General features: G+C 42.1%; 8 protein-coding genes and 1 long non-coding RNA gene across 18 annotated transcripts; 3 read left to right on the top strand and 6 right to left on the bottom strand.

The window, feature by feature from the left end:
- Nucleotides 1-202: 202 nt before the first annotated feature.
- On the bottom strand, nt 203-44565 carry LOC143512535 (cyclin-dependent kinase 16). 5 transcript variants are annotated; one of them, XM_077002986.1, is made up of 18 exons: nt 44309-44564; nt 28684-28836; nt 22759-22905; nt 21598-21731; nt 19162-19287; nt 16795-16851; nt 16027-16141; nt 15815-15909; nt 15660-15722; nt 14773-14896; nt 14427-14547; nt 9204-9301; nt 8967-9072; nt 8797-8839; nt 8274-8364; nt 7271-7348; nt 6560-6658; nt 203-3535 (listed from the first exon to the last, which is right to left on the bottom strand). In XM_077002986.1, the coding sequence occupies exons 2-17, from the start codon at nt 28811-28813 to the stop codon at nt 6573-6575; spliced, it is 1614 nt and encodes a 537-aa protein (XP_076859101.1). In that variant the 5' UTR covers nt 28814-28836; nt 44309-44564; the 3' UTR covers nt 203-3535; nt 6560-6572. The 5 variants fall into 5 exon arrangements, with proteins under 5 accessions (XP_076859101.1, XP_076859103.1, XP_076859104.1 ...); XM_077002985.1 differs by lacking the exon at nt 203-3535 and adding an exon at nt 3557-6378; XM_077002987.1 differs by lacking the exon at nt 203-3535 and adding an exon at nt 3557-6378 and having other exon boundaries at nt 44402-44563.
- Nucleotides 44566-57986: 13421 nt separating this feature from the next.
- aaas (achalasia, adrenocortical insufficiency, alacrimia) lies at nt 57987-80314 on the bottom strand. Of its 3 annotated transcripts, none has more exons than XM_077002993.1 (17): nt 79922-80314; nt 79184-79315; nt 78620-78747; nt 78360-78415; nt 78172-78263; nt 77639-77685; nt 74840-74938; nt 63756-63899; nt 63368-63488; nt 61970-62094; nt 61634-61694; nt 61178-61283; nt 60557-60629; nt 60408-60475; nt 59459-59540; nt 58924-59008; nt 57987-58240 (listed from the first exon to the last, which is right to left on the bottom strand). In XM_077002993.1, exons 2-17 carry the CDS (start codon nt 79301-79303, stop codon nt 58091-58093), a joined length of 1557 nt encoding a protein of 518 aa, XP_076859108.1. In that variant the 5' UTR covers nt 79304-79315; nt 79922-80314; the 3' UTR covers nt 57987-58090. The 3 variants fall into 3 exon arrangements, with proteins under 3 accessions (XP_076859108.1, XP_076859110.1, XP_076859109.1); XM_077002995.1 differs by having other exon boundaries at nt 61193-61283; nt 79922-80312; XM_077002994.1 differs by lacking the exon at nt 79922-80314 and adding an exon at nt 79732-79858.
- On the bottom strand, nt 62173-63105 carry LOC143511637 (uncharacterized). The gene is made up of 3 exons (XR_013130206.1): nt 63068-63105; nt 62970-63002; nt 62173-62873 (listed from the first exon to the last, which is right to left on the bottom strand). It is a non-coding gene; the product is annotated as an uncharacterized LOC143511637 (long non-coding RNA).
- Nucleotides 80315-80439: 125 nt separating the features above from the next.
- Nucleotides 80440-99129, top strand: map3k12 (mitogen-activated protein kinase kinase kinase 12). 2 transcript variants are annotated; one of them, XM_077002991.1, is made up of 14 exons: nt 80440-81340; nt 82224-82733; nt 82969-83152; nt 84625-84816; nt 86170-86328; nt 86487-86645; nt 87181-87289; nt 87515-87624; nt 88439-88555; nt 88847-88966; nt 89146-89821; nt 89937-90004; nt 97608-97893; nt 98885-99129. In XM_077002991.1, exons 2-14 carry the CDS (start codon nt 82310-82312, stop codon nt 98999-99001), a joined length of 2721 nt encoding a protein of 906 aa, XP_076859106.1. In that variant the 5' UTR covers nt 80440-81340; nt 82224-82309; the 3' UTR covers nt 99002-99129. The 2 variants fall into 2 exon arrangements, with proteins under 2 accessions (XP_076859106.1, XP_076859105.1); XM_077002990.1 differs by having other exon boundaries at nt 80440-80702.
- Nucleotides 99130-106679: 7550 nt separating this feature from the next.
- pcbp2 (poly(rC) binding protein 2) lies at nt 106680-116984 on the bottom strand. Its single transcript, XM_077002996.1, has 12 exons — nt 116828-116984; nt 112259-112409; nt 111908-111940; nt 111591-111707; nt 110096-110227; nt 109884-110012; nt 109648-109722; nt 109387-109428; nt 109171-109243; nt 109031-109086; nt 108359-108528; nt 106680-107738 (listed from the first exon to the last, which is right to left on the bottom strand). Exons 2-12 carry the CDS (start codon nt 112349-112351, stop codon nt 107702-107704), a joined length of 957 nt encoding a protein of 318 aa, XP_076859111.1. The 5' UTR covers nt 112352-112409; nt 116828-116984; the 3' UTR covers nt 106680-107701.
- Nucleotides 116985-121009: 4025 nt separating this feature from the next.
- Nucleotides 121010-126915, top strand: LOC143511638 (uncharacterized). The gene is made up of 9 exons (XM_077001221.1): nt 121010-121263; nt 121389-121617; nt 121827-122015; nt 122134-123571; nt 124104-124295; nt 124400-124592; nt 125280-125473; nt 126328-126489; nt 126820-126915. The coding sequence occupies exons 1-9, from the start codon at nt 121168-121170 to the stop codon at nt 126854-126856; spliced, it is 2730 nt and encodes a 909-aa protein (XP_076857336.1). The 5' UTR covers nt 121010-121167; the 3' UTR covers nt 126857-126915.
- Nucleotides 126916-130278: 3363 nt separating this feature from the next.
- kif5aa (kinesin family member 5A, a) lies at nt 130279-199700 on the bottom strand. 2 transcript variants are annotated; one of them, XM_077002998.1, is made up of 29 exons: nt 199231-199700; nt 188630-188717; nt 188232-188305; nt 187890-187994; nt 187622-187670; nt 187462-187517; nt 187289-187376; nt 186218-186342; nt 184173-184277; nt 183866-184014; nt 180794-180942; nt 178538-178764; nt 178233-178301; nt 141867-142073; nt 141112-141258; nt 140532-140720; nt 140131-140248; nt 138897-138958; nt 137376-137479; nt 137104-137205; nt 136658-136718; nt 136305-136376; nt 136080-136184; nt 135580-135796; nt 133359-133503; nt 133126-133190; nt 132994-133021; nt 132753-132844; nt 130279-131857 (listed from the first exon to the last, which is right to left on the bottom strand). In XM_077002998.1, the coding sequence occupies exons 1-28, from the start codon at nt 199357-199359 to the stop codon at nt 132766-132768; spliced, it is 3114 nt and encodes a 1037-aa protein (XP_076859113.1). In that variant the 5' UTR covers nt 199360-199700; the 3' UTR covers nt 130279-131857; nt 132753-132765. The 2 variants fall into 2 exon arrangements, with proteins under 2 accessions (XP_076859113.1, XP_076859112.1); XM_077002997.1 differs by having other exon boundaries at nt 137376-137482.
- A 934-nt stretch (nt 199701-200634) lies between these two features.
- On the top strand, nt 200635-211211 carry stac3 (SH3 and cysteine rich domain 3). Of its 2 annotated transcripts, none has more exons than XM_077002999.1 (13): nt 200635-200785; nt 201160-201270; nt 201454-201532; nt 204034-204190; nt 204737-204834; nt 204985-205045; nt 205234-205331; nt 206079-206145; nt 207512-207558; nt 207756-207847; nt 208032-208083; nt 208246-208383; nt 210382-211211. In XM_077002999.1, exons 2-13 carry the CDS (start codon nt 201254-201256, stop codon nt 210478-210480), a joined length of 1005 nt encoding a protein of 334 aa, XP_076859114.1. In that variant the 5' UTR covers nt 200635-200785; nt 201160-201253; the 3' UTR covers nt 210481-211211. The 2 variants fall into 2 exon arrangements, with proteins under 2 accessions (XP_076859114.1, XP_076859115.1); XM_077003000.1 differs by having other exon boundaries at nt 200643-200785; nt 201213-201270.
- An 11446-nt stretch (nt 211212-222657) lies between these two features.
- Nucleotides 222658-237184, bottom strand: actr5 (actin related protein 5). The gene is made up of 9 exons (XM_077003002.1): nt 236770-237184; nt 236455-236693; nt 235697-235866; nt 233755-233963; nt 231100-231237; nt 230677-230772; nt 230364-230503; nt 229651-229783; nt 222658-224275 (listed from the first exon to the last, which is right to left on the bottom strand). Exons 1-9 carry the CDS (start codon nt 237151-237153, stop codon nt 223988-223990), a joined length of 1797 nt encoding a protein of 598 aa, XP_076859117.1. The 5' UTR covers nt 237154-237184; the 3' UTR covers nt 222658-223987.
- Between the last annotated feature and the right edge of the window lie 19200 nt (nt 237185-256384).

The raw sequence follows: 256384 nt of genomic DNA on the forward strand, positions 1-256384 counted from the left end.
GTGTTCATTTAATGTGAAAGAACACTACCATTTTCAATATTAGTGCAGGTAATATCTCTGCACTAATATTGTTTCTGGACTACAAATTCATCAGACAGGAATGTTTAGAGTACCGTTAATCAAACAATTATTGTGGTTAAAGGAAGACGTGATAATCAAACAGTCAAACCAACCAACCAAACAAGAAATACTTAAGACTTAATTTAAATGTTCAGCATTAAAATGTTATTTCAATGTGCATGACACCCATGCTGACACTGTTGCTAGTTACCCCATTATATAAAACAAAAAAAAAAGAGTCACACACATTTAAACCCACAATCAGGAAAGTGTACAGACCGTTATCTAAGCTATGGTCACTCAATGAAGTCAGCTACATATTTTTAAAGAATAAATATTGTAAACGTTATACTTGTTTCTGTACCAGGGGAGTCCTAAGTACCTTATTTTTGTTTGGCTAAAATAACAATAAGACCATAATAAATGTCTAACCAGCTGCACATCATTTGCCACTACAGTTGTTATTGTTGTATCTCAGTTTTTCAAGTGCAGCCTCCTTTGGTGTCTCATCACATTGGTAAAAGTTCTACAATAATAAAATACAAAAACAGGTAACCAGCTTGTGGCTTTTAGCTAGTTTTTATAATATTAACGCTAAAACATGTAACAACAAATTACAGTAACTCTTGAAGGGTATCTACACAACACATTCGTAATATCTTACCTAATTAATACATGTTCACATCACTCATTATTCATGTGTAATATGAAAATAACACAGCTATTTCACTGATTAACTGCCCTGAATTTGGGCACATGGTTTTTTAAATGTCATTCCTATTCCTATCATATAAAACAAATAATTATATATAGTGTGCAAGTATAGTATCTTTTTTTATATATATAAAAAAGATGTTACGAATGTGTATTGCATACTCCCTTCATGTAAAGTGTTCCCCAAATGTCTGATTTCTGTAATTGCTGTAGCCACTAATGCAAAGAAACGGAAGATAAGAAGGTAGGGTGCCATTAAATGAAGTGGGAAACATAAAACCTCCTGAAATTAAAGTAAAAGGTAAACTGAACAATTCACTTTAACCTTCATAACCTTTTGTTCATGTGGTGGTCATACAACGTCCACCTTAACCATTACAATAATGGCTGCTCAAAATCCAATTCATGAAAAGCAATAAAAGCCTTAGAATTCGAGGGACCGGGTGTAAGTGATTTTGTCTCAAACATGCTGAAAACACACACTGGTGTCATTCACCACTCTTCCTCACACTGGTGTCATTCACCATTCTCTTCCTCACACTGACTGAGGTGTTTTACCTCAGCTTACAGGTTTTGTAAACATTAATGTAAATAAATAAACCTTCAATGATACTTCCATCATGGATTTGAACATGGGCATAATTCATGGGTTAAGAACTGCATAGTCACCATGCAAATACAGTGATGTACAGAATATGTTCAATCTTGCAGTACTAACGATTCATGAGACTTTGAAACTGAAAGTATGTGTGCACAGTGCACGTTTTCATGTGTACGTATTAGTATATAGACATATTAGGTATCAGGTAGTGACTCAAGTCTTATTTACTTATTTACTAATGTAGCTGATGCAAGATATTCTATTGCAAAAGAAGTAAACAATAACACTTTACATTAAGTGTTGACTAACTAACATGAAGTAATGCATTAGTTAACATGAACAACACATGAAGTAACACATTAACAATAATTAACGTTGTAATAATTAACGTTAAGTAAACATGTAACAGTTGCGGTTCCTGTTTTGGCTCTTTGTTGCTCGCACCTTTTTAGAGCTTTAGTGTTTTAGTTTGGAACAAAAGGGACTAAAGAGCTAAAAACAGTATGAACACACTTCAGTTCCTATGCTGATAGATTCTGGATATTTCCAGGTTACCCATTACTTACGTAGGTAAATCAGTACAATGTTATATATTCCTTTAAGGTCGAAAAAAAGGTGCGAGCAACAAAGATCCACAACAGTTACATGTTTACTTAACGTTAGTTAATTATTGTTAATGTGTTACTTCATGTGTTGTTCATGTTAACTAATGCATTACTTAACGTTAGTTAATTATTGTTAATGTGTTACTTCATGTGTTATCTAATGCATTACTTCAAGTTAATTAGTAACGTAAAGTGTTACCAAGTAAACTAAAGGCTTTGTGAGATGTTATGCTTGTGTGTGTGTGTAGCGTGTGTGCCAGCTGTATGGCTTTCAGCCTGGACTACAACGAGTCAATTTCCTGATTTTTAGTTCATCATCTGACTACAGTATCCAGAATCCTTGGCTGTGCTGACCCGTCGAGCAGAGCGGTGTCAGTGCACAAGCTCACAGCAGGGTTATTTTAGGAAGCATTACACCAACAAGCCTGGGCTGTTTCTCCCAAAACACTGTGGTTGTCAACTGATGCTTTTGTGTTATAGAAGGGCTGAAACATCACTCAAACAGAACAGGTGAGGTGATAGTGGACTTCTACAATCTGACCACGTACCACAGTCATCACTCTTCATCCAGTAAGCACATTAGAGTAACATAATACTATCCTGTCTGGTAATACCCATAACTATTCCGCCTCAGTAGTGCAGTCCCGTTGGTCCCGCAGAGGTGCATGCTCTAGTCCTAGTGTCCACGCTGTCCTCGTCCTGCACACGCTCAACTGGAAGGCGTTATTAGTTTGACAAGTGTGTGCTATAAACACATGCAGTGTCACCGAGGACTTCAGTGTCATGTCAGTTACTTTGAATCGGTTCCAGTCCTCCAAGGTCAGTGGATTTATTTACAGAAGCCTGAGCTTAACTACTATAAGGTGCCAAAGTTTCATCGCAACCGCAGTTCATCCAAACACAGCTGTGTGTGGTGCAAGTTCGGGAATCTTAGAGGGTTATTGGAAATATCAAAAGGCAACATTTAAACATTATGCACTCACAACAAACTCCCAATCCATCTCTCTCTCCAGGATAATGCTACACACAGACAAGGACAACGTTGTGGAGATGATGAGGTATGTTGTTCTTATGAAGTGAAGGGGCTGGCCCAGTGTGAGAGGTGTGCGTGTGAAGGGAGGGGCGCGATCTGAGATACGATTTGGAGTATGATGGAGCAGCTTAGACTTTTGTCTAAAAATCTGAGGGGAAAAAAAAGATGCTCTTCATGTAAAAATCAGCTTTTCACCTGCAAACATCATCTAGTTGGTCCAACTGAGGTCTTCATGATTAATGTCGTATTCCTGTGCAAACGCACTGCATTGAGAGGCTGTGAAGACAGGTCTGTGAAGACAGGTCTGTGAAGACAGGTCTGTGTGCGGAGAAGCAGCGGGACGTGTCTCTCACCTTCCTTCATCAGCTGTGTTTGCATTCTGATTTCTCTTGTACGTTTCCTTCCATGGCTGTACTACTAGGGTCATTTGCTGTTCTTGGGGTGAAGTTTCTTGTTAATGTCTTAGGTGTGCTGATCCCCCAGCTCAGAACAGTACACTCTGTCGACGCGACTTCCCCTGGGCTGAGAGACAGAGGAGGAATGAAAATCAAAATAAATTCTAATGATAATTCTTTTTCCCCCCTTTTTTTAATTCTTTTTTTTTTCAACTTGTTGAAGGAAATTCATTTTACTTTAAAACAAACACCACAGATGAGTTATTTCTAGCTTTTTAAAACACCTCACCCCTGCTACCCACATCAACACGGTGACAAGATCACGTCTTCAACACAGCAAGTCACACAACTGCAGAGAACTGGAGATGTTCGTCCTCTTTTGGAAGGACTGTACTGGTTTTCTTACGTTTTGTACATCTGTACTTAACTGCCAATGTTCACAGGAAACAAGTTACTCTCTCAGTACTAAGTGAAGATGAAACTTTGCAGCCTCAATCAAGGTAAAACAAACAAATAAAAAATAAAAAAAACCATGAAAATTACTTCATAAAATAATTGTGAATGTTCACACTACTTTTGAATAAAACCATACAAACAGATGTGTACCTCTTCAGTACACAATACTAGTATACTACAAATACAGTTGTAATAACACCACCTGGACACCAGCATAATCAGGCTGCATCCATGGCAACACTGACATGGCCCGTCACTGACGTCATTATCCCAGCATGTAACACACTGATGTCATGTTGAAATGTGACATAAGGGATGTGTTATTATTTATAAGTTAAAACTGCCACACTGCATGGGACAAACAGTTGTTAAAAATAGTTTATCGCTATAAAACTTTAAAGCGTCATGTTTGGTGCAGAATATCGGTGGACCTCGGCTTGTTCATTAACATTTATAACCTTTCTACGTACTTTCATTTTGATGCTAGTCTCTCTTACTGCACAGCACGTTCAGCACACGGAGGCTTCAAGTTCTTCAGACTGCAAGTCCGAGCTATTATTTGGAATCCGTATATACCAGAGCTTGGGCGCAGGTGTGGGGATTGGTGATGTGGATAGATTGGTGATTTAGATTCACTGAGAAATCACTGTAAATGTGAAAGGAGAATCTTTATCTTTATAGAAAGTTAAATCCAGTCAGCCGGCGAATCCAGCCAGTGTGTTCCTAAACGCATCTTAGACAAAACAAGCAGGAGATAACAAGGTCACCAGAGACTCTAAAGGAAGGACTTTAGAGGAAAAGCTTTGCTCTAAATATTATAGTAACATTAATGTCTGTGTTCTAGGGAGTCTGCTGCATGGACTCGTTCAATCATGATGTTCCTCAAATGTTCCTGATGTGTGTGACCATACATTTAGCTCAAGTAATACACTCAAGTCAATTTACCAGATGACATCATGGGTTGACCAATATGTTTTAATATACTGCAATTGCAATATGTAGCAATATAATTGCAATAATTGTTGTCAATATCGTGCAGGCTTAGCTGGCTGTTTATGTGGCCATTTACAAATTATAAAACATGACTAGATGCTTTCATGAATGAAAAATGTACCATGAAGTAAGAGAAATAGATAACAAAGGAATCTGATGCCACCTTGTGGTTTGTCTTAGCTCAGGCTAATACAATACATATGGTGCGTTTTCAGACCCTTTGACGTTTTCCACATTTTGTATGTTTCGGACATTTTAAAATGTATGTATATAATTGTTCTCCTCATTAATCTACACACAGTTGATAAATCCTATTAATGGGCGTTGGCATGCATCTATATTGTGATTGGTCCATCAGCGCCGAGCTGAACTGACTGGACTGTTTATACAAGGCCTCATGGCTGCTGGTGTATGTCAGAGCAAAAACCGCAAAGTCTTGAGGTTGAGAGAACTGTCCTTGGGCCTGTGTGACAAGACTGTGTCAAGACCCAGATCTGGTGGAGGATACAAGAATGAGGAGCCCAAGAACACCAGAACCTTCATCACTCTCAAATAAAAGAGATTTGGAGTCCTTCAGCCTAACTATTCATCCATCCTGGGTGAGAACGTTTAACTCATGTCCATCAGGCTGGTGCGAAGGGTTCTACTCCAACAAGACAACTACCCAAATCATAGAGACAAGAGACAAAAAACTGTGAAGTCCAGGCCATCACACAACATGGAATGACCTGAAAATGTCTGTGCACCAGTACCCCAGGCTGAGCTTGAATCTGCTAAACGAAGATGAGAACCTCCAGCAGAAAGGCTTGTTCTGATTGGAGGATCATATCCACGATAGCTTGAGGTTATCGTGGCTGCCAACGTTACTTTAACCAAGTACTAAGTGAGAGGTCAGAATACACATGGAAATGGCTGCTTTAAATAAATTAAACAACATTTTAAAGCTGGTTTTGTTTTTTCATTGTGGAGTATTGTGTGTGTAGATTAGGGGGAATAATGAACCCAAAATCAAACAAACAAACAAAAAAATTTTGGTCTGAAACTATAATGTTGAAAACTTCAAAGGTCTGAAACGTATCCATAAGCAGTGTAATCCGAACAATGGTATGCATGTATCACAATGAATTATCCTAAATAATGACAAATACAAACGGAAGCTTTATGGTATGTTACCTTCACAAGTTTGCTCACATCACTTAGGACCAAGATCCTCAGAAAAAATAAATAACGTTCATAACGTAGCCAGAATTTTAAAAGAATCCAGAAAATGAAATGATTAGTGCCTACATTCACTCTCTTACAAACAACATGCACACTAACACTCACCATACCGAAGTGCGCTATGTAGGTAACAAAAGCTACACACAGGATTAGAAACATACATGATCACAAACACTACTGAAAAATAAACGCTCCACTGACGCCATGCCAACGACCTCACTCTCCCCCGATCTGTGAAACACCTGAACGAGTACATTTACTGAGCACACACAGTCTTTAGATGTGCAAGAGGAGCGGAGACTGAAGAGAACGTCCAGAAGAAAGAGTGCAGGCAAGAGGAGAGAAAACAGGAGGCACAGTTAGGGGCACAAAACTGGACACAACATCAAACAAGTGTTAACGCTGAACAAAGAGGATGAGGATCAATAAAACAGAGGCCAGGAGGAGGAAGATGGGGCGGAAGAAGGGAGTCTTTATTTACCAGAGTGGTAGAGTCAGCTGGTAGAGGGAGTGGGCGGGGCTTTAGCTCCTTCTCTCTGGAAATATTCCAAACGGGTGGGACCCATCTTATGGGGCATTGCTTTAAAAGGGCATGTTGGGTGGGGTTTTAGGAAAGGGCGTGGAAAGTGGGTGGGGCAACGCAGGAAAGCATAGGAGATATATATTTTTTGAGAAGGAGAGGGAGAGTAAAAAACAGAGAGACAGGAAAACATTGAGATAGAGCATTTTAACAGAGGACGGGAATGTTAAAGAGGCAGATGCAAAGGCAGCGTGTGCATGCACGCCTCACGAAAGCACGGCATTCTAGTGCCAGTCTAGACTCGGCCATTTCTGAGGCTTCAAAGAGAAGTTCGTTGCTATTACAGCCATGATGAAGCATGAAGAGGAATGAGCATGACTAGCTAAACGTATAGCACGTAACAGCATTATGGGTGACACACAGCAGAGAGAGAATGTGGGGGGTGTGTGTGTTTTTCCCTCCAATCCCTTTCCCCATTTTCCCTCCCAGGTCAATCTTATCCACTTTCTCCACTGCACTCTCTTCCCTGTTGCATGTTTGCGCCATCAGTCCGGATCGGCAGAGACTGCGTGTTCGTCCCGATGCACGGACGTCACCACATAGTTCCTCCCTGCCAGCCAAGCAGCATGTCAAGAGTATGAACACAGTGGGAGAAGAAGCTTCACCACTTGCCTGTCTCAGAGTACGCTGTGGAGCGTTTCCCTGGGTCCTTCTGAAGTTGGATGTCCTTCACAGAGAAGATGGAGGCAGCTGTGGAGAACATGTGTTGTCAGGACACGCCAGTGGATCTCAAAATGTTTACATCAGACTTTTCAGATGTAAATCTTCAATTACAGGACTAGAATACAATTTAGCATATAGTGTAATGGTGTGAATTTTAAATATTAAAATATTAGTATATCAGCATATTGTAAATATTCTGTAATCATTTGTTTTAAGGCTTCTATCATTATAATCATCTTGTACAGTATCACAATAGCCTTACACTTTGTATAATGCGCTAAAAGAATCTTCGGTTTCTCTTCAGATAATTATTCTTAACATCAAATGCATAAGTCATGCCACACATGAAAACCCCTGTGGTAAAGATGGCATAGTTTGGCAATCCCTTCGGTATCAACATTTATAATAGAGTAATGTTGAAAAAGGGATGAACCTGACCACGAGAACTTTAGGCAGAAGCACTTCCTGTACCTCCTGTAGCAAAACACCTCTTTTATTTTTATATTTTATAAATGATCAATTATTAACCAGCAAAATCATTTTTACTTATGTATTTATTGTATTACCTTTACATATATTACGTAAATTAACCACAGCTAAATTTATACATGTTCTATTGCTCTAGAGTTATACTCAAATACTCCATCTTACAATTGAGCGCTAATCTGTGTAAAAAACAAAGCGCTATTTACAGCCACTTACAGATTTATAATGTTTAAAAGATAATCGTGATCATGGATGCACAATGAGCTTTATTACAACTTTTAAAAATGTCATGAATTTGGTGACACCAAAATCTGAAAATGAAAAATAAATAATGTTTATAACGTATTGTTTCACTTAATACCTTTGGAAAGGCTCTCTGAGCTGCACTAAACTGTGTGGATGTGTCTTTATTCCTTGTCTTTATTCTTTATAGTGTGAAGTGGAGTATTGAGATGCTAGTGCTCACTGTCAGGCAGGCGGTGCACCTGTTCCCCCAGACACCTGAAGTACGGCTGCACGAGAGACTCTTCGGCTGTGATACGCTGCTTCGCTTCAAACTATGGACACACACACACACATGTGGACACGGACACACACACGCACGCGCACACACATACATACAAACACACACATACACACACACACACACACATACACACGCACACATACACACACACATACATACAAACACACACACACACGCATGTGGACACGGCCACACACACGCACACACATACATACACACACACACACGCACACACACACACACACACACACACACACACACACACACACACACACACACACACACACACACACACAGAGTTTATGGTCAAAACCTTAGTATACTGCCTTGCTGCTCCATTACATATAATAACACACACACACACATACATACAAACGCACACATACACATGCACACATACACATACACACACACACAAGCATACATTTTCTGAGTAATACTACAAAGGTTTTAATGTACTTACCTGTAATAATTTAGCAATTAAGTCATGCCCATCATTGTCTATCCTGTAATCAAAGAGAGAGGTGCAAATCTATAAGATACTTGATATTGCACAAGGATTTGTGCATCGCATGCATGCACGCACAATCACGCTTCCAAAACACATCCATGTACATGCACGTATGCACACACCTGGGCGCGTGGTTGATGAGAGGTTCAGCGTGGTAGCGAGGGAAGTTATAGGTCCTGAACTCTTCACTAGTACTGATCCCAGGCCAGGACTCCTCAGTGGGAGTGCCTGCAGACACACAGGGAGGAATAAAGACACACAGCCTGATGCGGGGGGGGGGGGGGGGGGGGGGGGGGGGGGGTGGGCAGCGGGCCGTAATAAACAGAACCAGGCGGGATGCTCAGTGCCACAGGCCTCACCCAGGATACGAAATATGAGATGAAGTTGATCGTCCACAGTAGATCCAGGGAACAGAGGGCGTCCTGTGATCATCTCGTAGAAGATACAGCCCACCCCCCTGCACACAGACACTGAGTGAGCGAACGTCTGACAGAAGGAAGCAGTGCTGTGGCCTTCTGGGTCTTACTCAAAAAAGTACATGGTCCTGCTGACAGATTGATCTCCAAAGTATCTCCCAAGGGAGGATGAAACACCCAATACTTCAGAAGTAGATACACACAGTCAGACCCTTCATTCCCCACAGGTCCTAAGCCCCTAAACACAGTTATCTAGATTAGTATGATTGGAAACCACACCTTGTGGCTGTAATTCTGGCCCTCAGAGAGGATGTTATATGAACCCTCTTCTACAGGTTTTCCTTTGCTGAGAAGGTGCAATAGAATGGGAAATGACAGCAGTTTTTCTTGAAGAAAAACCTTCTTGCAATGTTATTAAATAAAAATAGGATTTATAACAAGCAGAAAAAAAATTATGAACAGAACTGTACAAAATCTTAGGCCACCATTACATTTGTTATTTTAGCAATAATATAATTACAAAAAATAAAGGACTTAAGGACACAATGACTTCTTCAGGTAAAAGAAGAAGCATCACCTAACTAAGCTCTAAAGGCATCTTGAACTCTGTGGAAGAGACTTTACTGTCCGGAGGTTTTCTGAACTAATCTTCCCTTCAGCTTCCTTTCTATTTAGGTTTAAGGGAGCCAGGTTGATGATACTGCTGCAGTGTTGAGGGTGGTCACACCAAATGTGTGCCACTGTAGCCTCAAGAAACTGTTTTTTTCTTCAGGTTTTTGTTTTTAAATACTATATCCAAAATTAGGGGTGTCCCGATCTAGCTTTTTGAACTTCCGATCCGATACCGATATTTATTTGCACTTCCGATCCGATACCGACCGATACCGATACCGGCCTATCCAAGCTAGTCCTGCACCGGGTCGGGTACCCGCGGGTACCCACAGGTACGGGCAAATAGATGCTGAAACGGGTGGGTTTTACACATAACGAAATTTTACGGGTGGGTATGCGGGCGGGTAAGTTAAAATACGGGTAGGTATGCGGGCGGGTAAGTTAAATAAGTGGTCATTTTTAGTAGGCTTTTATTTGCTACGTAATGAACATAGTGTTACATTTTGCCTGATTAGTGCATCCCGATGGTGGTGGCGAAGCTCAGGGGAGCTTACTTATACCGTAGCTCCGTTGGCCAGAGCGGGCTGAACTTTACTCTTCACCTGTTCTGGGGTAATACCCAAACTTCGGTTCTTTTCCAGCGGAAACATGAGCAGAGGCTGGTTATAACACAGTACCGGGCATTTATTGTAGCTCGCTAGGTGGTTACAAAGCAAATGGGTGGCCGTGCTAGAACAAGGAAAAATGACGAGAGAACTTGGCGTTTAGGATTTGTGATCCAAGAGCGCAGAACGCAGCTCAAACCTGGGACTGTGGACGATATACTGTTCCTGCACAGTAACCTAGGATAAATTTGTGAACCTATGCGATTTTATTTAGTTGTTATACCAGCATTTGTTCCCTCTTGTTTTGCAGCTGCTAATTTTAGATAGGAATAGCCATACTGTTCCTGCACAGCAACCTTATATTTTATTTTGTGTTGTACTGACGTTTTTTCAGAGGCGCATTGAAAAATAAAGTGCTCTATAGGAATACTTTCGATTTGTGTGATTTTTCACGGGCACGGGTGGGTAACGGGTAGAATATTAACGGGTCCGGGCGGGTACGGATTTAACTTTGAAATAGCCACGGGTTCGCGGGCGGGTGGGTGCTGTACTCTGCGGATATGGGTGGGTACGGGTCTCAAAAATCGGACCCGTGCAGGACTCTAATCCAAGCATGTATTAAAGTTTAAAGTTATTTAGCCAACTTACTTTGTTGTCAAACTCATGTTGAAAAGCGTTTTACTCTTGATAACAAGTAGCCAGCTGAATTAGGTGTGTTTGAATAATACACAATGGTTGGTAAGGAGAAACTGACCTGTTTATTTAGCAATTAATAAACTCAAAATAGACAAAATATTAAATAACAAACAGAAATAGCATAATTAAACAAAGGATTAAAAAGCCACAATTGCAAATAATATTGTAATTTATATTAAAAAAGCAAAACTAGGGCTCACGTAGGGCTACGCCCCCTCTCCTAGCTGTCACTCTGGGTTCCCTCATGTCTGTGTTTCTTGCCTGTTCATCCCGCCCTGCTCGTTTGTCTCTATGATTTCCTATTGTCTGCCACGCCTGTCGTCACTGTTATCACCTGGTCCTTGTCTAGTTCCGTGTATATTAGTCCCTGTATCTGCCAGGTCTAGTCATCGGTTGTTTTGTGCTTCATGTATTCTCTGTTCACGTTCGCTGGCTCTTGTGTGTGTATTCGCGTTTCCCCGTTTGTTTCAGCCTGTTCCATTTTCCCTCCCTGGTTTCTGTGAGTACTCCTTGTGTTACAATGTCGTTGCTTGTTCAATGTTCCTTCAATGATTTGACCCGTGCTATCCTCTTCGACCCTGATTTTGGAATTTCCCTTAATAAATCTCGCTCTCCTCAGCGTTTGTGTCCGCCTCCTTGTTCTGCCTTGCGCAGAACGTTACAAAAACACACAACCTGAGTGGAAAATAGTCTATTAACATTAACATCCATCAGTGCTCTTGAACAAGTGTAAACCAAAGCTTTAAAAAATCCGTGCACATATCGTAAACTAATTAAAAGCAAAATGCCTTCTACTCCACACTTTGCTGCTCCATGCCCATCTATACACTCCCTTCAATTCAAACGTTTCTGCCAGTGTTAGTTGTGTAGGACCTTTCTTTTTGTCTTCGGTTTTCTTTAGAAACTCGTCATGTTGTTTATGGTGGTATTTCGCTAAATGCTTGATTGGTTGTATTAAAAGTTTTACCACCACGCTTGACCTTACTGTGGCATATGTTGCACTCTACCTCTTCATCTTTGTCATCCTTTAAGGTAAAATAATCCCATACAACTGAAATTTTTATCGATAACTTCAAATTTACACGGCGGTCCTAATGGTTATGAGATGCCGCGGAGCTAAATTGGGGAGACATTATGCTCGTGTGCTGAAGGTGTGCTGGAAAATGCGGACCGGATTTTACTCTCACTGGCAAAACCAAGTATGTCTCGCTGCAGCCTGCAGGAAGGCGGAGTTGGACATCCAACCCCGCCCACATCCAACTCCACCCTCTAATGCGCTCTCGTGCGCCAACCCACTACTTCTTCGTTCGAGAATAATTGTGTGGCACTTGAAAATATGCATAATAACTCACAAGTGTTCAAGAGGCACGTCGTTGCGCTTAATTTACACACACCTCGTTTACTTTGTGTATCGTTCCACATATGTTATTCATTATTTTTATTTATTGGGTGGCGAATGTAAAATGTTGACAGGGGGATGTAAAATGGACACAAATTAAGTATTATATCGCGATCGATCGATCGCCGGTGGCGCCAGAGCGAACTAGTAACTCATTGAATCTATGTGGATCAGAGGTAAATAAACTAGATTGTTTTCGGCGTGAGATATCGGAAGTGTGGCGTGAGAGCGTGTGAAAACGGTCAAATGCGTGTCTCACGCTCAATGCGTGAGAGTTGGCAACTCTGCTACTATAAGTACACAATTAAAATGGAAATGTTTACTGTTTACTGATATGTTGGTGATGGAGAAGGGGTATGTTGGTAATGTTGGTAATGGAGAAGGGGTGTAATAGTAATGTTGGTGTTTAGTGTACTCAAGCAGCCCAGCCCACTTTCGCAAATGGCGACACACCTGAGCAACTCTAGTGATGTGGCAGTGTTGTAGAGACCAAGAGTGGCACGATGAACACTATTCTGGTTAATGGCTAAGCACATTATGATGTTGCCACCACGCACCCCAGGGACACTGACGACGGCTCAGTGTCTTATCATGTGCCTTTCCCTGTGCCTTGTTTTAGTAAAGTTGTAAAGGAACTTTACAACCACTGCTGCTACATTAATATTTATTTTATTGTTGTACCTTTGGGTAAGAGAGTAATGTAATTTCAATCATTTGTATGTCCTGTACATATTCAGAACTGACAATTAAACTATTCAAGGAAAATCTAAAAAGATTGTACTAAGACTTAAATTATTCATGTGGGATAATAAAGAAAAACATACATTTTGGTCAATAACGTGAGTGTTTTTCTTGGCATCTGTTAAACTAATTAAAATCTGGAAGTTCTGGAAGTTCTGTTTACTGGGAGCAAAAACAGTCCGAGTTTCGAACGTAACATGGGTGTGGCTTCAGACTTAAGAAGAGGGTGGAGTTGGATGTGGGCGAGGTTGGATGTCCAACTCCGCCTTCCTGCAGGCTGCACCGAGAGGCTTCTCGGCAAAACCACAGCAAAAACTAGAATGGATTAACTAAATGGGTCGGACTTTAAAAAATCGGGATCGGGAGTCTGGATCGGCATTTTCTCGTGCCTGCCGATCCGATACCGATACGCATTTTTTGCTAATATCGGCGGCCGATCCGATCCAAATATCGGATCGGGACAACCCTAATCCAAATATCCTGTATTTTTTGCTTGCATTCTAATAAGAGACTGAGAAACAATAATATATGGTTATTGTACCATTGCTTAAACAACAAATGTAATGGTGGCCAAGACTCTAGAGCAGGGGTGCCCACAAGCTACTCTTAAGATGACCAAGTCTGAAAGATCTACCTATTTATTTTTTAGTGCCGTGTGTCGATCGTTGAGGGGGGGGTGGTGGCGATGTGTGTCAATAATACAACCAATCAAAATACAACCGTCAGTGCAGATGGATGATAGCCTGTCATTCATCCACTATTTTTTAATGTCATGCGATCTACCCGCACTTCCTTCGCGATCGACCCGCACTTCGACGTAACGGGCACCCCTGCTCTAGAGCCATGACAGAAATAAAGCCCAGAAAGACTAAACCACACACAAGAACTGCACATTTCCTTCATAAAAGTGCAGAAAGGTAAAAAAAAAAAAAACTTAAAAAGGTGAAACTTAACAAGTTTGGATGTATTGAAAGTGTATACAGACATCTGTTAATGTCCCATCTCAGCCAGGGGGGTGTACTCAGTCCATTTATTGTAAAGAGCTCCTAACTGAATGTAAATAAAACAGAGGGATGGTTTTACATTTTCTGTGAGTGTGGGTGGGTGTCTCACCACATGTCTATAGGAGTGGAGTATTCTGTTGACCCCAACAGCACGTCAGGAGGTCTGTACCAGAGTGTTACCACCTCATTAGAGTAAGTCTTGGTTGGCACAGACTTTGCTCGAGCCAGACCTGCAACAACAAACCCTGTGACATATCTACAATGGGTTCCAGGATGTAAGATTTACGCAGATGAAAGCAACACCTGCCAGAGAAATGTGAACAGTCTCTCAAGAGTCAGAAATGTGAGATGTTTAGTACCTTAATCCCAATGACATAAAATAGAACTGCATTACACGTCATATTTATCCACTCTTTTCATGGTGTGTGTGTTCATCTATTGTGGGGTTTACTCACCAAAGTCTGCCAGCTTCAGCTCTCCTCGGTCATTAATAAGAAGATTCTGGGGTTTCAAGTCTCTGTGTAGAACTTTCCTTCGATGACAATACGCTAGTCCTCGCAAAAGCTGAAACAGAAAAATCTGCAGAGCAGATGACCGTAAATGACTCAATCTCAATGATATACAGTATATAGGAACTCTTGTGGCCATTTTCATATACACTAAATGACGTGGGACTCAATTTCAATGATATACAGTATATAGGAACCCTTGTGGCCATTTTCATATACACTAAATGACGTGGGCTCCAGCTCTACGTGATGTGAACACATTTTAATTAGACTAATAATGAAGTGCAGGGTTGTGTGAGAAACACATGTCCTGATCTGGAGTTCTATGTCCTATTGCAGGGCTATTCAACTACGGGCCAGAACCGGCCCTTTAATTAATTTGTACCGGCCCGCGGCCCATCTCCCCACAAATAATAATAAATATGTGATAAACTGCCGTAAAAATAAATAACATTTTATTTGCAACATTTTACGACACTGTGTGGCGCTTTATGGCACGTTTCTCTGTCACTAGTTTGTGTTCAATGTACATTCTCCTATGACAGTATTGATATAGGTCTGAAAATTGTCTGGCCCACAGGTCAGAGCTCTCTGCCAAATCTGGCCCGCAGAAAAAGTTGAATAGCCCTGCCCTATTGTTTAAGGAAACAGTGACCAAATTGGCTTGGTGGAAACACATATCAATGTACAACCTACAGCCAAATGTAATCTTTCAGTGAAGATAAATAAATCATCACTTCTAAGAGACAAACTGACTCTGATCTGTAATCTTCTATTATTGGTGATTTCAACAGCCAATCAGATACAGAGTAGAAGATGATGCGCGTACTCACTTTGACGTTGTGAACACACATGATGCTGCCACAATCATCCATGTACTGCTTTAGATCCCGTTCCTGAATATTCACCAGAAAGACGAGTGTTGGAACGTTGGATCACACCAACCAGAACATGCAGGAGACCCACACGCAACAGCTCATATACCAACCAAGTACTCGAAGACCAGCGTGAGACACTTGTCTGTGTGGATGATGTCGTGAAGGGTGACGATGTTGGCGTGTTTTAAATCCTTCAGCAGCGACACTATTTTACACAGAAGAAGGAAGACAAAGCGGGGGAGAGTGAGGTTGGTCAAATGCTGATCTGAGATCAGGTTCTTGGATGTTTGCGGGTGCGTGCGTGCAGCAGGTGGTGCGGTACCTTCACGTATAGCGGTGCACGGCGCTCCCTCCTCGTGCTCCAGTCTGATCTCCTTCAGCGCCACCAGATTATCGGTCAGTTTACTGCGTCCCTTGAAGACCGTGGCGTAAGTGCCCTGTGCACATTACGGGGAGATGTCAGGACACGCCTCCTCATTCTACTGCACTTCTGACAGAACCTTTTATAAATATTTACTTTGTGGGTTAACTGTTCTGGTGATTTTTTTTATTTTTTAGATTTCACAGATGTTTGCTAATAATCAGCTACTCAGCTACTGGTTTACAAAATCATCTGAACCTATTTAGGGACTACATAAAATATGGATTTCACAAACAGACTGAATCATACTTTAATGTGTGGGCATGTGGTTGTTAATTTCACTGCAGTCTGGATGTGTGACCTGCCTATGGAAATGTTTATCTAACTCATTCTGTCTTGGACCTTGTAAGGCTGTTGTTGGCTGGTGCCAGCTGGCCTTATTCATCGGCATGGATCAGATTACGAGTTATGTTAGGTTACATCAGTGAGATAGCAGGTGAAGCTGCAAACCCCAGTGATCCACTAGTCCACTGTGAATAAACCCAAACTGATAGGCGTTTGGCTAAACAAGCACATGTGACACTTCTTAGATGTTCTTCACTGCTGCACACACGGAGGCTGGTGAAGAGGTTCACAATTTTGATATGGTACACAGACAAATATCATACACTTCAAAAAGGTTATCTAATTCAGTTCCTGTTTTTATTATTATTTTGTTGTTTGTTTTACCTCTCCTAGTTTGTCCAGTTTTATGTATGTTTCCAGTTTCCCAAAGCCAATTTCAGACTGTGTGACAGATAAAGAGCAAAAGGTCAGAGGTCATTGTTCATCACAGGTGTATTTGAGTACTACATATACAGAACCTGAGGAAGCAGTTCAGAACAAAAGCACGAGACATGCCAAAATACGAGAGCTGGAACAAGACACAGCCAAGACGCAAAGTTTCATATGAGGAACACATTTACAAGAAACCAATCAACAAAACATCATATCAAAATGTGTGTTTATGGGCCAAATGACCCCCAAACAACCCTTTTAGGATTCCACATTCAAGGAACAATTAAACAAGAGATTAGAATGTAAAATAAGCGCCTTGGGTATTCTGAAAGGCGCTATATAAATCGAACATTCATTCATTCATTCATTCATTCATTCATTCAAATAAAATGCCACCTGACTTTCTCTGATACCTGCAGGGTACAGAACGGCTTTGGTCACTGTAGACTAAGAAGTAGACTAATACAACGCTAGGAGCAGTGTGTGTGTTCTGGACCAGCGCTGATACTGAAGTGGTAGAAGAAGTAGACTAATACAACGCTAGGAGCACAGTGTGTGTTCTGGACCAGCGCTGATCTGTTTACATTTGATTTTCACTCCAGGGTAAATGCAATAACCGTGTTTCTGTCTTACATCATCTGCGTCTACGCTAACCAACTTAACAAATGATGCATGCTAATTATTTCACTCTCTCGCTCCGCCTCTCATCTAAAACACACGCAGAATTAACACAAATAAACATGCAAACAAAAGAATGCCCTGGGCCTTACGCCAATGCCAACAGACTCACATCTATCCTTCAGCTATGCCCTTTGTCATTTCAGAAATAATCTTCCAACAAACTTAAATACACCTAATTGAGGATTCCAGTAGAAGAAGCTCAATGTTGCATCTTATATATCACCAGTTACGAGTTTTGATTATGGAAGTGTGGTGACTACATGAAGCGTAGTTAACCACACAGGATCTGCTAGAAGGGCTGTGAAGGAGACCCTACATCTGTTGCTGAGTAATGTAGCGTAGTTAACCACACAGGACCTGCTAGAAGGGCTGTGAAGGAGACCCTACATCTGCTGCTGAGTAATGTAGCGTAGTTAACCACACAGGACCTGTTAGAAGGGCTGTGAAGGAGACCCTACATCTGTTGCTGAGTAATGTAGCGTAGTTAACCACACAGGACCTGCTAGAAGGGCTGTGAAGGAGACCCTACATCTGTTGCTGAGTAATGTAGCGTAGTTAACCACACAGGACCTGCTAGAAGGGCTGTGAAGGAGACCCTTCATCTGCTCTGCTGCTGAGTAATGTAGCGTAGTTAACCACACAGGACCTGCTAGAAGGGCTGTGAAGGAGACCCTACATCTGTTGCTGAGTAATGTTAACGACTCCAACATCAAGACTCACCTAATGTGAATGTGTTTGTGGGAGTTCATGCATGGTTTAAGGTTTATTTTCCATTTGGAGGTTCTATCTTCCTCAAAAATGAAAACAAGCCCAAGCTTCCTGTTTGGATTAATGAGGAGGCCTGGGCTGGTATCAACACCAGGCAGTGGTAAAAGTTTAACTAATTAGTTTTTGCAAAGACAAAGCAAAACAGAAGAATGAAGCTCAAAATTAACTGCCAATATTATTCATTCAATCCACAACACTACTGTCCATAAACACTGCTGTCCATAAACACTGACTTCTAACCTTTATGTAGAAATAAGAACAAGATCTGTTGAGTAGCAACAGCTCTTTTGGAGTTTGACATTAAGCCAAGAAAGTCAAATGGAAAGGTTAACGTTTTTGTCCCTGATGCCATGTAACTAGTAACACAGAGTGCATAAATAATGACAACAGTAGATCATTCTGCAAATAACTGCTAATGACAGTTATGATACTGAGGACATATGTCATAACAATGATTGTCTAAATCATAACAATAAGAGATCACGGAGCTATAGCCAGGACTTCCGAGCTCTACATATTAATATCAACCTATGTACCAATACAATACATAATATATTTTTATTCATAAAACATTACGTACAAATGTGCATAATCTAAGTACCCTACAGACATCTTAATTCCAGCCAACACATTGGATGCAGGCAGGCACAAATTACTTTTCTCTGTTTTGTCCAATCAAATTCATGCATTCTGTAATGTTAAGTACTGTCAATTTAGCTACTTAACGGCATGTAGCTTAGAGTTGGCAAGCTAGCTAGCTAGCTAGCTGTTTTCTCTGCTCTGGCTAAAGCTAAGTATGAGAAAAACATGACACTACAGTAATGAGAGAGAGAGAGAGAGAGAGAGAGAGAGGAGGGAAGAATGGGTTACCAGAGAAGCACGCCGTAGCCTCCGACTCAGGGGTTTGTCAAAAGGAGGACTGTTCATAGCAAACCTTTCCAAGTAGCCCTCCGGCAAACGAATATCAACTGGCAGTGACAGACGCTTATTAATATCCTGCAGAGGAAGAAAAAACATGGGAGTGAATAAGAAAGAGGAAATGATACTGCCAGCAGTGTGCAATAGCACATTCATTCAGACTAAAAGAGCCTGTCATTAAACTTCACAAATCAAAAGCACTGCTTGTAGACAAAGGCTTGGCTATACTTCAGGAATTGTAACAGAAGACTGTAGGGCTCCTTAATATGGACATTATGTGTCAAAAATATGCTGTTATCATCATCATCATCATTTAAGCTTGAGTTTACATTGAGATGCTGCTCTCTTCATCAGTGTAGTCAAGTGCCATAGGGAAAAAACGAATTTGAAAGACTAATAATACAATAATGTGACAATAATGTTGTGCTACGTCACCATATGTACATGCAACAACCTGTTATCTGTTTAAAATGTAAAACATGTTTAGATATACACTTGCACTTTCACTGCTTTATTGCATGTTACTCATATTCAGAAGTATGTCAAGTCTATTAGATAACTATTATATGTTATAATAAATATAATAAAAGCTATTTATATTTTATATTGTATATATATTTTTCTTCTGCCTAATGGATGTTAACGGTTTGTTGTGCCTAATGTTAGTACATCTATGTGCAGTCTCATATCCTGCTACTGTAACACTGCTATTTCCTTCGGGATCAGTAGTTTCTTTCTTTCTTTCTCTATCCATGTAAAAGACAGTAAAACAGTAAAGCAGTAATCCAGTAATTGTACAGTAATCCAGTAATTGTACAGTAATCCAGTAATTGTACAGTAATCCAGTTCACTGAGGCTGAATAATTAACAGCAGATATACCAGGTCAGTAAAATTCAAGGCACCTGGAGTATAATAAATACATTTGTGGTGAACTGGTAGATTCCATTTCTCACAGTAAGCTGGGATGGTATATACGCCGTCATCTAGATTAGAGCCTCAAACAGTGGATAAAAAGTAGCAGGTGTGTTTCATGCTACAGTTGGAGACAGCCATCCAGCTTTGGTTAGCTTGTCTTCAGCCAGATGCCAAGGTACTTATTCTTTGAGACTTCATTACTGAATATATCTTGAAGAAAAACCATTCAACATAATATAGTCAATGTGAGTAACTCTGAAATATATGATCTTGTTCTGTCTGTGTTTCGAACAGATGTGTGGTTCTGAAGAGTGAATGGAACTCCAATATTTTAATGGCTGCCTGAGCACAGCATGAAACATCATCATCAACAGATATACAATCTGTTACAGTGGAAACAATATGATAAATAAAACATGTGGTACCCCTTTGCTTATTGAAAGAAATTTAGATTTACGTCTCTCAAAGGTCCACACACCATCATCTATCAGAAGCTCTGTTCTTTGAACTATTTAGCTATGTAATTTTTTTTAGCAAGAGTGAGTGATCTTCTGTATCAAAAGTATCACTATTGATCATTGTAGTATAGGTCACAAGTTTGACGTAGGCCAGTAACTGTCAGATGTCCGTCTTCCTTTATGCAATTTCAGCCCAATATGCTGTATACTGCAGCAGATTCACACTGGTAAACCTGCACAATAAAAGTGACATACATTCTTTAGCTTAAAAAGAAAAAGTAGTATTGGGTTCCATTCTTAATCCTAAAACTAGAAAAACTGCACCTTCATTCTTTTTTTTTTTTTTTTTTTTTTTGCCTTTTTAAACCTTTTATATCACTTATCCTTATCAGATTTTAAAGTGCACCTGAAAATCACCAGAAGCAATAACATTTTCATTGTTAAAGTACTGTGATGAGTATGGGTTTGCATAATTAACCGTATATTTGACTTCAGATTAGTAATAGCTATGCAGTTACAGTGGGGAAAATAAGTATTTAGTCAGTCAACAATTGTGCAAGTTCTCCCACTTAAAAAGATGAGAGAGGCCTGTAATTGACATCATAGGTAGACCTCAACTATGAGAGACAAAATGTGGAAAAAAAAATTGAGAAAATCATTTTGTCTGAATTTATTTGCAAATAATGGTGGAAAATAAGTATTTGGTCACCTACAAACAAGCAAGATTTCTGGCTGTCACAGACCTGTAACTTCTTTTTTAAGAGGCTCCTCTTTCCCCCACTCATTACCTGTATTAATGGCACCTATTTGAAGTCATATTTTCACTGTATTGCTGCTTTAGGGATGGTTATAAACGTGGTGCTTTAGGGATGGTTATAAACGTGGTGCTTTAGGGATGGTTATAAACGTGGTGCTTTAGGGATGGTTATAAACGTGGTGCTTTAGGGATGGTTATAAACATGGTCTTTTAGGGATGGTTATAAACGTGGTGCTTTAGGGATGGTTGTACGTTACCTCATTGGAGATACGTCGTGAATGGTTGTTCCGCATCCGGACCCTGACAGGACTCTGTACTTCATCAGACGACGTGCCCGATGCCTGATCACTCTCTCCATCTGAGCCCATCTTTACGTTCTCATGCACTATGCCTGCCCACAAAACATACGTATACATATACACAAAAATGAATGAAAACACACAAACACGCACACCCACAAACACACATACATACACTCACAGAGTCTATCAGCAACTTCTATACTCACTGCTTAGGTACTGACACCATGCAGTGAAGATGATGTATAACATTTCTTTCAGTGGTTTTAGGAGAATTTTGAAAAATATAAATGTTTTTAAAAACCATGTGGCTATAAAATGATTTGCCTTAATACAAGATTAAAACACAATAACATCCTTAATCCAGTCTAATGAGGTTTGGTATTAAACTGAAACTGAAGTGTATTTGATCATCATACAGATTCAGTATTGTTTACATTAGCTGCAGGTGTTAAGCCAAACGCAACCACACAGTGAAACTGAAAAAATGAAGTCACACAAAACCCTGTGACCAACGCTGCTTACAAGGTGACATTACTGATACTGTTTCTGTATTCATTTCAGCTTGTACCAAAGGAATGAAGAGCCCTCAGCACACAGGTAACCCTAATAGGTCTCCGTCATCCATAAGTAATTCTTACTCAAGCTGCTAACGTTACAGACATCTGTTACCAGCAAACATTCACTGCTTACTTCAGCCAGACTGCCTTTGTCCCCAACAAACAGCAAATTCAGTGCAAACAAAAGTATCTTAACAGACCACTTTAAAGTTGAAATGATCTTAAAATAAGATGAAAACATCTTTTTCTGCTAAGCTGAAAGCATTTTGTCTCTATTATGACTGCACAGACTGTTCAGAATATAACTGTTTAAAAAATACATTATTTACATGAAAAGCTTGTTTTCAAGTGGCCCATGATATTAGTTTCCTTGTTTAGACAATCACTGACAGAAATCAAATAAATAAATCTTCGACAAGACCTTTCCATGATTTTGTCCATTCCTCAAAGACATTTTCAAGGGGAACTTTTCAAGGGTACAACAAAACAAAACAGAAAGAAAGAGAAACAGAGAAAGTCAGAGAGACATGCAAACGAGAAAATAAAGAGAGAGAGTCACCAAGAGAGCCAGTCCGGTGTAGGGAGAGGTAGGGGCGGTCCAGACAATCTCTACGGCTCGCTCCGCGCCCCAAACCCCCTGCATACTGTCGCAAGAAAGACGGGGCACTGTGGGATGCAGGAGGGGGCACGGGACAAACCATGGGCTCTGGGAGAGAGAGAGAGAGAGAGAGAGAGAGAGAGAGAGAGAGAGAGAGAGAGAGAGAGAGGAAGAGCAAGAGGGGGAGAGGGATAGAGAGAGAGAGAGAGAGAGAGAGAGAGAGAGAGAGAGAGAGAGAGGAAGAGCAAGAGGGGGAGGGGGATAGAGAAAAGAGAGGAAGAGAGAGAGAGAGAGAGAGAGAGAGAGAGAGAGAGAGAGAGAGAGAGGAAGAGCAAGAGGGGGAGAGGGATAGAGAAGAGAGAGAGAGAGAGAGAGATGAAAAATATAAAAACAAATAGCTATAGGAGACCTGGGTACAAAATTACTTACAGGACAAAGCAAGAATCATGCCAGGGAAAGTGTGAAAGACAGATCATACAGTGAGAATAATAGTATTTGAACATCCTGCCACTTTGCAAGTTCTCCCACTTAGAAATCACGGAGGGCTACGAAATTTTCATCTTAGGTGCATGTCCACTGTGAGAGACATAATAAAAAAATTGTCTGGAAATCACATGATTTTTTTATCAAATAAGTATTTTAATTCAGGCCCTCCACCTCTACTCCACTTATTATTCAAAATTACAAGCACCTGTTTGAGGTCGTTAGCTGCATAAAGAATCAAATCAAATCAAATATATTTGTATAGCGCTTTTCACAACATATGTTGTTACAAAGCGCTTTACAGGATTTACAAAGTTAACAATACTATGGGTCCAAATCCCTAATGAGCAAGCCAAAGGCGACAGTGGCAAGGAAAAACTCCCTAGATGGTGGGGAATAGGAAGAAACCTTGGGAGGACCAAGACTCAAAAGGGAACCCATCCTCCATTGGGCGGCCTGACACCTGTCCACCCCACACAATCGGTAAGACTCCAACTACTAACATGGCTAAGACCAAAGAGCTGTCCAAAGACACCAGAGACAAAGTTCTAGACCTCCACAAGGCTGGAAAGAGCTTCGGGGTAATTACCAAACAGCTTGGTGAAAAAAGAGAAAATGGAAAATTATTAGAAAATGGAAGAAGCTAAACATGACCGTCAGTCTCCCTCAGACTGGAGCTCCATGTAAGATCTCACCTCGTGGTGTAGCAATGATCCTAAGAAAGGTGAGGAACCAGCCCAGAACTACACGGGAGGAGCTGGTCAATGACCTGAAGAGAGCTGGCACCACTGTTTCCAGGGTTACTGTGGGTAATACACTAAGACGTCATAGTTTAAAGTTATGTATGGTACAGGAGGTTCCCCTGCTTACATTTTTTGCCCATGACAATTTGGATGATCAAGAGGAGTCATGGGAGAAAGTTCTGTGGTCAGATGAGACCAACAGATGTTTTGGAGGAAAAAGAATGATAGTACAATCCCAAAAACACCATCACTACTGTGAATCATGGGGTGGAATCATCATCTGCACATGGGACAGGATGAGTGCACAGTCAGGATAACCAAGGAGTGGCTACGTGAGAATCATATCAAGGTTCTGGAGTGGCCTAGCCAGTCTCCAGACCTAAACCCTACCGAAAATATTTGGAGGGAGCTCAAATTCCATGTTTCTCAGTGATAGCCCAGAAACCTGGCTGATCTGGAGAAGATCTGTGTGGAGGAATGGGCCAAAATCCCTGGTGCAGTGTGTGCACACCTGGTGAAAAACTACAGGAAACATTTGACCTCTATAATTGCAACCAAACACTACTGTACCAAATATTAACATTGATTTTTACTGGTGTTCAAATACTTATTTGCAGCAGTAATAGACAAATTATTAAAAAAAATCATACACTGTCATACATATAATCTAAAAAATGTATGTATGATTGTATCTTTCACAGTGGACATGCACTGTGCAAAATAAAAATTTTAAACCCCTGCATGATTTCTAAGTGAGAGAAATTGCAAAGTCGCAGGTTGTTCAAATACTTATTTTCCTCACTGTATATAAAAAATATAAAAAGAACACACAGAAAGCTTCTTTCATGTAATTCTTACGAACAAATGTTTGACATAAGTGTGTGCAATTACACGTTGAATGTGGTTATATCGGATGTAATTTAGTATTTAATATTGCACAATGCCTGTTGACACAGTCTGAGTACAGTCCATATACTGTACATTCCACCACATATACTAGCATGCACACTAATATTCTAACAGGAGCTTGAGATATTATTTTGTTGATTTGCTTGACATGATTGCATCACATAATTTCTGCAGTTTTGTCAGTTGTCATTTCACTACATCTCAAAAAGGTGGCATAAGATTACACTGGAGAGGCCACTAGATTCACTGTTGTTTTACATGGCATATTATCATGTTGTAGTTGTACAGACTAGTTATTTAAGATACTGCTGCCTTCCTGTCAGGGACAAGTTGTGCGGTTCCTGTCTGACCTCCGTGAGGTGTTTCCACCTGGAGAACTGGTGCTCACCGCCAGTATTTATCTCACTAAATATTACTCATCACATATTCCCAATTTATGAGATTTGGTGTGAACATCAACCAACATTATGCACTGCAATTTTGCCACATATTTGTGAGTGTGTTGGTGTGGAAATACATATACACACACACATACATATATATATATATATATATATATATATATATATATACAGTGGAGGAAATAAGTATTTGATCCCCCACTGACTAAGTTTTAATACAAAAAAAAAAATGAAACGTTTCATAATTTTATGCAGCTTTATTTGAACAGTGCCACATAGAATATCAAAAGAAAAATGGAGAAAATTACATGAAATGAGAAATAAAAAATAATTTGCATTTCATTGAGGGAAATAAGTATTTGATCCCCTAGTAAAACCATGACTAATGTTTGCTCCCACAGACCACTGACACACCCTAATCACAGTGAAGTCATTACCTGGGTGAGAGACACCTGTCCAAAATTTTCACCTGTATAAAACCTGCCAACAGTCTCAGTGACACTCCCAACATCTCCACCATGGGCAAGACTAAAGAGTTGTCTAAAGATGTCAGGGACAAAATTGTTGACCTACACAAGGCTGGAATGGGCTACAAAGCCATAAGTAAGAAGCTGGATGAGAAGGTGACAACTGTTGGTGCAGTTATTTGGAAGTGGATGAAGTACATTATTGTCAATGGACCCAGGCCTGGAGCTCCATGTAAGATCTCACCTCGTGGAGTCTCCTTGATCATGAGAAAGGCTAAAAATCAGCCAAGAACTACACGGGAGGAGCTGAGTAATGATCTCAAGGCAGCTGGGACCACAGTCTCCAAAAAAACCATTGGTAATACACTGAGACGTAATGGTTTAAAATCCGGCAGTGCACGCAAGGTTCCTCTGCTCAAGAAGGCTCACGTCCAGGCCCGCCTCAAGTTTGCCAATGAACATATTAATGACTCCGAGAGAAACTGGGAGAAGGTGCTGTGGTCAGATGAGACCAAAATTGAGCTCTTTGGCTTCAACTCAACTCGACGTGTTTGGAGGAAGAAAAATACAGACTATGACCCTAAGAATACCATCCCCACCATCAAGCATGGTGGTGGAAGTATTATGTTTTGGGGGTGTTTTTCTTCTAAGGGCACAGGTCAACTTCACTGCATTGACGGGAAGATGAACGGGGCCATGTATCGCAAAATCCTGGGTGACAACCTCCTTGCCTCTGCCAGGGCACTGAAAATGGGTCGTGGATGGGTCTTTCAGCACGACAACGACCCAAAACATACAGCCAAGGAAACAAAGGAGTGGCTCCATAAGAACCATATCAAGGTCATGGAATGGCCTAGCCAGTCTCCTGACCTCAATCCCATAGAAAATCTATGGAGAGAGCTGAAGCTTCGCGTTTCCAAATGCATGCCTAAAAACCTTAAAGATTTGGAGATGATTTGCATAGAGGAGTGGGCCAAAATTACTCCTGAAGTGTGTGCAAACCTTATAAAAAACTATAAGTAACGTCTGACTGCTCTGCTTGCCAACAAGGGTTTTGCCACCAAGTATTAAATGATGTTTTACTAGGGGTTTAAATACTTATTTCCCTCAATGAAATGCAAATTATTTTTTATTTCTCGTTTCATGTAATTTTCTCAGTTTTTCTTTTGATATTCTATGTGGCACTGTTAAAATAAAGCTGGCATAAAATTATGAGACGTTTCATTTATTGTTTTATATTAAAACTTTTAAAATCAGTGGGGGATCAAATACTTATTTCCTCCACTGTATGTGTGTGTGTGTGTGTGTGTGTGTGTGTGTGTGTGTGTGTGTGTGTGTGTGTGTGTGTAGGTATGGCCATGATCAGCAACAATAATCAGGTAGGATGTGGTATTTGAACAGTATTAAGGGGCCCAAACCATTACACCACCACCAGCCACTTGATCCGCTGATACAAGTCGGGATGGATCCATGCTTTAACGCCAAATTCTGACCATACTATCTGAATCATGCAGCAGAAATCAAAATTCATGAGACCAGGCAATGTTTGTTCTTCTGCTGGCTAATTTTGGTGAGTCTGTGCCAATTGTAGTCTTGGCCTTAGTTCTCAGTTGAGAAGTAGCACCCAGTTCTGCTTCAAGGTTCAATGAGTTCTGTTTTTTGTTTTTAGAGATGTTCTTCTGCAGAACTGTTGTAAAGTGGTTAATTGGGGTCTTTTCATCAACTCAAATGAGTCTGGCCTTTCTCTGACCTCTGGCATCAACAGGGTATTTAAGCCCAGAACCATTCCACGTTCAAAGTCCCTCAAATCACCTTTCTTCCCCAATCTGATTCACATCAGTCTGGTTTACATTTGAACTTCAGTAGGCCGTCTTGGCCATGTCTACATGGCTCAGTTTTGCTTAGCACTTACAGCATAAAATGACCCTGATTGCAGGGGCCCAGGTTGCTGCCATGATGGGCACGGATTTCCTTTTTCCTCTCATGTACATGTCCTGAAAACATTGCTTCAGCCATTTGCCCATAACACGGAGTAATAGACAGTCTGAAATCCCGCAGTGGACTATTTTATGGGCAAATAAATGCCCAGCCTGCATGTTTTGCTGACATCTTGCTGGGTACAGCCTTAATCAATAGGGAGGCCTGTTTGTAGAGTTGTATCCAAACATTTCTTTGGCTTTGAGTGGTAAATGTTATTATCCATGATGTCTAATTGTTTAAAAAGGTGGCGTCATGGCCTACTGGCAGTTACAATCAAAGGTTCAGGTAATCATCTACCCAGCCTTGATCTGTGACGTTTCCTCTTGTAATCATGAAGTGAGCAGAAATTTTAGAAGCGAGCAAAAAACTGAAAAGCTGAAAACAGTGAAGCGCCTGCGGGGCTGCGAGACACGAGCGCAGTTAACCGAACAATTATTGTTCCTCTGCTCTCAATCTCACGGTTTTCGCTCAGTTTTCTTGATTTTGGTCAGTGTGTCTGACTTGCTCGATTTAACCTTATCTTTGCGCTCTCATAATCAGGTCACTGTATGTTTATATTGTTGTTTTGACATTTCCAGACTTTTCCTTACCCACTAGAGGTAAGTTAGCCCCAACCATGAAGCCTTATGGTTATGATTAGATGTTTGTACATGTGCTGTGTGTAGCATCAGTACATAGTTTTCAAATGCTGAATTCAGTACCTATAATATCTGAGGAATGGACACTGATGCCTTGCTGAGTATTGTCAAAAAAGGAAAAAGAAAACACTTAATAATTATGTCTGAAAAACTGAGAATTTGTATTGCTTTGTATAACTGTAAACGAGTACTTCATTTCAGCAATAGATCGTTTACCCACAATGCAACAATGAGGCATTTGCTAGAAATGTGTGCGTCTTCTCACCATTTTCTTGTGAGGTTGGTGGATCATCGCCTGCTGTGTGTTCTGTGAGCTCGGACAAGTTCTCATCCACGGGGCGGGCACTGCGTAGAGTCATAGACAACCGTCTCTTGATAATCTTCATTCGGTCCATCAGACCTCACTTCATTCAGGGGCCTGCAAAGACAGAACTGAACAATTACCATCTACATACACCCTTAACTCTCCTACTACTGTAATAACCATCTACATACACCCTTAACTCTCCTTCTACTGTAATAACCGTCTACATACACCCTTAACTCTCCTACTACTGTAATAACCATCTACATAAACCCTTAGCTCTCCTACTACTGTAATTACCGTCTACATACACCCTTAACTCTCCTACTACTGTAATAACCATCTACATAAACCCTTAGCTCTCCTACTACTGTAATAACCATCTACATAAACCCTTAGCTCTCCTACTACTGTAATAACCGTCTACATACACCCTTAACTCTCCTACTACTGTAATAACCGTCTACATTCACCCTTAACTCTCCTACTACTGCAATAACCGTCTACATACACCTTAACTCTCCTACTACTGTAATAACCGTCTACATACACCCTTAACTCTCCTACTACTGTAATAACCGTCTACATACACCCTTAACTCTCCTACTACTGTAATAACCGTCTACATACACCCTGAACTCTCCTACTACTGTAATAACCGTCTACATACACCCTTAACTCTCCTACTACTGTAATAACCGTCTACATACACCCTTAACTCTCCTACTACTGTAATAACCGTCTACATACACCCTTAGCTCTCCTACTACTGTTATAACCGTCTACATACACCCTTAGCTCTCCTACTACTGTTATAACCGTCTACATACACCCTTAGCTCTCCTACTACTGCAATAACCGTCTACATACACCCTTAGCTCTCCTACTACTGCAATAACCGTCTACATACACCCTTAACTCTCCTACTACTGTAATAACCGTCTACATACAACCTTAACTCTCCTACTACTGTAATAACCATCTACATACACCCTTAACTCTCCTACTACTGCAATAACCATCTACATACACCCTTAACTCTCCTACTACTGTAATAACCGTCTACATACACCCTTAACTCTCCTACTACTGTAATAACCGTCTACATACACCCTTAACTCTCCTACTACTGTAATAACCGTCTACATACACCCTTAACTCTCCTACTACTGTAATAACCGTCTACATACACCCTTACTATATACTCTATATAATACTCGTTTGACCCACCCAAGCTGCCGTAATGCACAGGACAGTTTGTAATGTTAATATGGCAGCTAAAGCAAACACAGTGCTGTTGGATTCGAAGCAGATACAGATGGAAAACCGAAGGATATGAACAAGCCCATTTGCAAGCGGTGCTTTTGGAACATTTCAACGAAGGGCGCTAAAGCCTGGTTGAGTGACCATAGCGCTCGACTCCGCGCGCACCTCGCGCGAACCTCCGCGAGCGGTGGAGGCTTTATACTTTCCGCTTTGCAGTGTTGTCCGAAACTATATGTGGTAGTATAAAAGAAACACCCCTCAAAACAGGGGAATGAACACTTACCTGACGAATTTTAATGCTGCTTTGTGTTTCAGGTTTGAAAAGTGCTGCAATTTAGGCTAAAGTACTTGAAAATGTTGAAATTGTAACTACTTCGTTTCACAACAAATATCTGTCTGACTGGACATTTTTCTTGTATTACATTAACAAATACGAGCCTCTTATAATTCCAGGATGAAACATGAGAGAACGTGAAGACGTTAAGAAAAATGCACGTTACGTTATTACGTTAACTCTTGTAATTCCAGGACGAAACACGAGAGAACGTGAAGACGTTAAGATTGGGCGTTTTGAAAATAAACAACCATTAAATAATGTGATTAAAAGCGCAATATTTCTAATCATTTCGAGTATATGTATAAATATTTAACTTAATTAAGTTTAACGTGCTGGGAAATATTGGTACAAGCGCTTGAATTGAACCCTGCAAACATGACTTTGTTCATTGCGCTGAGGCGCGGCGCGCGCGAAGTTACAAAATTCGAGAGGTGCACGACCTCGCGTGCGCCGCGCTTCAGCGCGATGAACAAAGTCATGTTTGCAGGGTTCATACACCTTGTGGAATTCAAACACTTGTATGTCACTTTCAAGGTCCATTTCAATATTTCCCAGCACGAGCAAAGACACTTTGTCAGACGTTCAAAAGACGTCCACTGAAAAGCCAGAATGAAAGTTTTAGCGACGTCTTTTTTAAACGTCTATTATTGCCGTTCAGTTGCAGTTTTTGCACGTCCTGACATCCAATAAAGGTCCTAGTCAGACGCTCAGATAGAAAACTCGTCATAGACGTTCATGTTAAGTTAAAAGGTTAAGGTCCTAGTCACACTGTCAGATTTTGAACCAGTTTTGAACGTCCACCAGACATGCAAAAATGGGTCTGGACTGACCGACGTGATACAGACTTGATTTTAACGTCTTTCTGACATCGCATGTTTGTTGGGATAAGTTAAATATTTATACATATACTCGAAACTCGCTTTTTTATCACATTATTTAATGGTTGTTTATTTTCAAAACGCCCACGTTCATGTTTCATCCTGGAATTACAAGATGCTCGTATTTGTTAACGTAATACAAAAGAACTGTTCAGTCAGACAGATATTTGTTGTGAAATGAAGTTACAATTTCAAGCATTTTCAAACACAAAGCAACATTCATTTGTTTGTTTATAAAAAAAAATTAAAAGGCTTTAAAACGGAAATTAGCACCGTATCTGACTTTGGTATCGAAAATGGTCTTGAATTTCAATATTTTTTTAAGTATCGTATCGAAGTTGTAATTCTTAGTATCGTGACAAGCCTACCTACTACTGTAATAACCATCTACATACACCCTTAACTCTCCTACTACTGTAATAACCATCTACATACACCCTTAACTCTCCTACTACTGTAATAACCATCTACATACACCCTTAGCTCACCTACTACTGTAATAACCACGACGTCTTTTACTATTTATTTTCATCTCAAACTTTTAATTAAATAAAATTGGAATAGATGGTGTTAAAGTTTCTGATTGTCTCAACTGCACCTTGTTAAATAATTTTTATGCTATGTCATTAGGTTATACTTTGTTCCAAAATTTTATTTACTTTTTCTTCCCGTGTTTCTTGTTTTACCTGTCTGTGCTTCAGCAGAACGGGGTTTGAAGTAATGCACAACCTTTGTTTAAGTTTGTATGGTGAAGCTGCAAAGTCTTTAAATATTTGCAGTAAGGTTTTAGGTTATAGGTCCTGCTTTTCGCCCCAGGAGTCGTGGGCTGTCTTCTAGCTGCCTTACCACAACTTTGTTGTTGTATTCTTTTCAGCTGGGCACCTTTACAGAGGTGTGGAGAGTCCTGACGTTAGCATTACGCCTCTGTCTCATTTTGTCTACCCAAATTGACACTGTTGTCAGAGGTGAAGTAGAAGACCTCTGTCCAGTAGACTAAAAAATCTGCAATAAACTCAAGTTAGTGGAAACTGCATCTCGTACCTTGAATGGTACCAAGTTTAAAATGATATACACAAGAGAGTGATGCTATGGCACTGGTAGAGGTCCAAAGTTGAGCCTTGGTGTTCGTCATGAGCGAGTTAAAGTGTATCACTGGTCAGACAGAGATGACTGTGGTAATCTACAATGGTAGTGAGATGCTCCATACAATTGTGAAGAGAGCAAGATTCTCTGGTTCTCTGATGCATTCGTACATCTTTAGCGCCTCAAAATTCTTGTTAACCAATACAGACTCCACCTCTAATGGTGCACTAGAAAAAGGCCATTCCAATTTTTCTACCATATAATCAGCACATATCAAAGTATATAAAAGAACAAAAAAATTGAAAAAATAAATATAGGTATTTTGGAAATCTGTCCAAACAAGGGTATGTGTGAAATCGGATATTTGACAGCAAATTGTGCAAAAACTGGACCACAAACAGGTAACTTAATTATTACTTCAACATTGCCACTGGAAGTACTTTGAAACATAAAACATAGATCAGCCTTCTTCTACTCCATCCATGAGATAATGACAGGTGAAAATGACTCTTAGTTGATTTTTTTTCCAACTTTGGGAATTCTTTCTATTGACACAACACAACTTACAGCACCAGAAAGCACATAAATTAGAAGTATACAAGTTTCTAAACATACAAAAAAATGTCAGCCTTCTAGCTGTAATAGTTTTAGAGATATTCACATTCAAATATTGCTATTTAGCCACTTTCGCAAAAGATGCGTCTGAGGGTGGGGTTACAAAAACGGCTGTAACTCTTGAAATATTGAACATGGAACAGAAATACTTTGTATTTTTGGATACAAATGGGGAAAGTTTGAAGGGATTCTGAGGTGGTCAAGCAGGGACCAATCCAAATTTTGGTTGATTTGACATGGAATGACCCTGATGTGAATCTCCCATTCCACCACATCCCAAAGGTGCTCTATTGGATAGAGATCTGGTCACTCTGGAGGCCATTCGAGCACTGTGGCCTCCACAGTCACCAGATCTCAATTGTAGTGTTCAAGAAACCAGTACGAGATGATTTGCACTTTATGACATGGTGCGTTATCCTGATGGAAGTAGCCATCAGAAAATGGGTACACTGTCAGGGATGGACATCGTCAGCAACAATACTCAGGTAGGCTGTGGCGTTGACACGATGCTTAATCGGTACTAATGGGCCCAAAGAGTGCCAGGATAATATCCCCACACCATTGCACCACCACCACCAGCCTGAATTGTTGATTCAAGGCAGAATGGATCCATGCCTTCATGTTGTTGAGGTCAAATTCTGACCCTACCATCTGAATGTCGCAGCAGAAATCAAGACTCATCTGACCAGGCAATATTTTTCCAATATTCTATTGTACAATTTTGGTGAGTCTGTGTGAATTGTAGCCTCAGTTTCCTGTTCTTAGCTGACAGGAGTGTCACCCAGTGTGGTCTGTTGCTGCTGTAGCCCATCCGCCTCAAGGTTTGACGTGTTGTGTGTTCTGAGATGCTCTTCTGCATACTTTGGTTGTACTGACTGGTTATTTGAGTTACTGTTGCCGTTCTATCAGCTAGAACCAGTCTGGCCACTCTCCTCTGACCTCTGGCATCAACAAGGCATTTGCACCCACAAAACTGCTGTTCACTGGATATTTTCTCTTTTTCAGACCATTCTCTGTAAACCCTATAGATGAAAATCCCAGTAGATCAGCAGTTTCAGAAATACTCAGACCAGCCCATCTGGCACCAACATCCATGCCACGTTCAAAGACTTAAATCTCTGATGCTCGGTTTGAACTGCAGCAGATTGTCTTGGTCATGTCTACATGCCTAAATTCATTGAGTTGCTGCCATGTCATTGGCTGGACTGACATTTGTGTTAACGAGCATTTGGACAGGTGTACCTAATAAAGTGGCCGGTGAAATTTAAATATTTCTCAATTTTTCAAGATTTTATGTCATGTTGAAACAGCAGATGATTGGTCATTCTGTGCGTCAGTCAGATTTTTGTCCTGCAGTAGTAGGCGGTTCTTGGCCACACTAAGTGGGCAAAACCACTAGACTCCCCACAGAGAATCTGGCAACACAAGAGCAGAGGAGAGCATTAAAAGTCAGAATAAAGCTCAGCAGATGGTGACGTTGGAGACTGGAGATAAGGCAGCTGCTCTGATGATGTGTGCACTTCCACTGCAGCTCCTCCACATGCCCAGTCTGCCCCAGTCTGGCCCAGTCTGGCCCAGTTCGATCACATACTAGACCATCTGTGTGAGTGCTTGGGATGCCTGTAGCACCAGAGGCTGAAGTCAAACCTGCACCACCAGATCATGAAGATGAAGAAGCTGAACCCCCAGATGTCAACATGAACCAAACGGGCAATCCCGCAAATCAAGAAGAGTTTAATTCGCTGCTAACTGTGGATTAATCAGAGCTCAAAGAACAGCTGTGTGACCTGTGTGATAGGTTGGATGACCTTATGAGTCATTGGAGATCAGCTTCCCTGGTCACTACAGGCTGGTCACTACATATACTTCCATACTCAGTTTGTTTTCTTATTTGATTTTTGCCTTGTCCGAGTTCCTTGTTCAGGTTCATTATGCCTCATTGTTCATGTAAATCCAGCCCGATCTGCAGAATGAATCTCTGATAATGCCACTACTAAATCTCACCTCTCTACGCACTTGTGTCTGCCTTTATGCCCCCAAATCCCCAACATTACACAGACAAACATTTTTGAGCATTCTAAATGCTACGTCTGATAAGGATCTGAAATGGAGACTATTTAAATACCAACATGTCAGCACCATGGATTTGTGGAATAATGACTGACAGCATGTCCTCGAGAAACTTTGGTCATGCTCGTGTTAAAAGAGAAACACTGAATGAAAATGAATTATAAATGCAAGCTAGTGTGCTAGTTAGCTAGCATTTACAGTCTACTTACATTCATTAACGTTTGAAAGTTTCATTAACATGAAACTACATAAAAGGCCTACTGGTAAAAGGCCACCATAGTTAATATACCAACAACATTTTACAATACTGTCATCATATTTAAATACTTTTTTTAAATTTACATTTTTAAATACATACTTAAATATTTTATACCGAAATACCGTCAAACCACCCAACCCTAGTCCAAAGCTCACAATGAGCAACTATAAATCCTATCTGCAACATTCATTAATCGATAGTAAGTAAGGAAATTATACACACCTGCTACCAAATAGTAACAGAACTGTAAAAAGCAGATTTCTAAAATATTTATAACTAATTTGATAGATCATTATATTTATCTTACCATGTCTGAGTCTGTATTGAGTGCACTGTGATTATTTATACTCACCCTGGGAACACCATGAGATTGTGCACTGTGCTGTTCTCATCATCAACCAGATGTTCGGTTTGAATCAAAATGGTTTCCTGGATCTACACATCTACTGTTCTTCCCAACATGCACTGGGGTTCTTCTCACTATGCTGACAAGGCTTCACTTTGCACAGAGAAGCTGTTTTTGTTTTGTGGGGTTGCAGGTGCTTCTCCACATATTCCAGATGAGGAAACAGGAGGCTCCAGCGGGCGCTTTAGGGTGTCTAGTGGGTGCAGTATAAAGGCAAATATTTTAATGCCACTAAAGGGAGGTGGCAGATTACATTGTTTAGAGAAGCCAATGTGTGCTGTGATCAAGATCCTGTAAATGAACCTGCATCACTTCAATCTAGTTTGACCTATTTGACCAACACGTTTGGTAACATACCAGTCCATCCCAATTTACAATACTGTTTTGCATTTACCTTTAGAGGTTAGTCACATACATGGCACTCGGCATTCATGCCACAGGGGTTTACTGCTCTCACTGGTTGCTGTCCATCATAACTAATTATTTAAATTACAGTGAAGCCTGACAACTTTTGCTCCGCCTCTCATTCACGTCTATGGAGAAATATGTGTGCTGAGAAATATGGGAGTGAGCACGTTGCAAACCAATAAAACAGTGTTGGAAAGACAATGTTTTCAAACCTATATGAGTTTTGCTGGATAGCAGTGATGTGTTTCATTATGCCACTTCAAGCCATAAGATGACATCAGTGTTGTCACTACACGGAGGTGAACATAATCATTTTTGTGTTAGGTTTTCCTGCACTTTTTCGACATGACTCTATTAATTAATACAGTGATGTAATTAAATAAATAAAGCATGGAAGAAGTGCATGTCTGAAGTAGTTGGTGCACCTGGTGGGTTTCAACATATATTTTATATTTTTCTAATTAAGCTATGTTCTCATCGGCAAATAACAAGCTAAATAAACATTTCACTTTGTTGCAGTTTAAATACACTTAGAGTCCTTTGTATGTCCGTGAGGTAGCACCATAATTCTTTAAGTGCATGACTAATTGATTCTCCTAATTCTGGGAGGTATGTGATACAAACACATTAGCGCTGCTCTGTGTCCTTGGTGAAAATGGCCATAATTCACCTTAAAAGTGCTAAAGACCAGTTCAATATTTAGGTCACAATATTTCAGAACAAGGTCACGTTTTTGAGAAGGTATGCCTTTCCTCTTCTCTAAGCAATCAAAAAAGAACATCGGGAGAATCTCCGTGAACATCTGGAGACTCTCCGTGAACATCTGGACAATCTCAGTGAATCACAACATTCTCTCTCCATGCTTAAACTCTTCAGCCACTGTGAAACCCTTTTCATGACCCTAATAGGTTAAAACTAAAAACAGCCATGTCACCAACCCTGTGCTCAGGTAATCCTGGTTACGTATAGCCATTTTGTGTATTTTGTAATGAATCCACTACCTACATGTCTGCATTTTTGAGTTTGTATTCTAAATTGTACAATAGTATTGTACATACTATTCTAAATTGTTAGACCCAATCATAAGAGGCCATCTTGCTTTCGAGACACAGCCGCAGAAGCTGTTGTGGCCTGTTCGTATTAGATGTCTATGTACTGCGTGACAGGTACTCTAGACTGACCTCCAAATTAACCACCCATTTGACCAACACTAGATAGCTGACACTACAAATATAATCTCACCTGCACTTTATTAGGTATATCTGTTAAACTGTTTGTTAACACCAATCGGTCATTCAGCCAAATACATGGAAGCAACTCTTGTAAACATGATAAAAACAAACTAGTGAAATTCAAACTGCAGATCAGAATGGGGAGGAAAGGTGATTTGAGTGACTGTCAATGGTTCAGGCAGTTGGTGGTAATGGTGTGGGTTTCTGATCATACTTTGTACACATTAATACCAACGGAGCGTTTAAACACCACAGTCTAGATGACTAGTGTTGCTAACTATGTCCTTCTCTTTGTGAATATAGAATTGCTCAATTTCACTGTATTGTTCTAGTATTGTTCAGATTCTTTGATCTTACGACCCATCTTTTGGTAGCTACTTCCAGTAAAGATAATGCACAATGTCAAAGCTCGGATCATCTCAAACTGCACTGTACTCAAATGGTCTCCACAGTCACTATATATCCAATAGAGCCCATTTAGTGATGTGCAGGTGACATAGCACCATGCAGGGACTGCAGATATCGTGTCAATATGGACGAAATCTGAGGCGTGTTTCCAGCACCTTAATCTATGACACAATGAACCGACAGTTCTGAAGGTCTTGGGAGAACAAACACTCAATATTAAACAGGCCATGCTTTACTACATTATGGTTAGTTTAAGTCGTTTCAGTCTACATGTAGGCATCTTGGCTACTTTAGGTGAACTGTTTCTGCATCCACTGGAGTTACTCCAATTACATAACAGAAACCTAAACTGGCACACATGACCCAAACTCTTACTGCACTTTTTGTTGATGGCTAATCTGAGCCGTGCAGATCACTCCTACGCTGTACGTGATCGTTTCTACTAACGATCTGGTGGAATTCTTCTTGTTATTTGCAGCTGAGCATTTTGCTTAGATCAGAACCTGCAAGACCAATCAATGTATTGAGAAAGCAATTATGCTTTTTCAATACATATTACTGGTACTTTTTGGTAGGTACATACTACCTGGTGTAGATTGTCTATCACATATGCTCACCTATTATCTGGTCTCTTTTCTGCAGTCCTGTCACAGCCACTCTTCAACCACAGACTCTGTCTCTGAAGGCAGTTTCACAGCTGATCACTTTGCCAAGCATTTATTCTGCACAATCTCTAACTGTCCCCATTGTTTAAATGTTGACCACTGAGATGTTCACTTCTCTTTCCTCTTTAACTGATGTGTTCAACTCACGATGTTCCAGTTTCAGAACTACATCAGTGCAAATGGACTCGTTCCAAAGATCTGACGACTTGTGCATCACTAAAATTGGGAGTCCAGCCCTACCAAAAAGTGCTTCCTTATCTGGCTCGGACACAGAGTGTAGACTTCGTTTCAAAGGAGGGGTATGTTAAGCATTTTGGTATGCACCAGGATTTTATACAGTCATTGACCGATTTTGTAAAAAGTGCACAATCTGCACGACAACGAAAATAGAAAAACCTTAAATGTCTTCCTTGGAGGAAATGATGTAATGTCAGTGTGAAAGTGCTGCGTTTAAGGGGCTATTCCTAGGCGGGGAGTGCGTAGAAAGCTAGTGACAATGGCATTATGTAAATCCACAGCCTTAAAGCTGGGTTGAAACACTCATGGTTCTTAGCACTTAAGAGTGGAGAAGCAGTGGAGAGACTGAATCAGACAATTAAGCAGAAATTGCTCAAAGTGATGGCAGAGACAGGAATGATGTAGCTACATGCTCTGCCAACTGCATTAATGTATGTACGTTAAGCAGGTCCGAGTCCTCATGAACTGCTGACTGGAATGGCGATAAAAATACCTGAGCTGTTTTCCTTGCAAGGCTTCTGATGATGGATCCTTGCAGACTGTAGGAGGCAAAATGAGTTGTATGTGTTTAAATTGTAAAAAACTCTGAATTTATAGATAGAGCAGAAATGCATAGAGTGGTTGTGGGAGCTGTAGGTGAGAGACCGATTAAGACCTACAAGCAAAAGGCCAAGAAAGTTCTAATGTGGCTGAGTCCATGGGCCGTTCTTCTGACCAAATAGAGTAGCACAGGGGGACATATGGTTAAACTGCTCACACTGCATTAAGGCCACTGCATTCAACTTTCCACAATGACAGGGGACCCTGCTGTCCTGTCCTCTCCTGCATCCACCACCTCCAACGCTGCTCCATCAACTCATCTTCAGCACCACCCTAAACATCTATTTGGCATACCAAGAACTGTAATTGCTGTAGGTGCATACTAGTGGTAAATGGTAAAGAAAACCAATTAATCTGTAATAAGAGTATTACTGAGTATTACTGAAGTATACATTTCAACTACTGAGTCTTCATGTATGTCATTTATGATGACATTCTGGTATTTATAAATTCTGGTGTTCTTGTTAGTATGTTGAATCCATTATTAAGTACAAAGCCCTCTGCTGACTGTGGTTTCCAGGGATTTTATCTTGTGGTGTTTTACCTATTGAGTGAGGTAAATTTATTTTGTCTGTGATCTATACCAGGGTGTGGAACAGTGCTATGTGCTACTTATGGCAGTTATATCCTTGAGGGTGTGATTAATATGTTACATGAGCAATGTGTAAGATTTAGGAGTGCTCTATTAGCGGAAATGGAACATAATATGAAAAAACCGTGTTTTAATTTTAATTAGTGTATAAATCATCTGTAAGTACAAGCTGTTGTGTTTTTGTTCGTTTAGAACGAGCCCTTCATATCCACGTAGGACACACATCCTCTTCCAACACTGTTGTGCAGTAGCCCAAGAAGCTAAATCCTGTCTGTAGATAAAAGTCCTCTGCTATTGTCAGAGACTCAGTTGTGTTGGAGCAGTAGGGGCACTATGCTATGCTGCGTTGCGGGTTTTGAGGTGTGTTGGGGGGGGTATTGTTACTGTATATTTTATGTTTATATTTTTTCTTTAGGATGACCCATCAGTTAACCAGTGTTTTGTAGTAAGAGACACACAGTTTTTGTAAGACTTTGTTTTGGTTTTTATTTTAATTAGTTTTACTTAATGTCCAAGTGATTGTGATCAGAGGAAATAATATTGATCTTTTTACATTATCATTCATAATCTATTTTACTTATTTATAACACTTTGTATTCATTATTAATCTGCATTCACTAAAAATGGGTATAGCAGGGCCTCTGTTCAAGCCTCATTCATGCTAATACAACAGTCTGCCTGACCTTCAGTGCGCCAGAGACAACACAAGAACTAACACCTCCTGAAGGCAGAGGAACCACCTGCTTTTAACGCAAGTGAAGCATCATGTTTCTGTACATTTAGCAGACACTTTTATCCAGATATGTGGACTCGAGTCACATGACTTGGACTCGAGGCCGACTCGAGTCACTAAACTGATGACTTGTGACTTGACTCGGGGGGGGGGGGGGGGGGGGTTTAGGTGACGACGACAATTGCGACGACATCTCACTCAAGCAAACGGAAACACTCAAATGCCTAACGTTAGTCTGACTAACTTTATATACTGTTAATCAACTGCATCAATTGTGTTAAATATTGAAATACATCTGGTGACATGACTAGGACTTGAAGTTTAAGACTTGGGACTTGACTCGAGACTCGCTTGTATTGACTTGGGACTTGACTCGAGACTTGATTGCGAAGACTTGAGACTTACTCGTTACTTGCAACTTAGTGACTTGTTCACATGTCTGCTTTTATCTAAAGCAACTTAGTTGTGACTCACATTTACATTTATGGCATTTAGCAGATGTTCTGATCCAAAATGACTTACAAAGTGCTTTGCACCTGTTCACAGAACTCATCCTACATAGTAGCATAAATGGGTCAGAATTCATGTTACCCCTGAGCCAGATTACTACTAAACTACAGGAATCAATGCCATTACTAGTATTCCAAATAATCATAGACTCAAACAACAGGAATAAAAACTGATACCTAGAAGCGCAAATGACCACAGACAGATAAACATACAATTTAAAGAACAAGGACAAGTGCTATCTGCAGTGTTGGTGCTCTTTTAAGTACTCAACAAACAGGTGAGTCTACGCTCCCTGGCCATGAGTGCTTAAACTTCAACCAAGGCTTTATGTGTTATGTGTTTATGTGGAGGGACACACAGCCCCTCCAATATTGATTCAAAGGAATGGTGGAGTACAAATGAGACTGATCCAGAAATGGCAGATCTCGGATGCTGGCTTCAGGGTGGCAGCCTGTGGAGACGGCAGCCATTTTGGAGTGGCAAAGAAAGAGTACTGCTACCAGTTGAACAGCCTGATGGTGCACAACAAAATCCTGTGGTTGGAGGGTGTAGTGCCATGGTTGGTCTCATCAAAAGGAACAACAAGAAAACCTACAGAGACAAGGTGCAGCAACTAGCAATGTCAATAACCCGTCTGTGAATGTGGACAAAATTAAATATATGATATGTCAGTGCAGAACCATATTGTGTGATACTTTCTTCTTAACATTAATGTTCAGATGTCTGTGGAAATGATTATAAACAACAGGTTCCTTGTTGATCATCTAGCAGAGACCCTCACTTGGGCCCCAAACATCAACTCCATAGCCAATAAAGTCCAACGGTGATTTTTCCTGAAGAAGTTGAGGACGTCCCACCTCCTCCACCACCACCACACCATGTTCTTTAACGGGAGAAGAAGGGCAGCGTCCTGACTGTACATCACTGACTGAGCTGCTGCTTCACTGGGAAAAGGTAGCAAAGCACTCGGGCCCTTAGCCATCAGACTGCTCAACTCCCAGACACTGACCTAACACACACCCACTCTTACACACTCTCTCTGAGACACACACACACACAATCACTTTTTAGGCACATATCCTAAGTTAATTCTTCAGAATACTATATTTAATATAATCTCACAATGTTCTTAATAACATCTGCAATTTAACAAATGCCATATTCAATTTAACAAATGTCGTATTCTCGTATTGTTGCAGTGACTGCTGCCTCAGTAACAGCTGTGTTCATATATGCTATAAGTGCCTTTTAACTTAAATACACCACTCACACATCCACTCACTTAACGCAGCGCTAGGTACTGGTCAGTGTTGCCCTAAATGTTATTAATGTCTTGACTGTTCTTTTGTGTCCTGTAAGAGCAATATTCTGTTGGCCTGAGTATTGGACTGACAGTTAAATAGTTCTACCTTGACTTGCTCTACAGACTTACAGGGGATTCATGGCATGGTTTAATGTCAGATTAATGACCCAGCTGTCAATCCACATCACTTAACATGAGGACACCTGGCACTGCGGCCTAACTCTGCTGCTGTGGGACTTCAAGAGCTCTGCACCCCACCAGGCTGAAACTCAGAACCAGGTACTGGTCAAAAACTGGAGTGCCTGTACCTGGAAGACGTGCATTAATGCTTAGAGTCAGTTCACCGACACACAAGGAGAAGCCGTTTGTAGATCAGGCCCTGCAGAGTGGTGTGAGGGGGTTGCCAAGCCTAGACTGTGATAGGACAACATTATAATACACCAGGAAAGATAATGTTCTAACTGCGGACTCTCTACTCCTGTCTCACCAACACAATCTGCCACTACCCCACCAGGCAAGCAAGCTTGACACCACCAATAACACCAATGTGGTTATATGGGTGTCACCTACAATGCTCAGTCAGGGCAGAATACCCCACCTTTGGGGATATTGTTACCACGTTTTGTTAATGTTGTTCAACGTGGGTTGCCTGGACAGCTGACCTTTAAAAAGATTGTATAGTCTCAAAAGGGGCTAGAATTGTTTGAGATGCCTCCTTCATGTTAGGAATTAGAATCAAGCCACTCGATACAGCTCGGGCATAAGATACTTATATACTTACATATGTTTCCTATGTTAAAGGTAATTTAAATTGGCAATGAGTCAGCACCTTTTACTTTGTCTGTGCAGAGCAGCATTTAGGTGCAATGAAACAGGGACAGATTTTATGTAATATTTACTATGGCTTGCATTCATAAATAACACTAAGTTGCTTTGCCACACTAAGAGCAGAAAGGAGAGTGAGTAATGGAGTGAGTGAGCTAATGCTGCTGGTGGTCAGGCAGGTTCAACACACACGAGCTGCCCACACGACTCTAACACTTTATCCCGCTCGCTAACTCACTACTAACGGTTCCAATGTGCAGCACAGCTGGACCGACGGTGTTCGGGTGTTGCTGGACAGACTGGACCGACGGTGTTCGGGTGTTGCCGGACAGACTGGACCGACGGTGTTCGGGTCCCACCTGGTCTCACTCCGCTGGTGGGTTGATGACTAAAGTTAGCGTAGCAGCAGAACCGCTTACAAGCCCAATGTAGCACAAGCAGGGCCAGCGGAGCACTGGGAGTACTGGAGCACTGGGAGTACTGGGAGTACTGGAGCACTGGGAGTACTGGAGCACTGGGAGTACTGGAGCACTGGGAGTACTGGAGTACTGGGAGTACTGGAGTACTGGGAGTACTGGAGCACTGGGAGTACTGGAGCACTGGGAATATTGGTGTACTGGGAGTACTGGTGTACACGAGTACTGGGAGTACTGGAGCACTGGGAGTACTGGAGCACTGGGAATATTGGTGTACTGGGAGTACTGGTGTACACGGGGCTAACGAGGTCTGTCATATAAGCAGCAACACACCATCACGCTGTTCAACATTTGACTGACTTTAAACTACGATATAAACTATGAGCTCCGATAACTGATATAACGTGAACTACAGCTGCACAAACAGACCGGTCTAAAGTATCATAAACTCAAATAAAGTCCAACACGAGAACCAGAAACAAGTAAATAATCTAACAGTAGCACGGTTAGCGTGTAGCCGCTAGCCCGTAGCCGTTAGCCCGCTAGCCCGTAGCCGTTAGCCCGCTAGCCCGTAGCCGTTAGCTCGCTAGCCCGTAGCCGTTAGCCCGCTAGCCCGTAGCCGTTAGCTCGCTAGCCCGTAGCCGTTAGCCCGCTAGCCCGTTAGCCCGCTAGCCCGTATCCGTTAGCCCGCTAGCCCGTAGCCGTTAGCCCGTTGGCACGCTAGCCCGTAGCCGCAGTCGTACCTGAGATCCGGATGCGGGCCCAGACCACAGCGTCCCAACGTCCCGACACGACCCGACTCACTGCGGCAACGTCTTCAAAAACCAGGAACTTACCACTAAACGGACGTGTGTGACACCGATAACACAACCACCCCGCAGGGCCGAGCGGGTACGAGTCTCCGCCGCTGCGCTCGCTCCTATTACTGCCTGTGTTCACGTCCCCGTCCTGGACCAAACGAGCTGTGAGCGGAACCGACCCGGAACACACCGCAGGGGGGCGAGTTGCGCGTAGAGGGGGGGGGGGGTACACTTTATTTCTTTATTTACTCATCTGCCTCATGAAATAAATGGTCTTTGGTTACACACCTCCTGCCAAACAATATCTCGAATGAATCTATGAACCACAGTCACAGTTTTCCCCGTATCAGCCATTTCCAGTTAATTGTTGAAGAATGCATGAGCTTAGTAATGAACTGCACTATAATAATAGTAATACTACTGGACCGAACAAGGATCTGAAATGTAAAATGTAGGCCTACTAGTGCACTAGTTTTCCCAGCTTCCACTTTTCATTTTCTTGAATGTGTTTTCAGACATGGGTTTTGGCTTCAATTCTACTTCAGTCATGTCATGTTTTGAAGATGAGAATAGAGGTTTCTTTGTATTGTTGTCCTCCTCCCATATATATTATATATTAGTGTGCAAGTCTCTCTAAATTAAATGTCTTTAATAAATGTCTTTATATAGAAAATGGGTTATACCACAGACTTTGGTACAGGAGGTCAGGGATTGAATACCAACCACGGTCATCTCCAGTGTGGTCCCTTAGGTAAGGTCCTTTACGCTACACGCTACCTCACTTACAATGAGTTAGAAACGAGAGTCACATGGCTCGGATGTCTCCTGGATCAGGTCTGTGTCAGACGCTGGGAGAGCAGGGATGAAAAGTGGGACAAGTACAGCAGATAGTGGAGAACACAGGAATCCTACCAAAGGCAACCCGGTGTGACAGCATATACAGAAGATGTAGGGAAATATGGCTACTTTGATACCCAACATCTAGACTGAAACAGTAAGGTTTCAACATCTACAAGTGGCATCTGCTGTTATAACCTGTGATTGTGAAGTACCTGAAATACTGAAGATGTCATCGCATCACTACAGATTATCACTACAGTGACCATCACTTAAACCGTCGCGAATTGAACCGTACCGCGCCAAGCAGGCCCTAGTGGAAATGTGCCATTAGACTAACCAGTGATACTCACTAAGATATTTGAGATGCCTGGCTACAATATGAACAACATAGGGCAGTCGTGGCCTGGCGGTTAAGGAACTGGTCTTGTGACCGGAGGATCGTGGGTTCAATTCCCAGACCTGAGGCCATGACTGAGGTGCCCCTGAGCAAGGCCCTTAACCCTCAATTGCTCACTTGTGTAAAAAATGAGATAAAAATGTAAGTTGCACACTAGGCCAAGTTTTTAACACCCCTCTGCCCCAGAACCCATTGACAGCTGTATTTGGAATTCCGCAAACCTCTAATATGCTCGCCTCTGAAAGACGCGTCCTGGCTTTTACCACACTGCTTGCCAGACGTACTATTCTCTTCAAATGGAAGCAATCTTCTCCACCTACTCACAACCAGTGGCTCCATGAGGTGATTCGATACATTTACCTTGAGAAAATGCGCTCTTTTAAATCTGGGGTTCTTCAATCTTTTCAGGAGACATGGGGACCCTTTTTTATCGGTTCTTTATGACCAGAACTTCCTCCCGGTATGACGTTCCAGATATTCTTAGCTATTCTCCCCATGGAGGGGAATATAAAATTTGTGTTGTATCTGTTTGTCCAATGACCTGCAGTATAGACATGTAACTGGAATTCTACCTTTTGTATTTTTATTTTTTTATTTTAATTTTAATTATTATTATTTTTTGCTTATTCATTTATTTATTTTATTGTATTACTTTTCTGTTGCTGTTGTCTTTTTTGCTTGGAGGGGACGGGAGGGGGGTTGTTTGATTCTGGGGTAGGTTCTCTTAAGGGTTAAACAGTTTTTGTCATTTATCTTCTGTAAATACCAATCTTTATTTTTTCCCAGGTGTTCTGCGGTTTTGTATATCTGTGTTGTGTTATAACCCTGAAAACTAATAAACATATGGGTACAAAAAAAAAAAAAAGTAAGTTGCTCTGGATAAGGGCGTCTACCAAATGCCATAAATGTAAATGTAACAACATCAAGGAGCTTGGTCTTCTGTGGAGAAGGAGGTTGGGGGCCAAGGTGAGGACAACACGGAGAGAAGTTAGCCAGCTATCAGACATACAGAAAGGTGTGATGATGGCACCTGAGAAGTTCAACACTCGGTACTCTTGGTGACAGGATAACAGTGTAAGAATAGACCTGAGCAATACTGGAGAAGTATATGGGAGGAGACATCACACAACGACAGCGTGGTTGTTGAACCTGTGAACAGACCTCACCTCCTTGACCAGGATCAAATAACCATTTATGCTAACATTTGCCCAAGAAAAGGGCCTCAAGTATGGGAATCATGAAGAGGCCACATGGAAAGCAGATGTGTGAATGAGAAGAACAAGATGAACACCTGCACTCCACCAGTCATCAGATACCCTGCTGGCATTCCAGGCTGGCCATAGGAGACACGGGCCACTGCCATCAAAACAAGGAAACTACCCACATTGGGTTTCGTCCCAAATCCAGCACTCTGAGTGTACACAAAGTAGAAGGAGGGGGGGGGGGGCAATAATTAGTGAGCACCAGAGCTACAATCCAGGATGAAACATCAAAGATCCAGGAGTATGTTCCAACTGATGAAGTGTTTACTCAGACAGCATAGTAGCACTATGGCCATAGTTATAGTCCTGAGAACAGCTAAGATACTATGATACTATGCAGGACCATCACGTTTCAAGGACTCAAGCTTGAAGGAAAACAAACGGTCTGGAGGGGCAAGTGGGGGAATTTATATAAAGCTATTCACTTTTTTTAAGTCCATTTTTACGTGTCATACAAAAATCAATGCTTCGCACATAAAATGCCTTGAGTAAGTCACAGTGAGTTAAATGTTTAATGGTCTGCTGAGACCACGACATACATTACAGATAAGAAAATGACAGAAAGGAAAAATACCATGAGCTGACTTTTTATTAATGACAGCCTTCATCATACTTAATATTATTACACTTAATATTAGCTTCCAAACACATATTCTCCACACATTCCTCGATAAACAAAGGAAAAATTTGATAGGAAACATGTAGGCTGCTGAATTATTAATCTGAACTGGAATTCTATTAGCATTAAATATATTGATCTTTTATTAATACTTAAGAAGTGATTTCGATGAAGTGCCTTAAATTGCTTCCTCAAATGAACAAGTTTATGCTTCACAGAACAGGTCCACTACATGGAAGTGACCATGTTTATAACAGAATATCCGAGACCTCCAGGCCACTGGGTGTCAGTGTAATTCATAACATGAAAAACCATTAGAAGTGCATTTTGTCCGAGTAATCTGAGGAATTAACAATAACAAATAACTGTATTGTCACTGTGCAGGTTGTTAACCGATATGTTGCTACAGAATGCATCCCTGCATTAAATCTCAATGAGTTTGATAAGTTAGCTGAGCGTATACATTGCCTGAATGCCATCAGGGATGAATGGCATGTGTAACCCACTCAAATTTTCCGGTTAACCACAGTTGACAGTTTCCACTATATTTCCTATGTGTAGTTATTTATGTACTTTAAATTCAGTTCCCATCCACTAGGGGCAGTAAGTACACTGTTAGGAAGGGAGATTCATAGATGAAGAGCGTATAGCGTATAGGTTGCTATAGGAACGGAGCGAGGTGCAAAACCTGAAAGGAACATTTACATTGAAGAAGTGTTGAAAGTTGCTTTAATGTGTTAATTTAATGTTTTAATTTCATGAGTCAGAAGAAAAAATAAAATAAAGACCCGGACAGCATTATTACTGTGTTTTTACTTCTCCTTTACTCCGGTTGGTTTTTTTTTAGAGATCGATTTTCTTTCCGTACGGAACTTCCGAGTGCGCGCACGGACAGTAGAGAGAAGAGGAGCGTCTTGCCACTCACCTACCTGCCCTGTCTGCATCAAAAGGCTCCAGATAAGGAGATTTCCCTGAGCACACCCGCACGTGGGACACATAAAACCAAACTACCCGGGTAGATGAACATTGATGGACTTTATTTATTTCGTTTCATTTTATTCAGAGCTCTGATGTTTTTTTTTTTCCTTTCCTATTGAAATAGACAATCGTTTTCTCACTTGTTCTTATTGAAATAAAAACCGGCAATGTTTTTCCACCTTTACTAACTGGTACATATCCTCCTCCTTGAAAAGAACCATAGATCAAGGGCGCTCAGTCAATATCTCCTGATAACTTCTAAAGAGCCACCCTTACCCTTACATAATTTGGCGAGCCAGCCAAGGAGGTTGGATATATTTATTTATTTTTTTTACTATTTTTATTGCCGGTTGACTGATAAGATACATTGCACTACTTTTTTCCCATTTTCAATATTCTAAAGTCTAACAGTGAATTGAATTTACATTTTCTGGGTAACTATGGATACTGAGAATGCTTATGGTGTTAACTTGAGAAATGCTGTGTATATAACGGGTATTACATTGCATGACACTGACGAACAGATTACAGAATTTTGTTCCGCTTATGGAACGGTGAACAAAGTACTACGTGTCAGAATGACAGGACAAGAGAATGGCGTCAAAGCCCTGGTGGAGTTTCAATCAGAAGATTCAGCTAATCTACTGTCTGAAGCAGTTGAATACTCTTCCAGTCCAAGAAATCCTGAGATACTGTGGCGTGTAGATAAGGCTAATAGAATGACTCCTGCCCCTAAGAAACCCCCCAAGGCCGAACCCCTTCAGTTAGGTAGCGATACCAGCTCTGATAGTGAAGCTGGCTCTGATGACAGTAGCACTCCCCTAGTTCATAGTAAACACATTAGTGCATGTCCACCTCAGCTTTATTCCTTTGAACGCACCCATAAAAGCAATCACACTACAGGACATTCATTCCAAATTCCCCGAAGAGTATTCAGTGAAGACATCGTCAACCCATCAGATGTACAGAAGATAATAGTAGAGCATGTAATTAAAAACAACAATGTTGATGTTTCAAACCAAGGATTCAAGCGCCTTCGTCCCTTCTCAGGCAAACTTCCCAAACCTGCTAACGAAGCAGATTTCCAGACATGGTCTCTCCACGTGGAACTCATGATTCAGGACAAAACCCCCCTTGACATACAACGGCGTCAAATCATAGAAAGCCTCCTCCCCCCAGCTTCCGATCTAGTGAGACAGCTAGGCCCACATTCAGCCCCCTCTAATTATGTGAAGCTTCTTGAGTCGGCTTATGGACTTGTGGAGGACGGGCAAGAGGTTTTTGCAAGATTTCTCAGCACTCATCAGAACGCAGGAGAGAGAGCCTCAGAATACCTGCAGCGGCTGCAGGTGTTGATTACTACAGCCATAAAGAGAGGTGGTATTGCCAAAGCTGACGCCAGCAACCAGGTGCTGCGGCAGTTCCAACGTGGATGCTGGGACCAGTCTCTTATTCTGTCTTTACAGTTAGGTCAGAAAACAAAGATGCCCCCAGATTTTTCCGAATTTCTGCTTGAAGTGAGAATGGAAGAAGACCGTAGAGCAGCCAAGCAAGATCGTATGCACCGCCATCTAGGCAGCACAAAGCCCAGATCCATGAACATGCAGCTTGTGGAAGAAACATGTTTCTCTCATGACCTGAGCCCCAATGTTCTCCAGACATACATTAACGAAACTGAGGTTTTACGCAAGCAGGTTGCTGAACTAAGAATGCAGCTCACAAGCAAACGAGAACGAAGAAAGCAAAAGCATGCTAGGCAAAATCCCCAGGCTACAGTCACTGGGGCCCCTCCAGCTAGTGCCGTAGCTGCAGTTCAATCCCATCAGACACTTCCAAAGCCCATGCCGAAGCCCTGGTTCTGTTTCAAGTGTGGCGGAGATGGTCACTTGGCGAGACAGTGTGAAAATCCCACAAACAAACTATTGGTGGACCAGAAATACAGAGAACTGAAGGCTAAACAAGATCAATGGCAAACTCAGTACGGGCATTTAAACTTGACAGGGCTGCAGTAGAGGGACTCACTGCACCCCCACATGAACCAAAACGTCCCCCAGAACACCAAACAAGAGAGACTGCATTATGTGAAAGCCATTCCCCAAGCCAGCCACTGGGTGGTGCTCTTCCAGTAGGTTTAATAGGGCCAAAGTGTACCTCTGCTGTCATCATCGAGGGTGTTCGGTGCGATAGCCTCCTAGATTCAGGTTCTCAGGTCACCACAGTTTCCAAATCCTTTCACACAGCACACCTCTCACGCCTGCCCATTTACCCCATTCAAGATTTATTAGATATAGAAGGGGCTGGTGGTCAAGAAGTGCCCTACTCTGGTTATATCCAAGTTAGCATTGATTTCCCAGAGAACATCATGGGGAAACCTGTGAAGGTCCACACCCTTGCACTTGTGGTGCCTGATCACAGAAGCAACATGCATGTCCCCTTGCTAATTGGCACAAACACTTTGGACACTCTTTACGAGAACTGTGCACCCACCCAGAATGAGAAACACAGAAGCAATAGAGGCAACTGTTCCCCGCTTATAAAGACTCTGTACAACAGATTCAAGATGAACCAGCAGAATGGACGAGTAGGGACTGTGAAGTTACAGAGCAAAAAGTGTGTCATCATTCCTGCTGGAGAAAGGTTGGCTTTGAATGGATATGCCAGACATGTCCCTGTGTCAACTAACGCGACCCTCTTAGTTGAACCCCCTCAGTCCAGCCTACCTGCCGGCCTCCTGTTCTGTAGCTACGTTATGACAAGTCCCTCAGTCCCCTCTTTTAAGTTGCCAGTCTTAGTTAAGAATGAGACTGCACATGATATCAGACTTCCCCGAGGCCATGGCATAGCAAAACTTTCATTCCCCATGGCTGTGTCATGCTTACCTGCGCAGAGCAAAAAAATCACCCAGAGTGAGCCATCACGTCCCGGCTCATCCTCTGCAACTTGCAACACCATGCATGTGTCTGATGGTGGCAAACTCACCTTTGACTTCGGTGACTCTCCTCTGTCTGCAGAATGGAAGGACAGAATCACAAAGAAACTCAATTCAGTGTCAGATGTCTTTGCACTCAATGATCTCGATTTTGGTCACACAACTGAAATCAAGCACAAGATACGCTTGTCAGATCCAACTCCATTCAAACAGAGACCCAGACCAATCCATCCTTCCGACTATGAGGCTGTTCGGAGACACCTGAAGGAACTTCAAGATGTTGGTGTGATACGAGAGTCCGAGAGCCCTTTCGCCTCTCCAATCGTTGTGGTAAAGAAGAAGAACGGTGACATCAGATTGTGCATAGATTACAGGAAATTAAACAGACAAACCATCAAAGACGCATACGCTTTACCCAACATTGAAGAAGCCTTCTCAGTCCTCACCGGGTCGAAGTGGTTCTCAATCATGGACCTCAAGTCGGGCTACTATCAAGTTGACATGGATGAGGATGACAAGTGTAAGACAGCGTTTGTGACACCAATGGGGTTCTGGGAATTCAATCGCATGCCTCAAGGAGTCACTAATGCCCCCAGTACATTTCAGCGAGTCATGGAGAAATGTATGGGTGGAATGAACCTGAGAGAGGTCTTAGTTTTTCTCGATGATGTCATCGTGTTCTCTAGGACGCTTGAGGAGCATGAAGACCGTCTACTGAGAGCTCTTCAGAGGTTGAGGGAATTTGGCCTAAAACTCTCGCCAGAGAAGTGTAAATTCTTCAGAACATCTGTGAAGTACCTCGGACATGTTGTGTCTGAGAATGGAGTAGAAACTGACCCCCAAAAAATTGCTGCCCTGACCACGTGGCCCCGGCCTAACAATATGAAAGAGCTGAAATCATTCCTTGGATTTGCCGGATATTACCGGAGATTCATAAAAGACTACTCCAAAATCGCAAAGCCTCTGAATGACTTGACCGCTGGATATCTGCCACCAAAGAGGAAGCTTGTCTCCTCACACAGCAGCTCTCATCGCCCCTCGAGTGCTGATTACAAAAAGCCCTTTAATGAGAAATGGACACCTGTCTGTGAAGATGCATTTAAAACTCTCATTCAGAAACTCACCTCAGCTCCAGTTCTTGCATTTGCTGACATGAAAAAACCCTACGTTGTACACACTGATGCAAGCACTCATGGACTTGGTGCTGCATTATACCAAGAGCAAGAAGGCAAATTGAGAGTAATAGCGTATGCGAGCAGAGGGCTGAACCGTTGTGAGCAAAGATACCCTGCACATAAACTTGAATTTCTCTCTTTAAAGTGGGCCGTCACCAAAAAGTTCTTTGACTACCTTTACGGAGCGAAGTTCACTGTTATCACAGACAACAACCCATTGACATACGTTTTGACATCTGCCAAGCTCGACGCTGCAGGCCATCGCTGGTTAGCCGCCCTCTCCAGTTTTGATTTCAACATCCAGTATAGGGCTGGGAAGAGAAACCAAGATGCAGATGGTTTGTCAAGGCGACCCCATCCTCATAACCACTGCCATCTTGACCCCACTCCTGATGATGAGGCAAATCGTATCCAGCGTTTCCTTGCACAGTTCCTCCTTCAAGATAAAGAAAATGATTTCCCATCTGAGGCTGTGAAGGCAGTTTGTCAGAGGCACCAGCACTTTTTAGCACCAGACAATGGGTCAGACCCCATTCATCCACCTGTCCCAATCGAGTGTTTGGCGATGGAGGTTTCTGCTATCCCCGAGGAGTTCTCTCAGACCAATATACCTGGATCCTGTACATTGCCACGGATGTCTCTTGAAGATTGGACCCGTGAGCAAGGACAGGATCCAGCCATCAGTAGAGTCATTGACATCGTGAAGGAAGGGAAGCGGCTCTCCTACAGAGCAAAGTGCCGTGAAGACAGAGAAGTCCAGTTGATGCTGAGGGCAATGGACCAGTTCGTCTTTTCAAGTAATGTCCTGTACAGAAGACGAGTGAGCCAGGGTGAACATTCTCATCAACTTGTCCTTCCAGTGAAGTACAGAAAAGTTGCTCTGGAAAATCTCCATGATGCTGTCGGACATATGGGCATTGAAAGAACACTGGACTTAGTCCGTGCCAGGTTCTATTGGCCACGTATGTCTGTTGATGTGAGCGAGAAGATCCGAACATGTGAGCGATGCATCCGAAGGAAGGCGCAAGCTGAGAGGAGTGCTCCCCTTGTGAACATTAAAACCAGTCGTCCCTTACAGTTGGTCTGCATGGACTATCTGTCATTAGAGCCAGATGGGAGAGGCACTAAGAACATCCTAGTGATAACAGACCATTTCACTAAGTACGCAGTGGCGGTTCCTACAGCTGACCAAAAGGCAAAGACTGTGGCAAAAGCTCTCTGGAACAACTTTTTCATCCACTACGGTTTTCCTGAACGGTTGCATAGCGACCAAGGACGTGACTTTGAATCAGCTTTGATCAAAGACCTCTGTGAATTGCTTGGTATCAAAAAGACGAGGACAACCCCTTACCATCCCCGTGGGAATCCTGTTGAGCGGTTTAACAGGACGCTGTTAGAGATGCTTGGAACGCTGGAAGAAGGGGATAAGGTTAGGTGGAAGGACTTTGTGCAACCCCTTGTACATGCATATAACTGCACAAAAAACGACACCACACGCTACTCTCCTTACCAGTTGATGTTTGGTCGCCAGCCAAGACTTCCACTTGACATTGCATTTGGACTTACCCCAGAAGGTCCCAGTAAGATATCCCACACAGAGTATGTCAAAAATCTGACCGAGAGTTTAACAGAGAGCTATCGACTTGCAACCGAAAATAGTCTGAAACATGCTTTGCAAAACAAACACAGGTTTGACAGCAAGGTGAGAGAGTCCACACTGTTGCCCGGAGACAGAGTCCTTGTGCGCAATGTTGGCATCAAAGGGAAGCACAAAATTGCTGATAGGTGGAGTGAAATCATTTACAAGGTCGTCAAGCAAATTCAAGACTCCCCTGTCTATGTCGTAGTCCCTGAGCACACAAATGGACCTGAAAGAGTTTTACACAGAGATTTACTTTTGCCATGTGGGTTCCTCCCATGTACTGTCAACGACGAACAACCTAAAAAAAATAAGTTCCAACAGAAACATGGAAACTTACCTGACAACTTTCCTGCTCCTGAACCCGATCAACCTGAAGATGAAGAGGAATCTGACGAGGACAAAGAGGTATATTATACCCTCTATGATCAACTGTTGAGGGAGTCAAATGTTCAAGCTGAACAGGAAAGACAGATCCCACAAGTTGAAAGACATGAAACTGACCAATCAGCCAAACGTGACACTCAGCTAAGTGTTGAACCGAGCCCTGAGAAACCAGACATTAGTTTGAGTTCTGAAAAGTCTGTGCTTGATCCTGAAGCTTCAGCATTTGAGCCTGCGAATGATGAAGCAAGTCTGTCTCAGAATCTGTCTGAATCCGAGTCCGTAACAGCTGAAAGTGTTCCAGAAGTTTCTATAATAGATCCCAGTGAGTATCATAGTCCTGGAAGTGGACGAGAAGATGCATCACCACGGAGGACCAGTGGAGATGTGCTGGGACGGACGGAGGTAGAAGACGCAGAAATCGCCCCCGACAGTGAGGTGCCACCGAGAAGATCTGCTCGAGAGCGAGTAGTCCCCCAAAGACTTACGTACCCCACTCTAGGAAACCCCCTACTCACTGTAATGTATTCCATCTTAGCTGGTTTAGACCAAGCTTTCTCCCAGACCCTAGTTGATGCCCCTTACATATGCAACTTGACCCCTCTACCCACTGATATAGTGTAGGGTACACTTTCAGTGTAGTGTAGCGCATGCAAGGATACATGCAGATTAAGGAGGGGAGGATGTAACCCACTCAAATTTTCCGGTTAACCACAGTTGACAGTTTCCACTATATTTCCTATGTGTAGTTATTTATGTACTTTAAATTCAGTTCCCATCCACTAGGGGCAGTAAGTACACTGTTAGGAAGGGAGATTCATAGATGAAGAGCGTATAGCGTATAGGTTGCTATAGGAACGGAGCGAGGTGCAAAACCTGAAAGGAACATTTACATTGAAGAAGTGTTGAAAGTTGCTTTAATGTGTTAATTTAATGTTTTAATTTCATGAGTCAGAAGAAAAAATAAAATAAAGACCCGGACAGCATTATTACTGTGTTTTTACTTCTCCTTTACTCCGGTTGGTTTTTTTTTAGAGATCGATTTTCTTTCCGTACGGAACTTCCGAGTGCGCGCACGGACAGTAGAGAGAAGAGGAGCGTCTTGCCACTCACCTACCTGCCCTGTCTGCATCAAAAGGCTCCAGATAAGGAGATTTCCCTGAGCACACCCGCACGTGGGACACATAAAACCAAACTACCCGGGTAGATGAACATTGATGGACTTTATTTATTTCGTTTCATTTTATTCAGAGCTCTGATGTTTTTTTTTTTCCTTTCCTATTGAAATAGACAATCGTTTTCTCACTTGTTCTTATTGAAATAAAAACCGGCAATGTTTTTCCACCTTTACTAACTGGTACATATCCTCCTCCTTGAAAAGAACCATAGATCAAGGGCGCTCAGTCAATATCTCCTGATAACTTCTAAAGAGCCACCCTTACCCTTACACATGGATGACTTGTTTCAGCTTAATGCTTTTGATTGTTGCTCCAGATATATTTAAACAAAGCCTTGTACACCCCAGCTCCCACCCCAACGTACATAATGCAAGTGTTTTATTTCATCAGTCTCTGACATTCGACACCCACGTTAAGCAAATGATAAAGTCTTGTTTTATCCACTTGTGAATTAACAAATCGAGATCTATAATCTAAAAAAATGGTTTAGACATGCTCATAAATGCTTTCATTTAATCTTGCGTTGACTGGAATGTTTATTTGCTCTAAATCATCTGAAGGTTATCTGAAGATTTAGAGCAGATCTAAGTAGCAGAAGTGAGACTGCTCACTGGCGGCTGCGCGACCAGGCCCTGCTGTGTAGGAGCTTCTCCTCGCTCTCGTTCCGGCTGCTCCTCCTCGCTCTCGTTCCGGCTGCTCCTCCTCCCTCTCGTTCCGGCTGCTCCTCCTCCTCGCTCTCGTTCCGGCTGCTCCTCCTCCCTCTCGTTCCGGCTCCTCCTCGCTCTCGTTCCGGCTGCTCCTCCTCCCTCTCGTTCCGGCTGCTCCTCCTCCCTCTCGTTCCGGCTGCTGCTCCTCGCTCTCGTTCCGGCTCCTCCTCGCTCTCGTTCCGGCTGCTCCTCCTCCCTCTCGTTCCGGCTGCTCCTCCTCGCTCTCGTTCCGGCTCCTCCTCCTCGCTCTCGTTCCGGCTCCTCCTCCCTCTCGTTCCGGCTGCTCCTCGCTCTCGTTCCGGCTCCTCCTCCTCGCTCTCGTTCCGGCTCCTCCTCCTCGCTCTCGTTCCGGCTCCTCCTCCTCGCTCTCGTTCCGGCTCCTCCTCCTCGCTCTCGTTCCGGCTCCTCCTCGCTCTCGTTCCGGCTCCTCCTCCTCGCTCTCGTTCCGGCTCCTCCTCCTCGCTCTCGTTCCAGCTGCTCCTCCCTCTCGTTCCGGCTCCTCCTCCTCGCTCTCGTTCCAGCTGCTCCTCCCTCTCGTTCCGGCTCCTCCTCCTCCCTCTCGTTCCGGCTCCTCCTCCTCCCTCTCGTTCCGGCTCCTCCTCCTCGCTCTCGTTCCAGCTGCTCCTCCCTCTCGTTCCGGCTGCTTCTCCTCGCTCTCGTTCCGGCTCCTCCTCCTCGCTCTCGTTCCGGCTGCTTCTCACTCTCGTTCCGGCTGCTTCTCCTCCCTCTCGTTCCTGCTCCTCCTCATCTTCACTAGACCTTCATGTCCACCATACTCTTCTAAAGACGAGGGCGCTTCTTCCCTTCAGTTGGGCGTGTTTTATGAATGAACTTCATCTGCCTTTCTACTGGCGCAGGCTGAAATTTGGATGCATTTAGCCTAAGAAATATTATTTCATGCACATGCTTTACAAATTGTGTAAAACATCTGTGGTTTTCTCCAACAAGTTATTCCTCCAAATGTTCCTATTCACGAGGGCTTAAGAATGACTAGCAGGAATGAACCCTAAAGACTATCAACGTTCCCAGCTGCCATCTTCAGTACACAGCACCTTTTTCACACAAGAAAAATGACGAGCTGGCGGCAAAAAAATATTGTAAGCATCTGCACTTCGAATCAATAGTCACAATAGACGCGTTCTTTAAGACGTTCTGTGCAGCAAGTTTCTTTTTTTCTGATTAAAAATGCACCAGTAAACACCAACCAAACTGTAAACCTGGTTTTGCCTTTTTGATTTGTCTGTCCTTCTCCACATGGGTTTCACTCTTTTCTTTACATACTAATTATTATTTACAACCATTATTTATTATTATTGATTATTATTCACAACCATTATTTATTTGGCTGTGTAGCCAGACAGACTGTAACTGATTAATTGCACAAAGGTATAATGGAGCTAAAAACATGTACCCATTGAAAAACAGTGAGTGTATAATCGCTTCAAAGAAAAGGAGAACTGAGCAGAGAAAAAGCTTTACACAAAACATTGAAATACTGATGATGGCAAAATGGTACAATTTCATACGACTTATATTTATTAGCATGTGCAAACTGACTTGGAATTACAGGTATATAACTGGGTATAGAATCATGCTCAAATGTATCAAGAAACATGTTTATGAAACTTGTTCTGTGTAGAGTGTGTGTGTGCCATAATCCTCCGTCTTGCTGGCGAGGTGTGGAGACAGAGGGTTGCCACCTGTGTGGGGTCTCCCCATACTAACAAAGTAGAAAGGCACATGAGAGATTCGCCCATTAGACCAGCACTGCAAGAGATCAACAAGCAAGATGTCAACAAATCAGTGTACACGATGCACACCACTGAGCAGATGAATGTTTATTTTCTTCTGAATAAGCTTTTAACCCTTTGGACTCGTGTTTCTACATGAGATATTTCCTGAAGATTGAGATCTAGTCTTTCTGTGCTATGGTGGAATTTCCCCACATGCCTCCTGTGGAGTTAATTGGGCAACACTGTCTGCACAGAGATCAGTTACAGACATGGACGAACGGGTGGCGAACGAAAATTGTTGCGCGCGCGGGGGGGGGTGGGACTTGGGGGTGGCGAACGAAAATTCGAAAAATCGGAGCGGTCGTTTTCTGCATGGTCCTAGTGCTAGATTCGTCGCTATTTAGATATTTGTTTTTTAACCGTTAAAAAGTGGGGGGGACATGACTTCGTCGCTATTTAAATCTTTGGTTTTAACTGTAAAAACTGGGGGGGACCAAAACCGGCTTTTGAACTACGTCCCCCCCCAAACCGTGGGTACAGAGATCATTTGACAATTCCTATACAAATTAATGTAATTTTATGTAATGCATATACATGTACATAATGTACATAAACACAAAGTTAGGCTGGACGTGAGCGCGCACACACACACACACACACACACACACACACACACACACACACACACACACACACACACACACACACAGTACTTACCACTGTGAGCAATGCCCCATGTTGGAAGTGAGGGTGAAACTGGATCAGTCTGGGTTCTGACCCCGCCTCCCCCCTCACAAAACCACTAGAACACAGATCGACAGGCAAGTCAGTCAAATTTATTTATATAGCACTTTCACCAACACATCACAAAGCAGCTTTACAATCGTATGGGTCCATATCCCTAATGAGCAAGCCAAAGGCGACAGTGGTGAGGAAAAACTCCCTATGATGGTGGAGAATAGGAAGAAACCTTGGGAGGACCAAGACTCAAAAGTGAACCCATCCTCCATTGGGCGGCCCGCTAGTGTGGCCAGAGCAACACATTAATAAAGTCAGAGACTGAGTGGGAGTGCTGGCTGACTGGCGCCCTCATCTCCTGCTCTTTACTAGGACTGTGCATATTCTGACATTCTAATGCTTTAAGGTGCTGCTGTTAGTTTGTCTTGGCTCTTTCTGGAGGGCATGAGCGTTAAAACACTTGAACAAGAAAGCACAACAGTGTGGTGAACCTTAAATCTTTCATTATACTCACCAAGGGAGCAACTCAAAGATGGGGCTGGATCTTGTTTTAAACACAGCAATGATAGCAGGATGACTGGGTAATTCTGCATTGCCTATAGATGACCCATGAAAGAAGGATAGAGGTGATACATCAGTGTTTCTGTACACTTAAGATCACTATAGTAAGTGGTATATCGACCAAAAGCAGTGGACACTGGACCATTACACCATGGCTACTGTGGGGAATTCCCCAAATCTGTACCAGTGTCCACTCTAATGGGACAACGTCTCAAAAGACCTTGGAGGGCATTTTTCAGAATTTGTGCCTATTTAGTCAAAAGGGCATTTATGACTTTGTGTAGACACCTAGATGACACCTGGCATCTCAATTCAGCCCAAAGGCGTTAAGGCCTGAGTTCAGAGCTCTCATTACAACATTGGAGGCATATAACTGCCAACAGTAGCTTTGTATGATGTAACATTAACGTTATCCTGTACTGGAACTAAGGGGCTGAGACCAAGCCCTGAACACAGGCCCAAACGCTCCATCCTCCAACAAACTCTGCTTGTAGCTTAATGCATGCTGGTGTGTAGCATGTAGCTGGTATCTGGCATTCACGAAACCCTGATGCTTCCGTCAGACTACCAGACAGTGAAGCGTGATTCATCACTTCAGACGACACGGTTTCACTGCTCCAGAGTCCCGTGGTGACCGGCTTTACACCTCCAGCTGACATTTGGTACTGCAACTGATCTGCAGTTTAGTTAAAAATGCCATATTGTTTATAGATATAGAACTGGAGAGAATAGCAGCAATTCAATTCAATTCCTTTAAAGCTTAAAGTTTTACTATAGGAACATCTGTAGCATCTGTGTAGGGCGTTTCCCATCAGCCTTGGTGAGGGGCAGAAGTGCCACTATTATTGAAGTGATGGTAATGTGAAACCATCACTAAACTGAACGTGAAGAATGTTCTGTACCTTTAAGCAGCACGGCCAGCCTCTCTCCGGTGGGGTCCCAGGCCAAAGACTGAACCTCTCCCCCAACACTACAGCACATGAGGAGAGAGACTGTGAATATTCCACTTTACCTTCTCAAGTACAGCTCTGAATACACAGACGAGGCTTACATGACGTCTCCGTCCGGCCCAGTGAAGGTGGTCTCAGAAAGGTCAGCCACAACGGCAGCAGACGTGGGTCCTCCTGAGGCAGGTGGACACAGACAAGAAGGGTAGCAGAACAAATCTTTACCTCTCATCAAACCAGATCATCATCAAATGAGGAAGCTAACAGGACCTTTTTGCTACAGAGAGTAACTGTGCTGATGACACAGAGGGGGGCGGTGACTACCGTGATGACACAGAGGGGGGGCGGTGACTACCGTGATGACACAGAGGGGGGCGGTGACTACCGTGATGACACAGAGGGGGGGCGGTGACTACCGTGATGACACAGAGGGGGGCGGTGACTACCGTGATGACACAGAGGGGGGCGGTGACTACCGTGATGACACAGAGGGGGGCGGTGGCTACTGTGATGACACAGATGACACAGGTGAATAATTGGGTGTGGATATCCATTTTCCACAAATGCCTGTCCTAAAGGAGTCAGCCAGAATGGGATTTAAATTACCTCTTACAGTGAATGACAATGTTTCAAAACTCTGTGTTTCAAACGATCATCAAACATTGGTTACGGAGTGTAAAGAAGAACAAAGCAGACTAAAACACTTCTAAAAACTCCATCTCAACTTGGTGATCCTGTACCGGTCATGTCTGAGAAGGTCAGCGCGTAGATCACCGTTTCTCCCTGAACACTAAACAGCAGTCGACTTCCATCAGGACTCCAGCATGCAGACTGGAGAAGAAGAGAGAAGACGGAAAACAAGAGAGAGGTAAGAAACACTGGCAAAGCAGCGAGCAACGGCACCGCTGAGGGTCACACCACTGTCATGACTAGCCTTGTAGAACTTTGTAGAAGTTTACAAGGGAAATCGGAAATATATACCAACTTATATTAAAGGGAAAAAAGACAGAAAACTCAAAATAATGTCCATGTCCTTGACCTGTTAACTAGTAATGCTTAGTAAAAATGTCAGAAACTCGCACAATTAAGAGATAACCTTCATATCATAGGTAATAGAGCATGTACAGCGATTGACAACAGAAATAATGATTTATTAGTGTGTGATGCACCGTAATGATCACCTGACAGCGTCCGTTCAGACAAGGCCAGCGCTCACAGGTCCATGTCCTGGTCTCCCAAACCCTGAATGAACCGGACAAGACAGGACAAGACAGGACAGGAAGAAAGACGGAGTACAGCAGAGTGACTCATCAGTTTTGGGTTTTCAACCAACAACTGTAGATATTTATACGCCTCTGCCTACTCCATAGTTGGTTTAGAACCATACTGCAGGCAGACACTGGCGTTTTGAGAAGGTATGAGAACACGTCTGTGTGGTACTGAACACTGCGGGACTGGGTGTGGAGAAAGAAGTGGTCTACCACGGGGTGGTAAGGTTTTATATTTGTGGCATGTACCTGAAGAGAGAAGAGGGAGTGGCAGCCCACAGGCGCCCGCCGTCTGGGGACCAGGACAGATTTGTGACTCCTCCCCCTCCTACACGCTGCAACGCAACACAGCTTTCTGCTGCCACGTCCCACACCTGCATAATACATCACACACCTGCATCACACATCACACACCTGCATCACACATCACACGCCTACATAACACACCTACATCACACACCTGCATCACACATCACACGCCTACATAACACATCACACACCTACATCACACATCACACACCTACATCACACATCACACACCTACATCACACATCACACACCTACATAACACACCTACATCACACACCTGCATCACACATCACACGCCTACATAACACACCTACATCACACACCTGCATAACACATCACACACCTACATCACACACACCTGCATAACACACACACCTGCATCACACATCACACGCCTACATAACACACCTACATCACACACCTGCATAACACATAACACACCTACATCACACACCTGCATAACACACACCTGCATAACACACACACACCTGCATCACACATCACACGCCTACATAACACACCTACATCACACACCTGCATAACACATCACACAACTGCATCACACATCACACACCTACATAACACACCTACATCACACACCTGCATCACACATCACACGCCTACATAACACACCTACATCACACACCTGCATAACACATAACACACCTGCATAACACACACACACCTGCATCACACATCACACGCCTACATAACACACCTACATCACACACCTGCATAACACATCACACACCTGCATCACACATCACACACCTACATCACACACCTGCATAACACATCACACACCTGCATAACACATCACACACCTGCATAACACATCACACACCTGCATCACACACCTACATAACACACCTACATCACACACATCACACGCCTACATAACACACCTACATCACACACATCACACGCCTACATAACACACCTACATCACACACCTGCATAACACATCACACACCTACATCACACACACCTGCATAACACACACACCTGCATCACACATCACACGCCTACATAACACACCTACATCACACACCTGCATAACACATCACACAACTGCATATCACATCACACACCTGCATCACACATCACACACCTACATCACACACCTGCATCACACATCACACACCTGCATAACACACCTACATCACACATCACACACCCACATCAAACATCACACACCTACATAACATATCACACACCATCTTTTCATGGAAGTATACACATCACTTTCCTTACACTGTTACACTAATTACGCTAAATAATTACACACAGACAAAAAAAAAAAAAAACAAAAAAACCCAAATCTGTGCTGAATGGTACCATCATGGCAGTGTCCACTGGAGAGGCAGACACCAGCAAGGATCCGGACGGGGACCAGGCCACAGCAGTGACAGGAGCGTGTCCAGGGTGAGACAACACCTGAGCGCAGCCGGAGGACGGCCTTCCACACGGAGACAGACAGACAGACAGACACAGACGAGGTTCCAGTCTGGCAATATTGTTGTGAAATACCAACTTTTTTATAATTTCACAAAACTACATAACAGGGTCAGAGTTCACATCGTAATAAGCATCACGTTTATTTATTTGAAATAGCTACACAGAAAATATATAATTAAATAACAGGAGTTGTAGTACATAAGCACGTTTGCGTGTGTGTGTGTGGGTAGGGGTGTGTGTGTGTGTGTGTGTGTGTGTGTGGAAGCACCTGGTAGAAAGGGAGTTGGGGTCGACGTGCCACGTGAGCAGGCAGGTGTGGCAGGCCACAGCTAACACAGACGCACACAGGGGCTTCCACTGGAGGGCGCTCACACTCCGCTGCAGCCTGTGTTTCAGAGTCGGAGCTGCAGCACTGAAGGAGAACAGAGACGTTAAAGGCATTAAACATCAGCACAGATACTCAGTTCAGGCATTAAACATCAGCACAGATACTCAGTTCAGGCATTAAACATCAGCACAGATACTCAGTTCAGGCATTAAACATCAGCACAGATATTTGCAGAAGTACTAGCAGTCTATGCATTACATTTTTGATATTATTTATTATTAGGGTTCACACACACATAGTGTGGGAACCCTATTGTAATTGTTAGCGTTTTTCTTATTAGGGTTCACACACACATAGTGTGGGAACCCTATGTAATTGTTAGCGTTTTTCTTATTATTATTATTATTATTATTATTCTTTTTCCCATTTTGCTGTCTATAAATCATTCTGCAGCCTAAACCGTAAGGCCTAGACACACCAAACTTGCCAAACTTGTTCTCTAGGTCAAAAGGACCACACACACTTATAGGGACCCACATCGGCCTGATGGTGGCGCTATAGCACACTATGTGACTTTTTGGCCCATATCTCCCATACCATAAGTCATAGAAACAAAATTCCACTTCCTATGCATTCCTTGGCTCAATTCAATAGGACATTTCATATACAACTATGAAGCTCCGCCTACTTAGATTTTTTGCTAATTTGCATAATATGCAAAACCTACTTTTGCCTACTACTCCTTGGTTTTTCGTCTGATCACCACAGTCTTGGTATCAAACTACTCAGAAGAATCTCATTATCAAAACGCATCGCCAACATTGTGACATTTCCATACAGCCTGGCTGTCACATGTTAATCAATAGCTCTGAGGCGTGGCCAAATTTACTTCAGCAGCTATATCTCAGCAATGCTTTGACCAATCTTCATGAAAATATATCAGTTGTTAGGACACATGACTCAGAGGTCACAGGTCAAAGCTGGCCACGATTGTCCAATAGGGGGCGCTATAACATGGGAAAAACTGTTTCTCAGAAACCATTAGTCACATCAAACCAAAACTTTACAGGCATCATCATGGGGTCAAGTGGTATCAAGACACACAATGATGACCTCATCACTCAAAAAACATGGCCGCCATAAGCCAATTAATTTTAATTTTAATTAATTGGCCATTTGACCTACTTACCATAGGTACATACACATGAAACTGACATGGTATGTTCATGTACACACCCTCTAAGACATACCCATGTTGGAAGGGAATTGCACCACTAGGTGGCGCTATACTAGAAAATCCAGAATTTTTCCTACATATTTTCACTTATCAAGTAATGCTTGCACTCATATGATTGTATGCAGAATTCCTAGCAACTTTGTAATTACATGTGCTTTGCAAAAATGTACCACTTTTTCACTATTATCAAATATATATAACTTGCCATTTTCATACTAGTCCTAGCATTTTAACTCCATCACCTTAAATCACACCTTGTAATACTCAGCAGACTCTGAAATGCTAAGATTAGCGAAAAAATCCTAAGTTTTTGACAAATTAATATTTTTCATATGCATCACAATGCTACCATCATAACACATCAAATTCCCAGTTCAATAACTACGCCATAGTATGTCTGATTGTTATGCAAATTGAAATCCACATTCACATGACCATTGTGGTGCGATGTGCCAATTTTGAGCCAAATCCGTCCACAAACAGCTCTACAGTGAATATTTTCATTTTCCATACAAAGCAGTGGAGGGAGGCATACACAGCTGCTAAGCCACACACGCACGTGCCTTTCTCACACACTCTGCCCCCCCCTCCTCCACTCCCCTCACACTCCCCCTTGCTTCCAACACTTTACAACCCATGGGCTCTACCTCCCCCCCCTCTCTTTCACATGCACTTACAAAAACACAGGCCTCTGTAGCTTTCACACTGCCCTTGCCATACCTACCCATTTCGCTATGAGTAACCCAGATACAAACACACAAACTGACGTTTAGCTTCTGTTTTTGAAAACACACTCTCTCTCTCTCTCTCTCTCTCTCACACACACACACACACACACACACACCTACTTATAGGTTTAACATACACATAACATGCCCTAGCCATGTATACCCATTACTCTTTGACTAAAACACACACACACACACACACACACACACACACACACTTCTACCTAAATGTATGTATAGTTTGTATGCATATTTATAGTATATGTATAGTATATGTCATTCATGCCAGCAATGTCAGTCGTATCAGTCATATCAGGCATGCCATGCCAGTCATTTCAGTCCAGTCATATCAGTCATATCAGTCATGTCAGTCATATAAGTCAAATAATCAAATCATTACAGTCATGCCAGTTATGTCAGTCATATCAGTCATGTTAGTCCACATTCATACTTTGAATACACGGACAGTCATGTTAGGCATGCAAGGTGTGCAAGGAGTCAATTAACAAAGCATAGTCTCTGGCTCCCTCAATCTCTCTCTGTCGGTAATATACAGGCCCAATTATGTATAGACACATGCAGGCCTTCCTATATTGTTCACATAGATGCAGCCCTAGCCAGATGTGCTATTTCTGTGTCTCCTTTTCTGACACAAGCAGATGTCAGTCATGTCAGTCCAGTCATGTCAGACATAAGTCGTGTCAGTCATATCAGTCATGTCATGCCAGTCATGTCACTCATATCAGTCATGTCATTACAGTCATGCTAGTCATGTCACTCATTCCAGTCATGCCAGTTGTCAGTCATATCAGTCATGTTATTTTTGTTTATCATGCCAGTGAAGTCATTCCAGTCATATCAGTTATGTCAGTCATGCCAGTCATGTCAGTCATGTTATGGCAGGCTTTGCAGACTGCGTTCATACTTTGAATACATGGACAGTCATGTTAGGCGTGCAAGGTGTGCAAGGAGTGAATTAACAAAGCATAGTCTCTGGCTCCCTGAATCTCTCTCTGTCGGTAATATACAGGCCCAATCATGTATAGACACATGCAGGCCTTCCTATATTGTTCACATAAATGCAGCCCTAGCCAGATGTGCTATTTCTGTGTCTCCCTTTCTGACACACGCAGATGTCATCACAAACTATCTGTAGAGTACACACTGGCCAAACCCAAACAGCTTCTTTTCACTTTTATTTTCCAATATCTTTCACACTGTAGGGCCTAGAAACAAAATACTACTTCTATTGTATTCCTTGGCTCAAGCCAAGATGTACTGCTTAAATAAAAAAACACACAAACACACATACACACAAAGCTACTCACAGCATGTGATTTACTTCTGATCTGAATCATTTTGCCAATTTTTTGGGCTTTTTTGCCTTTTTCGTGTGTGAACCCGCAATTGCCGCTTGCGGCTATATTTATTATTAGGGTTCACACACATAGTGTGGGAACCCTATTGTAATTGTTAGCGTTTTTCTTATTATTATTCTTCTTCCCATTTTGCTGTCTATAAATGATACTGCAGCCTAAACCGTAAGGCCTAGACACACCAAACTTGCCAAACTTGTTCTCTAGGTCAAAAGGACCACACACACTTATAGGGACCCACATCGGCCTGATGGTGGCGCTATAGCACACTATGTGACTTTTTGGGCCATATCTCCCATACCATAAGTCATAGAAACAAAATTCCACTTCCTATGCATTCCTTGGCTCAATTCAATAGGACATTTCATATACAACTATGAAGCTCCGCCTACTTAGATTTTTTGCTAATTTGCATAATATGCAAAACCTACTTTTGCCTACTACTCCTTGGTTTTTCATCTGATCACCACAATCTTGGTATCAAACTACTCAGAAGAATCTCATTATCAAAACTTATCGCCAACATTGTGACATTTCCATACAGCCTGGCTGTCACATGTCAATCAATAGCTCTGAGGTGTGGCCAAATTTACTTCAGCAGCTATATCTCAACAATGCTTTCACCAATCTTCATGAAAATTTATCAGTTGTTAGGGCACATGACTCGGAGGTCACAGGTCAAAGCTGGCCACGATTGTCCAATAGGGGGCGCTATAACATGGGAAAAACTGTTTCTCAGAAACCATTAGTCACATCAAGCCAAAACTTTACAGGCATCATCATGGGGTCAAGTGGTATCAAGACACACAATGATGACCTCATCACTCAAAAAACATGGCCGCCATAAGCCAATTAATTTTAATTTGAATTAATTGGCCATTTGACAGACTTACCATAGGTACATACACATGAAACTGACATGGTATGTTCATGTACACACCCTCTAAGACATACTCATGTTAGAAGGGAATTGCACTACTAGGTGGCGCTATACTAGAAAATCCAGAATTTCTCCTACATATTTTCACTTATCAAAAAATGCTTGGACTCATATGATTGTATGCAGAATTCCTAGCAACTTTGTAATTACATGTGCTTTGCAAAAATGTACCACTTTTTCACTATTATCTAATATATATAACTAGTCATTTTCATACTAGTCCTAGCATTTTAACTCCATCACCTTAAATCACACCTTGTAATACTCAGCAGACTCTGAAATGCTAAGATTAGCGAGAAAATCCTAAGTTTTTGACAAATTAATATTTTTCATATGCATCACAATGCTACCATCATAACACATCAAATTCCCAGTTCAATAACTACGCCATAGTATGTCTGATTGTTATGGAAATTGAAATCCACATTCACATGACCATTGTGGTGCGATGTGCCAATTTTGAGCCAAATCCGTCCACAAACAGCTCTACAGTGAATATTTTCATTTTCCATACTCAGCAGTGGAGGGAGGATTAGAGACACACGCAGGTGCCTTTCTCACACACTCTGCCCCCCCCTCCTCCACTCCCCTCACACTCCCCCAGGCTTCCAACAGTTTACAACCCATGGGCTCTACCTCCTCCCCCTCTCTTTCACATGCACTTACAAAAACACAGGCCTCTGTAGCTTTCACACTGCCCTTGCCATACCTACCCATTTCTCTATGAGTAACCCAGATACAAACACACAAACTGACGTTTAGCTTCTGTTTTTGAAAACACACACACTCTCTCTCTCTCTCACACACACACACACACACACACCTACTTATAGGTTTAACATACACACTGCCCTAGCCATGTATACCCATTACTCTTTGACTAAAACACACACACACACACACACACACACACACACACACACACACACACACACAGATATTTAACTTTTTTCTCTATACACATTCACACACATGACTACAATTATGCTTCATATGCACAGTTCTCTAGCCATTTCCAACACACTAACTGATGTTTAGCTTATTTTTGCCATCCAAAGACACACTAAGATAATCTCAGCAAGTGATTTAGATCTATTATCTGAATTGTTTTGCCATTACAATGTTTTGTGACCTTTTGGGCCTTGGTGACTCATAAGCCAGTTAAATGGACACTGATACTTCAGAGCATGCTACATGTATTCAAATCCTAGGTTAATTATTTACTCTAAACAATGCTCATATCCTATATGGCCCATGGGCCCCTGCATATCTTCTTGAGATTCAAGACATTTGACATTGGGTAACTTTGTTTGCTTAATCTGATTAATGTCAGAACATACACTACCACAACACACACACACACACACACACACACACACACACACACACACACACACACACACACACACACACACACACACTTCTACCTAAATGTATGTATAGTTTGTATGCATATTTATAATATATGTATAGTATATGTCAGTCATGCCAGCAATGTCAGTCGTATCAGTCATATCAGGCATGCCATGCCAGTCATTTCAGTCCAGTCATATCAGTCATATCAGTCATGTCAGTCATATAAGTCAAATAATCAAATCATTACAGTCATGCCAGTTATGTCAGTCATATCAGTCATGTTAGTCCACATTCATACTTTGAATACATGGACAGTCATGTTAGGCATGCAAGGTGTGCAAGGAGTGAATTAACAAAGCATAGTCTCTGGCTCCCTCAATCTCTCTCTGTCGGTAATATACAGGCCCAATTATGTATAGACACATGCAGGCCTTCCTATACTGTTCACATAGATGCAGCCCTAGCCAGATGTGCTATTTCTGTGTCTCCTTTTCTGACACAAGCAGATGTCAGTCATGTCAGTCCAGTCATGTCAGACATAAGTCGTGTCAGTCATATCAGTCATGTCATGCCAGTCATGTCACTCATATCAGTCATGTCATTACAGTCATGCTAGTCATGTCACTCATTCCAGTCATGCCAGTTGTCAGTCATATCAGTCATGTTATTTTTGTTCGTCATGCCAGTGAAGTCATTCCAGTCATATCAGTTATGTCAGTCATGTCAGTCATGTTATGGCAGGCTTTGCAGACTACGTTCATACTTTGAATACACGGACAGTCATGTTAGGCGTGCAAGGTGTGCAAGGAGAGAATTAACAAAGCAAAGTCTCTGGCTCCCTGAATCTCTCTCTGTCGGTAATATACAGTCCCAATCATGTATAGACACATGCAGGCCTTCCTATATTGTTCACATAGATGCAGCCCTAGCCAGATGTGCTATTTCTGTGTCTCCCTTTCTGACACACGCAGATGTCATCACACACTATCTGTAGAGCACACACTGGCCAAACCCAAACAGCTTCTTTTCACTTTTATTTTCCAATATCTTTCACACTGTAGGGCCTAGAAACAAAATTCTACTTCTGTTGCATTCCTTGGATCAAGCCAAGATGTACTGCTTAAATCAAAAAACACACATACACACAAAGCTAATCACAGCATGTGATTTACTTCTGATCTGAATCATTTTGCCAATTTTTTGGGCTTTTTTGCCTTTTTCGTGTGTGAACCCGCAATTGCCGCTTGCGGCTATATTTATTATTATTCTTTTTCCCATTTTGCTGTCTATAAATCATTCTGCAGCCTAAACCGTAAGGCCTAGACACACCAAACTTGCCAAACTTGTTCTCTAGGTCAAAAGGACCACACACACTTATAGGGACCCACATCGGCCTGATGGTGGCGCTATAGCACACTATGTGACTTTTTGGCCCATATCTCCCATACCATAAGTCATAGAAACAAAATTCCACTTCCTATGCATTCCTTGGCTCAATTCAATAGGACATTTCATATACAACTATGAAGCTCCGCCTACTTAGATTTTTTGCTAATTTGCATAATATGCAAAACCTACTTTTGTCTACTACTCCTTGGTTTTTCGTCTGATCACCACAGTCTTGGTATCAAACTACTCAGAAGAATCTCATTATCAAAACCCATCGCCAACATTGTGACATTTCCATACAGCCTGGCTGTCACATGTTAATCAATAGCTCTGAGGCGTGGCCAAATTTACTTCAGCAGCTATATCTCAGCAATGCTTTGACCAATCTTCATGAAAATATATCAGTTGTTAGGACACATGACTCAGAGGTCACAGGTCAAAGCAGGCCACGATTGTCCAATAGGGGGCGCTATAACATGGGAAAAACTGTTTCTCAGAAACCATTAGTCACATCAAACCAAAACTTTACAGGCATCATCATGGGGTCAAGTGGTATCAAGACACACAATGATGACCTCATCACTCAAAAAACATGGCCGCCATAAGCCAATTAATTTTAATTTTAATTAATTGGCCATTTGACCTACTTACCATAGGTACATACACATGAAACTGACATGGTATGTTCATGTACACACCCTCTAAGACATACCCATGTTGGAAGGGAATTGCACCACTAGGTGGCGCTATACTAGAAAATCCAGAATTTCTCCTACATATTTTCACTTATCAAGTAATGCTTGCACTCATATGATTGTATGCAGAATTCCTAGCAACTTTGTAATTACATGTGCTTTGCAAAAATGTACCACTTTTTCACTATTATCAAATATATATAACTTGCCATTTTCATACTAGTCCTAGCATTTTAACTCCATCACCTTAAATCACACCTTGTAATACTCAGCAGACTCTGAAATGCTAAGATTAGCGAAAAAATCCTAAGTTTTTGACAAATTAATATTTTTCATATGCATCACAATGCTACCATCATAACACATCAAATTCCCAGTTCAATAACTACGCCATAGTATGTCTGATTGTTATGGAAATTGAAATCCACATTCACATGACCATTGTGGTGCGATGTGCCAATTTTGAGCCAAATCCGTCCACAAACAGCTCTACAGTGAATATTTTCATTTTCCATACAAAGCAGTGGAGGGAGGCATAGACAGCTGCTAAGCCACACACGCAGGTGCCTTTCTCACACACTCTGCCCCCCCCTCCTCCACTCCCCTCACACTCCCCCTTGCTTCCAACACTTTACAACCCATGGGCTCTACCTCCCCCCTCCTCTCTCTCTTTCACATGCACTTACAAAAACACAGGCCTCTGTAGCTTTCACACTGCCCTTGCCATACCTACCCATTTCTCTATGAGTAACCCAGATAAAAACACACAAACTGACGTTTAGCTTCTGTTTTTGAAAACACACTCTCACACACACACACACACACACACACACACACACACACACACACACCTACTTATAGGTTTAACATACACACTGCCCTAGCCATGTATAACCATTACTCTTTGACTAAAACACACACACACACACACACACACACACACACACACACACACACACACACACACACACACACACACACAGATATTTAACATTTTTATCCATACACATTCACACACAGGACTACAATTATGCTTTATATACACAGTTCTCTAGCCATTTCCAACACACTAACTGATGTTTAGCTTATTTTTGCCATCCAAACACACACTAAGATAATCTCAGCAAGTGATTTTGATCTATTATCTGAATTGTTTTGCCATTACAATGTTTTGTGACCTTTTGGGCCTTGGTGACTCATAAGCCAGTTAAATGGACACTGATACTTCAGAGCACGCTACATGTATTCAAATCCAAGGTTAATTATTTACTCTAAACAATGCTCATATCCTATATGGCCCATGGGCCCCTGCATATCTTCTTGAGATTCAAGAGATTTGACATTGGGTGACTTTATTTGCTTAATCAGATTAATGTCAGAACATACACTATTACAAACAAACACACATACACACACACACACACTTCTACCTAAATGTATGTATAGTTTGTATGCATATTTATAGTATATGTATAGTATATGTCGGTCATGCCAGCAATGTCAGTCGTATCAGTCATATCAGGCATGCCATGCCAGTCATGTCAGTCCAGTCATGTCAGTTATATCAGTCATGTCAGTTATATCAGTCATGTCAGTCATGCCAGTCATGTCAGTCGTGTTCTGCCAGTCATGTCAGTCGTGTTCTGCCAGTCATGTAAGTCGTGTCATGCCAATCATTTCAGTCCAGTCATATCAGTCATGTCAGTCAAATCATCAAATCATTACAGTCATGCCAGTTATGTCAGTCATATCAGTCCACATTCATACTTTGAATACACAGACAGTCATGTTAGGCGTCCAAGGTGTGCAAGGAGTGAATTAACAAAGCATAGTCTCTTGGCTCCCTCAATCTCTCTCTGTCGGTAATATACAGGCCCAATCATGTATAGACACATGCAGGCCTTCCTATATTGTTCACATAGATGCAGCCCTAGCCAGATGTGCTGTTTCTGTGTCTCCCTTTCTGACACATGCAGATGTCATCACACACTATCTGTAGAGCACACACTGGCCAAACCCAAACAGCTTCTTTTCACTTTTATTTTCCAATATCTTTCACACTGTAGGGCCTAGAAACAAAATTCTACTTCTGTTGCATTCCTTGGATCAAGCCAAGATGTACTGCTTAAATAAAAAAACACACAAACACACATACACACAAAGCTAATCACAGCATGTGATTTACTTCTGATCTGAATCATTTTGCCAATTTTTTGGGATTTTTTGCCTTTTTCGTGTGTGAACCCGCAATTGCCGCTTGCGGCTATATTTATTATTATTATTATTAATTATACTATTTAGAACATTTTCCTCCCTACTGAGGTTGCCTGGATATTGTTTAAAACAATTTGAATGAATTGAATGAAGATGAATAAGAGATTCTCAATGTAAAGTGGGTTAAGCTAATGCCTGGATCACTGTCAGACTTATAGTTCTGTAGTAAAACAAGCGTTGTTGTCTTTTGGTGACATTTTATGTTCATTTTCTTTTTTTTAATAAGGCTGTAAATATTTCAGGCTGCATATGAAACTGACCAAAGGACATGCTTCCTGTATGGATAATCTTTCTCCAGGTTGTCCTTAGCATACTTCAGTCTGGCTTGAAGATGTCTTGGTCTGCAACCTTGCAATTCAGACAACAAAGACTGACTTGGCTAAACTGTTCTCTAGTGTCTTGGTAGGTGTTCTAGGGTCTTTAGACACGTCTCTCACTAGTTTTCAATTTTTAATTTTGTTTTTGCAGTAATACAGAAGCAGTAGAATAGTTGTATGTACATGGAGTGTGGGCAAAGTATTAACATATATTTATATTTTATTAAGTATATATAGTATATGATATAATTAAAAGCTAAAAACCGAAATAACTAACATGGGCAAAAATTGTGGGTTAGAACTTCTGAATGTTGGTTTTGATGTTTTTTTTTTCAGATTCATTGGCCAGCGCTAGTAACTAGTGCAAAATCCAGATTAATGTTGCTGTTGCCAACCCAACACAACCAGAAGACCATAATTCTGATTATTGCTGCCACAACTGAAATTTCATGAAATTAATTAGTCTTGACTAATAAAAAACAAAAAAAAAACTTGAAATGAACAAGATTCTCTATTCTAATAATCATTCAAAACCAGCCCATTCAAAACCATCCAGACATGCACCAAAACTCTCCCTGGCTCTCCTGAAACTCCAAAGCACAACACTCCACCCTGAAGGGGACACGTCCACCCTGGAGGGGACACGTCCACCCTGGAGGGCTCTACATGTGTAGAATGAGGACAGGTCCATTTCTCACATTATTTGACGTACCTGCGAGAGTTGAAGATCTTAATGGAGTCATCCAAAAGGGCAACTGCAAACTTATGTGTGTGTGGGTGCCACGCAAAGCTCCTGACAGCACTCTCGGGCCTACGCGGGGGGGGGGGGGGGGGGGACAGTAACGTAACTGTACAATAACACCCTACAAAAGCATACACTTAACAGCTTAGTAAACACAAATATAACCCTAAAACAGGGGTGCCCACAAGTTTTCAGTGTGCGAGCTACTTATAAAATGACCAAGTCGAAAAGATCGACCTATTTATTTTTTTGCGGCGTGTGTCGATCGTTGACGGGGGGATTGCGTGTGTCAAACCGTAGACGTCTGATTGGCTACCATGTATGTCAATCAAAATACAACCGTCAATGCAGATGGACGATATCCTGTCATTCATCCACTACTTTTTAATGTCATGCGATCTACCCGCACTTCCTTCATGATTAGGGGTGGGTATCACCACTGATTTCCCATTTCGATTCAATTTCGATTCACAAGGTCCCGATTAAATTTGATTTTCGATTCGATTAAATCCGATTCAATGTCGATACTTGTAGGGACATTTCAGTTTCAATAAAAAGTGTAGTTTGAATGTGAAATGTTGTAATGATACGAGGAACACTCAAACTTTATTAAAATGTATTAAGATATTAGTGTTTATACTGTGAACAACAGTTACATTCTTTTTTTAATATCAATTAATGCACACTCTTCCACATAGCTCCTTTAGCAGAAAAGGCATTGAAAGCGGTTTTGAACAGCCTTTTAAAGTGCAAATTAAGTTTTTTTTTTTTTTACATGTAACAAAAACATAGTTCTGAATATTGTAAACATTAAGGTCCAAAAACTAAGATTTATTCATGACTGCTTTCTGACATCTTGGAGATTGTCAAATTTTTCTGCAAGAAAAGGAGCTGATCAACATGTTGAGGAGTGAGACAGCTCCTTTGTGCAGTAACAATATTGCCAGCTGTTGTGAAAATTTCACAGCTTTATACTTGACACGTCGCGACCGGCGTGAGGGTCCGCGCGCCGAAAATGAAGTAATCGCGGTGGCTCCGCTCGTGCACTGTCGCTTCACGAGCTCGTGCACTTCTCAAATTTTGTAACTTTGCGCGCGACGCGCTTCAGCGCAATGAACAAAGTCATGTTTGCAGGGTTCATACACCTTTAAAAGGTGGAATTCAAGCACTTCGGTTATTTTTTTGGCAAGGGGAGAACTTGTAGATAGTTTAATCGCAAATGCCTTCTCTAGTGGAGTTTATTTGGGTTCTGGCGTTTTTTGAATATCAGGATGGTGTCGCGTTAAATGATTTCTCAGATTTGTGGTATTCCCACAATATTTCACCTCCATGTTGCACAGTTTACACACGGCTGTGCTTTTATCCAACTCTTCCCTACCATCATGGTTTCTGAATCCAAAATGTACCCATACATCTGCAGGGTTGCCAACTTTTCAAGATCGCTTGGAGTGAGATTTGAACCTGGAGGGGGTGGCGGTGTAAAATGGACACAAATTAAGTATTATATCACGATTGATCGCTCGCCAGTGGTTGGCGCCAGAGCGAACTAGTAGCTCATTGAATCATAGATGTGGATCAGAGGTACATTTTTTTAAACTCTTGCTGCAGCCATGCTTAACTGATCACCCCAGCCAAGTGGCGGTGCTCGAGAAAAAAAGGATGATCTCGCCAGATAAAACACGAGACGTTAAAACGGTACGCATATGCAGGGAAAATTGGCTAATTCTAAAGATCGATCTCAGGTTTCATAAATCGATATCGAATCATTCAAATGAAGATCGATTTGAATCAAAAGATTGATTTTTTAAACACACCCCTATTCGCGATTGACCCACACTTCCTTCCACACTTCGCGATCGATGTAATGGGCACCCCTGCCCTAAAAGATTCTGCAAAATTCCTAACAAAATCCAATAACCCAAAACATTACTAACACTAAATGAGTCCTAAACGAAAAGTCAGCTTATCTAACATTTTTAGATAAGCACCAGTTGACAGAATGAGCTCAGTGGTGAAATTCAGCCAATCAGAAGCTCAGTGGTGAGGTTCAGCCAATCAGAAGCTCAGTGGTGAGGTTCAGCCAATCAGAAGTTCAGTGGTGAGGTTCAGCCAATCAGAAGCTCAGTGGTGAGGTTCAGCCAATCAGAAGCTCAGTGGTGAGGTTCAGCCAATCAGAAGCTCAGTGGTGAGGTTCAGCCAATCAGAAGCTCAGTGGTGAGGTTCAGCCAATCAGAAGCTCAGTGGTGAGGTTCAGCCAAACAGAAGTAATGCTTGGTCTTGGTCTCACCATTAAGCATCCTAGTTGGGCATCCAGTGGCCCATATTTGGCCCTGAAGCAGCAGTGTTCTTCAGGGTCGAGATGTTAGCTAAGCCCAAAATCACTGCACAAAACCTACTGGTCAGGAGTTGGTAGTGTAAAATTATAACATGCTAATTTAAACCCGAATGGTGCCATTATAAGGGACCAAGACAGGTTTAATTAGTTATTATGGAAACGCAGAACAAACTTGCTTCTGATTAGGTTGGTCTAGCTCTAAAGCGCATTACTGTCTCCAAATTAAAACAAAAACAACAAGAGGAACCTCTACCACCTATACAAAAATGGTTATTACAAAATCCATGTGTCTTTATATCTTTATATTCTTATCATGAATCTAAATCATATATGATTATGTACAAACCTTTTAACTAGAATAGTACTTATCAGTAAACTAAATAACTAAATACTGTATGTTAATGTTCATGGAAATAGAGAAGAAGGCAGCTTACCAATCAAGCACTTGAGAGAATTCGCCAACCATCTCCTCACCGCTTAACTGATGGGGACGACAGAAAACACGTTAGCTTTGTGCGTTTACCACAGACGTCCAGATAGGAGGAACATCAATCACTGTGAACACACTCAAAACCAAGTGATGTTTAGGAGTGGATCAATTTCAGACATTTCAATTATGGCATACAGCTATAGGCTGATAAAATGGTGCCAATCAGGCTGGGTCTCTTGTGTTTCATAAGAAAAATGTGTCAATTGTGATTTTCACCTCAATCGAAATTTGTTCTCCGCATTTACCCATCTGTGCTGTGACACACACACACTAGTGATAACTAGAGGGCTCTGGTACCCAGAGCGGTGGGCAACCCTAGCATGGTGCCCGGGGAGCAGTTGGGGTTAGGTGCCTTGCTCAGGGGCACTTTAGTCATGGCCTAGGAGCTGGGAATCAAACCCTCGACCTTCTAGTCACAAAGCTGGTTCCCTAACCACCAGAAAAAAATTCATTTGGAGATGAAGAGGAGATTCTTACAGTAAGATGGGGGAAGAGAGACCCATGAAATGAAGACATCCATCTCAGCAGAGCCAAGACACATCCAGAACTCACAGTCAGCCACTTGGGCACTGTGTAAAATTATTATGTTTACAATATTAAACACGAACAACAGAATTGCAGTAAAAAAAATGGTTCTGTGGCACACGCACAAATGAATTACACACCTTTACCAGCACTGTTGGTGATTTCGTCTAAAAGGCCAGAAAAACCTGCATCACGCCTACATTGTTGAGAGAGTCACAAAGAGGATTTTAGAATACCTCAAAAATCTTTAGTACTGGTAAATGATATAGCTAGGGCAATCTAATCTGCAACCACTATAACAGGGCAAACCCAACATTTCTATGGCTGTTAAAACTACACAAAATGACACATTTAGCTCTTTCTAATGTCCCTAAAGGGCACTGGAGCGATGTGTGTGTACCAGGCTGCCGCACTCCTCATCCACAGAGTGTCTTTATGATCCAGGAAAGCTGCTTTGCTGCTGCTCTCTGGACGACTATGCGGCTTCAGAGTTTCCCTCAGGAAACACACACTTGGAGGGTCCCAGTGCTAAAATCAGCATAAACAGAGAAGCAAACGATTTTCAGAAGACAAAATACACGTACGCTGTAGCAGAACGAATTAAAACAGGACGTTATAAATGTTATGCAAGATCTTTTAAATGTGATGTTCAAACATTTGGACAGCACCTGTTCATGTATGTAAATTAAGAGTAAAATATTGAGTATTCATAATATTAATGCTAAATTCTTGACTGCCCTGCAGTCGCACATTTCTGTATGTTAGTGTACAGCCCCAACTAAACTAATTTAGTGTCTCTAAACTAAATCTGTGTAGACATGCTTTCCAGACACTAGTTGGTCAGGGTTGGGTCTGGAGTGAAATATTTTCTACCAGTGTATGTTTATTAAGCAGTCTTCGTTTGAGTCTTATATAAACTAGAATTTATGTCCATGTTTGCCCATCAGGAGAGTAGCTGGCCCACCTGTGTTATGTGTTTGTCCTGGTCATGTGTTGAGCTCCCCGACACCAGTTCATTATTCGCCTCATATACAGTAACGTGTCCGCTTGGCGAGGGTGGAGGAAACAGCGCCAGAGAACACATGATTCAACACTCCTGAACACACAAAACCCAGAACACACATGATTCAACACTCCTGAACACACAAAACCCAGAACACACATGATTCAACACTCCTGAACACACAAAACCCAGAACACACATGATTCAACACTCCTGAACACACAAAACCCATAACACACATGATTCAACACTCCTGAACACACAAAACCCAGAACACACATGATTCAACACTCCTGAACACACAAAACCCTCATTAACCACACAAGTCACTTAATAATATTATAATTATATATATATATATATATATATATATATATATATATATATATATATATATATATATATAGTAGTGCATTTGTCCTGGTGTGTCGTACAAAGTAATATTAATAATATATAATAATTATTATTATTATTATAACTATAATAATATATATATTATGTGTACTAACGCGCACTAACGTTACCGAACCGTCGTGTCTAGCTAAATCAGCCCAAGTTTATAAGCTACACAACTAGCTGCTAACTGTGTAGATTTTTTAAAAGCACAATCTGTGATCTCAACACCGCTCCTAGCACACGTGCGTCTACGATCGTCCTCAAAATGAAAATAAACTCAGATGTAAATCAAATCTGACGAACCAAAGTTGCGCTTGTGCTTCACTTTTGCTCCAGGATCCGCGCCATGCTGAAACTACGGCGCTCCAACAGGGACAAACACCCCGCGCGGCGCGTGACGTCAGCGCGTGTCCGGCAGGCCGCTGCTGCCCCCTACAGGACGGACCCATATTACACTCCACCAACATGCAGGCCGCTGCTGCCCCCTACAGGACGGACCCATATTACACTCCACCAAACCTAATTCCTCTGCTCCATCTTCACGCTTTTCTGTCCTTGGTATTTATGTGATTATCGGAGCTTCAGGAACAAACCGCAGCGGCGGTGAAGAACCCTTAACGACCGATAACGTTTGTCGTGAATGACCTCACGACGTTAATCTGAAGGCAGCCGAGCGATGCGCTTGTTTTGCGGTCTATTTATAGCGACGGCCGCTTCGGCGTGCGCGTGCAGCAGGCTCGTGCCGTCCCAACGCTGCTCGGCGTCAGCACCATCTTAGCTGGAGCGCGCGCGCGCGCTCGCTCGCGCCCCCTGGTGGCGGGCAGGCCGCCGCGTGACGTCACTTCAGCACCGGACAGCTCCTCGGCCGCCTCGCGCCGCGCGAACACGCTCGGCGTACCGACACGGCGATTTACCCGATGGGACGCGTTCCGAACCGGGTCACCTCACGCGGACTCCCGAGGGGAAACGGGAAGAGGCGAGCGGAGGGAACATACGGAGAGACGACGCGGCGGAGGAATTAGAGCAACAAATCTGATCCCACCCCTCACTTGACAACGCGACAACACCGAGCCCGTCAGACACGGTACCGTTTTATCGTCCGTGAGCCAAAGTTACGCGCGAGCACCGCGTCCCGTCCGGGTCCAGTCTGCGGATGTAGCGGTACGACACGCGCTACAAACGTCAGCAGAATCAACGTGATTGCTTAAAAATGCGAGAAAATATACGAGGCGAGTGTGTGTGAGTGTGTGTGTGTGTGTGTGTGTGTGTGTGTGTGTGTGTGTGTGTGTGTGTGTGTGTGTGTGTGTGTGTGATAGAGAGAGAGCGCGTGCGTGCGTGTATCCTCTCATATAGACATTGCGGCACTTTGCGTTGGCTCCGGAGTGCATGGCTGAATGATGTGACACTGGGCCATTGATGCTTGTTGGTGATGGTTTTTTCCAGTGTCATCGTCTTCCTGTTTTACGCAGACGCGCACACGCGACGCGCTGCACCGTCTTTCCCCCATTATTTCATTTTTCGCGGGGACACGCGAGTCCAGCGATGGTGCAATATCGTACAACACCGTTGTTACTTCGCTGCGGGGAATATTTCAGCATGAAAATACATACAGCATCATGTGACATGTGCGTGCGTGAACATGCGAGTGTTTCTTCTCATCCACGCACCTTCCCGAGTCCGCGTTTACTGGATAAGAAAGAACCGTACACGAACTGCACTTGGGTTAGTTATGCAATTTAATCGTATTGTGCGGAAACTGAAATGACGTACGCACGACTGATACGTAGGTCCGCTTGTTTGGACCACCTTACGGAAATAGCGTAGTATTGGGAAGACGGAACGATGCGCCGACTATACAGAGCTGTGTACCGCCTGATGGTGTCATCTCCATGTTATAATTGAACCTATATATGGGTTATAACCACAAAGACCGAAATATATACACATATATGATAAAATATATCTATATTTATAACTGTTAGTTTTTTTAATCATAGTATTGCATGCTATCAAATGCATTACTATTGCTCTGAGTTAATATAAATAATAATAAACACTGCCATCTGTCAATTCAGGTTGTTAATTGTAAAATCATTGCTATTACGAGACTAACCCTAACCCTAACTTAACCCTATCTTAACTCTAACCCTAACCCTAACTTAACCCTATCTTAACCCTAACCCTATCCTAACCCTAACCCTAACCTAACACTAACCCTAACCCTACAGCTACAAAATGTTGGTATCTAACTCAGTGTTTCCCAACTGCTTCTGTGTTTGTCAGATTCTCACACACCTGAGTCATACCTCTGGATAATAGTCAACCCTTTGTGAGATAACTCTGGTGTGCTTAAAGCAGGGGAAATATTAAGCTGTGCAATGCAAGGGGTCTCTGTCTGTGAAGTCGGCAAACATAGATCTGTAACAAATGCCACTGCTGCTAAGGTATAAGACATTTTATTTAGGTTTTCATTGCTCCCATTATCTACTGGTCAGCTGTTTAAAGGTTGCTATTTTAGGACACCTTTTCACAGTATTTCCCACAGTTACCTGTAATGTCTTCCTGTTCCTCATCACTCTCTCTGCTGTCTCCTTTCTCTCCTCAGGTGTTTGAAAAGACAGCATTTCAGTCATTTTGTGTCGACGTTGAGGGCCACTGATCTTGGGGGGTTTTCGATGAGTGTGGCCACCCATGGCTTGCGTCCATGAGCAGTGTGCCCCCTCCCCCACCCTTTCAGGATTCAGCACCCCAATATCCGAGACCCCGTACCGCCGACCAGACTCTGATGTACCTGCTTGTACTCCTGAAGCCGAACTCACCCCCACACAATGCGTTCTCCGCAATGTGCTGTCAATCGAACCTGTTGTGGATGTTAGCACCACCCACACACGAGGCAATAGCCCCACCCCTAGTGATGAGCCTGCCCAGTTCTCCAATAGCGTGCTGAAGCTGCAGGAGGGTGGAGCAGAGGGAGGAGCTGTTCGCAGCCAATCGGAAAGCTTCAGACTGCAGGCGGGAGGAGGAGGTTTTCTAGAGGGACTGTTTGGCTGCTTAAAGCCAGTGTGGACCATGATTGGCAAAGCCTATTCTACAGAAAACAAACAGAGTCAGGAGGGTGAGTAGAGGTGAAAAGAACAGACAACAGTCACTTGACCTTCACTTCACCTTCACTTCACCTTTACTTTCACTCATAATTACTGGAACTCTTCCTCTTTTTCCAGACCAGGTTATGAAGATGGCTATTGGACAATTGAAAAAAATCTCTTTAGCATAGATCTACAATCTAAGACGAAAAAACTGGTTGAGTCATTTTGTGAATGTTAAATCAATATCTGAACTGGTTCCCGTAGAGTCCTGGGAAGTCCCGTTTGAGGAGATATCAGAGCTCCAGTGGGTGGGCAGCGGGGCTCAGGGAGCTGTGTTCCTGGGCAGGTTCCACGGTGAAGAGGTGGCCGTGAAGAAAGTGAGAGACATCAAGGAAACAGAGATCAAGCATCTACGCAAGCTCAAACACCCGAACATCATCACCTTCAAGTGAGCAACCACACACCAAACATCTTCACCTTCTAGTGAGGAACCACACACCCAAACATCTTCACCTTCTAGTGAGGAACCACACACCCAAACATCACCACCTTCTAGTGAGGAACCGCACACCCAAACATCTTCACCTTCTAGTGAGGAACAACACACCCAAACATCTTCACCTTCTAGTGAGGAACAACACACCCAAACATCTTCACCTTCTAGTGAGGAACCACACACCCAAACATCTTCACCTTCTAGTGAGCAACCACACACCCAAACATCTTCACCTTCTAGTGAGGAACAACACACCCAAACATCTTCACCTTCTAGTGAGGAACCACACACCCAAACATCACCACCTTCTAGTGAGGAACCGCACACCCAAACATCTTCACCTTCTAGTGAGGAACAACACACCCAAACATCTTCACCTTCTAGTGAGGAACAACACACCCAAACATCTTCACCTTCTAGTGAGGAACCACACACCCAAACATCACCACCTTCTAGTGAGGAACCACATACAGGCCTTGGCTGAACTAAAATACATTGGCGTGTGATTATTAATGAACGACTGAAAATTTCCTTCTTGGGAGAAAATAGCCTCACTATAAACAACATATATAACAAAACATTTTTAAATGTGGCCTAATAAGATTTTTTTGGCACCAATCATATTATACTTACTCCTGTAATATTGAAGCAAGAAGCAATAAAACAATAGTAATTCATACAAAATAAATGAAGTATTATAGGCTATGGTAACCTATAGGATTTAGACTGTGATAATTTACAAAGAAATATTACAAAATTATCATCCATTCACCAGCCAGTCACGCTTAAATGTCTTTTGTGTGTGTGGCAATATTTGTAATCTACATACTACAAATCAAAGTTTCGTTACATGAACATAGAAACATTGAACCAGTTGTGTTTTGTTTAGCTGAAGGGAATTTTTGATTCATAGGAAAATCCACATAATTGTAATTTTTGTTCCGTTAAAGGGAATTTCAGAAATGTTGTGAGTATTGAATCATTTCACACACATATCAGTGCTCTCCTGCTTTAACTAGCCCATTAGGATTCTCAGATTAGGTCAAAGCAGCAGGTGGAATAATTTGCTAACACAGAATCATGGCAGGACTTTGACTTTGCAAGGCTGAATTATTACACTTCATATATGATTAGAATCACACCAAATTATGTTCATGTAATATCACAAGATTATACCCATACATAAACTGTTTCCAGTAGTATTTGGTAATAAATTCAAAATAGGTCAGCTGGTATGTTTTTGCAACATATAATGGGAGCTTTGAGCTTGGAGTAAATCAGTTCATTTGCACTTTTAGATTAATTTGTATTGTGTTTTTTTTTATCTTTATATTTTCTACTGAAAAAATTGCATGTGTGTATGTGTGCGCGTGTTTGTGTTTGTGTGTGTGTGTGTGTGTGTGTGTGTGTGTGTGTGTTTGTAGGGGGGTGTGCACACAGGCTCCATGCTATTGCATTATTATGGAGTACTGTGCACAAGGACAGCTGTATGAAGTTTTGAGGGCGGGCCGTAAGATCACCCCCTCACTGCTGGTGGACTGGGCCATGGGGATCGCAGGTGGCATGAATTACCTTCACCTGCACAAGATCATCCATCGAGACCTCAAATCTCCCAAGTGAGCTCCGCCCACACACACGCATTCTGTTATAGTAGCATGGGAAATTCCACAAGACTTCAATGCAAAGGCATTTCATGCAGATATATTCATACAGATATATTCATGCAGATATATTCATACAGATATATTCATGCAGATATATTCATACAGATATATACATACAGATATATTCATGCAGATATATTCATGCAGATATATTCATACAGATATATTCATGCAGATATATACATACAGATATATTCATGCAGATATATTCATACAGATATATTCATGCAGATATATACATACAGATATATTCATGTAGATATATTCATGCAGATATGTTCATACAGATATATTCATACAGATATATTCATACAGATATATTCATGTAGATATATTCATGCAGATATATTCATACAGATATATTCATACAGATATATTCATGCAGATATATTCATACAGATATATACATGTAGATATATTCATGCAGATATATTCATACAGATATATTCATGCAGATATATTCATGCAGATATATTCATGCAGATATATTCATACAGATATATTCATGCAGATATATACATACAGATATATTCATGCAGATATATTCATACAGATATATTCATGCAGATATATTCATGCAGATATATACATGTAGATATATTCATGCAGATATATTCATACAGATATATTCATGCAGATATATTCATACAGATATATACATGCAGATATATACATACAGATATATACATGCAGATATATACATACAGATATATTCATGCAGATATATTCATACAGATATATTTATGTAGATATAGCCCATGCAGACATATACATACAGATATATACATGCAGATATAGCCCATGCAGATATATTCATGCAGATTGTTTTGTAGCACCACCATTTATCAATGTCCCTTTATCAATGTCCCTTTCTATTCCAAATTCATTTTTATAAATGTCCTTACATTTTTTTCTGCTAATTGAATGTGGTTACAATCCCAATACCAGAAACAGGAATCCACAGTAACATGTTAGTGTTACACGTAACTGTTACAGACACTGTTACAGTAATGTTACAGACAAACTTCACACACACCAATGCACTGTGGCCCTAACCTCAGTTAAGACATGTGCAATTAGTGTATTTAAATCTGGCTCAGTCATTTTTACAAATGACAAATGACAACAGCCATGAAGTGACATAAGAAACGTTGACTAATTAATTCCCGGCTCACTGTGTGCTACTACGCTACCCAGGAAAACAATAACCCCAGATCTTCACACAGATGCTATGCATCAAGCAACATCATCCTGGTCTTTTAAATCACCGTGCTAACCGCTGTTTTACGGTTTCTCTACCACTAGTATGCTGATCACCCATGATGACCTGGTGAAGATCTCAGATTTTGGCACCTCAAAGGAGTTACGGGATAAGAGCACCAAAATGTCCTTTGCTGGCACCGTGGCTTGGATGGCCCCCGAGGTCATACGGAACGAGCCCGTCTCGGAGAAAGTGGACATCTGGTGCGACATTTTGTGAGAATATCAGTGAATGAGTGAGAGTGAAATAATGATGGTGTAAGCGATGGAAATACGTCCACGGCTGTGTGAGTGAATGAGTGAGAGCGGGTTATATCTCCACCCCTCACGTCTCACCGCCCCTGTGCCCGATCTCCTCGCAGGTCCTTCGGGGTGGTCCTCTGGGAGATGCTCACAGGTGAGATCCCATACAAAGACGTGGACTCCTCAGCCATTATCTGGGGAGTGGGTAACAACAGTCTGCAGTTGCCCCTGCCTGAGAGCTGCCCCGATGGCTTCAAGATTCTTCTCAAGCAATGCTGGTGAGCCTGTGCATCCAAATCAAACAGAAAGACCCAGTGATGGAGAGCTGAGGGAGCTCCGGCTTGTAATGTCCACTTGTTCAGTCTGACTCACACACTGTGTGTGTGTGTGTGTGTGTGGTTCTTACAATAAAATGGACTTATAATAAGCAAGGCACTCTGCTCCCGTAGGTGGAGTTGTGTTTAAAAGGCAGCCAGCTCTGGTCAGGTTTGAGGTTATACTCTAACGGCTACATGAATAACTTTGATACTCTTTATCTAATGAAAACAGCCTGAAAATGAAGGATGTTAACAGAGGGAAATTGTTGTCAGAAATAGACAAGATCAGATTTACAGTAATTTCAGGGGTCATTTGAATTAGTTCTGTAGAAGTAAATAAATGATGCCACATTCATTGTCTATTCCATATAAAGGTAGTAAATATGTTAATTTACAAGATGTATGTGTTAAATGCAGTAAATGACTCAAGAATGTCGGTGTAGATCAAATTTTAAAGAACTAAATGAAAGTTGTGATGATGGTGATTTGTGTGTAGGAACTGCAAGCCCAGAAATAGACCGTCATTCAGACAAATCCTGCTACACCTGGACATCGCCTCTGCTGATGTACTATCAACACCACAGGAGACCTACTTCAAATCACAGGTACACACACTCACACATATACATACACACACACACACACACATGGGTCAGACATGTTACGATAGGGCCCACTGAGCTGAATGCAGCATATCTTCTCATATCTTCACTGTGCCTGGTGTGTGTGTGTCTGCTGTGCGTCTGGTGTGTGTGTGTCTGCTGTGCGTCTGGTGTGTGTGTGTCTGCTGTGTGCCTGGCGTGCGTCTGCTGTGTTTCGCATGGCCATAGGCTGAGTGGCGTGAGGAGGTAAAGCAGCACTTTGAGAAGATCAAGTCTGAGGGAACATGTCTGCACCGTCTGGACGAAGAGCTCATTAACCGCCGGCGTGAAGAACTCAGGTCAGCACAACAACATATCTCACTGAACGGCCTCCATTTAAAAAACAATGGCAAAAACAAAATAACTGTTAACTGCTTTATTTCGTAATGGTTTGTTACATTGGCGTGTTACTTTAGCGTGGTTGGTATGTGGAGTCCTACATCTGAAATACGTCAGTACTGCACACTGTGCTTCCTTGCTTTAATGCTGCGTTCCAACATAGCCCACAAGGTGGTTATTTATTTGGCAGATGAGCTAATTCAGGTTCAACACACACACACACACACACACACACACACACATCCAGACACACTGTTGTTTCAGATTCCCAGCACAAAACTTAAAATTCAGTTGAGTTATCATTCTTACTGTTCTTGTCCATATAGCAAAGACAAGTAAGGACACAGAACCGTTCTGGGTTTTGTTTCCTGGCTCTACACCGACCTAGACTGGACCCGCTAGACTGGACCCGCTAGACTGGCCCCACTCTCACACAGATCACCTTATAGTTATAAAGGAGACAAGTTAGAAAATAGATCCCTTAGTGATCAGTCTGTTACTTCACTGACTACCAAAGCATGTTTCAGATTACTCAGTAACTCAGTGTGACAGGAGCATTTTGGAACATCTAAAAAAAAAATCTAACATGGATTGTATAGAGCACACACAAGAAATGAAATATCAGTAGGATGTGTAAGGACACAGGCAGCTTTATGGCCAGGATTTTAATTTGTGCAGAAATGCATGGAAATGTGGGGTGTGAGCAGCTATAGAATTTTGATCCAGTCAAATGTTGTAAGTCTCTGAGAACTGGTGTTGTGGTGAATCACACAGGCACGCTCTGGACATCCGAGAGCATTATGAGAGGAAACTGGAAAGAGCCAACAACCTGTACATGGAACTGAACGCTGTCATGCTACAGTTAGAGCTAAAAGAGAAAGAACTACTCAGGTAAAACACACAAAACATACACAAATAAACCAAAAAACTAAAAAAAAAAAACAACACAATATTTTTTATACAAAAGATGATTTGTATATGAATTCAGGAGTACCATAGATATACGTCAATAAAACAACCTGTGTAGATCCTCTCAGCAGTTCTGTTCATGGTTTGGGCTGCATTAGGGGTTTCAGCTGAAAAAACTCCAGCTGAGAATGTATCATAAATGCCCTGAATAAAACAATAGGAATCGAGTACATTTGGTAAACTGTACATTTGATACCATCTCTGTGTTTGCAGGAGGGAACAGTGCCTGGATAAGAAATATCCTGGCCTGTTCAAACACCATCCCTCAAACACAGTGGACAAACTCATTAAAAAGAGGAACGTACCCCAAAAACTGCCTTCTCATGGCAAGAGGTGAGTGATTTCTGTTTATGGTGCTGCTCATAAAGGGAATATAACACCTACCTTCATTGTTTTAGGTATTTTGATGATTGTTCTTTAGGATTTGGTGTGGTGAGAACTCTTCTGTTTCTTCTGTGACTTCAACCCAACAACTGGCACACAAATGTTCTTTTTTCTCTCTTTATTACTAGACCTGACCTTCTAAGGTCAGAGGTCATTCTCCCTAAAATGGACCCTGGCGTGCTGCAGGTGACCGTCCCTTCTTGTCCTAATCGGAGTTCCACCTCGCCAAGCCGAGCCCGCAGGGTTAAGACTCGCCATCGCAGGGGGGGGCGAGGCAGCAGCGGAGACCTCTCAGGACCCAAACACTCCACCGGCGGCTCCAACCGCGAGAGGGACACGCCCACGTCCGGCTCGGCCGTCCCCAGCGGGACCCCGCCTCCTGACGCAGGGACAGGGGCAGCGGCCCGGGGAGGCCAGCTGGACGCGCCTCCTCTAAAACTCTCCTCCTCCAGTCCAGACCTGCTCTGCTCCACCCACGGTGCTGAGGGCGGAGCCAGTGGGGGCACTGGCAACCTGAGCACGTGCGAGGGCCTCGGGGGCGGAGCCACGGGTACAGAACCTGGAGCAGGAGTGGATGAGACTCCCCCGCGCAGCGATACAGCCAGTGAGGACGCAGCCTCGCTCCCTTTCTCCAGCAGTCCTGATTCGCCCTGCTGTGGGAGGGGCGTGGCAGTGGGGCGGGGCCACACTCTGGGGGAGGAGCGAGAGGAAGGAGGTGGGGCAGTGCGGTTACCAAGGGGAGCCAGTGGCAGTCATCTGACTCCATCAGCTATCTTATACAGAGCAGCTATTACACGCAAACAGGTACTCTCATCCCTTCCCTGGGTCACACATACTGTATATCCATCAATTACTGAGTTAGTGAGTTACTCCTGAAATATAACGCCATGTACATTTGTACGTGTGTTATGTCTCACAGCGTCGTGGTGTGTCTTCAGAGGAAGAGGAGGGAGAGGTAGACAGTGAAGTGGAGTTACCACGGAGACGGTGAGGCTTCGTTTATAGTGATTTTATATAGTCAAAGTAAATCATATAGTGTTGTTTTGTAAATATAAAGGTGCATTAAAAGTGCTCCACCCCTTCCCTTTAATCTAAACCCCCCATCCACCCTGTCTCTAAACCCTCCATCCACCCTGTCTCTAAACCCCCTCCATCCACCCTGTCTCTAAACCCCCCATCCACCCTGTCTCTAAACCCCTCCATCCACCCTGTCTCTAATCCCTCCATCCACCCTGTCTCTAAACCCCTCCATCCACACTGTCTCTAAACCCCTCCATCCACCCTGTCTCTAATCCCTCCATCCACCCTGTCTCTAATCCCTCCATCCACCCTGTCTCTAAACCCCTCCATCCACCCTGTCTCTAAACCCTCCATCCACCCTGTCTCTAAACCCCTCCATCCACCCTGTCTCTAAACCCCCTCCATCCACCCTGTCTCTAAACCCCCCCATCCACACTGTCTCTAATCCCTCCATCCACCCTGTCTCTAATCCCTCCATCCACCCTGTCTCTAAACCCTCCATCCACCCTGTCTCTAATCCCTCCATCCACCCTGTCTCTAAACCCCCTCCATCCACCCTGTCTCTAAACCCTCCATCCACCCTGTCTCTAAACCCCCTCCATCCACCCTGTCTCTAAACCCCCCCATCCACACTGTCTCTAATCCCTCCATCCACCCTGTCTCTAAACCCTCCATCCACCCTGTCTCTAATCCCTCCATCCACCCTGTCTCTAAACCCCCTCCATCCGCCCTGTCTCTAAACCCTCCATCCGCCCTGTCTCTAAACCCTCCATCCACCCTGTCTCTAAACCCCCTCCATCCGCCCTGTCTCTAAACCCTCCATCCACCCTGTCTCTAAACCCTCCATCCACCCTGTCTCTAAACCCCCCCCATCCACCCTGTCTCTAATCCCTCCATCCACCCTGTCTCTAAACACTCCATCCACCCTGTCTCTAAACCCCCTCCATCCACACTGTCTCTAAACCCCTCCATCCACACTGTCTCTAAACCCCTCCATCCACCCTGTCTCTAAACCCCTCCATCCACCCTGTCTCTAATCCCTCCATCCACCCTGTCTCTAATCCTTCCATCCACCCTGTCTCTAAACCCCTCCATCCACCCTGTCTCTAAACCCCTCCATCCACCCTGTCTCTAAACCCCCTCCATCCACCCTGTCTCTAAACCCCTCCATCCACCCTGTCTCTAATCCCTCCATCCACCCTGTCTCTAAACCCCTCCATCCACCCTGTCTCTAATCCCTCCATCCACCCTGTCTCTAAACCCCTCCATCCACCCTGTCTCTAATCCCTCCATCCACCCTGTCTCTAAACCCCTCCATCCACCCTGTCTCTAAACCCCTCCACCCACCCTGTCTCTAAACCCCCTCCATCCACCATGTCTCTAAACCCCTCCATCCACCCTGTCTCTAAACCCTCCATCCACCCTGTCTCTAAACCCCTCCATCCACCCTGTCTCTAATCCCTCCATCCACCCTGTCTCTAAACCCCTCCATCCACCCTGTCTCTAAACCCCTCCACCCACCCTGTCTCTAAACCCCCTCCATCCACCATGTCTCTAAACCCCTCCATCCACCCTGTCTCTAAACCCTCCATCCACCCTGTCTCTAACCCCCCCCATCTACCCTGTCTCTAAACCCCCCCATCCACCCTGTCTCTAATCCCTCCATCCACCCTGTCTCTAAACCCCTCCATCCACCCTGTCTCTAAACCCCTCCATCCACCCTGTCTCTAAACCCCCTCCATCCACCCTGTCTCTAAACCCCTCCATCCACCCTGTCTCTAATCCCTCCATCCACCCTGTCTCTAAACCCCTCCATCCACCCTGTCTCTAAACCCTCCATCCACCCTGGCTCTAAACCCCTCCATCCACCCTGTCTCTAAACCCCCCATCCACCCTGTCTCTAAACCCCCTCCATCCACCCTGTCTCTAAACCCTCCATCCACCCTGTCTCTAAACCCCTCCATCCACCCTGTCTCTAAACCCTCCATCCACCCTGTCTCTAAACCCCTCCATCCACCCTGTCTCTAATCCCTCCATCCACCCTGTCTCTAAACCCTCCATCCACCCTGTCTCTAAACCCCTCCATCCACCCTGTCTCTAAACCCCTCCATCCACCCTGTCTCTAAACCCCCTCCATCCACCCTGTTTCTAAACCCCCTCCATCCACCCTGTCTCTAAACCCCCCCATCCACACTGTCTCTAATCCCTCCATCCACCCTGTCTCTAAACCCCTCCATCCACCCTGTCTCTAATCCCTCCATCCACCCTGTCTCTAAACCCTCCATCTACCCTGTCTCTAAACCCCTCCATCCACCCTGTCTCTAAACCCTCCATCTACCCTGTCTCTAAACCCCTCCATCCACCCTGTCTCTAAACCCCCCCATCCACCCTGTCTCTAAACCCTCCATCCACCCTGTCTCTAAACCCCTCCATCCACCCTGTCTCTAAACCCTCCATCCACCCTGTCTCTAAACCCCTCCATCCACCCTGTCTCTAATCCCTCCATCCACCCTGTCTCTAAACCCCTCCATCCACCCTGTCTCTAAACCCCCTCCATCCACCCTGTCTCTAAACCCCCTCCATCCACCCTGTCTCTAAACCCCCCCATCCACACTGTCTCTAATCCCTCCATCCACCCTGTCTCTAAACCCCTCCATCCACCCTGTCTCTAATCCCTCCATCCACCCTGTCTCTAAACCCTCCATCTACCCTGTCTCTAAACCCCTCCATCCACCCTGTCTCTAAACCCTCCATCTACCCTGTCTCTAAACCCCTCCATCCACCCTGTCTCTAAACCCCCCCATCCACCCTGTCTCTAAACCCCCCCATCCACCCTGTCTCTAAACCCCTCCATCCACCCTGTCTCTAAACCCTCCATCTACCCTGTCTCTAAACCCCTCCATCCACCCTGTCTCTAAACCCCCCCATCCACCCTGTCTCTAATCCCTCCATCCACCCTGTCTCTAAACCCCCCATCCACACTGTCTCTAATCCCTCCATCCACCCTGTCTCTAAACCCCTCCATCCACCCTGTCTCTAATCCCTCCATCCACCCTGTCTCTAAACCCCCCCATCCACCCTGTCTCTAAACACCTCCATCCACCCTGTCTCTAAACCCCCTCCATCCACCCTGTCTCTAAACCCCCTCCATCCACCCTGTCTCTAAACCCCCTCCATCCACACTGTCTCTAATCCCTCCATCCACCCTGTCTCTAAACCCCTCCATCCACCCTGTCTCTAATCCCTCCATCCACCCTGTCTCTAAACCCTCCATCTACCCTGTCTCTAAACCCCTCCATCCACCCTGTCTCTAAACCCTCCATCCACCCTGTCTCTAAACCCTCCATCCACCCTGTCTCTAAACCCTCCATCTACCCTGTCTCTAAACCCCTCCATCCACCCTGTCTCTAAACCCTCCATCTACCCTGTCTCTAAACCCTCCCATCCACCCTGTCTCTAATCCCTCCATCCACCCTGTCTCTAAACCCTCCATCCACCCTGTCTCTAAACCCCCTCCATCCACACTGTCTCTAAACCCCTCCATCCACCCTGTCTCTAAACCCTCCATCCACCCTGTCTCTAAACCCTCCATCCACCCGGTCTCTAAACCCCCCCATCCACCCTGTCTCTAAACCCCCTCCATCCACCCTGTCTCTAAACCCTCCATCCACCCTGTCTCTAAACCCTCCATCTACCCTGTCTCTAAACCCCTCCATCCACCCTGTCTCTAAACCCTCCATCTACCCTGTCTCTAAACCCCTCCATCCACCCTGTCTCTAAACCCCCCCATCCACCCTGTCTCTAATCCCTCCATCCACCCTGTCTCTAAACCCCCCATCCACACTGTCTCTAATCCCTCCATCCACCCTGTCTCTAAACCCCTCCATCCACCCTGTCTCTAATCCCTCCATCCACCCTGTCTCTAAACCCCCCCATCCACCCTGTCTCTAAACACCTCCATCCACCCTGTCTCTAAACCCCCTCCATCCACCCTGTCTCTAAACCCCCTCCATCCACCCTGTCTCTAAACCCCCTCCATCCACACTGTCTCTAATCCCTCCATCCACCCTGTCTCTAAACCCCTCCATCCACCCTGTCTCTAATCCCTCCATCCACCCTGTCTCTAAACCCTCCATCTACCCTGTCTCTAAACCCCTCCATCCACCCTGTCTCTAAACCCTCCATCTACCCTGTCTCTAAACCCCTCCATCCACCCTGTCTCTAAACCCCCCCATCCACCCTGTCTCTAAACCCTCCATCCACCCTGTCTCTAAACCCCCCATCCACACTGTCTCTAATCCCTCCATCCACCCTGTCTCTAAACCCCTCCATCCACCCTGTCTCTAATCCCTCCATCCACCCTGTCTCTAAACCCCCCCATCCACCCTGTCTCTAAACACCTCCATCCACCCTGTCTCTAAACCCTCCATCCACCCTGTCTCTAAACCCCCCCATCCACCCTGTCTCTAAACCCTCCATCCACCCTGTCTCTAAACCCTCCATCCACCCTGTCTCTAAACCCTCCATCCACCCTGTTTCTAAACCCTCCATCCACCCTGTCTCTAAACCCTCCATCCACCCTGTCTCTAAACCCTCCATCCACCCTGTCTCTAAACCCTCCATCTACCCTGTCTCTAAACCCTCCCATCCACCCTGTCTCTAATCCCTCCATCCACCCTGTCTCTAAACCCTCCATCCACCCTGTCTCTAAACCCCCTCCATCCACACTGTCTCTAAACCCCTCCATCCACCCTGTCTCTAAACCCTCCATCCACCCTGTCTCTAAACCCTCCATCCACCCGGTCTCTAAACCCCCCCATCCACCCTGTCTCTAAACCCCCTCCATCCACCCTGTCTCTAAACCCTCCATCCACCCTGTCTCTAAACCCTCCATCCACCCTGTCTCTAAACCCCCCCATCCACCCTGTCTCTAAACCCTCCATCCACCCGGTCTCTAAACCCCCCCATCCACCCTGTCTCTAAACCCCCCCCATCCACCCTGTCTCTAAACCCCCTCCATCCACCCGGTCTCTAAACCCTCCATCCACCCTGTCTCTAAACCCCCTCCATCCACCCTGTCTCTAAACCCTCCATCCACCCTGTCTCTAAACCCTCCATCCACCCTGTCTCTAAACCCTCCATCTACCCTGTCTCTAAACCCCCTCCATCCACCCTGTCTCTAAACCCTCCATCTACCCTGTCTCTAAACCCCCTCCATCCACCCTGTCTCTAAACCCCTCCATCCACCCTGTCTCTAAACCCCTCCATCCACCCTGTCTCTAAACCCCCCCATCCACCCTGTCTCTAATCCCTCCATCCACCCTGTCTCTAAACCCCCCATCCACACTGTCTCTAATCCCTCCATCCACCCTGTCTCTAAACCCCTCCATCCACCCTGTCTCTAATCCCTCCATCCACCCTGTCTCTAAACCCCCCCATCCACCCTGTCTCTAAACACCTCCATCCACCCTGTCTCTAAACCCCCTCCATCCACCCTGTCTCTAAACCCCCTCCATCCACCCTGTCTCTAAACCCCCTCCATCCACACTGTCTCTAATCCCTCCATCCACCCTGTCTCTAAACCCCTCCATCCACCCTGTCTCTAATCCCTCCATCCACCCTGTCTCTAAACCCTCCATCTACCCTGTCTCTAAACCCCTCCATCCACCCTGTCTCTAAACCCTCCATCTACCCTGTCTCTAAACCCCTCCATCCACCCTGTCTCTAAACCCCCCCATCCACCCTGTCTCTAAACCCTCCATCCACCCTGTCTCTAAACCCCCCATCCACACTGTCTCTAATCCCTCCATCCACCCTGTCTCTAAACCCCTCCATCCACCCTGTCTCTAATCCCTCCATCCACCCTGTCTCTAAACCCCCCCATCCACCCTGTCTCTAAACACCTCCATCCACCCTGTCTCTAAACCCTCCATCCACCCTGTCTCTAAACCCCCCCATCCACCCTGTCTCTAAACCCTCCATCCACCCTGTCTCTAAACCCTCCATCCACCCTGTCTCTAAACCCTCCATCCACCCTGTTTCTAAACCCTCCATCCACCCTGTCTCTAAACCCTCCATCCACCCTGTCTCTAAACCCTCCATCCACCCTGTCTCTAAACCCTCCATCTACCCTGTCTCTAAACCCTCCCATCCACCCTGTCTCTAATCCCTCCATCCACCCTGTCTCTAAACCCTCCATCCACCCTGTCTCTAAACCCCCTCCATCCACACTGTCTCTAAACCCCTCCATCCACCCTGTCTCTAAACCCTCCATCCACCCTGTCTCTAAACCCTCCATCCACCCGGTCTCTAAACCCCCCCATCCACCCTGTCTCTAAACCCCCTCCATCCACCCTGTCTCTAAACCCTCCATCCACCCTGTCTCTAAACCCTCCATCCACCCTGTCTCTAAACCCCCCCATCCACCCTGTCTCTAAACCCTCCATCCACCCGGTCTCTAAACCCCCCCATCCACCCTGTCTCTAAACCCCCCCCATCCACCCTGTCTCTAAACCCCCTCCATCCACCCGGTCTCTAAACCCTCCATCCACCCTGTCTCTAAACCCCCTCCATCCACCCTGTCTCTAAACCCTCCATCCACCCTGTCTCTAAACCCTCCATCCACCCTGTCTCTAAACCCTCCATCTACCCTGTCTCTAAACCCCCTCCATCCACCCTGTCTCTAAACCCTCCATCTACCCTGTCTCTAAACCCCCTCCATCCACCCTGTCTCTAAACCCCTCCATCCACCCTGTCTCTAAACCCCTCCATCCACCCTGTCTCTAAACCCCCCCATCCACCCTGTCTCTAAACCCCTCCATCCACCCTGTCTCTAAACCCCCCCATCCACCCTGTCTCTAAACCCCTCCATCCACCCTGTCTCTAAACCCTCTAGACAGGGTGGATGGAGGGGGTTTGGTTAGTCAGACCTTGTGCAAATATTTGTTTGTTTGACAATCACAGTACTAAAAACAAATGTCTAAAATCTAAAGCTGTTTTTCAAATGCAGTGCCTCTGTTTTGAATAGACGAATACTAGTGGTGCAATATGATGGAAAAATGCCAAAGATCAGATAAAAGAATGAAAGATAGGCAGCCTTCATCTGCACTTAACATTACATATTCTCTTTGGTCTGAGTCCAAAGGAGCAAAACAGAGAAATAAGGGAGCTATTTGTGAGAAAGGCCTGTTCTGAGGATGAAGGATTTGGCTTTGCTGATAGCAGTGTTCTTTTTTGTGAGATCAAATGTGACCCGTGTAAGGGTAGTGCAGGTAGTGCCAGGGAAGGGAAAAGATGCTTGTAATGGCTTATCAAAAGAAGATCGAGGACAAAGTTAAGAGCCTTGAGTTTGTCAGAAACAAGTAGGTCATGTGGCTTCTAAGAGTTTCAGTGATGTGTAGAGTCAAAGCTAAAAGGGCTCAAATACATTGTTTTGTGGGCCTACAAGTTTAGAGTGAAAACTAACATTTGCGAGATAATAGGGACAATTGCAAGCATTTTCAGGTAAGTATGCTAATGTCAACACCTATTTTACTACATCACTTACTGACATGACCGCCTTAATCTACAGACGGCCCACCAGTATAACCAAGTGCCAGTCGGTGTCCACCTTCAGCTCAGAGAACCTGTCAGTCTCAGATGGGGAAGAGGGTCACACCACTGACCACTCTCATAGTGGCACGCCTGACGTGGTCAGCACCAACACCGACGAGCGGCTGGATGATCGCAGCGACGACCTCATCTCACAGGGGTCTGAGATCCCTGCTGACATGACGGACCCCGCCATGTCTGAGAAAGAAGCGGCTGCTCTCGAACAGGAAAGAGCGAACTTTGACCTGGAACAAAACATACTGGAGGTACAACACTAGGTGAAGTCACGTACACAGACAGAAAGGTGTGAGCCATGAGCAAGTTCCCTCAGTGTTCAAGCAGAATTCTCATTGTAATTCTAAGCGTTATCCAATTTCTCATAATTTATATTATTTAAGTCCTAGAAAGACCTTTGAGTAATTATCTCATAAGTTCCATTGTACACTTATCAGGTCTACCAAAATATGCTATTTCAGTGTAGGTCAATCCACATACACAGAAGAACTCCTACAAAGATTTCCATAGGTCTACAAAGAATATATAGTTTTAGTTTAGTTCATAACAGGAAACAGTTGTACAGTTAACCTTTGTACAAGGTCAGTACAACTGACTGATCTACTAAAGTGGTACAATGTCATTTAAATGGACCTACATATCCGGGTTCTTGTGGTAGAATATGACTTTACAGAAAAGTCTCATTTTGTTCTAATTCTTGAGTTTAGATTTTATACTGAAATTATTTTACTAATGATTTTTGTTTGTTTGTTTGTTTTGTATTGTACTTTGGTGTGTGTCAACAAATCAGGCAATACTATTAATGACAACAATATGACAGCAAACATGTAAAATAAAAAGAAAATAAAATAGCCAACATTGACACTAAATCATGACTTCCCCCTAAAAATCAAGGTTCAGACTCATTAATGAATCATTAACTTGTATCTATCACCCAGTTCTTATATTCAGAGAATGTTGTAGCAGTTAGTAAGTCAAGCTGAGTGCTTGGTGAAAACATAACCATTGCATCTATAATTAGTTACACCGCTTCTCTCTTTTTCTTCTTAACCTTTACATCATTTGTTGTTGAAAAAATTATTACCATTAATGGTAAATTGTCACTAAACACGGAAAATGAAAAGAATACCCATTTGTGTAAGTGACTGTGATGCAGATTGAAGCCCTGTCTCTCTGTCTCCCTGTCTCTCTGTTTCTCTGTCTCCCTGTCTCTCTGTCTCTTTGTCTCTCTGTCTCTCTCAGACTCGAGCATTGTGTGAGGATTCAGATTGTGACAGCGCTGAGCTCGACCAATCAGGAAGCGGAGAACCAAGTCGTCCCCCGAGTGCAGGAGGCTGGGGTCAGGGTCCTCAGAACTAACAAACACACACACACACACACACACACACACACACACACACACACACACACACACACACACCCACGCACACACACACACACACACACACACACACACACACACACACACACACACACACCACGCACACACACACACACACACACACACACCCACACCCACGCACACACACACACACACACACACACACACACACACACACACACACACACACACACACACACACCCACACCCACGCACACACACACACACACACACACACACGCACACACACACCCACGCACACACACACACACAAACACAAACAACCACACAGCCCTGTGCATTTGTACATATTGTATATACATTCATTCAAACACATGCAGGATGCCAGCACACCTCCTTAATTGTAGTGTCACTGAAACACTTGATACACCATATGCGCGCGCACACACACACACACACACACACACACAGACACACACACACACACACACACACACACATAGACACACACGTAGACACACAAACTACCCATAAAGTACCCTACCTTTGGGCCTGTAACACAAAATGGTGATGTAGTATCAGTGTATCAAAAGCAACTATTAGCCACTTTAAGAACAACACACATTCAGTACTTCAGTACCTAGTTAAGATGTCATTAAGATCCCAAAGACCAGGGCCCCATGCTTTGTACATGGCTCTCATATTAACAAGGCATCAATGGGTTAATTGGTTTCTCCAAGCAAGCTGAAGGTTGCATGTGTTCCAGACCTCCAGCACTGACTAACTCAAAGATTCTCAGGACCTGCATTCATAACGCTCAGAAGAACTGGACTAACAGTAACAGTACACGTCTTTTAACAAAAATGCAACACTTTTTTATGAAAGGTGCTGAACAATCCAATCGTGTGGTGGCTTCACAACAAGTCTCAGTATCAGCTTCCATCCACAGTACCGAGGACGCATACCATAACCGTAACTGTCCCACCTAACCTGAAAGGATAAAATTCAACTTTGGTTTGACCATGAAATTGTAATGGTGGTCTAAACGATATAATTTGTCTCAAAGGCACATGGTAGGAATGAGAGAAATACACTATGAAGAGCAGGACAGTGTAAAACAAGAGAATCATACAGAAATACGAAGTTTAAATTCAGCAAATAGGAATGGCTGAAAGAAATAAATGTTAGTGCAAAATGAAAGCCAGGAGCTCTCTTAGCCGTGGGCGTGATCATGGAGGATCATGGATTAACCAAACACACTTTTGTCCATTGCAATACCCTAACAGATAGCTGCAAATGTTTCATAAATTAATCTTTAGTTTTATTTTGCCGGGATGACACGGTTATTATCATTTGATGTTTTTATACTAATTTACATCGGCTGATGTAGAATCAGAGCTTTCTAATTTCCAGAGCATTAGTTCCAAATACATTTGCAAATTCTCTGTTATAATTTACAGTGTAATATGCTGATTGTGTGTGTCAGCACTAATAATTTCGATTCACATTGGTCTTCTTATGCGTTTTAACTTAAGCAGTGATCATCTGTTTTCCTTTGTGTACGTGCAGAGTAGTAGACCATTATTACATCCTACAACTCAGTGTGTTACTTTGCAATTAGTGATATAATTACACTGCAGCAGTCATGGTTTCGTTCAAAACAAACATTTAATGTTATTGAGAATTTCATGAAAACACATATTACATGTGAGGACAACAGAACATAGAGCAGACCCACGTTGTGCAGCCCAGACAGTGAAGGCCATTGACTGGAAGGCCATGAATCAGCCCCTTTCTTGTTGGACAAACATCTGATTGGTCGCTGGGCACAGACTGCGGTGAATACTAGTTGGCTGTCCAATAATGAGCCTCTAGTTTGTTGGCTATGAAGGCCACAGGCTTGTGATCACCACTAGCTTAGTGATTCAGCTGCCACGAGTTTCACAATGATGCCAGGATCCAGTTCAGTTTAATTTTGAAATGGAAGAGAGTTAATGCACCATGCACCATGCATGAAGACCAAGGCAATCATTCTTGCATTGTCACATCTCTTTGGTTCGATGCATTGTAAAATATGATATAATTACCTGTGATAAATTGCTGCTGAGATGCTTCTTATTGTATGCAGTCAGATGGGGGTGAGGAAGCCCGTAGAAAACCTCGTTCAGATAGTTAATACTGGTACACCCCTCAGAAACAAATAGAAAAAGCACGCTGCAAAAGCACTGATCAGTCAGAGAGACTAACAGCCTCAACCGTAGCTTTTTGCATCATGAGAATAGTAAGAGAATCATGAGAAATTATTGTACTTTAAAGATATCTATTGAGAAAAAACATCCACTGAGAAGAAAATAAGATGTCGTAGGTTCAACCCACTAAATTAAAAAAAATTTCAGATGTCATAAGTATGTCCAGTCACTAAGCACATGAATAACTTACAGAATAGGAAAACTATAAATCAGGCGTTTTTGCTGAAGATCCACTTTATGAAGTGCAAGATGATGTGAAAGCTGCTGAATTTTAGATGTAGCATCATGTTTGTAGGACGAGGAACTAGGAGCCAGTTATAATGCTCAAACCTGAGAATTTCTATATATTCAAAATGATTTCTGAATAAAATAAATATTTCTGATGAAGTTAGCACTTAAAGGTATAGGGGTCAGGATCTTCATGCTGTTAAAAGCATTAAGAGGTCATAGCAGAAAGTTATTTGTAATTATTTCATATTCATGTGTCACCGTGGCTCAAAGCAGTTTTCTACTTTGATCTCATTCGAAATGCTTTCCTGCCTCTGAGGCCTTAAAGACTGTGTGGAACGGAGAATTCTGACTGAGTGAGACAGAATGCTAAAACTGGAGTTTCAAACAATTTCAGCCTTAACTTGCCTTGGTGAAATCAGGCAAACATGATTTAAAACCTCTCGTTATACGGAGGACAACATCGCTTCAAAAGCTTGGCTTATATGAACCGTCTATGAAGAATGGGGCCCAGGGAAATGCCACGGACAAAATCAGACAGATTTAGACTCTTCCACAGAGTATTTTCTTTCATTTATTTTTATTGTCATCTGTAGAACAGAAATTTAAAAAAATTAATGAATTTGGGTTTGATTTATCAATAGATTATTAATACTCTGCCCACCCTTACAAATCCAGAATACTGAAAATTGCAGAATGGAATGCAAGCATGACGAGATCTACGTCTTTCAACAAAATAAACTGACATTTTACCTTGGTCATTTTAGAACTTTAAGGACATAATGTAGAAGCTACAATGAATTACTATTCTAATATTCTTCATCTTCCTCCTGCCTCCTGACTATCTTTAGATTTCTTTGTTTCTTTAATAGGGACATGCAATATGTACATTACAAATATTCTGAAAACAACACTTTTATTTTCTGTACTTTCTGTAAAAAACAGAACAAAACAACAGAACAAAAAACACTAATTTTTTGATGTATGAGAATTTTAACTTGAAACTTTTGAGTTTGAGAGGTGTAAAGAACAAAATGCATGAAGGATGTTTGTATACGTTATCATTTTGGATTCATTGTTTTTATAAATCTAAAAAAGAAAACAAATGTTTGCACTTTTTTTTCACCTTGAACGTGTGTGATATTTTTGTGTTGCTTGTAGGCACTTTATAATAGGATGTTTATGTCCACTAATTTATCACCTTCTCATGACGCTGAGCTTGTGTTCAGTGAAAGACGGCTTGGATCAGGAGTGGGATCTATGTTGGACATCCAGACCCAGACTGAGTTTTTTAGAGTGTCCTTCAACTGTCTGGAATTGAAACAGCATAAGGGGTCTGATGTGGCGTGTGATTTCCTTCCTAAATGAATTGTGTGAATAATATCCACACAGAGAAGTCACTAATCCATCGCTGGGGCCTGCCTTCCTGCAGAGTTCAGTGAGATTAGCAGATTATGACTGGGAATGTTTCGGGATGGGACAGAACTGAATGCAGTGGGAGGGGGTCGATCAGAGCAGCGGTGTCTCCCCTGTCCATAAAAAATATATGGCTGTAACATCTCGATTTGATCATACTTGTTATCCTGAATCAAGTCAAAACATGGCGGGATTGCATTTCTTCCACCTCACAGCAGCTACTGTGAAGCAGTATTTGACCACTTGACCACTTGATTTGGCCCTGGATAACAACTCTGTGTTAGTCTAATAATCAAATTGTCTAGTATAGATAATAACTAGTCACTTGATAGTCTGTTTACTTAAGAGGGTGCAAAACCTCAATATAAAGAGGACAGTCAATCTGTTTGTCATCTCTCACACTTGTCTTCTCACAGTAATTGTGATAAAAAGACACATGTTGACCGATGTATGTGTATAGCAGAGTTATTTAAGTGGCATTATGGATGTAAACACAGATATATTATTAAATCAATATGGTGCAGTTTTCTGGGCACAGGTTATACATAGTCTTAAACTTAATGCTAAAAAGGCTTTCTCTTAGTAATTTATTAAATGACTAGGACTAATCTTTGCCCAGGAAACTAGACTACTGTATGTTGTAGAATTATCAAATAGGTGGCATTATGGGGATTTTCCATTTTCGTAACATTCCAGCATCATCCTGCAGTCTTGTACAACTGAACAATGAACAAGTGGCCGAGGGTGAAAGCTTGTACTGACCACTCATTTCCTGTATGCTAGCTGTACTGAGTACTGAACATTGTTCTGTGGGCATTGTTAGACCTATGGTGCTGGGGGGTGGGGGGGGGGGTCAACATTCTTGCTTTGACTTCTGGGTAACACAAGTATCTAAGGGACTGTTTTTGCAGGTGCTTATTTCTACAGCGTGTACTTGTATTTGCTCCACAACTGCCAGGTTCCTGACCATGGCCATGCTGTGTTTGGGTGGGAGAACTGGTTTCCCTTTACACTTTGATATTTAACCAGTGTCATAGCCAGTCAAGGGCAGCTGGCAGGACTTAGATGATACTTCATCAGCGTCAGTCCAAAGCAACACAGTAGTCAGATTCAGAGGTTTCTAAGGAAGGTGTCGGCAGTAATATTGGAGAGACAGACCCTGACTGATTTGAACCCACTCAGTAATACTGTGAGAAAAAGATTCAAACCAAATCCTAAATTGCCCCTCCTATTGACATGATTGCAGCTTTAAATCAATTATCAAATCTGTGCCAATTACATAAATTGTCATGCTCGATTCACTATTCTAAAACAGCAGACTCCAAAAAGCAACGCTAAATTTGTAAAATTAGTTTTGTATCCTTAACCTATTTTCTGACCCTTTTTTGTTTTCTAAGTATGACAGTACAAGCTTTCAACCCCTGGCCTCCCCTTCTCCAATCTTACAAAAGTCTTTCTGGACTACAGAGGGTTTGTGCATTTATCTAATTGACTCAAAATGCAAAGGTGGCAAAATCTAGAAGAAAAAGAAACCTTGACCAAGGTCTAAAAAAACCAAACAAACTATATATATATAGTTTATATATATATATATATATATATGACTGGACTGAGGCTGTCCCTCTCCTCCAATCAGCTGAGAGTAATGGACTGAGGCTATCCCCCTCCTCCAATCAGCTGAGTGTAATGGACTGAGGCTATCCCTCTCCTCCAATCAGCTGAGAGTAATGGACTGAGGCTATCCCCCTCCTCCAATCAGCTGAGAGTAATGGACTGAGGCTGTCCCTCTCCTTCAATCAGCTGAGAGTAATGGACTGAGGCTGTCCCCCTCCTCCAATCAGCTGAGAGTTGTAAGTGTCATGACTGTCAGCTGATGAAAGCTCAGAATTTAAAACAAATACATTCCATGTGCGTTTCCCCAAATTTCCTAAAAAAAGATTATATAGACATTGGGCATGTCTGTGTAAAGGAAACTAGATTTGCTTACATTCTTTTAGAGCTAGTCCTAAACCAGACGTACACCATCTACTTAGAGACGAAATACAGTTCTCTAGAAAACAGAAACCCCTGACCCTGTCCAAGCTGCCCTTGAGTGGTATGGGAACAGCATGACATCTTTGGAGTCTATAATTTTATGTTGTTAGTGCTGCTTAGCATTAATGTACAGAGTCTAACAGAGGACACAGATTTATTAGGAGAAAGACAATTTCTTTCGTACGCATGAGATTAAATGTGGGGGAAGGGGGAAAAGTGGGAGTCCCTCGTGCTATATTTCACTTCTACCATCATTCAAACGTTATTGTACTCTGTTCCAATATCAGAGTACCATCTTGAGTACATATATTGTATTTATGTGCAAATGGGGATTGTCAAGTTAAGTGTCCTAGGATATTAGCTAAGTCACCCAGAAAAATGTGTTAAAATTGTTACTTCTGAAGTACTCTCAAGATAACATGGGTGTGGTAGGGAAAAATACTTTCTTGTTTTTTTTTTTTTAGATGGGCTTAAACTTGTCCTCTGACAGACTCTGTATAATTGTATCTAATATACAAAATATATTTAAATAAATTATGATGATGAGCAAAAATAAAATCTGTACTAGACCACACTATGTTCTGTTTTCTGCCTATGTTGACAGTATGAGCTTAATACAGATTTGGTACTGACAGAAAGGATTGTGCTGTCTTCCTTGTGTGGTTCGTGTGTTGGTACAAGAACGTATTCATGTCTTCACTGTTCATGTCCACAATAGAGTCGTCGTGTCTCTGCTTTATCACACTATTATGGGCCTTCCAAAACATTACAGTGAAGTCAGAATTGCTGTTGAATTGCTTTACTTAAGCAGATAAGATGAAACGGGAAAAACTTTAGATAAGGCATTAGATTGCTCATGCAATTGTATTATCACAATATTGTCATTGCAAAAGACCAATAAGAACATAATCATATTTCTGTCTTCAGTTATCCTTTCCAGTGTTCACTGGTGTTTCATTGAGCTGAAGGAGTTTATTTATTTTTAACCTTAATTAAACTTTAATCACAGTGGAATAAAGGGTTCACTTATACATCTGGTCATAAGTCAACATTTTACAAATGGTTAAATCCAGCAAAAAATAACTTTAGCCCCATTGAAGTTGCTACTGAGCAAGAAAATTATTTTATAATAATAAACCTCATAAGAAATGGGATTTAAATAACTTATTCTTCCTTGGCATAATAAGGTTTAGGCAACCATGAGAATGAGTAATTAATGTTTTTTAGGTAGTAAGGTCACATCTGAAATCGGTGTGGAACAGATATATTAACATAGCCAGTATGGCTATTATAGAAACAGAGGGTGCATTATAGCTAGCTTCCTAATGCTGGGAGTCATATTATAATTTCAGGACATCAGGTGGACAGGCTAAGTCACTCCAAGACTACCAGGGTATGGCAGGTTGGATTTAGTGAAGCACCCTATAGATGAATCTCTCCAACCAGACAAATCAATGGAAACCCCAACATACTCTCAGTTTATTAAATCCCCAATTTATTTCCAATTAAATATTAGGTGTACTTAAGTGCATTACACTCAAGCCCATCTTTTGGCATGTTTGTGACAATTGCCTACCTTGTTTTATATTAGAGGCAGTCCATTCTGAAGTTGCACTAACAGGTATGTTTGTAGGTACTGATCTGGTATGCTTGATACATGGAGACTACCATGTAGTGGGATACAGACTCCATGTATAGGCCAAGATAGAACCACCATAGGACAAACACTAAAGAAACCACACTAGGCCAAACACAAAAGAAAACACAATTTGAGCATTTCACATCATTTTAATTTGCAATTATAATTCTTCATTCCTGTTGCACTTCAACTCTACAATATTCTGAAAACGTGCACAAAAAAGGTTTAGGTTCTCCTTTACAAAATAAAAACTTTAACCAAGCAAATAGAGAAAAGAGAAAACTAGTGTTACTTCTAGAGTGAGCATCCTAGTTGATTAATCAGTTGCTCCATATAAATGAGTCAGTTGGGATCCTTCGCAGACTCCCCACCCCAATAGGTTAAAAAAAATATTCTCTCTGTTTAAAAGAAATATTTGCAACTTATTCTATCAGGAATATTTATCAATTTATCAGAAACATCTGAGACACTCATGCCCATCCCTCTATCAAAATGGCCTTCAACTTCTGGGGAAAAATAACAATATAAAACATTCAGGAATGACAATATTTGACATTTGACCGACAAAAATCAACAAGACCACTTGCAGTCTTAAACCCACTGAAACACCCACAACCTGTGACAAAACAAAAAACCCCTTAACAAACATCGGGTAACAGGTGACCAAACCCCAAATATTTGCAGTTTTCTAGATATAAATTAAAATAAATAGACAATTTTTATGGTACAGGGAAAAAGCTGTGAATTTATCACTAGTTACCTTTTTATTAGTTTTTTTCTCTACATGTTTTGTAAGAAAAATCTGACAACAAAAACCTCAATATTTGCTTTTCAGATTTTCCCCATTATTTTCAAATGTTAATGTGTACAACAGGATAAACATTGAAAACCAAAATGTTAAAAAACTATACGCAAAGGGATTTTAAAAACATGTTCATGAAATAAATAAATAAAATACCTATGCATATTTACTTCCAGAAAATATATTCATGAAGCGTATATTTATGAAGCACAGCTTGGGTGGGTGGGTGGGGACGAAAGGCTGAGAGTACTTGGTTGCTGTTGTTGTTTATTTCATTTTGAGTGTGCACGTGTGTGTGAAGTTGAGGGGTGGGGGGAGCTGGCTAATGGAGATGCCGCGTGCGGGGAGATCAATTCGCAGCCAGTCCTGTTGCCTCGGACGAGAGTCTGAAAGACAAAGCAATGCTACACTCAGCTGTGGTACGGCAATAAAACACGCTGCACACCTGCACGTGAGAGTGCGTGTGAGGAGCGATGGCGAGGGCGTGGTGAAGTCAGGCGCAACAAAAAAGCCTTCTGCAAATCAGACTGTCTTTTGAATCTGTGGGGTTAATAGGGGTCAACTATGGATTCCGATGCATAATCAGAAAAACTGGGAAACTAGACTTGGACAGAGAAATGTGGAGCCATTGCAATGCAGCTTTAATTATGTAGATCATCTTGAGGAAAAAGAATAAGGGAATGAAGAGTGGAGGTGCCCCTCGCTGAACTGATAAAGATGGACGGACATGCTTATCCCACCTTAAAATGTCATGAGTTCAAAGGTGAGCGTTCCATAGTAATTATCACTGCTATGCAGGATGAATATAATTTATTTACATTTTGTAAAGTTTTGTAATTTTTCTCTCGCATTTTTGAATAACTTACATGTGTGGCATTTTTCCTCTCTAAATTGAACAGCCTATAAATAGGATAACAATAAAAAAAGTACAGGAGGCTTCACAGACATCTATGCTCTTCATATTGAATTCTAGGTGTGTGTACACCTATACACACTTCTACATTACCTAGCATTGATGAGGTATTCGGCCAGGCTAATACTGGCGGGGGAACCGGTGATGGTAACTTGGCGGTCACTGGAGCCCTCAACAGGGTTGGCGATCTTGATTTGTGCGCCAGACATTTGACGAATCTCGTTTATCTTGGCACCTTGGCGGCCAATGATGCAGCCAATCAACTGAGAAAAAAAATGTTGCCCAATACAACAAAGTCCATTAGTATATTCAAATATGCCAGACATCTTTTGTAAGCGAAGTCCCTGCAGAACTCGGCTGACGGGTGAACAGTTACTAAAACACGCCTAAATAATCGTTATGTAAAGTAGGCAGCCTTTCAAATATATTGTAAGGAATAATAACCTCAAGAAAACATCTAAACTGTTCTAAGGGAAAAAAATGTTTACTGTTCTGCATGGACTGCAGTTCTTGAGAAAGTGGGTGGTAAAACATGCTATTTCGGGCCTTGTGGATCTGGATGCCCATTTATTTATTTTTAACACCCCCCCCCCCCCCCCCCCCCCCCCCCCCCCGAAGCTTATGGCTATTTACGAATTGGATCTTGGCCGAACAGGTTTTAACTGACAACCATAAATTCTTCACCTCCAATCTGCAATTATAAAAAGAAACCTCTCCCCAATAATTCCCCGCATTTAAGACAGAATACACCCACATCCAACTTACGTCGTTTGGAATGGTCAGTTCATGAGAGCCAGTCTGTGCAGAAGCATCCATCCCAGCTGTAGAGGAACAGAAGTGTGTATCAACACCCATGATGACCCCCCAGCACAGAGAAAGACCACGATCACATCAGCATGACTCACCAGTGAAGCCTTGGCCACTGGGGGCCAACGGAAATGGACTCTGCTGCATGGCCAACTGGTGAAGTTTAGTAAGCTATGAAGCAAAAACAGTTATTTATCAGAGGACAGACTGAAAACCATTTTTTTAAATTGTCAAATACCAAGAAAAGGAAAGACACAGTTCCCGGGACTGCGGACTGATAGGAGTATTTCAAGTGTGAACAGAACATGTCTTACATCAGGCTGAGGAATGGCATGTTGTCCCTGCACCGCATATGCCTGAAGACCAGCAACACGCCCGGGGGAGAGATGGACCAGCAACACGCCCGGGGGAGAGATGGACCAGCAACACGCCCGGGGGAGAGATGGACCAGCAACACGCCCGGGGGAGAGATGGACCAGAAACACGCCCAGAGTGCAGGAAAACAACCACATCAAAGTCAAAACCTGATATCCTGATCAACAGAAGAGTGGCGTGTGTTGACCTGCCACACAAACCTGTCCTCCAGCGAAGATAACAGGCGATCCTGAGGGTTTGGGTCGATACGGGATGGTGACGCCTTTGGGAGGAGACTAGGAAAAATGGGAGAAAGATGGTCAACGGAGAGGTCCAATGAGCAATGATCCTATTAAAAAAAAAAATACTGATTCATAGTAAACATCAGAGCTGCCCAATATATAAATCACAGGATCAAAGCACATGGCGGTAATAAGAGGCCACATGGCCCGATTACCTCCAGCATCACCACGCAGATCTGTTTGACACACTCAATGATGGACAGTGGTGTCCCAGCGATGGTGATGGCTCGTTCAGTGGAGTTAGGTAGCATGTCCCCAGCCACCTGTACCTGAGCTCCAGTTGACTGGAGTGAACGAAAACCCAAACGTTACGATTTGAAACAATCCAGCCGTCCTATTGATACGGACGCCGACGGCCCACACTCACCTCTCTGATCTCTTTGATCTTGCAGCCACCCTTGCCAATGAGAGAGCCGCACTGACTAGCAGGCACCACGATGCGCAGGGTGACCGGGGGCTTGGACGTGGCCGTACTATTGGACATGGAGCTGCTGATGTCCTAAAAGACACAGCGGGTGGCTGAGGTCAGATGGAGGAAGGTCGGCGGTCCCGAGTGGCCAAACAGGAAAGCATTTACCCCACCATCGGGGCATTTACCCCACTGTTCACATGTGATTTTTTGTATTAGGCACCAATCCCAATGCACTGAGATTTGTATCACAGGTAAATTACATTATATTAATTATTACATTATTGTTGTTGCGGTTGTTGCAGAGTGTTAAAAGTAATTCTGAGCAAAGAATATATTATGAATTCAAAATGGTCATATACCAGAATCCAGCCAAATGTCACGTAATGAACATGTAAAACTGTCGTGACACATGTTCTGGGTGAGCTACTGGACGCAAACCACATGCCACAAATACAAATATAAAGATTTTATACTATAAAGAACATGTTAAAAGGTATTTTGTGAATAAGTACATAAGCAAAGCCTGCGGTTAAAATCCCACTTAAAGCTGCACTCATTTTTGTCATTTTGCTCCATACGTGGGTATCAGAACTCCACCTGCTGCACACCCACATCCTAACATATCCATCCTAACATCTCTAAAGCCCTTCCTTCCAAAAAAACATGCATGCTTAGTAATTAGCCTTTAAAAAAAACAACCATAGTTGCCTTAGCAAAATAACATTCTTTATGAACATGCAAAATAAATGACAGACAGGATGCCTCCCTGAAGGGAACTTCCCTGATTGGTAAATACATACCCTTCTGTAATTTGTAGAAACACAAATGTTTTTCACCTACAGCCATTATTTTAATAATGGTCATTAAAATGTAAAGACAGCTTAGCCAGAGAGTTCTTAAAATAACTCCCAGTAGTTTTAACAATAATGGCACGATGTTTTCACCAGCCCTTTACAGATGAAATAGAAGAGCTGTTCACTCCTCAGTCAGTTCACCATAAAGGGCTGTTAGAAGTGCAGGGGGGGGGGGGGGGGGGGGGTGCTCCCTAATACATTCCTGTAGCTCCAGCTGGATTTACTTCACTCAACTCATTTAAAGTGCAAAATTAGCACAGCAGCACGAGCTTCCGGATGTCACGTACGCAAAGGCATCAAAGACGAGACGGCAAACACGTCCATACATTTAAGACCTCCGGCCCCCTTTGGGAATTCAAGGTTCCAACACATGGAGCTCTGAGACTGGTACCACACAAAGGGCCATCTGTACCGCCACACACCACCAAGGAGAGCCGGGGGAGAGCGAGGGGCTCGCCGACCGCCAGTCCAGTAACGTCACTGGAGGTCTTAAGTTGGTTCCCATTCAGCACTGCTCTCCCCGTGACATGATGGCAAACCCCTCTCAATAACTGTGGAATAAGAACAAAGTAGATGAGTAGGTTGTTGGACAATACCTCTTCCAGTTTGTCGATGATCATGGAGAAGGCTTTAAAGATGGCGGTGGTGGGCCCAGCCAGCGTTATGATCCTCTCGGGGCAGTTCCCTTCAGAGATGTTGATGCGAGCGCCACTCTGCAGGAGGCCAGTCAAACCAGACCAGACGAACAAGGGACAAGAGTGAGTGAGTGAGTAACCTACCCCTACTAAGAGTCTGGGGCAGTAAAGAAACCAAACCAATATAGTTGGACTTATTGGTCTATGAATTTAAAGGGATTCAAAATGTACAGTATATATAAAGAACGTAAAATTATATACTGGGGAAGAACGCTCACCTCTTCTCGCATCTTTTTCACTGATTCACCTTTCTGCAAGGGGAGAAATGTCCTTTATTTAATAAGGGTAATGTCGGCTATACCAACAGAGGCAGAGTACACACAGGGAAGACGCGCTTGAACACAATTACAACAATCATTGATAAAGCCAAAGCTTTACAGGCCAGCTTGAAGCTGTTTTTATTGTGCATAAAATTTCTACATACATATATTCATATACATAAGACAACAAAATGAAAGTTTAAATGAGTAATTTAAATGTTTCAATATTTGAAACTTACTGGTAAAAAACAAGATTAAATCAGTAAATGGGAGGTGTGTGTAAAGACGTGATGGAGGAATCAGACTGACCTTCCCAATGATGCTTCCAACCTCCTTCCCATGCATCAGCAGCCTGATGGTCAGAGTGACGTTGAGGCCACCTTCAATCACACCCGTGTCCATCCCTGTGCTCTGGAGATCTACCTGCTCTCACTATGCTCTTTGGTCACCAATGTAAAACCTGCCACACACACATATCCACCATCAAAATTTAAAATAACTACACGAGCTTACTCATGACAGAAAAGGGAATATAGCCTAGCTTGTGATAATATAGACACGACAGGTGAATGTGAACCTGGGCCAGCATACTTAATTATATATGGAGTGTTTCCTAAAGAATGGAAAGTTTGCATTGCGATATTTCCTTTACTTCACTACACACAAGTCCAACATCATTCCAGCAACTGGTTTGAAATGTTCAGTACAGCTTTGGACAGTGCAACAACCTTTCTGAACTTGTACATTTTTGCATTCTTAATTTATGTGATACAGAAAAGTCTGTGATTAGAGATGACAAATATGTAAAGGATGTAGTTCAGTATCTATTTCAATTCAGATCATAAAGGCAAAATTCTGGGACATGAAGTGAGCATGGATACAATTAGCAATAAGCATTTAGTGATATGGCCAGTTAATAAAATTAGACTGTTAGCCTAATGCACTGACAATTGTTGTGAAGATGAATTTATTAAAAAGGTTGCACACTTATCATACTACGAAAAATTCGCTTGAATTTGGTTCAGAACAGCAGAACTCATTGACATACAGAAGAAAGCACCCACAAACTGATATGAGAACATGCACCAAATTGTAATCCACTCATCTACTTGTTCAATAATACGAGCCTTAGACAGTTTAATTCATTCGCATTTTATTTTATTTGCCCCAATAATTCTGCATACCTCTTCAAGGAATAAAATGCACCATTAATACAAAACAATAAAATAGGTACATGCCCAGAAATATCTCCAAATTCAAAAAAAACTAACAAATACAGGATTATTTATCTTTAATCCCAATTAGTTCATTTATGGAAAAACTCAAGTTCTTACAAGGATCTTGTTTGGCTAGTCTACAAAATCTGAATTAATAAAAACTAAGAATTGCATTAATTTTGACCATCATCCTACAAGTGCTCAGCATACATGAGAACGTCTTCAGGGCATCAGGTAGTTTCCTCATGAAGCTGGTGAAGAGCACCAGGAGCATCCAGAGCTTCATTCTAAACTGTCCAGGAATGGGCGGCTCTGACGAACCTTATAATCCAATCTACAGCCATCTATTATGGTTGACGGTCATGTCATTTCATTGTTTTGATGACACCTTCGCTGTTTTTATAAAATGTAGAAAATATTTAAAAATAAACAAACTAGGTGTATTCTAATGTTTGAGTGGTAGTGTAAATATAAATATGGAATGGAAACCCATTCGAGCTGCCCGAGTCGATACAGCACTGGGGGAAATAGCGTTCGGCTGAGTGGAAAGTTATTATTGGCAATTAAAGACTCCAGAAATAGAAACCCATACAGCTTTCAGTTTGCAACTGTATTCAGTACAAAATCCCTTCCACCTAAGCCAGCACTGAAAATCACTAGACAGGGTGATTCAAAGTTGCCCCTTTAGGGAGCAAACGGTGATAAAATGGCTGGGCGTGGCCAAAACATTAAAATTTTAGCCCAACATCTTGAAAAGGCACATTGGTTTAGCTCCAATGCTGGAGGGAAGATGCAGTCTTAAGAGCAGGCCCAATGAGAAACGAGGGTTATGGAGGGCATGAGATGAACATGCCAAGATCATCACAGAAGCTGGTGGTGTTGATCTATATTGCACTGACTTGAATGGACCAAAGAAGCCATCAAGAACGACTGAAAGGGATCATGGGTAAGACTTTCTGGATGGGGGTAACACTGTTCAATCAAACAGAAAGGCAGCTGTCTTTAATTGAATACAGGAAGCAAATATAGGTACATCGTCAAAGATGCACATAAATGTATGTAGAATTTCTGTCATAAGCAAGAAACAAGGAGAAACACAGTGTAAACCCATGTTAATCACCATGACACCGAGTCAACAGATATGATTCACCATATCCAGGTACAGTTGTTTAGACCGTGCACAACTACTTAGTTAAAATAAGAAATATACAGTCTATGACTTGCTACCCAATAAGCAATAACTTCAGCAAGTTGATCGTTTTCAGTCTTCAAGTTAAGCCATGTTTATTTAGAAGTCATATTCAAACAGCAAAGTAGTAGTGATAATGAAAATACACAGACCAAATGGATGGATAATGTTTCCAAATGGCATCACAGGGATGTGACTTAAGTGCTCGGGGAAGGGGGGGGGGGACACGACGACATCATGGGTATTTGAACCCTTCTGACGGCAACCTATTCAGAAATGTAGTGGATGCGGAAAAAGCATCAAATGTTTTAGGATAAACTAAAAAAAAATTTATATGTGAGAAAACAATCTAAGAAACTGAAGCAACTGAGCCGCTCTGCTAGCAGCTAAAGCCCTGCAGGGCCGCGCGTGCAGCACAGTGGCCATTGTTACGTCATAGGCAACGCTGAAGGCGGTTACACCGACCCAGCTAGCCAACGTCCACCGACCCAGCTAGCCAACGTCCACCGACCCAGCTAGCCAACGTCCACCGACCCAGCTAGCTAACGTCACCGACCCAGCTAGCTAACGTCACCGACCCAGCTAGCTAACGTCACCGACCCAGCTAGCTAACGTCACCGACCCAGCTAGCTAACGTCACCGACCCAGCTAGCTAACGTCACCGACCAGCTAGCTAACGTCACCGACCCAGCTAACTAACGTCACCGACCCAGCTAACTAACGTCACCGACCCAGCTAGCTAACGTCACCGACCCAGCTAGCTAACGTCACCGACCCAGCTAGCTAACGTCACCGACCCAGCTAACTAACGTCACCGACCCAGCTAACTAACGTCACCGACCCAGCTAACTAACGTCACCGACCCAGCTAGCTAACGTCACCGACCCAGCTAGCTAACGTCACCGACCCAGCTAGCTAACGTCACCGACCCAGCTAGCTAACGTCACCGACCCAGCTAGCTAACGTCACCGACCCAGCTAGCTAACGTCACCGACCCAGCTAGCTAACGTCACCGACCCAGCTAGCTAACGTCACCGACCCAGCTAGCTAACGTCACCGACCCAGCTAGCTAACGTCACCGACCCAGCTAGCTAACGTCACCGACCCAGCTAGCTAACGTCACCGACCCAGCTAGCTAACGTCACCGACCCAGCTAGCTAACGTCACCGACCCAGCTAGCTAACGTCACCGACCCAGCTAGCTAACGTCACCGACCCAGCTAACTAACGTCACCGACCCAGCTAGCTAACGTCACCGACCCAGCTAGCTAACGTCACCGACCCAGCTAACTAACGTCACCGACCCAGCTAACTAACGTCACCGACCCAGCTAGCTAACGTCACCGACCCAGCTAGCTAACGTCACCGACCCAGCTAACTAACGTCACCGACCCAGCTAGCTAACGTCACCGACCCAGCTAACTAACGTCACCGACCCAGCTAACTAACGTCACCGACCCAGCTAACTAACGTCACCGACCCAGCTAACTAACGTCACCGACCCAGCTAACTAACGTCACCGACCCAGCTAACTAACGTCACCGACCCAGCTAGCTAACGTCACCGACCCAGCTAGCTAACGTCACCGACCCAGCTAGCTAACGTCACCGACCCAGCTAGCTAACGTCACCGACCCAGCTAACTAACGTCACCGACCCAGCTAGCTAACGTCACCGACCCAGCTAACTAACGTCACCGACCCAGCTAACTAACGTCACCGACCCAGCTAGCTAACGTCACCGACCCAGCTAGCTAACGTCACCGACCCAGCTAGCTAACGTCACCGACCAGCTAGCTAACGTCACCGACCCAGCTAGCTAACGTCACCGACCCAGCTAGCTAACGTCACCGACCCAGCTAACTAACGTCACCGGACCAGCTAGCTAACGTTACGGACCAGCTAGCTAACGTTACGGACCAGCTAGCTAACGTTACGGACCAGCTAGCTAACGTTACGGACCAGCTAGCTAACGTTACGGACCAGCTAGCTCACGTTACGGACCAGCTAGCTCGAGTTTGGTTTCCACACGCAGCTAAGCTAAGCTAACTACGCACCCAAGTCACCTTTCGGTACCTCGACGTCGTGTCGTAGTCTCAGCGGTCACGTGAGCTAGCCGGCTAGCTAACACCAGCTACCCTACGTGTATTGGCTCGTGTTTTAGCTAGGCTAGCTAGTTAGCTCGTTATGCTACACTAGCTACCGTGTCGGCTATCCAACGCTAGCAGGCTTCCAGTTATTTTTCCACACCGAGTTTACAAATAATTCCCACAATTATGAAGGCGTCTAAAACGAACACAAGGCGTCCGAGCCGAATATAAACGGTGATTATGGCGATTAGCGGAGCTAGCATGCTAGCGAGTTAGCGGTGATGCACAGGAGGGCGCAGCGGCCTAGTGGCCGTACGCACCGCCCGACTGACCGTGGTCTCGTAAATAACGCGGATTAAAGGTGGAGACCGAGTCGCGTCCTTACCTGATCCGACCCTGCCGACGCGCCCAGGGGAGGGGTAGGGTTCAGAGGGTGGAAGGGGAAAGGTTCGGGAGGGAATTTTAAGAGGATTCGGGGAAGAGGGAAGACACACAGATGCGTGATCAGACTCCACTCTTCTCTGTACAAAGACAACAACATGCGCGCCAATCACCTTCCACCCGTGACCACGCCTTCCGCCACAGCCCCGCCCCTTCCCCTCTTCCTCGTTGCCTTACGGCGTTGTGCGAATGGTAATATTGCCACCAGCTGGAAGTTAATCAACGTTGAACTACCTTCAGGGATGCAAGTAAAATACATTTGTTTTTAAGGTAACAAATGTATGCAATTTTATATGTTACGTGATTTTAAAGATGTTGATTAAAAATGAATCTACATAATAATTTAAAGAATAATTTTACCCAGAACTGTGAAAAACATGGAATCAGAATTCAAGCATAGGTTAGACTAATTATATATTTGAATTGACAAATACAAATTGTACTCAAAATTGAAGCGAATACAATATGCACAGTTTCCAGAAAAAACTGGACATATTTGACAGATTTATAACATATATACTATATGGACAATAGTATGCTCCATATGGTGTTTGTCTGTCTGTCTATCTATTTATTTATCTCATATCTGACATCTATAGGCACTGACATAGAGTGTCTTACCACTTTGCAACTATAACAGCCACCACTATTCCACTCTGGGAAGGTCTGCTACAAGATTTTGGAGGGTGTCTGTGGGACCATTTGCACATTCATCCAGAAGAGCATTCATGAGGTCATACACTGCTGTTGGAGGAGTGTATGATCACAATGTCCAGGCCAGATTGTCCTGAATGTGTTCATTGGGGTTGAGGTCGGGGCTCTGTGTAGGCCAGCCAAGTCCTTCTCCACCCAACCATGATTAGTGCACTGGGGCCACATTCATGCTGGAACAGGGCTTTCTCCAAATTGTTCCCAAAAAGTTAGGAAGCAAACAACAGTCTAATGTCCTTGTATGCTGATGTATTAAGATTTTCCTTCACTGGAACTAAGGGGCCCTGGCCAAGCCCTGAAAAACAACCTCATAGCAAAATCCTTCCCCCACTAAACATTACAATGTCCACAATGCTGTCAGACAGGTAGCATTCTCATGGCATTCGCCAAGCCCAAACTCATCCATCAGACTGCCAGATAGAGAAGGGTGATTCATAACTCCACAGAACACATTTCCACTGCTCCAGAGTTCTGTGACCGTGGCTGACCCAACTCCATCTGACACCTGGAATTGTGCTGCCACGCATCTGCTCGGCCTTGCAAACCCACGCCACGAAGCTCCCAGTGCACATTCCTCTGGTGATGTTTCTGTGCTGATGTTAATGCCTGAGCAGGTTTGGAACTCTGCAGTCATTGAGTCAGCAGAGTTCCGGGCGACTTTTACACACAGTGTGCTTCAGCATTGGCAGTCGTGCTCTGTAACTTAAACAGTCTGTCACTTTGTGGCTGAGTTACTGAGGTTCCTAAATGCTTCCATTTTTTAATAATACCACTCAGAGTTGATCATGAAATATCTAGGAGGGAAGAAATTTCACAAACTGAGATGTTACAATGGTGGCATCCTATTACAGTAGCACGCTTGAATTCAGTGATTCAGTAAGCTCTTTTGATTGACCCATTTCGATATACACCCATTGCTGCAGGACTGAATAAAACACAATTTAATTCAATAAGAGATGTGTCACAATACTTTAGTCCATATGGTGCATACAGTAGACATGTTCAAAATTGCAATGAAATGTAGACTACAAGATTTTGTGAGCAACATGATGTTTCAAACAGGTCTTTCACAAACTTTCCAAAATAAAATGCAAGGTGAGATGGTGTTTTGTTCTGCTTCTTATGTAATAGGAGGTTGATCCATTTTATATTAGAAAAAGTAGATGTTTAAATAAATAACAATTTTAAGGGTTCACATTTTAAGTTCAAAGAGTGCAAATCAGTGTTGTTGTTTTTTTTTTAGTTTCCTAATTTCATTGCTGGCGATGCAGACAGATAAATAATTTGTGCAATATTCATGAGCATTACAATATCTTTCCACTGCAAATGACAAATCCTTAATTCTGATGGTCTGGAGGTGTTCAGAAGAAAATGCATATATAAAGTTTACTTTAAAAAAATGTAAATGTAAATACTTATTACATGAGGTAACTATCTATGACTCATTATGTATAAGCCATCAATTAAACAAGTTGTAAAGTAATATCTTAAAGCAGTGGTCACCAACCACCGGGCCGCAGACCGGTACCGGTCTGTTGGTCATTTGGTACTGGGCTACAAAGAAATAAAAATAAATTATCGACGATCAGAGTCTGAGCAATGCTTTATTTTGAGAAAAAAAAAATTGGGATGTAATTTGGTGTAAATTGGTACGTATGGTGAGTTTAATTTTTATGCGCTTTATATTTGCCAGTGTTGTAACTATTATTCAGTCATGAAGACACCAATAGCCTGTGTGTTACTTCAGGGATATTGATGAATACTCATTAACTTAAAGTGGGTGGGAGTGCACCAAACAATTTATCATTCTGAGAGCACAGAAAAAAATAGATTTTTTTCAGACTGCTGTCTCTCTAACTCCATATTATAGGTCAGGGGTGGGCAACCCGTCAGAGACTGAGAGCCACTTTTTTACTGTGTTACAGCAAAGAGCCACATCATACACATGGGCACGCTTGAACATCACCCATCCCTTCCTCTCTCTCTCTCTCTCTCTCTTACACTTACACTTACACACACACACACACACATGGGCACGCTTGAACATCACCTATGCCTTCCTCTCTCTCTCTCTCTTACACTTACACACACACACATCATACACACATCATACACATGGGCACGCTTGAACATCACCTATGCCTTCCTCTCTCTCTCTCTCTTACACTTACACACACACACACACACACACATCATACACATGGGCACGCTTGAACATCACCTATGCCTTCCTCTCTCTCTCTCTCTCTCTCTTACACTTACACTTACACACACACACACACACATGGGCACGCTTGAACATCACCTATGCCTTCCTCTCTCTCTCTCTTACACACACACACACACACACACACACACACACACACACACACACACACACACACACACACACACACACATCATACACATGGGCACGCTTGAACATCACCTATGCCTTCCTCTCTCTCTCCTGAGGCCATGAATGAGGTACCCTTGCGCAAGGTACCAAACCCCAACTGCTCCCTGGGCTGCCAACTCCATTAAAAATGTCCTCTGTTCATATTTTTGTTTTGCTGTGTATTTTTCCCCTGCCATTTTGAGAGCAAACATGACACAAATTGTTTATTGAAAGGATCTTGTTCTGACTGGGAAGCGGTGTTTTCATCTCACGCACGTGCGCGTTTGACGAAAGTACCGGGGTGAACTCAAGCTAAGCGAACAGCACGTTAAATACAAACAAACACTTGGATATAAACATAAGTCGTGATATGTTTGTCACGGTTGGAGGAGGTGGGCGCACACTACGAGCTCTGTTATGTACGCAACTGTTGTTTTCTAGGTGAAAAGTGGATAAACTCCGTTATCAACACTCGTTACAACGCCACTGACCTGCGCTCACCTTTAGGAAGAAGAGAACAGACAGTGTCAGTAGTTTTGAAGCTCCCTCAGTCGTGTGCGGTGCCTTTGCTGCACCTCGTACGTGGTTTATTATAAACGTGTGACAGAAGAACCGCGTCTCACCAACGAGACTCAAAGCACAATCACAATATCACAGATACTTCATACCGCTAGTCTCCCGTTTTCCACTACGCCGGTTTTAAAAGTATTAGCGGCTCGCTGGGCTTGTAAACAAACCGCGCAGCACGAAGATGTAGCAGTGTGTCGCCCTCAGAGCTGCTGATGAGGTAACCGGGCCACGACACACCGTTAGTGCAGGTGAGAGTGTGGACCGGCTGGGGAGCCGCAGGTTGGCCACTCCTGTTATAAGATGTACTGTTCTTGAACACCAAATGACATATCTATAATAATCTACTGAAATCTGAAGACGTTCCCATTTTGATCTATAATATTTATTACAGGTATCTGGATCATCTTTATGACATCATATTCTAGAATACAACCAAACATTAGATTATAACTTCTTGATTCATTCATTTCCAGCAGCAAACATAGGTTAGATGAGATGTTGTTTGGTTTTGCCAAAACAATGTACTCACTTAATTTGAGATTAACTTCCCTTAGATTATTTCAATATAAAATATACATTTGATTGTATTCAAACGGTTTTACAACCAAATAAAATTTTAAAAGAACATGGACAACATTAGATGTTCAGAAGAAGAGGTGCCATTCTCCGTTCAGGTTGTGTTGAGTAAAATTGAAAGTGCACAGCTGAATCGAACAAAACAGGTGAGGTCATTACTGTATTTAACCTACTCAGGTAAAAGTTAGCTAAACATCAAAATGATGTATTTAACAATTTTTATTCGTATTATAAAAAAAAAACACTATAATCATTGTTTGTTGTTTTATAGGAGATTGCTGAAAAGCTGCAAGTGATCCTGAACAAGATTAATCGTGTTTTCCTCAGCGCGAGGCTGGGCACAGCTATTGAGCATGAGGAAGAGCTCGATGAAGATGAGGTGAAACCCTCTGACAGACAAAATAGGAAGAAATGTGTTCAAATGCTCAGGACCTTCGTACAGTCAAGAACTGACAATAAAAATAACCTCAGTGTGATTTTGGAGTGCCTCAATGATGTCGGTGAGTAGCACCAACTGGCAAGACGAATACAGCAGAACACAGATAGTGCAATGATCAATTCCGTACAAATGACACAAAATGGGGTTTTTACTGTTTTTTAACACCTCTCCTTATCTCCTTCCTTGCAATATTGTGAAAATCACAACCAGCATTATACATGTGTCACTGTAAACACCTTTGTGCACCTACTAACACCCGTCTTATCTCAGGCCAAGAGCTGCAGAACATACAGGATGATAAAAGATTCCAATTAGCAGAATTAGAGGAATGGGTGGTGGAGATTGAAGATAACATCCAGATGTTCCTCTGTGACATGACGTCATGCCTGGTGCGACTGAAAGAGTTAGGGGCTCTGCTGTTTCAGCTGGACAGTAAGCCAACCAAAAAGAAAAAGGAAGGTACCCGAAGGAACACAAATGTGCCTGTGTAAATATTTGTGCTGTACACGATAGAGACTCTTTTTGTTAATACAATAATAGCAGTTTCAGTTTTATTTATAATGTAATGATTTTCCAGAAATTACTAAGGATGGTGTGTGGCGATGGTGGAGGGAGTCAAAGGTTAATGGAAAGATCCTCTGGAAGCTACAGGCATTTCGACCACCTTCAGCTAAAAACATCTTGTTGGAAATCAGTTTAGGGACCAAAACAGCCACAGAGCTCTCCTTTATGCTGGCGGACATGGCTGAATCACTGTCCTGCAACAGAGCCATGGGAATGGCCTTTACATATGCCCAGTCTGGGTTGCAGAATTTGAACGGTGCATTTCAGGAACAGTCATCCCATGTCCAGCACCTGCAAACACTGCTGGATCAGTTGAAGCTTGACTGGCAAGCAGAAGTGAACCGTACCAAAGCAGAGCTTGAGGACTGCAAGAAGAAGGTTGCTAAACTAGAGGGAGAGAACCGCAGACTGAGAGAGGAAAAGGATACCTGTCAGTTACTCGTCCATCAACTGACGGAGGACAACAGGAGTCTGTCTGAACAGCAAACGGCTCTAAGAGCTCCATCTGGAAAGAGGCCAGTGCTTGCACACTCAGCAATGGTGGAGAGTAAGAGCAATCTTCTTGAGGGCTTCCACTCATATGTGTTGAATATTATAGAAACATATCTTTCAAAAATACCAAGGCATAAGGAGAATGACATACCTGAGGAGCTACAGGACAAAGGGCTCAATGCAGATGTTGCCAGTGAACCAGGCATTCTCTATACCATCCTGCTAAATATCATCAATGATTCTTTCAAGAACCTTGATGTCAGTCTATATAGTCATGACCCTGAAATAATTTTGGAAATGGCTACATCAGACATTGAAGTAGATCAAGGCAAGTTCCCTGAGAACGCCACCAAAACATCTGTGAATATCCCAACAGAGATCAGAAACACATTCCCTACGCATAAACTGGACATCTCAAAAATGGATCTTGATGAACAGATTCCTGTAGATCACAACCTAGCAAGAAACAAGAAGTTCCCCGAGCACAAGTGGGACACTGCAGAAGCTCGTGTAGTTGACAAGGAGGCACACGATGAAGACGAAATTGGAGATTCATTGACTGTCATGGAGCAGCTGAGTGACACAAACAGGAGGAAGCAGGATCCCACAGAGCTGCTGGTCCACCACAATGTCCAGCAAATGTGTAGCCAGACAAAGACTAAGCAAACAGAACTAACTGAGGACCAATCAGGTTATTCATTCCAGGAGAGGCTGAGCTGCACCTCAAGCCCAACATCTGACCGTGTAAACGAGGAGGGACCTGATGAGACATGCCAGAAGTCAACGAAACCCCCCCAAACCAAGAGGAGTGTGACAAGGTGTGTCAAGCTGGACGATTCCACTCAAAAACAGAAGGGAACTCTAAAAACATTGCTTCAGTCAGAAAATGTGAAGCATTTTGAAAATGAAATGGAGAGAGAGGGAGACAATATATCAAGAACCTTGCTGGAAGGAGTCAGGTATTCACACCCTTTTAGTATCACTTTAAAATAGATCATGACTTTGCAACTGTCTTCTATTGTAGATGTAATAGCAGGTAGATAATAATGAGAGTTGAATACATTTTATTTTATTTGGGATCAAAGCACAAGATGTGGTGTCTATTATTGGTGTATTGATACTGCTTATGGCTTACTGTTTTCATGTTTTACTGTATTTCTGTAGTTGTAATTTCTACAGTGACATTAAATCATCATTAAACTATATCTAACTATTGTTCTGTGTACAAAAGTGAACAAAAGTAATGGATGTCTAAATATTTCTCACCCAGGTATTTTGATTTGTGAAATTGTTTTGTTTAATTTGGCATATAATTTTAAGCAAACATAGCATGCATGTTATAGGTTAGCCTGCGTGGACCCTCTATATAGTATTATTTTATCTTACACAATAAACATGATGACCAGTAGAAAAGCAACTAATTTATAAACGTTTTGGTTCTTTTAAAAAGTATTCCATTAAAAATACCCTTAAACAATGATTCCCCTACAGGTATCAAATGGACCACGAGACCAAAAGGACAAATCTACTCTTGCTGCAGAATGCTATGCAGAATGGCAAAATATCTGTACAACTTTACAAATTATGTAAAGAACTCATGGGAAATGCTCATAATGTAAAACTAAAGTGCCTTGTCTTCCTACTGCGGAAATATATGGCATTTAGAGCATTATGGCAAGTCAGGTACATGTAGCAGTTAGCTTATTTTATACATACAAAAGCCTTCACCAAAGATGTTCATAGTCATTGTATCATAGTGAAAATGTCTACCGTTGCTTTTGCTGCAGGCATCAGCTGAACTTGAAGCTTTGTTCTGCTCGTGAGCAGAGGAACGGGCTGGCCGTGAAGGAGTACTACATCATCCTGACTAAGCTGGAGAGATATGAGGGACTAGTTCTGGGGCGGTGGAGGACTAGGCAAACAGAAGAGGAACGACGTTACCGCACCAGCCTCGGCAGAATCATCTACATGTTCAACCGTGTGAGTGTATAGTAGTGTTAATCTTTTTATTATAGTCATTTTTAAATCTTGATTTTATGTTATTTGGGTGCATGGACATGCAATTCAATGCATTTTCTGTATTGGTCAAGATATATAAGATGTTATCTGGGCTTAAACTTGCCAATCATGTCTACAGCCACACACAAAAAAACAGACAATATCTAAAATGTCTGTTAAGGAATGCACAATATTCATAATATTATCTTTTTGTGTTTGTTGCCATATTTCCATATTGTTGTTGCATCCAAGACGGCAGACTGTATCTCCTTTATCATACCTAAGGCCATTTCCATTTAAATGTGCTGGTTTCATGTCAGATGAGGTGAAATACATTTGATCATAAGCCTCCTTTTATTCTCCATACTTTCTTGTTTATGCCACTCTGTTACAAATCATCTCATCTATGCATAAGAATTTTTAAGCAAATTGCCAAATTGCTGAGTAGTCTGCTTCACAGCAAGGCGGTCTGGGTTCGATTCTTGGTCCGGTTCATTCTGTGTGGAGGTGCATGTTCTCCCTGTGTCTGCGTGGGTTTTTTCCGGGTGCTCTGGTTTCCTTCCACAGTCCAAAGACATGCATGAGACATGAAGTGAAAAAAATTCACTCTTCTCTACGGAAATGCATAAAGCTGGTGACTGCCTTGTTGTTGTCTTACTCTTTGAACAGCTGCGGGAGGAGTACTGTCTGGACCTGCTGAATCCATGTCCTTGCAAAAGCTACTTACTAGGGCATCACTTCTTGGCTTTTGAACCAAGAGAAATACAGAGGCCTGTGATTCATCCACGATGGTGCCACTCCATGAAATCACCAAACTATCTGATGAAACCAAAGAAAAATATTTCTCTTCTACCAGGGACCAGGTGAATTGAGGCATCCAAAACATAATAGTAGAATAGTGAAGCCAGAATCATCGCTCTGAACACGGCCACTATAGAGTCAAAATAAAAAGAAACAAATATTCTAGTAAAAGATAAATTTATGCAAGCATGAGCATTTGGGTTTATGAATTTTTTAAGCCCAGTATCTTACTAGGTGTATGCTGCCATCAATCACAGAAGAGCTACTCCCTTAAGTATTTTTAAAAGTTCGTACAGACCGACTTTTCTGGGGTCATTTCTTCTAGCTTTATTTCTTCTAGACAGTTCAATTACCTGGATGATGGATAACCTCACTATCTTTGAAATGTTTCAGGTGAAGTGATGACTGGTAGAAGTTTTAATGTTGAGGCATAGCAGCATTCTCCAAATCTTCACAGTTTCTTCCACAAGTGTCAGCAGGGCTAGGTCTTGCGTTGTCTTAACCAATAGTGGATGTCTATATTTTAAGACCAAATGTTTCCAATGACAACATCTTCCTTGTAGCTGGTACAGTTAGTTTATGGTTAGCTGGACCAGTCTTGGCATTTACATTTAAAGGTATTTTGACTAGAATACCACTGGATCATATGTTTTAAATGTTACCTCAGAATTATTGTTATAGATCTTTGGGCAACAATGACTTGGTAATGCCCCGAGTCACTTCTGAACATCAAGCAACACACTTTACAGACTCTTAAGGTCTTAACTGGGAAGATATTTAATTCTGTGCAGAAAGTAAACTGTGTTTAATTGTCCTGTGCAAAAGAAACTACACTTTAGCCCTTAGCTCTGATTTGCTTATTTGAACAAGCAAGAGAAAGAGCAACTACAGTTTTGTCTTTCTGTCACTCAATTAGGGAGGTGGCAAGAACTGAAAACCCCACTCTGTGGAAATGCCCTGGAAATGGTGTGGAGGTGGCCACAGGGCCATCAAGAACATGTGCTGGACCCACCATACCACACCTCCTGGAGAGGAGCATCCATTACAACAGCAGTGCACTCAAAGCATTGCAGGACAGGTGCCACACACACTTCTTACACATGCTTCACTATTAGCTGCAATGCCAAGAGCATATAGGCTGTTTGCTATGCAGATCTATGGTGATATATTTATTTATTTCTATTCATTGGTTGGCCACAGGGCCGGAGTGAGCCCCTTTTTCACCCCGGGGGGGTTTCATGCCTAAATCCAGCCCAAAATTATTTTTCCCTCCCAATCGGCCCAAACTAGAGATTGACATGCGCCGGCCCATCAGGAATCCTCCCGAATCTCCCGATTAGCCACTCCGGCTCTGGTTGGTCACCACTAACATATGAAATATGTTGTTGTTGTTTGTCTCAAATGTAAGTACTGGTGGAGTCACAGAAGAGAGAAGAGATCCATAGGAAATGATCAAGCATGATGAATTCATCTTAGGCTGTCATTCATAACTAATAAATGACCCAAATGCCATCAGTTTAGTCCATTTAATTCATACCAGTAATTTAAAACAAAATGTCGTAACTGTGTTATCCGGGTCCAGGTCGCGGGGGCAGTAGTCTAATCAAAGAGGCCCAGGTTCCCCTCTCCCCAGCCACCTCTTCTATCTCTTCTGGGGACACCGAGGTGTTCCCAGGACAGCCGAGAGATATAATCTCTCCAGCGTGTCCTGGGTCTTCCCCGGGGCCTCCTCCCAGTTGGACATGCCTGGAGTGTCTCCCTAGGGAGGCACCCAGGTGGCATCCGGACCAGACGCCCGAACCACCTTAACTGGCTCCTCTCTACATGGAGGAGCAGTGACTCTACTCCGAGCCTCTCCCGGATGACCGTGCTCTACACCTTATCTCTAAGGCAGAGCCCGGACACCCTGCGGAGAAAACTCATTTCAGCCACTTGTATTCATGACCTCATTCTTTCAGTCACTACCCAGAGCTTGTGACCATGGGTAAGAGTCAAAACGTAGATTGACCAGTAAATCGTGAGCTTTGCCTTTTGGCTCAGCTCCCTCTTCACCACAACGGTCCGGTACAGCGTCCTGCAGCTGCAGCACCGATCCACCTGTCAATCTCTTGTTCCATTCTTCCCTCACTCATGAACAAGAACTTGAGATACTTAACCTCCTCCACTTGAGGCAAGGACTCACTCTCACCCAGAGAGGGCACTCCACCCATGTCCGACTGAGTACCATGGTCTCAGTTTTAGAGGTGCTGATTCTCATCCCGGCCGTCTCACACTCGGCTGTAAACTGATCTAGTGAGAGCTGTAGGTCGTGGCCCGATGATGTCAACAGGAACACATCATCCGCAAAAAGGTGACGCAGAATCCTGAGGCCACCAAACCGAATCCCCTCCACCACTTGGCTACGCTGAGAAATTCTGTCCATAAAAGTTATGAACAGATTTGGTGACAAAGGGCAGCCCTGGTGGAGTCCAACTCCCACCATGAACCAGTCTGACTTACTGTTGGCCATGCGAACCAAGCTCCTGCTCAGTTTGTACAGGGACCGGCTAACCTGTGGCAGCAGGCCCCATACCCTATACTCCCAGAGCACCCCCCAGAGGAATCCCAGAGAGACACGGTCAAATGCCTTCTCCAAATCCACAAAGCACATGTGGACGGGGGTGTGATCCCCCGATAGTTGGAGCACACCCTCCGGTCCCCTTTCTAAAAAGGGGAATCACCACCCAGGTTTGCCAATCCAGAGGAACTCAGGGTGGATCTCATCCACCCCTGGAGATCCACAACTACCCTGGTCACCTCCGCCCGAGCGTTTTACTCCGTTTACTCAAGTAGCTTTTTGGAAAAAAATTTACTTGTGAGAGTAGTTTTAATATGAAAGACTTCTACTTTTACTTGAGTAAATATGTGGTGAGACAAACGCGACTTTTACTCCATTACAATCGGATTTGCGCCGCGCACTACCGTTACTGTAGTAAAAAAAAATAAAGGGAACACTTAAACAACACAATATAACTCCAAGTCAACCACACTTCTGTGAAACCAACCTGTTCAGTTAGGAAGCAACACTGATTGTGAATCAATTTCACCTGCTATTGTGCAAATGGAATAGACAACAGGTAGAAATGAGAGGAAATTAGCAAGAACCCCCCGATAAAGGAGTGGTTCTGCAGGTGGGGACCACAGACCACTTCTCAGTATCTATGCTTTCTGGCTGATGTTTTGGTCACTTTTGAATGTTGGTGGTCCTTTCACACTCGTGGTAGCATGAGACGGACTCTACAACCCACACAAGTGGCTCAGGTAGTGCAGCTCATCCAGGATGGCACATCAATGCGAGCTGTGGCAAGAAGGTTTGCTGTGTCTGTCAGCGTAGTGTCCAGAGGCTGGAGGCGCTACCAGGAGACAGGCCAGTACACCAGGAGACATGGGGGAGGCCGTAGGAGGGCAACAACCCAGTAGCAGGACCGCTACCTCTGCCTTTGTGCAAGAAGGAACAGGAGGAGCACTGCCAGAGCCCTGCAAAATGACCTCCAGCAGGCCACAAATGTGCATTTGTGTGCACAAACAGTTAGAAACCGACTCCATGAGGATGGTATGAGGGCCCGACGTCCACAGATGGGGTTTGTGCTCACAGCCCAACACCGTGCAGGACGCTTGGCATTTGCCAGAGAACACCAGGATTGGCAAATTCACCACTGGCGCCTTGTGCTTTTCACAGTTGAAAGCAGGTTCACACTGAGCACATGACAGACGTGACAGAGTCTGGAGACGCCGTGGAGAGCTATCTGCTGCCTGCAACATCCTTCAACATGACCGGTTTGGCAGTGGGTCAGTAATGGTGTGGGGTGGCATTTCTTTGGAGGGACGCACAGCCCTCCATGTGCTCACCAGAGGTAGCCTGACTGCCAGTAGGTACCGAGATGAGATCCTCAGACCTCTTGTGAGACCATATGCTGGTGCGGTTGGCCCTGGGTTCCTCCTAATGCAGGACAATGCTAGACCTCATGTGGCTGGAGTGTGTCAGCAGTTCCTGCAAGATGAAGGCATTGAAGCTATGGACTGGCCCGCCCGTTCCCCAGACCTGAATCCGATTGAGCACATCTGGGACACCTCGCTCCATCCACCAACGTCACATTGCACCACAGGAGTTGGCGGATGCTTTAGTCCAGGTCTGGGAGGAGATCCCTCAGGAGACCATCCGCCACCTCATCAGGAGCATGCCCAGGTGTTGTAGGGAGGTCATACAGGCACGTGGAGGCCAGACACAATACTGAGCCTCATTTTGACTTGTTTTAAGAACATTACATCAAAGTTGGATCAGCCTGTAGTGTGTTTTTCCACTTTAATTTTGTGTGTGGCTCCAAATCCAGGCCTCCATTGGTTAATAAATTTGATTTCCATTGATGATTTTTGTGCGATTTTGTTGTCAGCACATTCAACTTTGTACAGAACAAAGTATTCAATGAGAATATTTCATTCATTCAGATCTAGGATGTGTTATTTGAGTGTTCCCTTTATTTTTCTCAAAAAAATAAAGGGAACACTTAAACAACACAATGTAACTCCAGGTCATCCACACTTCGTGTTCAGATAGGAAGCAACACTGATTGTGAATCAATTTCAACTGCTCTTGTGCAAATGGAACAGAACAGGTAGAAATGAGAGATTTTCAACTGATTTCAAAGATTTTTATTAATTGAGATCTAGGATGTGTTATTTTAGTGTTCCCTTTATTTTTATGAGCAGTATATATATATATATATATATATATATATATATATATATATATATATATATATATATATATGTGTGTGTGTGTGTGTGTGTGTGTGTGTGTGCATATAATAGGAGACCCATCCAACCAAAATACTGGTAATATTCTTTAATGAACGTTGATCTCTTGCAGTTGGTAACTGACAAACTACATAAACTACATCAATGTACATACTTGGGCAGAAAATAAAATCTGGGTAATGTATTTTAGCAGTTGTGTAGACACTCTCAAACGCTCAGTCACTCAATGACTCTTAAGATGTTGTGTCGATACAGATGGTTATAGTAGGAGTTGAAGAAGTGTTCCTTGATCAACACGTGGTAGGAGCTTCTACTTGCTAATTATAACATACCCATTCTGAAACACATCATTACTTATATAATAACAGTAATGATATAAGATATAAGACCAGGCAGATTAACACCTCACATTCAGTCATAACTTTCTTCATCAGATTTTTCTGCTAAAATGTGGATACAAGAGGGGAGTTCTGCTTTAGACAAAGATCAAACTGATATTCATGAAGAGAGTTGGTGTACAGGAGACAGAAGAGAGGGAGAGGTAGGGAGGGATCATGATCCGGAAGACAACAGCCATAACAGACGACAAGAATCTTGAGAATCTCCAAGAACCCTTGAGGCAAAATCAACCATCAATGGAGTTCATAGCTGGCATACATTTCACCCCCATTACACATACCTGCAAATGCTTACATACACAGGGTTAGCAGGCCCTGTGGTTTAGAAGTGCCAAACTTACCTTATATGCAGTGGCCAAACACTCTCTAGACACACTTGGGATCTTTCTCTTATCCTGACTGGCTGATCAGGATATCGGTAGAGAAAATGAACCCCTCACTAGTGACTGGCCATGGAAGTGACAACATCTGAAATTACTAGCAACTTCCTACAACATCAGAAGAAGCAACTGTTACTCTGTATTGCAGCCTCTTAACGTCAGGCCATTTACACAAGCTGATCAATCTAGATGCTGATGCCGCTTTGATATAACCATGCAAATATTTTTTTTGTAATCCTCTTGATATGATTTTACTAGATGGCGTTTGTACATTTACAATGATCTTAGAATATCTGGAGGTAGTCAGTACATGGATACAACATCTGTATCAAAATGTACACACCCACATTCACACCTGCAGCTTTATATCAATAATAGAGGGTGCGCTTGAACACACACACTGACTTGCATGATGGTAGTAGGTGTGGACAAGGTGTTTTCTTAAGGCTCAGCAAAAGACTTACAGGGAAAGATTCTAGAAGATTCTCCAGCAGCCGCAGTACATGTTTGTGTTTATGGTCTAGATTTACCCAAGGCTTTAGTACACGTTAAATTATTTGCACATGAAATTTACAACAATTCGGTTTTCTTTGCGTGTACAAATGCTTTAGCAAATCAGGCCACAAAGAGTTTGCATGTAAGTGTTATCTTAATATGTAAATTATATTTTAAACTATACAGGACTAACATGCAGCAGTGTGAAATATACATGACAGGACTAGAAGAGAGAACTCTGGAAACAGTGGGCTGTGATGTGATGAGCAACCACTCAGTAATATAGTGTAAGACAGGATGGCGCAAGGAATTCTGGGAACTGGAGTTCAGCAAGGTTTGAGGAGGCGAAGGGAGCTGACAGCATGCAGAAAATCAAGATCTGGAGTACAAGAAAACACAAGAACATAAGCATTAGTGGAGTACACTTCATTTGATCTAGTTTTTAGTCTAGTTCATTTGCTGTAAGGTTTTCAATGCCTCAAGAGGCGTTGAGTATGCCCTGATATTTACATAATGTAGCCTACACTATCACTAAATATGTTTTTTTCCTAATTGTAGTGCTGGATGCTTGTGCCACATAATAGTTCAACCGGTTTTGGACTCCCCTGACATGCACCCTGTGAACATCTTTAGTAATTATAGCACTGTATACAACCTATTCAGACTGTGCACGTGTTTGGGCATTTTGATTTTGTCACGGTGAGGCGGCCCCCTACCGGTCGCCTCTGTCCACAGTGGCTGTTGTTGTTGTTGTTTTGTGACGTCGTGTGCGTCCCTCAGGTGGGCGGAGCCCGTGATCCATTTCACCTGAGGGTTGTTTGTTTGTCTATATATGTCTTGTCTTTGTACCAGTTGACCGCTGGTTATTATATCCTTAATTCGGATCTACTCACGGGTTTTTGGTTTGCGCACTTTCAATTAAACCATCCTTTTTCCCTGAGACTTGGCGTGATCGCTTCCTTTTTATTTCACACTCCCTGCCCGTCACAGATTTCTTACATATGTAGATACTTACATTGTTTACTGCACGTATTCTGTACTGCATATAAGAATTATGAAAGTAATGATTTTCATGCATAACATTTTTTGGGTGCAGTTTCTTCAGACACATCATAGACATACTCTCACTCACTACTTCAACTGCCTTCCACTGAATATAAATAAAAGTTAATATATTTCAGTACATTTTCACTGAAAAACCGAAGATCATAATAAAAAATGATCAGGTGTGTGTGTGTGTGTGTGTGTGTGTGTGTGTGTGTGTGTGTGTGTACCTTTATAAGGTGATTAGCTGGCTGCAGTCTCTGGCTGCATGATATAGTGTCTGGTTGGTTCCTCCACCACACTGCCACAGTGTACATCAGTCCTTCAATGCAGCATCAAAGTGAAGTTATTTACAAACACCTGTCCTCTACTACGTACAAGTCACATGACCAGTGAGGTTAGGCTGGACACATGGATCATCACTAACAAACCTTAGAGATATATATATATATATTTCATATTAACCAGTACCTGTTGTCATTGACGTCTGTGCTGTTTCCTGTTGGACATAATGAAGACATTTCACACGTAGCAGTTGCAGATGTGTATATAAACAACATATTACAAATTCACAAATTCACACTCTTCACACTTTATACTAACCGTTTTCTACATCAAGTGGGTAGGAGCTCAGTATGTCTATGGATCTCACAGTGCTGTAGCCAACTCTGCAAAACACAACAGCATATATCAGAAGAGAAGAGAGGAGGAGAGAGGAGAAGAGAAGAGAAGAGGAGCGAGGAGAAGAGAGGAGAAGAGGAGAGAGGAGAAGAGAGGAGGAGAGAGGAGAAGAGAAGAGAGGAGAAGAGAGGAGAAGATAAGAGAAGAAGTCTCACGTGTTGGTTTTCTGGGGAACAGGCTTTTTCTCCTCTCGTTGGAAGAGGATATTACTGTAGGACGTCACAGGCTCATTGACCCTCATGGACAGAGAGGAGGTGGGAGAGGTGACAGCCGTGTACTGACCAGGCCTCACAGGCTTAGCTAAAACATAAAGAATCGTCAAATATTATTCAACTTGTCTTGGTCCTCCCGAGGTTTCTTCCTAATCGCCACCCTATAGGGAGTTTTTCCTCGCCACTGTCTCCTCTGGCTCATCAGGGAACTGGACCCATGTGCTTGTAAAGCTGCTAACGTGTTGTAAAAAGCTCTATATAAATAAAACTGACTGACTTTTACAACAGGTTTTACAACCACACTCTTCAGGATCTAATCCACCTCATCACATGTACCCAAATCCATCCTGCTTCACTAATTCAATGTCTGGTATACAAACTCATTCAAGCCACATGGATATTTTTATATATGTGTTTTTATGGTTTATTCCAGGATTTTATATAACAATATGGTATAGCTAATGAATGCAAGGTGTCACGACTAATGATGTCCAGTCACTGTCTTAATTATTGTGAATACGTTCCTCCGAGATTTATTCTTGGGGATTTTGAGCATGTTCAGTATATTAAGCACTGAGAATCTAGCCTATGCATAATGCCGGTGTGGCCACCTAAAAGCTCCTCTATTTCCCTCTACAGACTCATGAACAACTCAAAAGACACATAAAAGTTGTCCATATAAATATATCTCCTGCCCAACAGCCCAGTCTTGCTGTGAAGACCCTGCAGAATGTCCCAACCTACGTACCTGTAAAAGCGGTACACGCCACCACTGTAAACAACCCTGACAGGCACATAACAAAGTGTTTCCACTGTGGTCTGTTTTAGAATTTTGCATAGAGGAGGGGGTGTACCCTGAAAGGTGGACTGTATATCAAGTTCTTCAATCCCACCCTATAATAACTAGAGTGGACATAGGAACTAATCATCTGATAATGACTAAAAGAGAAATTTGAACATGAGAAAAATTTGAGGTTAATGACTAATAATCTAATTATGTGAAACTTGATCGATAATCATTAAATCTACTAAATACAAAAATGATTTAAATACAAAAGTTATTACTAAATTATACAAAATTATTCAATAAATAATTATTAATCAAGGTAATGTTTCCTTAGTACATATACATTCATATGATACTCCATTGATCATGATCAATAAAGCTATTAGCACTCAAATAATATTTTGTGGATTAATAAAAGAATTAAAATCTTACAAACGCCATACTTTGTGTCATGGTGAGCTGGCCCCAGCACTCAGAGGAGATGCCCACACACACATACACACACCCTCAACCACTCACATACCCTCAGACACTAACACACACACACCCTCAACCACTCACACACCCTCAGACACATACACACACCCTCACTCACACACACTCAGACACTCACACACCCACACACACATACACACACCCTCACTCACACACCCTCAGACACTCACACACCCTCAACCACTCACACACCCTCAACCACTCACACACCCTCAGACACATACACACACCCTCACTCACACACCCTCAGACACTCACACACCCACACACACATACACACACCATCAACCACTCACACACCCTCAGACACTCACACACACATACACACACCCTCAGACACTCACACACCCTCAGACACTCACACACCCTCAACCACTCACACACCCACACACCCTCACTCACACACCCTCAGACACTCACACACCCTCAACCACTCACACACCCTCAACCACTCACACACCCACACACCCTCAACCACTCACACACCCACACACCCTCAGACACTCACACACCCTCAACCACTCACACACCCTCACACACTCACACACCCTCACTCACACACCCTCAGACACTCACACAAACTCACACTCACACACCCTCAGACACTTAAACACCCCCAACCACTAACACACCCTTACACACTCACACACCCTCACACCCTGACTGCTGCTTCTGAGATTCTAAGCTGTTTTGTTCATTTCCATTTGCTTGTTAGTCAGTGATTGTCTGGTTGTCTGGTCTCCCTCAAGCTGGATCTGCCTATACCACCCTGTAAGTCCTTCGCTGGTTTGCTCCTCTTCTGGAATGGCCCTCTGGATCTGTTTCCTAACAACCCACTTCCTCTCCCACCCGTGACACGGTAAGACGCTGAGCCTGCAGTACCGATCTGAGCCGCATGGGGGCGCCTCACGGCGTTGCGCACACGCATGGCGTCCCGGATGCGATCCACCTCCTGCTGGTATCGGCGGCGGTCGTTCATGGCGCCCTGCTTGGCGTCCTTCAGTGCCGCCTCCAGTGCCCGAACACGCTCAGCCGTAGAGCGCAGACGTTTCTCCAGCTTCGGAAGCTCACAACGCAAATCTGCATTATCACGTACCAGCTGAAGAGAGAGGGAGGGGAAGAGAGAGGCAAGAGAAGAGAAGAGAAGAGGAGAGGAGAGAGGAGAGAAGAGGAGAGAGAATCAATCAATGTTCAGATTTAGGACCTTTATATACCTCGAGTAAATCACAGATCAAAAGAATTTAGCATAAATTGTTATGATAATGATATACCTACATAATACAATTTTTTAAATACAACCCAAAAGCTTAGAATTCCTTTATGTTTTACATATTTTAGGTAACAAAATCAAAGCATGTGTTAACCTGTTTGTGAACCCTAACCTGTTTGTGAACCTTTGTAAGTTGGTCCAGGTTGTTCTCAAGAAAGGATATCTTCTGCTTCTGGGTGTTAGACCCCCCACTATCATCAGGTCCATTTTCTGAACTCTGGAATGAAAATGCACAACAGAAGGAAAACAGAACGTTGGCTGTATTAGTGCTGGGCCACTGGCGTGTACTGTCTGTAATACTGCCTACACCTGGAGATGGGTCTGGTTGGACACTCACTTTTTTAACTCGAGTCGTGAGGTCTTGAACGAACAGCTTGCGCAGGTTGTGCAGGGTCTGGAGTTCACGGGCCTGTAGGTCATAAACCAGAGAGATGAACGACTCTGAGTGACATCACTACTGTGAAATCCTCGTAGCACTTCCACAAGCAAAACAGCAAAGTCACAGTTTGAATCACTGCTCCTGATTATGTAAATTACCCCAGGGATATGTCAGGTGTCAGATCACAAGGATATGACTATATTTGCTAGGCTACATGAGCATCTACATCAACAAATTGTCAGTGTAAAGAGTTCAAAGACAATGAAAGACGAAGAGAAGGAAGGTGTGTGATGAAGAGTGGAAGCACTCACGACGGTCTCCTCCAGGCCTTTCAGGTCCTGTTTGGACTGCTCATGCTTCTCCTGCTGGAATCTGCAACAACAAAAACACACACATAGATGCAGAAACACACAGGTACACACGCGCTCTGTTTTGGAAGAGCAGCTTTACATGCAAACACTTAAAGAAGCCAAGCCTTGGTGCGACTCGCACGGTTAGCGCAGATTCACCACTCAAATCCTTTGTTGTAAGGGACAATCTGATTGCATTTGAAAGCTGTCTGTAAACTCAAGCATGGCTTAATGAGGAGATACTATCAGTGTAAAAAGCATCATCTTAAAATGTCTCACGGTAAAGCATTAAACTTTAAGATTCGCACAGTGAAGATTAACCTCTGGTTACTTTTCAGTGGACTGATCTAAAAGTTCTAGGTTATAAAGGCTGAAGATTCAGTAGTGAAGCTTCAGCCGAAACGTACGATAGTTGTTCCAGACGAGCACTCTTGGTGTCCTCCTGCATCTTCAGGTTGCTGAAGTCGGACCTGACGTGGGCCAGCTCTAACTCCAGAGCCTGGTTCTTACTGCAAGGAGTTGTACAATTGAACAAACCACAAACACAAACACAAGAAGTCTTTTCATCTTTTACAAAGTGTTACTATAATCTTATGGGCTGAATTCCTGTACTGAATATGCTACTCAAGAAGGTTGGAGGAGTTCACGTGTTTAAAATGAAGGTGATGTGATCACTGACTCAGTGAGCTCATCGATGAGACGCTGTTTCTCGTTGATCTCATCCCGCAAACGGCTGAGCTGAGTCTGGCGAGGCTCCCGGTGAGCCGCAGGACGACGCGTGACCTTCTGAGCAAAGATGGAGAAAGGGTGAAGCAGAAATGGAGAAAGGGTGAGACAGACATGGAGAAAGGGTGAGACAGACATGGAGAAAGGTTGAGACAGACATGGAAAAAGGGTGAGACAGACATGGTGAAAGGGTGAGACAGACATGGAGAAAGGGTGAGACAGACATGGTGAAAGGGTGAGACAGACATGGTGAAAGGGTGAGACAGACATGGAGAAAGGGTGAGACAGACATGGAGAAAGGGTGAGACAGACATGGTGAAAGGGTGAGACAGACATGGTGAAAGGGTGAGACAGACATGGAGAAAGGGTGAGACAGACATGGAGAAAGGGTGAGACAGACATGGAGAAAGGGTGAGACAGACATGGTGAAAGGGTGAGACAGACATGGAGAAAGGGTGAGGCAGAAATGGAGAAAGGGTGAGACAGACATGGAGAAAGGGTGAGACAGACATGGTGAAAGGGTGAGACAGAAATGGAGAAAGGGTGAGACAGACATGGTGAAAGGGTGAGACAGACATGGAGAAAGGGTGAGACAGACATGGAGAAAGGGTGAGACAGACATGGTGAAACGGTGAGACAGACATGGAGAAAGGGTGAGACAGACATGGTGAAAGGGTGAGACAGACATGGAGAAAGGGTGAGACAAAGCCAGTCACATCAGTAAGTGTGTGAGCAGTTAAATGAGAGCACAGCCTTCATTAGAGGCGTTAATATGGCTGCAATGTGTTAGCTTAGAAAAAGACACTGTGCAACAGGTATTACAGCACTCATCAGTACATTATCACAGTTATAATGATAAGTCAGTGGCAGTTCTGTGGGGGTAGGAGGGGGTAGGGGGGGCAGTGCCCCTAACACATTACCACTGGCCCCCCTTGAGGTCCTTGAATGAGGCGGGAGACACATAATTTTTGTGAATGTCGATAAAGCTACAGCAGTTTTGACAACTTAGCGATTTTGTCCCAGTCTACTGGTCCCAGTCTGCGCCCCCCCCCCCCCCCCCCCCCCCCCCCCCAGTTCAGATGGTCTAGAACCCCCCCATACTCAAATAGCGGCTAACTATTTCTGGCCCGCGAACTGTTTTGAAAAGTGTATTTTTTTTAGGAAAAATTAAAAAAAATAAATAAAATGTGGCCTGTCATCATTTCTATTTGAGTACCCCTGGTCTAGAATGTCCACTGCCTTGTTCATCAGCATTGTGATATCAGACTACTGAACTTTTAAAATCTCTATCCTGCAAGTTAATGACATTATGTGAATAGACTCATATATATGGGTTAGATTTGCATCTGACATGATATATATGATTTTTAGGATGTTTTGACATTGATTTCTACATCAGTGTGTTGTTCCAATAACCAGACCAATAAATAACACAACATGTTGACAGTGCCCTACAGACACAGTCAGGTCTTACCTGCCCACTCTGCTCCTGGGCGTCTGGTCTGTCTCCCCCGTCCTGTTGCTCTGCAGCACTGTCTGTTTGACACGCAGATACAGCAAGATCAACACTGCGTGTGTTTCTGTACATACTCATAGAAATCCTCTTCTGGAACGTCATTTTCAAGATTTTTATTGTCCACATAATGGACAATCTTCTGCGATAACAGTGTCCACCTAAGACTGCACAAGGGTTGATATCATCTGAACTCTGCCTTACAGGAATGCCTTCTCAGATTTTTTATTATTCCTGGCCTTCACATTCAGCGTGGAGGTGTTGGGGTGTTTCTGACCTGGGTTCTGTAGGAGGGAGAGCTCCATGGAGGTGTTGGGGTGTTTCTGACCTGGGTTCTGTAGGAGGGAGAGCTCCATGGAGGTGTTGGGGTGTTTCTGACCTGGGTTCTGTAGGAGGGAAAGCTCCATGGAGGTGTTGGGGTGTTTCTGACCTGGGTTCTGTACGAGGGAAAGCTCCATGGAGGTGTTGGGGTGTTTCTGACCTGGGTTCTGTAGGAGGGAGAGCTTCATGGAGGTGTTGGGGTGTTTCTGACCTGGGTTCTGTAGGAGGGAGAGCTCCATGGAGGTGTTGGGGTGTTTCTGACCTGGGTTCTGTAGGAGGGAGAGCTCCATGGAGGTGTTGGGGTGTTTCTGACCTGGGTTCTGTAGGAGGGAGAGCTCCATGTAGGTATTGGGGTGTTTCTGACCTGGGTTCTGTAGGAGGGAGAGCGCCATGGAGGTGTTGGGGTGTTTCTGACCTGGGTTCTGTAGGAGGGAGAGCTCCATGGAGGTATTGGGGTGTTTCTGACCTGGGTTCTGTAGGAGGGAGAGCTCCATGGAGGTGTTGGGGTGTTTCTGACCTGGGTTCTGTAGGAGGGAGAGCTCCATGGAGGTGTTGGGGTGTTTCTGACCTGGGTTCTGTACGAGGGAAAGCTCCATTGAGGTGTTGGGGTGTTTCTGACCTGGGTTCTGTAGGAGGGAGAGCTCCATGGAGGTGTTGGGGTGTTTCTGACCTGGGTTCTGTAGGAGGGAAAGCTCCATGGAGGTGTTGGGGTGTTTCTGACCTGGGTTCTGTAGGAGGGAGAGCTCCATGGAGGTATTGGGGTGTTTCTGACCTGGGTTCTGTAGGAGGGAGAGCTCCATGGAGGTATTGGGGTGTTTCTGACCTGGGTTCTGTAGGAGGGAAAGCTCCATGGAGGTGTTGGGGTGTTTCTGACCTGGGTTCTGTAGGAGGGAGAGCTCTTCACTTAAAGCATCATAGCTATCTTCCAGCTGCCTCTTCTTCTGCTCAACGTTCTGCATGTACTCAGTAAGAGACCGGATCTTTGCCTCATGCTATACACACACACACACACACACACACACACACACACACACACACACACACACACACACACACACACACACACACACACACACACACACACACACATTAACAAGACCAAACAAAGTTTCACTGAACCTTGTAACGGTAAATTACCTTAACAAAAATGATGTAAAATTAAAATAAAAAAACCTAAGCACAAAAACCCCAATATAAAACTAAGCCTAAACATTTATATCATCATATAACACTGACTCACACCCCAGTCACCCACCCCACCCTACCCCACCCCACCTGGGAGATGAGCAGGTGACAGGAGGAGAGCTCTCGTCCGGTCTCCTCCATCTTACGGTGGCACTCCAGCTGCATACACTCCAACTGCCTGCACCGCTTCACCATGGACTTCACCTCCGACTTGATCTTACTGATGTACAGACGGGCCACCGTGAACTCCTCCTCTATGGCCCCGCTGATCTCCACCGGCTACACACACAGCGAGAGAGGTGTATGTGTGTGTGTGTGTGTGAGTGTGGGTGGGAGTGTTAGTGTGTGTGTGTGTGTGTGTGTGTGTGTGTGTGTGTGTGTGTGGGGGAGTGTTGGTGTGTGCGAGTGGGAGTGTTTGTGTGTGTGTGTGGGGGGGGGGGGGGGGGGTGGAGGAGGACAGAGGCTCCGTTCAACATCACGGTACACTGACCATCTGATGGTGCCCTTAACGTGTCAGTATTTGCACTGACTGGTCAATGCACATGTGACTGTGCACATGTAAAGATCTATTCCAACTAAAATACAAACATCATTTGGAGTTATAAAATCGTAAATGAAACATTGCCAATATTAGATTAGTGAAATCTTTCTGTCTGTTGGATCTCCTCACCAGTTTGATTTCTCCATTGCCCACAATGGTGCTGAACTCGCTCAGGTCACGCATCAGGCCATTCAGCACTTCAGCGATGCGCTTCCTTTGCTGTGAGCTCACTTCCTGCATCTGAGCTAGCTCCGCCTCCAGCTCCATGAGACTGGCCTGAGAAGGAGAGAGAAATAAAGAGATCGATATGTAGAGACAGCGAGAGAAAGAGAGAAACAGACAGAGAGAGAGAGATAGACAGAGCAAAAGAGAGAGATAGAGAGAGACAGAGAGATAGAGAGAGAGATAGATAGATAGAGAGAGACAGAGAGATAAATAGTGAGAGACAGAGAGAGATAGGGAGCAAAGCAAAAAAAAATTGCTGAATAAAGATGGAAATGCTGAAGAAATGTAAAGATTTCTTCCTTTAGACGTTGAGTATTTTAGGTCATCATCAGGGAATAAACCTGATAGGTTTAAATCACAAAATAAGTACAGGATTTCCAGCAAATATATTTTTATTTCCAGAACTATTTTATTGAACACATTTCTTCAGTGTGACGTACCACAATACTGCAGTTGGCTGATATCCTTTCAGGTGTGTTTGATTTAAGTGAACATTCAGATGTATCTGTGTGAGTGTACATGTGTATGTGCATGTGTGTGTGTGCGTGCGTGTGTGTGTGTGTGAGTGTGTGTGTGCGCGCGCGCGTGCGTGTGTGTGTGTGTGCGTGTGTGTGTGTGTGCGTGTGTATGTGTGTGTGTGTGTGTGTGTGTGTGTGTACCATTTTGTGGCTGAGCTGCTCAGCGAGCTGTTTGTTGTGCAGGCTCTTCTCCTCCACCTCCTGGCTTTTCTGGTCGTAGTTGACGGCCAACTCCTCCAGGGCCTGCAGCACCTCCCGCACCTCCGCCTTGGCGCTCTCACTCTCGGAGTGGAGGCGGCCCAGCTCCACCTGAACCTTATCACTGTCCCCGCGTGTGGACGCCAGGAGCTACAGCACACAGACATCTGACCTCAGCCAAAGAAACATCACCCTAAGAAAAACTGTGAACTAATGAACTCGTAAAATGACTGTTCTATAGTATTACCTCATCTTCACCCAACATTAGACTGTTCTATAGTATTACCTCATCTTGATCCAACATTAGACTGTTCTATAGTATTACCTCATCTTGATCCAACATTAGACTGTTTGTAAGGAATGCCACCTGATCTTCCCTAACCAGCCTCACCTGCCCCTCATTACCACGCCCCCTTTCAGTCACACTTATACACCTTCCCCAGCACGTCTCAGTCGCGAAGTATTGCTGACTCATGCCGCGTACCAAGCCGTTCTATTACCTGTCTGCTCTCCTGTGTTCTGACCCTCGCTTACATCCCCGACCTTGCCTCCTGCCTAGTCCCTCTGTACCTCCTGACTTCTGCTCCCCCGGTATGACCCTGGACCGTCCTGACCACGCCAAGAAAACGCTGTTACTACTGATCCTAGTACTCGTGATTCACCTGCCTGTGTTTGTACCAGCGTCTCATTTCAATAAAAGCGGTGTTCTTCCGCATTTGGATCCCTCTCTGCCTGGTCAATTCGTAACACTGTTCTATAGTATTACCTCATCTTGGTTCAACATTAGACTGTTCTATAGCATTACCTCATCTTGATCCAGCATTAGACTGTTCTATAGTAATACCTCATCTTGATTCAACATTAGACTGTTCTATAGTATTACCTCATCTTGATCCAACATTAGACTGTTCTATAGTATTACCTCATCTTGATCCAGCATTAGACTGTTCTATAGTATTACCTGATCTTGATCCAACATTAGACTGTTCTATAGTATTACCTGATCTTGATCTAACATTAGACTGTTCTATAGTATTACCTCATCTTGTTCCAACATTAGACTGTTCTATAGTATTACCTCATCTTGTTCCAACATTAGACTATTCTATAGTATTACCTCATCTTGATCCAACATTAGACTGTTCTATAGCATTACCTCATCTTGATCCAACATTAGACTGTTCTATAGTATTACCTCATCTTGATCCAACATTAGACTGTTCTATAGTATTACCTCATCTTGATCCAGCATTACTGTTCTATAGTATTACCTCATCTTGATCCAACATTAGACTGTTCTATAGCATTACCTCATCTTGATTCAACATTAGACTGTTCTATAGCATTACCTCATCTTGTTCCAACATTAGACTGTTCTGTAGTATTACCTCATCTTGATCCAACATTAGACTGTTCTATAGTATTACCTCATCTTGATCCAGCATTAGACTGTTCTATAGTATTACCTGATCTTGATCCAACATTAGACTGTTCTATAGTATTACCTGATCTTGATCCAACATTACTGTTCTATAGTATTACCTCATCTTGATCCAACATTAGACTGTTCTATAGTATTACCTCATCTTGTTCCAACATTAGACTGTTCTATAGTATTACCTCATCTTGATCCAACATTAGACTGTTCTATAGTATTACCTCATCTTGATCCAACATTAGACTGTTCTATAGTATTACCTCATCTTGATTCAACATTAGACTGTTCTATAGTATTACCTCATCTTGATCCAACATTAGACTGTTCTATGGTATTACCTCATCTTGATCCAACATTAGACTGTTCTATGGTATTACCTCATCTTGATCCAACATTAGACTGTTCTATAGTATTACCTCATCTTGATCCAGCATTAGACTGTTCTATAGTATTACCTCACCTTGATCCAACATTAGACTGTTCTATAGTATTACCTCATCTTGATCCAACATTAGACTGTTTGTAAGGAATGCCACCTGATCTTCCCTAACCAGCCTCACCTGCCCCTCATTACCACGCCCCCTTTCAGTCACACTTATACACCTTCACCAGCACGTCTCAGTTGCGAAGTATTGCAGACTCATGCCGCGTACCAAGCCGTTCTATTACCTGTCTGCTCTCCTGTGTTCTGACCCTCGCTTACGTCCCTGACCTTGTCTCCTGCCTAGTCCCTCTGTACCTCCTGACTTCTGCTCCCCCGGTATGACCCTGGACCGTCCTGACCACGCCAAGAAAACGCTGTTACTTATCCTAGTACTCGTGATTCACCTGCCTGTTTCTGTGCCAGCGTCTCATTTCAATAAAAGCGGTGTTCTTCCGCATTTGGATCCCTCTCTGCCTGGTCAATTCGTAACACTGTTCTATAGCATTACCTCATCTTGATTCAACATTAGACTGTTCTATAGCATTACCTCATCTTGATTCAACATTAGACTGTTCTATAGCATTACCTCATCTTGGTTCAACATTAGACTGTTCTATAGTATTACCTCATCTTGATTCAACATTAGACTGTTCTATAGCATTACCTCATCTTGATTCAACATTAGACTGTTCTATAGCATTACCTCATCTTGGTTCAACATTAGACTGTTCTATAGCATTACCTCATCTTGGTTCAACAATAGACTGTTCTATAGTATTACCTCATCTTGATTCAACATTAGACTGTTCTATAGCATTACCTCATCTTGGTTCAACATTAGACTGTTCTATAGCATTACCTCATCTTGGTTCAACATTAGACTGTTCTATAGCATTACCTCATCTTGATTCAACATTAGACTGTTCTATAGCATTACCTCATCTTGGTTCAACGTTAGACTGTTCTATAGTATTACCTCATCTTGATTCAACATTAGACTGTTCTATAGTATTACCTCATCTTGATCCAACATTAGACTGTTCTATGGTATTACCTCATCTTGATCCAACATTAGACTGTTCTATGGTGTTACCAGATCTTGATCCAACATTAGACTGTTCTATAGTATTACCTCATCTTGATCCAACATTAGACTGTTTGTAAGGAATGCCACCTGATCTTCCCTAACCAGCCTCACCTGCCCCTCATTACCACGCCCCCTTTCAGTCACACTTATGCACCTTCCCCAGCACGTCTCAGTCGCGAAGTATTGCTGACTCATGCCGCGTACCAAGCCGTTCTATTACCTGTCTGCTCTCCTGTGTTCTGACCCTCGCTTACGTCCCTGACCTTGTCTCCTGCCTAGTCCCTCTGTACCTCCTGACTTCTGCTCCCCCGGTATGACCCTGGACCGTCCTGACCACGCCAAGAACACGCTGTTGCTACTGATCCTAGTGCTCGTGATTCACCTGCCTGTGTTTGTACCAGCGTCTCATTTCAATAAAAGCGGTGTTCTTCCGCATTTGGATCCCTCTCTGCCTGGTCAATTCGTAACACTGTTCTATAGTATTACCTCATCTTGGTTCAACATTAGACTGTTCTATAGTATTACCTCATCTTGATCCAACATTAGACTGTTCTATAGCATTACCTCATCTTGATCCAACATTAGACTGTTCTATAGTATTACCTCATCTTGATTCAACATTAGACTGTTCTATAGTATTACCTGATCTTGATCCAACATTAGACTGTTCTATAGTATTACCTCATCTTGATCCAACATTAGACTGTTCTATAGTATTACCTCATCTTGACCCAGCATTAGACTGTTCTATAGTATTACCTCATCTTGATCCAACATTAGACTGTTCTATAGCATTACCTCATCTTGATCCAACATTAGACTGTTCTATAGTATTACCTCATCTTGATCCAACATTAGACTGTTCTATAGTATTACCTCATCTTGTTCCAACATTAGACTGTTCTATAGTATTACCTCATCTTGATCCAACATTAGACTGTTCTATAGTATTACCTCATCTTGATCCAGCATTAGACTGTTCTATAGTATTACCTGATCTTGATCCAACATTAGACTGTTCTATAGTAATACCTCATCTTGTTCCAACATTAGACTGTTCTATAGTATTACCTCATCTTGATCCAACATTAGACTGTTCTATAGTATTACCTCATCTTGATCCAACATTAGACTGTTCTATAGTATTACCTCATCTTGATTCAACATTAGACTGTTCTATAGTATTACCTCATCTTGATCCAACATTAGACTGTTCTATAGTATTACCTCATCTTGATCCAACATTAGACTGTTCTATAGTATTACCTCATCTTGATTCAACATTAGACTGTTCTATAGTATTACCTCATCTTGATCCAACATTAGACTGTTCTATGGTATTACCTCATCTTGATCCAACATTAGACTGTTCTATGGTATTACCAGATCTTGATCCAACATTAGACTGTTCTATAGTATTACCTCATCTTGATCCAACATTAGTCTGTTTGTAAGGAATGCCACCTGATCTTCCCTAACCAGCCTCACCTGCCCCTCATTACCACGCCCCCTTTCAGTCACACTTATGCACCTTCCCCAGCACGTCTCAGTCGCGAAGTATTGCTGACTCATGCCGCGTACCAAGCCGTTCTATTACCTGTCTGCTCTCCTGTGTTCTGACCCTCGCTTACGTCCCCGACCTTGTCTCCTGCCTAGTCCCTCTGTACCTCCTGACTTCTGCTCCCCCGGTATGACCCTGGACCGTCCTGACCACGCCAAGAAAACGCTGTTACTACTGATCCTAGTACTCGTGATTCACCTGCCTGTGTTTGTACCAGCGTCTCATTTCAATAAAAGCGGTGTTCTTCCGCATTTGGATCCCTCTCTGCCTGGTCAATTCGTAACACTGTTCTATAGTATTACCTCATCTTGGTTCAACATTAGACTGTTCTATAGCATTACCTCATCTTGATCCAGCATTAGACTGTTCTATAGTATTACCTCATCTTGATTCAACATTAGACTGTTCTATAGTATTACCTCATCTTGATCCAACATTAGACTGTTCTATAGTATTACCTCATCTTGATCCAGCATTAGACTGTTCTATAGTATTACCTGATCTTGATCAACATTAGACTGTTCTATAGTATTACCTGATCTTGATCCAACATTAGACTGTTCTATAGTATTACCTCATCTTGATCCAACATTAGACTGTTCTATAGTATTACCTGATCTTGATCCAACATTAGACTGTTCTATAGTATTACCTGATCTTGATCCAACATTAGACTGTTCTATAGTATTACCTCATCTTGATCCAACATTAGACTGTTCTATAGTATTACCTCATCTTGACCCAGCATTAGACTGTTCTATAGTATTACCTCATCTTGATCCAACATTAGACTGTTCTATAGTATTACCTCATCTTGTTCCAACATTAGACTGTTCTATAGTATTACCTCATCTTGATCCAACATTAGACTGTTCTATAGTATTACCTCATCTTGATCCAGCATTAGACTGTTCTATAGTATTACCTCATCTTGATCCAACATTAGACTGTTCTATAGTATTACCTCATCTTGATCCAACATTAGACTGTTCTATAGTATTACCTCATTTTGATCCAACATTAGACTGTTCTATAGTATTACCTCACCTTGATCCAGCATTAGACTGTTCTATAGTATTACCTCATCTTGATCCAACATTAGACTGTTCTATAGCATTACCTCATCTTGATCCAGCATTAGACTGTTCTACAGTTGTGATCAAATTTATTCAACCCCCACTGAAATAAAGTGTTTTGGCCAGTTTGACATTGATTTTGATCATTTCAGTCATCTTATTTACAATTATATCAAAGAGGCACTTATAAATTAGACAAACATAACATAATATTTATGATGGAATAACCACAAATGTCTTTACTGTGCTCACATCATTATCAGTTTTATTCAACCCCCTAGTGACATTATTTTTTAGTACTTAGTACAACATCCTTTTCCAGTTATGACAGCTTTCAAGCGTGAAGCATAGCTTGACACAAGTGTCTTGCAGCGACCTATGGGTATCTTAGCCCATTCTTCATGGGCAAAAGCCTCCAGTTCAGTCACATTCTTAGGCTTGCGCACTGCAACTGCCTTCTTTAGGTCCCACCAGAGGTTCTCAATTGGATTTAAGTCTGGTGATTGCGATGGCCACTCTAGAATGTTCCAGCCTTTCATGTTCAACCATGCTCTAGTGGACTTGGATGTGTGCTTCGGATCATTGTCCTGTTGGAAGGTCCAACGTCTCCCAAGCCGCAGGTTTGTGACTGACTCCATCACATTTTCCTCCAAGATCTCCTGGTACTGAAGGGAATTCATGGTACCCTGCACACGTTGAAGCTTTCCTGTACCATTAGAAGCAAAACAGCCCCAAAGCATAATTGACCCCCCGCCATGCTTCACAGTAGGCAAGGTGTTCTTTTGTTCATAAGCCTGGTTCTTCCTTCTCCAAACATAGCGCTGGTCCATTGTCCCAAACAGTTCTAATTTAGTTTCATCTGACCACAGTACACTGTTCCAAAACCTTTGTGGCTTGTCCACATGACTTTTGGCATACTGCAGTCGACTTTTCTTGTTCTTTGGAGTCAGCAAGGGGGTGCGTCTGGGTGTTCTGGCATGGAGGTCTTCGTTATGCAGTGCGCGCCTTATTGTCTGAGCTGAAACTTCAGTGCCCACATCTGACAGGTCTTTTTTCAGTTCCTTAGCAGTCACGCGGGGATTTTTCTCCACATTACGCTTCAGGTAGCGCACAGCAGTCGCGGTCAGGATCTTCTTTCTGCCACGACCAGGTAACGTTTCCACTGTGCCCTTTAACTTGAACTTGCGAATGATACTTCCGATAGTGTCTCTTGGAATATTTAACAACTTCGCAATCTTTTTATATCCATTGCCATTCTTGTGAAGAGCAATAACCTCTTCTCTTGTCTTCTGGGACCATTCTCTTGCCTTCACCATGCTTGGAAACACATCAGTAGATGTCTAGAAGGAGCTGAGTATCACAGTCCTTTTAAATTTGCCTAATTGGTGCTTATCATGCTTGATTGCTGCTCGTTGACATCCACAGATGTTTTCAATACCTGATGGAAAACACTGGAATGAACCTCTGTTCTTAGGAGTGGTAGTCGTAAAGGGGTTGAATAATTGTGTCAATGAAGAAATCACAAAAAGGCCATTTAATACTTTATGACAAAAAAAATTGATGCTATCTTAGTTGCATTTAGTTCTTTAACAAGTCCTTGTAAGATTTCATTATGAACACAATTACAAATGTGCACTGAATTCCATAAAACCCTTCGCAGCATTGGGGGTTGAATAAATTTGATCACAACTGTATAGTATTACCTCATCTTGATCCAACATTAGACTGTTCTATGGTATTACCTCATCTTGATCCAACATTAGACTGTTCTATGGTATTACCTCATCTTGATCCAGCATTAGACTGTTCTATAGTATTACCTCACATTGATCCAGCATTAGACTGTTCTATAGTATTACCTGATCTTGTTCCAACATTAGACTGTTCTATTGTATTACCTGATCTTGATCCAACATTAGACTGTTCTATAGTATTACCTCATCTTGTTCCAACATTAGACTGTTCTATAGTATTACCTCATCTTGATCCAACATTAGACTGTTCTATAGCATTACCTCATCTTGATCCAACATTAGACTGTTCTATAGTATTACCTCATCTTGATCCAACATTAGACTGTTCTATAGTATTACCTCATCTTGTTCCAACATTAGACTGTTCTATAGTATTACCTCATCTTGATCCAACATTAGACTGTTCTATAGTATTACCTCATCTTGATCCAGCATTAGACTGTTCTATAGCATTACCTCATCTTGATCCAACATTAGACTGTTCTATAGTATTACCTCATCTTGATCCAACATTAGACTGTTCTATAGTATTACCTCATCTTGTTCCAACATTAGACTGTTCTATAGTATTACCTCATCTTGATCCAACATTAGACTGTTCTATAGTATTACCTCATCTTGATCCAGCATTAGACTGTTCTATAGTATTACCTCATCTTGATCCAACATTAGACTGTTCTATAGTATTACCTCATCTTGATCCAACATTAGACTGTTCTATAGTATTACCTCATTTTGATCCAACATTAGACTGTTCTATAGTATTACCTCACCTTGATCCAGCATTAGACTGTTCTATAGTATTACCTCATCTTGATCCAACATTAGACTGTTCTATAGCATTACCTCATCTTGATCCAGCATTAGACTGTTCTATAGTATTACCTCACCTTGATCCAGCATTAGACTGTTCTATAGTATTACCTCATCTTGTTCCAACATTAGACTGTTCTATAGTATTACCTGATCTTGATCCAACATTAGACTGTTCTATAGTATTACCTCATCTTGATCCAACATTAGACTGTTCTATAGCATTACCTCATCTTGATCCAACATTAGACTGTTCTATAGTATTACCTCATCTTGATTCAACATTAGACTGTTCTATAGTATTACCTCATCTTGATCCAGCATTAGACTGTTCTATAGTATTACCTGATCTTGATCCAACATTAGACTGTTCTATAGTAATACCTCATCTTGTTCCAACATTAGACTGTTCTATAGTATTACCTCATCTTGATCCAACATTAGACTGTTCTATAGTATTACCTCATCTTGATCCAACATTAGACTGTTCTATAGTATTACCTCATCTTGATTCAACATTAGACTGTTCTATAGTATTACCTCATCTTGATCCAACATTAGACTGTTTGTAAGGAATGCCACCTGATCTTCCCTAACCAGCCTCACCTGCCCCTCATTACCACGCCCCCTTTCAGTCACACTTATGCACCTTCCCCAGCACGTCTCAGTCGCGAAGTATTGCAGACTCATGCCGCGTACCAAGCCGTTCTATTACCTGTCTGCTCTCCTGTGTTCTGACCCTCGCTTACATCCCCGACCTTGTCTCCTGCCTAGTCCCTCTGTACCTCCTGACTTCTGCTCCCCCGGTATGACCCTGGACCGTCCTGACCACGCCAAGAAAAAGCTGTTACTACTGATCCTAGTACTCGTGATTCACCTGCCTGTGTTTGTACCAGCGTCTCATTTCAATAAAAGCGGTGTTCTTCCGCATTTGGATCCCTCTCTGCCTGGTCAATTCGTAACACTGTTCTATAGTATTACCTCATCTTGGTTCAACATTAGACTGTTCTATAGCATTACCTCATCTTGATCCAGCATTAGACTGTTCTATAGTATTACCTCATCTCGATTCAACATTAGACTGTTCTATAGTATTACCTCATCTTGATCCAACATTAGACTGTTCTATAGTATTACCTCATCTTGATCCAGCATTAGACTGTTCTATAGTATTACCTGATCTTGATCAACATTAGACTGTTCTATAGTATTACCTCATCTTGATCCAACATTAGACTGTTCTATAGTATTACCTCATCTTGATCCAACATTAGACTGTTCTATAGTATTACCTGATCTTGATCCAACATTAGACTGTTCTATAGTATTACCTCATCTTGATCCAACATTAGACTGTTCTATAGTATTACCTCATCTTGATCCAACATTAGACTGTTCTATAGTATTACCTCATCTTGATCCAACATTAGACTGTTCTATAGTATTACCTCATCTTGATCCAACATTAGACTGTTCTATAGTATTACCTCATCTTGATCCAACATTAGACTGTTCTATAGTATTACCTCATTTTGATCCAACATTAGACTGTTCTATATTATTACCTCACCTTGATCCAGCATTAGACTGTTCTATAGTATTACCTCATCTTGATCCAACATTAGACTGTTCTATAGTATTACCTCATCTTGATCCAGCATTAGACTGTTCTATAGTATTACCTCATCTTGATCCAACATTAGACTGTTCTATGGTATTACCTTCATCTTGATCCAACATTAGACTGTTCTATGGTATTACCTCATCTTGATCCAGCATTAGACTGTTCTATAGTATTACCTCATCTTGATCCAACATTAGACTGTTCTATAGTATTACCTGATCTTGATCCAACATTAGACTGTTCTATAGTATTACCTGATCTTGTTCCAACATTAGACTGTTCTATAGCATTACCTCATCTTGATCCAGCATTAGACTGTTCTATAGTATTACCTCATCTTGATTCAACATTAGACTGTGCTATAGTATTACCTCATCTTGATCCAACATTAGACTGTTCTATAGTATTACCTCATCTTGACCCAGCATTAGACTGTTCTATAGTATTACCTCATCTTGATCCAACATTAGACTGTTCTATAGCATTACCTCATCTTGATCCAACATTAGACTGTTCTATAGTATTACCTCATCTTGATCCAACATTAGACTGTTCTATAGTATTACCTCATCTTGTTCCAACATTAGACTGTTCTATAGTATTACCTCATCTTGATCCAACATTACACTGTTCTATAGTATTACCTCATCTTGATCCAGCATTAGACTGTTCTATAGTATTACCTCATCTTGATCCAACATTAGCCTGTTCTATACTATTACCTCATCTTGATCCAACATTAGACTGTTCTATAGTATTACCTCATTTTGATCCAACATTAGACTGTTCTATAGTATTACCTCACCTTGATCCAGCATTAGACTGTTCTATAGTATTACCTCATCTTGATCCAACATTAGACTGTTCTATAGCATTACCTCATCTTGATCCAGCATTAGACTGTTCTATAGTATTACCTCATCTTGATCCAACATTAGACTGTTCTATGGTATTACCTCATCTTGATCCAACATTAGACTGTTCTATGGTATTACCTCATCTTGATCCAGCATTAGACTGTTCTATAGTATTACCTCATCTTGATCCAACATTAGACTGTTCTATAGCATTACCTCATCTTGATCCAGCATTAGACTGTTCTATAGTATTACCTCATCTTGATCCAACATTAGACTGTTCTATGGTATTACCTCATCTTGATCCAACATTAGACTGTTCTATGGTATTACCTCATCTTGATCCAGCATTAGACTGTTCTATAGTATTACCTCATCTTGATCCAACATTAGACTGTTCTATGGTATTACCTCATCTTGATCCAACATTAGACTGTTCTATGGTATTACCTCATCTTGATCCAGCATTAGACTGTTCTATAGTATTACCTCATCTTGATCCAACATTAGACTGTTCTATAGCATTACCTCATCTTGATCCAACATTAGACTGTTCTATAGTATTACCTCATCTTGATCCAGCATTAGACTGTTCTATGGTATTACCTCATCTTGATCCAACATTAGACTGTTCTATAGTAATACCTCATCTTGTTCCAACATTAGACTGTTCTATAGTATTACCTCATCTTGATCCAACATTAGACTGTTCTATAGTATTACCTCATCTTGATCCAACATTAGACTGTTCTATAGTATTACCTCATCTTGATTCAACATTAGACTGTTCTATAGTATTACCTCATCTTGATCCAACATTAGACTGTTCTATAGTATTACCTCATCTTGATCCAACATTAGACTGTTCTATAGTATTACCTCATCTTGATTCAACATTAGACTGTTCTATAGTATTACCTCATCTTGATCCAACATTAGACTGTTCTATGGTATTACCTCATCTTGAACCAACATTAGACTGTTCTATGGTATTACCAGATCTTGATCCAACATTAGACTGTTCTATAGTATTACCTCATCTTGACCCAACATTAGACTGTTTGTAAGGAATGCCACCTAATCTTCCCTAACCAGCCTCACCTGCCCCTCATTACCACGCCCCCTTTCAGTCACACTTATGCACCTTCCCCAGCACGTCTCAGTCGCGAAGTATTGCTGACTCATGCCGCGTACCAAGCCGTTCTATTACCTGTCTGCTCTCCTGTGTTCTGACCCTCGCTTACGTCCCTGACCTTGTCTCCTGCCTAGTCCCTCTGTACCTCCTGACTTCTGCTCCCCCGGTATGACCCTGGACCGTCCTGACCACGCCAAGAAAACGCTGTTACTACTGATCCTAGTACTCGTGATTCACCTGCCTGTGTTTGTACCAGCGTCTCATTTCAATAAAAGCGGTGTTCTTCCGCATTTGGATCCCTCTCTGCCTGGTCAATTCGTAACACTGTTCTATAGTATTACCTCATCTTGGTTCAACATTAGACTGTTCTATAGCATTACCTCATCTTGATCCAGCATTAGACTGTTCTATAGTATTACCTCATCTTGATTCAACATTAGACTGTTCTATAGTATTACCTCATCTTGATCCAACATTAGACTGTTCTATAGTATTACCTCATCTTGATCCAGCATTAGACTGTTCTATAGTATTACCTGATCTTGATCAACATTAGACTGTTCTATAGTATTACCTGATCTTGATCCAACATTAGACTGTTCTATAGTATTACCTCATCTTGATCCAACATTAGACTGTTCTATAGTATTACCTGATCTTGATCCAACATTAGACTGTTCTATAGTATTACCTGATCTTGATCCAACATTAGATTGTTCTATAGTATTACCTCATCTTGATCCAACATTAGACTGTTCTATAGTATTACCTCATCTTGACCCAGCATTAGACTGTTCTATAGTATTACCTCATCTTGATCCAACATTAGACTGTTCTATAGCATTACCTCATCTTGATCCAACATTAGACTGTTCTATAGTATTACCTCATCTTGATCCAACATTAGACTGTTCTATAGTATTACCTCATCTTGTTCCAACATTAGACTGTTCTATAGTATTACCTCATCTTGATCCAACATTAGACTGTTCTATAGTATTACCTGATCTTGATCCAACATTAGACTGTTCTATAGTATTACCTCATCTTGATCCAACATTAGACTGTTCTATAGTATTACCTCATCTTGATCCAACATTAGACTGTTCTATAGTATTACCTCATCTTGATCCAACATTAGACTGTTCTATAGTATTACCTCATCTTGATCCAACATTAGACTGTTCTATAGTATTACCTCATCTTGATCCAACATTAGACTGTTCTATAGTATTACCTCATTTTGATCCAACATTAGACTGTTCTATATTATTACCTCACCTTGATCCAGCATTAGACTGTTCTATAGTATTACCTCATCTTGATCCAACATTAGACTGTTCTATAGTATTACCTCATCTTGATCCAGCATTAGACTGTTCTATAGTATTACCTCATCTTGATCCAACATTAGACTGTTCTATGGTATTACCTTCATCTTGATCCAACATTAGACTGTTCTATGGTATTACCTCATCTTGATCCAGCATTAGACTGTTCTATAGTATTACCTCATCTTGATCCAACATTAGACTGTTCTATAGTATTACCTGATCTTGATCCAACATTAGACTGTTCTATAGTATTACCTGATCTTGTTCCAACATTAGACTGTTCTATAGCATTACCTCATCTTGATCCAGCATTAGACTGTTCTATAGTATTACCTCATCTTGATTCAACATTAGACTGTGCTATAGTATTACCTCATCTTGATCCAACATTAGACTGTTCTATAGTATTACCTCATCTTGACCCAGCATTAGACTGTTCTATAGTATTACCTCATCTTGATCCAACATTAGACTGTTCTATAGCATTACCTCATCTTGATCCAACATTAGACTGTTCTATAGTATTACCTCATCTTGATCCAACATTAGACTGTTCTATAGTATTACCTCATCTTGTTCCAACATTAGACTGTTCTATAGTATTACCTCATCTTGATCCAACATTACACTGTTCTATAGTATTACCTCATCTTGATCCAGCATTAGACTGTTCTATAGTATTACCTCATCTTGATCCAACATTAGCCTGTTCTATACTATTACCTCATCTTGATCCAACATTAGACTGTTCTATAGTATTACCTCATTTTGATCCAACATTAGACTGTTCTATAGTATTACCTCACCTTGATCCAGCATTAGACTGTTCTATAGTATTACCTCATCTTGATCCAACATTAGACTGTTCTATAGCATTACCTCATCTTGATCCAGCATTAGACTGTTCTATAGTATTACCTCATCTTGATCCAACATTAGACTGTTCTATGGTATTACCTCATCTTGATCCAACATTAGACTGTTCTATGGTATTACCTCATCTTGATCCAGCATTAGACTGTTCTATAGTATTACCTCATCTTGATCCAACATTAGACTGTTCTATAGCATTACCTCATCTTGATCCAGCATTAGACTGTTCTATAGTATTACCTCATCTTGATCCAACATTAGACTGTTCTATGGTATTACCTCATCTTGATCCAACATTAGACTGTTCTATGGTATTACCTCATCTTGATCCAGCATTAGACTGTTCTATAGTATTACCTCATCTTGATCCAACATTAGACTGTTCTATGGTATTACCTCATCTTGATCCAACATTAGACTGTTCTATGGTATTACCTCATCTTGATCCAGCATTAGACTGTTCTATAGTATTACCTCATCTTGATCCAACATTAGACTGTTCTATAGCATTACCTCATCTTGATCCAACATTAGACTGTTCTATAGTATTACCTCATCTTGATCCAGCATTAGACTGTTCTATGGTATTACCTCATCTTGATCCAACATTAGACTGTTCTATAGTAATACCTCATCTTGTTCCAACATTAGACTGTTCTATAGTATTACCTCATCTTGATCCAACATTAGACTGTTCTATAGTATTACCTCATCTTGATCCAACATTAGACTGTTCTATAGTATTACCTCATCTTGATTCAACATTAGACTGTTCTATAGTATTACCTCATCTTGATCCAACATTAGACTGTTCTATAGTATTACCTCATCTTGATCCAACATTAGACTGTTCTATAGTATTACCTCATCTTGATTCAACATTAGACTGTTCTATAGTATTACCTCATCTTGATCCAACATTAGACTGTTCTATGGTATTACCTCATCTTGAACCAACATTAGACTGTTCTATGGTATTACCAGATCTTGATCCAACATTAGACTGTTCTATAGTATTACCTCATCTTGACCCAACATTAGACTGTTTGTAAGGAATGCCACCTAATCTTCCCTAACCAGCCTCACCTGCCCCTCATTACCACGCCCCCTTTCAGTCACACTTATGCACCTTCCCCAGCACGTCTCAGTCGCGAAGTATTGCTGACTCATGCCGCGTACCAAGCCGTTCTATTACCTGTCTGCTCTCCTGTGTTCTGACCCTCGCTTACGTCCCTGACCTTGTCTCCTGCCTAGTCCCTCTGTACCTCCTGACTTCTGCTCCCCCGGTATGACCCTGGACCGTCCTGACCACGCCAAGAAAACGCTGTTACTACTGATCCTAGTACTCGTGATTCACCTGCCTGTGTTTGTACCAGCGTCTCATTTCAATAAAAGCGGTGTTCTTCCGCATTTGGATCCCTCTCTGCCTGGTCAATTCGTAACACTGTTCTATAGTATTACCTCATCTTGGTTCAACATTAGACTGTTCTATAGCATTACCTCATCTTGATCCAGCATTAGACTGTTCTATAGTATTACCTCATCTTGATTCAACATTAGACTGTTCTATAGTATTACCTCATCTTGATCCAACATTAGACTGTTCTATAGTATTACCTCATCTTGATCCAGCATTAGACTGTTCTATAGTATTACCTGATCTTGATCAACATTAGACTGTTCTATAGTATTACCTGATCTTGATCCAACATTAGACTGTTCTATAGTATTACCTCATCTTGATCCAACATTAGACTGTTCTATAGTATTACCTGATCTTGATCCAACATTAGACTGTTCTATAGTATTACCTGATCTTGATCCAACATTAGATTGTTCTATAGTATTACCTCATCTTGATCCAACATTAGACTGTTCTATAGTATTACCTCATCTTGACCCAGCATTAGACTGTTCTATAGTATTACCTCATCTTGATCCAACATTAGACTGTTCTATAGCATTACCTCATCTTGATCCAACATTAGACTGTTCTATAGTATTACCTCATCTTGATCCAACATTAGACTGTTCTATAGTATTACCTCATCTTGTTCCAACATTAGACTGTTCTATAGTATTACCTCATCTTGATCCAACATTAGACTGTTCTATAGTATTACCTCATCTTGATCCAGCATTAGACTGTTCTATAGTATTACCTCATCTTGATCCAACATTAGACTGTTCTATAGTATTACCTCATCTTGATCCAACATTAGACTGTTCTATAGTATTACCTCATTTTGATCCAACATTAGACTGTTCTATAGTATTACCTCACCTTGATCCAGCATTAGACTGTTCTATAGTATTACCTCATCTTGATCCAACATTAGACTGTTCTATAGCATTACCTCATCTTGATCCAGCATTAGACTGTTCTATAGTATTACCTCATCTTGATCCAACATTAGACTGTTCTATGGTATTACCTCATCTTGATCCAACATTAGACTGTTCTATGGTATTACCTCATCTTGATCCAGCATTAGACTGTTCTATAGTATTACCTCACCTTGATCCAGCATTAGACTGTTCTATAGTATTACCTGATCTTGTTCCAACATTAGACTGTTCTATAGTATTACCTGATCTTGATCCAACATTAGACTGTTCTATAGTATTACCTCATCTTGTTCCAACATTAGACTGTTCTATAGTATTACCTCATCTTGATCCAACATTAGACTGTTCTATAGCATTACCTCATCTTGATCCAACATTAGACTGTTCTATAGTATTACCTCATCTTGATCCAACATTAGACTGTTCTATAGTATTACCTCATCTTGTTCCAACATTAGACTGTTCTATAGTATTACCTCATCTTGATCCAACATTAGACTGTTCTATGGTATTACCTCATCTTGATCCAACATTAGACTGTTCTATGGTATTACCTCATCTTGATCCAGCATTAGACTGTTCTATAGTATTACCTCATCTTGATCCAACATTAGACTGTTCTATAGCATTACCTCATCTTGATCCAACATTAGACTGTTCTATAGTATTACCTCATCTTGATCCAGCATTAGACTGTTCTATGGTATTACCTCATCTTGATCCAACATTAGACTGTTCTATAGTAATACCTCATCTTGTTCCAACATTAGACTGTTCTATAGTATTACCTCATCTTGATCCAACATTAGACTGTTCTATAGTATTACCTCATCTTGATCCAACATTAGACTGTTCTATAGTATTACCTCATCTTGATTCAACATTAGACTGTTCTATAGTATTACCTCATCTTGATCCAACATTAGACTGTTCTATAGTATTACCTCATCTTGATCCAACATTAGACTGTTCTATAGTATTACCTCATCTTGATTCAACATTAGACTGTTCTATAGTATTACCTCATCTTGATCCAACATTAGACTGTTCTATGGTATTACCTCATCTTGATCCAACATTAGACTGTTCTATGGTATTACCAGATCTTGATCCAACATTAGACTGTTCTATAGTATTACCTCATCTTGATCCAACATTAGACTGTTTGTAAGGAATGCCACCTGATCTTCCCTAACCAGCCTCACCTGCCCCTCATTACCACGCCCCCTTTCAGTCACACTTATGCACCTTCCCCAGCACGTCTCAGTCGCGAAGTATTGCTGACTCATGCCGCGTACCAAGCCGTTCTATTACCTGTCTGCTCTCCTGTGTTCTGACCCTCGCTTACATCCCCGACCTTGTCTCCTGCCTAGTCCCTCTGTACCTCCTGACTTCTGCTCCCCCGGTATGACCCTGGACCGTCCTGACCACGCCAAGAAAACGCTGTTACTACTGATCCTAGTACTCGTGATTCACCTGCCTGTGTTTGTACCAGCGTCTCATTTCAATAAAAGCGGTGTTCTTCCGCATTTGGATCCCTCTCTGCCTGGTCAATTCGTAACACTGTTCTATAGTATTACCTCATCTTGGTTCAACATTAGACTGTTCTATAGCATTACCTCATCTTGATCCAGCATTAGACTGTTCTATAGTATTACCTCATCTTGATTCAACATTAGACTGTTCTATAGTATTACCTCATCTTGATCCAACATTAGACTGTTCTATAGTATTACCTCATCTTGATCCAGCATTAGACTGTTCTATAGTATTACCTGATCTTGATCAACATTAGACTGTTCTATAGTATTACCTGATCTTGATCCAACATTAGACTGTTCTATAGTATTACCTCATCTTGATCCAACATTAGACTGTTCTATAGTATTACCTGATCTTGATCCAACATTAGACTGTTCTATAGTATTACCTGATCTTGATCCAACATTAGACTGTTCTATAGTATTACCTGATCTTGATCCAACATTAGACTGTTCTATAGTATTACCTCATCTTGACCCAGCATTAGACTGTTCTATAGTATTACCTCATCTTGATCCAACATTAGACTGTTCTATAGCATTACCTCATCTTGATCCAACATTAGACTGTTCTATAGTATTACCTCATCTTGATCCAACATTAGACTGTTCTATAGTATTACCTCATCTTGTTCCAACATTAGACTGTTCTATAGTATTACCTCATCTTGATCCAACATTAGACTGTTCTATAGTATTACCTCATCTTGATCCAGCATTAGACTGTTCTATAGTATTACCTCATCTTGATCCAACATTAGACTGTTCTATAGTATTACCTCATCTTGATCCAACATTAGACTGTTCTATAGTATTACCTCATTTTGATCCAACATTAGACTGTTCTATAGTATTACCTCACCTTGATCCAACATTAGACTGTTCTATAGTATTACCTCATCTTGATCCAACATTAGACTGTTCTATAGCATTACCTCATCTTGATCCAGCATTAGACTGTTCTATAGTATTACCTCATCTTGATCCAACATTAGACTGTTCTATGGTATTACCTCATCTTGATCCAACATTAGACTGTTCTATGGTATTACCTCATCTTGATCCAGCATTAGACTGTTCTATAGTATTACCTCACCTTGATCCAGCATTAGACTGTTCTATAGTATTACCTGATCTTGTTCCAACATTAGACTGTTCTATAGTATTACCTGATCTTGATCCAACATTAGACTGTTCTATAGTATTACCTCATCTTGTTCCAACATTAGACTGTTCTATAGTATTACCTCATCTTGATCCAACATTAGACTGTTCTATAGCATTACCTCATCTTGATCCAACATTAGACTGTTCTATAGTATTACCTCATCTTGATCCAACATTAGACTGTTCTATAGTATTACCTCATCTTGTTCCAACATTAGACTGTTCTATAGTATTACCTCATCTTGATCCAACATTAGACTGTTCTATAGTATTACCTCATCTTGATCCAGCATTAGACTGTTCTATAGTATTACCTGATCTTGATCCAACATTAGACTGTTCTATAGTAATACCTCATCTTGTTCCAACATTAGACTGTTCTATAGTATTACCTCATCTTGATCCAACATTAGACTGTTCTATAGTATTACCTCATCTTGATCCAGCATTAGACTGTTCTATAGTATTACCTGATCTTGATCCAACATTAGACTGTTCTATAGTAATACCTCATCTTGTTCCAACATTAGACTGTTCTATAGTATTACCTCATCTTGATCCAACATTAGACTGTTCTATAGTATTACCTCATCTTGATCCAGCATTAGACTGTTCTATAGTATTACCTCACCTTGATCCAACATTAGACTGTTCTATAGTATTACCTCATCTTGATCCAACATTAGACTGTTTGTAAGGAATGCCACCTGATCTTCCCTAACCAGCCTCACCTGCCCCTCATTACCACGCCCCCTTTCAGTCACACTTATACACCTTCACCAGCACGTCTCAGTTGCGAAGTATTGCAGACTCATGCCGCGTACCAAGCCGTTCTATTACCTGTCTGCTCTCCTGTGTTCTGACCCTCGCTTACGTCCCTGACCTTGTCTCCTGCCTAGTCCCTCTGTACCTCCTGACTTCTGCTCCCCCGGTATGACCCTGGACCGTCCTGACCACGCCAAGAAAACGCTGTTACTTATCCTAGTACTCGTGATTCACCTGCCTGTTTCTGTGCCAGCGTCTCATTTCAATAAAAGCGGTGTTCTTCCGCATTTGGATCCCTCTCTGCCTGGTCAATTCGTAACACTGTTCTATAGCATTACCTCATCTTGATTCAACATTAGACTGTTCTATAGCATTACCTCATCTTGATTCAACATTAGACTGTTCTATAGCATTACCTCATCTTGGTTCAACATTAGACTGTTCTATAGTATTACCTCATCTTGATTCAACATTAGACTGTTCTATAGCATTACCTCATCTTGATTCAACATTAGACTGTTCTATAGCATTACCTCATCTTGGTTCAACATTAGACTGTTCTATAGCATTACCTCATCTTGGTTCAACATTAGACTGTTCTATAGTATTACCTCATCTTGATTCAACATTAGACTGTTCTATAGCATTACCTCATCTTGGTTCAACGTTAGACTGTTCTATAGTATTACCTCATCTTGATTCAACATTAGACTGTTCTATAGTATTACCTCATCTTGATCCAACATTAGACTGTTCTATCGTATTACCTCATCTTGATCCAACATTAGACTGTTCTATGGTGTTACCAGATCTTGATCCAACATTAGACTGTTCTATAGTATTACCTCATCTTGATCCAACATTAGACTGTTTGTAAGGAATGCCACCTGATGTTCCCTAACCAGCCTCACCTGCCCCTCATTACCACGCCCCCTTTCAGTCACACTTATGCACCTTCCCCAGCACGTCTCAGTCGCGAAGTATTGCTGACTCATGCCGCGTACCAAGCCGTTCTATTACCTGTCTGCTCTCCTGTGTTCTGACCCTCGCTTACATCCCCGACCTTGTCTCCTGCCTAGTCCCTCTGTACCTCCTGACTTCTGCTCCCCCGGTATGACCCTGGACCGTCCTGACCACGCCAAGAAAACGCTGTTACTACTGATCCTAGTACTCGTGATTCACCTGCCTGTGTTTGTACCAGCGTCTCATTTCAATAAAAGCGGTGTTCTTCCGCATTTGGATCCCTCTCTGCCTGGTCAATTCGTAACACTGTTCTATAGTATTACCTCATCTTGGTTCAACATTAGACTGTTCTATAGCATTACCTCATCTTGATCCAGCATTAGACTGTTCTATAGTATTATCTCATCTTGATCCAACATTAGACTGTTCTATAGTATTACCTCATCTTGATCCAACATTAGACTGTTCTATAGTATTACCTCATTTTGATCCAACATTAGACTGTTCTATAGTATTACCTCACCTTGATCCAGCATTAGACTGTTCTATAGTATTACCTCATCTTGATCCAACATTAGACTGTTCTATAGCATTACCTCATCTTGATCCAGCATTAGACTGTTCTATAGTATTACCTCACCTTGATCCAGCATTAGACTGTTCTATAGTATTACCTCATCTTGTTCCAACATTAGACTGTTCTATAGTATTACCTGATCTTGATCCAACATTAGACTGTTCTATAGTATTACCTCATCTTGATCCAACATTAGACTGTTCTATAGCATTACCTCATCTTGATCCAACATTAGACTGTTCTATAGTATTACCTCATCTTGATTCAACATTAGACTGTTCTATAGTATTACCTCATCTTGATCCAGCATTAGACTGTTCTATAGTATTACCTGATCTTGATCCAACATTAGACTGTTCTATAGTAATACCTCATCTTGTTCCAACATTAGACTGTTCTATAGTATTACCTCATCTTGATCCAACATTAGACTGTTCTATAGTATTACCTCATCTTGATCCAACATTAGACTGTTCTATAGTATTACCTCATCTTGATTCAACATTAGACTGTTCTATAGTATTACCTCATCTTGATCCAACATTAGACTGTTCTATAGTATTACCTCATCTTGATCCAACATTAGACTGTTCTATAGTATTACCTCATCTTGATTCAACATTAGACTGTTCTATAGTATTACCTCATCTTGATCCAACATTAGACTGTTCTATGGTATTACCTCATCTTGATCCAACATTAGACTGTTCTATGGTATTACCAGATCTTGATCCAACATTAGACTGTTCTATAGTATTACCTCATCTTGATCCAACATTAGACTGTTTGTAAGGAATGCCACCTGATCTTCCCTAACCAGCCTCACCTGCCCCTCATTACCACGCCCCCTTTCAGTCACACTTATGCACCTTCCCCAGCACGTCTGTCGCGAAGTATTGCTGACTCATGCCGCGTACCAAGCCGTTCTATTACCTGTCTGCTCTCCTGTGTTCTGACCCTCGCTTACATCCCCGACCTTGTCTCCTGCCTAGTCCCTCTGTACCTCCTGACTTCTGCTCCCCCGGTATGACCCTGGACCGTCCTGACCACGCCAAGAAAACGCTGTTACTACTGATCCTAGTACTCGTGATTCACCTGCCTGTGTTTGTACCAGCGTCTCATTTCAATAAAAGCGGTGTTCTTCCGCATTTGGATCCCTCTCTGCCTGGTCAATTCGTAACACTGTTCTATAGTATTACCTCATCTTGGTTCAACATTAGACTGTTCTATAGCATTACCTCATCTTGATCCAGCATTAGACTGTTCTATAGTATTACCTCATCTTGATTCAACATTAGACTGTTCTATAGTATTACCTCATCTTGATCCAACATTAGACTGTTCTATAGTATTACCTCATCTTGATCCAGCATTAGACTGTTCTATAGTATTACCTGATCTTGATCAACATTAGACTGTTCTATAGTATTACCTGATCTTGATCCAACATTAGACTGTTCTATAGTATTACCTCATCTTGATCCAACATTAGACTGTTCTATAGTATTACCTGATCTTGATCCAACATTAGACTGTTCTATAGTATTACCTGATCTTGATCCAACATTAGACTGTTCTATAGTATTACCTCATCTTGATCCAACATTAGACTGTTCTATAGTATTACCTCATCTTGACCCAGCATTAGACTGTTCTATAGTATTACCTCATCTTGATCCAACATTAGACTGTTCTATAGCATTACCTCATCTTGATCCAACATTAGACTGTTCTATAGTATTACCTCATCTTGATCCAACATTAGACTGTTCTATAGTATTACCTCATCTTGTTCCAACATTAGACTGTTCTATAGTATTACCTCATCTTGATCCAACATTAGACTGTTCTATAGTATTACCTCATCTTGATCCAGCATTAGACTGTTCTATAGTATTACCTCATCTTGATCCAACATTAGACTGTTCTATAGTATTACCTCATCTTGATCCAACATTAGACTGTTCTATAGTATTACCTCATTTTGATCCAACATTAGACTGTTCTATATTATTACCTCACCTTGATCCAGCATTAGACTGTTCTATAGTATTACCTCATCTTGATCCAACATTAGACTGTTCTATAGTATTACCTCATCTTGATCCAGCATTAGACTGTTCTATAGTATTACCTCATCTTGATCCAACATTAGACTGTTCTATGGTATTACCTTCATCTTGATCCAACATTAGACTGTTCTATGGTATTACCTCATCTTGATCCAGCATTAGACTGTTCTATAGTATTACCTCATCTTGATCCAACATTAGACTGTTCTATAGTATTACCTGATCTTGATCCAACATTAGACTGTTCTATAGTATTACCTGATCTTGTTCCAACATTAGACTGTTCTATAGCATTACCTCATCTTGATCCAGCATTAGACTGTTCTATAGTATTACCTCATCTTGATTCAACATTAGACTGTGCTATAGTATTACCTCATCTTGATCCAACATTAGACTGTTCTATAGTATTACCTCATCTTGACCCAGCATTAGACTGTTCTATAGTATTACCTCATCTTGATCCAACATTAGACTGTTCTATAGCATTACCTCATCTTGATCCAACATTAGACTGTTCTATAGTATTACCTCATCTTGATCCAACATTAGACTGTTCTATAGTATTACCTCATCTTGTTCCAACATTAGACTGTTCTATAGTATTACCTCATCTTGATCCAACATTACACTGTTCTATAGTATTACCTCATCTTGATCCAGCATTAGACTGTTCTATAGTATTACCTCATCTTGATCCAACATTAGACTGTTCTATAGTATTACCTCATCTTGTTCCAACATTAGACTGTTCTATAGTATTACCTCATCTTGATTCAACATTAGACTGTTCTATAGTATTACCTGATCTTGATCCAGCATTAGACTGTTCTATAGTATTACCTCATCTTGATCCAACATTAGACTGTTCTATAGTATTACCTCATCTTGATCCAGCATTAGAATGTTCTATAGTATTACCTCATTTTGATCCAACATTAGACTGTTCTATAGTATTACCTCATCTTGATCCAACATTAGACTGTTCTATGGTATTACCTCATCTTGTTCCAACATTAGACTGTTCTATAGTATTACGTGATCTTGATCCAACATTAGACTGTTCTATAGTAATACCTCATCTTGTTCCAACATTAGACTGTTCTATAGTATTACCTCATCTTGATCCAACATTAGACTGTTCTATAGTATTACCTCATCTTGATTCAACATTAGACTGTTCTATAGTATTACCTCATCTTGATTCAACATTAGACTGTTCTATAGTATTACCTCATCTTGATCCAACATTAGACTGTTCTATAGTATTACCTCATCTTGATCCAACATTAGACTGTTTGTAAGGAATGCCACCTGATCTTCCCTAACCAGCCTCACCTGCCCCTCATTACCACGCCCCCTTTCAGTCACACTTATACACCTTCCCCAGCACGTCTCAGTCGCGAAGTATTGCTGACTCATGCCGCGTACCAAGCCGTTCTATTACCTGTCTGCTCTCCTGTGTTCTGACCCTCGCTTACATCCCCGACCATGTCTCCTGCCTAGTCCCTCTGTACCTCCTGACTTCTGCTCCCCCGGTATGACCCTGGACCGTCCTGACCACGCCAAGAAAACGCTGTTACTTATCCTAGTACTCGTGATTCCCCTGCCTGTTTTTGTACCAGCGTCTCATTTCAATAAAAGCGGTGTTCTTCCGCATTTGGATCCCTCTCTGCCTGGTCAATTCGTAACACTGTTCTATAGTATTACCTCATCTTGGTTCAACATTAGACTGTTCTATAGCATTACCTCATCTTGATCCAGCATTAGACTGTTCTATAGTATTACCTCATCTTGATTCAACATTAGACTGTTCTATAGTATTACCTCATCTTGATCCAACATTAGACTGTTCTATAGTATTACCTGATCTTGATCCAGCATTAGACTGTTCTATAGTATTACCTGATCTTGATCCAACATTAGACTGTTCTATAGTATTACCTGATCTTGATCTAACATTAGACTGTTCTATAGTATTACCTCATCTTGTTCCAACATTAGACTGTTCTATAGTATTACCTCATCTTGTTCCAACATTAGACTATTCTATAGTATTACCTCATCTTGATCCAACATTAGACTGTTCTATAGCATTACCTCATCTTGATCCAACATTAGACTGTTCTATAGTATTACCTCATCTTGATCTAACATTAGACTGTTCTATAGTATTACCTCATCTTGATCCAGCATTACTGTTCTATAGTATTACCTCATCTTGATCCAACATTAGACTGTTCTATAGCATTACCTCATCTTGATTCAACATTAGACTGTTCTATAGCATTACCTCATCTTGTTCCAACATTAGACTGTTCTATAGTATTACCTCATCTTGATCCAACATTAGACTGTTCTATAGTATTACCTCATCTTGATCCAGCATTAGACTGTTCTATAGTATTACCTGATCTTGATCCAACATTAGACTGTTCTATAGTATTACCTGATCTTGATCCAACATTAGACTGTTCTATAGTATTACCTCATCTTGATCCAACATTAGACTGTTCTATAGTATTACCTCATCTTGTTCCAACATTAGACTGTTCTATAGTATTACCTCATCTTGTTCCAACATTAGACTGTTCTATAGTATTACCTCATCTTGATCCAACATTAGACTGTTCTATAGTATTACCTCATCTTGATTCAACATTAGACTGTTCTATAGTATTACCTCATCTTGATCCAACATTAGACTGTTCTATAGTATTACCTCATCTTGATTCAACATTAGACTGTTCTATAGTATTACCTGATCTTGATCCAACATTAGACTGTTCTATAGTATTACCTCATCTTGTTCCAACATTAGACTGTTCTATAGTATTACCTCATCTTGATTCAACATTAGACTGTTCTATAGTATTACCTGATCTTGATCCAGCATTAGACTGTTCTATAGTATTACCTCATCTTGATCCAACATTAGACTGTTCTATAGTATTACCTCATCTTGATCCAGCATTAGAATGTTCTATAGTATTACCTCATTTTGATCCAACATTAGACTGTTCTATAGTATTACCTCATCTTGATCCAACATTAGACTGTTCTATGGTATTACCTCATCTTGTTCCAACATTAGACTGTTCTATAGTATTACGTGATCTTGATCCAACATTAGACTGTTCTATAGTAATACCTCATCTTGTTCCAACATTAGACTGTTCTATAGTATTACCTCATCTTGATCCAACATTAGACTGTTCTATAGTATTACCTCATCTTGATTCAACATTAGACTGTTCTATAGTATTACCTCATCTTGATTCAACATTAGACTGTTCTATAGTATTACCTCATCTTGATCCAACATTAGACTGTTCTATGGTATTACCTCATCTTGATCCAACATTAGACTGTTCTATGGTATTACCTCATCTTGATCCAACATTAGACTGTTCTATAGTATTACCTCATCTTGATCCAACATTAGACTGTTTGTAAGGAATGCCACCTGATCTTCCCTAACCAGCCTCACCTGCCCCTCATTACCACGCCCCCTTTCAGTCACACTTATACACCTTCCCCAGCACGTCTCAGTCGCGAAGTATTGCCGACTCATGCCGCGTACCAAGCCGTTCTATTACCTGTCTGCTCTCCTGTGTTCTGACCCTCGCTTACATCCCTGACCTTGTCTCCTGCCTAGTCCCTCTGTACCTCCTGACTTCTGCTCCCCCGGTATGACCCTGGACCGTCCTGACCACGCCAAGAAAACGCTGTTACTTATCCTAGTACTCGTGATTCCCCTGCCTGTTTTTGTACCAGCGTCTCATTTCAATAAAAGCGGTGTTCTTCCGCATTTGGATCCCTCTCTGCCTGGTCAATTCGTAACACTGTTCTATAGTATTACCTCATCTTGGTTCAACATTAGACTGTTCTATAGCATTACCTCATCTTGATCCAGCATTAGACTGTTCTATAGTATTACCTCATCTTGATTCAACATTAGACTGTTCTATAGTATTACCTTATCTTGATCCAACATTAGACTGTTCTATAGTATTACCTGATCTTGATCCAGCATTAGACTGTTCTATAGTATTACCTGATCTTGATCCAACATTAGACTGTTCTATAGTATTACCTGATCTTGATCTAACATTAGACTGTTCTATAGTATTACCTCATCTTGTTCCAACATTAGACTATTCTATAGTATTACCTCATCTTGATCCAACATTAGACTGTTCTATAGCATTACCTCATCTTGATCCAACATTAGACTGTTCTATAGTATTACCTCATCTTGATCTAACATTAGACTGTTCTATAGTATTACCTCATCTTGATCCAGCATTACTGTTCTATAGTATTACCTCATCTTGATCCAACATTAGACTGTTCTATAGCATTACCTCATCTTGATTCAACATTAGACTGTTCTATAGCATTACCTCATCTTGTTCCAACATTAGACTGTTCTATAGTATTACCTCATCTTGATCCAACATTAGACTGTTCTATAGTATTACCTCATCTTGATCCAGCATTAGACTGTTCTATAGTATTACCTGATCTTGATCCAACATTAGACTGTTCTATAGTATTACCTGATCTTGATCCAACATTAGACTGTTCTATAGTATTACCTCATCTTGATCCAACATTAGATTGTTCTATAGTATTACCTCATCTTGTTCCAACATTAGACTGTTCTATAGTATTACCTCATCTTGTTCCAACATTAGACTGTTCTATAGTATTACCTCATCTTGATCCAACATTAGACTGTTCTATAGTATTACCTCATCTTGATTCAACATTAGACTGTTCTATAGTATTACCTCATCTTGATCCAACATTAGACTGTTCTATGGTATTACCTCATCTTGATCCAACATTAGACTGTTCTATGGTATTACCTCATCTTGATCCAACATTAGACTGTTCTATAGTATTACCTCATCTTGATCCAGCATTAGACTGTTCTATAGTATTACCTCACCTTGATCCAACATTAGACTGTTCTATAGTATTACCTCATCTTGATCCAACATTAGACTGTTTGTAAGGAATGCCACCTGATCTTCCCTAACCAGCCTCACCTGCCCCTCATTACCACGCCCCCTTTCAGTCACACTTATACACCTTCACCAGCACGTCTCAGTTGCGAAGTATTGCAGACTCATGTCGCGTACCAAGCCGTTCTATTACCTGTCTGCTCTCCTGTGTTCTGACCCTCGCTTACGTCCCTGACCTTGTCTCCTGCCTAGTCCCTCTGTACCTCCTGACTTCTGCTCCCCCGGTATGACCCTGGACCGTCCTGACCACGCCAAGAAAACGCTGTTACTTATCCTAGTACTCGTGATTCACCTGCCTGTTTCTGTGCCAGCGTCTCATTTCAATAAAAGCGGTGTTCTTCCGCATTTGGATCCCTCTCTGCCTGGTCAATTCGTAACACTGTTCTATAGCATTACCTCATCTTGATTCAACATTAGACTGTTCTATAGCATTACCTCATCTTGATTCAACATTAGACTGTTCTATAGCATTACCTCATCTTGGTTCAACATTAGACTGTTCTATAGTATTACCTCATCTTGATTCAACATTAGACTGTTCTATAGCATTACCTCATCTTGATTCAACATTAGACTGTTCTATAGCATTACCTCATCTTGGTTCAACATTAGACTGTTCTATAGCATTACCTCATCTTGGTTCAACGTTAGACTGTTCTATAGTATTACCTCATCTTGATTCAACATTAGACTGTTCTATAGTATTACCTCATTTTGATCCAACATTAGACTGTTCTATATTATTACCTCACCTTGATCCAGCATTAGACTGTTCTATAGTATTACCTCATCTTGATCCAACATTAGACTGTTCTATAGTATTACCTCATCTTGATCCAGCATTAGACTGTTCTATAGTATTACCTCATCTTGATCCAACATTAGACTGTTCTATGGTATTACCTTCATCTTGATCCAACATTAGACTGTTCTATGGTATTACCTCATCTTGATCCAGCATTAGACTGTTCTATAGTATTACCTCATCTTGATCCAACATTAGACTGTTCTATAGTATTACCTGATCTTGATCCAACATTAGACTGTTCTATAGTATTACCTGATCTTGTTCCAACATTAGACTGTTCTATAGCATTACCTCATCTTGATCCAGCATTAGACTGTTCTATAGTATTACCTCATCTTGATTCAACATTAGACTGTGCTATAGTATTACCTCATCTTGATCCAACATTAGACTGTTCTATAGTATTACCTCATCTTGACCCAGCATTAGACTGTTCTATAGTATTACCTCATCTTGATCCAACATTAGACTGTTCTATAGCATTACCTCATCTTGATCCAACATTAGACTGTTCTATAGTATTACCTCATCTTGATCCAACATTAGACTGTTCTATAGTATTACCTCATCTTGTTCCAACATTAGACTGTTCTATAGTATTACCTCATCTTGATCCAACATTACACTGTTCTATAGTATTACCTCATCTTGATCCAGCATTAGACTGTTCTATAGTATTACCTCATCTTGATCCAACATTAGACTGTTCTATAGTATTACCTCATCTTGTTCCAACATTAGACTGTTCTATAGTATTACCTCATCTTGATTCAACATTAGACTGTTCTATAGTATTACCTGATCTTGATCCAGCATTAGACTGTTCTATAGTATTACCTCATCTTGATCCAACATTAGACTGTTCTATAGTATTACCTCATCTTGATCCAGCATTAGAATGTTCTATAGTATTACCTCATTTTGATCCAACATTAGACTGTTCTATAGTATTACCTCATCTTGATCCAACATTAGACTGTTCTATGGTATTACCTCATCTTGTTCCAACATTAGACTGTTCTATAGTATTACGTGATCTTGATCCAACATTAGACTGTTCTATAGTAATACCTCATCTTGTTCCAACATTAGACTGTTCTATAGTATTACCTCATCTTGATCCAACATTAGACTGTTCTATAGTATTACCTCATCTTGATTCAACATTAGACTGTTCTATAGTATTACCTCATCTTGATTCAACATTAGACTGTTCTATAGTATTACCTCATCTTGATCCAACATTAGACTGTTCTATAGTATTACCTCATCTTGATCCAACATTAGACTGTTTGTAAGGAATGCCACCTGATCTTCCCTAACCAGCCTCACCTGCCCCTCATTACCACGCCCCCTTTCAGTCACACTTATACACCTTCCCCAGCACGTCTCAGTCGCGAAGTATTGCTGACTCATGCCGCGTACCAAGCCGTTCTATTACCTGTCTGCTCTCCTGTGTTCTGACCCTCGCTTACATCCCCGACCATGTCTCCTGCCTAGTCCCTCTGTACCTCCTGACTTCTGCTCCCCCGGTATGACCCTGGACCGTCCTGACCACGCCAAGAAAACGCTGTTACTTATCCTAGTACTCGTGATTCCCCTGCCTGTTTTTGTACCAGCGTCTCATTTCAATAAAAGCGGTGTTCTTCCGCATTTGGATCCCTCTCTGCCTGGTCAATTCGTAACACTGTTCTATAGTATTACCTCATCTTGGTTCAACATTAGACTGTTCTATAGCATTACCTCATCTTGATCCAGCATTAGACTGTTCTATAGTATTACCTCATCTTGATTCAACATTAGACTGTTCTATAGTATTACCTCATCTTGATCCAACATTAGACTGTTCTATAGTATTACCTGATCTTGATCCAGCATTAGACTGTTCTATAGTATTACCTGATCTTGATCCAACATTAGACTGTTCTATAGTATTACCTGATCTTGATCTAACATTAGACTGTTCTATAGTATTACCTCATCTTGTTCCAACATTAGACTGTTCTATAGTATTACCTCATCTTGTTCCAACATTAGACTATTCTATAGTATTACCTCATCTTGATCCAACATTAGACTGTTCTATAGCATTACCTCATCTTGATCCAACATTAGACTGTTCTATAGTATTACCTCATCTTGATCTAACATTAGACTGTTCTATAGTATTACCTCATCTTGATCCAGCATTACTGTTCTATAGTATTACCTCATCTTGATCCAACATTAGACTGTTCTATAGCATTACCTCATCTTGATTCAACATTAGACTGTTCTATAGCATTACCTCATCTTGTTCCAACATTAGACTGTTCTATAGTATTACCTCATCTTGATCCAACATTAGACTGTTCTATAGTATTACCTCATCTTGATCCAGCATTAGACTGTTCTATAGTATTACCTGATCTTGATCCAACATTAGACTGTTCTATAGTATTACCTGATCTTGATCCAACATTAGACTGTTCTATAGTATTACCTCATCTTGATCCAACATTAGACTGTTCTATAGTATTACCTCATCTTGTTCCAACATTAGACTGTTCTATAGTATTACCTCATCTTGTTCCAACATTAGACTGTTCTATAGTATTACCTCATCTTGATCCAACATTAGACTGTTCTATAGTATTACCTCATCTTGATTCAACATTAGACTGTTCTATAGTATTACCTCATCTTGATCCAACATTAGACTGTTCTATAGTATTACCTCATCTTGATTCAACATTAGACTGTTCTATAGTATTACCTGATCTTGATCCAACATTAGACTGTTCTATAGTATTACCTCATCTTGTTCCAACATTAGACTGTTCTATAGTATTACCTCATCTTGATTCAACATTAGACTGTTCTATAGTATTACCTGATCTTGATCCAGCATTAGACTGTTCTATAGTATTACCTCATCTTGATCCAACATTAGACTGTTCTATAGTATTACCTCATCTTGATCCAGCATTAGAATGTTCTATAGTATTACCTCATTTTGATCCAACATTAGACTGTTCTATAGTATTACCTCATCTTGATCCAACATTAGACTGTTCTATGGTATTACCTCATCTTGTTCCAACATTAGACTGTTCTATAGTATTACGTGATCTTGATCCAACATTAGACTGTTCTATAGTAATACCTCATCTTGTTCCAACATTAGACTGTTCTATAGTATTACCTCATCTTGATCCAACATTAGACTGTTCTATAGTATTACCTCATCTTGATTCAACATTAGACTGTTCTATAGTATTACCTCATCTTGATTCAACATTAGACTGTTCTATAGTATTACCTCATCTTGATCCAACATTAGACTGTTCTATGGTATTACCTCATCTTGATCCAACATTAGACTGTTCTATGGTATTACCTCATCTTGATCCAACATTAGACTGTTCTATAGTATTACCTCATCTTGATCCAACATTAGACTGTTTGTAAGGAATGCCACCTGATCTTCCCTAACCAGCCTCACCTGCCCCTCATTACCACGCCCCCTTTCAGTCACACTTATACACCTTCCCCAGCACGTCTCAGTCGCGAAGTATTGCCGACTCATGCCGCGTACCAAGCCGTTCTATTACCTGTCTGCTCTCCTGTGTTCTGACCCTCGCTTACATCCCTGACCTTGTCTCCTGCCTAGTCCCTCTGTACCTCCTGACTTCTGCTCCCCCGGTATGACCCTGGACCGTCCTGACCACGCCAAGAAAACGCTGTTACTTATCCTAGTACTCGTGATTCCCCTGCCTGTTTTTGTACCAGCGTCTCATTTCAATAAAAGCGGTGTTCTTCCGCATTTGGATCCCTCTCTGCCTGGTCAATTCGTAACACTGTTCTATAGTATTACCTCATCTTGGTTCAACATTAGACTGTTCTATAGCATTACCTCATCTTGATCCAGCATTAGACTGTTCTATAGTATTACCTCATCTTGATTCAACATTAGACTGTTCTATAGTATTACCTTATCTTGATCCAACATTAGACTGTTCTATAGTATTACCTGATCTTGATCCAGCATTAGACTGTTCTATAGTATTACCTGATCTTGATCCAACATTAGACTGTTCTATAGTATTACCTGATCTTGATCTAACATTAGACTGTTCTATAGTATTACCTCATCTTGTTCCAACATTAGACTATTCTATAGTATTACCTCATCTTGATCCAACATTAGACTGTTCTATAGCATTACCTCATCTTGATCCAACATTAGACTGTTCTATAGTATTACCTCATCTTGATCTAACATTAGACTGTTCTATAGTATTACCTCATCTTGATCCAGCATTACTGTTCTATAGTATTACCTCATCTTGATCCAACATTAGACTGTTCTATAGCATTACCTCATCTTGATTCAACATTAGACTGTTCTATAGCATTACCTCATCTTGTTCCAACATTAGACTGTTCTATAGTATTACCTCATCTTGATCCAACATTAGACTGTTCTATAGTATTACCTCATCTTGATCCAGCATTAGACTGTTCTATAGTATTACCTGATCTTGATCCAACATTAGACTGTTCTATAGTATTACCTGATCTTGATCCAACATTAGACTGTTCTATAGTATTACCTCATCTTGATCCAACATTAGATTGTTCTATAGTATTACCTCATCTTGTTCCAACATTAGACTGTTCTATAGTATTACCTCATCTTGTTCCAACATTAGACTGTTCTATAGTATTACCTCATCTTGATCCAACATTAGACTGTTCTATAGTATTACCTCATCTTGATTCAACATTAGACTGTTCTATAGTATTACCTCATCTTGATCCAACATTAGACTGTTCTATGGTATTACCTCATCTTGATCCAACATTAGACTGTTCTATGGTATTACCTCATCTTGATCCAACATTAGACTGTTCTATAGTATTACCTCATCTTGATCCAGCATTAGACTGTTCTATAGTATTACCTCACCTTGATCCAACATTAGACTGTTCTATAGTATTACCTCATCTTGATCCAACATTAGACTGTTTGTAAGGAATGCCACCTGATCTTCCCTAACCAGCCTCACCTGCCCCTCATTACCACGCCCCCTTTCAGTCACACTTATACACCTTCACCAGCACGTCTCAGTTGCGAAGTATTGCAGACTCATGTCGCGTACCAAGCCGTTCTATTACCTGTCTGCTCTCCTGTGTTCTGACCCTCGCTTACGTCCCTGACCTTGTCTCCTGCCTAGTCCCTCTGTACCTCCTGACTTCTGCTCCCCCGGTATGACCCTGGACCGTCCTGACCACGCCAAGAAAACGCTGTTACTTATCCTAGTACTCGTGATTCACCTGCCTGTTTCTGTGCCAGCGTCTCATTTCAATAAAAGCGGTGTTCTTCCGCATTTGGATCCCTCTCTGCCTGGTCAATTCGTAACACTGTTCTATAGCATTACCTCATCTTGATTCAACATTAGACTGTTCTATAGCATTACCTCATCTTGATTCAACATTAGACTGTTCTATAGCATTACCTCATCTTGGTTCAACATTAGACTGTTCTATAGTATTACCTCATCTTGATTCAACATTAGACTGTTCTATAGCATTACCTCATCTTGATTCAACATTAGACTGTTCTATAGCATTACCTCATCTTGGTTCAACATTAGACTGTTCTATAGCATTACCTCATCTTGGTTCAACGTTAGACTGTTCTATAGTATTACCTCATCTTGATTCAACATTAGACTGTTCTATAGTATTACCTCATCTTGATCCAACATTAGACTGTTCTATAGTATTACCTCATCTTGATCCAGCATTACTGTTCTATAGTATTACCTCATCTTGATCCAACATTAGACTGTTCTATAGCATTACCTCATCTTGATTCAACATTAGACTGTTCTATAGCATTACCTCATCTTGTTCCAACATTAGACTGTTCTATAGTATTACCTCATCTTGATCCAACATTAGACTGTTCTATAGTATTACCTCATCTTGATCCAGCATTAGACTGTTCTATAGTATTACCTCATCTTGATCCAACATTAGACTGTTCTATAGTATTACCTGATCTTGATCCAACATTAGACTGTTCTATAGTATTACCTCATCTTGTTCCAGCATTAGACTGTTCTATAGTATTACTTCATCTTGTTCCAACATTAGACTGTTCTATAGTATTACCTCATCTTGATCCAACATTAGACTGTTCTATAGCATTACCTCATCTTGATTCAACATTAGACTGTTCTATAGTATTACCTCATCTTGATCCAGCATTAGACTGTTCTATAGTAGGGATGTATATCGTCACCACTAAGCTAGATTCGATACACATCTCGATACACTGCCAACGATGCGATATAACTGCAATACTCTGAAACCCCTTGTCGATGCGATGCGATGTGATACAAATGCGATGCGATGCGACACACTCACGAACGTAAGTTGTTGAGCGGGGGGGTTACGAGGGGGTAGCAGCCGCAGAGATGTCCACACCGTGCCGTCTTTTCATGCGTGTCGCCAGATTCGTTGTGCTACTAACGTATTTAGCCCCACGGCATTGTTTGCAGATTGCGTGACCGCCTCACTGAAGGCGATGCATCGTGAATTCGCCCGCAAATTAAACTCGATGCACGTTGAATCTACCGATGCAGTCGCATCTCAGACATGTGTACCGATTCACCGATGTGAATCGATGAATCTCCACATCCCTATTCTATAGTATTACCTCATCTTGATCCAACATTAGACTGTTCTATAGTATTACCTCATCTTGATCCAGCATTACTGTTCTATAGTATTACCTCATCTTGATCCAACATTAGACTGTTCTATAGCATTACCTCATCTTGATTCAACATTAGACTGTTCTATAGCATTACCTCATCTTGATCCAACATTAGACTGTTCTATAGCATTACCTCATCTTGGTTCAACATTAGACTGTTCTATAGTATTACCTCATCTTGATCCAACATTAGACTGTTCTATAGTATTACCTCATCTTGACCCAGCATTAGACTGTTCTATAGTATTACCTCATCTTGATCCAACATTAGACTGTTCTATGGTATTACCTCATCTTGATCCAACATTTGTTGCTTGAGCTTCTCAACCAACTGACACTGCAGATTGATCTCATCATCCTACACATGTGCACATACAATAAATGGATATTTCATAAATCAAATAAAACAAATAAAAAACACTTTATCTTTCAACATGTGTGTGCGTTTATGTGTGTGTGTTTGTGTGTGTGTGTGTGTGTGTACGTGTGTGTGTGTGTGTGTGTGTGTGTGTGTGTGTGTGTGTGTATACGTGTGTGTGTACGCGTGTGTGTGTGTGTGTGTGTGTGTGTGTGTGTGTGTGTGTCAGTCATCACCTTATCATCCAGCTGCCGGTACAGTTTGCGGATTTCCTCCTCGTACTTGTGACGCTCCTCCTCGGAGATGCGCACCACGATGGAGGAGGTGTCTGAGTCTCTCTCCCTCTGCCGCTCCACCTCCCGCTGCCGCTCCACCTCTCTCTCGTTATCCAGCGTCTGCTCCTCACTGCTCTCCAGCTTCACCATGTCGGAGGACGTCTGCTCCACCTCTGGCACTTCCTCTCCTGACAGGAAACACAACAACAGTTTGAGCGGCCAGCAAGAGGCTTATTTCAGGCTGCCAACAACCTATTAGACATTTAATTAGCAAATCAATTAGACTAATTAACCACCATTAAACAGCCAGACCCGTGACTGTACCTATACAACCATCTATTTTATGTATGATGGTCGTATTGTTGTATTGAAGCTCCGTAGCTGTATTGTGTGTATTGTGTATCGTGTGTATTGTGCCTCATACAGTGACTCTAATCTTACCACATTTGTTCAGTAACGAGTTACTATTTCCAGTCCAGTAATCAGATTAAAGTTACTTATCCAAGTAACTGTGCGTTACTATTTTTATTTTCCTTAGTAAAATATATATTTTATCTTTCTTCTTGGCTCAGTTCTACTTTTGTGTCTGACCGTAGCGCTCGACTCCGCTCGCTGTGCGTAAACCTGTGATAGCGCGTTCACATCATTTTGTGCAGTGTTGTCCGTAACGATATGTGGTAGTGTAAAGAAATACCCCTCAAAAACAGGGGAAGGAACATTTACCTGACAAATTTTAATGTTGCATTGTGTTCCAAGTTTGAAAAGTGCTGGAATTTTGGCTAAAGCTTGAAATTGTAATTATATTTCGTTTCACAACAAATAGCTGTTTGACTGAATAGTTCGCTTGTATTACATTTACAAATAATACCGCGCAGTGACACAAACGTAATGTCAGGAGATACGTTGTTACTGTTAAAAATGCACTTCCAATAAAGTGAGTATTGGAAAACTAATTTTGTTGCTGAATATAACTACTAAAGTAACTTGTAATCCAACGTAGTTACTTTTAAAATCATGTAATCAGTAACATAATTAAGTTACTTTTTAAAAGAGTAATCAGTAATCAGAAATACTTTTTCAAGGTAACTAAGCCATCACTAGTGTCATGTGTATTGTGTGAATTGTGTGTAGTGTGGGTCATGTGTATTGTGTGTATTATGTGTATGTACATATTGTATGTGAGTGTATTGTGTGTGTAATGTGTGTATTGTGTGTATTATGTGTATTGTGTGTATTGTGTGTAGTGTGTGTGTGTGGCTCACCGTTCCTCCAAGCCTCTGGATGGTATGTATTGTGTATAGCAGGGATGTCAAAGTCAAATGCACCGAGGGCCAAAAAACCAAATTTGCTACAAGCCGAGGGCCGGACTGGTTCAATGTTTATTAAAACATATTGAAATGATTGCACATAGCCTATTGAACCAAGACCTAACACAGTGTATATTATTTAATGCTTAAATGAATAAAGCAATATTTTCTTATGGATCTGTCAGTAATTTCAAGTGAAAACATTTTTCAACAAGCAAACAGATAAAAACAAACTTCCTTCAAAGAAAACATGTTCTGTACGGTACATTAAATGAATAAAGTAATAAAGGTTTGAAAAGTGCTGGAATTTAGGCTAAAGTACTTGAAAATGCTTGAAATTGTAACTACTTCGTTTCACAACAAATATCTGTCTGACTGAACAGTTCTCTTTACGTTAACAAATACGAGCCTCTTGTAATTCCAGGACGAAACATGAGAGAACGTGAAGACGTTAAGATTGGGCGTTTTGAAAATAAACCACCATTAAATAATGTGAATAAAAAGCGAATTATTTCGAATCATTTTGAATAGATGTATAAATATTTAACTTAATTAAGTTTAACGTGCTGGTGCGCGCAAAGTTACAAAATTCGAGAGGTGCACGACCTCGCAAATCGACAGCGCGCAACGCCCTCGCGCACGGGCGGAGCCACTGCGATTACGTCATTTTCGCCGCGCAGACCCTCGCCGCTTGTGTGCGCTGCAGTGACTTCGCGGGCTACCGTTGCATTGTGGGGAATGTAGTGTTTGTGCGTGCAAAACACCAGCGGGCGGCTGTGGCCTGCGGGCCGGTTCTAATAGTAATTAAATATCATCCAGGGGGCCATAGATAATCAATTCCTTGACTTTGACATATGTGGTGTATAGTGTGTATTGTGTGTAGTGTGTGTGTAATGTGTGTGTGACTCACCGTTCCTCCAGCGTTTCAGCTCAGCCTCCAGCCTCTGGATGGTGTCACGGAGTGTTTTGTTTTTCTCTTTCTCCTTCTCGTACTTCCTCTTCCACTGCTCGGCTGTCAGCTCCAGATTTATGGAGGCCGAGTTCTTGATAGTCTTAGCACTGCGGGAGGGAGACAGGCAGATGGACAGACAGAGTCAGAGGCAGAGAGAGAAAAGGAGAAATTGATGGAAAGTGAGAGAGACAAAGGGAATAAGCGATTATGCGGAAGGGAGAGAGACAGAGACCATTTTTCAAAATTTTCACACATGGGAAATGTTACTAATTGCTTCTTCACAGACATAAAGAAAGAATAAAAGACAACAGTGGAAAAACAAACAAAGTCCTTTGTTAAATGTTTTTCTACATCATACATGTATATCAGATCCAGGTGTCTTGTATTCTCACTATTTACTATATGTTCATCACGTACGGCCCATATGGACTTGTCAGTCATGGCTGTTTCTCCCATGTGCTAATGTTTGTGTTCCCATTTGCTTCTTTGGCCACCCCCGTGTCATTTGTAACCCCGCCCCCTGATTATCATTCCCACCTGTTTCTAGTTGTTGTCATAGTTAGTCCAATGTATTTAAACCAGGGGTGGGCAATTAATTCTTACAAGGGGCCACATAAGAAATTGTGTCAGAGGGCCACACAAACGAAAATGACGTCATTACGGTAGCCCCGCCCACCTCGCACGAACTTCCGCAAACGGTAGAGGCGTTTATACTTGCCGCGTCACATTCTGTGTAGTGTTCTCCGAAACGATGTGTGTTAGTATAAAGAAAACACCCCTCAAAAACAATGGAAGGAACATTTACCTGACCAATTTTAATGTTGCTTTTTGTTTCAGATTTGAAAAGTGCTGGAATTTAGGCTAAATACTTGAAAATGTTTGAAATTGTAACTACTTCGTTTCACAACAAATAGCCATCTAAATGAACAGTTTTCTTGTATTACATTAACAAATACGAGCCTCTTGTAATTCCAGGACGAAACATGAGAGAACGTGAAGACTTTAAACAACCATTAAATAATGTGATAAAAAAGCAAATTATTTTGAATCATTTCGAGTATATGTATAAATATTTAACTTAATTAAGTTTAACGTGCTGGGAAATATTGAAATGGACCTTGAAAGTGACGTACAAATGCTTTAATTCCACCTTGTAAAGGTGTATGAACCCTGCAAACATGACTTTGTCCATCGCGCTGAGGCGCGGCGTGCGCGCGAAGTTACAAAATTCGAGAGGTGCACGACCTTGCGAATAAACAGCGCGCGAGGCCCTCACGCACGGGCAGAGCCACCGCGATTACGTCATTTTCGCCGCGCGGACCCCCGCGCTGCTCGCGCCGCATCAAGTATAAACCAGGCTTAAACCTAGCTTTAAAGCACTTCTACGGCACTTCCAAGGTCCATTTCAATATTTCCCAGCTGACTCAGGTTCTCTCTAAGCTCGGTTTCTGGAACGGAAAACCCTGAGTTTTCGTTAACTCTGAGTTTCTTCACTGAATCCGCTTTCTGGAATACCCCCTGTTCAGTCAGCTATTTGTTGTGAATCGAAATACAGTTACAATTTCAAGCATTTTCAAGTACTTTAGCCAACATTCCAGCACTTTTCAAACCTGGAACACAATTCACAATTATAATTTGTCACGTAAATGTTCCGCCGTTCGCGGAGGTTCGTGCGAGGGGTGCGGAGTCGCGCGCTACGTTCACTCGTGAAAGTATAAATTTTGCCTTAACTTGTCGCTGATCACCTACAGTGTTTCTTGCACAGCTCACACACAAGCACGTACATCCACACGGAATTAACACAAACGTAGCGCTTTCAAAATAAAAGCGTCACAGTTGTATTGCACGCACGACATAGATATTTGTTAAATTTATGATTGGCCTCTCGCGGGCCGGACAGGGACGCACAACGGGCCGGATGTGGCCCGCGGGCCGTAGTTTGCCCAGGTCTGATTTTAACCCTGTCCTCTGTCTTGTCTTGTCAGGGCTGGCAGGGATGCAGCTCCTCCGGTCTCCACAGGAGGGAGCTCACGAGTCAGCGCAATCAGCAGTGATCTGTCACACCTGCTCTCCCTCCTACTTAAGGAAGTGAGTTGTGACAGATCACTGCTGAATCGTTTTGGTGTCATGCCGTTGTGTTTTTAGCCCTACTCTCACTCTGTCATTTCGTTGTGTTTTTAGCCCTACTCTCACTCTGTCATTTCGTTGTGTTTTTAGCCCTACTCTCACTCTGTCATTTCGTTGTGTTGTTATGTGTCTCTCCACCTCCCTCTTTCACTCTCTCTCTTCTATCTCTGTCACGTATTCGAGTCACTATCTCCTGCGCCGCTCCCTGGCCCTTCTCAAGTTTTCCTCCCCCTGTTCCTCCTACCCTTCGACCTTTCTTTTGGGAAGGGTTTTTGTTCTTTGTGGCGTTTGCCAGCCAGTTACTTCCCCTGGCGTATTTGGTTTGTTTTACACACATTGAGATTTCCACGACTTTTGAGTTCTCCTTTAATATTATCTCCTGTGTTTTTACGGTTGAGTTAATTTTGTTACGCGTTGAGTTTTCTATGTTTTGTGTTTGCTTCCTTCGTTGTCTCCTGTGCTTTCACGATTGAGTTTATTTTGGTTACGCGTTGATTTTACTCTGTGTCTTGTGTTCGGTGTCTGTACGCTTCAATCTCTCGCTGACTAGTGACTTTAGTTATTAATTTATCAGCTCCGGCACTTGGGTCCACCTCGCACTCTGCGTACAGCTTTATGACCTCTGTCTTTGTGAGAAGCAAGTTTTGGATTTGAATCCTTGTTATCCCTGCTTATTATTTTAAATTTATTTCTATTTTTTTTGCCTGGTTTTTCCGTTTTGTTTGTATGGATAGCCGTGTTGGCTTAATGATCCTGGACGATGACCCAGTCTCTTTTTACGGATTTGCCTTTAAACCTCAGCGCATGTGTCCGCCCATCAACTCCATTGCGTTAAAATGTTACTGACTGCTCCTCTATGAAGTAGACGAGACACAGTGTGTCACACACAGGTTCAGGCGTTACCGTTGTCCAAACATGAGAGTAGATTTAGTCTCTGGTTCATTGAAGCTGGAGGGAGAACAGCAGATGAACATGGTGGTTCTGCAGTTCCCCCCAAGAGAGTCCTGCAGGATCCGGGTCATCTTACTGTCACGGTACGGCACGTGAGTCTTCTGCTCACACACACACACGCACACATACACACACAGATACACACACACAGATACACACACACACACACACACACACACACACACACACAGATACATTTCAGAAACTGACTCCACTAGCATGGATCACCTTGTGCAGGTGTGTGTTTGTGGGAGCTCACCGTTCCCTCGGCCAGAGCGGAGATGACGTTGCCCAGAGCAGACAGGGATTTGTTGATGTTTTTAGCCTCATCCAGGACAGCTCCAGCAGCACCGGTCTTACTCACCTAACGGGGAAATCACAGGTTATGAAATACACTCCACCTCCATTTCAGCTGAAACACACGAATCACATTAACACTCAAACACACCACCAACATTCTGTCTGTGGCAATTTTGCTAAGCACTTTAGTTGGTTTCTCATTCAATCTTTTACAGTGAGTTTTGAGTTTTCATATCTGAGCAGCTGACTCTCCAGATAAGTGCGTCTGCACACTCTACACCACACATTCACATTTAAAACAAGCATAAAAAGGAAACTGTGTGTAACAGGCTGTGAAGAGAAGAACTCTCGTTAAGCGTAGAAGAGGCAGGCAACTATTAGGAGTTGTGTTATTACCATTAGCTGACAATTATTGAAGCTTAATCACAAAATCTCATCCCACCTCTTAATCAGACAAAGACTGAATATGCCTAATGACTAAATAGTTTTCGTGTTCTTTCCTAAAGCATAAACAAAATGTAATTACTTTAAATGAAATTACATCTGGTACGAGATAAATACAATAATTCTCATTGATCATGGCACAGTCCTGGCCCAGCAGATGGTGCTGTAAGAGGACCCATCAGCCTTAAATTCGTTCCAAAATCTTTCACTGAGCCAGGTGAAGGGCCATTTTATATTAAATGAGGTTAGCCAGTTTCTGTGGACCCTAGGGTTCATCTGTTCTATAGAACTTTAAAAAACATGTTCAAATAAGTTCAGTACATATTAATTTCCACTGCTCTATTGTGCTATATGATTCTACCATATGCATACATCAGGGCACAATTTATAATGGTTCATAATGGATAAATGGAACACCAGTTGCTAGCTCCCAGTTCAAGCTAGTGAACAGGCTACATAAGGGTAGTGATCAAGAATTCATTGATAATTTGACTTGCACATGTAATTAAACATGTAGTTAAAATCATCTTTAAACCAAAAGTATTCGCTCACTCATCCAAATGATCAGAATCTGGTGTTCCAATCACTTCCATGGCCACAGGTGTATAAAATTAAGCACCTAGGCATGCAGACTGTTTTTACAAACATTTGTGAAAGAATGCCAATTTTCTGCAGAGTCAATCACTACAGACATCCAAACTTCATGTGGCCTTCAGATTAGCTCAAGAACAGTACGCAGAGATCTTCACAGAACGGGTTTCCATGGTCGAGCAGCTGTATCCAAGCCATACACGGATGCAGTGGTGTAAAACACGCCGCCACTGGACTCTAGAGCAGTGGAGGTGCGTTCTCTGGTGTGACGAATCACGCTTCTCCATATGGCAATATGACGGACGAGTCTGGGTTTGGCGGTTGCCAGGAGAATGGTACTGGTCTGACTGCATTGTGCCAAGTGTAAAGTTTGGTGGATGGGGAAAATTGTTTTGCATTTAGGAGCTGGGCTTGGCCCCATAGTTCCAGTGAAAGGAACTGTGAATGCATCAGCATACTAAGACATGTTGGACAATTCCATGCTCCCAACTTTGTGGGAACAGTTTGGAGCTGGCCCCTTCCTCTTCCAACATGACTGTGCACCAGTGCACAAAACAAGGTCCATAAAGACATGGATGGTAGAGTCTGGTGTGGATGAACTGGACTGGCCTGCACAGAGTCCTGACCTCAACCCGATAGAACACCTTTGGAATGAATTAGAGGGGAGACTGAGAGCCAGACCTTCTCGTCGAACATCAGTATGTGACCTCACAAAAGTGCTTCTAGAAGACTTGAAGCTGCTCTAGCTGTAAAGGGTGGACCAACGTCATATTTAACATTATGGATTAGGAAGGTGATGTCACTTAAACTCATATGTGAGTCAAGGAAGGTGAGCAAATACCTTTGGCAATATAGTGTATGTAAAAGGTATACCTGCATATGGACACACACACACACACACACACACACACACACACACACACACACACACACACACACACACACACACACACACACACACACACACACCTTCTCACTGCCAGCCAGGTCGACCAGGTAGAGCTTCCCACAGAGCTTCTGCTCAGTTTCCACGTGTTCCTGCTTGATGTTGATCAGGAAGATGCTGTGACTACGAGAGCTGTGCTCATTCATGTCTGAGACAGACACAGGACAGAGGACAAGAAGAGAGGGACAGGAAGAGAGGGACAGGAAGAGAGGGACAGGAAATGAGAAAAAAGAAAACGCTTAGTGCTTAGAGGGCACCCTGACTTTTGCCTGAAGAAACCATTCTGTTATGAAAATTGTATTTTGTTTATGTGTGCATGTTTCCTGTATTTTCTGTTTGCATCTTAGTAAAGAGACTGAGAAATAATGATATTTGATTATTATACCATTATTAAAACAACAAATCTAATGGTGACCTTAAGACTCTTTTTGCACATGTATATTTAAGCTTCTATCTACTGCTTTTAGTGGTAGTCTTTACCACCTTTGGTCAAAACACCATCCCAGCCCCTACCACACACTCCAGCCCCCACCACACACCTCAACCCCTACCACACACCCCAGCCCCACCACACACCCCAGCCCCTACCACACACCCCAGCCCCACCACACACCCCAGCCCCCACCACACACCCCACCCCTCCACCACAATGTTTTCATACAAAAGTTATTATTATTATTAGTAACCCACTATTACTTCATCATCTCTTGTGAACTAGCAGCACATGTAAAGCACTTTAAAACTGATGTCACATGTGACAGCTGCAAGTTGCCCTTGAATTCTACTGCAGGCAGTCTTGTGCTGCGCTTGTGTTAGAGGGTCCAAGCAAGCTATTGCCAAATATAATACTTTATTTTTATTTCTCCCAGCCTCTCCTTCAACCATCACTCTCACACACACACACACACACACACACACACACACACACACACACACACACACACACACACACACACACACACACACACACACACACACACACACACACACACAATGGATGAGCAATCTCCTACAGGGATGATTTATTTTAGCCATGCAAACTAAACCTGCATTCTTAAAGACACAGTAGCCAAGTCAGTTTGAAAATGACTCACTGGTTACAGCAACGTGGCGGTTGGACTTCCCTTCATCAATCACGTCCATCACCTCCTCCGGGCTGGAGACGAACCGCTCAGTGCAGCCCTGAAAGAGACGGATGGGGACGCTCAGACTCGCATCTCCACCACAGGTTCTGAGGTGGGACAGTGGAAATCTTGGGAGCACTCACCTTAACGTAGGGGACGCGGTTCTTGTCCTCGTGGACAGACAGGTTGGTCTTGGTGACTGGGCAAAGGCAGAGAACGACCGAGAAAAAGGTCAAAACAGGAAGCTCCGTCAACACTTCAGAAGAATGTGAAACCATTACAGAGGATGAGAAAGAAACAAACCATCCAGAAGATCACGGATCTTCTCCATGTAGATCTCAAAGTAGGACACCTAAAGACATGGAGGTGTGGAAGAATAAGATCAGCCAGTTAGTTTTTTAAAGGTCATTTAAAAATATTTTAATATGGTTATTTAATATGGTAATATGGTTTAATTATGACACACACTACTGGTTAATAATACTCAGTAAGCCATCATATATTGTTCTCAGATGTTCTCATCTACCAGGATATGCCATTGGTTGGCCAAAGTGTGTATGAGTATGTTTACCTTGATGTGAAACTCCAGGTTTTCATCCATGGAGAAGATGTGGTTGAATATGTCCTCAGCAATGCGAGGTATGATTCCCATCTGCTGAGGGTCGTGTAGGCAGCCCTGGAGATGCGCAGTAGAGTGGGTTAACCACAGCCAAGCAGGAAAACCCACCAGCAATGCCATCATGCTGCCTCATTCATTTAGATGCATTTCAGATTGTTACTTGGTTGCATTCACAAAATGCACAGAAAATACATTATAAACCTATAATCACTTCTGCTTTTTGAAGTGCATAATATAACCAGACGTTTCAGACCAAAGACAAACATATAAAGTTACACTAAGATGGCCTCTTACCTCCATGGTGTGAGTCTTTCCAGAAGAGGTCTGTCCATAAGCAAAGATAGTGCCATTGTAGCCACCCAGCACATCTACACACACACACACACACACACACACACACACACACACACACACACACACACACACACACACACAAATGAACTGCATATAGTCAAACTCACTTGATCATTAATTTAGTAATTAATTTAGAAAATAATTAATAAAATCTGAAAAGAAAATGATAGTGAGTATAGCAAAATATCATGAATGCATGTAATGACTCTTGACACAGGCTATTTTTAGACAGTGTGAGATGTCTTCTTTAATTTCACCAGATTAAATTTGCTACAGAAATAACAAATTTGACCCAGCAGTGAGTGAAAAGGCGTGCGATATATAAATGTGTTGCTGACCTTTCACGATCTGCTTGGCACAGGTGTTGTAGACCTGCTCCTGTGTGGTGTTGGTGGGAAACACTCGATCAAACGCATAAGACCGCCCCTAAAGACACAACAGCCAATCAGATTAACTGGGCACATAATGAGGCACTTGAAACTGAAAGTACAATAACCTATAGGCCTACTATCATATTCAGACACTGATAGCATTATGATCATCGTGCAAATGTTTATTTGATTAGGATTTAGTGATTAGATATCACAATGACTATAGTCTACTCCTAGTCCTTCATTTGCATTAACAAATGTTAGTGTTTGTTCTCTCAAATCATCACTGCAAGAATTATTATTATACAATACTGTTGACTCACTCTTCCTAACTAAAAAAGTAGCAGGTGATTTATATATTAAATCTGCAATAAACTTCAATTATATTTGCAAACCTCAATCTATTACATGAGGTGGTGACCTGGCAGTTGGTTTTACATCATTGCAATACCTTCCTCTTAAATTACCTTGTTTTTTAAATTAATTTAATAATTTTTTTCATGAATTATTGCTCTATCAAATTCGCTGCTTCAATTTCCCCCAGCTTGTTGCTAGGTGATGACTATTTTCTTGTACACATCCCAGATCATAAGCTCACTAGAGCCTTTTTTCATTCCTTAATTACATCCATCTCATTTTCACTCTCAGGTCAAAGGTCAGAGCACTCAGCTGTACTCTCAGCAGTTCACCTCCATCAGCCTCCACCCTCGGATCAAACGCTCATTTTGTTCACAGTTCCTCTAGTTGTACTTCACTGCTACAGTAACACACTTTATTTGTTCCACAAGATTCAATTTATTGACCCTCTTCCTCTTCCTCATGCCTGTCTATCTCCATTGCCTTCCAACCCAAGTATTCTTTTCAAGAACATGCCATAGGCTAATGTTCAAGTCTACTCTCTCTTAGAGTTCTTCCATATCTCAATTCTTTCACGTTTTCCGTCCCCTGGTACACTATTGGGTTATGAATTCTGAAGGAGCATATTGTCATTGAATAGTAAAGCCTTGTAAAAAAGATGTTTTAGATATTGCTAAACCAAGCTATTTTTCCAGTTTTATTTTCAGCACTGTAGTGGTAGGCCATACCCCTCATAGTCAGCACACGTTTTACGGCCTGCCACGTGTGTCTGTGGCTATTGCTGCTTCATGTCGGACTCACAGGTTCCCACGTGTTGTTGTGATGTGCTGCCTCACTCCCTGGTTAGCCTGCGCCTGGTTAGCCTGCGCCTGGTTAGCCTGCCCCTGGTTAGCCTGCCCCTGGTTAGCCTGCCCCTGGTTAGCCTGCCCCTGGTTAGCCTGCCCCTGGTTAACCTGCCCCTGGTTAACCTGCCCCTGGTTAGCCTGCGCCTGGTTAGCCTGCCCCTGGTTAACCTGCCCCTGGTTAGCCTGCGCCTGGTTAGCCTGCCCCTGGTTAGCCTGCCCCTGGTTAGCCTGCGCCTGGTTAGCCTGCGCCTGGTTAGCCTGCCCCTGGTTAGCCTGCCCCTGGTTAGCCTGCGCCTGGTTAGCCTGCCCCTGGTTAGCCTGCCCCTGGTTAGCCTGCGCCTGGTTAACCTGCCCCTGGTTAGCCTGCCCCTGGTTAGCCTGCGCCTGGTTAGCCTGCCCCTGGTTAGCCTGTGCCTGGTTAGCCTGCCCCTGGTAAGCCAGCTACACGTGGCTCTTGGTCCCCTTCATTGCTACGTGGATTTAAAGGTTTGAGCCTGTGTTTGTTGGTCCTTGTTTTGTGCTGTCGTTGTTTCTCGCTGCAAGAAGAGTTAACAAATAATTTAAATTCCTGGAATATACTGTATCTGCATCTTCTGAACACTGATTTTATTTCACCCATTTCTTTGAATACAACTTTTCTAATATCAACAATTATCTTTATCTCTTCCATTTCCTTTCTTTGACCTTTCCCCATCAATCTGGTTTTAAGACAGTGGACTCTTATTTTCATTCCAGATATTATTCCTGCAACTAAAACTGCTGGTGCTCTATCCCCCCCCCCCCCCCCCCCCCCCCCCGGCCACCATCTTAGCTGACGTTTGTCTACCTGACCAGCTCATCTCACAACTCCTGTGGTCCAGCCCTCGTTGGCCAGGATCACATTACTGTAATTACCCGTAATAAATAAACCTATAAAGCTCCATGTAATCTTTATAACTACTGCACCATTGCTAATCTTCTGTTCTTGAAACAAACGGTTGTTTACTCATTTCCAAGTTTAATTAGAAACCAATAATCACTTTAAACTATTCCACAGCAGTAAAACTGCCCTGATTAAAGTAAATAATTAGTTTCTAAATTTCTGCAGATGCTGGTGCCTTCAGCATTATCATCATCCTCACTGCACTCATCATCCTCAATGTAATCGCAGCCTTTGACACGATGTCATTCTATCCTCAGTAAGGATCCGTGAGCATCAGAGGTTCCATAATGAACTGGCTCTTATATAACTGATACATAACTGATGTCACTTCAGACCTCCCTCTCAGACTCATATTTTGTTTCAAACTGGAGTTTTATTGTTATGTGGACAACACCCATATTTATTGCAGGATCATACTTAGCCTAATAAAACTCCACTGCATCACCACATTTTCTCTCTGACCCCCCCCCCCCCTCCCCCGAAAGTAGAAATTCTCACAAAACCACATTTTGCTGTTCAAATTTTGCCTGAGTCATATCAAACAGACTGTATCGTGTGGCTAAGCAGAGCAGACAGGCTCTAACTTTCACTGCAAACAGGAGCAGTAGCTATTAGCACAATTTAAACACCTTTATGACTTTAAACTCACATTCACACAGTAATGCTAGCTTGATTTTAGTGATTTATTGCTTGAAATGTCTTTCTCGTTTAACACCTAGATTTAATTTTAATATTTTTGTTACCATAGTTACCAGCCATTAGCTAGTGGCAGCTAATCTCTGTTAGCTCAGCCTATTACTATAATGAATGCATCTTTCTATTGTCATGGTACAGCCGTACAGCCCCTGACTCCACCCCCCGGACTTGTCTTTTTGTGCATTGACTCTGCCCCCTGAGCTTGTCTGTCTGTGCGTTGACTCCACCCCCCGAGCTTGTCTGTGTGTGTGTGTGTTGACTCGCCCCCCCGGGCTGTGTACATTTGTCGATGTATGTTCACTTCCGTGTGCACGTCTTAGTGTGTGTGTCTGTGTTATTGTCAGTGTATTTAGGTGTGCGTGTTGTTAGTCGATGTGGTTGTTTGACTGTGTTCATCTGACCCAGTCTTGGTGTATCACTGTCCTGTAAGTGTCTTCATGTGTTTGTGAAAATAAATAATGCACCACCTCCTCTCACTTCAGTATCCCTCCTCAACCTCACGTTACATTCATTTAATGAGTCTATATCTATAAGAACTTATTGCATAATTTTCTGATTTCAAAACAAAAACTAAACACTTGCTAATATCCTCTGCGCAAATGGAAGCAGCTCACGGCTTGAATGATTCCTCACTGTCTCTGCCAGTTTAGAGAGCATTTCCAAATCACACATTTGGTAAACCGCACATTTAACTCTGTATGCATTCAAAGACACGTGCATTTTCTTTTTATTTCTTTACCTCATGATATAAGCCAGTGTCATTAGCTCTGCTGTCATCATTGCCTAAGCCATTTCATTAATTAAGACAATCCCCAAGATTATAGGAACGGATTTTCAGTTTTATTACCTCCAAATGCCTTTTACTTTTTAATGTTGGTTACTGTTTTCCTTGTTAATGAAGGTCCACAGATCTTGCTGAATTTCCTGTATTATCACAGATGTGCTGCACCAAACCCTCCAGTGAGTTACTGATGACAACAGAACGCCCATGAGTCTGTAGTACCTCCTCAGATCAGTGGGTAAATCACACACATGCTTAGAGCGAGAATATTGATGACGGATATCTTAAATGACATCACATTACAGTTTTTCTCAGTTTTTTACAGTTTTTCTTTAGTCTCAGGCATTCATTTACAGTAAGAAAGGAAATTTGTGAAGGTTTAGGTCAACCACCATAGGTCAGAGGTGCGTCTCATGAACCTTTCCTGTAATGCAAACATTTATAGATGCTAAACACTGCAGTATCACAAAGTCTCATAATGGAAAGACAAGGCCATGTACAGGGTGAACAGCCAATAAGAGGAGTAAGACTGTGTGGTGTAGAGGGGTGAGACTGTGTGGTGTAGAGAGGTAAGACTGTGGTGTAGAGGGGTGAGACTGTGGTGTAGAGAGGTAAGACTGTGTGGTGTAGAGAGGTAAGACTGTGGTGTAGAGGGGTAAGACTGTGTGGTGTAGAGGGGTAAGACTGTGGTGTATAGGGGTGAGACCGTGTGGTGTAGTGGGGTAAGACTGGTGTAGAGGGGTAAGACTGTATGGTGTAGAGAGGTAAGACTGTGGTGTAGAGGGCTAAGACTGTGGTGTAGAAGAGTAAGACTGTGTGGTGTAGAGGGCTAAGACTGTGGTGTAGAGGAGTAAGACTGGTGTATAGGGGTGAGACTGTGTGGTGTAGAGGGGTAAGACTGTGTGGTGTAGAGGGGTAAGACTGTGTGGTGTAGAGGGGTAAGACTGTGGTGTAGAGGGGTGAGACTGTGTGGTGTAGTGGGGTAAGACTGGTGTAGAGGGGTAAGACTGTGGTGTAGAGAGGTAAGACTGTGGTGTAGAGGGGTAAGACTGGTGTAGAGGAGTAAGACTGTGTGGTGTAGAGGGGTAAGACTGTGGTGTAGAGGGGTAAGACTGTGTGGTGTAGAGAGGTAAGACTGTGGTGTAGAGGGGTGAGACTGTGTGGTGTAGAGAGGTAAGACTGTGGTGTAGAGGGGTAAGACTGTGTGGTGTAGAGAGGTAAGACTGTGGTGTAGAGGGGTAAGACTGGTGTAGAGGAGTAAGACTGTGTGGTGTAGAGGGGTAAGACTGTGGTGTAGAGGGTAAGACTGTGTGGTGTAGAGAGGTAAGACTGTGGTGTAGAGGGGTAAGACTGTGTGGTGTAGAGAGGTAAGACTGTGTGGTGTAGAGAGGTAAGACTGTGGTGTATAGGAGTGAGACTGTGTGGTGTACAGGGGTAAGACTGTGTGGTGTAGAGGGGTGAGACTGTATGGTGTAGAGGGGTAAAACTGTGTGGTGTAGAGGAGTAAGACTGTGTGGTGTAGAGGAGTAAGACTGTGTGGTGTAGAGAGGTAAGACTGTGGTGTAGAGGGGTGAGACTGTGTGGTGTAGAGAGGTAAGACTGTGTGGTGTAGAGAGGTAAGACTGTGGTGTAGAGGGGTAAGACTGTGTGGTGTAGAGGGGTAAGACTGTGTGGTGTAGAGGGGTAAGACTGTGTGGTGTAGAGAGGTAAGACTGTGGTGTATAGGGATGAGACCGTGTGGTGTAGTGGGGTAAGACTGGTGTAGAGGGGTAAGACTGTATGGTGTAGAGAGGTAAGACTGTGGTGTAGAGGGCTAACACTGTGGTGTAGAGGAGTAAGACTGTGTGGTGTAGAGGGCTAAGACTGTGGTGTAGAGGGCTAAGACTGTGGTGTAGAGGAGTAAGACTGGTGTAGAGGAGTAAGACTGTGTGGTGTAGAGGGGTAAGACTGTGTGGTGTAGAGGGGTAAGACTGTGTGGTGTAGAGAGGTAAGACTGTGGTGTATAGGGGTGAGACTGTGGTGTATAGGGGTGAGACTGTGTGGTGTAGTGGGGTAAGACTGGTGTAGAGGGGTAAGACTGTGGTGAAGAGAGGTAAGACTGTGGTGTAGAGGGGTAAGACTGGTGTAGAGGAGTAAGACTGTGTGGTGTAGAGGGGTAAGACTGTGGTGTAGAGAGGTAAGACTGTGTGGTGTAGAGAGGTAAGACTGTGGTGTATAGGGGTGAGACTGTGTGGTGTAGTGGGGTAAGACTGGTGTAGAGGGGTAAGACTGTGTGGTGTAGAGAGGTAAGACTGTGTGGTGTAGAGAGGTAAGACTGTGGTGTAGAGGGGTAAGACTGTGGTGTAGAGGGGTAAGACTGTGGTGTAGAGGAGTAAGACTGTGTGGTGTAGAGGAGTAAGACTGTGTGGTGTAGAGGAGTAAGACTGTGTGGTGTAGAGGGGTAAGACTGTGGTGTATAGGAGTGAGACTGTGTGGTGTAGAGGGGTGAGACTGTGTGGTGTAGAGGGGTGAGACTGTATGGTGTAGAGGAGTAAGACTGTGGTGTAGAGGGGTGAGACTGTGTGGTGTAGAGAGGTAAGACTGTGTGGTGTAGAGAGGTAAGACTGTGGTGTAGAGGGGTGAGACTGTGGTGTAGAGGGGTAGGACTGTGGTGTATAGGGGTGAGACTGTGTGGTGTACAGGGGTGAGACTGTGTGGTGTAGAGGGGTGAGACTGTATGGTGTAGAGGGGTGAGACTGTGTGGTGTAGAGGAGTAAGACTGTGGTGTAGAGGGGTGAGACTGTGTGGTGTAGAGAGGTAAGACTGTGGTGTAGAGGGGTGAGACTGTGTGGTGTAGAGAGGTAAGACTGTGGTGTAGAGGGGTAAGACTGTGTGGTGTAGTGGGGTAAGACTGTGGTGTAGAGGGGTAAGACTGTGGTGTAGAGGGGTAAGACTGTGGTGTAGAGGGGTAAGATTGTGGTGTATAGAGGTGAGACTGTGTGGTGTAGAGGGGTAAGACTGTGTGGTGTAGAGGGGTAAGACTGTGATGTAGAGGGGTAAGACTGTGATGTAGAGGGGTAAGACTGTGTGTTGTAGAGGGGTAAGACTGTGTGGTGTAGAGGGGTAAGACTGTGTGGTGTAGAGGGGTAATACTGTGGTGTAGAGAGGTAAGACTGTGTGGTGTAGAGAGGTAAGACTGTGGTGTAGAAAGGTAAGACTGTGGTGTAGAGGAGTAAGACTGGTGTAGTGGGGTAAGACTGTGGTGTAGAGGGGTAAGACTGTGGTGTATAGGAGTGAGACTGTGTGGTGTAGAGGGGTGAGACTGTGGTGTAGAGGGGTGAGACTGTATGGTGTAGAGGAGTAAGACTGTGGTGTAGAGGGGTGAGACTGTGTGGTGTAGAGAGGTAAGACTGTGTGGTGTAGAGAGGTAAGACTGTGGTGTAGAGGGGTGAGACTGTGGTGTAGAGGGGTAGGACTGTGGTGTATAGGGGTGAGACTGTGTGGTGTACAGGGGTGAGACTGTGTGGTGTAGAGGGGTGAGACTGTATGGTGTAGAGGGGTGAGACTGTGTGGTGTAGAGGAGTAAGACTGTGGTGTAGAGGGGTGAGACTGTGTGGTGTAGAGAGGTAAGACTGTGGTGTAGAGGGGTGAGACTGTGTGGTGTAGAGAGGTAAGACTGTGGTGTAGAGGGGTAAGACTGTGTGGTGTAGTGGGGTAAGACTGTGGTGTAGAGGGGTAAGACTGTGGTGTAGAGGGGTAAGACTGTGGTGTAGAGGGGTAAGATTGTGGTGTATAGAGGTGAGACTGTGTGGTGTAGAGGGGTAAGACTGTGTGGTGTAGAGGGGTAAGACTGTGATGTAGAGGGGTAAGACTGTGATGTAGAGGGGTAAGACTGTGTGTTGTAGAGGGGTAAGACTGTGTGGTGTAGAGGGGTAAGACTGTGTGGTGTAGAGGGGTAATACTGTGGTGTAGAGAGGTAAGACTGTGTGGTGTAGAGAGGTAAGACTGTGTGGTGTAGAGAGGTAAGACTGTGGTGTAGAAAGGTAAGACTGTGGTGTAGAGGAGTAAGACTGGTGTAGTGGGGTAAGACTGTGGTGTAGAGGGGTAAGACTGTGGTGTAGAGGGGTAAGACTGTGGTGTAGAGGGGTAAGACTGTGTGGTGTAGAGGAGTAAGACTGTGTGGTGTAGAGGGGTAAGACTGTGGTGTAGAGGGGTAGGACAAAACAGAGGAAGAGGTTTGTCCCAGATGATATAAGGGCAAAGTCAAAGTCAAATTTATTTATATAGCGCTTTTTACAACACATGTTGCCACAAAGCAGCTTTACAATCGTATGGGTCCAGATCCCTAATTAGCAAGCCAGAGGCGACAGTGGCAAAGAAAAACTCCCTATGATGGTGGGATTAGGAAGAAACCTCGGGAGGACCAAGACTCAAAAGGGAACCCATCCCCCATTGGGCGGCCTGTTAGCACAAGTCCGTATTTGCGGAACACAATTGTGGCAAAATGTTTTATATGTAAGTCATGGTCTCACAATGGCTGAAGCTGGTCGCTGGGTGCAGCCGAATATTGGAAGAACAACTGTATCTTCAATCATTCAAACATTTCATAGAGAAAACATGTATGTAATTCAGAAATGTGCTCTCTGCTGTAATGCTGCACATTGACATATATTCTGATGTTATTCAATTTTAATGTTTGGCATTCTTACACCATATATATATCAAGACTAGCTCATAGTGGTAGCAGAGGTTCCATTTTCACACAGCAAGAGGAGGCTGTATGTGCTCAGGTTGTTTTGAATGTGTAGAAGAAGTTTCTAATTTTGCAGTTTTTCCAGTCAGTTGTTTGTCTTTTCTGAATTTCAGTCAGATTTGGTTTTGTCAACAAATTGCAGTGCGAACAATACAGTCAAACAATATTGCTGTACAAATTTGATTCCAGTCCAATTTCTTGCTATCAGTCTCCCACATACAGTCATGTGTAACTTTGTGTTCCATGTAAGTTTGTATGTGTGTAACATGTATTTGATATACCACAGAATGTGCAGCGTTCTTGAAATCAAAAGCGTAGCTAGTTTCCCTCAGAATATACAGTCTGCACTGACTGTGACTTATAGTTGCACTGACAACATGACTAAGTATTTTGACTGCCTTGTTCATAGGCAGTGGCACACAGACTACCGTAGATACTCTGATGGGACTGACAAATTGACCTAAATATTTGCAATCGAGGCACAAACAAAGAATTCTGAGTGAAGTATTTGCTTTTGCAGGTATTTCATTGAGTTTTGCTGTTTGCACTAACTGATGATGTCTTGGTCCTCCCGAGGTTTCTTCCTAATCCCCACCATCATAGGGAGTTTTTCCTCGCCACTGTCACCTTTGGCTTGCTCATTAGGGATTTGGACCCATACGATTGTAAAGCTGCTTTGTGACAACATCTGTTGTGAAAAGCGCTATATAAATAAATTTGACTTTGATTATGTGCTCTAATAAGAACATAACCACAGTGCTTCTGAAGTGATCAGATGCAGCACCTTAATCATTCAAGTCTACGATGCATAACAACACCTGCTGCCTCTGTTAAACCTTCTTCAACTTTATTTCTCCAGGACCACATAATCCTGTCTAATGTTCTACACACTATCCATTTCATTCCTATAGTTTCCTAAGGAATGATAATGCTTTTCCTCCCAATCCTAGCCCTAAATGAGACAAAAACATCAAAGACAAGCTTGTCATGGATTAGATAAATGACTAGTCAAATCATAACTATGGTACTGTAACCTACAACTGCTCAACAATATCAACCATTCCTCCCAGTGCGTTATTGAGGTGTCTCCTGAAACAAAGAGATCAGCAGATCTACACCCTCTAATATAAACTATCTATCTATCTAATATATATATATATATATATATATATATATATATATATATATATATATATATATATATATATATATATATATATATATATATATATATTAGATAGATAGATAGATAGATAGATAGATAGATAGATAGATAGATAGATAGATAGATTGTAAAACATTTTGAATAATGATGAGTTGATGGGTGCATTGGTTGTCTTTAGTTTCCCTTGTCTTTAGCTCCCATGGGTCTGTTCTATGCAGCACACACACACACACACACACACACACACACACACACACACACACACACACACACACACACACACACACACACACACACACACACACAGTAGGCCTGGTTACTGAAGCCCACAGCAGCACTGCCAGACACTGTCAGACCTTTGATCACAGTATCATTCTCACCATCTCGTCCTATGAAGGATGCCCCCACCCTTAAACTCTTCACTACGTCCAACTGTGGATGGACCATCATTCCTTCCTCTTCCTCCTCATTTCCCCAACAATATTTGCAATAATGACACAACATTTCTATAAGTCACATCCCTGCATCTCTAATATACCGGCTGATTTATTCTGTCATCTTCTAACTAGAGGAAATAAATCATGATAATCAGACCTTAGTTTTGCATTTTAAAATAAAGTCTAAACACACAAACAAATATTTACAATTCCATCAGTAACTTAGAAGTACAATTTGGAACAATGAAAACGCAAAATTAAGAAAATGTGAAGCATCATTTAGTGAAGCTCATAGTCCTGGGGTTTTGCGGATGTAGACAGAAATTAACAAACGCAATAGCCATGACTAGTCTACGACAAGGACGAGGCCTAACCTGGTCCTACAGTGAAGCATCGCCCTGGACTGAAAGATATACAGTAATGCCCTGCAGGTAGCGGACATAAACACAGGACTGTGTGCTAGTACACTACTGCACAATTAATAAAAGAACAGAGATTACGCCATGCGGCCCATCACAGGATGACAGAGCCTCGCATCAGCATCTCAATAACCTCATCTATTTGAGTGAAAAACAAAAATAAATTGTATATATATTTTTTATTTTATGATTGTAATTAATGAAGTACACATACCCCGACGAGAACGGTGTCGTCCCCTTGAAATGTAGGGAGAAATTTATCTCCCCGGACAATCTCGGCTTGATTCAAAGGGCGAAAGCGACACAAGACTTTGATATTGCAGTCTGCGGCGGGCTCGGTCATGATGGAAACGGAGCGCCTCGGATTAACAACACTACTGGATTATAAAAACGGAATATTCTCGATCGAGACCGGCCCAGATAACAGAAATACACGAAGCCTACAAATATCCGATTTAACTACAATCTTACGATGTACAATATCTTTGAGCCAATAAATTTGACCGGACAATCCTTTCGTTTAAAGTCGTCCGTGAAAAGCCGTCAAAAAGGCCCGGATTGGTTTGCGGTTTCGTTGCTGAGCGGTTGGTTCCGTTTGGTGGGTCTCGGCGAAGGTGATGCGCCTCTTGTGGGGCGAAGGATGCTGGTCTCTTCAGCTTCAGAGGCAGGGCGTGGTCCAGCCCGCTCCTTAAAGCGGTACTCGCATCCGGCACCACGGCCCAATGATTCTGCAGCTCTACAACAATGACAAAGCAAATAGTTAAACGTTTTAAACGTTTCTTCAAACCTTAGAATGTTTCGTTCATTACATATTAAATGTCGAATATACACAAAGCCCGGTTGTAGGTTTTTGCACTTCAGGGATGACGCATGCGTTGATGCTGTTTTAAAACGGTCTCATTACCATAAGAGAGGTTATTCCCCCCACCTGAATCATCTTTTCTCGGAAATCGAGACTGCTCATAGGAGGACATTTAGGGAAGTATTGATCACAAAGACCAGCATATCAGCAACACACCCCGTTCAAGGAGAGAAAAAAATGCAAGAAAATTCTCCCTTTACACAAGTGTGTCCTTCAACATTTAATTTCACAGAGGATTATTTTTTGTATCTTTAAATTCAAATTAAACTAGACGATGAATCATCAAGTCTGTGATTAAATTTTTTTTGCAGTAGGCATAAACTAATATGTGTCATGACATTTTTTTTGTTACTTTTAAACCTCTCCTTATGAGATTGTAGCTCTTTTGTGTTTGTCAGTTTCAGGCATGACTGAAAGGTGTAGAGAGAGTAACATTGTGTGTGTATGAGAGAGATATACAGTGCAAGAAAGAGAGAGAGGAAGAGACTGAGTGAGAGAGAGGGAGACAGAGAGAGGGGGAGAAACAGAGAGAGAGGGAGAGAGAGAAAGAGAGGGGGAGAGAGAGGGAGAGAGAGAGGGAGAGAAAGCAAGTGTCTTATTACCCTTCGTCATCCACCATGTGAAGCATCCAGCTGTCTCAACTTCTCAATTTGACACGGACACACACACACACACACACACACACACACACACACACACACACACACACACACACACACACACACACACACTATGCCAATTTTAGGGATCAGGTGGACAACTGTGTCTTCCAGTGCCCATATAGCCACTGAGGACATTGACTGTTTCATCTGGAGTTTAAGGACAAACTAAACTTGTTAAATTACCTGTAGGATAAACTTTTAATCACACTTTGCCAACTGGACTTTAGTACCCACACACCCAGCAGGTATGTGTGACCTAGATCACTCCCATGTGTGCATGTGTGTGTATATATGCACATTAATTAGCCACAGTATCATACTTGAACTTTTATATGTTTGACAGTTGATTTTAGATTTTATATGTTTGACAGAATGATTTTTTTTTCTTGTTCTTACTTAGCAAGCATGTAATCTTGATATGTGATTCCTTTTGTGTGTTTCAAGTCTGCCTGGCAAGAAACCCAAATTTAGCTTGTCTGAGGAAGGGTTCTCTGTCCACAAATAGACAGGCCATATGCACATTTGTGTGTCTGAAACACACATTATATAGGAGAAACGGTTCATGATATGACTTGACAAAATAATATTTTTTGTTTTCCTTCATGCTTTATTTGGGAAGAACTGCGCCTGTCAAATATATAATAAAACTACTTTTGATAATTACTACTACAGCCATAGAGAGTGATCACAACAAAAGCACTTAAAACAGTACCATGGCTCAGTATGACCAGTGAGTATTTCTAAGTGGTCTCCCCACATTGACATATCAAAACGTATGTTAAATGCATGTGATGTTTAGGAGATTCATTATGTATTATTTTGCATTTACCTATATGTTTTCATTCTTTTTACTTGTTTTTTAAATCCAAGTGTTTGTATTCATTGAATGGATATCTCTGTGTGCACCTTTCAGACTTGAGGATAAGGACTCGTTGGATATTCATGATAATCCACCAGTACCTGAAAATGTTGTGAAAGAGGATGAAAACACTGTATGTATTGCACAAAAATGCCACCATAATAATAATAATAATAATAATAATATAAAGAATGCCACCAAAGAACGTAACATCTGCTCTCAATCTAACTCCTTAGATTTTTCCATTTTAAAAAATATGAACAAAAGAACTAGAAATTAGGAAACTAATTATAACAAAATGCTGTATCGTCAAATATAACTGCAAAGACATTTCTTGAAATGCAGAATGGAACTGGAACAGCACTAACAAGCATTTCTGAGAAAGTATTTATAGGCCAACTGTGATCAAAATATTGAGTCAGAAAAATTTAGAGAATTTCTGTGACTCCAGTTGAATATGGTAATTACAGATCTGTTTATTACAGGAGATGGGCAGAATAATGTTCTTACCTGCAAAGACTTAGAGGACAGTGCTGTTATGTGACAAGAATAATGTCAAACTTTTCCTAAGTGCCAAGTTTGGCTTAAACTGAGCACCAGTGAGTTTACCCTGTGGTAAATGTGCCCGTGTTTGAGTTATGCTATAGGGATGGTCACCCTGTGGTAAATGTGCCCGTGTTTGAGTTATGCTATAGGGATGGTCACCCTGTGGTAAATGTGCCCGTGTTTGAGTTATGCTATAGGGATGGTCACCCTGTGGTAAATGTGCCCGTGTTTTAGTTATGCTATAGGGATGGTCACCCTGTGGTAAATGTGCCCGTGTTTGAGTTATGCTATAGGGATGGTCACCCTGTGGTAAATGTGCCCGTGTTTGAGTTATGCTATAGGGATGGTCACCCTGTGGTAAATGTGCCCGTGTTTGAGTTATGCTATAGGGATGGTCACCCTGTGGTAAATGTGCCCGTGTTTGAGTTATGCTATAGGGATCGTCACCCTGTGGTAAATGTGCCCGTGTTTGGGTTATGCTATAGGGATGGTCACCCTGTGGTAAATGTGCCCGTGTTGGAGTTATGCTATAGGGATGGTCACCCTGTGGTAAATGTGCCCGTGTTGGAGTTATGCTATAGGGATGGTCACCCTGTGGTAAATGTACCCGTGTTTGAGTTATGCTATAGGGATGGTCACCCTGTGGTAAATGTGCCCGTGTTTGAGTTATGCTATAGGGATGGTCACCCTGTGGTAAATGTGCCCGTGTTTGAGTTATGCTATAGGTCTTCAGAGAATGAATGAGGACTTGAGGGGTGCCCACAAGAAGAAGCTCTTTTACCCTTGGCACAGAAAAGACTTAAAAATCATACATGACCATTGGATGTTATGTATATTTTTCAATGGAATCATAATGTAAAGCATTTGGCCAGAGTGATACTGGAGTGGTTTGAAATGAAAGCACAATCACTTTTATTGACCTGGTTTTAGGGTTTAAATCCTTCAAATAATAAGACCTGCTGACCAAACTGTTCACCAATTACCCTGAAACTGTTGCTTGTTACGGAACAGCTCCGGTCCTTTCCCTGTGGGCGTGTCATAATGTCGTCTGCTTGCGGTTATGTCCATGTGTGTACTTCCGTGGGTGTGGGTTGTTTGTGAGCGTGTTCGTTTGTTACACCTGTGCCTTGTCTCGAGGTCACGTGGGTCTGTGTAACTCACCTATATAATGTGCGTTCGCGCAGTGTCTTGTGCTCGTCTTTGTCGAAAGTTCATTGCTGTGTAAGCCTCCGCCGTTGCGTGCTTGCACCGTTTGTGCTGGGCTTTCCGTGTTCGTGTGATTAAAGTTTATGTTTCACCGTGAACGTCGTTGTGTCTGTCTCCTCCACAACGCGTTACACTACTGATATTTCATAACCAAGTCTAATGTTTCTTATGGTCACCAGTCCTGTTTCATGTAGACACAAGAGAATTTAAAAAGGTGTTTTTACATTTAAAAGGTGTTTAAAAGTATTTTTAACACCCAGAATCGATTGTATGGTAGTAAGCTGTATATAGTACATTACTATTAAATATTCTTCATTATTGTTGTTCGGCGTGGTTTCAGAGTTTCATTAATTCCTTTATTGGTCTTTATAGACAAATGGAGAATAAAGAAGTGAACACAAATGGACATGGAAAGAGAATAATGTAGAGTGGGTGTAGCAGGCCTTGGGTGTAGAAGGCCTTGGGTGTAGCAGGCCTTGGGTGTAGCAGGCCATGGGTGCAGCAGGCCATGGGTGCAGCAGGCCATGGGTGTAGCAGGCCTTGGGTGCAGCAGGCCATGGGTGTAGCAGGCCTTGGGTGTAGCAGGCCATGGGTGCAGCAGGCCATTGGTGCAGCAGGCCATGGGTGTAGCAGGCCTTGGGTGTAGCAGGCCATGGGTGCAGCAGGCCATGGGTGCAGCAGGCCATGGGTGTAGCAGGCCTTGGGTGTAGCAGGCCATGGGTGCAGCAGGCCATGGGTGCAGCAGGCCATGGGTGTAGCAGGCCTTGGGTGTAGCAGGCCAGAAACACTGATCAGATTACAGAGGACGGGAATGAACAACGTGGCAACAACCAGAACTCTGTGTTACATTTCAGGCCGTTTGACTTTCTTTCTCTCTCTCAGGTATATTTTGTATATGATGAAGAGGTTGAGGAAGAGGAGGCCCCCCCTCCCCCCACCCCTGAGCCTGTGGTCATGGTGAATGACAGACCACATAAGTTTAAGGACCACTACTGCAAAAAACCCAAGTTCTGTGACGTCTGTGCTCGAATGATTGTCCGTGAGTCTGACGGAAATTACACATACGCCAGAGCACGGCCAAAAAGCTGCATAAATATAATTCACGGCTCATGTATCCAGTGAAAAAGTGAAATGCTGTGTCATGATGTGGGAAACTCCTAGTCACAAGTCACAAATAGACATATTAGCTTACAACATTTTGTCCTCAGTACAGTCCTCTCAGAATTATTCAATATAGTTCACTTTGTTCCTGAAGTTCTGATGTTTCCTCTGTTGAGTGGACTCATTCGTTCGGAGTTGTTATGCCTGTTCAGGTGTATTGATTTTACCAAATGTGCAAAACCTACCCAAGAAGTTTCAGATTTATGGTCTTAGTTCAATGACCAGAACGTGATTAAGTTATACACTAAGTTATAGTGTAAATCTAAACACCATTTGCAATAAACATCCTTGATATGGCTTATAAGCGCCTGAAAAATGGTACAAGTTATGTCATTTCAACGTTTTGTCATAATATTTTTCATAATTTTATTGGATTTATCCAGCTGTAAATGTTTTCTAACTGCTCTTCCTCTCCTGTTCTCAGTCAATAACAAATTTGCTCTTCGTTGCAAGAACTGCAAGACCAACATCCATCATGCATGCCAGTCATACGTGGAGTTCCAGAGATGCTTCGGCAAAATAGTGAGATGTTTCCCCCCCAGTGCTTCATCAGTCTGTCAAATTTACATCTCTGTGGTTGAAGCCTTAATGTAATGACCATACTCCAGGAGCCCAGGAGCCCAGGAGCCCAGGGTAGAGTGTAAGGAACTGAATCATCTCTTCTTCTCTCAGCCCCCAGGGTTTAGACGAGCGTACAGCTCCCCTCTGTATGACCAGGAGATAAACAATCCTGGTGAGTAGACTACAGAAACATATCATGTGTCATGCATCAGAATCTGAATCGTTTTTGTTTGTGTGTGGTTGTATTCAGGCACTGAATCTGAAAATGCACAAGAAAGATAAATGCTGATATTCTGTCATTAATAATTACCATATTTATGCTTCCAAATGCCTAATGAGAGTCTGTGTGCATCCTTGTAGGCCAGCAGAATCGAAACGACCCTGTGTTCGATACTCTGCGTGTTGGAGTAATCATGGCCAATAAGGAGAGGAAGAAGAGATCAGATGATAAAAAGAATGTATGTTGATTGTAGTTTATTTATATCCCAGGGGTATTTGGAATGTGTGGTTCACATTAGACATCCCTGAATAATGTCATCATTTGGTCATCCTTCTGGTATAACTTTAAAAACATATTAAAGGCCATGTGTCATGCCCAGTTCAAACATTACACCATGCCTATAATCTTTTGAGACATGGCCACGCTTTGATGGAAACCTCAGTTGGATTCTTATCTGCAGGCGTTTTTCTGGTCACCCTCAGAAATGCATTTACCTGCAATGACCTATAATTACGTGTAATTTTTTTTATTAGCCTCTAGAGATTAAATAGTATATAAGTGAAATACTGGTAAACACTGGCTAATGTGATTTATATATAAAACAATCAGCTTAATACGCACCACCTCCTATGATTGCATTACTATTAATAGGTAAATAACTGCATCTGTAAGTATTCCAATCAGTCTGCTTTTTTTTAAATAATGCAGTTTGGTTTGGTACATGTATTTACCACTGCTGGAAAGTAATTTCTTTCTTTTAACTTATGTAAAAACTGATGATGGCAAGATTAGATGTTGGCAGATTTTGTAGTCATGGCCTTCTATGAACACACACATTATTTTCCTTGTATTATCAGATGCAGTCAACATACTGCAGCAACATGTGGGAATAGGAAATACACACAATCCACTTTATTCTTCAATACATTTACTTCTGCAAAATCCCTTCATAAATGGACATTTTGTCAATTGTATTGTTTTTAAGATTATGATGGTGATGTTGGAGGAAGACGAAGCCCAGCAGCCAAAAGAGGATGAAGAAGGCGCAGAAGGTAGGAGCACGTGGTAAAAGTTCTTGCTGACCTTCAGCCCAGTGTCCTCAGGCCAAACGTGTCTGTGAAGGCTCCTCCCACTTAGTGTGAACTCCACCCTCTTTGTGCTGCACGCTGACTGGCAGGGGGTCTCATCTCTGTGTAGACTAATTAGTCCAACTGGACCTGGTTGGGTAGTACAACATTGTTTTTGTATTCTTGGTTGCTGTTTGGTGAGCCCAGAGTGGTTTCTGAGCCTTTTAAATCCTCAGAGCATATTAATATTAATATAATATTAATATTGTTGTATTATAATATAATATTAATAATAGTACTGTTCTGGGCACGTGTGCACCACAGCCCCCTAGTGATCACATTTACATTTTATTAATTATCAAAATGTAAATAGAGTTTAGATTAGGTGAGAATTTCTAAATTACCTACAGGATGTGACAGGATTTATGTTTGTTAGCAGTTCTTCTTTGTTTGTTTATTTCAAATCATTGGTTGATATCAGTGTTTGGCAACGCCTGTGTTTGGAGCCCAGGTAAGAGAGTTAAGGGACTTCAGGCTATTCTGTTAGCACGATGTGCTGTTTTGTTGAGTAAGAGAATTAACCGTACCTTCACTTCAGCCATGCCCTGTTCTGATACTGGAGAAACATTCAGATGCTTGAATTATTCATTTTTATCAGTAAACATTATTTTAAGTGACATTCTTTAAGTCTCTACACAGATAAACTGTTCTACACAGTAAAATGCAGATAAATCATCTTTTAGTCATGTAGCCTAGATCATACAGTGGTGAGCGAACAGTATTGTGGAGATTGAAGCACAACATGCACTTTTTCCCTAAAAACATTTAGCAAAATATCTCTCAATAAATCCAGTAATATAGTTATCCACATGTCTATTAAAATATCCTTTAATAATCTCACTTATAATAATTTTGAATCATCATTCTTTATATTATTCCATAAAGCATGGTTGTTCAATTTGAAGAGTAACCTTATGTCTTGCCATAATCTTGGAACAGATAAGTGTGGGGTGTGCTGATAGACGATGTCTTATAAACACACTACAGGACATTACTACAGGACATTACTGCAGGACATTACTACAGGACATTACTACAGGACATTACTGCATGATCCGAGCACATGAATCCAAATCCCAGCGCAGGATCTTTAACCACTAATAGATCCATTCCTCTGATTGGTCACTATGTCATCACACCCGTCTCCTAGGTAAGGGCAGGGGACAGAATTAGCAAGACGTGCCCCTGGAGCGGGTGGGGGCTGTTGTCATCACTTTACAGAGGAAGCACTCTAGATGTTTACTGTGCTGTGAACTCAGTAAGTCCACTCTGCATTCTGTTAACGTCACAGGAAAACAAGACGGAGACAAGAAAGACAAGACAGCTACTGATGACAAGGTAAATGGTTCCCACAAGGTAAATGGTTCCCACAGGGGGAATTTCCACCAGTTTTACAGTAAAACTGCACATTTCTTTACAGAAAGTGTAAAGTATCTTTCCTGGTCATGTCTGGGTTGTTATAAAGACATTTAGATAGTCTGTTATCAGTAATGGCAGGGTGGCTGACTGATTCCTGTGTTTGCTACGTGTGTCAGAGTAAGAAGCAGCAACAGACCTTCACCCAGTCACACTACTACATGGCTCTGTACCGCTTCAAAGCTATCGAGAAGGACGACCTGGACTTCCAGTGAGTGTCCTTGCAGGTTCAGTGGACTATTTTAAGGCTTTATTTGACTTTTGTATACTTCATATGTACTTGTGTGGTCACAGGTATGTTATTGATGGCTGTTGTAGACCACAAACTCACCAGTATAAGTACATTAGGTGTACTGGGGCACAAACTGTATGTGCTGATCATGTGTGTGTTTTAGCCCTGGTGATCGTATAACAGTTATTGATGATTCGAATGAAGAGTGGTGGAGGGTGAGTTTGATTTCTTCATCCCATAATCTGTCGTGTTATGTTCTTGCCTGCAATCTGTTTTTGAGTCGGTGTGTTTTCCTGTTCCTGCTTTACTCAAAGGTACAGTAAAACGTGACAGTGCTGATGTGCGTGTGTGTGTGTGTGTGTGTGTGTGTACTGCAGGGCAAAATTGGGGAAAAGACAGGCTACCTTCCAATGAGCTACATTATCAGAGTGCGTGCAGGAGAGAGAGTGTACAAGGTGACACGCTCCTTTGTGGGAAACAGAGAAATGGGTCAGATCACACTGAAGAAAGACCAGGTACGTCACACAGAGACAGGACAGGGGGAATATATTTTTCTTTTCTTTTCACTATATGAAAACCTTATATTTATATTTCTGTGTGCAATTTTTTTGAGAATAACTCCTGGAGTTTTTAAACAGTTAATGATCATTTTTCAAACAAAGGTCTTAACATTGATTAACAACTGATTTTTAAAAAATGTAAAGTAATTTAAATATAAATGTTTTATTCATTTAATTAGAAAAAGAAAAAGAAACACACACACACACACACACACACACACACATACACACACACACACACACACACACACACTCATTTATATGTAATGAAACAAAACACGCTGCTTGGGCTCCCTCCACTGGCCAAATCTGTCATTAGTTGTATATACTGTACAGTAGTATGTACCGCCTTTAAGTTACGGTCCATATTTATCCAAGAACTAAAACTCTGTTTAATGTAAAGTTTAAGCTAATAACATTTAGTAATTTTGTAAATCGAATTTAACTAATGAAACTTCCTCTGATTTTAACTGAACCATTTCAGAATTTTACTGTGGATCTTTCTGAATGACAACGACAAAGCAACTGAAAAGAAGATGATTAGGCTGATACTAAAATAATAAATTACTCCCATTTACTCCAAAGTACAGTTTAATTATATACTTACATAGACAGACAGACATATTAGGTGCATTAGAGCAGGAGGTAGTTTATGTAGTCTACATCAGCGGTCCACAATCTTTATTGCGCCACGGATCGGTTACATGTCAGACAATATTTTCACGGATCGGCTTTTAAAGTGTGTGTGTGTGTGTGTGTGTGTGTGTGTGTGTGTGTGTGTGTGTGTGTGTGTGTGTGTGTGTGTGTGTGTGTGTGTGTGTGTGTGTGTGTGTGTGTGTGTGTGTTTAGGGGGGGCGGTACGACGACATAAAACGATGCGATTGGCATAAAAACTGTAACGCCGAGGTGCAGTCCTAATGACGAGGCGGTTTCAGGGTGCAACACACTCGCGTTTATTGTGGTGAACAGCACAGATTTAACAAAATAATAATAATAATAATAATAATAATAATCTTTATTTGTATAGCACCTTTCATACATACATGCAACTCAAAGTGCTTTACGGTATAATTAAAAAGAAACATAAAAAGGAGATAAGACAAAAAGATTATGTTAAAAGAAATTAAAGATAAAATATTAAAATAACAAAATGTAAAAAAGTAAAGTAAACAATATAATAAAAAGTAAAGTAAATTAGGGTTCTGGACCCATAGTATTGTTAACCTTGTAAACCCTGTAAAGCTGCTTTGCGACAACTTGAGTTGTTAAAAGCGCTATACAAATAAACTTTGATTTGATTTGATTTAAATAAGATGATAATAATAATTGGGCCCAAAAACCCATATGTAAAATCCCAAATCAATTTAAATCAATTTAATAATTTAAGATTAACAAAATCACAAAGTGACGTGAGACTCTGGCAAAGACGAGCACAGGACGACAGACACACACACACACACACACACACACACACACACACACACACACACACGGTTTATACACATAGTCTAAAAAGCACCGCGTGAAACACGTAAGACTAACGACACAAGTGAACACACACACACACACACACACACACACACACACACACACCAAGACACGCCCCCAGATGTACATATAAAGACGCAGGCTACGTTAAGACACGCCCAAAGGGAGGAGTCTGGGGCTGTAGCGTGATAAATATTAATATAAACCGCATAAAAACCAAACTCACCAGACGCACTGACCAATGTAATTGGGAGAGAATCCCAAAATGTTTTATATTTTTTCAAAATAAAACATCACCCAGACTCTGATCGTCGATAAAATATATTTATATATATATTTTTCTGTGCGGCCCGGTACCGGTCCGCGGCTCGGTTGTTGGAAACCGCTGGTCTACATGACCCCAGGCACTGAGAGGCCCTGCTGTGTAGAGGCAGAGTCTCACTGTCTTTCTTTCCTCGTGTGCAGATCGTGGTGAAGAAAGGTGAAGAGGTGAACGGCTATCTGAAGGTCAGCACAGGACGCAAACTGGGCTTCTTTCCGGCGGACCTGCTTCAGGAAATCTAACCTACATGACTGCACAGGGCCTCAAGCTGTTGTTGTCACTATTACAGTGAATAAAGAAGAAATACTAGGCCTGGTTGGCCAAATACAGCAAATACAGGCAATATAAAGGTGTTAAAGGAGCAGTGTGTAGAAGCCAGCAGCAAGGTTGCAGAATGCAACCAACAGAATACCCCCAACATTTAGCATAATCTACAGGTAACATCACATCATCACGTAACAATCACATCATCATGTAACATTCACATCATCACGTAACATTCACATCATCACGTAACATCACATCATCACGTAACATCACATCATCATGTAACATTCACATCATCACGTAACATTCACATCATCACGTAACAATCACATCATCATGTAACATTCACATCATCACGTAACATTCACATCATCACGTAACATCACATCATCACGTAACATTCACATAATCAGGTAACATCACATCATCACGTAACATTCACATCATCATGTAACATTCACATCATCACGTAACATTCACATCATCACGTAACAATCACATCATCATGTAACATTCACATCATCACGTAACATTCACATCATCATGTAACATTCACATCATCACGTAACAATCACATCATCATGTAACATTCACATCATCACGTAACATTCACATCATCACGTAACATCACATCATCACGTAACATTCACATAATCAGGTAACATCACATCATCACGTAACATTCACATAATCAGGTAACATCACATCATCATGTAACATTCACATCATCACGTAACATCACATCATCACGTAACATTCACAACATCACATAACATTTTTTAAAATAATAATTCAAATGTGTCTCATCAGATAAACAACCTACACTGCACTGATTCTTATTCCTAACCCTAACCCAGGCTGTGCTATAGCCGCTGTCTACAAACACTGTTTGCTTTGTCCATTCTGGGCTATTGTATAAACATGGAGAAGCAACATGACAGCTCTATGGAAGAGAACCCACTCTCATTCTAACTAACGACAACATGTAGTGAGTATGAACTGAATCTGACACACTGCTCCTTTAAGTGAGAAAGGTTTTGAGAAAGATGGCCTCATTGCCTTGTTACCATAGAATCCTTCAACAGCCAGTTGTCCTTTGCAAAACCCACAACCAGTTGTTTAACAAGTCAGCCAATCTTGATTATACATGAGGAAACTTTTCAAACTTTTCAAAGGATCTCATGGTGATCTACTGGGGATCTCATGGTGATCATGGTGATCTACTGTGTGTGGAGACTTGCAGTGAAATTCTCAAGATCACTTTTTTTCTGTTTTAATGAGCTATGGTGTTACATCTGTTGTTTGGAAAATACAGGGAGGAAAATATAATTAGTGATAAATATCTGTATTGTAGTGCATGTCTACATTTTGACTGGACTGTTTTATGATAATATGATAACTTTTCATCTACAAACTTTACACATTCTGTTTATTTACATAATTACTGGGCATAGCTGATACTTGGTCTATTAAATGTTTACTAATTATTTTTTAAAAGAAGTTACAAGAAATCATAACCTTATGGCAGCTTAGCACAGAGATCTTCGATTTCACACTGTTTCAAACTGACCTCTTACCTACAAATTATATTTGGTTCTAAATAAACAAAAACTATTTTTTGTATACCATTTCTGTCTGTAGATTAGATCGATGAATGAAATGCAGTGATCATCCACCAGGAGTCACAGACAGCAGTAGAGTGCAAATGTTGCATTGTGAGGAGTGCAAATAGCATTGAGGGCATCCACTCCACAATAAAATCATTTAATAATTTGTTTGTTTATATTACATCCACAAAAAGTGAAATTAGGTTTGACGAACGTGTCATCTCAAGGTGTGGTCTTCAGAAAACAAAACAAGAAAAAACACACACACACCATTTTCTTCAGTGTCATAGTGCTTGCTCTATTTAAATGTCACAAGTAAACTCAACATTCCTCATCAATGTAAGAAATGCAGTCTGTGGTGTCACAAAGCTCTTCCAGAGGGCATTTACCTGTACTTCACACCTGCCACAGGTAGCAACAAGACAAAGCATATACAAAGCACACACTAAAGCATTATGGCGATTTATCCATTTTTTTAAAGGGAAGGTATATTTCTCCACTAGAGGGAGATAATGTTATGTGTTTGTGAAATAAGCCAGCGTTAGGAATCTTGTGCGCGTTAATGAGGTTATATAATGCACAGTGATGGAAAGCAAAATACATGTTTGCTACATTTGTTAGCCAGATTGTCCACACACACGCACTGAAGTAGACTGTGGCATTTACTATGAATTTGGGATCTTTCCATTGACCTGTGTATTACTGGGCCTGAATACTGACAGTTGAAACCAACCTTTTTCGATTTTAACTGAATATTCAATTCAGTCATGTGTGATTTGTGCATTGCTTTTTACAAATACTTAAAGTAATGCTACATAACTTCACATGCAGGCCTGAAATGAGTACACTGAGCATGACAACGACAAACCTTGTCCCTGTGTGGACAGTAAAACAGAGAGCACATTCACACACTCGCGCACACACACACACACACACACACACACACACACACACACACACACACACACACACACACACACAAGCACTCGCATGCACACACATTCAAACAGAGTCGCCCTATGTTCTCAGAGAGGGAATTTAGTGCTATCTTAGTGCCGCTAAATGTCTCTGTGTTCCCACTGGAAGACACATTTCTCATTCCTCTTGAGATTAGGTAATCCATAAAAATAATCTGGGTTCAAACTTTATTTCAAATTCCATTATCTCAGTTCCAATAGGCACAATGCACCCAAAACCATAAATCTATTATTTTTCATTTTGACATATCTTTTTTCATATATCAATCTTAAACATTGTGGGAACATTACAGAGACAGAATCATAATTTTAAACAATATCAGCATGTCTACTTCAAAGGTTTCTTACTCCCTCGATCTGGGAGACCAAGAACACAGAAGAACATCCCTGACCACTCCTCCTCTTTCCTGAAACAGTTGCAGTAGAGGTCCGTTGAGAATTATGTCTGTTGTGTCAAATCTGGCTACAGTTACTAGCTGGACCACTTGTAGCTGTACATATGAACATAAGGAGAAGGTTACAAGAAATAATACCTCTCATCCTTACCAGAACATTCACCATAGCACACACAGAGTAGGCCAGTGTGTTTAAACCAGGCTGGAAAACATATGACCACACAAGCACTTTAGTAAATATAAGATTGATTTAAGAGCTGTTATCAAATCATCCTACCACTTCTGTGATGTTTTGTTAATATAACATGCAGGTGTAAAAGATAAAAAAGTATATTTTCTGTCAAAACCTGTGTGCAGCGTACCAACATCTGCCATCCACAGATGAGGAAATGCAGTCTTCACATTTATAGTTGCATTTAGGAGCAGAAGCGGCCTGTCAAGCAGGAAGGTGGAGATGTTGAGGAGACAGACGAGCTTCATCGTCCCACTTCACCTTCTTCTTCACTGGATCAGGAGTCTACAGGCTTGAACTTCCTGTATGTAATAAAATGGCTGGCATCCCCATGTCTGATCATGCAGGTCGAAGGGAGGAGCAACCAGCATCTCAGAGGTTCTTGTGTAAGGTTCTTGTGAGGTTCTTCTGCAAGATTTCTTCAGCTTTGCCATCATCCAATTTCTTCAAGCCAAATCTTTACCACATTTGAGAATTCACACAAAAATTCACACTAAAGTATATACAAATCATTAAATGCCCAACTTCTATTTTTCTCTAACAGAGGACTCTATTGAACAGCTGATGGGTGATATTTATGAATGAATATATTTTTTTTTTCTAGTCTGTAACAGTTTTTTCTAGTCTGTAATATTCATTATAACAGTAGATTGCGCAAGATGTCAGGAAAACCAAAATAACAAGGGCTACTAAGAGTAAGCGTCCTCTGGCCAGCTCCACCCCAGACCAAATCCACAGATCTTCTCATATTCTCACTGCTGTTTACAATCTTTCTGAGCAATATATATATATATATATATATATATATATATATATATATATATATATATATTTCACAGCAAGAAAATAATTCCTTGCATGTCCCGTATGATTCTGATTTAGAACACGATCTGGAGCCCAAATGCCCCCCAAACCTGCCACTCCTTCTTTTCTCAGAAATGTAAACAGTATCAGGGGACAAATGGTATAAATGGTATTTAGCTGTACTGTATTTCAAGATGGAGCCTGGTGCCATTGCCGCCAGCAACCAATTAGGGTTTTTCTTTCCCCTTATAGGCCTGCAGATGAACTTCAGATCTCCTTCTCCAGTTCAGCAAGTGACATCTTGCAGGGACCGTGATGAAGGAATCTGAATAGTTCCTTTTTTGAAGCACAAAACAGTGAGGGCTGAAAGGGCTTGTTTCTCAAGTAAAGTAAGGATAAAAGATAAAAGTCAAAATTCTTTACAGTTCCCATGAAGCATTCAGCATTCAGCACTTTACTGATTCAGTATAATAATGCACTAAGGGTGCATGTTGAGACCAATCCAACTTTGATGTATGCAACAAACGCATGCAGAGACCACAGATTCAACATGAAAGGGGACCAGCCTCCACCCTACTGACATACGTGACATGATAAATGCACCGCAGGATTCTCTAAGTACTCTCGTGCTGCACACTAGTGCCTCACTAGAGTGAATACCTACTCGGCTCTGTTTTGCACGTTTGTACTCGGCTGTTTTGCTCGACTTTCACACCATAACACATGTTTATTTTTAATAGTACCCCATGAATATTTATATTTGTTAACCACCATTCCACAACTGAATGAACTACAGTTGTAGGCAGCACTGTACAGCGGTTAAAGACTGCAGTGTTTTCTTAGGGGTTACTTTTTCATGCCTGTTGAGGCAAAGCATGTGAGCAAACCCGCCTACCAGCTTATCCACGACAGGCTCGGCGCAAAGCCGCCGATATCGAATTTCTGTTGTGCCAAAATCGGAGCTGATCAATTCTGACTGTGAACCAAGACATAGTTTTGAATTAATGTTTTTAGCATTTTCTAGCCATCATGTTAACGATGAACTAATTGCAACCATGTTTGGAAACAAAAGGCTTCTTCAAAATAGACCTTTGTCTCAGTACTGTGGTAAAAAGGGGTTAAACCATTAAAAATGCATTAAACATGTAAACACTTTTCCGTTTTTTATACTGGATTAGTAAGTAGCCATTTCCTGTATCTTATTTTAGTTTTGTTGCATAAACATGGGTGAAGTTTAAGAGCATCATTAAAGAATAAAACAAAATTGAGAATAAAATCTAGACATGTTTAGTTTCATAGCCCACAAAAAAATGCAGGCAGAGAATAAGTCTCTAAGCTTCTTAGGCATGGAACGGTCCAAAATAAAACTCAAATGGCTCGGCTTTCCAAAATACACCGAGGGCTGAACCAAGTCTCGGAGACCTCATGTAAACACTGACGGCAGCACATTTCCTGTGCGCCTTTGGACTCTTTCCTGTTCTAGAGAGCAGAGAAAGAAAACTGGGACAATAGAAGACCATTTTTAGCTCGTTTGCAATGCATGTGTGCGCATTTGTAGCAATGCATTTAGCAGAGAGTTTTCCACAAAGTAAAGTGGTAGTCAGACCGGTTGGGATAAGACTCAAATTCTCAACTCTACACATCTGTTCTCCACTCCTCCCTCTGACAGTTTCTCATGACCTGTGTGTTTACAGTGCAAATCCAGAGAGACTTCATCTACAACACTAAGTGCTCTTTGAAGCGGTTTACTTTGAATTCCAGATAGAAATTATAGAAATCGGGGCTTTTCTGGTTTCATTTCTACTCTGGGCGACATTGGTAGTGGATCAAAAGAAAGCTATACCTGTTTTTGGCTAATTGTTTGACAAACCTCTTGCATCTCCAAGCAGACAACTCAGCTCTAACTGGAAGATGTTAACGTCTCAAAAGCTGCAGCTGATACTTGTGCAATTCATAAGCAGGGCTGCGGTGGAAACGTGCCATTGGAACATTCTGTGAGGAATTCACTATGAAAATAAAAGCCTTCTGGTGGTGAACTCTGGTCTGCTAGCCCCTCCCCCCTCCCACGTTACACTCTCACAGAAAGACCTAATCAAATACAGACCTGCGTGAAACCCCCCGCAATTACATCTAAACAGGAGAAAGTCTCTTGTGGCTGTATGCCAGATATAAATATAACACAGCATTAAAAGAGTACAAACTTTTTAACTTTCTTTTTCTAACTTACCATTGTTTTATAACAACAACAACAATAATAATGTTTTTAAAACATTGAACATCTCACATTTTAATGGCCTTTCATGTATACTGAATTACCCGACTAATCTCTGTAAGAATAGTTCTTCCTGTTAGTGTAATCACTGTAAGTCTAGGATGAAGAAGAAGATGTTTGCATAGATGGCTCATGTTTCCCACGTGTCTGATCATCCAGCATTCATTCTTCTATCTGCTCCTTCAAACTTCGAGTAGAGCTTCATATCTTAGAAGTATCTGTAGAACGTAGGAGAACCGGTAGCAGTTGGCTAATCTCCAACTGCTTCTACCCATTTCTATTCCTTATCAGCCTCTGACCTTCTCACACACATACACACCCCACCTTCTCCACCCTGCACTTCTACACACACACCTCACCCCTACAACTACCTCACCCCCTCTGCTGCTAGTACGCTCCTGTCTCAGTTCGGGACTGCTCTCCGAGCTCAAAGACAGAACAGACTGGAGAGATCTGGAGTCTGCTGCCGTTAGACTGAACAACAAACCTTCAACCCTAAAGGAAGACAGTGTTTGATGTTTGACACTTCACATGGGCATTAAAAAGCTTGAATGATGATCTTTGAGGTGGTTCCTCATGCCTTGTGGTCACGTCTCCCAAGTAGCACGAGGACGTTCGGCTGTCTCTGTCCTGCTGTTCATCAAATCAACACTAACAAGGAGATCTTTCCATACATCCATCACCACACAACACGTGTTCTTTGCAGATCAAAGGCCCAACACAGATCTTATCTTGGTGCTTTCTTGCTGCATACAAGTCCACGCATTTCCGGTAAAGACAAACACAATGGAGAAACATGATCAGAGGCTTAGCAGGTATATATTAAACACTCTTTATTGTTGGGAATAGATAATATAATGTCCACAATATCTTTGCATCACTAAACTAACAGACAGTAGATATTTATGAAATAAATGTGCGTTATACTCAACGGCTCCCCAGTGACTAGTGCTAGACATAGCAAGAAATTAAAGAAACTAGAAAATATAATCACCTTTGTATAGTTTTCTGTCACCTTAGTATATATAAATTTACATTTTTGGTTTAGACAAAATATAAATTCACTCCATAAATTTTACTGGAGAATACATCCCTGCATATTAGTGAGTCTGAACTGACCTGTCTGAGTCTGACCTGAATCCACCTCTGAATATTAATGAGTGCACCATTCTACTACTAGAATAAACGTAAATAGTAAATTTCTATTGGTCCATAAGGTTAGTGGTAGATCCTGCATGAATAACACTTGAGCCAGATCTTGTACCAACTACACAGCAATATTCAGCTTATCAGCAGATAATGGACAGTGTGTCTAAACAATCTGTTCACATGCAAGTGTTTATGAAAGCAGTCTATAAAGTAAACAGCAGACAGTAATTAAACATATCAAGCATGCAAAAGATTAGGGTGATAATGTAGGCATTATAACATTCAGTATTATGTTTATCCAATCAACTCATCTAAAACTAAATGCATTTTGGAAGTTTATTTGACATTTGATGAATATTTTAAAATAATTAGGAGTATAAACATGAAGAAACCTTAATTATTCTTGTTCTGGAACTTAAAGCTGTGATATAAAGATGATTATACAAATATGTTAATATAGAAGTTTTATAAAGATGTAACCCAAAGTTCATAATTTGTCTTTAATGCTTGAGCATGGAAATCAAATTAGTTTAACTTGTGATTTTTACTATTTTGACAAATGTAGCCTATTTATTGTTTTTGTGACCTTGCGGTGTGTTCAAGAGTCAGCCATCTTAATCACACTAACTACTCACGATTATTGTTTCCATCATGTCAATACTGTCAAGCAAATCATAATCCACACTGATTGGCTGAATGCTGCAAACAACCAAGACTCCAGCCATCCAATCACCCGCCCTGCCAGGATCAAGCACTGTTTCACATTAGCTACAAAGATTTAAAAGTTATTTTCTCTTTCCTTAAAAAGGGAGTTAGGCAGACAGTTGTTTCGGCAGTATAAAGATCCAGTATAGAGGTTTAGAAGTCAGGCCCCTCCTTCTTCAGATTCTTGTAGTCTGTATTGACAGCAAGAAACTAGGGACGAGAACAATATGCAAACTGTCATGTCATGTGAAATATGAGAAACGCGGGAAAAAGCCAGTGGACAATAAATTAAATCCAATATGTACACGAAAAATATTTTAACTACAAAAAATAACAAATTGAAAATGTTTTGTTCTCTTCTGGACAAGGATGGCTGTTGTTTGGCTAATACGAGAACACATTTTTGGCCCGCGTACCTTGTACTGGTAGGTTGGACTGAGCTGGTTCCAGGGCTCAGGGTTGCTAGTCTTGTTCCAGCTAGTGATTTAATAGCAAAGAGACAGAAGCCATGGACCACCAAAGCAGGACAAGCAAAATGTTAACAAACAAATAAAACAGGCTCTGTGTACGAAGGCTAAAGTACACAGACACCCGACTGCCAGGGTACGTGGCTACGTGTTTATCCAGCTTACATTTAATCACAGTAACATTTCTGAACCTGCAGAAATACATGAACGAAACGGAGCGTGTTGTCCTTACGTAACGTGGGGTCCCATGGCTAGACGACAAAGATAAACTGCAGCTCCTCCCATCCCTAGACATATGAAGAAAAACTGTGGAATGAGCTGAGAGAGAGAGAGAGAGAGAGAGAGAGAGAGAGAGAGAGAGAGAGAGAGAGAGAGAGAGCTTTAAAAAAACATTTTTATGGTACAAACAAGATTGCGTTGCAAAACTGTCTGTCCTGGTTTTGACTGACCAAATTAAGCTTTTATACGAGATTGCGTAAGATTAAATTATGTTGTCTATTATGATTTCTGTTGTTGCCATCGGGTTACATTTATTCCACAAAGACCATCGAAGTGACTATTCGTGAGTTTCATTCTGGAAAACTGTTTCAATCGTTTCATAAAACTAATGTGTTTAACTAGCTTCGTTACAAGAGTGTTAGGCGCTGTCCAAATGCTGAATGTACAAATGTTTTCCATCGACAGTTCAAAGTTGTTTATCATAATGACGTATTAATGAACAGGTTCGCAATTAATCTCGCAATGAAGTGTCAAATATGTAGAAGGAGAATATAAATGGTGATTACTAAGAACACCCCCCCAGGCCCTGGCGTGAGCGCGCGCGCGCGCGTGTTTATAATTGTGTTGTTGATTTTTGATGACTGTTTTCTGCACAATAAACCACTTGTTCCTCTGCTCTTATTTAGCATTATAGTCACTTACCTGCTATTTACATGACACAAGTTTTTATATTGAAGTCTAAATTTTAACTCAATCATGCAAAAAACAAGTATTATTAATTATGCTTACTGAAGCTCCTTTCATTTATTTAAGCGTGTCACAGGCATAACATGCATTATTATGCATATGCAGTTATGCATAATATTATGTCACATTTTTTCTATACCAAAGTTTGGTGTTTTTTCTATGCCATATAATTTCATTTTATACAGAAGCAAAACGTTATTTAATAATAACTGTAATGAACATTTCAATAAAATAGCCTTATAAAATAGTAAACTTACCCCAGGGTGCTTCCTTGCTTGTTCGCGAATCCTTAAGAATATTTGAGACATTTTAAGCTGTTCGTGGATGTCTTGAACAGATAACTATGCGCTAAGCCTTCTACTTTAGAGTGCTTCACGAAAATAGACCTGTCGTCCGAGGAAGAAACGGCAGGGAGTGACAGAGAGAGAGAGAGAGAGAGGGGGGGAGGTAGAGAGAGAGAGAGAGAGACTGTTTACAATGTAAAGCCTGACGAGTCAGTTATAATCTAATGAACTGTTCTCCGCTGATCTTAAAATAGCAGAATAACGCCTATATTAATAAACCACTAAAATGTACCTAAATCGCTTGTTATAACTAATGTTACCTTTGGGGATATTTTTTTCTCACGGTTCGTACTACTTAAACAACCTAAACATAAAAACCTGTATGAACATATGAAAGAAAAAATATCTTATCTAACCATAACCTCAGGACAAAATAGTGTTATCACAGGAAGACACGCGAAAGTAGATTTTAGAAGACAACTCCGCCCCAATATGTAAATGAGTAAGGCCGGGACCCAATAGGATCACGCCGTGGCTGCACAGTGAAAATACGATTTCGGTAGTAATGTTTATAGTTTTCTGTAGGCCAACTTACCACAAATCCCGCATATATGACAGTCGAAGGTAAAGAGTTTGTGAGGTAAAGGGTGGCTTACACTAAGTATAAAAGCGTGTTTTACCACAACGCTTTATGTACACTCCGATGTAAGTTTACACGTAATGGTCACACGTAAATCAACAATGTACTTTTGACTTAGTGTTACTAGCACAATTACTTACACTGGTTTTGCATAAAGTTATATGAACGCATTTCTTGTATTAAGACACGATCATATAACTGCAGTAGGCGTGTACTAATAGAGAGATACAAAATATAAATGTATATACAATGGGCTTTATGAGAAAGTATTCTGGTATTTAAATCCCAAACCTCAAGGTCAGTACAACTGTGTCCATCAAATGGTGTCTCACATGAATGTCAGTGAATAATGACAAGGAAAAAATAATCAGATTTGTTTTGTAGAATTGTGCCTATGATGGAAGATTCCACGTGTCTACGTGCATATTTTTTACATTCAAAATGACGTGCTTTATCTTGGTAAAATGTGCTGAAGTTCATAATTTAAATAGGATTTTAATCATGTACATCACTGCATGTCTGTTGTCTGAAAGAAAATATGATCTGTCACAACACACACTGATCTTAACGTGAATTAAATGTATAGGTTTATATACATTTGGTGTAGCCTGATCCAATTGAATGATCCGTGATCTTGTGGGTGTTTAACTTTCCCTATATCAACTCAAAACCGGAATATAATGCCTGAAAAAAGCATTTTGCTTACACCATGGCAGTAGGCTACATAACGTTTCCAGTCCAACCTTCCTGGTGTACAGGAGCCACGTTCACCACTGCTGACCTTTTTCACTGAGCTGTTCAGATTAATCACTTTCATTAGATTAGGGAAAAACAGACCAGTAAGGTGACTTGTGTTAATACATTTTGCCACAAAAATTGCACCTTGTGTTCTGTCTTTTGACCTTCAGGTCAATGCACTTGAGCAGAGAAGAATCAACCGTCTAATGTATCCTGATTTGAGCATGATGAAGAACACTATTTCACTTCCCAAACAAGCAGCCCAATAATGAATTTGAAATCCTGTCCCCCTCGTCCATCTGAACATGTCATTTACAATCAGCTATTTTGAGCAACAGAACCATTAGCAAGCTTAAAATATTCAATCTGTTAAACAAGACATTTCAGACAGATCATGAAAGACCTTGTGAAAAAAGACTTTCTCCATTTCTCAGTCCTTGAATAAGGTGCTGCTTTCACTGTACAAATCCAGCTTTTGACATACCAAGGCCAGGTGAGACACATGAACTTGTACCTCAAGGTTTTTGTAGTAGAGTTCAACTGCTCTGTGGATTATGGAAACCCCTGGGCTAAGGGTGTACAAACAAGCACACGCATGTAGATGTTAAGACATCTATGTCACACAGAAGTAGATTATAATAAATGTACATCAGCAACCTTGTCTGTATCATGTGTTTTTACTATGATTACTTTCAGATGTAACACCAAGTATATTCAAAATGATTCAGGCGGTTTACTAGTACCTTATATCTATATTTAGCTCACAATCTGTGAGATAACAGAAAGCGCTTTGCATTATTGTTATATTTCTATTCTGTTTATTCAAAATACACCAAACCTTCTTTTAAAATACGTAATTTTCTTTTATCCAAATTCCTTTTCTGTAAAGAAAGGGAACTCACGATACTCAGTGTGCTGACCTGCCCACGCTGCACACAGAACCAGGATGTGAGTATGATGATTATCGCTGACTAACGCTGATTATCTTATGTTCATGATTTAATAGTACTGCGACCGTCCACCCAACCACTTCACTCTTCACCAACATGTCTGTGTGGATACAGATATTTGCTACATCTGTGTGAGTCACAGATATCACTGTTACTGCTGTGTGATTTCTATTGTCAGCTCATTTATACTGTGTACTATGCGCCACTGTGAGACTGAGGATGAACGCCTTGTATCTGGAAACATACTTGGAGAGTAAAGTCTAATTCTGATCCGAATGTGCCCCTGTATCCATCAATATGCCTCAGGGGTTGGTTTAGTGGTGGAACAAATAATTATGAAACAGCACCACCTTGTGAAAACTGAATGCATCAGCACTGTGGAGTTAAATATGTTATACAAGTTCTGTACACAACAATACTGTACACAACAATATTTTAAAAGGTTGTTTATCTGCAGTGGTGCAGAATTTTAATATCAGCGATTTGAATTTCAATTCCTGGTATTTTACCAACATCTCATAATTCTTCTTTCGGTTGTTTTCCTCACTTGGATGCACAGACTGTATGACTGGGACACGTCCCGCGTCCCACGTCCATGACCACCGTTGTCTTCTGCATCTTGTCCACGATCATGTTTGGCTGGATATGCGGCTTGTTCTCCATCACTCTGTGGCTCCTCCCATTTGGACCTGGGAGTGTCCCACTCATGGCCATTTGGACTTGGGGGGGGGTGTCCCACTCATGTGCCTTGCAGGTGTTCATGTTTAGGGAGCCTCTTAAGCCACAGACACACTGCAGGCTTTTCAAAGTCACCAGATTGCTGAACTGTTCACCCTCCGCAACTTTCAGTCTTGGAATTGGGAATTTTGTTGTTGGTGTAATTTGCGGAGCCTCTCGGTCTCTTCAAACAATTCTCACATAGCAATCAGGAGCCAATTTTCAGGCCTCCAAGCAAATGCCAATTTGCCTCCAATTTGGAATTTTTCTTAGCAATCTAAAAAATTGGAAAATCAGGGCTACAATCATGTAGTGTGAAGTCTCTTCTAGATTACAGAGATATGGCAGCCACAACATTAATTATTAATTATATTTATTTGGTTTTTGCAGAACCAAATGATGTCAACATCCTAAATTGTTTCAACTGCATGTAAAAAAAATAGAAAATCCAAAGAAAAAAAATTTAGGTTTCACAATAAGCATCTCTTAACAGGTCCTTTCATCACAGTTCATCATGTGACTTGAGCAGCGTGGGGGAGCCGGAGGGGACACGACCCCATCCCTGGGACGCCGTGAGCCCTAAAGTCCGACTGTATTGGTCACATCGCTGTCCAAACTCCCAGCAGAAGGGCCACCGTCCTGTGGGCGTTCTGCGGTACAGAGGGCTCCTTCTCCGGCCCGCTGGGCTGGTTTGCTGAGTCTTATGGGGATGAAGTTGTTGGAGGCACAGTGTTCACTCAGGTACTCTCCCCCTTTCTCCTCGTAGTCCTGTCGGCTGATCCAGCCCTGGGAGCCCACCGGGTGCCTGAGAGCCCACTCCCGCGCCCCAAACCAGGCGTCTAGAGCCGGCTGGGAGGACAGGGACACCTGGGGGGCAGAAGACCAGGAGGTTACTTACACTTTTCTGACATCTTAGATACAGAGGCATTTGTACAGTCTCCTGATGGTATTTACATCTTATTTACATCATCATCTTAGATACAGAGGCTTTTTGTACAGTCTCCTGATGGTATTTACAGTTCTGGTCACTGCTGCTGCAAACATGTAGAAGCAGAAAGAGGGAGAGGAAATTAGACACATCATTCTATAGAAATAAGTTGCAATTCATTATTTGAACAGGACTGCACATGAATATGAGCAGCTTGGCCACCATCACGGGTCATTATGAGCACATTTAATCACGGGTCATTATGAGCACATTTAATCACAGGTCATTATAAGCACATATCATGTCATTATGAGCGCACATTATGTGTCATTATGAGCACATATCACATCATTATGAGCACATATGTGTCATTATGAGCACATACCACATATCATTATGAGCACATATCATCAAAGGTCATTTATGAGCACATATCACGTGTGATTATGAGCACATATCACAGGTCATTATGAGCATATCATCATCACGTGTCATAATGAGCACATATCACCATGGGTCATTATTAGCACATAGCAACGTGATGTGCTCATAAAGACACCTGATGATGTGTGCTCATTATGACACGTGAAGAGTTTCTGATTAGGAGTTACACTGGCTATCAGCATAAATACACTACATGTTACACCATCCACACTTTGAAATGGTAACAAAAAGTAAGTAGATTCCACCAAAGTTCCCATACATTTTGTTACCTTAGCATGAGCTAATTTGTATATAATTACGGTGGTTAGAACTGCTTGATTTTGCTAAACCTGGTCAAAGTGAATAATTACATGTTAAATGATGCCGTTCTTGTTACGTTGATAGCTAGCAAAGCCTTCACGACAGGCCAAACAGGCGAAGACAATGAGTAGGATATCGTTTTTCGGACTAAAAACGGCTCAATAGAGACGATAATCACAAACTAAACGAACCAACCCACCTCAATAATGTTCTCTCAGTTTTCCAAGAACCGTTAAAAGAAGAGAAGGACAAGCATGTATTGAAGACATAAGATACATCTAACGTAACAATGTTTTGAGTAATACAGACCTTTGGATTATCTTGCCAATGGGCTTAATGGTAGTTCTAATGATTACTTCTAGTCTGTTCTAATGACTGCCCCTTAACATCCCCCTAGATATCACACAGGCTTCCATGATGAATTTGGTGATCTGCTAGTTATGAAAATAATGACTGATCATTATTTTATTCACGATAACTTTACATATAGAAGTATACCAGGATCTATTATCCAAGTAAAGTAAAACATTACAGATGCAATGTGTTAAAAAGTAAGCAAAAATGGACTAAAGTTACTTTAAAGAAATAAAAAGAAAGGTTACTGCTTCTCTGGGCTTGTGTGTGTGTGTGTATTCACTCATCCGTGTCTGTGTTTACATGTACAAGTCTGCCTGCATGTGTTTTACTCGTTCCACCTGTCCCTCGTCTTCTTACCGTGATATGTGGCATGTGTACGTTGTTATTGTCTGTGTATTTAAGTGGGTGTCTGCGACGTTTTCTTTGTTCTGTGTTGTGAACTGCTCCCTTGTTGCACATGTTGTGTTCAATGATCCGTTTCAATAAATGTCTTTAAGAAACCTGACGGTATCCTGTTGGGGGCGCCACCACCGTTATCACGTCCAGACGTCCCCTACTGAGTCAGAGGAGACGTCCAACACCTTAGGCTGGGACGGCGAGGACGAGGAGCACCCAGCGAGTAGAGCGTGTCCCCCAGGGACTCCTGGAGCTACTGCGTGCGAGGGACGTCCCACTGGACCTGCAGCCGGTCCCGGGGGGACTTTGTCCCCGACTCTTTCCTTTGGGCTTGTCTGCATGTCTTCGTCCATCTGTGTTTGCGCGTACACGTGTGTCTGTTACCCGTTTCACCTGTCCCTTGTCTTGTTAGTGCGATATGTCACACGTGACATGTAGTTAGTGTCTGTGTATCTAAGTGTGTGTCTGTGTCGTGTCCTTTGTTTGTTGTGTCTGAACCAGTCCGGTTGCATATGTTGTTTTCAACGATAAGTTTCACGTCTTTTAAAAACGCTATCAACTCTGCATCACAGGTTAAAGAGATAAAACCTGAATGAAAATATAAAGCTATAAATGCATACATTTTATATCTTATCAAACATAGGAAGAATAAATTAAAATATTATAAAATACATTTAAAAATAAAAATTCACTCTAGTACTTAGTTAAAAGTGGATTGCTGCAGGACCTGAGGCAAGCCTAGCCAATGAGGACGGATTTAGTTTCGCATTATAGTTTTAGATTATAAAGATCTAATTAAAAACAAGTGTTGGGGATGTTCCAATATCCTCCAACAACTGGTTCCATTTAAAATAATAGATACAACATTTAAAACACAAATATAACAGCTAAACACTCTACGCTTAGTTTTCACCTTAGGCAGGACTAACTGACCAATGACCTGAGAGTTGTGCTTGGCTCAGAACCCTTCAGCACGTTAGATACACTACACCATGGTTCTGTGCCATTACGCAATTGATAGACCAGCAATAATACCTTAAAGTCAACTCTATAGTGTTGTGATCACCAGTGTAAGGACATAATAGGGCTGATAAGATCTTCTCTTTTGCTCCTAGTGACAACTCCACCAGCTGCACTTTGAATCAACTGAAGCTATTTGACTACAACTATGAAACTACAGGAATCAATGTCATTAACTAGTGTTTAAATTAAATATGCTCAATTAACATGCTCAGACAAACCTCGCTAACCAAAGAACAGCACAGAAAATTCACTAACCAAAGTCTTCTTGACCTTAGTGCTACATTTGACACAGTAGACCATTGTATTCTGATAATCCCTGTAGGAGACTGGGTTGGCCTAATTGGTGTTGCTCTAAATGGGTCCCATTCATATCTGTCCAGTCAGAAGTACTATGTTGCCCTGGGTGACAGCAGCCCTAAAAGCCGTGAGCAATTCAGTGGTGATCCCCAGTACTCAATTATATATAATATATATAGAATAAAATGTCCCTAATCAATGACCCATGGGGTTCCACTAACTTGATGTCTTGAAGACATCAGGTCCTGGATGGGTCAGAATTTCCTGAAATTCAGTCACAACAGAGCCGAATGCATTATGGTTGGGCGTGTGAGGGCTCTGATGCAGTAATGTATCTGCACGTCCATTAAAGTGCAGCAGTTCACCAGCAGCAAGTTACACCAATCCTTAAAAAGATGCACTGGCTACTTGGGTCTTACACAAGTGACTACTACTGCGTCCCTGTGTTTACATGGTCTTGCCCCTCTGTATCTCAGCAGTACGGTCATGAGGCTCAAACCCTTAAGGGCCCTCAGGTCAGCTGACAAGAACAGGCTGGTGGTACCCACCACGTGACTAAAGAGCAGAGGTGGGACCAAGTCAGTGTTTTGCAAGTCTCAAGTAAGTCCAAGTCTTTATCCTCAAGTCCCGAGTCAAGTCTCAAGCAAAGACAGTCAAGTCAAGTCAAGTCTCGAGTCAAGACAGGCAACAGTCAAGTCAAGTCCCAAGTCTGAAACTTGGAATTTCAAGTCCTTTCGAGTCTTTTTTTTTTTTACCACCAATGTTGCAGGTATATTTTAAATGTAAATAATAGACATGTGTTCTTTTTTTAATCTGTATTCTCCTCAAATCTTGATAAAACATGTGCAACTGAAAACACAAAGTATAAAAAAATTTAAATTACACCTCTTTATTGCACAGTTCAATTTGTTAAAATTAGCTGCAAAAATATTCATACTTTAAACTACAATTTTCCAGAAATAAATATTCTGTGAAAAAGTCATAAGTAGAACTCCATGTTCAAATAAAAAGTGCTGATATTTTCACAGTACAATTCAAAGAACCATAACAGCATTTTCCCTCTCTTCTCTTATCTGGTTTCTTGGAGAACATGTGTGTCCATGTGTGAGTGACACAAGACAAACAAATATAAGAACTGAACAATTAACAGGAATCAGGAATGCAACTTTAGACATTTCAGTAAACTATTCTGCATTGCATTTGCAAAAGACCAAACTGGCCAAAAGTCTGTATGTCATTTGTGCACGATGAGGCCGTAGAATGATGTCCCCATAGCTGAAAACTCGCTCCACTTTTGTCAATATATTTTTTTCTCGACGTAGATGTCTTTAAATACACAATCCATGCTGAGATAGAACTGGATATGATGGTGACAGAGAGAGGCTCTCTTCCCTGAGTTCAGATACAGAACCCAGGGTTGCCAACTCTCACGCATTGAGCGTGAGACACACGCATTTGACCGTCTTCACACGCTCACACGCCACACATCCGATTTCTCACGCCGAAAAAAAAATCTAGTTTATTTACCTCTGATCCTTATCTATGATTCAATGAGTTACTAGTTCGCTCTGGCACCAACCACTGGCGATCGATCGATCGCGATATAATACTTTCCATATAAGATGGAATTTGTGTCCATTTTACACCCCGCCCGGTAACAATTCACGTTCGCTGACCCCCCCCCCCATTTGATTGGTTGTGCTGCAGCTCATGCACACACACACACACACACACACACACACACACACAACGTACAGAGTGTGGAAAAGCAGAGAACAAACAGCGGTCTGCGTCAGAAGGACGGAAATGAATGGGGTGCACTTTATAAATATTAATATGCGTTTTAAAATTCAGATTTGGGGTAAAAAAATCAAGTCTTTGCAAGTAAACAGGTTCAAGTCCAATTCAAGTCCCAAGTTATTGGTGTAAAAGTCCAAGTCAAGTCTAAGTCTCTGAATATTTTTTCAAGTCAAGTCAAAAGTCTTAATATTAATGACTCGAGTCTGACTCGAGTCCAAGTCATGTGACTCGAGTCCCCACCTCTGCTAAAGAGCTCACACACGTTTTACCACCATGACCACAAACTCTGGAATTCACTTCCAGATGAATGGAAGACACTTGACGACTTAAACACTTTCAAGAAATTAGTTAAATTAAAAGTTAAATTATAAGTTCTTATTTTGTAATGCCTTTAATTAAACTGCATTGTCTCTACTTTTAACTATGCACTTTTACTTGATGCACTAAATTAACTATAATTTTCTATTTAAATAGTTCAAAAGTGTTTTTGGAACTTTATATTTAGCAAAAACGTTTTTGAGCTGCTAGATCTCATCTTTATTATTTTATTATGCTTCTGTGCCACGGCACACTGTTGTTTCTGTTGAACGTTCCCCTTGTCTGAGTCTCATTCTGTTCTCCCAACGCTCACCTCATTCTCATTTTCTACAGAGCACTTTATTTTTAAAATAAAAAAATATGTGTGTGTGTCCTTCACCTTGAAGTGTGACTGGAAGGGTCTGCAGGAGAGCAGGTCTCTCTCCACTCGCTCCTTCACGCCTGGGTACAGCAGGTGTCCTCCAGTCAGGAACACGTTCCCAGACAGGGCCGCCTGCTCTTCAGGGGAGTACCTAGAACCAACGTAGCACACCGTTCAAGCAGGATGCTACCTGCTTATACATCACACAAGCTAAATATCCGTTATTTAATCTCTGACTGCAAACGTTCCTCAGTAGTGAGTAGATAGATCAGCTTGGGCCGTTTGCAAAGCTGCAAGACCTGCTTTACTAGAGACGATAATGGCTGATTTGCCCAGTGGTAATTGATCTACAAGTTAGTCGTGGTTTTACAGTATGGGTTACACATGTGTCTCGGAAGATGAGAGCACTGATGTAAAACAGTGACATCTGCTGGTCAAAGTTTTGAATCATGTTTTTACATTTTAAACTTTAAACTAAATTTTTTACAGTAAAAGTGATAAATCAGCACATCTGGGCCAATATTCAAATTAATCATCCAGCTGTTTAATAATTTCAATCTCTTATTAGTTATTAATTGTAATAATGTAATGTTTACCATCCCTAGTGAAATAATGACGAATAATTCACTTTTAAACGAATCTCCATATTCAAATTTTAAAACCACACTACTGCCAACTTGCTGTTAGGTCTGATGTTGTGGGTGTGGGATGTTCGGAGGACAGATGCTCACTGATCCAGAACGAACTGCAGCGTCTCAGTGAGGCCCATCTGCTCTTCACCGATCAGAGAGGGGCGGAACATGACCTCTGGGACACGTAGTCTCTCCGTTCCCACATACAGCTGGTGGTACTCAGCCACGTTGAACACCGGCTAGGGGCCGAAGGTCAGAGGTCAGCAGGCACCACCACAAGGGCACATGTACGAGGTGCAGTATTCTGAAAAGGTTCTGATGTGACCGGTAATGGCTCTGCCAAGCACACAGAGCACTGGCGACTGTACTGGATACATGAGACCCAGTGCTAAGAGAAGCAACGTGATGTCACCTGGACCACATCCACTTTTTCAGGCTCATCACTTAAATCAGCCTCCATCCCACACACTCCATCACCTTCATCTACAGGCTGCTCCAAGTCTGTGATCTAGAACAACAGAGGAAGCACGCACGCGCATACACACACACGCACACACACACGCACACACACACACTCATTTTTGCTGTCCCCAGAACAAAACTAGGAGAAACTGTTCCATGTGAACTAGATTGTACATTTCTTAAAATTAAAACAGCAAACCCAAGACTAAAAAATATAATTTAGCTCACTGTTCTTGATCATGATATGATATAGTTCTGTCTGTAAAATAATAATAATGATTATAATAATAAGAAGACATATTTGCCTTCACACACACAGGTAAGGAATCACACACACACACACACACACACAAACACACACAAACACACACACCTCTGGTCTGGCCAGCCTGTACTGCTCCACACTTAGACTCAGTTTGTGGATGTACGCCTGCAACTCCTCAGCAGAGTCCATGTTGAGTTCCACCAAGCGCCTGTGAAACTGCTCCACAGCACCCTCTTCCTGCAGTTCCTACACACCACACCACACCACACACGGTTACTACACCACAGCGCCCTCTTCCTGCAGCTCCTACACAACACACCACACAAACACACACACGCTCTTACTACACTACAGATTCTACCTGTGTACATCGCCTTCTTTGTGGAATATGTGTGTATGTGAATGTGTGTGTGTGTGAGTGTGTGTGTGTGATTGTGTGTGTGTATGTGTGTGTGTGTGCGTGAGTATGTGTGTAAGTGAATGTGTGTGTGCATACGTGTGTGTGTGTGTGTTAGTGTTAATTTTGACAGCAATTTTTGATTTAGTTTTAGTCTTAGTCTTTTGACTAAAATGTCATTTAGTTTTAGTCATAATTTAGTCATTGGATTTGTTTTTAGTCTTAGTCTACTTTTAGTCCACTAATTATCAATTAGAATTTAGTTGACTAATTATCAAAAGAATTTAGTTGACTAAAATATAAATGGTGTAATAGTCATTATATACCCTTCACAAAATGAAACATTTATTAACCAGTTACAGAATATTATTGTTTGTATGTGCAATATATACAAAACAAATTTCCAAACAACTTTATTGACCTAACAAAACATTGATGATCAGTTGGCCCGCTCTACCTGAAAACATATGGAGTTTATGGAGTTCATAAAAACAACAATGCCATAGCCCTCAGATGTCATGTTTTTCTCAAAGTCAAAGGAGAAATGTGTCTATATATTGCCTCTTATCTTACTCCCTGCTGACATTGTCGAGTTAACTTCGAGTTGAATTTCATGAGTGGCCACAGTTCACTGGCTGGTATGGTCTTCCCGGGTTCTGTGCGATGTGAAGACGTTAGTTCTGATTGGATTACTTACTGATTTATTTAGTTATCGTTTCGTTTTCGTCATGAAAAAAAGGTTAGTTGACGAAAACTATGACGAAAATTATTCGTCAACGAAATTAACACTGGTGTGTGTGTGTTAGGCTTGTCACAATACTAAGAATTACAACTTCGATACGATGCTTAAAAAAATATTGAAATTCGATACCATTTTCTATACCAAAGTCAGATACTGTGCACATTTCCGTTTTAAAGCCTTTTTTTTAATAAACAAACAAATGAATATTGTATTTTGTTTCACAAATGTCAAATAAATAAAATGTGTAGTCCCTACCACATTAAAACAGAAAAATAAATTGCACGTTAATATAAATTAACATAAATAATAGTAGTGCACTCTGGAATTCACATTTAGAAGTCAAAAAAGGCTAGTGGAAAAAGTGTATTTTAAGTATACTTTAAACAACTTTAAAGTAACTAAAACTTCAGTATTAGAGTAGAGTTCAGTATTCATAGATGATTGATCCGTTGTAGTACGATCACTCTTTTTTTCTCCCTGTATGATGTCGCACTTACGGCTCTTAAACCAAGAATATAACAAACATTTGCTAGGATACCATAATCGGACACATAATCTTGTATGCTGTAGAAATGGGAATAATCACCAACCTCTTGGAATTCTTTGTACAAATCTGTGTGCCGGTCCTTCAGGTGTTTGGCCTGATTCGTTGTGTTAAGCTAGGTTTATACTTTTGCGAGTGACCGTAGCACGCGAGTCCGCACACCTCGCGTGAACCGCTTGTCCGAAACGATATGTGGTAATATAAACACTCCTCAAAAACAGGGGAAGGAACATTTATCTGACGAATTTTAATGTTGCTTTGTGTTTCAGGTTTGAAAAGTGCTGGAATTTAGGCTAAAGTATTTGAAAATGCTTGAAATTGTAACTTCATTTCACAACCAATATCTGTCTGACTGAACAGTTCTCTTGTATTAGGTTAACAAATACGAGCCTCTTGTAATTCCAGGATGAAACATGAGAAAACGTGAAGACGTGAAGATTGGGCATTTTGAAAATAAACCACCATTAAATAATGTGATAAAAAGCGAATTATTTTGAATCATTTCGAGTATATGTATAAATATTAAACTTTATTAAATTTAACGTGCTGGGAAATATTGAAATGGACCTTTAAAGTGACGTACAAGTGCTTGAATTCCACCTTGTAAAGGTGTATGAACCCTGAACCCTGAACCCTGCGTGCGCAGTTACAAAATTCGAGAGGTGCACGACCTCGTGAATCGACAGCGCGCAAGGCCACTGCGATTACGTCATTTTCGCCGCGCGGACCCTCCGTCAAGTATAAACCAGGCTTTAGCGCCCTTCGTTGAAATGTTCCGAAAGTACCGCTTGCAAACTGGCTTGTTCATGTCCTTCGGTTTTCCAAGTATTTCCACACAGCACTTCTGCTGCTTTCCTTGTTTATTAAGACGAGCTGCGAACACAATGCATTTGCTTTAGCTGCCATTTCAGCATTACCAACTGTTCTGTGCATTACGGCAGCTTGGGTGGGTCAAACGAAAGCGCATTTTATATAAAAAGAATAGATACTTGTAGAAACGAGTATTGTACCGTTTCAGAATGCTCAGTATCGATATGTATCGATATATCGATTTTTTTGACAACACTAGTGTGTGTGTACCTGCACGGCCAGCAGTGTGTCCAGTCTCTCCTGGTCTTGCTGGATCTGCTCCTCTCTGTGCCGGTTGCTGATCTCCTCCAGTCTGCGGAGCTGCTGCACGCGTTTCTCCTGCCTGTCCTCCACGCTGGCGTAGCTCTTCCCTGAGAAGGGCAGCTGCATGCGGTGGACCTCGGCCTCGTAGAACTGCCCGCTCCGCCACCGCTCCAGCTCTGAGGGGCAGCAGCACACATCACTCATTACACAGGTACATCGCTGTTAGCTGCCAGCGCAACACTGGGTTCATGAACAATCATGTGAAACTCAGACATTAATTCAGTGGTTCCCAAAGTGGGGGGCGCGCCCCCTAGGTGGGGCGCGGAGCTATTGCAGGGGGGGCGCGGAGCTTGAAAGTAAAACGTGCACATGTGTCAATATTAGGGATGCACCGATTCCGATATTAATATCTGAAAAAATTCTAGATCGGGTATCGGGGACAATGTGACCGATCCATAAAAACAGATCTATTCACTCTAATTATATGCTTGTATTGCTTGCTTTTCGGAGTTAGTTCAACCCTAATACTCGCGCTGGTGGTATTCCACTTAGTCCGTTTATTTGCTGGTTGACCAAAATAAACCTGGGCTCCAGCAATACTTCACTGTTCATACATGAACTGGTGAGTTGTCCAAAGCTCATTTAATGCGTTACTTACAGAAATAAATTAAAGAGCAGTGGTCTGACTCGGTCTACGGCGGAAAGCTAAAAAAACAATATTCCATACGCACGCTCAACTCGCTCCCTTAAAGAGACAGTACACATATTTCTGGCCGTTACATGCTTTGTGCTCTGCGTGATGTCTGCGCTTGCAAACTAGCCGCATATGTATTGCTGTTTCTCTTATTTCATCTCCTTATTTATTTTAAATTACATTTAGAATTCTTGAACCATTTAAAATGTTTCTTGCAGTTTATTTTTTTCATGTTTGACCAAAGTTGTGAACCTATTGTTTTTGTAAGTTTTCAACACATCCCTAGTCAATATGGGGGGGGGGGGGGGGGGGGTGTAGGGGGGGCGCAAAAATATTCTCATCTACTAAAGGGGGGCACGGCAGAAAAAGTTTGGGAACCACTGCATTAATTTATCAAGTGAAAAGTTGATTGGTCCATTAGTTTGCCACTGTTCTGACATACATTTTTCACAGAAATGTCTGTATTCCATGGACCTCAATAACAATACAGCAGATAGCATGGTGACATCAGCATTAATGACACACAAATACATACATTACTTCATATTCATTTGCACTGGCCCCCTAACTACATCTAAAATTGTCATTTATATTCCATTATATTATTCATTATTATTGTTATTCTATAAGTTACTGTTGACTGAACCTCTTTAATTTGCCTAGTCCAACAGATACAAATAAACCTCATTAAAGATGTTCTCTACACACTTTTGCACCTCATGTACTTTTGGAAACAGTTAAGTGCTAATCGTATATTGCACACACCGGGCCGGCGCCACGGGGGGGGCGAATGGGGGCGTTGCCCCCTCAGGCGAGGTGTCCCGCCCCCTCAATGTAAAAAATAAGATCCATTTATTTTACAACAATTGCTACATGGTGCCGCTCGACAACACGCAACCCCCCCCCCCCCCCCCCCCCCCCCGCTCAACAACAACTTACGTTCGCCACCCCCCCCCCCCCCCCCCCCCCCCCCCTCAACAACTTACGTTCGCCCCCCCCGAAATTTTCTGACGCCCCCTCACTGTATATGTTCTGGCGCCGGCCCTGTGCCAACACATAATTTGGTAGCCAAGTGTCCCAAAGCTCTATGGAAGGTGGAGGTGAGGTGTATAAGCTCTATGATAGGTGGAGGTGAAGCGTGTAAGCTCTATGGTAGGTGGAGGCGAAGCGTGTAAGCTCTATGGTAGGTGGAGGTGAGACTAAGGTGGTGTTTACCCTGCTGATAATCCTCTGCGACGTAGCAGTGGTGCTGCAGGAGCTGCTCCATGCGGCTGGGGGTGATGGCTGTCTGGTGTGCAGGGTATTTCAGCTGCAGAAGTCTCTGCATGTAGGCTGCTGTGTGACTCCCTCCAACATTGACCCGCTTACAGTTTACTGCATCCAGTCTGCATATTGTCACGACATATTGTAACATTTTCAGTCTAGTAAACCCTTCAACACCTGAGAAAGCTTAAAGTGCTTCATATAAAAATCTGAAGAAAATTCCAGGTAACTAACTGCAGTGTACTTACATACTTACGAGGTCTGAAAAATTATAGTGAGGTACACAAATTAACCAGAGAAGCAGTACATTTCAGACAGAGGTCCTTCATCACTTATGCAAAGGGCTTCTGAATATACATCTTAAGCCCCAGATGTTCAAAGCCATTAATGTAACTTCACAACTTTATTTCTCCCTGTCAGCCCAAGTTGTGCAGGTTGGTGTGTCAGAAATGTTAGCACTTGTGGTCATGTCCTCACGTCGAGTGTTACCACTAACCGAATCTACACTACTGTTGTTCTTAGCTGGTATTAAATGAGTCATCAATGAATAGCTGCATTTATAAAGAGTTAAAGACTTTTTTTTAGAAACTTCAGTAAAAGCTGTGCCATCAGAAACTATATATTAAAGGTCTTGGTAAAAGTATAATGCTAAGAATTATAATTACATATACTAATAACCCTAGAGATGTAAAAGAAGGGGTGATTTGCACCTGCCGTTGATGAAGGGAAGCACATGGGAGCAGTGATATCCGGAGGAGACCACCAAACCGGTGTGAGGAGGCTCCAGCCCCCACTGTGTGTTGTTGTAATAGAAGCTGAACAGGCTGTCAATCCCGTATGAGACCTGCGGGACCCCGTAGCACTCAAAGAGCAGCTCCGACATCATCTGCCTGCAGTGGAGTGGGTTGCAGGGCGCCTCGGTGAGCACCAGCGGGTGCTGCACGTTTCCCTGCGGGCACAAGGACACAATACTGGAGAGGACGGGACACACACACACTGATCCACAGTGCAGCACACACACTCACCTCCGTTTCGATCCCGAGGTGAATGAATATATAATCGAGCAGAAGTTCTTGGATCTCAAAGTTAACCACAACGTTTCGGTCGAAGGGGGTCTTGAGGAGCCAGCGCAGCGGCTCCAGGTGGGCGATGTCGTTGCCCACCTGCGTGTGGCTGCGGGCGGCGCCTCTGCTGCGCGCCGCCACCGCTTTGAACACCAGCCGCGGCTGCGTGAACTCACCGCCCGTACAGGCCCAGCCAGCCCGCGTCTGAAACGAGCCGTTATCTATCACTATCGGAACCGGCGACGGGTGCAAACACTGCGATTCCACTTGGAATATGTGATCGGGTGAAGCTCTCGTGTCCTGAAACTTAAATATTTTACACGTTGGGTTGGTGACGGACGCCATTTTGAAATGGTGTCCCTTCAAAATACGTCCGGGGAAAGGCCGCGCTGGCGTTGAACGTTCCGCTCTGCTGTAGATAATAAAAACGTGGTATCATAGACAACACATCATAAACATATACAGCTATTTCGTCCTATCTATCAAAAAGGAAAAAAAGACTCTTGGATCTAGACCATTTTTTCAGTTTCAAGTTTTCTTGCAACCGTGAACCTTTAATTTATGTGCACATATTTTGCAATAATTTCTGTTCTTTTTCATTCCTTACATACATAGCGGTCTGAAAAATTATAGTGAGGTACACAAATTAACCAGAGAAGCAGTACATTTCGGACAGAAGTCCTTCATCACTTATGCAAAGGGCTTCCGAATATACATACGCGATTATTCGGATTAATCAATCTTAACCATCAACTGCATCATTTTTGAATGGCACATTGAATGTCAGCACCCGTGACAGAACGGGACAAATAAAACACATTCATTTCTTCCGTCGTTTTTATCAGATGTTGCTGTATTAAATATGTAGTTCACTGCCTTAACCCACGTATATACAGTCTATGGATTAATCGCATATTTTTCGAGGGGGGTGTTCCAAGAAGTGGGTTAAGCGAGAAAACCCGGGTAAGTTAACTCAGAGTTCACGGAAACTCGAGGTTTTCCGTTCCAGAAACCGAGCTTAGAGAGAACCGGAGTCAGTTACTACAGCAACTTATGCTCTGAAGCTAACCTGCTCGCTGGCAGGTTAACTTGGACCTGACCCAGAGTTACAAACACGTCATCATGACGTGTCCTTTCCTCGAAGATCATGTGGATATTTAAACTCAGTTTATTCGCTGAGTTCTTCGTCGGGAACGCCTTATAAAACCCCGAATAGACATAGGCCTACTATCATTTTCGGATTATTTTTTAATGAACGTTATCGTTTTCAGTACAATCCATTACTTACATCCAGGGTTGCCAACTTTTGACGTTCGCTTGGAGTGAGATTTTAACCTGGAGCCGTGGCGAGTGTATTTTGTTGAGCTGGGGGGGGGGGGGGGGGGGGGGGGGGTTGCGAGGGGGTTGCGAACGTAAAATGGACACAGATTCGGTGTTATATCGCCGGTGGATGGCGCCAGAGCTAGCGAACTAGTAACGTATTGAATCATATATGTGGATCTGATGTAAATAAACTGGATATTTTTTTTCGGCGTGAGATATCGGAAGTGTGGCGTGAGAGCGTGTGAAAACGGTCAAATGCGTGTGTCTCACGCTCAATGCGTGAGAGTTGGCAACCCTGCTTACATCAATAACTTTATTATTATAATAACATTTCAAATATTACACATCGCGGATCAGCCCTAAATTCTCTCCAGATTGTTATATATCGGTCTTCGTTTTTTGCTAGTGGAAGTTTTTTTTATAGTGTAGGAGATGCGGGATCTGTCAGCAAAGCTACTGTATGTCGGTCTGTCCGAAAACTATGTCCGGCATTAAAATGACTAGTGCCCGGTTTTGTGGTGTTTCCTGGGCTTAAGCCAGTTATGGACATCAAAGAGGAATTACACAGCATCGTTTGTTTGTCTTTAATTCACACGGACAATAAAGAAATTAAGCAAAGGAGAGGCAATATATAACGAACTTCATTCCATTTACATTTTTAAGGATTTTCTAGAGTGATTGGCTGTATTGATGGAACCTACATATGCTACCTATTACAGCACCATTAGAACATGAAAATTCATCCATAGCATTAATGTACAGGTACTAACCTTTATAATCCTTAATGAATATTTATCTTTAATGGTAACTAAAATAACGTAGCTATTGTAACTGACCGTTCTCCCCATTAAGATCATATGTGATGCTTCCCACCTCATCACAAATGTTGAAGCCAGATGGCCAGGATCCGTGTATGATTCCACACTGTACAACAAATCTGAACAGAGTAGGCCTGCGGTAGTTTTGCTAGTTGTTCACATGCAGTGTAATAGTTAAATCATTGCAAACCCTAGATGTGATATAGGACATGACGGCCTCCTTCATGGAGACAGAGGGTATCCCTGCCTGTCCTATAGGCCTACCTTATGACTCCCTATTCAGATCCTGCACCTGGACCACAGTCCCGCTACAATCAGGCCCACAGCAAAACCAGGGCAAGAATTTAAATGACCCTAGGAATCCTCGAGGCCAGGTTCCAGTGCCTGAAGGAGGTCAGAGTTACCCCTGATGGGGTGTGCCACATAATAATGGCATATGTGGTATTACACAACATTGCAACCATCCAAGAAGAGCGACAGCCTACCATCTCTGACATGCCCACAGATGAGGAACCTTAAATGCATGTGGGTGACAACAGAGATGGTGGAGTTGTCAGAGACTCCATCTGCAATCACTGCTTTTCATATTAAATCATGCACCACCACCCACCCCACCATCCACCCTGTAACCTTTTAATATACATTACAGTCAAATTCACTGTTATGTTTCATTATTTCATTTTTCCTGTAAATCAATATATTTTATAATATATTTTAAGAATAAGATATAGTTATGTACAGCCATACCACTTTGTACAATATTCTTATACTTCATTTTTATCTGATGCCATGTCTGTTTCACACCACTCAGATTAGACCTGGAATTAGTAAGTGTTCAATAAAAAAATATTTAAAAACTCAATACAGTATTATAAAGGTGGAGAAAATAATAATATAATCGCACCCTTCTGCTAAATATAAAAATATCATTTTCACTCACGCATTAACTCTGTTGGCAATTTTTTGACATGCTGACTGCCTTTCTCTAGCAGCTACCGCAGTATTACATTTACGTTTAATAATATCTAAATATTCTGCATACGCAGTCATTAATACTTCAAGCTACAGTGGTGTGAAATACGATGTTCGGCTGATTTTCGCGTTTAAGTCCATGGCTGTGTTCGAATTAGACTACTACATACTGGATACTGCATACTGGACTCAGTATATACTGTATACTGCATACTGGTCCTCGTAGTAGTATGCAGTACAGTTTCCAGTATGCGACAAAAGCAAAGCACACTACGGGGTCACGTGAACGTAGCGTTGCATGATGGGATGCAGTACACCACGAAGATAGCTCTGTTCGCGTACTGGAATATTTTGCGGAAGTAGTAGGTCATCCGGGTATGTTTCGCGTACTGGAATTTTTCATTTTGGTCACATACTGCATACGACATACTGATTTGGGGCTCGATCAGTACACCAGTAGTATGTAGTAGACTATTTCGAACACAGCCCATGATAATTCCTATTTATCTGCGTTCCATTAAGAATGCCTTTCATAGTTACGCGTGAACGCGCTTCTGTCTGGGTCAACCTACTCAGAGTTGAGCGACCCTGATTACTTTAACTCCGATCCGCCGTTTTGGAACCGAAAACTCTGAGTATGTCAGATCGGGGTAAGACAACTCCGAGTTCAGGGTTAAGTTTAGAGTTTGTTAAACCCGCTTCTTGGAATACCCCCCAGGTCTGCAAACACATTCACACGCGCGCTGTTGAAGTCTCGCGAGATGCTGCAGCAGCTCCCAACGGGCGGCGCGAGCACTGGCTAGAATGTCCACTGGCATACCCACAACTTTTAAAAGTCTTTTGTGTATTTAAATATTATGCTCACGTGTGAAATTTGATTTGTAACTCTTCGAAGAAATACATATATTAGCATGAATCTCACGAGAGCCGCCAGCTCACTAGAGTGCGGCGAGTAAAACTGTCCGGCTTAAGCCTGGTTTATACTTTCGCGAGCGACCGTAGCGCGCGGCTCCGTATGGTGTCAAATCCAAGTCAATAATTGCGAGCGCGGAAAATCATTTCGCGCGAGGAAAAGTGCTTATGCAAAACTACTCTCGCGCGAGCAAACCTACTCTCGCGCGAGCAAAACGACTTTCGCGTGAGCAAAACTACTCTCGCGCGCGAGGAGAGAGTTGCTTGCGCGACCAAAATTTGTCACACCCTTTCTGCTTGCGATTAAGCTCCTGCTCGCGGAGCAGATCGTTTGATTTTTGACAGTCGTGGGAGGGATTGACTTCTGGATGTGAATTGTGATTGGCTGTCAGTAGGGTCCGGTTCATGTTTATTTTTTCGCGATATCAACGCATTTAGGCAGCTGGATGCTCTATGAATTATGGTAAAACAAATAACCAGCTAGCTAGTTAACCTAGCTAGCTAGTTATTTATAAGTCTGACGTTTGCATTGTTTACATGGTTTGTTAGCTAGCTAGCTAAGTTGGCTATTTGTATTACACAAAATAAAAATGCCTTAGCAATGCACTTGGCATGTAGCTAGCAATACACAATTAAAGCAGAGGGATAAATGGTTCAATACAGGTACTAGATATGTTGCAGATATCTTCCCATAATTTGGAAGAAATGGGAAATGTTGTCAGGGTCAGGGGCGGACTGGGGAGAAAAAGTGGCCCGGGAGTTCCTGACAGACTGGCCCACTAATATATATATATATATATATATATATATATATATATATATATATATATATATATATATATATATATATATCTGTATGTGTGTGTGTATTAGTGTTGCCACCTGTCCCGGTTTTACCGGGCTGTCCCGGTTTGTCCCGGTTATTCTTCTTTTTAATATTCGATCCCGGCAAAAAACCTAGGTTAGTTCAAACCACGATTCAGACTGTTCCTGCACACTTTAAATCTGTTTTTTTATCGCTGTGTCCATTTTAAACCCCTCCGGTAACATTTTACGTTCGCCCCAAGTTGTTTTATGCAAAGTGCATCCAAAGAACAACCTACAACTCTAACGTGGGTATTTCTTCCTCTTACCTATATTTGGTGGTTAGTTTTAATCCAAGAATTTCAATAGCTTTAAAAAAAAACTGTGTGCAGTGCTCTGGAACCTTTAAGACCGCCACTTACGTCCGTGTTAATCGTGTTAAGGTAATTTGTACATGGTGCTTTAGACGTTGCAGAGGCGACAGCAGTACATTTAAAATAACATGTTATCTACAATTTAAACTGCTGTATGTTTTCGTAGTTCGGCCCGGATTTTCTGGGACAAGTTGTTTTTTTCTGATCTCCGCTGCATACCGTCAGCCCGCATCAGCTGGCCCAGTCCGTGGCCCGGTCCAACTCGTTCATGTGTTTACAGGCTGAGTCCGCGGCCGCGCAGGTTAGTGTGACTGGAGCGGGGGAGGTAATAACACCATTAAACAGCAGCGTGACTACGGGCCGGGGCCGCAGTGCGCGGCAGTGGCTCCTCCACGGGCCGAGTTAAACCACCGGCGGCCAGCGGCCCGGCGGCCCACTAACCCATCGGCCCACCGGGGAAATCCCCGGTAGCAATGTATGACAGTCCGCCCCTGGTCAGGGTGAATTCTGCAGAAAGTGCAATTCGCTTCCATGTCCTTTATAAACCATTGTTAAAAAATGTTTTTGATGGATAAACTAAATTATTTTAAAATATACTTCTTTCACTTTATGTATGATATATATTTTGCTGGCAAGGTCCAGATCTCTTTCCAGTCGAGGTTGTTAAAGATGGTGTTCCAATAGATACATATGGATTAGATACACATCTTTCTGAAACAGTGAGCATATATAATGATTACTATTGTGTGATGTACAGAAACACATTTTCCCTATTTCAAGATTGGTTGGGTCGATGGGTAATAATGTTGGATCATGTCCTGGTGTACTTTTAAATAGCATACTCACTCCAGCATGTATAGCATTTTATAACTAATTCAGCAAAAGCAATTGCAACATTGAATTTAATTAATAAACCTTAGTTACTAAATATTTACTAAATTCTTGATTTGTCAGTAGAGAGCCATTTGAGTTAAATAACTGTTGTACCAAGAGTATATTGTGAAACCATAGATGGTAAAACAAAAATTAGTTTCTATATACAATGTATTTGTTGTTGCAATCTCTAGGTGAATAATTATCAAAACAATTTTGGATTTTTAAATTTTCAGGTTGGTCTTTTTTTTCATCATATCATTCAGGCCATGCCATATATGACCTATGTTGCTATAACTCAAACCATGTAAACCAACTCTGAAAGCAAGGGGGCAGTCCCCCTGCTTATATACATTCCTAAACACCATTCAGCAGTTCTAGCAAGCAGGTTATCTTAAGCACAGCATGTTCCTAAACATGGGCGCCCAACAGGCTACTTTGTCTCACGTATGTGTATCTCCTAATATGGACTTCCCTAGAGTTAGCGGAAGAAACTGATGTATCAGTTGAACACAGAGAAAGCTAAATGACCCAAGTATAGTAGACTAGTGAGTACCAGTTAACAGTGCTCTTACCCTTCGCACTCTCCCTGACCTGGGTCACAGTATAGCACAAATGCATAATATTAACTAAACATAAGTACATGATTACACTGAAACACACTACTTCATTATTGTAGACCTTCTGTTTAATCAGAACGACATGTACTAAATCATAACGTTCATAATGATCTCTTATAATCTAAATGACGTGACCTAATCAAGAATGACATATTTTCTGTCACAGTGATCAACTCCTAATTTCAAATGCTGTCATGGATTGAGGTTCCTGTGATGTGCTCCAAGTGTGGTTCAAATTGACCTGTCGGCGACGCTACTGTACACAAAAACCTCTAAAATCATCAAAACTAATGCTGCAATCCTGTCATGCAGAATACAGAGAAGTAATGAATCTTGTATGATTCAGACCAATGAGCCAAATAATTTTGTAATTACATCTTATAACAAAAAGTATACTGCCTGACCAGGAATGAACATTTTATTTCACTAAAATTTCTTTTCATCGCTGTAATATCTGTATGGTAGTACTTTGGCTCCATCTACTGGCCAAATACTGGAACCTACTGAAAAGCATTGCTTACATGAAACACCTTGCAAACACATACACACAAAGCTAATCTCAGCATGTGATTTAGTTATATGATCTGAATCATTTTTTGCCAATACATTTAGCCACATTTTGATTTTTTGTAGATTTAGTGCCTCATCTGAGATAAAAAAAACACTTCATACATTCATATCAAAGGTCAAACATTTGCTCAAAACAACACATTGATTTTCTTTGGCTGCTTAGGCCTATACGTGTGTGAACCTGCAATCTCCGCTTGTGGCTGGATTTAAATAATTGTTTTTATTAGTCTGACATGCATAAAAAAATCAAATGGTTTATTATTTTACTTAAAAAAATGTTTTTAATAAAGTTATTCAACTGTCCACATATGTGGACACCCAAAAATCCCCATGAACATAGGTGGGACTCAATGGGAATCAATACCATTGTATCTCCAGATTCTATTCTTGCCTCTAACATTCTGTTTTCTTTGCTACTTATTTAAACCTCCCTCATTTCCTTTGTTCTACTGGAATATCCTCAATAACTGTATAGTGTGATGTTGATGATCTACACTGCCCTGGTTGAAAAACAACACATATACATGTGTGCTATAATGTACTGTCGTTGAAATTTGAACCTTAATGGTCAGCAAGAACAGTCAAAAGCAGTTGGGTATGGTATCAGAGTAGAGTACAAAGTTTATTAAAGACAAAAGACAGAAAAATAGATGGATCGATCCAGAGCTCAAGAGCGTCTGCAAGAGAAAACTGCCCCCCACTCACAGACCATAGTTCTTATACTATTTTGCTACATGATTACATCATACTTCCATGACATGAGTTAAGCGTGTTAGGTCTCATTGGTGGCCGAAACGAAAATTGTTGACGTTGTTGAGGCCGTATACTCCAACGCTGGAAATCTAGCACTAGGACCCTGGAGCGGTTATTTTCTGCATTAGCGCTAGATTCGGCAAAGTTCACATCGCGCCAGAACAACTGAACAACACACACTTATAATAATTTAATGCCTCCCCTCATAAAATTCCAGACATTTTAAGACATTTTTAGGCCTTGAATATGGAAAACTAAATTTAAGACATTTTAAGACTTTTTAAGGACCCGCGGGTACCCTGCTAGAGAGAGTGCCTACAAGCATGTAAGGCATACAATGATCAACGTGTACTAGGCCTAACATATGTTCAATATATACCTTAATAACGTGATTTCCATTCTACTCACTACTAAGTGTAATCAATACATACGTGTATATTGATGAATATTACAGTAAGACAATATATGAATTTTTCACCAACGGTACACACACACACACACACACAAATGTTCTTAGATTTAGCTTTTTAGGCAATAAAAATGAAAATTTTTATATTTGTTTCTATTTACAGCAACAACACATTTTGTACAAATTTACTTTTATTATTTATATGAACGGCTTAAAAATCTATGACATGGTACATCGTTCAACGTATTGCCATTATTGCATAATGCCCACATATGTGGACACTTGGTTTATGAGGTAAAAATCCTTAGATGTTAATGTGAAAACTAACAATACCTTGCTGCAATACTTTTCTTTGTGTATGTTAAAATAAGTCCGACATTAGCATTGTATACATAGTTAGTTAGCTAGTTAGTCGGACTTATAAATATCTAGCTAGCTAGCTGGTTATTTGTTTTACCATAGTTCATGGAGCTTCCAACTGTCTAAACGAGTTCGTGAAAAAATAAACATGAAACAGACCCTACTGACAGCCAATCACAATTCACATCCAGAAGCCAATCCTGTCTGGGTCCCTCCCACGACTGTCAAAAATCAAACGATCTGCTCCGCGAGCAGGAGCTTAATCGCAAGCAGAAAGGGTGTGACAAATTTTCTTCGCGCAAGCAACTCTCTCCTCGCGCGCGAGAGTAGTTTTGCTCGCGCGAGAGTAAGTTTGCTCGCGCGAGAGTAGTTTTGCTCGCGCGAGGAAGCTCTCTCCGCGCGCGCGAGAGCATTTTTGCTCGCGCGAATAAGCACTTTTCCTCGCGCGAAATGATTTTCCGCGCTCGCGATTATTGACTTGGATTTGACGCCATAGCTCCGCCCACCTCGCGCGACCCTGCGCGAGCGGTGTAGGCGTTTATACTTGCGTGAACGTCGCTGCAGTGTTCTCCGAAACGATAGGTGGCAGTGGAGAATAAAAAACCTCTGCAAAACCGGGGAAAGAACATTTTTACCTGACCAGAGACCGTATATATACACATCAGGCATCAAACGTAATTATGGCTTTGCAGTGTTGTCCGAAACGATATGTGGTAGTATAAAGGCTGCATCTCAATTCAGGGGCTGCAGCCTACATAGACCGCGTCGACCGCAGTCCACGGTGGCCACACACTTCGAAGGCCGGGTAGGCTGCATCTCACGGCTGTTAAATGAGACAGTCTAGTCTTCGCAAGACGTATGTTTGCGTGACCACGCTCTGCCCCGTTACATACGTGTTAGCGAGCTGTCCGACAAATATCACATCACCCACAAATGCCTAAACATGTATTCACATGTTTGGCGGGAAGTATAACTTCATAACAAAATTCAATGTATTTTATAAACGTTACTCTTTAGTAAATACTCAAAGCACAGGTTTACCTGCAATATCATTAATAACTGGCATGTTATTTAGCATCTCATTGCAGTATAAATTTCCATATTTAAAAAATACCGACATTTAAAAATGAATTCTTCGGCCCGTACACTAGACTCCGCCTGTTTATTGTTCATAGAGCAATGAATCCTGGGATATGGTGGGACGCGAAGGATACTCAGATGCATCCTTCGTTTTCGGGGTTTTGAAGGCTACATTTGTCGGCCGCATAAGAAGGAGTCCACAAATTGGGACAGCCTCGTCGCGGCGCAGTGACGTAACCGGCCTACAAATGCGCACTTCGTGGGCTGCAGCCCCTGAATTGAGATACACCTAAAGAAACATCCCTCAAAAAAAGGGGAATGAACTTTTACCTGACGCATTTTGATGTTGCTTTGTGTTTCAGGTTTGAAAAGTGCTGGAATTTAGGCTAAAGTACTTGAAAATGCTTGAAATTGAAACTACTTCGTTTCACAACAAATATCTGTCTGACTGAACAGTTCTCTTGTATACGTTAACAAATACGAGCGCTTGACGTCCGACGCATGCGCAGTCCTCCACTCCGGGTTTGTCTCCGGGTTTGTCTGAGAGTCCAGAAAGGAAATGAAGTTAAACATTTAACACGAAACATTTGTATTACAGTAAAAATAGCAAATGAAACGGTTTTTGGCAATAGAACACAAGCATTTTTACTACCGAGCGCTTTACAGTTGAAGGGGAAAAGATAACAGAAATGTATAATGAATAGGTTACAATAAAATACAATGAGAGTTTAAAAAGATATATGTGTAGCCTACTATTTGATTATAATCAGTATACTGTAGAACCAGTTGTTCTGGGTTCAGAGAGTGCAGTTTTCATGACCAACACTAGATGGACTACATAAGGGATCGTTCATATTCGGGCATCTAATGGTTTGGTCTGGCCTGCGGGTGATGGGTGAAAACAAAAATACCAAAACGCAGTTTGGACTAAGATCAGAAAAATGTACAGGAGCCAAACCATGTAAATAATGGGGTGAAGGCCTGAAACAGCGTGAACTTCCACACACAGGAAGAGAACAAGGGTTCCGGGAGGGAAATGTCATTTTTCTTCAAATCCTGCTAAAAAGAGTTAAGACTATTTATTGGGCTCCATTCACCTGAAGCCTTTCACTGTGTGACTCCATGTGACCTTGTATCATCCAATGGGCTTTAAGATTTATATTTGAAACCTGTCCCATTACATTATCAAGGATGTATGATCATCTCAAAGATGTTACGTGAAATAAATTACAGTGTAATAGAATTAAATATTCAGTTTACATCGGTTTACAAAAAGCAGGAAAACACTGCCAGCCAACACCTATTTACACTATTACTGTACATGGAAGAGGAAGTAGTAAGTGATAGATGAACTATGATCTTTCTGTCCTGTGGGGTGTGTGTGAGTGAGTGAGAGAGAGCTGCCCACTTCAGTGCTCAGGCACAAAAACATGGATGAAGCAGCCCACGGTGATGCTAATGAGCAGAACTAGGTCATCTCAGCTTCACACACACACACACACACACACACACACACACACACACACACACACACACACACACACACACACACACACACACTCTCCTCTGTACCTCAGTAAGCATAAAGGGACAGTGTTCTGAGTGGTACACATGGAAGCCACACACGTGTCACAGAGGAAAAAGAAGACCACATCAAACCACACCCTCCTCACCTCCCCCTCCTCATCCTCTCATTTTACAGCTATTTCCTAATCCTTATTAGGAGTCATCACTTTGGGGGAGGGGGGGTGAGGCCCTACAAAATATCTCCTCCATATTTCCTTTACTATTGGTTCCAGTCGTAGGGAATGCAGCAGGCTGTACACACGTTTGGTTTTAATGCTCTAATATGCACGTTAAAAAGCTGTTAACAGGCATGTTTACACGATGATCTGACTCAGATTAGGACGGACACCAGGACTCATCACGACGTCTTTGTCCTCGCTGCCTGGCTACTATTTTAATAACCACCAGACTTTGATATTGCTGTCATCAGTTAGAGTACATGGCAAATCTGGGAAAGGTCATCTTTGCTCTGACAGATTGTGCTAACAGCCCGAGGCACATGAGGAGGAAATGACACACAATCTAAAAAGCTGCACAGATCCAATCATACATCCTGTACATATGTGTGCATGTGTGTAAGTGTGTAAAGAGATATTAAACTATTGTGAATATATTTCATTAAAATATTATAGTGAAGTATAGAGGTCCTTCGTTCTTTATACATATATACATACATACATATACACACACACACACACATACACACACACACGCACGCACACACACACACACACACACACACACACATAAACAAGGTAACACGCTAACCCATGGCTTTCTCTCTCACTTTCTCTCGTACGAAGGTCTCACATGTACCCAGACTTATTTACACTCGCACCAAGCCCAGACCCTTACACACTGTCATTTTCACTCGCCTCACTTTCATACCCTCTAAGCAAACAAACCTTTTTGTGTCAGTCTGACTAATGTGTTTGTGCACCTGTCAGTTTGAATGCATCTGTGTGTGGTTGTGTGTGTGTGTGTGTGTGTGTGTGTGTATGTGTGTGTGTGTTTGTAGGACATGACCCTACATAAAAAAAATTTGCATTGTAAAACGAGTCTTAAATGTTTTCCAAATTCTTAAATAAAATAATTTAAATCTAAATGTAAATGTAATTTCAGCATATGATTTTTTGAAATGTATGTTTTCATAGGCTACTTTATCTGAAAGCTCTCACACAGACATTGCTGTGCCAATTACTGCCGCCATGGCAACTATCAGAAGGGATTGGCCGCCAGACATGGATTGGCTAATACCAGGTCAAAGCTATCTGTCTCCCTCTCTGAGCTCCGCACACACACTAGCACACTTACACACTAATCTCACACCAAGCACTCACTCCTCCCAGACTAATCCCAATCCCAATACGCCATCTCTTTTAGACCCTTCCTCAACTTTTCGGCATAATCTTTTGAAACCTGGAGCTAAGTACACCAGCGTATGTATGTGCTATTTTTGTATGTGACATCACACAAAGCACCACCAGTTATTATTGTAATAATATCAACAATAATAACCTTACTATTCTTCTTCTCCTTCTTCTTCTTCTTTTTATTATTATTATTATTATTATTATTATTATTATTATTATTATTATTAATGTTTTTGTGCTGTGTGCTGATCCTTCAGCCTCTTTGAGACACACCAAACCAACATCACATGGTTTCCTCAGAGCTGTACGCATGTCTCTATATGTGTCTTATAATTGGCAGCTATTTTAATGTTATTTGTCAGGAGCTAGGTTAGATGTATTTCTGCATCAGAAAGGTGTCTGAATTAGGCTTATAATTGTTTGTTGCTGGTGGGGGTTTTGGCTATTTGCTTTAACCCCATGATGGTTTTTTTTTATTTTGTGCAAAAAAAGCTAATTATAGTTAAGATGTAAATGCAACTTCCACATATTTTCTAAAATTAGGCTTTATGTTTTGTATTGTGTCCTGACATTATAAAGGTCTTGTCTGGGGTCTTTTTTGATAATCTATAGTGTAGCTTTGTAGTACACTTTGAATTCCTTTTGTGGTTCTACTTCTTGTTTGTGGCATTCAGAAGATCTGTTTGCCTTGGTGGAGGTGTGTTTTGTTTGGCCGTAGTCCATCTGGTGGATTTGATGTATGTGAGAGTTGAAGGTTCTATAAATCCCCCACCCCCCATACACACACACCTGTTATTTTGGTAGTGAATGTCTGTTTTATCAGCAAGCGAAAATTATTTTCCAAAATGTATTGAATTGCTGAATGCTCTTCTTCTGTGGAATAGTTCAATCTCTGTGTAAGGCTTCTGATAATAGCTGATCATTATGTGTGAAAGGCTAAAATTATATGTGTGTTGTACAGAAATGGTTTATGTTTTTGGCATGCAGACCGTGAACCTGTGTGAGCTATTGAATAATGAAGTCCTGGGGTGTGTTTCCTGATAACGAATGATCAAAGAGATTTACGAACAACTTTAAGAATGACATAAGTTACTAAATGTTTCGGAAACTGGTTTCAGTAAACAAATTCATACAATTCCTCAATCCAATTAATTTGTTTGTATTGACTGGTTAGTGCCTTGGCTGCCTTAATATTTTAGTTAATTGAACTTCATCTTGTAAATTGCTAGAATTATAATCAGTGTTGTAATATGCGGTTTATTTAGGTTTTAATAGTTTGAGGGGAGAACAGAAAGAGTTTCCTTTGCTTTGATCCACAAGTTGCCCATGTTTCCTGCCCTGATGACCAACAAAATATTTCTGTCCAAGAAATGTCTTGGCATATTTAATTATATTAATTCGGCTGGCAATTTCTGAGACTAAGCCAGATCCAGTTTGACTCCTTTGGTACTCTTCACGTTCTTGGCTCTCCTGTCATACATGTACAGTGATCCGTCCACTGTTATGAAGAGGTTCAGTAATCTTGTTCATTTATACTCCTGATTGGAGTATGGCATGTTAATATTCTGGAGGAGTACTCTTGTAGAGATAGCGAGTATAGGTTCTTGCCTTCATTTTTGATCTTGAGTCAAATGAAGAGATGAGATTGTGAGGTCAAATTAGCTTGACTTATGCTGAAGAGACTGAACCCACACATAAAAATAAAATTAAAAAAAGATATTCATAAGGTTTTCAATACAGATAGTACCTGTAGATGTAATACAAGTGGATTCATGTCCTTTGATCAGAATTTGATCAGGATGTATGATTTCTTACTTGTTTTTTATTATTGTTTGAACTTAGTTAACATTACTGTAACCAAAATTAATGATTACGTCTTTATTGAGTAATCAGTTTTGCACAGCTTGTGTTTTAAGCTGATGCTCTATGTTCTTGTCATATATATTTTGAAGAGTGAGTACCATTACACTCCTCCATACTGCAGTGATTACGCTCATGTTCCTCCTTTACAGGACACACGAAGGTTTTAACAATGATATCAAACTGTATGGGCACTTGGTTTTGTTTCAGCACTAAAGCTACATCTCCATGTATAAACATTTCATCTCATTTTATTATAATTGCTTTTTCTTGCTTGCTTTCTTTTTTTGGTGTTTTGCTTTTGGCTGCTCCCTATCAGTGTAGCCCAGTGTGTAGGCCCAGCAGTGTGAGCTCTCTGGAGAGATTAGTCCCAGTGTGTAGGCCCAGCAGTGTGAGCTCTCTGGAGAGATTAGTCCCAGTGTGTAGGCCCAGCAGTGTGAGCTCTCTGGAGAGATTAGTCCCAGTGTGTAGGCCCAGCAGTGCGAGCTCTCTGGAGAGATTAGTCCCAGTGTGTAGGCCCAGCAGTGCGAGCTCTCTGGAGAGATTAGTCCCAGTGTGTAGGCCCAGCAGTGCGAGCTCTCTGGAGAGATTAGTCCCAGTGTGTAGGCCCAGCAGTGCGAGCTCTCTGGAGAGATTAGTCCCAGTGTGTAGGCCCAGCAGTGCAAGCTCTCTGGAGAGATTAGTCCCAGTGTGTAGGCCCAGCAGTGTGAGCTCTCTGGAGAGATTAGTCCCAGTGTGTAGGCCCAGCAGTGCGAGCTCTCTGGAGAGATTAGTCCCAGTCTGTAGGCCCAGCAGTGCGAGCTCTCTGGAGAAATTTGTCCCAGTGTGTAGGCCCATCAGTGCGAGCTCTCTGGAGAGATTAGTCCCAGTGTGTAGGCCCAGCAGTGCGAGCTCTCTGGAGAGATTAGTTCCAGTGTGTAGGCCCAGCAGTGCGAGCTCTCTGGAGAGATTAGTCCCAGTGTGTAGGCCCAGCAGTGTGAGCTCTCTGGAGAGATTAGTCCCAGTGTGTAGGCCCAGCAGTGCAAGCTCTCTGGAGAGATTAGTCCCAGTGTGTAGGGCCAGCAGTGCGAGCTCTCTGGAGAGATTAGTCCCAGTGTGTAGGCCCAGCAGTGTGAGCTCTCTGGAGAGATTAGTCCCAGTGTGTAGGCCCAGCAGTGCAAGCTCTCTGGAGAGATTAGTCCCAGTGTGTAGGCCCAGCAGTGCGAGCTCTCTGGAGAGATTAGTCCCAGTGTGTAGGCCCAGCAGTGCAAGCTCTCTGGAGAGATTAGTCCCAGTGTGTAGGCCCAGCAGTGCAAGCTCTCTGGAGAGATTAGTCCCAGTGTGTAGGCCCAGCAGTGCGAGCTCTCTGGAGAGATTAGTCCCAGTGTGTAGGCCCAGCAGTGTGAGCTCTCTGGAGAGATTAGTCCCAGTGTGTAGGCCCAGCAGTGCGAGCTCTCTGGAGAGATTAGTCCCAGTGTGTAGGCCCAGCAGTGCGAGCTCTCTGGAGAGATTAGTCCCAGTGTGTAGGCCCAGCAGTGCGAGCTCTCTGGAGAGATTAGTCCCAGTGTGTAGGCCCAGCAGTGCAAGCTCTCTGGAGAGATTAGTCCCAGTGTGTAGGCCCAGCAGTGTGAGCTCTCTGGAGAGATTAGTCCCAGTGTGTAGGCCCAGCAGTGCGAGCTCTCTGGAGAGATTAGTCCCAGTGTGTAGGCCCAGCAGTGCGAGCTCTCTGGAGAGATTAGTCCCAGTCTGTAGGCCCAGCAGTGCGAGCTCTCTGGAGAAATTTGTCCCAGTGTGTAGGCCCATCAGTGCGAGCTCTCTGGAGAGATTAGTCCCAGTGTGTAGGCCCAGCAGTGCGAGCTCTCTGGAGAGATTAGTCCCAGTGTGTAGGCCCAGCAGTGCGAGCTCTCTGGAGAGATTAGTCCCAGTGTGTAGGCCCAGCAGTGTGAGCTCTCTGGAGAGATTAGTCCCAGTGTGTAGGCCCAGCAGTGCAAGCTCTCTGGAGAGATTAGTCCCAGTGTGTAGGGCCAGCAGTGCGAGCTCTCTGGAGAGATTAGTCCCAGTGTGTAGGCCCAGCAGTGTGAGCTCTCTGGAGAGATTAGTCCCAGTGTGTAGGCCCAGCAGTGCAAGCTCTCTGGAGAGATTAGTCCCAGTGTGTAGGCCCAGCAGTGCGAGCTCTCTGGAGAGATTAGTCCCAGTGTGTAGGCCCAGCAGTGCAAGCTCTCTGGAGAGATTAGTCCCAGTGTGTAGGCCCAGCAGTGCAAGCTCTCTGGAGAGATTAGTCCCAGTGTGTAGGCCCAGCAGTGCGAGCTCTCTGGAGAGATTAGTCCCAGTGTGTAGGCCCAGCAGTGCGAGCTCTCTGGAGAGATTAGTCCCAGTGTGTAGGGCCAGCAGTGCGAGCTCTCTGGAGAGATTAGTCCCAGTGTGTAGGCCCAGCAGTGCAAGCTCTCTGGAGAGATTAGTCCCAGTGTGTAGGCCCAGCAGTGTGAGCTCTCTGGAGAGATTAGTCCCAGTGTGTAGGCCCAGCAGTGTGAGCTCTCTGGAGAGATTAGTCCCAGTCTACAAACACAGAGCCGTGCTGTCTGCACTGCTGCTCCCACGCCATGTGCTGGAGGAGGATTGTGCACTGCCAAAATCTCTGGATCCTCCCTCTTCCCTGACTTCCTAATCATTCTGCCACACTTGTCCCTGAGCTCACTTATCCCCACCCCTAACCTCACTTATCCCCACCCCTGACCTCACTTATCCCCACCCCTGACCTCACTTAGCCCCGCCCCTGACCTCACTTATACCCACCCCTGACCTCACTTATCCCCACCCCTGACCTCACTTATACCCACCCCTGACCTCACTTATCCCCACCCCTGACCTCACTTATCCCCACCCCTGACCTCACTTATACCTCACCCCTGACCTCACTTATACCCACCCCTGACCTCACTTATCCCCACCCCTGACCTCACTTATGCCCCACCCCTAACCTCACTTATCCCCACCCCTGACCTCACTTATCCCCACCCCTGACCTCACTTAGCCCCGCCCCTGACCTCACTTATACCCCACCCCTGACCTCACTTAGCCCCGCCCCTGACCTCACTTATACCCACCCCTGACCTCACTTATACCCACCCCTGACCTCACTTATCCCTCACCCCTGACCTCACTTATCCCCACCCCTGACCTCACTTATCCCCACCCCTGACCTCACTTATCCCCACCCCTAACCTCACTTATACCCCACCCCTGACCTCACTTATACCCCACCCCTGACCTCACTTATCCCTCACCCCTGACCTCACTTATCCCTCACCCCTGACCTCACTTATCCCCACCCCTGAGCTCACTTATGCCCCACCCCTGACCTCACTTACACCCCACCCCTGACCTCACTTATACCCCACCCCTGACCTCACTTATACCCCACCCCAGACCTCACTTATCCCCACCCCTGACCTCACTTATCCCCACCCCTGACCTCACTTATACCTCACCCTTGAGCTCACTTATCCCAACCCCTGACCTCACTTATACCCCACCCCTGACCTCACTTATCCCCACCCCTGACCTCACTTATACCTCACCCCTGACCTCACTTATCCCCACCCCTGACCTCACTTATGCCCCACCCCTGACCTCACGTATACCCCACCCCTGACCTCACTTATACCCACCCCTGACCTCACTTATACCTCACCCCTGACCTCACTTATACCCACCCCTGACCTCACTTATACCCACCCCTGACCTCACTTATACCTCACCCCTGACCTCACTTATACCCACCCCTGACCTCACTTATACCCCACCCCTGACCTCACTTATACCCACCCCTGACCTCACTTATACCTCACCCCTGACCTCACTTATACCTCACCCCTGACCTCACTTATACCTCACCCCTGACCTCACTTATACCCCACCCCTGACCTCACTTATGCCCCACCCCTAACCTCACTTATACCCCACCCCTGACCTCACTTATACCCCACCCCTGACCTCACTTATCCCCACCCCTAACCTCACTTATCCCTCACCCCTGACCTCACTTATGCCCCACCCCTGACCTCACTTATGCCCCACCCCTAACCTCACTTATACCTCACCCCTGACCTCACTTATACCCCACCCCTGACCTCACTTATGCCCCACCCCTGACCTCACTTATACCTCACCCCTGACCTCACTTATACCCCACCCCTGACCTCACTTATACCTCACCCCTGACCTCACTTATCCCCACCCCTAACCTCACTTATCCCTCACCCCTGACCTCACTTATGCCCCACCCCTGACCTCACTTATGCCCCACCCCTAACCTCACTTATACCTCACCCCTGACCTCACTTATACCCCACCCCTGACCTCACTTATGCCCCACCCCTGACCTCACTTATACCTCACCCCTGACCTCACTTATACCTCACCCCTGACCTCACTTATACCTCACCCCTGACCTCACTTATACCCACCCCTGACCTCACTTATCCCTCACCCCTGACCTCACTTATCCCCACACCTGACCTCACTTATACCTCACCCCTGACCTCACTTATACCCACCTCTGACCTCACTTATACCCACCCCTGACCTCACTTATACCTCACCCCTGACCTCACTTATACCTCACCCCTGACCTCACTTATACCTCACCCCTGACCTCACTTATACCTCACCCCTGACCTCACTTATCCCCACCCCTGACCTCACTTATACCCACCTCTGACCTCACTTATACCCCACCTCCAAACCCTGTAAGATCTACATCTGTTCACTGTTTCCATGTTCTCTGTTTATCTCTGTTGCTCCTATGTCATCATCATTGCCGTTGTTACCCGCTCTGCTTTCGCTGTTTCTCTGTCTATCTCCAGTCCCTCTCACCATTCACCCTCAGTCTCCCAACCCCTCACACCCTCTCCCCTGCTTCCTAATACAC

Source organism: Brachyhypopomus gauderio, chromosome 4 (genome assembly GCF_052324685.1).
Source record: "Brachyhypopomus gauderio isolate BG-103 chromosome 4, BGAUD_0.2, whole genome shotgun sequence".
NCBI lineage: Eukaryota > Metazoa > Chordata > Actinopteri > Gymnotiformes > Hypopomidae > Brachyhypopomus > Brachyhypopomus gauderio.

Bases quoted from the DNA above. Each gene is read 5' to 3' on its own strand.
- LOC143512535 (XM_077002986.1), bottom strand. From the start codon at position 28,813: ATGGACCGAATGAAGATTATCAAGAGACGGTTGTCTATGACTCTACGC. The intron at 14,897-15,659 runs GTGAGTACGCGC...TCTGCTCTGCAG, and splicing joins TGTGTGTTCACAACGTCAAA to ATTTTTCTGTTTCAGCTTTT. The intron at 7,349-8,273 runs GTGAGCACTAGC...TGTTCTCCACAG, and splicing joins GGTGCACCGCCTGCCTGACA to CTGCCTCCATCTTCTCTGTG.
- aaas (XM_077002993.1), bottom strand. From the start codon at position 79,303: ATGTGTTCTCTGGCGCTGTTTCCTCCACCCTCGCCAAGCGGACACGTT. The intron at 74,939-77,638 runs GTAAGCTGCCTT...CCCCCCGCGTAG, and splicing joins TTCTCTCAAGTGCTTGATTG to GCCCGAGAGTGCTGTCAGGA. The intron at 61,284-61,633 runs GTGATCATTACG...CTTCTTCTCCAG, and splicing joins GTCTGAACGGACGCTGTCAG to TCTGCATGCTGGAGTCCTGA.
- map3k12 (XM_077002991.1), top strand. From the start codon at position 82,310: ATGGCTTGCGTCCATGAGCAGTGTGCCCCCTCCCCCACCCTTTCAGGA. The intron at 90,005-97,607 runs GTGAGGCTTCGT...CTTAATCTACAG, and splicing joins GTGGAGTTACCACGGAGACG to ACGGCCCACCAGTATAACCA. The intron at 97,894-98,884 runs GTACAACACTAG...TGTCTCTCTCAG, and splicing joins TGGAACAAAACATACTGGAG to ACTCGAGCATTGTGTGAGGA.
- pcbp2 (XM_077002996.1), bottom strand. From the start codon at position 112,351: ATGGACACGGGTGTGATTGAAGGTGGCCTCAACGTCACTCTGACCATC. The intron at 111,941-112,258 runs GTCAGTCTGATT...CTCCCCTTGCAG, and splicing joins TTGGAAGCATCATTGGGAAG to AAAGGTGAATCAGTGAAAAA. The intron at 111,708-111,907 runs GTGAGCGTTCTT...GGCCTCCTGCAG, and splicing joins TGAAAAAGATGCGAGAAGAG to AGTGGCGCTCGCATCAACAT.
- LOC143511638 (XM_077001221.1), top strand. From the start codon at position 121,168: ATGGACAACATTAGATGTTCAGAAGAAGAGGTGCCATTCTCCGTTCAG. The intron at 121,618-121,826 runs GTGAGTAGCACC...GTCTTATCTCAG, and splicing joins GGAGTGCCTCAATGATGTCG to GCCAAGAGCTGCAGAACATA. The intron at 125,474-126,327 runs GTGAATTGAGGC...TCACTCAATTAG, and splicing joins TCTCTTCTACCAGGGACCAG to GGAGGTGGCAAGAACTGAAA.
- kif5aa (XM_077002997.1), bottom strand. From the start codon at position 199,359: ATGACCGAGCCCGCCGCAGACTGCAATATCAAAGTCTTGTGTCGCTTT. The intron at 187,377-187,461 runs GTGAGTGCTCCC...CGTCTCTTTCAG, and splicing joins ACCGCGTCCCCTACGTTAAG to GGCTGCACTGAGCGGTTCGT. The intron at 137,206-137,375 runs GTCAGTGATCAC...AACTCCTTGCAG, and splicing joins CTCATCGATGAGCTCACTGA to TAAGAACCAGGCTCTGGAGT.
- stac3 (XM_077002999.1), top strand. The intron at 207,559-207,755 runs GTAAATGGTTCC...TACGTGTGTCAG, and splicing joins AGACAGCTACTGATGACAAG to AGTAAGAAGCAGCAACAGAC. The intron at 208,384-210,381 runs GTACGTCACACA...CCTCGTGTGCAG, and splicing joins TCACACTGAAGAAAGACCAG to ATCGTGGTGAAGAAAGGTGA.
- actr5 (XM_077003002.1), bottom strand. From the start codon at position 237,153: ATGGCGTCCGTCACCAACCCAACGTGTAAAATATTTAAGTTTCAGGAC. The intron at 233,964-235,696 runs GTAAACACCACC...GCTGCCCCTCAG, and splicing joins CGCAGAGGATTATCAGCAGG to AGCTGGAGCGGTGGCGGAGC. The intron at 231,238-233,754 runs GTACACACACAC...TGTGGTGTGTAG, and splicing joins ACACACTGCTGGCCGTGCAG to GAACTGCAGGAAGAGGGTGC.